The sequence below is a fragment of the Dryobates pubescens genome, chromosome 17 (assembly GCF_014839835.1).
Source record: "Dryobates pubescens isolate bDryPub1 chromosome 17, bDryPub1.pri, whole genome shotgun sequence".
NCBI classification, from domain to species: domain Eukaryota; kingdom Metazoa; phylum Chordata; class Aves; order Piciformes; family Picidae; genus Dryobates; species Dryobates pubescens.
The window spans coordinates 10131053-10398353 of NC_071628.1; the positions used below are offsets into that span (position 1 = coordinate 10131053).

General features: G+C 55.8%; 16 protein-coding genes and 1 non-coding gene across 20 annotated transcripts; 4 read left to right on the plus strand and 13 right to left on the minus strand.

The window, feature by feature from the left end:
* Window positions 1-9485: 9485 nt before the first annotated feature.
* Window positions 9486-34155, minus strand: MORF4L1 (mortality factor 4 like 1). Its single transcript, XM_054168864.1, has 13 exons — window positions 33991-34155; window positions 30837-30883; window positions 29944-30011; window positions 27630-27716; window positions 25805-25885; window positions 23229-23291; window positions 16036-16061; window positions 15343-15431; window positions 14948-15049; window positions 12926-13014; window positions 11332-11504; window positions 10924-11008; window positions 9486-10295 (listed from the first exon to the last, which is right to left on the minus strand). Exons 1-13 carry the CDS (start codon window positions 34028-34030, stop codon window positions 10211-10213), a joined length of 1035 nt encoding a protein of 344 aa, XP_054024839.1. The 5' UTR covers window positions 34031-34155; the 3' UTR covers window positions 9486-10210.
* Window positions 34156-34367: 212 nt separating this feature from the next.
* TRNAK-CUU (transfer RNA lysine (anticodon CUU)) lies at window positions 34368-34440 on the minus strand. The gene has a single exon. It is a non-coding gene; the product is annotated as a tRNA-Lys (tRNA).
* Window positions 34441-42096: 7656 nt separating this feature from the next.
* Window positions 42097-91916, minus strand: ADAMTS7 (ADAM metallopeptidase with thrombospondin type 1 motif 7). The gene is made up of 24 exons (XM_054169207.1): window positions 91799-91916; window positions 91345-91697; window positions 89636-89807; window positions 86784-86980; window positions 85285-85368; window positions 84039-84163; window positions 82252-82401; window positions 80924-81067; window positions 74874-75018; window positions 74627-74719; window positions 73748-73893; window positions 72544-72713; window positions 70873-71006; window positions 69704-69824; window positions 67571-67815; window positions 65261-65402; window positions 64646-64772; window positions 63678-63891; window positions 57033-58808; window positions 56168-56320; window positions 55103-55276; window positions 54215-54361; window positions 52545-52704; window positions 42097-42269 (listed from the first exon to the last, which is right to left on the minus strand). The coding sequence occupies exons 1-24, from the start codon at window positions 91914-91916 to the stop codon at window positions 42097-42099; spliced, it is 5463 nt and encodes a 1820-aa protein (XP_054025182.1).
* A 6809-nt stretch (window positions 91917-98725) lies between these two features.
* CIAO2A (cytosolic iron-sulfur assembly component 2A) lies at window positions 98726-108088 on the minus strand. Of its 2 annotated transcripts, none has more exons than XM_009906719.2 (5): window positions 107894-108088; window positions 103748-103912; window positions 102794-102843; window positions 100876-100921; window positions 98726-98912 (listed from the first exon to the last, which is right to left on the minus strand). In XM_009906719.2, exons 1-5 carry the CDS (start codon window positions 108018-108020, stop codon window positions 98815-98817), a joined length of 486 nt encoding a protein of 161 aa, XP_009905021.1. In that variant the 5' UTR covers window positions 108021-108088; the 3' UTR covers window positions 98726-98814. The 2 variants fall into 2 exon arrangements, with proteins under 2 accessions (XP_009905021.1, XP_054025161.1); XM_054169186.1 differs by having other exon boundaries at window positions 98812-98912; window positions 100863-100921.
* A 506-nt stretch (window positions 108089-108594) lies between these two features.
* SPG11 (SPG11 vesicle trafficking associated, spatacsin) lies at window positions 108595-159129 on the plus strand. The gene is made up of 40 exons (XM_054168816.1): window positions 108595-108829; window positions 109838-110022; window positions 110554-110781; window positions 112259-112457; window positions 115378-115515; window positions 116348-116796; window positions 117417-117562; window positions 118450-118582; window positions 119206-119361; window positions 122680-122861; window positions 122996-123172; window positions 124460-124531; window positions 124936-125063; window positions 126057-126235; window positions 126691-126898; window positions 128033-128236; window positions 129255-129361; window positions 130520-130665; window positions 131548-131709; window positions 132522-132588; window positions 134381-134546; window positions 136439-136644; window positions 138080-138188; window positions 139358-139517; window positions 141234-141467; window positions 142098-142298; window positions 142983-143090; window positions 144208-144370; window positions 145840-146054; window positions 146490-147234; window positions 148887-149029; window positions 149921-150119; window positions 151685-151822; window positions 152803-152936; window positions 153647-153754; window positions 154514-154682; window positions 156613-156701; window positions 157286-157441; window positions 157653-157804; window positions 158793-159129. The coding sequence occupies exons 1-40, from the start codon at window positions 108618-108620 to the stop codon at window positions 158971-158973; spliced, it is 7254 nt and encodes a 2417-aa protein (XP_054024791.1). The 5' UTR covers window positions 108595-108617; the 3' UTR covers window positions 158974-159129.
* Window positions 159130-161453: 2324 nt separating this feature from the next.
* EIF3J (eukaryotic translation initiation factor 3 subunit J) lies at window positions 161454-174449 on the minus strand. Of its 2 annotated transcripts, none has more exons than XM_054168982.1 (8): window positions 174312-174449; window positions 174130-174230; window positions 168655-168712; window positions 168328-168419; window positions 167664-167778; window positions 165209-165367; window positions 162971-163044; window positions 161454-162013 (listed from the first exon to the last, which is right to left on the minus strand). In XM_054168982.1, the coding sequence occupies exons 1-8, from the start codon at window positions 174337-174339 to the stop codon at window positions 161882-161884; spliced, it is 759 nt and encodes a 252-aa protein (XP_054024957.1). In that variant the 5' UTR covers window positions 174340-174449; the 3' UTR covers window positions 161454-161881. The 2 variants fall into 2 exon arrangements, with proteins under 2 accessions (XP_054024957.1, XP_054024958.1); XM_054168983.1 differs by having other exon boundaries at window positions 161454-162010; window positions 174312-174448.
* Window positions 174450-176443: 1994 nt separating this feature from the next.
* LOC104305813 (protein regulator of cytokinesis 1) lies at window positions 176444-181838 on the plus strand. Its single transcript, XM_054169208.1, has 13 exons — window positions 176444-176480; window positions 176889-177021; window positions 177332-177454; window positions 177808-178041; window positions 178121-178291; window positions 178791-178940; window positions 179268-179415; window positions 179524-179660; window positions 179922-180017; window positions 180178-180324; window positions 180652-180756; window positions 180988-181173; window positions 181712-181838. The coding sequence occupies exons 1-13, from the start codon at window positions 176455-176457 to the stop codon at window positions 181778-181780; spliced, it is 1725 nt and encodes a 574-aa protein (XP_054025183.1). The 5' UTR covers window positions 176444-176454; the 3' UTR covers window positions 181781-181838.
* Window positions 181839-182834: 996 nt separating this feature from the next.
* Window positions 182835-183903, minus strand: LOC128898042 (RCC1 domain-containing protein 1-like). The gene is made up of 5 exons (XM_054169209.1): window positions 183890-183903; window positions 183563-183684; window positions 183258-183367; window positions 183034-183181; window positions 182835-182926 (listed from the first exon to the last, which is right to left on the minus strand). Exons 1-5 carry the CDS (start codon window positions 183901-183903, stop codon window positions 182889-182891), a joined length of 432 nt encoding a protein of 143 aa, XP_054025184.1. The 3' UTR covers window positions 182835-182888.
* Window positions 183904-184580: 677 nt separating this feature from the next.
* Window positions 184581-190841, minus strand: LOC104307967 (protein regulator of cytokinesis 1). The gene is made up of 14 exons (XM_054169058.1): window positions 190775-190841; window positions 190288-190420; window positions 189855-189977; window positions 189268-189501; window positions 189018-189188; window positions 188369-188518; window positions 187894-188041; window positions 187649-187785; window positions 187292-187387; window positions 186985-187131; window positions 186547-186657; window positions 185941-186045; window positions 185386-185571; window positions 184581-184736 (listed from the first exon to the last, which is right to left on the minus strand). The coding sequence occupies exons 1-14, from the start codon at window positions 190798-190800 to the stop codon at window positions 184641-184643; spliced, it is 1863 nt and encodes a 620-aa protein (XP_054025033.1). The 5' UTR covers window positions 190801-190841; the 3' UTR covers window positions 184581-184640.
* A 432-nt stretch (window positions 190842-191273) lies between these two features.
* VPS33B (VPS33B late endosome and lysosome associated) lies at window positions 191274-199562 on the minus strand. The gene is given in 23 exon segments (XM_054169292.1): window positions 191274-191375; window positions 191639-191828; window positions 191830-191907; window positions 192029-192130; window positions 192534-192607; window positions 192856-192988; window positions 193639-193685; window positions 193765-193819; window positions 194252-194316; window positions 194640-194714; window positions 195458-195548; window positions 195644-195730; window positions 196071-196144; window positions 196394-196471; window positions 196603-196699; window positions 197219-197323; window positions 197714-197808; window positions 197899-197944; window positions 198289-198356; window positions 198635-198684; window positions 198884-198945; window positions 199019-199099; window positions 199368-199562. Coding segments are annotated over 23 exon segments (1929 nt in total). The 5' UTR covers window positions 199464-199562; the 3' UTR covers window positions 191274-191295.
* Window positions 199530-201244, minus strand: HDDC3 (HD domain containing 3). Of its 2 annotated transcripts, XM_054169290.1 has the most exons (4): window positions 201089-201244; window positions 200471-200526; window positions 200152-200392; window positions 199534-199805 (listed from the first exon to the last, which is right to left on the minus strand). In XM_054169290.1, the coding sequence occupies exons 1-4, from the start codon at window positions 201198-201200 to the stop codon at window positions 199597-199599; spliced, it is 618 nt and encodes a 205-aa protein (XP_054025265.1). In that variant the 5' UTR covers window positions 201201-201244; the 3' UTR covers window positions 199534-199596. The 2 variants fall into 2 exon arrangements, with proteins under 2 accessions (XP_054025264.1, XP_054025265.1); XM_054169289.1 differs by lacking the exon at window positions 201089-201244 and having other exon boundaries at window positions 199530-199805; window positions 200471-200841.
* A 341-nt stretch (window positions 201245-201585) lies between these two features.
* TTLL13 (tubulin tyrosine ligase like 13) lies at window positions 201586-212214 on the minus strand. The gene is made up of 14 exons (XM_054169211.1): window positions 212093-212214; window positions 210953-211071; window positions 210290-210420; window positions 208507-208663; window positions 207525-207668; window positions 206289-206374; window positions 205930-206155; window positions 205307-205491; window positions 204578-204766; window positions 203757-203940; window positions 203248-203445; window positions 202781-203059; window positions 202107-202368; window positions 201586-201698 (listed from the first exon to the last, which is right to left on the minus strand). The coding sequence occupies exons 2-14, from the start codon at window positions 210971-210973 to the stop codon at window positions 201613-201615; spliced, it is 2148 nt and encodes a 715-aa protein (XP_054025186.1). The 5' UTR covers window positions 210974-211071; window positions 212093-212214; the 3' UTR covers window positions 201586-201612.
* A 690-nt stretch (window positions 212215-212904) lies between these two features.
* Window positions 212905-214154, minus strand: GDPGP1 (GDP-D-glucose phosphorylase 1). Its single transcript, XM_009897340.2, has one exon. The coding sequence runs from the start codon at window positions 214010-214012 to the stop codon at window positions 212906-212908; it is 1107 nt and encodes a 368-aa protein (XP_009895642.2). The 5' UTR covers window positions 214013-214154; the 3' UTR covers window position 212905.
* A 24-nt stretch (window positions 214155-214178) lies between these two features.
* CIB1 (calcium and integrin binding 1) lies at window positions 214179-217332 on the plus strand. The gene is made up of 7 exons (XM_009897303.2): window positions 214179-214353; window positions 214507-214541; window positions 215150-215252; window positions 215589-215742; window positions 215988-216106; window positions 216188-216276; window positions 216530-217332. The coding sequence occupies exons 1-7, from the start codon at window positions 214303-214305 to the stop codon at window positions 216549-216551; spliced, it is 573 nt and encodes a 190-aa protein (XP_009895605.2). The 5' UTR covers window positions 214179-214302; the 3' UTR covers window positions 216552-217332.
* Window positions 217333-218952: 1620 nt separating this feature from the next.
* On the minus strand, window positions 218953-228298 carry SEMA4B (semaphorin 4B). Its single transcript, XM_009897339.2, has 15 exons — window positions 228103-228298; window positions 226515-226673; window positions 223987-224147; window positions 223585-223647; window positions 223401-223499; window positions 223192-223303; window positions 222946-223062; window positions 222677-222834; window positions 222051-222232; window positions 221782-221932; window positions 221429-221639; window positions 221224-221339; window positions 220634-220797; window positions 220454-220548; window positions 218953-220293 (listed from the first exon to the last, which is right to left on the minus strand). The coding sequence occupies exons 2-15, from the start codon at window positions 226615-226617 to the stop codon at window positions 219512-219514; spliced, it is 2514 nt and encodes an 837-aa protein (XP_009895641.2). The 5' UTR covers window positions 226618-226673; window positions 228103-228298; the 3' UTR covers window positions 218953-219511.
* Window positions 228299-234316: 6018 nt separating this feature from the next.
* On the plus strand, window positions 234317-239545 carry IDH2 (isocitrate dehydrogenase (NADP(+)) 2). The gene is made up of 11 exons (XM_054169158.1): window positions 234317-234463; window positions 235683-235774; window positions 236097-236262; window positions 236674-236834; window positions 236924-237067; window positions 237179-237315; window positions 237439-237590; window positions 237671-237783; window positions 237861-237958; window positions 238051-238143; window positions 238368-239545. The coding sequence occupies exons 1-11, from the start codon at window positions 234373-234375 to the stop codon at window positions 238450-238452; spliced, it is 1332 nt and encodes a 443-aa protein (XP_054025133.1). The 5' UTR covers window positions 234317-234372; the 3' UTR covers window positions 238453-239545.
* A 601-nt stretch (window positions 239546-240146) lies between these two features.
* Window positions 240147-245094, minus strand: ZNF710 (zinc finger protein 710). The gene is made up of 4 exons (XM_054169247.1): window positions 243667-245094; window positions 242370-242561; window positions 241559-241733; window positions 240147-240883 (listed from the first exon to the last, which is right to left on the minus strand). The coding sequence occupies exons 1-4, from the start codon at window positions 245074-245076 to the stop codon at window positions 240726-240728; spliced, it is 1935 nt and encodes a 644-aa protein (XP_054025222.1). The 5' UTR covers window positions 245077-245094; the 3' UTR covers window positions 240147-240725.
* Between the last annotated feature and the right edge of the window lie 22207 nt (window positions 245095-267301).

Consider the following 267301-nt stretch of genomic DNA (forward strand, 5'->3'; position numbering starts at 1 on the left):
TGACCAATCTCTCTCTCTGTGTAGAATTTCTTCCTAACATCCAGTCTGATCCTCCCCTGGCACAGCTTGAGACTGTGTCCTCTTGTTCTGGTGCTGCTTGCCTGGGAGAAGAGACCAACCCCCACCTGGCTACAACCTCCCTTCAGGGAGTTGTAGAGAGCAAGAAGGTCTCTCCTGAGCCTTCTCTTCTCCAGGCTAAGCAACCCCAGCTCCCTCAGCCTCTCCTCATAGGGCTGTGCTCCAAACCCCTCACCAACTTTGTTGCCCTTCTCTGGACCTCAGAGATCACCAAGTCCAAGCTCTAATTCCAGGCTATTCTTTTGTTCTAGCATGGATCAGTCCCCACACAGCACGAAGGGTGTCCTTTCCCTATAAACCCCCTCCTGGATAAGAAGATGGTGGCTGACCCTGGCCTGGGAGGTGGGTGGTGGGTGACTGGTGTGGAGCAGAAAGAGCCCCAGGCAGGGATCTGGGGAGCACTGGTAACCGCCAGCCCATAAATAAAGCATCTAATTTTACACCTGCACTCATTCCTCCTGCTGGGAATTCAGAGCAGCCTAAACTTAGAGCAGGTTACAGACATGATCTGCAACATGTTAAAAGTAGAAACATGCCAAGGGGTGTGATGTCCTCCTCTGTTTCCACCCAGGGTCAGCAGGAACATACCAGACACCCCTCGGGGCACAACCATAGCACCCAGTGGCACCACGGACCCTGTGTCCCTGACCAGCTCCAGCTGCGAGGGGAAGGGAGATGGTAAGGTGGCACAGGAAGGCTTCCAGAGGAGAGACTTTGAAGGCTGATCACCCAAACTTCATAGAATAATAGAATTGTTTGGCTTGGAAAAGACCTCCAAGATCATCCAGCCAGCCCAACACCCCCATGGCCATTAGACCACGTCCCCAGGTGCCATGGCCACAGGCTTCTTGAACACCTCCAGGGATGGTGACTCCACCACCTCCCTTGGCAGCCTGTCCCAGTGCCTGGCCACTCTTGCAGGGAAGAAATTGTTCCAAGTCTCCAACCTGAACCTCCCCTGGTGCAACTTGAGGCCGTTTCCTCCTCATTCTGTCACCTCTGTCAAACACCTCCCACCCCAGCTTCACCTGCTGCCATCTCCCCTCACAGCCTCCACCACTGCCCACTGACATCACAGAGGGACACAGGGAGCTGAGAATGGTGAGCAGAGGTGAGAAGGGGCCCAAGCCCACCACTGGCAGCTCTCCCTGCCTGCAGACCACAGCTGCATGCCTTTGCCAAGAGTCCTTCCCCAGCTCCTGCAGCCCCATTTAAGCGCTGAAAGGGCACCAGGAGGTCTCCCTGGACCCTTCTTTTCCCCAGGCTGAACAACCCCAACTCTCTCAGCATGGCCTCACAAGCAGAGGGCTTCCAACCCAGGTAGTATCTTTAGAGCAGGACCAGCATTTGACTCCTCTTGAGGTGTGAGCAGTGAGGTTACAGCTGCTGTGCAGGTTCAGCTGGGACAAAGAGAGCCATCAGAGCAAATTATGGGGCAGAGCTTCTGATGAGAAACTCCTGTGAGAAAGAAGCAAGAGGAGAAACTCCCCAGCCACTCCCAAGGACTAATTGCTGAGAGTGATGGACCAAGAGGTAAGGAAGCCCCAGCAGGTAATTATCCCACCTGGGGAGGAGGATCTCACCCTCACCTGCAGCCAGGTTCAAGCCGAGGTTTGGAGGTTCACGTGGGTCAGGGCTCCTGACCAGCATCCCTGCCACACCGGTTTGGGTGTGGTGGAGATACCAGGACTGGGCTGGGGCAGGACCAGGATGCCAGGACAGGTGAGGGCTGCCAGCAGTGGCCCTGGCACTCCTCACTCCCAGGGATCACACACACCAGGGAAAAGTGGAAGTCTCTTGGAAACCAGCACAGCTCAGTCCTCACCATGCAGCTCCCCTCTTCTGTCCTGGTGTCCCTCAGGTATCAACAGCCAGGGGAGCAGCACTGCTGGGCAGCCAAGAGCCCCAGGGACCTGCCCTGTGCTTTTGCAGGACTCAGGTTGTGGAGTCTCCTTCTCCAGAGGCTTTCAAGGCCCATCTGGATGTGTTCCTGTGTGACCTTCTGCAGGTGAACCTACCTTGGCAGCAGGGGTTGGACTCAATGATCTCCTGAGGTCCCAGCAATGGGCACTTGCAGCCCAGAAGGCAAATGGCAGCCTGGGCTGCTTCAGCAGCAGTGTGGCCAGCAGATGAGAGAGGTGATTCTGTCCCTCTGCTCTGGTGAGACCTCACCTCCAGTGCTGTGTCCAGCTATGGGGACCCCAAAACAAGGAGGATGTGGACCCCAAAACAAGGAGGATGTGCTGGAGAGGGTCCAGGGGAGATACAAAGATAATCAAAGGGCTGGAGCACCTCTCTTATGGGGACAGGCTGGGAGAGTTGGGGCTGTTCAGCCTGCAGAAGAGAAGGCTCTGGGGAGACCTTAGAGCTGTATTTCAGTATCTGAAGGGCATCTACAGGCAGGCCAGGGAGGGACTGTTGAGAAGGGACTGTGAGAATAGGACAAGGAACAATGGTTTGAAACTGGAGCAGGGGAGATTTAGGTTGGACATTAGGAAGAAGTTCTTCACAATGAGGGTGGTGAAACACTGAAACAGGTTGCCCAGAGGTATGATGGAGGTCCCAGCCCTGGAGACATTCAAGGTCAAACTTGAAGAAGCCCTGAACAACCTGCTCTGGTTGGAGATGTCCCTGCTGAGTGCAGATGACCTCTGAGGGGTCCCTTCCAGCCCCAAGCACTCTGTGCTTGTGTGTAGCAGAGCTGGCCCTTATGGCTGAGAGGAAGCACCTGAGGGGAAGGAGAGCTGGTCTCAGCCACCACTTTCAGCTCGTGACACCAGGTGCTGTCACCCAGGCTTTGATCTCTGGGAGACAGCAGGAGGGAGGGTGCACACCAGGTTGGTTTGCCCAGCTCCATTAGCTGGCCATCCCTCTGCAGCCCCAGGAGCAAGAAGCCTTTCTTGGGATGACTGAGCTGCTCCTGGAAGGCTGCTCTGAAGAATCAACTCATTAGGCAGCAGCCTTTGGTCCTGCCCTTGGCAAGCCCTGGGTGCAAATTAAAGGTGACAGCAGCGTCTGAGCCCCAAGCTCTGCACAGGCCTGGGTGCTCCTCTCCCTCTTGTGAAGGATGGGTGGCTCTGCAGGGTTGTGCTGGGTGCTCTAAGGGCTCCCTGGAGCCTTCTTTTCTCCAGGCTGAGCAGCCCCAACTCCCTCAGCATGTCCTCACAGCAGAGGTGTTCCAGCCCTCTGATCATCTTTGTGGCTCCTCTGGACCCACTCCAGCAGGTCCATGTCCCTCTTGTGTCAGGGCCTCCAGAGCTGGACACAGCACTGCAGGTGAGGTCTCAGCAGAGCTAAGTGGCAGAATCACCTCTTAGCTGTTGGCTGTGCTGCTTTTGATGCAGCCCAGGCTGCCATTGCCCTCCTGGCCTGCAAGTGCCCATAGCTGGCTCATGTCCTGCTTCTCACCCACCAGCACCCCCAAGTCCTTTTCTGCAGGGCTGCTTTCAATCTCCTCATCCCCCAGCCTGGACTGATACCAAGGATTGCCCTGACCTAGGTGCAGGGCCTTGTACTTGGCCTTATTGAACCTCAGCCTGCTTTTCCAGCCTGCCCAGGTCCCTCTGGTTGGATCCTGTCCTTCAGTCTTACCACCCTCACCACTCACCTCGCAATCACCTGCAGACTTACTGAGGGTGCCCTCAGTCTTGCTCCCTGTATCATTGATGAGGATATTCAACAGCACTGGTCCCAGTAAGGACCCCTGAGGGACACCACTTGCCACCAGTCTCCATCTGGACATTGAGCTGTTGACCCTCTGCATGCAATGACTCCCAGGGCAGCAGCAGTGCCACGTTCCCCAGCACAGCACCAGTGTGTGCTTCAGGGTGATGGGCCAGGGCCACTGGTGCCCTGCAGGTGCTCTCTTCATTTTTCCACTGCTCACCTCACTGATTGTCCTCTGTGTAACTAATTAGCAGCAGGGAGCAGAGTGAGGCCTTGGCATAAGCCCCTCATGGCATCAGAGCATGGCCACACAGAGACTTAATGGGCTTGGGCTCAATTAGCTCCTTACTCCCCGGTGTAAGCTCCTTACCTCCCACGTGGAGGCAATGCCAGCAGCTCCAGCACCCCCCCAGCTCCTTCCCTCGTGGTGGGGCTGAGCCCCTGCAAGCTGGCAGAGAATCACAGAATGGTAGATGTTGGAGGGGACCTCTGGGGATCATCCACTCCAAACCCCCTGCCAAGGCAGGGTCACCTAGAGAGGATCACACAGGAAGGCGTCCAAGTGGGTTTGGAATCCCTCCAGGGATGGAGACTCCACCACCTCTCTGGGCAGCCTGCTCCAGGGCTCCATCCCCCTCCCCATGTTTAGATGGAACTTCTGATGTTCCAGTTTGTGCCTCTTACCCCTTGCCCTGTCACTGCCAAAAGCCTGGTCCCAGCCTCCTGACACCCACCCTTGAAGGACTGATCAGTATTGATGAGATCCCCCCTCAGGCTGCTCTTCTCCAGACTAAAGAGCCTCAATTCTCAGCCTTTCCTCCTCACAGAGATGTTTCAGTCCCCTCAGCATCCTTGGAGCCCTTTGCTGTACCCTCTCCAGCAAGTCCCTGCCCTTCTTGAACCTGGAAGCCCAGGACTGGACCCAGGATTCCAGATGTGGCCTCAGCAGGGCAGAGCAGAGGGGATGAAGAACCTCACTCTCCCTGCTGGCCAAACTCTTCTTGATGCCTCCCAGGATGCCATTGGCCTTCTTAAGCCAGCAAAGTGCTTCATGGCCATCCTGTTGTCCAGCAGCACTGCCAGGTCCCTTTCCCCAGAGCTGCTCTCCAACAGATCAGCCCCCAGCCTGTGCTGATGTTGACACAGGCAGCCAGAGCAGAGCAATGCCACCACCCAGAGCAGAGACCTAGAGTCATTCAGCCTGACCCACCATGGCACAGCCCCCTAAGAAGAGCACATGATGCCCCTGGCACACCTCACAGTACCACAGCCATCACACACACAGGTCACTGCTGGGGAAGACACCAGGGAAGGGTTTGGGGGGGAAGCACCCACCTGCAAGGTCAGTGCTGCAGGGAAGGGTTTGGGGGGGAAGCACCCACCTGCAAGGTCACTGCTGGGGAAGACACCAGGGAAGGGTTTGGGGGGGAAGCACCCACCTGCAAGGTCAGTGCTGGAGAAGACACCAGGGAAGGGTTTGGGGGGGAAGCACCCACCTGCAAGGTCAGTGCTGGGGAAGACACCAGGGAAGGGTTTGGGGGGGAAGCACCCACCTGCAAGGTCACTGCTGGGGAAGACACCAGGGAAGGGTTTGGGGGGGAAGCACCCACCTGCAAGGTCAGTGCTGGGGAAGACACCAGGGAAGGGTTTGGGGGGGAAGCACCCACCTGCAAGGTCAGTGCTGGAGAAGACACCAGGGAAGGGTTTGGGGGGGAAGCACCCACCTGCAAGGATGCCATGGCTGAGCCTGGGCAGAGCTGCAGGGTCTCTGTGTCCTCCTCTCCCCTGCTGTGGAGTTGCAGGGACAGGCAAAGCAGGCAGGCTCAAGGAGGGGCCTCACCAGGAGCCCCTCTGACACAAAGGCTGCTGCACAGGGCAGGCTCTCAGTGGCAGCAGGAAAACAGTGGGGATGCTCCCAGCCCTCCACACCCCACGGTGCAGGAAGCCACCTCAAATGGGAGCAGAGGAAGGAAAAAGGTGAAACAATGCATGGGGCAGGATGTGGAGATGAAATGGCAGCAGCAGCACCTTCCAGCTGCAGAGCTGGGGCCACCTTTGCAGCCATGGTCACCACTGCTCAGCCACGGCCTCCCAAAGCAGTTTTCCCTGTGGAAAAATCACATCCTGCTCCTGCAGGAGGAGCTTGGCCAGTTAAGCTCCCCCAGTGGTAGCCACTCTGTGCTGTGTGCCAGGAGGCTGTTCCCAGTGGTGCCCCACTTCCAAAAGCCTCCCTCCCAGGCCACCCAGTGTGGGCTGCAGCACCCTGCACCTGAAAACATCAGATCTCCTTCTCTTCAAGCACTGCCTCAGCTTCCCCAGTGGGTGCAACCCTGTCCAAGGCACACAGGACTCTGAGCCCAGGAGCACACAACAGCCACCCCAGGTTCTGCATGAGCCAAGGGCTCCAAGGGGACCATCCACCTCTCACTCTGAGCTTGGTGTGAAGGTGTTGCCTGAAGCAGGTGAGTCTAGAAGATGGGGCCAGACCTTTGAGCAGGGCCTGCTGTGACAGGACAAGGGGTGATGGGTCCAACTAGAAGAGGGAGATTCAGACTGGAGAGAAGGGTTTGATCCTGAGGGTGGTGAGAGCCTGTCCCAGGCTGCCCAGAGAGGTGGGAGATGCTCCATCACAGGTCAGGCTGTCTGGGGCTCTGAGCAAGCTGCTCTGGTTGCAGATGTCCCTGCTGGCTGCAGAGGGGTTGGACTGGATGAGCTCCAGCAGTCCCTTCCCTCCCAAGCCAGTCTGGGATCCCATGCTGATAGCACAGACTAGGAACAGCTCACCTTTCCCAGGAGCTCTAAGGAGCTGAGGTTTCCCAGCTCAGAGGGACCCCACAGGAGGAGAGCCCTAGGAATCTTCCAGTTCTACAGCCACACTTTCCTTGCCTGAAGTGCCCTGGGCTGGGGACACCGGAACAGAGGCTGCACTGCTCATGAAGCCTCAGTGCTGGCCCAGCCTTCACAGGTTCACAGAATGGTTTGGGTGGGAAGGAACCTTAAAGTTCACCTTTCCCAAGCCCCCTGAAATGGGCAAGGACACCTTCCACTAGACTAGGTTGCTCAAGGCCTTATCCAGTCTGGCCTTGAGCAGCTCCAGGGAGGGGGCAGCCACATCCTCCCCTGGGTTCAGGCTGGTCTAACCCCATCTTTGCACACAGTAGACGCTCTGGAGAACACTGTGTTCAGGGCCAGCTGGCACAGCAGCAGCGCTGGCTGGCTCCTCAGGAAGGGCACAGGCTCACACCCACCAGTGCTGGACCAGCCCTTTGGCAGAGGAGTTCTCAGATCTTTAGCTCCTGTGGTTTCCTGCAATAAACCAGCTGTGATTAAAAGCTGGTCTTTTGCCCAGAAATAGCAGCTACTGAGACCATGGCCAAGTCATGCAACACTTCTCAGATGTGACCAAAACCCTTTTTCAATCACCCCTAGAGACTCACCACAAGCAGCTCTGCAGGCACAAGGGGCTGCAGAGGGCAAGTGGTGGAGTTAAAAGCTTTGCATGGCCCACAGAGGGTGTAGGGGAACTCCAGATCCTGTCCCACAGATGCAGAGTTGAGGTAAGAAGCCCTTGCCACAGGAAGCAAACCTGATGTACCAGATCCACTCCTGACTTCTCTCTTCTTGTTGAGTTGGGGGGGAAATCAGCTGCTAAGAGTTTACCAACAGAAGGGAGAAGGTCCAGAGTAGGCTAACCTACATCTCCCCTGCTCCAGTCTCAAACCATTGTCCCTCATCCTATCTCCTCTCCCTCTGATCAGAGGGCTGGCACACCTCTCCTATAAAGGCAGGCTCAAATCTGTTCAGCCTGGAGAAGGAGGCTCTGGGGAGACCTTAGATGCTGAGACTGAGCTCTAAAGGAGACCTGCAGGAAGGCTGGGGAGGGACTGCTTAGAAGGAGAGGAGATAGGATGAGGTACAATGGTTTGAGACTGGAGCAGGGGAGATGTAGGTTGGACATTAGGAGGAAGTTCTTCACCACGAGGCTGGTGAGACACTGGAAGAGGTTGCCCAGAGATGGAGGCCCCATCCCTGGAGACATTCAAGGTCAAACTTGATGTGGCCTTGAGCAGCCTGCTCCAGTTGGGGATGCTCCTGCTGACTGCAGAGGGGTTGGATAAGATGACCTTTGAGGGTCCCTTCCAACATGATGCAATCTGTGACTATCACCTTGGCCTGAGAGAGCTGGTACAGACTGGTACAGAGGAGTTTGACAGGCCTAAGGGATACATAGACAGAAGACCTGAAGAGGAGATAGCTCCCCAGACAGAGCTTAGCTGAGGGGGCTGGAACAGGGAGTTCCTGAGAGAAGCAAGGAAAGGAAACAAGAGGCAGACAGGACACAGCTCACAACACTAACAGTCGTTGTGCAGCTTGGAGCCAACCCCATCAAGGACCTGCCCAGAAGCAGTGCATAACCCTGCAGGGAACTTGCAACATCAAGAGATAAGCCTCATGTTCCTGATAGAGACCAGAGCCAGGCACAGCACCAAGCTGCTGTGAAAACAATGAGCACAAAAGCATCTTGTAGGGCCAGAGCCTCCTTCCTGCTCCACTTCGTGTTCCTCTCACACATTTCCTCAGCACCTCTTCTGTGATTAAAGCTTCTGCCACAGCTCTTCTTGCAGCAGTACTGAGACAAGAATCAGGAGCACAAGGGATCCTGGGTGCACAGTGTGGTCAGCAAGTCAATGGAGCTTCTCTCCTCTAAGCTGCCCTAGTGAGGCTGTATCTGCAGTACTGGATCCAGTTCTGGGCTCCCCAGTTCAAAAGACAGGGAACTACTGGAGAGTCCAGGGGAGGCTGGGAAGATGCTGAGGAGCCTGAAACCTCTCTGAGGAGGAAAGGCTGAGAGCCCTGGGGCTGTTGAGCCTGGGAAGAACAGCCCAAGAGGTGACCTGCTCAGCAAGAGCTGAAGGGTGAGGGTGGAGCCAGAGTCCTGTTAGTGGTGGCCAGTGACAGGACAAGGGGCACCAGGTACAAACTGGAATCCAGGAGGTTCCACCTGAAGATGAGAAAATTCTTCAGTGTGAGGCTGCTGGAGCCCTGGAGCAGGCTGCCCAGAGAGGTTGTGGAGTCTCCTTCCCTCAATAGCTTTCAAACCTACCTGGGTGTGTTCCTGTGTGACCTTCTCTAGGTGACCCTGCCTTGGCAAAGGGGTTGGAGTGGCTGATCTCCAGGGGTCACTTCCAACCCCTACCATCCTGTGATTGTGTGAATTCTGCAGCACATGTAGCTTAGCCTGGAGAAGGGGAGGCTCAGGGGAGACCTTACTGCTGTCTACAGCTACCTGAAGGGAGGCTGTAGCCAGGTGGGGGTTGGTCTCTTCTCCCAGGCAACCAGCACCAGAACAAGAGGACACAGTCTCAAGCTGTGCCAGGGGAGGTTTAGGCTGGATGTTAGGAAGAAGTTCTTCATGGATGGAGTCCTGGGCCATTGGAGTGTGCTGCCCAGGGAGGTGGTGGAGTCACCATCCCTGGAGGTGTTTAGGAAGAGGCTGGCTGGGGTGCTTGGTGCCATGGTTTGGTTGATTAGATGGTGTTGGATGATAGGTTGTACACAATGATCTTGAAGGTCTTTTCCAACCTGGTTAATTCAACTCTATTCTAAACTGCTATCATTACTCACAGACTATTTAATGACCCCAGAGGAGAAGACGACAAACTTCAATCCCCTGCTGGAACAGGAGGCAGAGGCCTTAACTGGCAATCCTTGGAAGGAAAAAGAAACACAGCATGTCCAGGTTAACATTGCAGAACTTTATACTGCACTTCATACACTTGAGACCATTAACTGACACCATCACCTCAGGGGGACTGATGCAAATACAAACAGCAGAAGACATCTGAAATGAAAACAAACCCACAAAAAAGTTTATTGGAAGGTTTGGAAACCAGCTCTGGGAAAGACCAACATGTCCAAGACACAATGAAATGATAAAGCCTCTTCCTATTGTTAGGATATAAACAAAAAAGAGAGGTCACAGTCCCTCAGCTATCCAATTAAAGCAAACATTTATGGCCCAACCATTTCACTCCCCAAGGTCGAGAGGGGGAATGGGGTTGAAGGACTAAATCGATAGCACCGACACGAGGTGGGCACAGCCCCCGTGGGTCCCAGCCTGTGCCTGTTACAATCAAGCAGGTGAAAGGGAAGCCAATCTTCACCTGACAAGGCCCAGGAGAGCTGAGGAGCTCAAAACAACGAAACACCACCAAGCAATTCTTTGTACATTCCATCGATGCAGACAACAGAAGCAAGCCGGAAACATCAGAGAGAGTTCCTGCGGGACAAGGGATCGTCACGGAAGGGGCACGGATGGCGGCTCCCTTTGGAACACCCAGCTTCACTCACTTCATGGGTACATCATCTGTGCAAGAGAGACATGTGCAAGAGAGGTGGAGGAGGGGATGCAGAAGTGTTGCAGGGGGGGATACCAAGCATCACTTGGCTGCCAGGCAGCAGGGGGTTACACTGCCTTCCGATGGTACTCGGGAGGGGCTACTTCATAGTCGCTGGCGCTGAACAGCGCAGAGGAGTTCTTGGCTAAATACCTGGGGAAAGGGGGAGAAGATGAAGTTACCTCCTTGGAAGCACACAACCCATGGAGTCATAGAATGGCTGGGTTGGAAGGGACTTTAAAGATGATCTAGTTTCAACCCCCCTGCCATAGGCAAAGGCACCTCCTACTAGACCAGGTTGCTCAAAGCCTCATTCAACCCCACCGCTGTATTTTCGAAACCCCTTCAGGGATGGGGACTCTACCACTGCCCTGGGCAGCCTGGGCCAGGCCCTCACAACCCTTTCCAGGAAGAAATTGTTCCTCATGTCCAACCTAAACCTCCCCTGGAGCAACTAGAGGCTGTTTCCTCTTGTCCTGTCACTTAGTTGCACAAACTGACCCATCTCTCCACAACCTCCTATCAAGAAGTTGTAGAGAGACAGAAGGTCTCCCCCTCAGCCCCCTTTTCTCCAGGCTCAACAACCCCAGGTCCCTCAGCTGCTCCTCCCCAGCCCTGTTTCTCCAGCCCCTCCACCAGCATTGTTGCCCTTCTCTCAACCTGCTCCAGCCCCTCAATGTGCTTCCTGAAGCCAGGGCCCCAAAAGAGCATCCAGTGTCTGAGACGCACCCTCACCAGTGCCGAGCAGGACTTTCTGCTCTAAGGATTTGGAAGTACTTACTTTAAGAAGTCATGCAAATAGTTTAAGAGCAAAGCCAGACTCTTCTCATCCAGAGGAGTGTAAGCAAGCATAGCTCCAATCCGAACTGTTTCAGAAGAAAAAGCACTTGTTAGCTCCTAACAGCTTCACCTTGTAGTTAAGGTCAGGCCAGGACCTCACAGCAGCATCTAAGACAGCCCAGGAATCTACTCCAACATGGAAGTTCACCTAAATTAACTAGGCTTGGAAAACAAATCAATTCCCATTCCAAATCCCTGAGCAGTTCTGAGCATTTTGGAGACAGAGTGAGGAAAGAATGCCACCACCTCTCACAGTGCTCATCAAATCCCTGCAGCCTGCACCCACGGAGACCCGGGAGAGGAAAAGGGAAGCGCCAGCACCCTCCTGACCGCTCGTCACCCAACTCACCAAACAACCTCAGCAGGTGTGGAGCACCATAGACTTGAGACATTGGAGCATCTGGGTGATCTGCTAAGATCTCAGCATACTGGGGCCTCTCAAACTTGTACAGCAGCTGAGTTCCCAGCATGACATTGAAGTATTCTTTAATCCCAGCCACCACTTCGTTGACCGCATACTCCCTGGGGAGGAGAGAACAGTACTGTGAGTCTTGCTCTGGTGAGCAGGTGGACAAGGTTTGGTTTGGGGAGCCCACCAGAAATCACCAAGATGTACTTTTTTTTTAGAAGCCTGCAGATTGGACAAGGAAGTTTGGAGAACTTCAAATGCAGAGCCAGGGAGAGTGATGAATTTGAAGGCCTCCCTGTTGTGAGGTCAGTAAGAACTCGGGCACAACACGAAAAGCCTTACTTGCAGTTACCTGCTCACAGCTAACTCAAAGCACCAGGCATCATTTGGAAGGCCACTTACCAGCTCTTCTGTGCTCAAAGTTAATCCCAACTCAAACCAGTTAAAAAAGTACAACAAAGTAAGCAGACAGAGCTCCTGCTGACTGCAAGTGGACAATCATCCAACGTTGCAGGCATCTGACCCTAGCTCAGCCCCTCAACCTCCTGCAGGCCTCCAACTTCCCAGCTAACTGAGGACTAACTGTAGAGCAATTAGCAGTGACTCTGCACATCTAAGAAGTAAAGCCTTACTCCACCCTGCAAACAGATTTAGAACAGACATTAGGGCAGTGGCACAAAAGAATGTTTAAAACACCCTGAGCTTCCCCTTGAGTGGATGAGAAGATCTTCCCATTTCTAGTTTCTCTCCCTCTCAAAATGGGAAGAAGAACACACACCCCTTGTTTGTCAGGGTGGAACTGCTGAGGCAGTTATGAAAAAGCCTTCCAAGCAATTAACTTTGTCCACCAGATTCTTCTGAAAGTCATCACCTACCTCCTGTCCTCCTCCATGAGTCCACCCAGACACTAATAGTTTGCTCACCTGCCAGGTGGCTGTTCTGATGGCTTGTTCAGCAAGCTGCACTCAATTTATTCAGCCAGCCTGAGTTAGAATGGAGGGGTGGGGAACTGTTCCCTCAGCTTCTATCAGATTCCTCTGAGAAAAGGCTTAGGGAAAGTGGGGGAAGCAGAAATGATGTGAGAGTGACTATATTCTGAGCAAGGCCTGCTGTGACAGGACAAGGGGTGATGGGTTTGAACTCAAAGAGGGAGATTCAGACTGGAGAGAAAGGAGAAATGTTTGACCCTGAGGGTGGTGAGAGCCCGGCCCAGGCTGCCCAGAGAGATGGGCTATGTCTCATCCCTGGACCCACTGCAGTCTGGGGCTCTGAGCAACCTGCTCTAGTTGCAGATGTCCCTCCTGACTGCAGGGGGTTGGACTGGATGAGCTTGAAAGGTCCTTTCCCCCCTTCCCCAAACCACTCCACGATGCTCTGTTCCTACCCCAAAAAAAGCAGCTCTGCACTCTCCGGAACTCTTCCATCACCTCGGGCTTGGACATGTTTTCCCAAACCTGCCTAAGTTTTCCACCAGATCCCAGCCCAAGGACAACAAGCAGAAGTTCATTCCAGGTTTGCTAGGGTTGCTACTCACTTGTTATCAGTATTTCCTCGGGATTTTTTGTAGTTTGCATAATCCTCCAAAATGGAGTCAACGTTTTTCTTGGCAGGAAGATAGAAGAGCTGCACAAGAAGCAGAACCAGACAAAGTTGGCTAGTTGGTGTAGGCATTTAGATCTGCATCTGCTAAGTTCAAACCAACAGGCATAAGGACACTGGCCAGGTTGAAAATCAACAGGTTAAGACACTAAGTGCTACTCAAGGAGCACCCAGCTCTCCTTCCCCCAACTGCTAACAGCAGCCACAGCCACGGCTCCACATCCGCTGCCCACCAGCCACCCGAGGATCAACTGCTGAAGTTCAAGAGCCACAGCAGACCACTCTCATGCCCCTGCAGAGACCTCCCCACCAGGCCACACAGCAGATACAAAAGCAACAGTGACCATTTTGCCTGTTCTTCTGTCTGCTGCTCTCCTGGCACCCACAGCCCAGCGCCTGGCACTCCTACTGCTGTGAAGCAAACAGACCTGCCATGAGGTTTCGCTGCCTGCAGAGACCGAGGAGCCTCAGCAGGTCTCTCAGGAGCTGCCAGAATGGAAGCCAAATCCTCCCAGCCATGATTCATCAAGGATTACCTTCCATTTTCCACAGACACTAGGACAGCTGTCTAGAGCAAGGCTCAGCAGCAGGGCAAATCCAGGTACTTGAGGCTGGCTTGCTGAGGCAAGGGCCCCACTTGGCTTAGCTGTTCTCTTCTCAAGAGCACTATGGTCTGAGGACATTCAGGGGCAAAGAAAAAACACCCCTAATTCTGCAGAGCTGGGGTCAGAGTACACACAGCAGTGTCTGAGCACCTTTGTTGCTGATGCAAGATTAACATTTGTATTCACCAAGGGAAGTCAGCCTCCTCCATGTAGGATTTGCACATGTTTAAAACCATAAAGTCATTTGGGTTGGAAGGGACCTCTAAGATCTAGTCCAACCATTCTCTAACTCTACCAAGTCTGGTGACAAACCACATCCCCCAGCAGCACATCTCTGCCTCTTTCAAACACCTCTGGGGCTGGGGATTCAACCACCTTTCCACTCTTTGAAAACCCTTTCAGTGAAAGTGGTTTTTTTTTCCCCCCACCAATGCTGTATGGATGTGGTGCTTGGGGATATGGCCTAGTGGTGGACTTGGTAGAGCAGAGTTAATGGTTGGACTCAGTCTTGAAGCTCTCTCTTCCAAATGTCTGGGACTGCAGGAACAGAGAGAGGACCTCAGAATCACAGTAAGTTAACAGCATGCATGCAGCCAACCCAGCAGCAACCAGGTTTCAGTCTTATTTTCCCATGCTTCTTGCTGATTTTAGCTGCAGTTTCATCCAAAGCCAACCTGTGTTAATGAATCGTGGCTCAATTCAAAGTGTTTGAACCCTTTAAAACAGAAAGAATCTTTTTGTTTCCATTTCTAGTTGATTAGGTGGTGAAAAATCTAGTTGAACCTACCTAGAATTTAACTAGATTTTTAACTATCACCTAGGAAGGTTGGAGCAGATGACTCTTGGGGAGCCTTCCAACCTGACATTCTGTGATAAATCAGGAAGCTTTATATGGCTCCAGCCTGGCAGAGGTTATCAGCCTCCATCTTAAGCAGCAGCTTTCTGTGAGAGCTGGAGAACTACTTAAGACACTTGTGGAACTTAGCAACAAGTGACACCAAGGCAAGGCAGGGAGGAGCTGAGGGAAGAGAGGCATCATCTGTGACAGTCCTACAGACCAACCCTCCATCAGCTAAGTGGAAACACACCAGCAGCACACAGTTAACACCACAGAGCTTCAACAAGTTTCAATTTGCTCTTCTAGCTTGTGCTTGATGAGATCATCAGGTCTAGCTTACAAATTTACACACAGCTCTTGCTGAGCCACCAGCAGCCCAACTCAAATGAGAGCTGCCAAGTAAGCCACCAAGCTGCTGCCCAGCTCTGCAAGAGACTTCACCACACTGTGTTTGGAGGAAATCTGTAGTTTTAGTGTCCCCACCCAGAGCAAGGTTGCTCTTGTGACCAGTTACCTGCTTTTGCCTGGTGATCAGGTCCCAGTCGTCTACCAGCCACGGTTTCAGCTCCTCTGGGATTTTCACCTTGACTTCAACTCTGTTCATAAATGTCTCTTCCTGAACCAAAGAGAAGCCAGGCTAATGAAATCTCTCAGACAACTGCCCAAGCTAACAGTCCCCTATGCTCCTCACTTTCACAACCGAAACACACCCCTGCACGGAGGAATTGCTGCGGAAGGCTCCAGAGGGAGCAAGGAAACAGCTTCTATTTCCCAAGGCCCCTTGGGAAGCTGAATCTTGCCAGTTGTGCAATTTTCCCCTTGCAGGCCAAAGCACTGCTGTCTGTTTCTGAGCACAGCAGCCTTCCCCTTTGCTGTCAACCCCCCTGGGGGAGGCTCAGGAGTACCTACACTTTCGACAGTCGGATCTACTCGAGCCCTCTTCTTCCTTGGAGGCTGAGGAGTCTCACTGGTGCTGCTCCCTTCTCCAATTCCTGGAGCTGCACAGAAAGGGACAGTACACTGCTTAAGAAATCATGGAATCACCTGGCTGGAGAAGACCTTCATTCAGTAAGACAGACCAGTAAAGAGAGATTTAAAAGGATTTAAAAGCAAGACCCAGGCTGCTCTCAGCTCACCTTTTCACTTCTATTTTTCTTGGCTTTAAGTATTACTTCTATTCTGCAACTATCTAAGCTTAGCTGCAGATGGAGGGGCCTGCACTAAACCCAAACTGCTAAGTCAGTATCTGTAACATTCCTCAGAAGGACCTTGGGAACCAGCAGCTCTGCTCTACAATGTGTCTCCATCTCAATAAGGAAAAAACCTAAGTCTGACTTCTGAAATGATTTCAACAGATCCACGGAGACATCATCTTGCTTCTCATTTCCAAGGGGTCAAAAGCTGCACACAGTGAAGCAAGCAGTTTGTGTACAAACCAGAAGAGCGTGCATTCCCCCTGACCAAGGGGAAGAAACATCTCAAGTCCACAAGGAACACCACCAAGGGACTTCAGGAAGCTTAGCTGAAGCAGATTTAAGGTCTTGCTCCAGCTGAGAGTCCACTGAGGCTACCCATTTACCCACCCCTTAAAGACATACTTACTTTTCTGTTTGTTCTTTTTTGTTTTCCTGCAAGAAGAGCACAAATTATTGCAAATACAAAGATAATTCCACTTAAAAGAATCCAAAGTAGAAAGCCAGAAGGAAGAAAAACCCCCCAGAGTTGTCCACTAAGTTCAGAACAATGAGCAAACACTCAGCAGCCTCTGGCCTAGTTCAAGGCACATGAACAATGTCACAGAGGATTTTGCATCACAGCTCTGATACTACAAGATTGGGGTTTGCACTTAAAGGGCTAAAATGACAGCATTTTGAAGGGGGGGGGGAAGAAAGAAATCACTGTAGTTCAATAAAATAGAATTAACCAGGTTGGAAAAGACCTTTGAGATCATTGAGTCCAACCTATCACCCAACAGCATCTGATCAACTAAACCATGGCACCAAGCACCCCAGCAGGTCTCTTCCTAAACACCTCCAGGGATGGGGACTCCACCACCTCCCTGGGCAGCACATTCCAATGGGCGATCACTCTCTCTGTGTAGAACTTCTAACCTCCAGCCTGAACTTCCCCTGGCACAGCTTGAGACTGTGTCCTCTTGTTCTGGTGCTGGTTGCCTGAGAGAAGAGACCAACCCCCACCTGGCTACAACCTCCCTTCAGGGAGTTGTAGAGAGCAAGAAGGTCTCCCCTGAGCCTCCTCTTCTCCAGGCTAAGCAACCCCAGCTCCCTCAGCCTCTCCTCACAGGGCTGTGCTCCAAACCCCTCCCCAGCTTTGTTGCCCTTCTCTGGACACCTTCCAGCAACTCAACATCTCTCCTAAACTGAGGGGCCCAGAACTGGACACAGGACTCAAGGTGTGGCCTGACCAGTGCAGAGTACAGGGGCACAATGACTTCCCTGCTCCTGCTGGCCACACTGTTCCTGATCCAGGCCAGGATGTCATTGGCTTTCTTGGCCACCTGGGCACACTGCTGGCTCATGTTCAGCCTACTATCAACCAGCACCCCCAGGTCCCTTTCTGCCTGGCTGCTCTCCAGCCACTCTGCCCCCAGCCTGTAGCACTGCCTGGGGTTGTTGTGGCCAATGTGTAGAAGCCAGCTCTTAGATGTGTAAACCTACAAGCCCCCAGAAGGCATGCCAAGAGCATGAGTATTTAAAACCAGAACTGACTGACACTTTGGCAAGTAACAGCTACAAGATGCTTCACATTTTCCAAGTGCTGCTGGAAAACCAGACTAGATCTGTGGGTGGTTTACTTCTCTATTTCAGGGATCACTCAGATTATGGGACAAGGAAACCAGAAGTGCTGGGAATGATCAAACAAATCTCACTCAAATGAGTTAAACTCCAATAAAGTATTGGGCAAAACCCCAGAGTTTTACCACTGCAACAGAGAGGGAAGTTTAAATTCTATCCATGAAGCTGCATGGACTGCTTACAATCCATCATCAGCTTGTAGGAGAGGGACTTTTTAGGGTGTCAGGTAGTGATAGGACCAGGGGGAATGGAGCAAGAATAGAAATGGGTAGATTCAAATAGGATGTTAGGAAGAAGTTCTTCCCCATGAGTGTGGTGAGACACTGCAACAGGTTGCCCAGGGAGGTGGTAGAAGCCTCATCCCTGGAGGGTTTTAAGGCCAGGCTGGATGTGGCTCTGAGCAACCTGATCTGGTGTGAGGTGTCCCTGCCCATTGCAGGGGGGCTGGGACTGGCTGATCCTTGAGGTCCCTTCCAACCCTGACAATTCTATGATTGCACTTGCCACTTACTACAAACATTTGGAATGTACTGGAGAGCCTTGTCTCTGACACTTATCTTCTTACTGCTTCTAACTCACATATTTCATAAGTCTCAATCCTTAGCCCAAATTGGGCAATACAGATCTTCAGATGCTAAAGACCCCTGGAGAAATACAAGGCACAGGACATGTAAGCATTCAGACAGGCCAGGAGTATCTTAGACAACTGTCCTAGCAAGGTGTCTTGTGTCATTGCATCTCACCTTTGTGAGACACAAGGCTGTGTCCACCTCGAGGTGTCTTGTGTCTCACCTTTGCCTATGTTTGGTATTAGCCAAGTTTGATTTACTAACCAGCTGCAGAGCATTTGAGTTCAAGGCACTCTCAGGCACATTTCAATTGGCTCACTGTTAAATAGGAGTTAAACCTCAAAAAAAAACCCCAACAATAAATAGGTTGTGTGGATAAAGCTCTTTACCAGCACTGGATTATTTCTTTGGAAATTCACCACTATCTCAAGTGACTCTTGCTTGGAACTGGGTGTAATCAGGGTCAGGAAGTAGGCAGAGTTCCTAGGAAGGTCTGGAGATAGGGAGAGGCTTTCTTCCCACTCTTTAACTCAAACAAGCATTAGGCTTAAACTGTGGGCAGAAGAAAGATCATCTCTCTCTCTCTCTCCAGCAAGAAGGAAGAGTTGCCAAGTTAAATCACTGATAATGGACTGGTGTACTGAAGAGAAAGTCTTTTCTTCCAAACCTGGAGTAAACAAGAAGGAACAGGGAGTTCTTTCCACAATTAAGATCACAAGACAAAAAAACAATGTTAGGCACTACCCAAGAAGCAGAGCCCCAAGACTGGGATAGGCAACATGAAGTACTTACAGAACTAGTGCAACTGAGACAGCAAACTGCCTGTGTTAGTGGAGCACAAAGTCTAGCATGATCCACTCTAGGCAGGTGCTTGTGTTCTCCTCTCCCACCTCATTCCTTCTATTTTATGTCACACACCTCTGCTTCCACTCACAGCAGCTGTTTGCAAATCTGTCTAAAAGACAGATCAGAGTCAGGGAACAAACAGAAAGAGCTTCAAACAGGAGCACTTGGCAGGCCTGGAATGCTGTTTTTCACTTGAAGGCAGCTGTGCAAAGGGAAGGGCTGCTGCTGTGATCAGCAGCTGAAGCATGCAGTGCAGTCCAAACCCAGGAGAGAAGTGCAGGATCTGTCTGAGAGGTTGCAGCCAGCCCTACTGACAGAGATAAGCAGCACATCTTAGATAAGAGTCCAAGCAGACTCTCATTTTGGGGCACAGGCCTGAAGAACACCAGGCATGTTCCTCACAATTGCAGATAAGGACAAAGGGAATGCAAGCCCTGAAGTGATACAAAGAGATGAAGCCTACCTAGGATAGGTTAAAATCCATCCCTTTGTGTCACTTCAGGACTGCACCACGACCAGCAAGCTTTGCACTGCTGTCTAGAAGCATCACAACAGCTTTCACTGACTCCTCTATACAGCAAACACAGCCCAGCTGCTCTTCTTCACTCAAAGCTGACAAGAAAACTAAAGAGCAGGATGGAAGTTTCAGAGAAGCTTCTGTGGAAAGAGAAGGAGGAGAGGGGCAAGGTGCTGAAGGTCTGGCAGTTTAAACTGAGGAGAATGTAGCCCACTGGTGTCAGACATGAGACAGTGATCAGTCCTGCTGAGCAGCTCACCCAAAAGAGAAAGAAGCAGCCCACACCACAAGAGCCTAACACTGAGCTTCCAGTCTCAGCATGCAAAGCAAGACTGTATTCATGATCAAATGGTGAGACTAAAGAGGATGCCAGAGGAGACACCACACTGGAAGGCTGCACTTCACCTTGCCACAGACACTCATCAGAAGACAAACAGTCAAGTATCTGTCACAGAACTGTGGGTGCCACCTCGAGAAGCCAGCAGTCTTTGCACAGGAGCTGGTGTTAAGGCCCAAACTGGCTTCTAAGGCATGTCTTAGAGACCTGTCAGGAGAAAATAAAACCTGGCTGGGAAACAGAATTCACAGGCAGATGACATCAGGAAGAAAACAAGACCTTGGAAAGTTTACTCACTCCACAGCAGTTAGGAGTCCATGACCAGACAGATGAAGAAATCTTATGGGTAGTAACAAGCATTTTACTGTCCCCAAATCCCACATGCCTTTGGAGGGGACTTAGATCTGTTAAACCTCCCTGTAACAGCTGGTTAAGGTCTGAACAGCAGCTCCTGTGTAGCCCCCACCTAGTCTCAGGCATGAGCTGAACACATGAAGTGTCAGAGAAAGGAGATGAGGCAGTGGGTTGGTGATGGGACAGCTGTAACTGAGCTTTTGGAAATCAAAGAAGTCTCCCCTGACACAAGGTGTGTGGAAACAAAGAGGAAATGAGAACCTGCTGTGTTTGCTCAGGCAACCTGACCTTAGAAGGCACACAAACTAGAAGGTCCAGAGGACTAAGAACAGCTGGTTGTGTACAACAGCTTCCCTAGCCTCTATCTGCCTGGTTACTCCTGCTTTCTCCAGCTGGCAACTGAGGGGAAATGTGGCAGAGGTACAACTAGAAACAAAAGATGAAGCTTGAAGAACTTCAACCAAGAAGGGCTTCACTGAACTTTGATTCCAATACCTGAAGGGAACCAACAGGAAGGCTGGAGAAGGACCTTTTGTAAGGGTGTCTAGCAATGGGACAAGGGGGGAGGTTTGAAGCTGAAGGAGATTAGGTTGAGACTGGATCTTAGCAAGAAGTTCTTCAGTATGAGGGTTGTGAGACTCTGGAAGAGAGGAGGTGGATGCCCCCTCCTGGAGGTGTTCAAGGCCAGGCTGGATGAGGCTTTGAGCAACCAACCTTGCCCATGGCAGAATGGTTGGAGTAGATGATCTCTAAGGTCACTTCCAACCTAGGCCATTCTGATTCAAATCAATCTTCCCTCAACCAGATGAAGCAGACCAAAACCCCAAAGCAGCAGCCATTAAAAACACAGGAGTCATCACCCTCTTTCCTTCCCTCTTCAGCAGAGATGAGAGCAGGCTGCCATGAGATAATGTGGACACCACATGTCCAAAGGGTTCAGAAGCTGTCAGGTAAATATAAGCCAGTCCTACACAGGACTATTAAAGCCATCACAGGGATACAGCCTCCAGCTCTCAGCTACCTTAATTACAGGCTGCTGGAAGTAGAAAGGGTATTTGGGGGAGAGCATCATTCTGGACCTGACTCACTTGATTATCCCTAAGCACATGTGACTGGGGACCATTAGAGAGCAGAAGAGGGGAGGAAAAACCTTTAGTGGGAGCTGGTGCAGCCATTCCTGCTCTGAACAGCCAACACCCAGGCAGCATTCATCTGCTGCATGACCTTCAGAGGACTGGAGGTAGCTCCTGAGAGCTACCAGCTGCTCCAAAGATAGCAGAGGAGACATGCAGCAGGAGCAGATGCTTTTGAGTAATACATTCAGATTAAGAACAAGACTCCTGATGGAAGTTAAAACAACAACTCCCACAGGGAGAGACTGTTTTGAGAGCATCTCTGATGAGACTGCTTGACTCTCACATTTGTTATTGGGTGTCTGATCATCCCTCCAGAACGCTCTCAGTTGTCCTTCTTATTCTCCAAGCACCCCTTAACTCTGACTGCCCACTGATTTATTTGCAAGTTAACCCTCCAAGGCCCATCAAAGGCAGCATAAACTCTTAGAGGCTGGAAAATCAGCAGAACTTTGTCTAAAGCACCCTGGAGAAGCCAGAAGCTGCAGAGCAGCCCTCCATTTTTGGCAGCCTGCTCTAACTGTACAAATGTTTTTCTGTGATAGCTTCATGGTTATCATAAGATAAATATTTCCCAACTGGATACATCCTGCATTTCATGCATATTTATTTGCCCAAACATGGCTTACAAACACTCTCAAGCAGCTTTCTGAACCTGTGGCTGCAGCTTACAGAAACAGACTGAGGACAAGAAGAATACTGGACAGCAAGAGGCAAGTTCAAGCCTCATTATTTCTAGCACCACTATCACAGCAGCCTCACCCCCAAGACTCACAGAAACCAGTGGTGTTTGTTATCAACCTGCTGGCACAGGTTGCCCAGGGAAGTGGTGGATTCCCCCCTCCCTGGAGGTGCTCAAGGCCAGGTTGTATGGGGCCTTGAGCAACCTGGTCTAGGGGAAGGTGTCCCTTAACCATGGCAGTGGGGTTAGAACAAGGCCATGGTTTAGTAGTCATGAGGTGTTGGGTGACAGGTTGGACTTGATGATCTTTGAGGTCTTTTCCAACCTTATTGATTCTATGATCTTTAAGGTCCCTTCCAAGGCAAACCATTCTATGAAACTATGTCCACAACAACCCCAAGCAGAGCCACAGGCTGGGGGCAGAGTGGCTGAGAGCTGCCAAACAGAGAAGGACCTGGGGGTGCTGATTGACAGCTGCCTAAACATAAGCCTGCAGTGTGCCCAGGTGGGCAAGAAGGCCAATGGCATCCTGGCCTGCATCAAGAATGGTGTGGCCAGTAGGAGCAGGGAAGTCATTGTGCCCCTGGACTCTGCACTGGTTAGGCCACACCTTGAGGACTGTGTCCAGTTCTGGGCCCCTCAGTTTAAGAAGGACATTGAGACACTTGAAGGTGTCCAGAGAAGGGCAACAAGGCTGGGGAGGGGTCTGGAGCACAGCCCTGTGAGGAGAGGCTGAGGGAGCTGGGGTTGCTTAGTCTGGAGAAGAGGAGGTTCAGGGGAGACCTTACTACCTGAAGGGAGGTTGTAGCCAGGTGGGAGTTGGTCTCTTCTCCCAGGCAACCAGCAGCAGAACAAGAGGACACAGTCTCAAGCTGTGCCAGGGGAAGTTTAGACTGGAGGTGAGGAGAAAGTTCTTCCCAGAGAGAGTTGTTAGCCATTGGAATGTGCTGCCCAGGGAGGTGGTGGAGTCACCGTCCCTGGAGGTGTTCAAGAGGGGATGGGATGTGGTACTTGGTGCCATGGTTTAATCATGAGGTCTGTGGTGACAGGTTGGACTGGATGATCTTCGAGGTCTCTTCCAAGCTTGGTGATTCTGTGAATTTCTAATAGCATTATGACAGCAGCCCCCAAGACTTACAGAAACCAGAGACGCTTGGAAGCAGAGCCCCAGGCCGCATGTGGACCGACTTGTGTGACCTTTCAGAAACGGCCAGGTTCCCAAGCCTGAAGCCAGTTGTCCTCCACTTCTCTTTGAAGAGTGGGACACTGAGTGTATTTTACAACTCACTGTCCCCTCTCCCACCCAAACAGGTGACCATTGCAGAGAAGCTCTCAACCGGCAGGTCCACAGCGGGCTCCAAACCACAAACCAAACCCGGAGCGATACGGTGCGGCGCTTGTGGCAAACAGAACCGCACCCCCAGAGGCTCCAGGAGGACAGCTGAGGACTTTCAGGGAGTGTCTGAAACCAACCTAGGAGAGCAAGGGAGATGGGGATTCCAGGCTGACCATCCTGCTTTGACAACCCAGCCTTAACTCACCGTGTCGATATCGTAGGGGTCTCCAAACAGCAAACCGTGTGCGCTCCATCGCGTCGGAAAAACCTAGGCACAAGGAGGGGGTTGAGGTAAGGAGAGAACGCCAGACCTGGCTCTTTGGCCTTCAACAGAACCCAGTTCAGAGTCAGAAATCTACTTTTTCATTTATCTCATGAACATTCCTGGAGGAGAATGCTGTCTTACAGATTGTTTCCTTTCCATTCCCGTCTGGCTAGCTGCAGAATCGAGTTGCAGAGTCCCTTAACCTCTCCCTTTGTTCAATCCTCCAAGAATGCTACAAAAGGGAAATCTGTGAGACCCAAAGAGTGTTACCCTTTTAAATTCTTCCCCCTCCCCACCAGCAAGCACCTCATAGATTTAGCACAGCCCAAAGGTTTTGGGTAGGGACTGTATTTTGAGTTGGGTTTTTAACTCTTTTTGAGAGGTCATCCTGCCTTTAGCTGGAAGCAGGATGTGAGCAGCAGTAGTTTGGGGCAACGCATCAGAATCACCACCCTGCATCACTGCTAGGGTAAAGCAAAGTATCTCCTCTCCCCAAGGCACTAAATAGGAAAGGAAAGAAAAGGGAGAGCCTGCTGAAAGTGTCACTGGTCTAATTTAGAAGGATGCATTGGGTGCAGGTAATGGATTGGGGTAGTTGGATGCTGGACTTGAGAACCTCGGAACAAGATCAGTGCAATGAGCAGATGGGGCCTTGGTATAAAAAGTCTTGACCATGCTGTTCTAAATGACAATTCCCTTTCCTTCTTTCACTTCACAACTGAAAATTCACCAGCAAGGGACTCATTTTTCCCACCAACATGAAGCAGAAGTTTCAGAGAATGGCCTTACTGTCTGGGAAACACCCACCCATGCCTAGGAGAGTGATGACAGCACAAAGCCAAGCCACTCCTTCCCCCCCCCCCCCCCAACTGTTTTCAATCAGAGGGGAAAGACAGACCTAGAAATATGCTTTCAAGCTCTGGGTTACACAGAGGTTGAAGATGAAGTCATTACTGCTATGAGAGTCTCCCTTGGATACATCATCATTAGGTGTGCTCCAGAGGATGAAGCCAACTTGAATTCCAAGCACAGGTTAAGAGAGAACTCATCCTGCTGCAACCAGCCCGAGCTACTGAGGTGACTAAAGCTGATGGTATGGGGAACCTAATCCTGAAGTTACTGCTGGGATGTTCCCTGCAATGCAAATTGTAGGCATTTACAACTGAGTCATCTCTACCTGGGTGAAATTTAGGCAGGACATTAAGCCTGCTCCCACTAAAATGCAAGAAGACTGAGGTGCCACAGCCCCTTAAGCAGCCAAATTAGCAGTGGTCATCACTCAGATCTGCTCTCATTACATTTCAATGGCATTCATTAGGAGATGTGTAAACAGTTGGGTTGGGTTTGGTTTGTTTTTCCCACCTTCAAATGAAGGCCAAACAAGTGAATAGGTCCCTGTCAGAGGCCCACTCTGAGCTGACAGACCACACTAAAACCAGAAGTGTCAAAGCACCTCAGCAACAGCCCAATGGGAGGACACAGCATTATGGTCAGATCCATAGGGCTTCCTATTCCAGAGACCAAGAGCCAATCTCTAGCCTTGGCTGGGCTTTGACTAATCCCACTGGGAAATTTGCCTTCAGGAGCCAGCCCCCAAAAAAAAACACAACAACTGTGCCCATTCTGGAGCCAGTGAAGCATATTCCATAACAAGGCTGCCTGTAAACAAGAACTGAAATCTGAGGCTGCTGCCAAATGCTGCTCTTGGGAGCTGGTGTCATTTCAGCAGCTTTCTCATGAAGACCAGAACCACAAATGAAGTTAGGAGCTCAAAACACCTCATTAGTCATGGCCATCTTCATAATTAAGTGAAGCACTACCCCAAAGACTTGAGTTTCATGGCACACAAAGAGATGGAGGAGAGCTGCCCTGACTCTGAGAGACTCTGAACACCACACAAAGCTACTCTGGAAAACAAAATGGATGGGATGAAAGCAATCTGACAGCTGCATCCTGAAACGATTCATTTTCCCCCTAATAAATGTCTGAGCTTGCTTCTGGTCTCTTAAGATACCAAACCATTTGATAGCACGTGGGGCTGGTTTGGTCAAAAAGAGCAAAACAAAGCCTAAGTGCAGTTTTTAGCCACTGGACACGAAGAAGGCAAAGCATTTTGAAGGATCTGAATCAGAAGTGCTTGGAAGGAGTGCAAAAACTCTACAGAGAGCCCCATTTCCCCAAGACACCAGAGTGCTAGGAGGCCTCAGCGCTTTTTGAGGGTCAGCTCACTAACTTCAGGGTGCAAAACAAGCACAGAACCATCTGTTCAGCACCTTGGTACGCTGTGAAACGCTGCACTACCTAAAGGCAGCTTGAACAAAGTACTTCAAAACAAAGCAACACAACTTTCGCAGGGGCTGTGTCAGGAGCAGCTTGGCCTGCAGAGCCACTCTAAGCAAAGAAATGTTCTGTAGAGATCAAGAGTCAAACTGACAAGCAAAAGTTTGGGGAGCTCTCTGGGGTGGGGTTTTAGGGGTGGGCTTCTTTCTTGGCTAGGGAAATGAAAAGCTTCTTACACTTCAACATTTTTCTGCTGCAGACCAGAAGTCTTCTTGCCCGGAGCAGCACCTCTCATCTTCCCCTCTGCATATTGTTCCCTTTATTAAAAACAAACAAAAAAGAAGGCAAAAAAAAAAAAAAGAGAAGAGTAAATAAGACTTTAATGGGAAAAAAAAAAACCCCAAACACAAACCAAACCAGCAGCAGCTTGTTTTCCTCTCAAATGAGACCAGGTTATGCAAGACATTCAGAGAATGTCTAGTAAACAGACTGGGAGCAAAGGATAGAATGGCTTAGAATAGAAATGGCTTTGCAAATCAGTGTGTCATGAGCAGGAACGAATCCAACTCAATATCAAGAAGATTTAAGGCTTCTTCACAGAGTATGAACACCCATTTCCTCCCCACTGCCACCATCCTCCTTATTCTGAACCACGTGGCAGCAGCACGTGGCTTGCTGGAAACAAAACCACCTTCTCCACAGAAGCATTTCTTTGCAAGATTGACATTCAAAAAGCCAACTCTTTGTAGGCATCCTGAAGCTGAGATCCTCACCTTTACTTTAGGGATGCTGCAGAAGGGTCATTTTTAAGCCACCGGATTTCCACATCAAAGGAATGTACCTGCAGGTAGTCAGGCTGCTTCTTCATTTCACTGAGCCACCCTTCCTCAAAACCTCAAGTTGCCATTTTGAAGGTGAGCAGCAGTTTGCAGGAGAAAGATCAGAACCAGGTTGCTCAGGGAGGTGGTAGAAGCCCCATCCCTGGAGTTTAAGGCCAGGCTGGATATGGCTCTGAGCAACCTGATCTAGTGTGGCCAGCAGGAGCAGGGAAGTCATTGTGCCGCTGCACTCTGCACTGGTTAGGCCACACCTTAAGGACTGTGTCCAGTTCTGGGCCCCTCAGTTTAAGAAGGACATTGAGACTCTTGAACATGTCCAGAGAAGAGCAACAAGGCTGGGGAGAGGTCTCGAGCACAGCCCTGTGAGGAGAGGCTGAGGGAGCTGGGGTTGCTTAGCCTGGAGAAGAGGAGGCTCAGGGGAGACCTTCTTGCTGTCTACAACTCCCTGAAGGGAGGTTGTAGCCAGGAGGGGGTTGGTCTCTTCTCCCAGGCAACCAGCACCAGAACAAGAGGACACAGTCTCAAGCTGTGCCAGGGGAAGTTTAGGCTGGAGGCAAGGAGAAAGTTCTTCCCAGAGAGAGTTGTTAGCCATTGGAATGTGCTGCCCAGGGAGGTGGTGGAGTCCCCATCCCTGGAGGTGTTCAAGAGGGGACTGGAGGGTGGCACTTGATGCCATGGTTTAGTAGTCATGAGGTGCTGGGTTACAGGTTGGACTTGATGATCTTTGAGGTCTCTTCCAACCTTGGTGATTCTGTGTCCCTGCCCATGGCAAGGGGGTTGGAACTGGATGATCCTTGAAGTCCCTTCCAACCCTAACAATTTCATGATTCTATAACCTCTCTGAGCCAAAGAGCTCAAGAATAAGTGAGCATAGATGAACACCTCCTGAAGGCTTTTGTTTACAGACTCACTAACTTCCTTTGATAAAGAGCTGGTGGGTGGGAGTTCCACAGAAGAAAAAGAATTGATTTACTGGAGGTGTTCAAGAGGGGATTGGAGGTGGCACTTGGTGCCATGGTTTAGTCATGAGGTCTGTGGTGACAGCTTGGACTCGATCTCTGAGGTCTCTTCCAGCCTTGGTGATTCTGTGATACATGAACACCTCCTGAAGGCTTTTGTTTACAGACTCACTAACTTCCTTTGATAAAGAGCTGGTGGGTGGGAGTTCCACAGAAGAAAAAGAATTGATTTACTGACAAGGTTTTGTAATACACACACTTACTGGTTGGCCTTTTGAAGTTCTTTTTGTTTCTGCAAATTGGTATCCACGTATTTGAGCACTCTGCTTTCTGGAACCCATTCATCCCAGCTGAAAAAGAGGACAGGAAAAAAACAACAATCAAGCAATCATTCCCAACTGCACTCTACACACAACAGGCAGTTAAAAAGCTTCACATAATTGGAGACTCAACTCTGCTTCTGTATCAAGCCTGGCACGGCTAAAAACGTGAATGGCCAAACTCATTTCCCCCTGACTGAAGCTGCAAGGATTTGCCTAGGGGAAGTGTAACCTTCAGTCATCCCCACAGTGGTTCCCAAACTTGAAAGGATGGGCAATTTAGGAGGGAGGGGACTGTCTTCAATTTGAAGGCATCATCTCAGGGAAGCAAGTTCTCTAGGCTTATGGGACACCTGGAGCCCTAACTATGGCAGGAGGCAAGTTCCCCTTATCTATCCCAACATTGGATAGGTTAACAAATTCAGCAATAAGATCTTACTGTAAGAAGAAGAGCTCTGATTTCTGTCTGTGAAGGAAACCAAGATGGCATGAATATTTGAAGCATCTGAAGTGAATGATTTGAGAGAAGAGGTGTTGGGGGAATTGCCATCACCAGCAAGACCTCCACTGCCACTGAGTGGACTACCTGAGCAGTCTGACCATTTCTTTCAAACACAAACACATTAAAAGTGGCCAAGTCATTCTGAATAGGCAAAGTTCTAGCTCTTTTTAGAGAGAGAGAGAGTTGGGTCACTGTCATTTCAGTCCTAGAACATCAGGGTGACAAAACCAAAATACTCCTCCAGGGACAGGAAGTCCTCAGGAGCATTAAGAGTATGCAGGCTTAGCACCCAAGTGTCACAGGGAAGCACATCCAGCTGCACAATGTTCTAAGACTGCATTTTTAGGGTAGTGCTTTGCTCAGCTATTTAAAGCCAACTTCTCTTACTCCTGGCCTGGAGAGCCACAAGAAACCTTCAAAAGAAGTGTGGTATAGCTGCAGCACGTTCTGCTGCATGACAGAGAAACTTTTTGGTATCCTAACTGCTGGTATTTGGAAACAAACCAACCAACCACCTTCAGAAGTCAAGCAATCCCCAGTTAACAAAGGGCTCTCGTTCTAGAGATGCAAATTAAGGAGTCATATCACTCCATGCTGTCTAAATCTTGCAGCAATGCCACTTTTAATGTAGTTAATTGGCAGCTTGAAGGCAAAAAAAACACCCCAACCCCAACCACCCCAGACAGTGCAAGCAAGAAAAGCAGGAGTCATGACCTCACTCATGGCACCCTTCAGAGATAAACAAGGAGAGGAAGTATCAAATTTATGCTGCCTCATTAACAGGCACCATCAGAGCCAGTTATGCTCCCTGCAACTGGCAAGTGCTCACAGCAAAACATTTATCTGTCCATTTTGGCTGTGTGGATGCACTTAAAAAAGGGTTCCACACTAAAACATGTTCAGCTTTGAGTCATGCCAGGGAGACCAAGATATTAGTGGACTAAGTCTGCAGGACTGAACTGAAATAAAACAAACAAACAGGGAAGTGCTCTCTGAACAGCTTCTGCAGTCTGAGGAGGCACAGGGAAAAAAAAAATAGAAGCCAAATCACATTCCCTGAATTCAAAGTCTAGTGGCAGAAGGATTCAAATGAAAGGAAAAAGACAAGTGCATAAATGCAATCATGTCATGAAAGGCTTCACCTTTAATGGGCTCAACATTTATTCCATGGAGACTCCTCTACTCTACAGCAATCTCTCACCTACAGTCCTGGCCTTGCAGAGGGTGAAGCCTCTCTAACCTTAGCTTAGTGAAGCACAGGCTAAACCTGCTCCTGTGAAGCAGGAGCACAGATCTCAGGAAGGTGTGCTTCTCCAAAGCTTTGCTACCAAAAGTGGTGGAAAAAGTCAAGTACATTGTATATCTGAGTAGGCAGCCCTGCTCCACCTCAGCAGGACTTGCCTCTCCTCCTCCTCACACAGTTTTTGTGCTAGGTATTTCTGCCAGGGAGGCATTACAGTAGCTATTTTCAAACTTGAACAAAAAGAAGCCTATGAACACTCCCAGCAGTCTACTGACACCCTAAACTAGTCTGTCTACACAACCAAAGCCCTGAAGGAAAGGTTAGTTAGGCAATGTTTTCTTTGTGGTACCAGAAATCATTGGCTTCTGCACCAGTACCAGTTCATTTCAGCAGCAATCTAATGGCAGGGACATGGCAGTGCTGGTCCCTCGAGCTCACATTCAAACTGTCAAGCTCACCTTTGCCCACAAAAGGGAAATGAAGCAGCTGCTTTCATTTCATACAATACTTACTTTTTATTCCAACCACTGTAATGGATAAAGTATTTCACTTGCTTGTCCTTTATGGCAACCTTTACACACTGGAAGAGAGGCAGAAAGTTCAGTCAGTGCCAGGGAGAACAAAGAGCTGAGTGAGTTTTGCTGGTTTAGCTTTGAGTTGGAAGCATGCAGAGGTTTCCATGCAAGCAACTGAAACACCAGCAGCCATTTCAGGGCAGAAAGGAAGTTCTCTCCCAGTCAGGGATTTGGAAGGGCTGGGCAAACAAGCAACTGTCAGCTGTCCTCAGACACCTGAGGAAAAAGCAGCTTAGTGGAAGTGTGGCAGCAGAGACCTGCAACTGAAGCAGGAAGGACACTCCTAAAAGCCACAAACCTGCAGTGCATGCTTTCTGCCGTTAAAAAACAGAAGAGAGAATGCCACCTCCTTTGTCACTTTAATCCAGCATTACATTCTGCAGTGTTGTGTCCCATTTGAAGGCCACCAGGTGTACACAGCTACCTACATCCCTGAGGAGACTCAGGCTGCAGCTGACCCACTGCTTCATGCATGAGCACCAGCACAGGATGGTAATCTCCAGAGATCCCTTCCAACCTTTACCTGGTGCTCCATGGGCACAAATGGTTCCTGGTGTTCTGGGAGCACAAGGGCATCAGCTCTTCCACACACAAGGCCACTTGGCCTTCAGCATTTTACCTAAATAGCTGCACAGCACCATTGGGGTTTCTGATTTTTTTTGAACTCTAATACAGGGCTCCAGGATTTCAAATGGATTTCACACATTCTAAGGCTTCTGTTCATCCTGCTTTCAGTCCTTAATCCCACACAGTAAGGCAGACAAACGGATACCATTCCTTATTTACTTGGGGAACAGTCAGAGCCACCTGCAGCAATCAGCCACACATACCTTGGCTTCATAAAGGAGAGGGCCATGAAAACAAAGCACTCGTTCACCTGAAACAAAGGGGCAAGATAAACATCTTAGAAGTGTGCCATTTCTGCAAAATGCCTCACTAAGGACAACACAGAACCACTGCAGGGCCAGCCTGGAAACAAATGCCAAGGCAGGTCCTGATGGGAGAAGCAGGCCGGGGTTTGAGGAGCAAATGCAGTCTCAAAGGATCAGAGCTCAGATTATTCAGGCCATAAACAGATTCCTGAGGAGCTCCCTGAGGAGCACTCAAGCAAGGGCAGCTGCATGCAAATCACATCCAAGCCTGCCAGGGTTTAGCAGAAGGGCTGGTGACTTCAGCACGCAGTTGGCACCAAAACTGAGGTCCCTGCCCGCGCTTCCAGTCACTGCCAGCTTCAATTAGAGACACCCTTGCACCCCATTGTAAGGTGGGAACAGAGAACTCCTTCAAACCCTGGACTTGCAGGTGCAGACACCAAGACACACTGGTTCAGTGCAAAGGGACTTCCTCAGGCTCAGCACTCGGGCAGTAAGCAGCTAACACTGCCTTGCTGTAAGGCTCCTCTAGCCTTTGTGACGCTGCATTTTGATTCAGAGCAGGAAATCAGCTCTTCTGGGAGGTGCCACCCTCTGCATCTTCAGCCACTGCCAAATCCAAGTGTTATTATTAGTGCTCCCCTTCCTGCAGGAAGCACACCTGGTATTTTTAGATCAATGAAGTCAGGAAGAGAAAGACCCAAACATTGTTTCCCCCCCTCTGAAGAACGGCGAGTCTGTGCCGCAGCAAGGAACAAAGGTCCACTTTGTGGGTTTCCAATAGGAAGAGCTTGTTCTTCACTCTGGGGCTATTTTCTCCTCAGTAGCAAAGTCACATTGTGGTAGGAATCTGAAGGTACTTCACACAGGAGCTCTCGGCCCAGATGTCTCCTTCTTGAATGCTGCAGGGCCTCACCTTTTCAGACAGAGGCTACATGCACACATCCATACATTTCTTGAACACACCTCCAGGGCTGGTGACTCCACCACCTCCCTGGGCAGCCTGTTCCAATGCCTGACCGCTCCTGCAGGAAAGAAATTCCTCCTGATAGCAAAATTCCACCTGCCCTGGCACAACTCCAGGCCATTTCCTTCTGTTCCATCACCTGATACTAGGGCATCTGACATCTGAGGCTTTCCTGGGCTTGCTTTAGAAGATGCAGAGCACCTGAAGTCCCTGCAACCCTCGATCCAGCCGCCTCAAAACTCCTCTCATTTCTCACTCCTGCATAACCACCTCGAGTCCCCTCATTTTAAGGGCTACTCATAGCACACTACTTCCCTTTTTCCAGCTCTTAAGAGGTTTCTCACAACAAATCCTACCCCCCTCTCACCCTCTGGTGTGTGAAAGACACCAATATGGGTAACTTCTCAGCCTCCCTATCGCCCTTTGACACTGCAATCCAAGCAACTTCCATGTGTGGTGCTGTGAAGGGCCACAGTCAAGCATTTGAGGCCTGCAGAAAGCTTTACTCAGAGCACTTGTCTGCCTTTTAACAGCACAGCTGAAACAAAACCACATTTGGGCAGTGGAAAAAGAAGCCCCAAAATATTAAGTTCTGTACTACATTCAGGTTGCTCATGCTCCTCCAGCTGTGAGCATGACTTCAGCCTGGAATTCTGCTTGTGTTTCTGTTCCTGCAGTTTATTTGGTTTCACACTGATTGCTGTGATGTGAAAAGGTTAAAATCCCCATCACCATGGCATTAAACACATTCAAATCTTGCTTATCTCTGTAGGGTTAGCAATACCACTGGCACCACTAAGGCACAGCACAGTATGGTGATGCACAACTGCACACATTCTGACACCAGCAGCCATGGAGAATATACAACTGTGGTGCTGTTGAAGCTTCTCAGGCTGGCCAGCTTCCAGCCACGCTTCTGCTAACCTTGCCTTGAAGGATACACCAGAACTGGGTGGAAAACCCTGCTTAGGAGTCAAAGGGAAGGACAGGCAGAAGAGGAAAAAGGTGAAGTGAATTCTCCTTTACCACTGCCTAGCATTTCCCTTTTTCCCTCCTATTATTGCCAACCCCAACCATTAGCTAAAACCTGTGATGCAGGCAAAATAAATCTCACCAAAAAGCATCATCCTAACCCTTATTCACCCCAAAAAAAACCCAAACCACCCCAAAAACCTGCTTTGTGGTCATTATGGATTCCACCACAACAGCCAGCCGCAGTCCAAGGGCTGCTCTGTGCATCCTCCTGCATGAGGATCCCTAACTCAGGTCCTTGCAGGGAAGAGTAAACAACAGCCAGGTTTCTGACTCAAAATCCTGACAGTCTTAGGAGATGCCAAAAGCTTTAATGCCAATGAATGTCCACGCCTGCAAGAAAATGGAGCGGGTTTAGCACGACGGGGGCTAAGGCAGCCCTCGTGTCTTATCGATAGGAAAGATGAGGAACAGGAAGAGAGACAAAGATGACAGGAATTCATTAATTATTTTCCCCACACACACACACATTTTCTCACATTGTTAGGGCAGTGGAAGCTCAAACCAAGCCCTGAGGGCTAACGAACACCGAGTCCAGAGCCGGCCAGGCTGGAGAACACCTGCCCCAGGGCCACAAGCCCTGCGAGCCGGAGCACTGCAATTACCTCCTGCGCTACTCGGGAGCTGGCCGAGGGCAGCGGCAGCCTCCAGCGAGGGCTGGCGCGCCGCAGGGCGACAGTTGGGACCTGTCAGCAGCCTCCTCTGCGGCCAGCCCGGGCCCGTTCCCCGCCGCCGGCCCTCGCCTGCCAGCCTCGCCGCACCTCGCACCGCGACTTTCCGGCACACCAGCGGGGTTCGCTCCTTCCCCCTCCCGTTCAACCGTCTCCTTTGTCTCTTTCCGGCCCACCCACCGCCACCCCCCAGGGGAAAGCAGCGGGGTGAGAGCCGGGATTTCGAGCGGGAGGAGAGGCGGTAACGGGAACCCACCATCGGGGGCCGGCCTTAGGTCCCCAGAGCCGCCCAGGCCCAGCCTCTCACCTCTGTGAACTCCCTCCCTCCCCTCCAGCAGCCCCCCAGCCCCGCTGCCCGCTCCCGGCCAGGCCTCAGCCCCCTGCAGCTCTCCCGTCAGGGCCCCCCGCACACCCCCGGCCAGCCGCCCCCGGCCGCACTCACCCTCCTGGAATTTGGGCTTGGGGTCCTGCTTGGGCGCCATTTATAAGTGGCTCTGCCTCCTCCCGCCCCCTCCCCGCGGGGGCCTCACTACCTCCGCCGCATTCTGCGCGGCCGGCCCCAGCCCCTTCGGTTCGGCGCAGCCGCTGCTGGCCACCGCCACCCTCCCTCGCCCTCTCCCGCCGCACGCTGGGAATTGTAGTCCGCGCTGCGGCCAGCCCTCTTCCAGATCCCCGCCACGCTCCGAGGGGATAAAGGATGAGTTTGGATGTTTGGTTGCAGCAAAGGACCTTAGTGAGATGAAAAATTAATTATTTCTAAAGGATATTTTAAAAAAAAAAAAAAGGCTGGAGGAGAACAGAGGGCGGAAAAAAGGAATGCGCCCAACGTGGGGCTCGAACCCACGACCCTGGGATTAAGAGTCCCATGCTCTACCGACTGAGCTAGCCGGGCGCTGTGGTGCGATGTTCTTTTTCAGGCTATTCGTCCGCTCATTTGTCTACTCACTTGTCAAATAGGCCGTGGGCGGGACGTGCCACCGCCGAATCAGAAACTCATCTCCGTTGGGAAGGGCCTTTAAGATCTACCAGCTCTTATCCGAGAACGTGCTTTTCTTGCTTTCAAACAACAGGGTTGTCAATTTCCTCTCACTGAGAAGATACTTGCTGGGATGTATTAAGTTCTGTGAAGTCCTGCCACCCGAGATGTCCTAGAATCCCAGCATGGTGGGGCTGGGGAGGGACCTCCGTGGACAGAGATCATCCAGTCCAATCCCCGGGCAAAGCAGGGACACCCACAGCAGCTTGCCCAGGATCACAAGGGCCTCTCCAGACAAGGAGACTCCACAACCTCTCTGGGCAGCCTGCTCTGGGACTCCAGCACTCTCACACCAAACAAATTTCTCCTCATGGTCACCTAGAACCTCCTGGCTTCCCACTGCTGCCCATTGCCCCTTGTCCTGACACTGAGCACCACTGACAAGACCCCCAGCCCCATCCTCTTGCCCCCTACCCTTTATCTCTTGCTGAGCACTGAGCAGATCCCCTCTCAGCTGCTCTTCTCCGGGCTACACAGCCCCAGGGCTCTCAGCCTTTCCTCCTCACACAGATGCTCCAGGCCCCTCAGCATCTTCACAGCCTCCACTTGACCCTCTCCAGGCATTCCCTCTATCTCTTGAAATGGGGAATCCAGGACTGGAACCAGGACTTCAGATGTGGTTTCACTAGGGCAGAGCAGAGGCAATGGAGAACTGGAGAGTATCCCTTGACCTGCCAGCCACACTCCTCTTTGTGCACCCTCCTCTCCTCAGCTTGCACCACCAAAATGGCATTCCCACCTCAGACAAAAGCTTTGCCCTTGGTGGACATGGAATAGGCTGCTTTGGTGACCAGGAGAGGACTTTTCTGGTCCGTGAGGTGCTTTGAGATCATTAGCACTGGCAGCTTTGTGCTGTGATGGAGCACAGAGAGGCTTCACTGCCCTCCCACCATGGTCATGGTGAAGCAGGTCATGGTGTCCACATGTGAGTGGAGGAATAGGCCAAGGCAGAAAAGAACCAGTCACAGACTATCAGGTTTCAAGGGACCTCAAGGATCATCTGATCCAATCTTTCTTGCCTGAAGCCTGCTCTACAGAAGCTGGCTCAGCTCCTGTCCAGCTGGATCTTAACTATGTCCAATGTTGGGGACTCCACCACTTCCCAGGGGAGATGATTCCAATGGGTGATCACTTTCTGAACAATTTTCTGCTTGTGTCCTATCAGAATCTCCCCAGGAGTAACTTGTCCCCATCATCCCAGACTTTTCTATGTGACTCCCAGGGCAAAGGAAATCTCCATTTTCTTTGTAGCCACCCTTTAAATATTGGAACTTAGGGTGTATCTCCAGACCTGGGAAGAGAGCCACCTCTCCTGTCCTCACTTGCCATCATCAAGTAGTAAAATCATCCCTTTGTTATTAATGCTCTGCAGTTACAATGAGGAGAAACAACTGCAGAGGGCACCAGCAAGCCACAGAGTGAGATTACAACCAGTAAATGTCATCTGCAGGGTGAGGAGCATCCCTGCCCTGGGCTTCTTGGGCTGGGCTCCACACGTGGCCCCTCCACACAGCAGCTCAGCTCAGCTCTGTTTTTCCACACAGGACACAACAGATTGAAATTAGAACATCATGGAGTGGTTTGAGTGGGAAGGGCCCTTTAATGCTCATCCAGTCCAACCCCGCTGCAGACAGCAGGGACATCTGCAACTAGAGCAGCTTGCTCAGGGCCCCAGACAACCTGACCTGGAAGAGTTCCAGGGATGGGGCAGCTCCCATCTCTTTGGGCAACCTAGGCCAGGGTCTCACCACCCTCAGTGTCAAACATTTCTTCCTTCTCTCCAATCTGAATCTCCCTCCTTCACTTTCAAACCATCACTCCTTGCCCTGTCACAACAGACGCTGCTCAAGGGTCTGCCCCCAGCTTTCTGATCAGCAAATCTGAGCACTGAAAATCCACCAGAGGGTCTCCCTGGAGCCTTCTCTTCTCCAGGCTGAACAACCCCAACTCTATCAGCCTGCCCTCACAGCAGAGGGTTTCCAGCTCTCCCATCATTGCTGCTCCCTGGAGCCTTCTCTTAACCTTGCTGTCCTGGTTCAGCTTTTCTGATCCTCAAGGATCGTTCTCAGGAGGTCTTTTCCAACCTGAATGATTTTATGGGCTGGGCTTGTGGAACCTTTCTGTGGAGCACAAGGGCCAGGGGTTTTAAGAACAAGAGAACATAACCCCCTCTCTTGTTCATAGCTGCAGAGACATGGATGGCTGTTGTGAGCTATTCCTGGTCCGTCTGAACTTCGCTGCCTCCTTGCATGCTCAGGTCACCAGGGGGACCACATCCATCACCAGCTGTTGATGAAGGACTGATGACCCTTCCTCCTCTTTGAGGCTTAAAATACTCCAGCTGAGATCATCTGGGCCAGACAGAAGCACTTGGGTAAGAGGAGGGAGCCTGCCAAAGGCAGGTGCTGTGACAGGGAGCCCCAGCTGCTGCGTGAGATGCGGAAGCATTTGAAGTGTTGTTGTTAACAGAGACACAAACAACCTCCTCCAGAAAATGCCTGCTGCTTCCCACTTAACGAGCTCCCAGTTCCTTCCTGTCTCCAGCCCTGGAAAAGTCTGGAGGTGATCAGGGCAGGCACAAGGTCTCATATCTAATCTGAAGCCAAAAAACCCTCTGGCTCCTCTCACAGAGGCTTTCAGGAGATTCTGGTGAATAAAAAGAAGCAACAGCAAAACGTGAGCTACAGGTTACTGCCTGCCTTGCACAGGTCCTCCTGCCACACTGCGGGGCTCAGCTGCGGACTGTTGGGACACTGCTGCTGGTCCTCATCTCTCTGTCACCCATCTTCTATTTACCCACCTCCTGGCTGACCATCTCCTGGGCATTTATCTCCCAGTCACCCATCTCCTGATCCCTCAACTCCTGACTGCCCACCTCCTGGTCACCTACCTCCTGGTCGCCCATTTCCTGGCCACCCAACTCCCTGTCACCCAGTTGAGGAAGCTGTTTAAAGTATTCCCATTTCATCCTTTCTCCAGGAAAAAGCAGCTCTGCAGGACAGCCCTACCCAGTCCTCGGGCAGTCACAGCCTGGAGGTGACCCTGGGGCTGAGGAGCACCCAGCATCTCTTCCCATCCTCAGCAACGCTGATACCACCACAGCCTCTCTCCACTACCCAGGCTGAAGCCACTAGGCTTGTTGGGGTGCCCTCAGTTTCAACAGCTCCACATAGCCTTTGGTTTTCCACATCTTCCCTCACTTGGAGAAGCCTTCATGGTGGAGCTGGCTGAGCTCAGCTCAAGTTTCCATCTGCAGGCTGCTTCCTTTGGCTAAGCTGTGCTGATGGACAAAACCTTGGGCTCTGCTTCTTTCAGAAGGCTTTGTTTACCTTTCCAAATTTCTCCTGTCCCACCATCACCACGTGGGGACAAGCCTTGCCCAAGCAGCCCAAAACACTAGGGCAAGTAGTGATGGAGATTTTGGAGCTTCAGGGCAGGGTGCTTGGTCTCATCCCCTTCCTCTCCTCTTTCTAAGCTTCTGTGGCATTTAACACCATCCTCAGGCTACTGTTACAGCCAGAAACCTTCTTCACAAAGGTTTCCTGCTGGATCCTAGCCCAGCTCTCATTTGTTGCCCAGTAAACAGAAGCTATAAGGTATTTGTCACAGAATCTCTGAAGCCCAGCATAGGGGGAGTTGGATGGACCCCTGGAGATCAGCAGGGGCACCCACAGAAGCTTGACCAGGATCACAATGGCCAGAGGGGTTTGGAAGCTCTCAAGACAAGGAGACTCCACAACCTCTCTGGGCAGCCTGCTCCAGGGCTCCAGCACCCTCACACCAAAGAACTTGCTCCTCCTCTTCAGATGGAATCTCTTAGCTTCTAGTTTGTGCCTCTTGCCCCTTGTCCTCTCACTGGGCACCACTTACAAGACTCTGGCTCCATGCCCATGCCCCCTACCCTTTATCTCTGGCTGAGCACTGAGCAGATCCCCTCTCAGCTGCTCTTCTCCAGGCTACACAGCCCCAGGGCTCTCAGCCTTTCCTCCTCACACAGATGCTCCAGGCCCCTCAGCATCTTCACAGCCTCCACTTGGCCCTCTCCAGGCATTCCCTCTCTCTCTTGAAATGGGGAATCCAGGACTGGAACCAGGACTTCAGATGTGGTTTCACTAGGGCAGAGCAGAGGCAATGGAGAACTGGAGAGTATCCCTTGACCTGCCAGCCACACTCCTCTTTGTGCACCCTCCTCTCCTCAGCTGAGCAGTAAAGAAACTGAACAGAATTAGTTCTGTTCTAGCTCAAACCAGGCCAACAGCTCAGAATCACAGAATCAGAATCACAGAATTGTCAGGGGTGGAAGGGACCTCAAGGATCATCCAGTTCCACCCCCCCTGCCATAAGCAGGGACACTTCACTCTATATCAGGTTGCTCAGAGTCCCATCCAATCTGGCCTTAAATCTGGAGGTGGCTTCCACCACCTCCCTGGGCAACCTGTGCCAGTGTCTCACCACTCTCAAGGGGAAGAACTTCTTCCTAACATCCAATCTGAATCTACCCATTTCTAGTTTTGCTCCACTCCTCCCAGCCCTATCACTCCCTGACACCCTAAGAAGTCCCTCCCCAGCTCTCCTGTAGGCTCCCTTAAGATACTGGAAGGCCACAGTAAGCTGTGGTTTAAGGACAGAGAGTAGTCCAATACTAAGTTTTTCAATACAGATCACAGAATCACAGACCCTTAGAGGTTGGAACATCATAGTATCATAGCTCATCTGAACAAGGAGACATAGCTGTGGTGTCAGTTGCGTTGCAGTTAAAGCTTGCCTAGATCTGCCTAAATTCCCACTCCTGCCTTAAACCCCCAGCCCTCAGCTCCGGTTCACCCGGTGCAGGCACCCAGCTGGTGCTGGGAGGTGACCAAGCTGCAAGAGGAAGACTTCCTGTAGCCTCCAACAGCTCTAGTGAGGAAGCCATCTGTTTTCCAAATGGGCCAAGTGAAAAGCGTGTGGCCAAAGGTCAGCGAGACGCCGACCCTCTCCATCACCTCGGTGCTGGGAACCCTCTCCTTTGCTGTGTGCCAAATGAAGCATGTGAGCGCTGCAGCGTTGCTCCTCAATGGGGTCTTTCTGAAGTAATGAACCAAAAGTATCTTAGAATGACAAAGGGGAATACCTCCTGGTCACCACACATCCTGGACCTCTAATGAAAAGCATGATTCAGGGATTTTCTTCTGCCTGCGCCGGTCAGAGGCAGGGCTCTGGGAGGGAGGGAGGGAGGAAGGGGGGCGGCTTGGAGGGCACAGCTCAGCTGGGGTCTCCAGTCAAGCACACATGAGTTCTCAGGGTGCCCAGTGCACCACCAGCTCCATGCTGCTCTGCCTGGCTGAAGGCCACTGTGATGGGAGCTGACATCAAGAATAGTGTGGCCAGCAGGAGCAGGGAAGTCATTGTGCCCCTGGACTCTGCACTGGTTAGGCCACACCTTGAGTCCTGTGCCCAGTTCTGGGCCCCTCAGTTCAAGAAGGACATTGAGACTCTTGAAGGTGTCCAGAGAAGGGCAATGAGGCTGGGGAGAGGCCTTGAGCAGAGCCCTGTGAAGAGAGGCTGAGGGAGCTGGGGTTGTTTAGCCTGGAGAAGAGGAGGCTCAGGGGAGACCTTATTGCTGTCTACAACTCCCTGAAGGGAGGTTGTAGCCAGGAGGGGGTTGGTCTCTTCTCCCATGCAACCAGCACCAGAACAAGAGGACATAGTCTCAAGTTGCACCAGGGGAAATTTAGGCTGGAGGTGAGGAGAAAGTTCTTCCCAGAGAGAGTTGTTAGCCATTGGAATGTGCTGCCCAGGGAGGTGGTGGAGTCCCCATCCCTGGAGGTGTTGAGGAGGAGACTGGATGGGGTGCTTGGTGCCATGGTTTAGTACTCATGAGGTGCTGGGTGACAGGTTGGACTGGATGATCCCTGAGGTCTCTTCCAACCTTGGTGATTCTGTGATTCTGTGACATATTCTTGCTTTTCTGGTTTATTGACCTCAGTGGAGGGGAACCTCATGAAGTTCAACAAGGGCAAGGGCAGGATCCTGCACCTGGGGAGGATTCCCCTTCCTGGACCTGGGCATGCCACCTGGGACATGGTTGGGTCTGGGAGCCACATTTAGCAGCCATCCCATGAGTGGGAGCATGATGGAAGCATGGGATGAGTGAGAAGGAAAAGAGGACTGACCACAGGCTCTTGAAACATCCAAATTTACACCACATTGGAAAGCAATAAAACACAAATGGTGAAGTCATGGCTTGTGTTTTACATACAAATTACACACAGGAATCCCCCCTGTCCTGGGCTGAGCCTTGTTCCTGACAGCAGAGGTGAAGACAGAAGAACCTACATGCAAGTAGGGTTGCCATCATGGTCTCCCCATTTTCAGTCAGCCTCCATAGCCTGAAGAGCAATATGGAAAGGAATTCCTACCTAAATACTCCTGACCCTCCTCTGGGGACCAACCCAAGAGCAAATCTTCCCTAAGAAAGGGAGGGGTTAGCACGAGATGCTCCTGGAGCGCCTCATGCAATGCTGGGTATCCTAGATAAGCATCAGCTAACCTTAGCAGAGGTGAAGCTACATAAGCCGGGGGGAGGGGAGGGAAGAAAGGGTTTTAGCTGTAAGAACACAGGAGAACACCTTAACCAACCATTAAACTGAGTATGGAAGTCCAGGGGTCTACCTCTGGAGCAGCTTCCCCTTCTCCTTCACAAATGCAGGCAGGGGAACACACTGCTGGACTCCAAACCAAACGTTGCCTCGGTGGCCCTGACCATTCCCTTTACCTCAGGGTGACACAGGCATGGCTTGGGCAGAGAAAGCCAGCAGCAGGGAGGTGAGGGGATGGGAGCCTTGGCACATGCCACAGGCCCTGGACTTGTGGGGACAGCTGAGGCTGCTGTTTTCTCCTCTGCCCCGTCCCCGTTCCTCAAGCTGTCCAGCTTCAGCGAGTAAACATTGCAACGAGAAGCACAGGAGTGGGTTGCCAGCTTCAAGTTCTTGAAGGTAAAACCCCCCTGACCCAAGGGGTGGGTGGTACTGGTGGAATGCCAGATGTTCACTTCATATACATACAGATGACCACAGCCATCAAGGAGTCCCGTGCTGGCCAGCCAACACCATCAAGAGGCTGCAAACATCAAGTGATAGCACCATGACCGTTTCGGAGAGGTTCCCCCCGCCCCCAGACCATTGCTGGGTGTGGTTTGCCTTCCCCCCCAGCAAATATTTCCCCACTGGTCACCCAGTGGCAGCATGACCCCAGTGGAGGGCTCTGGCTGCCCCTGCATCTCCCCAGGCGGGACCAGCACACCCAGCCCACACCAGACCCTCCTGTTCAGAGCGATGGTTTGAGCACCATTAGAGTGTAGGACAAGTAAAAGGCATCAGGGCATCCCCTGTTCGGACAGAGCACCGCGTGGCTCACGGCTGGCAGAGCCACAAGTCCTGGCTGTCACCCAGCTCACCACCACCACCACCACCACGCTGGTCCAGGAGCCTCCTCAGGTCCTGGTGCTGCTTGCCCTGGGGGACGGTCGTGTCACCTCCTGGACGCCCGCTCGTCCCCACGGCCCTGGTCGGGTGCGGCATCGTGCCGGTGCTGCCGGCAGCTCTGGCAGCACTGCAGGCGGACCGTGGGGAGGTGGCACCGGCCCAGGACGCGCAGGGTCTGGCAGAAGGCGAAGGTCAAGCGGTCACGCTCGCAGACGAAGCCTGGAAGGGAGGCAGACGACGAGCACAGGGTCAGCGCTGGTGCTGCCAGGGCGGTTATTGGCTGCTTGGTGTCAAAACGGGCATGGAGCCCTAGAATGTGTTCAAGAGGGGACTGGATGTGGCACTCAGTGCCATGGTCTAGTCATGAGCTCTGTGGTGACAGGTTGGACTCGATGATCTTTGAGGTCTCTTCCAACCTTGGTGATAACTGTGATACTGTAATGACAAAACTGTTTGCCTTGGAAAAGACCTCCAAGATCACCAGGCCCAGCCATTAACCCAGCACTGCCAGGTGACCACTAAACCGTGTCCCTCAGCTCCATATCTCCATGGCTTTTAAGGGGTGTAGTTGGCAGAGGCAAAAGAGCTCAGCAAAAGCAAAGCCCACCCTCAGCTGGGGACTGAGCATCCCCCTGAAAGGAGGTTGTAGCCAGGAGGGAGTTGGTCTCTTCTCCCAGGCAACCGGCACCAGAACAAGAGGACACAGTCTCAAGTTTAGGTTTGAGGTGAGGAGAAAGTTCTTCACAGACAGAGAGATTGGCCAGTGGAATGTGCTGCCCAGGGAGGTGGTGGAGTCACCATCCCTGGAGGTGTTCAAAAATGGATTGGATGTGGCACTTAGAGCCATGGTTTAGGTGTCAGGAGGTGTTAGGTATTAGGTAATAGGTTGGACTTGATGATCTCTGAGGTCTTTTCCAACCTGGTTGGTTCTATGATTGTATTCCTCCTAACTGCCAGCAGAAACACCACCACCTCTGCTGCTCTCTGCACTTTTGCAGCACCTTCCCGAGGTACAGAAACCATTTGGGAGTGCAGGACTGAGCCTGGGGCTCACTCCCCAGGGAGGAATGTCCATGCTGCAGACCTGGGAGAAGCGACAAAGGTCCCCACAGTGAAATCTCCTCCCGGTCCCAGCCCTTCCCAGCAGAAGATGGCAGAAGGATGGTAACTGCTTTTGCTTTGAGTTGTGTTTAGGTTATTTTGAGAACCTGCATCATCTGCTCCACTTCCTGCAGGTGTCTCAGACCCTCAAAACAACATCAGCATGGAGGCTTGGAGGATGGGCTTTGTTTTGGGAACTGCTGCTCCAGGGCCAGCACCCAGGCCAGCTGCAGCCGTGGTGGCCGTGGTGGCGATGGGTCACAGCCTGGCTGAGTCACTCATGGGCTGAGCAAACTGTTTGCAGAGACTGCTTCCTCTCTGCAAACAGCCTGGATATCCCAAATCCCTCTCTCTGGAGCTGGTAATGTCACCTTGGGACATTTGGTTTGGTGCTTGGGGGATGATGCAAATGTCGTCCCAAAGAGAGCTCATCCTTGGCGTGCCATAGGGCAGAGCATCCCAACACCCCCACAGCTCCCACTGCATGCAAACCCTTGTGCTGGGCATAGGATCTCAGGCTGGTTTGGGTGGGGAGGGAGCTCTAAAGGTCATTTAATCCCTGCAGTCAGCAGGGACACCTGCAACTACAGCAGGTTGCTCAGAGCTCCAAACAACCTGAGCTGGAACAGTTCCAGGCTTGGGGCATCTCCCATCTTTCTGGGCAGCCTAGGCCAGGCTCTCACAACCCTTAGGGTTAAACATTTCTGCCTTCCCTCCAGTCTGAATGTCCCTCTTTTAGTTTCAAACCAACACCCCTTGTCCTGTCTCTACAGTGCTTGATAAAGGCCCTCTTCATCTTTATTCTTGGCCCCTTGAAGCACTGACAGATCACCAGAAGGTCTCCTTGGAGCCTTCTCTTCTCCAGGCTGAACAACTCCAACTCTCAGCCTGGCCTCACAGCAGAAAGCTTCCAGCCCTCTCAGCATTTCTGTGGCCTCCTCTGGCTCTGTTCCAACAGGTCCCTGTCTGTGCTGAGGACTCCAGACCTGGCCCCAGTACTGCAGATGATCCCATGGGATCACATCCCTCCCCTGCCCCAGCTTCATCTCCCAGCTTCATCACCAGGCAGACCAGGCTCAGCCAGGCTGCAGCTCAGCTGGGTGCCAGCAGCACAGACCCATCCCCAAACACATCTTGTTTAGAACAGAGATGGTTTGCTTTATTCTGCCATTTCCTTCTCTGCTTCACATCCACCCAAGCCTGTGTCTCATGGAGCCTCCACTTGTGGAAGACTCATTTCAGTTACATCAGCTCTGGCTGATTTTACCTGCCTTGGTGCTGGAGGTGTGGGACTGGAACCCCCCTGATCCTCCTGCTTTCCTTCTCCAGATGGGATCACCCCAAGAAGATGCAGAAATTGGGGAAGAAAATAGACTTTTCATAGGATCATTAAGGTTGGATGAGGCCTTGACCAACCTGTTCTTGTGGGAGGTGTCCCTGCCAGTACTAGGGGGGGTTGGAACTAGATGACCTTTAAGGTCCCTTCCACCTCAAACCATTCTATCAATCTATGAAAAGACCTCTGAGATCATCAAGTCCAACCATCACTGAACACCACCATGCCCACTAAACCACACCCCTGAAGTTCTGGCTCTCAGGACACTTTTCTGCTGAGGAAATACCAGGACCAAGCCAGGGGAGCTCTCGTTGGCCACTGCCCCTCACCATCTCCCTGCAGGAACAAAAGGCTCTGCTGAGGGAACAGCTGCTGCCCTGATTCCCACGGGGACCAGCTGAGCTGCTGCAGGACACAGCAGATGCAGGACACAGCAGATGCAGGGCAGAGAGACTTTTCCCCCTGTTGGGGATTTCAGTCCCACCCCCAGCCCATCAGAGAGGAGATCACTAGACTGGTCTAAAAGTAATTCTCTGTTTCAGCAGAGCTATTTCCTCTCCTCCTCTCCAGCTAACAGCTCCTCCTGCCCAGCCTTCACATCTCTCTGCCCTGAAGAAACCATTGAACACAGAAGCTGCTTCCTGCCAGCACAGACTGGGACCAAAGCTGCCTCCCAGCCCCACATCACACTCTCAGGCTGGGAGTTTGGGGGAGAATGTGGATTTTTTTTCCTTCTCTTCTCTTTCTTGCAAGAGTGGTTAGGCATTGGAACAGGCTGCCCAGTGAGGTGGTCAAGAAACATGTGGCCATGGCACATGGGGACATGGTTTAATGGCCATGGTGGTGTTGGGTTGATGTTTGGACTCAGTGATCTTAGAGAGCTTTTCCAGCCCAAACAATGCAGAGATTCTGTGTCTCCTCACCTCCCACCAGAAGAGGTGAGACAGTGCTGTGAAGCCCAGAGAGGGTCAGGTACATCTACACATCTGCCATGAGAGCACCACAGTCGGTCAAGGAAAGGGAGGTGTTGCCCAGGAGATGCTCCATCAGGGTCCCAGGGATGGTGTTCCCTGGGAGCATCCCTGTGGATCCAGCAGAGTGTCCCCAGAGCCCTTTCACGTGGGGATACTGGAGCAGACAGTGTACCTGCTGCAGGACAAGAATGGCCCAAGCTGGGACAGCTCTGGAAAAAGGACAGAGTTGATGCTCTCTGGGGGGGACATATGGGATCACTGGTCCAGCAGCAATCACCATTGGACACTGATGAGGCTACACCCTCCAATACTGGGTTCAGTTTTGGGCCTCTCACCACAAGAAGGACATTGAGATGCTGGAGCAGGCCCAGAGACAGGCAGTGAAGCTGGTGAAGGGTCTGGAGAACAAGGCTGGTGAGGAACAGCTGAGGGACCTGGGGATCCTGGAGAAAAGGAGGCTGAGGGGAGAGCTTCTGACTCTCTACAACTCCCTGAAAGGAGCTTGGAGCTCCTTGAGAGTCAATCTCTTCTTTCAAGGAACAAAACACAGGACAAGAAGAAACAGCCTCATGTTGCCCCAGGGGAGGTTTAGATTGGACATGAGGAACAATTTCTTCACTCAAAGGGTGGTGAAGGGCTGTCCCAGGCTGCCCAGGGCAGTAGTGGAGTCCCCATCCCTGGAGGGGTTTCAAGGCTGTGGAGAGGTGGTGCTGAGGGCCATGGTTTGGCGGTGACCTGGCAGTGCTGGGTTTATGGCTGGCCTCGACAAGCTTAAAGGTCTCTTCCAATCCAACTGATTCTGTGACTCTAGAAACTCCATGGCATTCAGAAGAGCCCAGTCACAAGCTCTGCAGGGATGGGTGGGAAGGTCCCTGGCGTTGGGGAGGGTGGGTGCTGCAGCCCTGCAGCGATGCTGTCCCAGCCCCACGCCGATCCCCTGGTATTTTTAGCTCGGTGCTGCTTGTGCTCCCTGGGCTCCTTTCTGTCCATGAGCTCTCAGCTTATCACAACCCTCTTCCTAGAAAGCTATTTATGGATCCAGACCAAGCTGCCTTCTGCCTTCCCTTGAAAGAGCTCTGAAGGCTTTGGAGCCTCTCACTAGAAGGTCACTTTCGAGGACCAGAGGTGATGGTTTAGCTCTTTGCTGATCCCTTTCCAAGAGGCCAGCACCCTGGGCGCTGGTAGGAAGGGTCCAAACCTGCACTGCAGGCATAAATGAACCCATGGGTCTCCTGCCAGGAGGGATTTCTCTTTGTTCATCATGTCATCTGCAAAGGTATGAGCCTACTGCAGGAGAACAGCTGGGATGGGCTGAGGGAAGGCTGGAGAGGAGCCACCACCCTCGGCTGGAGGCAGCGTTGCAGCTCCCTGCTGACCCTCCCCAAGACCTCCACATCTCCACAGCATTTCAAGGCTGTGAACTGGATGGGAGGTGGTGGACACTCCTCCCTCCCCAGAGCAGCCCCTGCTTAGAGCTGAGGCAGCATCTCAGCGTGGATGTGCGAGGTCAAGCTCAGGTCTCACCCTCTTGGCCAAGCTGAACGGCTCCTGCCTGGAATCCGGGTTTGGGCAGCGGAAGCTGTACGGAGCACTTCATCTGTCAGCCCTGCAGGAAGGGTCCCTCGAGAACTGCCCCAGCCCTTGGGCTGGGGGTTTGTTTTCTATTAAAATCTGCTCCTCACACTTCATCTGAGCACAAACCTGTGCCAAATCTCAGGCTGAAGAGACGGCTTCCAGCAGGGTTTTGACAAATCCAGCTTGAGTCAGCACCTTAGCAACTGAAAACTCCACTTCTTTTTCTGGGGGAGGGTGGGAAGGTTGTTGTTTGTGTGGGGTTTGGGGTTTTTCTTTTTTTTTTTCCAGTTGGTGTGGAATTTGTTTTCAATTTCATTTAAGCTCCTGCTACACAGACCTGAGCTTGGGGAAAAATAAACTTCCTGGACTCGAAAACAAGGAAAGGTTGAGCGTGGAGCTGAGCCGGCAAAAGCAGAGAGTGAAAACTGCTGACCTCTGGCCCTTGGGATGCTCCCAGGGCAGGGGCTGAGTTTAACAAGGGTTATCCCAAGCTCTTGTGGTGCCATCCCCAGGGAATGAGCAGCTCAGCCCACCACCAGCTGCCAGGTTTTCCTGCTCAGGCAGGCACCCACAGGGCCACAGCTGGGAAAACGGGGAGGAAGAGCACAAACCCAGCTGGCTTTTAGGTGCCAGCCTGGCTGCTCCTGGCACATCACAGTATCACAGTATCACCAAGGTTGGAAGAGACCTCAGAGATCATCCAGTCCAACCTGTCACCACAGACCTCATGACTAAACCATGGCACCAAGTGCCACATCCAATCCCCTCTTGCACACCTCCAGGGACTGTGACTCCACCACCTCCCTGGGCAGCACATCCCAGCAGCAGGGTGAGGGGGCTCAGCAGCAGGGTAAAGGGGGCTCAGAAGCAGGGTGAGGGTTCCAGCAGCAGGGTGGAGGGGGCTCAGAAGCAGGGTGAGGGATCCAGCAGCAGGGTGAGTGGGCTCAGCAGCAGGGTGAGGGGTCTAGCAGCAGGATGAGGGGGCTCAGCAGCAGGGTGAGAGGGCTCAGCAGCAGGGTGAGAGGGCTCAGCAGCAGGGTGAGAGGGCTCAGCAGCAGGGTGAGGGGTCTAGCAGCAGGATGAGGGGGCTCAGCAGCAGGGTGAGAGGGCTCAGCAGCAGGGTGAGAGGGCTCAGCAGCAGGGTGAGGGGGTCTAGCAGCAGGGTGAAGGGGCTCAGCAGCAGGGTGAGAGGCTTGGCAGCACCACCAAGCTCTCCTCTAGTCCAAGACTTGAGGAAAACCCACCCCAGGCAGGACCCCTGCAGCCAGTCTGCTGTGGGTGGGCACAGCAGTCCCTCCAGCCATGGGCACAGCACCATGTCTCTATTCCTCTCCTTGCTTTCTCTGGTTTTAGCACTTCAAGGCCAAGATCCTCTCTGCTGAAGGTCTTCCTTCTGCACAGCACATGATGCCTTTGATCTACTCTGGAGAGTCTTTCAGCATGAACTTAGGGATAATTGTTAGTTGTTGAGCTTTGGCTTTGCCTCCTCCCTGCCAGGCTGTTATCAGAAACTTGGCAAGAAGCTCCTGGCAGAGGAGCCCAAGCTGCAGCCACCAGGTCCCTTTGGTTCCTGCATACCCACACCCAAGGCAGAAGGAAAGCAAGTTGTTCTTCTCCCCTGATTGCTTGTGCTGACCACTGAGGTCCTCTGTGATTTATGCTTCCTAAAACTGAAATCTATGCAGCAGCTGCCAGGGAGGAAGGAGGAGAAGCTTCTCCCACCACTGGAGAAAGCATCTCCCAGTGCCAGAGGAGAGGCATCTCCTACCACTGCTGGTCAAACCAAGGTCATTTAATACACAAAAAGGATGCAGCCCTGCAATAAGGAGACCCAGCTCTTGTCACCAGGGTGAGGAACCATGCCACTCCTGCTCCAGCTCCTGATGGTTATTATGGATTTCTCTCCTGTTGCCCAGGTTTCCCAAGGCAGGCACAAGATGGGAGGCCCAAGATGGACCAGGGTCTGGATCCCAAGGACCTGCACAGCCCCTTCACTGCATGTACATGTACTGCTTGGCATGAACATCAACCCCTCACTAGGAAGGGTTGATATGGGGTCGACATATTGAGGCTGGAAAAGAGGAACCCCAGAGGGAATTTTCTCAGTGCTCAGCAAGAGCTAAAGGGTGGGGGGCAAGGGTATGGAGCCAGGCTCTTGTCAGTGGTGCTCAGTGACAGGACAAGGGGCAAGAGGCACAGGCTGGAGGAAGAGAAAGTTCTTTGGTGTGAGGGTGCTGGAGCCCTGGAGCAGGCTGCCCAGAGAGGCTGTGGAGTCTCCTTCCCTGGAGAGCTTCCAAACCACCCTGGTCATTCTGATCCTGGGCAAGCTGCTGTGGGTGCCCCTGCTGGAGCAGGGAGGTTGGACTGGGTGATCTGCAGAGGTCCCCTCCAGCCCTGCCATTCTGGGATTCTATGGTATGGGTTCACCTCTAAGCAGACCCTGCCAGCCCTGTCTCCACGAGCCTGATGTGTAACATCCACCCCACAGCTCATCAAAACAGGGAATCCTTTCCCAAACATCCGTTTTTCCACTGACATCTGTTGCTAATTAGCAGTAAATAAAGAGCACTTAATGACTCCTGCAGCAGCATCTCCTGATCTTGCCACTTGGCCACAGACTCACACACCCCAAGGAGAAAATTGGCATCTGCTGCAGTTACTCCTTGGTGTGTGTCCCCCAGGGTGAGTTCAGCCACGGCAGAACCAGGAGCTAGGTCATTTCCCTACTCCAAGCAAGCAGGAATAACATGGTTAATTGCCAGTTAACCTTCAGGCAGCCAGAAAGGCAGCCAGATCCAGGATAAAGAGCCTGGAGCAGCGTGTTCCTGGTGTGAGTGTGGGGCTTCAGCCCTCAATCCCATCAAGGAACAGCCCTACAGCCCCTCATGCAATGGATCCAGAGCAATGAGCAAGAGGAAAGTTATTATATCACAGAATTGTTTTGATTGGAAAAGACCTCCAAGCTCATGGAGCCCAGCCCTTACCCCAGCACTGCCAGGTCACCACCAAACCATGACCCTCAGCATCACATCTCCACAGCTTTGAAACCCCTCCAGGGATGGGGACTCCACCACTGCCCTGGGCAGCCTGGGACAGGCTTTCACAACCCTTTCAGTGAATAAATTATGCCTCAAGTCCAACCTAAACCTCCCCTGAGGCAAGTTGAGGGAGAAGAGACCAACCCCCACCTGGCTCCAACCTCCTTTCAGGGAATTGTAGAGAGCAATGAGGTCTCCCCTCAGCCTCCATTTCTCCAGGCTAAACCCCAGTTCCCTCAGCTGCTCCTCACCAGACCTGTCCCCCAGACCCTTCACCAGCTTCATTGCCCTCCTCTGGACACCTTCCAGCCCTTCAATGTCCTTCTTGGAGAGAGGGGCCCAAAACTGACCCCAGGATTGGAGACAGCTCCTGGTACAGGGGGACAGTCCCTGCCACACTGTTTCATGACACTTACCATGATGGGGACACCCCATGGGCTGCACATGTTTGGTCCTGAAGAGGGTTGCTTCTTCCATCACAGAGGGGCCACCTCCTGCACTCTCAGGAGCACAGTGACATCCTCCTTGCCCCGTTGGTCACCAGCAAGGAGCTGCAGGGCTTTCCTGGCTGCCACTATCGTGCACAACAGCCCCCATAAGCTCTTCCTGCCCTCATGAAGATCTCCCTGCACTGCAGTCATATTTGAGTTCCTTGTCTTAGCATGGAGTAAGACAGATGTCCCCAGCCTTGCCAGAGCCTCACATGGAGGCATCTGGGCGCCCAGTGGGCTCTGATGCTCCCTGAGAGCCATCTAAGGGCATGGCCAGCCTTATCCTCTCTGTTCACAGCTGGATGCAGCTATCAAACAAGAGGCACATCTACAAATAAGCTGTGTGACCATCAGTTAGTTGGCAGCCTGGGGCCAGAGCTGGCTCTAATTAACTCCCACCGCCCTCCATGGAAGCCGGGGAGATGTTGGAGATGTTTGCTTGGGCTTGATCTGTTCCATCCTGGTTAAAAACTCCTCTGAGGATGGTTCTAACATCTCATCTCTTCTGGGGTTACTCACATTTGTATCTCCAGCCAGAACATGACCACTCACAAACACAAATCCACGCCTTCACTGCTCTGGATGAACTTCACGCGAGAGGAGATGGAAGCTCCTCGTGCCCCTGACACAGCTATGAGCCTCTCCAGCCTGCATTAATGTTGAGCACTAAAGATCCTTTAAAAGCCAGGGGAAAGGCTGGGGTTTATGCTCATGCCTTCTCTGGGAGCCTCTGCCTGTGGATTTCCACATCTGTGATTTCCTGCCATGTGAAAGTTTGGTTCCTCTGCATGGTCTGGCAGGAAATGTTTGTATTTCCAAGAGGCCTTTCCTGCTCTGGGCTGCAGCCAGAGCCTTTATGTCATCCCCAACCTAGGGGTTTAACTTTCCTCTGCTTCCTACACATCTAAGTGATTATTTTGGGCCAGCCTTGGCTGTGCTGTGTGGCTCCACGGCTCTCATCACCCAGCCCAGCATGGAAATTGTCCCCAAAAATAGCTGGACTCACACATAGCTGATTGAGCAAGCTAGGGAGATCCTAACTGCTGGAATGCCCCCCAGCCTTCAGATGCAGGAGGGTCCTGCAGATACTGAAAAGGAGCTGTTTAATCCCAGAATCCCAGCGTGGTTGGGGGATGGATTGACCTCCACAGATGGAGATCACCTCCCTGCTCAAGCAGGAGCACCCACAGCAGCTTGCCCAGGATCACAATGGTCAGGGGGGTTTGGAAGCTCTCCAGAGAAGGAGACCCCACAACCTCTCTGAGCAGCTGGCTCCAGGGCTCCAGCATCCTCACACCAAAGACTTTTCTCCTCCTCTTCAGATGGAACCTCCTGGGTTCCAATTTGTGCCCAGTGTCCCTTGTCCTGACACTGAGCACCACTGACAAGAGTCTGGCCCCAGCCTCCCCTGGGGCAACTTGTGGCCATTCCCTCTTGTCCTGTCCCTTGTTCCTTGGGAGAAGAGACCAACCCCCACGTGGCTCCAACCTCCTTTCAGGGAGCTGTAGAGAGGCAGAAGGTCTCCCCTCAGCCTCTTTTTCTCCATGCAACAACCCTCAGCTCCTCACCAGACCTGTTCTCCAGACCCTTTGCCAGCTTCTCTGGACATGCTCCAGCCCTTCAATGCTCTTCTTGGATTGAGGGGCCCCAAACTGAAGCAAATATTCCAGGTGTCATTCCACCAGACCCCAGGATATGGGACTGGTCCTGCTGGTGACTCTATTGCTGTTCCAGGCCAGAATGCACCACACACACTGGCTCACCTTCACTCCTCCATAGAGCTGGTGATGGAGATGCTGCTTGCCCTCCAGGTACCAATTCCTTAGAGAGCCTGGGTGCTTTTCACACCAATGTCCACAACTGCCACCACGTCCTCCACAGGCAGCTTTGATCCTAAGCAGCCTACACAGGCTCTTGAGGAGCATGACCACCTGAAGAGAAGACACTGAGCTGCCAGAAGGGGCAGGGTGGACACTCACCTGTCTCAGAGCTCTCACAGTCCTGTGGGTTGCACTTCTGGGTGCTCTCAGGCCAGGGCTCGTGGTCACAGAGGCTGCTGTCCTCCTCGGCCAGCCCTGTCTTGGTGTTGATGCACTTGACCTGGCGCCGCTGGATGCCCCCGCCGCAGGGAGCCGTGCACTGTGGGAGGGGGACAGACCCATCAGCACCAGGGGAGGCCTGTCCCCATGCTCAATAAAGCCACCCCCCAGCACACAGCAGCACCAGACCCCAGAGATTCATAGGGCAGCAGCCCCCAGTTTGGGTTTGAGGGCTGGGTCTTTCACAGAGCGCATTGGGTTGGAAGGGACCTTCAAAGGGCATCTTGCCCAACGGCCCTGCACTCAGCAGGGACACCTCCAGCTACAGCAGGCTGCCCAGGGCCACATCAAGGTTGACCTTGAATGTCTTCATGGATGGGGTCTCCACCACATCTCCAGGCAATCTGTCCAATATCTCACCACCCTCATTGTGAAGAGCTTCCTGCTAATCTCCAACCTAAATCTCCCCTGCTCCAGTTTCAAACCACTGCCCCTTGCCCATCCACCACAGGCCCTTCTGAACAGTCCCTCCTCAGCCTTCCTGTAGCTCCCCTTCAGATATTGAAATGCAGCTCTAAGGTCTCCCTGGAGCCTGCAGAGAGAACAACCCCAACTCCCTCAGCCTATCCTCATAGGAACAGTCTTATCAGCCTCACCACTCAGCTTGGTGTCATCTGCAGACTTGCTGGGGGTGCCCTCAGTCTCTCTGTGTCCTTGGTAGAAGATATTCATAGAACCACAGAATCAACCAGGTTGGAAAAGACCTCAAAGATCATCAAGCCCAACCTATTACCCAATACCTAACACCTCCTGACATCTAAAACATGCCTTCACATCAAATCCTTTTTTGAACACCTCCAGGGATGGTGACTCCACCACCTCCCTGGGCAGCACATTCCAGTGGCCAATTACACCTTCTGGGAAGAACTTTCTCCTCACCTCTAGCCTAAACTTCCCCTGGCACAGCTTGAGACTGTGTCCTCTTGTTCTGCTGCTGGTTGCCTGGGAGAAGAGACCAACCCCCACCTGGCTACAACCTCCTTTCAGGAAGCTGTAGACAACAATAAGGTCTCCCCTGAGCCTCCTCTTCTCCAGGCTAAACAATCCCAGCTCTCTTAGCCTCTCGTCACAGGGCTGTGCTCCAGACCTCTCCCCAGCCCTTCTCTGAACACATTCAAGTGTCTCAATGTCCTTCTCAGTTTTTAGGAAGAGACTGGATGGGGTGCTTGGTGCCAGGGTTTAGTTGATTAGATGGTGTTGGGTGAAAGGTTGGACTCGATGATCTCAAACGTCTCTTCCAGCCTGGTCTGGTCTGGTCTATTCTATCCTATCCTATCCTATCCTATCCTATCTTATCCTATCCTACTCTACTCTATCCTATCCTATCCTATCCTACTCTACTCTATCCTACCCTATCCTATCCTATCCTACCCTATCCTATCCTATCCTACCCTATCCTATCCTACCCTATCCTATCCTATCCTACTCTTAAACTGAGGAGCCCAGAACTGGACACATTGGACAGCACTTTCCCCCCTGCCACTGTTTCTCGCATTTTGAGCCAAAGCCCCCCAGAGAGGAGCCACCTGCAGCCTCTGGTGCCCACTCACCTCTCCCCAGGAGCCCACCACCCAGGTGGTGCAGGGGTGTGTGTTGCAGGGCCGGGTGGTGTTGGGTCGCAAGGTCTCCTCGCAGCGCCCCAGCTCCGGGCAGGTCACCAGCCGCTGCTGCTCCCCCCCGCCGCACGCCTCCGAGCACTGCGGGACACAGCCCGCGGGAAGCCATCAGCTCCACGCAGGACACCCGTGGCCAGGCTGCTCAGACACCCTCAGGCACACGCAGCCAGCCGTCAAGTGGAGTCCCCACTCCACGGCCACCAGCAGGCGGCTTCCCTGGTGCTTGACGCTCGGCCGGCAGGTCCTGCAGAGGCAGCAGGAACCTCCAGACCTGCTGCCAAGGATCTGCTGACGTTTGGCAGGTGTGGGAAGAGGCCAGCTGAGCCCACTGCCTCCTGCTGCCAATCACGGAGTGGTTTGGGTGGGAAGGGACCTTTCAAGCTCAGTCTTACCCCTCTGCAGTCAGCAGGGACAGCTGCAGCCAGAGCAGGTTGCTCAGAGCCCCAAACAACCTGACCTGCAGTGGATCCAGGGATGGGACATCTCCCACCTCTCTGGGCCAGGCTCTAACAGCCCTCAGTGCCAAACATTTCTCCCTTTCCTCCAGGCAGAATCTCCCTCTTTGAGTTCAAACCATCACCCCTTGCCCTGTCACAACAGGCCCTGCTAAAATGACCATGGGGGCTCCTCACTGCAACCCACCTGGCCACCCATTGCCCAGCTACTGACCACTTGCTCTGGGCAAGCAAGTGCTGGCCAAACTTAGTTCCAGGGAGAGAAGAAAGTCACCTGGGGATGTTGCTGTTGATAACACACCATCCTGAGAGAAAACCCCACTGTGATGTCAGGAGTAAAGGGTTGCCCCTCCCCAGCAGCCCCTACCTCTCTCCAGGAGGAGGTGTACCAGTCCAGACACGGTGTGCTCTGGCAGGGGAGCTGCTCTGGTGGCTTGTAGAGGACAGCCTGGCAGTGGAAGGGTCGTAGGAGCCTCTGGTCTCTGGTGTCAACACAGTGCACATCCCGAACCTTCACCCCCCCGCCGCAGCTCCTGGAGCACTGGGAAACGACACGAGCATCACACTGGGAAAGGGTGACAAGGGCCAATCCCTCCAGCAATGGCAGGTGACCTCAGAGATGATCTGGCCTGGATTGGTTGATACTCAACATCTTTTCACCTTCTTTCTCTAGTCCAAGCTAGAGAACAGTCCACGCAGCTCTGAGTCTGCCATTCTGAAAGCTACTGCAACAAATTGTTCCTGTGTTGGCAGCTGGTGATCCTCAGGCCACCCAGAGCAGAGAAGGTTGGTCCTCACCACTGAACCTACTGGATTCACCCAACCCAACCACCAACACCCCATGGTGGCACAGGGTGGCCAGAACATATTCAAGAGACCTTCTTCAGACTTTCTCCCTTCCTTCAGAGACTTTCAGCCACTCTTGGCTGAGCTTTTGCAAACTCCTGGCTTTGCAAGCAGCCCAAGAGCAGAGCAAATGAGAAGATTACAGATGGAGTCACAGACTGAACTGGGTTGGAAGGGACTCTCAAAGGTCATCCTGTCCAACCCCCCTGCACTCAGCAGGGATACCTCCACCTAGACCAGGCTGCTGAGGGCCACACTGACTCCTGAATGTCTCCAGGGATGTGGCCTCCACCACAACAGAGCAACCTGTTCCAGTGTCTCACCACCCTCACTGTGAAGAGCTTCTTCCTACTGTCCATCCTAAATCTACCCTGCTCTAGCTTCAAACCCATGGGGGCTCAACCCCACCCCACAAGCTTACTGTGGGATGAAGATGTTTAAACTCTGTGGCTGCTGCCAATCTACACCACGGGGCAAGAGCACCCCCCCAAAAGCAGGTACAGCTCCGGCCGTGGGGCAGCCACCACCTGCCTTCAGTTCTCCAAGGATGTTCTGGGCCCTCCCCACCCTTCAGAGGCCCCTTTACCTTACTCCAGTTGCCCACACGCCACGAGGAGCAGGGTCTCAGGGAGCACCTCCGAGCCGGGACAGGTTTGTCGGCCATGGCACAGCCATCGTCGCTGCCGCTGCTGCAGCGCACGCTCCTCCAGATCGCGCCCACGCCGCAGGTAGCTGAGCACTGCAACACACCAGCAGGCTTCCTGCTCCTCTCCTCCCCCCCTGCCCCCTGGCCCTGATGCTCCGTGGTAGCCTCTGGCCGAGGATGGAGCCTGGTGGCCCAGCAGAAAGGTCCCTGAGGGACTCGGCTCATCACCGCCTCCATGGTCATCAAGAGGGGTGCCAGGACAACTGGAGGCAGGGCTGTGGGGTGATGTGGAGGAGCTCTCCCAGAGGATGTGCCTGGCATTTCTGGGATGAGGAATCAGCCCCATGGAGAACTTCTCATGGTGAGAGGTTTCCCTCAAACCAGACCTACATCAGGGAGGCCTTGGACTGGGGGAAGGAGGAAAATCCTCCTCCATAATCCATTTCATAGAATAACAGAACTGTGTTGGTTGGAAGAGACCTCATGGTGGAGTCCAACCATTCCCCTAGCACTGCCAGGTCACCACCAAACTATGGCCCTCAGCACCACATCCCCACAGCTTTGAAACCCTTCCTGGGACAGGGACTCCACTACTGCCCTGAGCAGGCTGGGCCAAGCTTTGACAACTCTTTCAGTGAACAAATTGTTTCTCATGTCCAACCTAAACCTCCCCTGGGGCAATGTGATGCCATCTCCCCTCATCTTCCCATTTGTTCTCTGGGAGAAGAGACTAACCCCCACCTGGCTCCAACTTCCTTCCAGGGAGCTGTAGAGAGCCAGAAGGTGTCCTGGACTCAACACATACCTCACTCCAGTTCCCGACCTCCCAGCTGGGCATCACAGTGGCTGCCATGGTGGTCAAAGGCAGAAGCAAAGCCTCCTCCTTCTCCATGTCTTCCTCCTCCCAGAACAGTGGTGGGACAGGGCTGGGCTGGGGTACCTCATGCTCCCCATCACTGAAAGCAAAAGTCTGTGGAGCTGCCCACAGTGAGTGGTCTGCTGGCATGGTACTGCTGAGCAGGGCTTCATGGGATGTCTCCTGTGCATGGGGTGACACCAGCTCTGGGTGGTGGGACACCCCCAGGGTCCACCACACTGAGGGGGACTCAGAGGGTGATTCTCCCAGTGGGTAAACAGGAGGGCTGTGAGCTGGGCCTGTGGGCATGGCTGGCACCAGGGCATCTTGCTGGGTGAGCCCACTGGAGGTGAGCTGGGTGGCAGGTCCAGGCACAGCAGGGGACAAGGACATTGCAGATGGAAACGCTGCGGTGGCCACCAGGGGGGTTGAAGTCAGGGTTGTGGTGGTGTGGAGCTCTGGCTGGTGCCCCACGGGGCCCCCATCAGCACCCATGGGGTAGGGACTTGCAGCAGGATATGTGCCTCCGGCACTGCTTCCCTTCTCCCATCCTGGTCCCTGTGGGGTGGGGAAGGACAGATCTGCCCTCTGTGTCCCACGGGCTCGCTCGTTGGCCACCCACATTGCCTGGGTGCCCACTGTCCTCTCCAGCATCTCTGCCCACCCTTCCTGCTTCGTGGTCTTGGGGGCAGCACCAGTGAGGACAAGCCCCATTTCCCTTGAGTCTTCATGGCCTGTCCCCACAGAGCTGGTGCCCTCGTGCTCCTCACTGCTGGTGCCACCCGCTCCCCCCACGCTCACACGCTCCTCACCACTGCTCCCCGGCTGTGCGGCAGATGTGGCTGTGCCAGAGCTGCCCCCACCAGTGGGCAGTGGTGGGGAGAGACCAGCTGGGTAAGGAGCCCAGGGAACAAGGTCATGGGCTGTACCATCCTGCCCAGGACCTGTCCTTGTTGGCACAGCTGCACGGGGTTCCTCCAGGGGTGGGCGGTCGTGGCTGCTGGCAGAGCTGTGCCTCGTGGTGCTCTGGGTGGCTGGGTGGTGCTCAGAGTGGGGCACGAACGTTGTGTCCTCCTCACCCATCAGGTTAGGGATGGTGTGTCTGGGAGCAGCTGTCCCCACATCCTCATGGACCACACTCAGGTCATTCATGGCTAACCCCCCAGGCTCTGTCTCTGCTTTGCTGGGTGTGGGAGCAGAAGCGTTTGCTTTGCTTGCCACCAGCAGGTCCTTGCTTGCTTCTCCACTTGGCTTGACATCAGCAGACACCTCATGGGACCTTTCCACATCGTTGGGGCTCAGCTCTGGCTTCTGGCCCTCACCTTTGGTCTCTTTCTCTGTGAAGGGATAGTAAGAGAGATCCTCATGGAAGTTGATAAAGTTGTAGTCATAGTAAAAATCATCTACAAAGACATTTCCCTGCCTGCTTGAGAAGTCCTCCTCAGGGATGACATTGACGTCATTGGACTCAGGAAGGGTTGGGATTAAAGGGTTAAACTTAGGCATGTGGTTGCTGGGGATGTAATGGATTTCATTAAAGATCTCCCTGCTGGAGGAGCCACTGCCAGACCAGTCCACGTTGGCACTGTCCAGCTGCTTCTGGCACGGTGGCAAGGAGCAGATGTTCTCCGTGCTGGGTCTCTCCGCAGGGTCACAAGCGGCTCCGGTGCTGTTGCTGCAGTAGACAGGGCGCCTCTGTGTCCCATTGCCACACGTGGTGGAGCACTGGGAAGGGAAGAGATGGAGATGTCAGGGATGGGAGCACGGGTGAGGGCAGGAGGAGTGGAGAAGAGGCTGGCAGAGGTGCCACAGTAGTGCCCATGTCCCTTGCTGGTGATCCCCTCTGAGATACTGAGTGGATGCCTGACCGTCCCGTTGGTGTCGGGGGAAGGTCCCACCAGCCCTGTGGGTCCTGAGACACAGAATCACAGAATGGTTTGGGTTGGAAGGGACCTGAAAGTTCCAACCCTCTGCCGTGGGCAGGGACACCTCCCACTAGACCAGGTTGCTCAAAGCCTCATCCAGCCTGGTCTTAAGCACTTCCAGGGATGAGGTGTCCACAGTCTCCCTGGGTAACTTGTTCCAGTGACTCATCACTCTTATAGTCAAGAGCTTCTTCCCAATGTCCAACCTAAACTACTGGTCAAGAGTAGGCTGAACACAAGCCAGCAGTGTGCCCAGGTGGCCAAGAGGGCCAATGCCATCCTTGCCTGGATCAGGAACAGTGTGGCCAGCAGGAGCAGGGAGGTCATTCTGCCCCTGCACTCAGCACTGGTCAGGCCACACCTTGAGTCCTGTGTCCAGTTCTGGGCCCCTCAGTTTAGGAAAGATGTTGAGGTGCTGGAAGGTGTCCAGAGAAGGGCAACAAAGTTGGGGAGGGGTTTGGAGCACAGCCCTGGGAGGAGAGGCTGAGGGAGCTGGGGTTGCTTAGCCTGGAGAAGAGGAGGCTCAGGGGAGACCTTCTTGCTCTCTACAACTCCCTGAAGGGAGGTTGTAGCCAGGTGGGGGTTGGTCTCTTCTCCCAGGCAACCAGCACCAGAACAAGAGGACACAGTCTCAAGCTGTGCCAGGGGAAGTTTAGGCTGGATGTTAGGAAGAAATTCTACACAGAGAGAGAGATTTGCCATTGGAATGGGCTGCCCAGGGAGGTGGTGGAGTGCCCATCCCTGGAGGTGTTTAGGAAGAGACTGGATGGGGTGCTTGGTGCCAGGGTTTAGTTGATTAGATGGTGTTGGGTGATAGGTTGGATTTGATGATCTCAAAGGTCCTTTCCAATCTGGTTAATTCTATTCTATTCTATTCTATCCTATCCTATTCTATCCTATCCTATCCTATCCTATCCTATCCTATCCTATCCTATCCTATCCTATCCTATCCTATCCTATTCTATATTCTATTCTGTTCTTCCTTGCTCTAACTCCTGCTCTACCCTTCCTGTGTCATTCTCATCTGTGGCTCAGGGTCCCTTCTACCAGGAGTGAGGAGCAGGAGGTACCAGTCACACCAGTAAGCAGTGTGACTACCAGTCAGATGTACCTCCAGGGCTGTCTCCCTGCTAGAGGCTATCCCAGTACAGGGCTGGTATTGCAGGGCACTTTGCTCAGGGTGCTCCTTGACCTCCACTCTAGCCAGGAATGATTTTCCCAGGGGATGGCCAGTGTGGAGGCCATTGGGCAAGATGATCTCATAGGTCTTTCCTATGACCTATCACCATGAATTACATCTCTTCTTCTAGAAGAGAACTTTCTGAAGCAGGGGATAATAAGATGGGTGTTGTCCTAGTAGGGAAAAGGCAAAGGTCAAGATAGAGCTCTGTGGAGTTCCTCCTCCTCCACCACAATGGCTCCTTTGAGACTGCTCAGTGTAAGAGGAACCCCCAAGCTGGAAAGAGGGACAACAACATTTTCTGCTGGCTAAGTCAATCCTAGGGCTGGTAACATCACATGTGGGCTGCTGCAGCTTGTGGTGACATGCACAGAGCATTAGTCATGGGCATCAACGAGCCTTGTGCAAGCTGGCCAAGGAGAACAAAGGGTCAACAAGGCAAACAAAGCCAACAAAGGGGATTTCTGCTGAAATCACTGCCCTTTGGATGAAAATGGATGGGCTGAGGAGAGGGCTTGATGCACAGCCACCAGCACGTGGAAATGAAGAGGTTAAGGTGGACAGGCAGAGCTGCCAGGCTGGCCAGGGCTCCCCTGGAGACATGCTCCTCAGACAATCCAGGCTCCTGCATTTTGAGCCTTCCCCATCTTTCCTCAGTCCTCCCGAGGGCCAGGTGCCTCAGTGTCACCTGCCCTGCTCCCTCAGCTGGTCCTGGTGGGTTTCTAGGTGAGTGCCCACCTTGTGGGACTTCTCCTCCCTGGCAGGGGCTGCCTAGATGAGATGCTGACCCAGCAGCCAGATCCTCTGTGCTGTGGCTTCCCCAGCTCTGTATCCCCTGGCCAATGCCAGGTAGGAGCAGAAACAACCCCAGAGGTCAGTAAGTCCAACCATTACCCCAGCCCTGCCAGGTCACCACCAAACCATGACCCTCAGCACCACATCTCCACAGCTTTGAAACCCTTCCAGGGATGGGGACTCCACCACTGCCCTGGGCAGGCTGGGCCAGGCCTTCACAGACCTTTTGGGGAAGAAATTGTTCCTCATGTCCAACCTAAACCTCCCCTGGGGCAACTTGAGGCCATCTCCTCTCATCCTCTCATTTGTTCCTCAGGAGAAGAACCTGGCTCCAACCTCCTTTCATGGAGCTTTCATGGAGCCTCCTTTTCTCCTGGCTCAACAAGCCCTGGTCCCTCAGCTGTGCCTCACAAGACCTGTTCTCCAGCCCCTTCACCAGCTTCATTTTGGATAACAAACAATACTTCTGACCACACTGGGAGCTTCATTGGGAAGTCCCTCAAGCTGGATATAGATGGATTTTGGGTCTCCTTCTGAAGGCACCGAGTCCCAGTGGTTAAGCACTTTGTTGGACTGCCCAAACCACAAATAACCCCTTTGGCTTTGTGGGCTGCCTGAGTGCTCCTGGTGCCAGACAGGCCCTGCCCAAGGGTCTGCAAGTCCCCAAAAAAAGCAACAGTCCCTGATGATTATCACTGAACAGAAGGACCACACTTCTGGGAAGCTCCCAAGCCCCTCAAATTTCAGAGAAACATAGGATGGCTTGAGTTGGAAACACCATCAAGCTCCAACCCCCCTGCCATGGCTAGGGACACCTTCCACTAGATCAGGTTGCTGAAAGTTTCATCCAACTTAGCCTTAAAGACTTCCAGGGATGAGGTGCTCACAGCTTCCCTGGGCAACATGTTCCAGTGCCTTACCACCCTCAGATTGCTCTCCTTACTGCTGGTGGTGGAAATGGAGAAGGATGTGGCCTCTTGATTTAAATGAAAGGACAGAAACCAACAGACATCTCAAACCCTCAAGCCTCTCAGATCTGTTGATGTCCCCCACCACAGGGTTTGATGTGACAGATTGGGCTGGCTCCAGGCAAGGCATGGAGATGCAATCCTTAGCTCTGCTTTTAAACTCTTGCAGCTGTTCCTCAAGCCCTCCAATTGTGGCTTTTGTGGGCCCCTGGAAAAATATTTCTGCCCAGCTCTCGTGCAGCCTTCAAACTCTCTGCTGGCATTTTTATCCCATTTGTTCCTTAGCAACAAGCTCTGCTCCCAGGAGATCTCATTTCTCTCCCCACATTTGTCTTCAGAACAAACACTTTTCGAAACCACTGCTGAGATGAGCAACTGTGATGTTTGCTGGTTCAAACCTCAACCCATGGTTCAGCTGATCCAGAGAAATACAGAAATGAGCACAGGCCACAGAGGGGTGACCACAGCACTGCATCTAGGCTGGGGCTTTGGGGGGGCTCTCCTTCTCTTTTACATCAAAAATGCTTACAAAATGTGATAGCCTCCTTCCATTCCCTGAGAGCATCCCAGAATCCCAGCATGCTAGGGGTTGGAAGGAACCTCTGGAGATCAGCCAGCTCAAACCCCCTTCTGCTCAAGCAGGGGCACCAACAGCAGCTTGCCCAGGAGCACAAGGGCCAGGGGGGGTTGGGAGCTCTCCAGAGAAGGAGACTCCACAACCTCTCTGGGCAGCCTGCTCCAGGGCTCCAGCACCCTCACAACAAACAAGTTTCTCCACACGGTCATCTAGAACCTCCTGGGTTCCACTTTGTGCTCACTGCCCCTTGTCCACCGAGAAGACTCTGGCCTCATCTTCTTTCCCTCTACCCTTTATCTCTTGCTGAGCACTGAGCAGATCCCCTCTCAAGCTGCTCTTCTCCGGGCTCAACAGCCCCAGGGCTCTCAGCCTTTCCTCCTCACAGAGATGCTCCAGGTCCCTCAGCACTTTCTCAGCCTCCACTAGACTCTCTCTAGTAGTTTCCTGTCTCTCTTGAACTGGGGAGCCCAGAGCTGGACCCAGGACTCCAGCTGTAGCCTCAGTAAGTAGAGAAGAGTAGAGAGGGAGGAGAACCTCCCCTGACCTGCTGGCCACACTCATCTTTGTACCCCCCAGGAGACCATTTGCCTTCTTGGCCCCAAGGCCATATGTCTGGCTCATAAGCCACTCACCACTGTGAGGGGTCTCTGCCTCTGCCCACCCCTGCAGCGGAGACGGGACAGCTCTGTCCTAGCACCAGGGAGCTGGTGCCCACTGGCCAGCACACCCATGCCTGACTGGCCTCCAACACCACATCCTTAGCTGGCAAGAAACTTCTTTAAGGCTTCTGCCAAAACAAAGAGGAAGACTTGTGCTGGGAAAAGTGCTGGAGGTCTTTTGGTTCTGCCCTTCTTGCATGAAGCATGGAACATGGCCATCACCCTGACTGAGCAAGGAACAAGGTTTGGAGAAGATGAGGCAGAGAGCTCAATGCTCCTTCCTCACCCTAAGACCTCCTCATGCCATGAAATTCCCATCCACATGAGCTGCTGTTACACCATGGGCCCATGTAACCCAGCTATGAATGGTCCTTGCAAGCTGGAGGACACCCATCGCTGCTGAGCAGGTTGAAGATGTCCGGGAGGACTTTATCCCAGCTCCCCCCAAGCTTTGACGAGACACTAGGACCTCCCCAGTGCTCCTTCTCACCTCAGACCAGTTCCCTACTGCCCACTGGGAGGGACAGGGGACCTCTGGATGACAGGGGGCGGTGGCATCTGGCTTGGGGAGGTGCTGGCAGTCAGCGTGCTGCAGCGCCCTCTGCTCGTCCAGCCCCACGCTCTGGATGCACAGCACCGTCCTCCTCAGCAGCCCCGACCCGCCGCAGCTGGCCGAGCACTTCTGCCACTCTCCGACCCACCACCTGGGGAGAGGCCAAAGGGAAAGGTCTCAGCTGGAGCCAGTGGCCAGGAGCCAGCCTCTGGCCTCTGCCCCACCACACTGAGCACTGCAGGGGTTAGCACCACCAACCAAGAGGCAGTCGGGGACAGGAGAGGTACAGGAGATGCTCCTGCAGCCTGTAGCCATCAGCAGGGCTCTGGGTCATGGGGCAATGAGGATCCCAACTCTGGCTTCAGCTCAGGGTTAGGGTGCCCAGAACAAAGGTCAGGGATCCCAGAATCCCAGCATGGTAGGGGTTGGAAGGGACCTCTGCAGATCACCCACTCCAACCTCCATACTCAAGCAGGGGCACCCACAGCAGCTTGCCAAGCATCACAGTGACCAGGTGGGATTAGAAGCTCTCCAGAGAAGGAGACTCCACTCCTCTCTGGGCAGCCTGCTCCGGGGCTCTGGCACATCCAGGGCTGGGTTAGTGCCCATGTCACAGGGGATGCTCATTTGCACAGCAGCAGAGGGGCTCCAGGCCTTGCTAGGATGATGCCTTCCATGATACTCATGGTCTGCAGATAAACATCACACTGCAGTGCTCGGGCAACCATGGGCTTTGCTCCCATGGACCAACACAGGGTCTGGGAGCCCTTCTCAAGCACAATGGAGAGGAGATATGTGCACATGTCCCAGTGCAGCTGCAGCAACCAGGGTCCCAGCAACTCTTCAGGGCAGGGGTTGAAGCTGAAGAGCTTTGCTGAGAAGGGGTGAGGGCAGAGCCATCAGACCTGGCTGGGCAGGGCTCCTCACTGCAGGTCCTCTGCTTGTCATCAGGGCGGGTGAGGGCATCACAGTAGCGCTCCTCCACGATGCCAGCCAGCTTCTCCACGCAGTGCACCACCTGCCGCTGCACCCCTGGGGACACGGGCAAGGGCTGGGCTGGGGATGGGCACCAACCTGCCTGACTCACTCCTCTGCTTCCCCTCTGCTCTGGAAGCCAAGCACCCAAACCTTGCAAGGTTTCACGTGCAAACAAGTGCCCTCAGCTTCTGTCCTCCTCACTTTCCCATGCCACATAGAATCATAGAACTGTTAGGGTTGGAAGGGACCTCAAGGATCAGCCAGTTCCAACCCCCCTGCCATGGCCAGGGACACCTCACACTACAGCAGGTTGCTCAGAGCCACATCCAGCCTGGCCTTAAAAACCTCCAGGGATGAGGCTTCCACCACCTCCCTTCCAGTGTCTCACTGCCCTCACAGTAAAGAATTTCCTCCTAACATCCAACCTGAATCTACTCATTTCTATTTCAAGACCTGAAGCCCAGCAATTCCCAAAGCATCCACACAACCCCAGGGATGCTCTGCCCGCTGTGCTCCTGCAGGCTGAGCGAGCAAGGCCTCACCAGTGCCACAGGTGGCCGTGCAGGTGGTCCAGGAGCCGAAGCGCCAGAGGAACTCAGCCTGCTGGATCTCGTTCTGGCTGTCCGCCGGGCGCTGGATGGTGTACTGGTACCGCACCCCCGGGTTGGTCTCCTGGAACAGCAGCTGTGGGCACACAAGGGGTGGTCAAGGAGGTGGCTAGTACACAGCCTCACAGGATGTTAGGGGTGGGAAAGGACCGCTGACCATCATCAAGTCCAACCCCCGCTGCCAGAGCAGGGCCATAGAATCCAGCACAGGTCGCACAGGAACACATCCAGGTGGGTCTGGAAAGTCTCCAGAGAAGGAGACTCCACAACCTCTCTGGGCAGCCTGCTCCACTGCTCCCTTACAGTAAACTTCTTCCTCATGTTGAGGTGGAACTTCCTGCGCTGCAGTTTACATCCATTGCCCCTGGTCCTATCACAGGGCACAAGTGAGCAGAGGCTGTCCCTGCCTTCCTGACACCCAGCCCTCAGGTATTTATAAACCCTTCTTAAATCCCCTCAGGGCAGTCCAGGTTGGCTGTTGCACCCCAGAGGCTCTTCAGGAGGTAACAACCTGCCTAGCATGGCCATGAAGACATCATTCCACATCCAGCTCCACCCCAAGGCTGCTTTTGTCCCCTGGCACTCCTGCTGGTGATTCACAGATTTATTCATAGAATGGTTCAGGTTGGAAGGGCCCTTAAAGACCATCCAGTTCCAAACCCTGTGCCACGGGCAGGGACACCTTCCACTAGATCAGGTTGCTCAAGGCTTCATCCAACCTGGCCTGGAACACCTCCAGGGACTGGGCAAGTTGACACAAGTCCTACCCCCCCACCCCCAGCACCTCCCACTCCAGGCTGGGCAAAGGCTGGAGCTCAACCTTGTTTTTCTTACCCTAAGCACTCCCATTAGTGCCAAAAGCTTTGTTGTTCTTGGAGCTTTGGTGGGGCCCAGGGCCTCTTGCCAAAACCCTCTCAGTGAACACTGAAAGGTTTCTGCCAAAAGGTTTTAATTATGTTATGGATCCCAGAAAATCATTTGCGGGTGCCGAGCACACCACCGCTCCCATTAGCAGCAGCACTTGGCAGCAGAGGGGCTGCCACAGGATCCTACTCATATTTCGTCTGGAGCCTCTGCTGAAGAGCTGCAAAGATGAAGACTTTGGCTGCTCAGTGTGGCTGGGCTCCAAGGTGAGCCTCTGCACAGGGGCTGGTGCTCAGGAAGCGTGAGTAAGGCTGTGACTTACTGTGACTAGCTGCGACTGCGAGGGACAGGAGGTCCATGGGGTGGATGCACCTCCATGGTGGTCACTGCCTCTGTGGCAAGCTTTGCACCACAAGGAATTTCACAGAATCATAGAAGGGGTTGGAAAGGGACTTTTAAAGCTCATCCAGTCCAACCCCACTGCAGCCAGCAGGGACATCTGCAACCAGAGCAGCTTGCTCAGAGCACCAAACAACCTGAGCTGCAATGGCTTCAGGGATGGGGCAGCTCCCAGCTCTCTGGGCAGCCTGGAACAGGCTCTCACCACCCTCAGGCTCAAACATTTCTCCCTTCTCCCCAGTCCCTCTTTTAGTTTCAAACCATCACTCCTTGTCCTGTCACAACAGGCCCTGCTCAAAAGCTTGTCCCCAGCTTTCTGGTCAGCCCCTTTAAGAACCAAAAGGCCCCAAGAAGGGTCTCCACCTGATGTGCAGAAGACGACTACAAGTTGACATTTCCAGATGTTTGGAAGGATTTCAAATGTTCTTTTTGGATTTTTACCTCCTGCCTCAAGGGCTTTTGTGAGGAAGCAGAGGCAGCACCCTGGGAGACATCACTTGGGTTTGCACCATGGAGCAGGACCCACAAGTGCACCTCACCATGGCACTGCTGAGGGATGCTGCTTGGCCAGTCTCTCCCACCACCGTGTCTCCCAGCTCCCACCACTTCCACCAGCTGCTCCAGCCCTGCCAGAAGCACTGCAGGCTCCTCCCCTGCTCTTGAGAAGATACAGGAAAGGCCTCAGGAAGGGTCCCTTTCTCCTCACACTGTCCCTCTGGGTAAACATTTGGAGGACTGCTGCAGGGGGGTCAGGCTCAGCTGGAAGTGGCATGGGCTGGAAAAGCTCCCTGGGCCAGCAGTGTGTGGTCACTGCTCCCAACACTGGCTCCTGGAGAAATGTGGCCCCATCCCTTGGATGGCAGCAAAGTGTTGTGAGGGACCACAGCGGCTCAGCCCCGGATGGGAAGGCAGAAGACCTGGCAGCTCTATCCCTCTGGTTCCCACCTCACACCTCAACCACCAGCAGAGCCCAGCCCATACCTGGATCCACACAGGCTCTACGGTGGGCCCCGGGGAGGTGAGGTTCTCCCAGTTCCCCGTCCTCTTGTAGGTGAAGGTGGTCCCTGCCACCCTGTAGTCCCCGTTCCACTGGATGGTCCAACCACCGTTCAGGAAATACTTCTCCGGGTCCTCGCTCCGCAGGGCCAGGAAATTCCCAGCCTCCGCAACCTCTTCGATCCGGATCTCCCGGGCTCCCGCGGGGATAATCCCAATATCCACGTAACCTGGGAAGGGAACCGGGAGCTGAGCCTTTGAGGAGTCCAAGACGTGGCACAGAGAAGATCCACCACCTGGGGTGGTGTGATGATGGGTTACACCCATCCTGGAAGCAGGGAGGGGAGGGCTTGTGAGAGCATTGCCCTCCCTGCAGGGTGGTTTCCCCCTGCAGGGAAACTAAGTTAATCTGTTCCACTCCCCCTCCCTGTCCAGCAAGCCTATAAAGAGGACACTGCAGCCATGTGGCTCTCTTGGCCCCTGCCTTTGCCTGGATGAGAGGACTGCTGGCTCCCTGCTTCTCTGCCAGGTGGTCCTCCCTGCTACACCCACACCTTTGCAAGGGACTGGTTTTGAATCTCATGTTTCTCTTTTTTCCCCATCCATCCTTGTTCCTTGCTCTTGTGAACCCTACCTGTTATTGTTTTTTTTAATATATATATATATATAAAGAGAGAGAGAGAGTTTATATATATATATCTTGTTTATATATATATATTGTTTAAAGAAAATTCTTTACCTCTCTACTTCCAAGCCAAATCCAAATTATTTCTTGGTGGATTTAGTCATGAGGTGTTGGGTGACAGGTTGGACTTGATGACCTCTGAGGTCTTTTCCAACCTTACTGATTCTAGGAATCTATGATTTGCTCCTCTCCTTTCTTTTCCTCTCTATTGGGAAAGAGGAGGGGGGAGTGGGGGAGGGATTCTCAGCCTTGCCCCCATCTCAGCTCTTAAGTCCCAGTTAAGGCTCAAACCACCACAGGTGGGTGCTGCTGTCCCCTGGGTGCCAGCCCCACGCCAATCTTTACACCTTGTGGTGGTAGTTCAAGGCTGTGCCTAGAAAAATTCCCCACAGGTCTTGAGCAGAAAGTGATAGAATGTAAATAAATCACCGCTGGGTGCCAAAGGAAAAGGGTGATAAGGTCTAAATACTCCCATTGGGCAGAGAACTAACAGGAAGCTAGATTTGTAAACTCTCTTCCTCTCTTTTTGCCTCCTCCTCTCTGGCAGATAGCAGCTCCTGGCTTGCTGCTGGCTTTGCTGACCTTGGCTGTGTTCTTTGTTGTGGTTAAGTAACTAACAGCAACTCTCTGCTCTTTCTCTTGTCCTGTGTACAGGGGGAGGGAAGGGAGCAGGAAGGGGGAAGCTATTGGTACCCCCCGGTTTTGTCCTGGGGGGGTTCTTGTGTTGTTTACAAGTTGTACATATATGCAAATATTACCTGTTTTATATATATCCATTGCATTCCATATTTCTAGGTGGTAGTTGTAGAATCACAGAACTGTTAGGGTTGGAAGGGACCTCAAGGATCAGCCAGTTCCAACCCCCCTGCCATGGCCAGGGACACCTCACACTACAGCAGGCTGCTCAGAGCCACATCCAGCCTGGCCTTAAAAACCTCCAGGGATGAGGCTTCCACCACCTCCCTTCCAGTGTCTCACTGCCCTCACAGTAAAGAATTTCCTCCTAACATCCAACCTGAATCGACCCATTTCTATTTTTGTTCCACTCCCCCTAGTCCTATCACTCCCTGACACCCTAAAAAGTCCCTCCCCAGCTTTCCTGGAGCCCCCTTCAGATACTGGAAGGCCACAATTAGGTCTCCTCAGAGCCTTCTCTTCTGCACTGAACAGCTCCAACTCCCTCAGTCTGTCCTCATAGCAGAGGAGCTCCAGCCCTCTAATCATCCTCGTGGCCCTTCTCTGGACACATTCCAACACCTCCAGATCCTTCCTGTAACAGGGGCTCCAGAACTGGACACAGTACCCCAGGTGGGGTCTCACCAGAGCAGAGTAGAGGGGGTGCTTGTAAATACAGCTTCATTTGCTTTCTAACTGAGCTGGTCTGGCAATGTTATGTTGGGGGGTGGGGTGTAATTCCAACCCACCACACTTACCCAGCCCCTCACTGTCCTCAAAGGTCTTCTTGACGGTGTGGCAGGTGGACCCATCCCCATGGCAGACCCCACACCGGTCCTCCACCGCGTTGGAGTCGATCTCGTAGTCACAGCCCACATTCTGCAAGGTAGCTCCATCAGTCACCTGTCCCCCACATCACCCCAACTGCCCACCATGCCATCAGCCACCAACAGCATGCCAGGCTGGAAGGGACCCCAAGGATCAGCTGGGATCAATCAACCATTCTAGGTGATAGTGGAGTTGAAATGAGCTGGCCCAGCTCCCTGTCAAGATGAGTCTTGAAACTGACCAGTGTAGGGGAATCAGTGCTGCATTTGGGAGGTGATTCCAACACCAGCGTGGGAGGAACAAGGGAGAGGACTAGTCTTGGTCCTCAGCAGTGGAAAATAAGGAAGTTGGGTGTGAGAGAGGGGCAAGCTGGGGTCTTTTTACAGGTGTTAGGACTGGATGATCTTCAGAGGTCCCTTCTAACTCCCACCATGCTGGGATTCTGTGACAAATTCCAGGTCAGACCCACCGCCACACTCAGGATGTAGGGCTCAGCTGAGTGTGCTCTCAAAGATTCCCAGCGTGGCAAGGGTTGGAAGGGACCTCTCGAGATCACCCAGTCCAGCCCCACTGCTAGAGCAAAGGCACCCACAGCAGCTTGCCCAGGACCACAATGGCCAGGTGGGTGTGGAAGCTCTCCAGAAAAGGAAACTCCACAACCTCTCTGGGCACCCTGCTCTGGGACTTCAGCACCCTCACACCAAAGAATTTTCTCCTCCTTTTCAGATGGAACCTCCTGGTCTCCACTTTGTGCTCATTGTCCCTTGTCCTGTCCCCGCTGACAAGAGTCTGGCCCCATCCTCTTGCCCCCCACCCTTTAAGTCTTGCCGAGCATTGAGCAGACCCCCTCTGGGGCTGCTCTTCCCCAGGCTCAACAGCCCTCCAGGTCTCTCAGCCTTTCCTCCTCACAGAGATGCTCCTCAACACGCTCACATCCCCTTCCCTACCCCTGACCTTATTTCCAAGCGGAGCCTCCCTCCCTGTCCCAGCCCATCGGTGCAGCCAGCGGGGCCGGCGTGCCTGACGCCCACCTCCGTTTCCCTGAGCAGAGGGGTGGCGCCTGGGCTCCTCGCCCGGGGCGAGGTGTGCTGGGCCCCACCTTGCAGATGCCGTTGATGCAGACGTCGCGGCTGGCGTTCATCTCGTAGCAGGGCGTCCCGTCGATGACGGCGTCCCGCAGCTTCTCCGCGAAGTACTCATCCTCGGGCCGGCAGTGCAGCTCGCAGGGGTTAACTGGGGAACCCAACCCGCAGCAGCTGAACCCCAGCAAGCCGGAGGCCTCAACACCAGCTCCCCAAAATACCCACCCCAAAACTCCACCCCCCTCTGCAAGCCCAGCCACGACTTAAAGACACAGGGTCACAGGTTGCATCGCCTTGGAAGGGACCTTCAAAGGGCATCCTGCCCAGTCCCCCCTGTGCTCAGCAGGGACACCTCCAACTACAGCAGGTAGCTCAGAAACACATCAAGTTTGACTTTCAATGTCTCCAGGGATGGGGCCCCAACCACACCTCTGGGCAACCTGCTCCAGTGTCTCACCACCCTCATTGCGAAGAACTTCCTCCTAAAGTCCAACCTAAAACTTCACTGCTTCAGTCCCAAACCACTGCCCCTTGTCCTACCCCCACAGGGCCTTCTGAACAGTCCCTTCCCAGCCTTTCTGTAGGTCCCACTTCAGATACTGAAATGTAGCTTTAAGGTCTTATCAGAGCCTTCTCTTCTGCAGGCTGAACAGCCCCAGCTCTCCCAGCCTGTGCCCTAGGAGAGGTGCTCCAGCCCTCTGATCACCCTTGTGGCTCCTCTAGTCCCTCTCCAGCAGGTCCATGTCTCTCTGGTGTTGAGGGCCCCATAGCTGGACACAGCACTCAGGTGAGGTCTCACCAGAGCAGAGGGACAGGATCTCCTCTCTCCATCTGCTGGCCATGTTGCTTGTGAAGCAGCCCAGGCTGCCATTTGCCTTCTAGGCTGCAAGTGCCCATTGCTGTCTCATGCCCAGCTTCTCACCACACCAGCAAGTGCAGGACTTGGTCTTACTGAATCTCAGGAGATTCTCCTCAGTCCACCTGTCCAGCCTGTCCTGGTCCCTCTGGATGACACCCAACCTGTCCTCCAGACTTACCAACCTCACCACTCAGCTTAGTGTCATCTGCAAACTTGCTGAGGGTGCCCTCAGTCTCACTGCCTGTGTCACTGATGAGGACATTGTAACAGCACTGACTGCAAGGCCAATCTTATGGACACCAACAGCAAGACCAGGCTGTTGGGAAGACCCTCTTGACGAAGAAGCTAATTCCTCTGCTGTGCTATTTCTGGTTTGCTTCATTCATGAGCTAAAGAAAAGGCTTTTATCTACCCTCCAACCTGATATGCAATATGATATCTTCCTCCAATTCTGCTCTTACCTGAACTCATATTAATCTCAGCAAGATTAATATAGATACCTGCTCCTATGGGCTTCTGGACCTTGCTGGTGCAGCTTCACAAGACACCACTGCAGGGACAAAGATCTTCCTATAGAAAATCCACTGCAGGATTTGGGCACAAGAGCAAATGGCTTTGGCATGAAGCACAACTGATTGATGCTCACATGTGTTGGTCCTTCTCCCACTGAAATTAATGCATTCCTGTGTGACCTGCACTAGGTTCCCTGCTCCTGCTCTGGCAGGGGGCTGGGACTCGACGGTCTCCAGAGGTCCCTTCCACCTCCTAGCATCCTGCGAGCCCGTGACCCTCTTCTAGGTTACTCTGTAGGCTTTGCCTTGGGACTCACTGTTGTTGGGCACTGGTGTCCACTTGTAGAGCTTCCCTTTGTAGGGCATGGGGTTGAAGTGGCTGCACTGGACCTGGCGGAAGGAGGGCTTGTCGGGGGGACATGGCTTGACGTTGCAGATCCGGAACCGCTTCCGCTCCCCCAGGCAGTACCTGCCCCCGTACTTGGGCCTGGGAGAGGGAGAGCAGAGAGTCACACAAGGGCTTGGGTTGGAAGAGATCACAGAGTCTGAGTTGGTCTGGCTTAAAAGTTAATGCTGAGGGTAAACTTCAACCCACCACACCAGGTTGAAAGATCATCAAGTCCAACCTATCATCTAAAACCTAACACCTCCTGACAACTAAGCCATGGCTCCAAGTGCCACATCCAATCCTTTTTTGAACACCTCCAGGGACAGTGACTCCACCACCTCCCTGGGCAGCACATTCCACTGGCCAATTACTCTTTCTGTGAAGAGCTTTCTGGGAAGAAATTGTTCCTCATGTCCAACCTCAACCTCCCCTGGGGCAAACTGAAGCTGTTTCCTCTTGTTCTGTCCCTCGTTGCATGTGAGAAGAGACTAACCTCCACTGGGCTCCAGCCTCCTTTCAGGGAACTGTAGAGAGCCAGAAGTTCTCCTCTCAGCCTCAAGTTCCTTCAGCTGCTCCTAACCAGACCTGTTCTCCAGACCCTTCACCAGCTTCTTTGTCCTTCTCTGGACCTGCTCCAGCCCTTCAATGTCCTTCTTTGAGTGTGGCACCCAAAACTGAACTCAGGATTCAAGGTGTTGCTTCACCAGTGCCTAGTCAGGGCTAAGATCACTCCTGGCTGAGGGGAGACCTCATCACCCTCTGTAACTCCCTGAAAAGAGGTTGGAGCCAGGTGAGGGTTGGTCTCTTCTCCCTAGTATCAGGTGATAGAATGGTCTGAAATCATGCCAGAGGAGGTTTAGGGTGGACATGAGGAACAATTTCTTTCCTGCAAGAGCGGTCAGGCATTGGAACAGGCTGTGCAGGAAGGTGGTGGAGTCACCATCCCTGGAGGTATTCCAGAAACTTGTGGCCATGGCACTTGGGGACTTGGTTGAACGGCCATGGCGGTGTTAGGCTGATGGTTGGACTCAGTGATCGTAGAGGTCTTTTCCAACCCAAACAATCCTCTGATTCTGTGAAGTGCTGGGCCCCCCTCCTAGAGGGGGTCTCTGCAGGAGCCAGGTGCTGCTTACGTGGGGCTGCTGCACTGCCTCTCGGCGCTCTGCACTCCGGCGCCGCAGCTCCGCGAGCACAGGGCCCAGGAGCTCCAGGAGCTCCAGCCGCCGTCGATGGCCTGGGGACGGAAACCCACCGGCACGCACTCGCCGTTGAAGCACCACTGTGGAGGGACAGGCCAGGAGAAGACAAAGCAAAGCTTCAGGAAACCCCCCCAAAACTGCCCCCAGATCCGTGCTTTGGGCATCAACCAGAGCTCGGTGCACCTCTGGCGATGGGAAGCTCAGATGTTGGGCTGCATGAGGGCTTCTCCGAGGCAGCACACCCAAACCTCTGCCAGACCCACCAGTCAGGGGATCCAGAGCCCCACCTCAGCCCAGAGGCACAGCCATGGGCAAGGCACTGTGGGAGGTTCTGCAAAGGAGTGGCAGCAGCTAAGCCCAGGGTCATCCCTGGGGCCGAGGGGCCAAGGCTTGGGGAGGGGATACTGAACTAACAAGGAGAAACATCTATGGCTTTATGGAGTTGGGCAGGAAATTGAGCAGGAAAACCTTGTTCTGGAGAAGTCAATCGTGACAGATCAGCCCCAGGGTAGAGGAACCAAGGGTGACCAGATCTGCCTGCAGAGAACTGGGTGCCTCCACACCCTGTTCCTGCTGCAGCACCCACTGAGCAGAACAAGCCTTGCGCTCTCCTCCCACCGTGGCAATTAACTGTGGGGTTCACCATCCTGAGGCATTTTCAGCTCCACTGAAGGCAGGACCTCCCCAGCAGAGGTTTGGGCACAGCAAGGGCAGGGAAGTGAGCCCATCCCTGTGTGATGGAGCCTGCAAAACCCCTCTAGGTGCAGGGCTGGGAGTGTCTGCAGCCGCAGAGGGGGTCTGCTCCCCATTTACCTTGTTGTCCCCACACGCCGTGCCATCGACAGCGGCGTCCAGCTTGGAGTGGCAGGTGTTCCCCACCGTGCACCACAGCGTGTTGCAGACGCTCTGCAGAGAACAGGGTCGAGCAGGACACGGTCACTGCACCAGCCAACCCTCCAGCAGAGGGAGCATCACCCCGTGCAGAGCCCCTCCGGCCCCCAAAAGGCCCCCCAGAGCCCCGCAAGCCTGGGGGTGGTGCTGGGGGGAGCCCTCGGCTTACATCCATGTCATCGCAGAAGGTGGAGTAGGGTCCGTACTGCAGCCGGCACTGGTGGCCCACGTCGTAGAGGACACCCGGGGGCACCAAGGGGTAGTCCAGCACCTCCCGGGCAGGGGGGTCATCCAGGCAGAGCCCCCAGCCCCGGCTGAAAGAGAGGGGTCACAGCGGCATCACCACCAGCCCGGCACACCCGGCAGCTGCCAACGGAGGAACCACAGCTCGTTAATGTCCCCCCACCATCAGGAGCTATCAGCACATCTAGCTGCTATGGTCCTGGCTTCTCCAACCACCCCTAGAGCTGCTCCAGCACCTGTGGGGGTACCCACTTCTGAGGGTGGGGGCCTGCTTCCAGGTGATCATCCTGGGGGTGATGGGGAATCAATCACAGAATGGTAGGGGCTGGAAGGGAACTCTGAAGATCATCAAGCCCAGCCCTGCTGCCAGGGCAAGACCACCCAAAGCAGATCACACAGGAACATGACCAGGAGGGACTTGAAAGTCTCCAGGGAAGGAGAGTCCACCACCTCTCTGAGCAGCAGCTCCAGTGCTCTGCTGCCCTCAAAGTAGAGAAGCTCCTTCTCATGTTTAGATGGAACTTCCCATGTTCAAGCTTATGCCCATTAGCTCGTGTCCTGTCACTGGGGACCACTGAGAAGAGTCTGACCCCACCTTCCTGACCCCCACTCTTTAGATGTTTGTAAGCATTGATGGGATTCCTCCCTCAGCCTCCTCTTCTCCAAGATAAAGAGCCCCAGCTCTCTCAGCCTCTCCCCATGTGACAGATGTTGGGAAGGCAAAGGGATGAAAGCAGCAGCACCTTCTCCATGCCCCTGCCTTGCACACTCCCCCTTCCCCCCCTGAGATGGCCCCAACCCCACGATGAAAACCGCCTCCCTGGAGGTGCCCAAGGCCAGGCTGGATGAGGCTTTGAGCAGCCTGCTCTAGTGGGAGGTGTCCCTGCCCCCGGCAGGAGGTTGGAACTGGGTGATCTTTAAGGTCCCTTCCAACCCAACCCATTCTGTGACTCCATGACAAGACAGAAATGTCTTTTTTCCCTGGGAACAGCTGCCTGGATTACTGCTTTGTGAACAGGTCACCAGCTCGAGCCCCTTCCAAGGTGAAGGGTTTCACTGAACAAACGTCCCACTGCCAAGAACCAGATGTTGTCCTGCATCACTCCCACCCCACAAAGGTCCCTGTGGACGCCACAACCCACGTGTCAAGGGCCTGCTCGTTGCAATAAAGCAGATTGTCAGCACTCAGCCTCCTCCTGCCACTACAAACAGAGCTCAAACTGTGCTGGGCAGGACAATTTTAGAAGGGGGATGTTGAACCCGGGCCATGGAGGCGGCCGGTGGCTGCTGGCCAGGCTGCAGGAGCCACAAGGGATGGTCCTGGCTCTGCTCTGCTCTGCTGCTTATGCTGTGATACTCCACAAACACACCAGAAATTGCCACTCGTGGAGCTTTCAGTGTTGAGCTGAAGAAGCTTGTTTCCAGCATGGTGAGGTTCCCTGGCAAGGCTGGATCCCAGCAGATTGGATCACTCCTGCTGGGTTTGACTGGGAATGGCTCTAAGGTCATGTGGAACCAGATTCCTCCCTAACTCAAACCAGCAACAGTGGCAGAAGGGCCAAGTGTATGGGGGTGCTCCTGCTCTGGGGTGCTAGCAGTACCAAGGGACAATATCTGACAGACTCAGCACCTTCTCCCCTCTACCACTGCATCCCAGTGAGGTTCACACTGGACACCAGTTCACTTGGCAGGACACGAGCCCTTAAAATACCAGAGAACGATAGAATCATGGAATGGTTTGGGTGGGAAGGGACCTTTAAGGCAGGGACATAAAAAGCACAACCCCCTTTAGCCAGCAGGGACATCTGCAACCAGAGCAGCTTGCTCAGAGGACCAAACAACCTGAGCTGCAATGGCTCCAGGGATGGGACATCTCCCACCTCTCTGGGCAGCCTGGGCCAGGCTCTCATCACCCTCAGTGTCAAACATTCCTGCCTTCTCTCCAGTCTGAATCTCCCTCTTTTAGTTCAAACCATCAGCCCTTGTCCTGTCACAAGACACCCTGCTCACAAGTCTGTCCCCAGCTCTCTGCTTGGCCCCTTGAAGCACTGAAAGGCCACCAGAAGGTCTCCCTGGAGCTTTCTCTTCTCCAGGCTGAACAACCCCAGCTTACAGGAGAGGTCTCTGTCCCAGAGTGGGGGTGATACAGACTGGCTGTGCTGTGTCAGCTTCCCAGTGCTTCATTCAAAAAAGCAGTTTCTTCATTCAACATTTTCCAGCTGCCAAAAGACATCCCCAAGCCAGGAACTGGCAGGAGTTTCTCCCAGGCTTTTGCAGGGCTATGCAACAAACCACACTCCCAACTGGAAATGCTCAGGGGTCCCTTCTTTAACGAGCTGGATGATGGAGGAGATGGGATGAGGATTAAATCCCCACATGTGAGCAGGCTGGGAGGATCTGCAGAGCAGATTGAGAGCAGCAGTAACATTCCAAAAAGCTCTCAGAGAACTGGAGAAGGGGGGGGGAGGGGGAAAGCCAGGATGGAATTCCATCAAAACAAAGGCAAGGATGGGAATTTGGGAAGAATCAGCTGCACAAATTGGGGGTCTGGCAGGACTGGAAGGGGGAGGGATGTGACTGACAGGGTTTCCCCAGGCTCCAGGAAGGTGGAGATCAGCTGGAACGAGCCCATGGCAGAAGTATGGAAGAACTTCTTCAGTGCTGTGCAAAGAAGCTTCAAAACTGGTTGTCTAATCTAGAGAAAATTCTGCTGAGATAAAGGCTGCTGCTGAGATAAAGGGAAGCTGCTCCACACCATCACAGGCTCGTGGTGGAGAGCAGGGCACCCATTCCACAAGGGTACTCCACCAGCTAGACTGGGAAACAGCATCCCTCATGGCATGGTGAGGGTGAAGGCCTTAGAACATCTTCCAGCTCCTCTGAGGGTTAGAGGGGGAAAATCATGGAACACACACAAGGGTTTGTCTGGGAAATGCTGGCATGACCTGGAGCCAAGGAGATGCCCAGGTCCAAAGTGGTCCCTCCACCACAGGACCATCACCACCTGTGATGGGACCCTGTGTCAGCCCTCTAATGAGGGACCCTGTGTCATCCTCCCTCATTAGACTGAACAAGGGATGCATGTTCTGTGGAGGACAGCACCACTGCACCAGAGAAGTGACCTCATCCACCTCCTCTGAGCAGATGCTGACCCACAGCCTCACCAAGAGGGTCACTCAGCCGTGGCTGCACCCAGAGTCGGACCCACAGCCACTGCCATCGAATTGTTGTGGTTGGAAAAGACCTTTAAGATCATCAAGCCCAACCATTCTCTAACTCTACCAAGTCTGGTGGCTAAGTCATGCTCCTCAGAACCACACCTCTGCAGCTCTGAAACACCTCCAGGGAGGGGTTGATGACAGGAAGCATTTGTAGATGCTTAAATGTTCAGCAGTGCTGGTAAAAAGATAATCTGCTGTGAAACAACAACCAGCATCTCAGAGAGCTCTGTGCTGTCCCATCTGTTCCAGCAACCCCTGGTCAGCAGGGTCCCATTTGCTGGCTCTCTCTTTCCTGTTCTCCTGCCAAGGTGGTGTTAAAAGACTCATGTCCATGCTGCTGAGGGGCCTCTCCCTCGCCTGGGGGATGTCACAGCTGGGGAAGGATGCTTGCTCTGCTCTTAAGGAAGAGCTGCACCTTTTCGGGGGGGGGGGGAGGGGTGGGTGGGCAGCAAAGAGACCCAAACACAAGTGGAGAAGCATCCAGCTGCTCTGCTTCTTCCCCATCAGAACTCGGAGCAGCCCAAGGTCACTGCAAACAGGAAATTGTTAGTTCAGCAGCAGAGGTTAAAAGCAGAGGGCCAAGAACGCTGTGGACACGAGAAAGCTCCATAAATCAGAGCACTTCCCCCTGATGGGGGCCAAGCCCACATGCCCCAGGCTGGGATAAGCCTGGAACCAGAGAGGCTGTGGAGTTTCCTTCACTAGAGGCTTTCAAGATCCATCTGATCCAATCCTGTGTGACCTGCCCTAGGTGATTCTGCTTTGGCAGGGGGTTGGACTTGATGGTCTTCAGAGGCCCCTTCCAATCCCCTACCACTCTGGGATTCTGTGGAGCTGAGCCCCACCACCCTCACCCAGCTCTCCCCACTGCTGCTCTCATTGTTGTCCACACTGCCCAGGGCAAGGGAGGAGAATGTTCCTCCAGCGCAGCCACTGGCTGACAAACCTAAACCTCTGGGCTGAGTTCCGAGGAACTTCACAGCAACGAGCTGAGGACTCAGCCAGGGGTGCTAAAAATAAACAAATGCAGGGAAGAGCTTGGCCCCTTCTCCTTGCCTCACGTGGTGCCTCCTGCCTCAGGCAAACATCAGCTGCTGCATGCACAGCCCTGAAGAGAGCTGCACAGAGCATCAAAGGATCCCAGAATGCCAGCACGGTGGGGCTTGGAAGGGACCTCTGGAGATCACCCAGTCCAAACTCACCTGCTGAAGCAGGGGCACCCACAGCAGCTTGCCCAGGAGCACAAGGGCCAGGTGGGGTTGGAAGCTCTCCAGAGAAGGAGACTCCACAACCTCTCTGGGCAGCCTGCTCCAGGGCTCCAGCACCCTCACAATGAAGAATTTTCTCCTCATGGTCACATGGAACCTCCTGGGTTCCAGTTTGTGCTCACTGCCCCTTGTCCTGTCCCTGGGCACCACTGACAAGAGTCTGTCTCTATCCTCTTGCCCCCCACCCTTTAGCTCTTGCTGAGCACTGAGCAGATCCCCTCTGGGGCTGCTCTTCTCCAGGCTCAACAGCCCCAGGGCTCTCAGCCTTTCCTCCTCACAGAGATGCTCCAGGTGCTTCAGCATCTTCCCCACCTCTGCTGGACTCTCTCCTGTAGTTCCCTGTCTCTCTTGAACTGGGATACCCAGAATGGGACCCAGGACTCCAGATGTGGCCTCTCTACAGCAGAGTAGAGGGAGAGGAGAAGTTCCTTTGACCTGCTAGCCACACTCTTCCTTATGCTCTCTAGGAAACCATTTGCCTTCTTGGGCATGAAGGCACATTACTGGCTCATGAGCAACATCTTATCCACCAGGACTCCTGGGTCCATCTCCAGAGAGCTGCTTCCCAGCAGGTCAGCTCCTCACCTGTGCTGAAAACTGACCCTTAAGACTCAACCCTCATGCCACCACCCAAATGCTTGTGATGCTTTTGTGTTCAAACCCTGACCCTTCACAGCAAGGACATAGACAACCCCATGATATCACAGATTCACAGAGTGCATTGGGTTGGAAGAGACCTTCAAAGGGCATCTTGCCCAAGCCCCCTGCACTCAGCAGGGGCACCTCCAACTAGATCAGGTTGCTCAAGGCCCCATCAAGTTTGCCCTTAAATGTCTCCAGGGATGGGGCCTCAACCACATGTCTGGACAACCTGTGCCAGTGTCTCACCACCTTCACTGTGAAGAGCTTCCTCCTAATGTCCAACCTAAATCTCTGCTCCAGTTTCAAACCACTGCCCTTCATCCTATCCCCACAGACCCTTCTGAACAGTCCCTCCCCAGCCTTCTTGTAGATGCCCTTCAGATATTGAAGTGCAGCTCTGAGGTCTCCCCAGAGCCTTCTCTTCTGCAGGCTGAACATCCCCAGCTCCCTCAGCCTGTGCCCACAGGAGAGGTGCTCCAGCCCTCTGATCATTTTCCTGGCCTCCTCCGAACCCGCTCCAGCAGGTCCCTGCCCTTCTTGCCTTGGGGACCCCATAGCTGGACACAGGAGAGGTCTCACCAGCGCAGAACAGAGGGGCAGGATCTCCTCTCTCATTTGCTAACTACTCTGCTTGTGATGCTTCCCAGGCTGCCATTGGCCTCTGGGCTGCAAGTGCCCACTGCTGGCTCACGTCCAGCTCCGCATCCACCAGCACCCCCAAGTGCTTTTCTGCACATGCCCTGGGGCTGATTTTCGCTTGGTCACTCCCCAGCTGCAGACCCAAGCCCCGAGCCACCCCCAGCAGCCCAGGAGTGAGGAAGAAGAGGAAGGAAGGAAGGACTTACTCAAGGAATCGTGTGATGTACTCGCGGCTGCAGCGGGACCAGGTGAGTGGGGACGTGTCATACAGGAGCTGTGGAGACATGATGAAAGGTCTTTTCCCAACTGGCTCACAGTCATTGCTGCTTCCATCATGCTGAATCCCAAAACTGTGTAAGAGCACAGCCCCACAAAGGAGAGGTGAGCCACACGCTGCCACAACCGCCCAGCCGCTCTGCTGCCCAGCACCACCACCGCCACGCTGGGCACTGGCCAGCAGCAGCACCAGGGCACCCGGCCCTGGGGCACACTCTGGGGACACCAGGGGCACTGCTCAGCACTGTGCCCCACCATTTAGAAGAGCAACAAAGCTGGTGAAGGGTCTGGAGAAGAGGTCTGGTGAGGAGCAGCTGAGGGACCTGAGGATGTTGAGCCTGGAGAAAAGGAGGCTGAGGAGAGACCTCCTGGCTCTCTACAGCTCCCTGGAAGGAGGTTGGAGCCAGGTGGGAGCTGGGCTCTTCTCTCTGGTATCAGGTTATAGAGAAAGAGGAAATGGCCTGAAATTGTGCCAGGGGAGGTTTAGGTTGGGTATTAGGAGCCATTTCTTCCCTGCAAGAGTGATCAGGTTGCTCAGGGAGTCACCATCCCCGGAGGTGCTCCAGAAACCTGTGGCCATGACACTTGGGGACGTGGTTGAGTGGCCATGGTGGTGTTGGGTTGATGGTTGGACTCAATGACCTTAGAGGGCTTTTCCAACCCAAACAATTCTGTGACTCTATGATTTTATTTCAGTTTTCTTAGTGAAAGCTCAGCCAAGAAAAAAGAAACAATGCCATTAAACAACATCAAGCTACTGAACCTCACTGGGTGGGTGCTTTTACCAGGCAAAGCCAGCAGAGAACCCTCAGAACCCAGGTTAGAAGGAGCCTCAAGGGGCACCTGGCCAAACTTTTCTTTCATGTCTATTATGAACTAAAATCTTCAAGGGATTCTTGTCAAAGCTGAATCAAAATTAGGGCAAAATGCTGCTGCTGATTCCATACCCAGTCCCTTCCTTAAGACTTCTAATGGACAACCCTCTTCTCCAGAGCCTTCAACAACATAGGACAATGGACAGACACAGCCTGTGCAGGTTGCCTTGGATTATGTGGTTTTCATTGAACCTGGGGCAACCAAAAACTGCACTCTCAAATGAAAGTCCCAGGGCAGCTTCTCAAGGGAGCAGAGGAAAGTTTGCACCGTTGAGGAGCCGCTTGCCAATCTTCTCCCAGCTTCCACCCATACCTTCTCAAGCCCTGGCTGAGCAGAGCGGAGGACAGAGCTGAAAGGAGGAGGAGGAGGAAACTGGTGGTACCTGTGTCCAAGCTCATGGGCCACAGTGAAGGCCAGGGGCAGTCCCGTGTCCTCGTTGATGTTGCAGCTCCTGTGGGGCTGGCACATCCCTGCCACGTGGGACAGGCCCAGGGTCTCACAGGGTCTGTTCATGGCTGCACAGATGTCCTTCCTTGAGTGATGAAGGCAAGGGACACACAGACACAGAGCAGAGAGGAAAAACTTCTTTAAGCATGTTGGAGCCCTGGAGCAGGCTGCCCAGAGAGGTTGTGGAATCTCCGTCTCTGGAGAGCTTCCAATCTCCCCTGGCCATTGTGATCCTGGGCAAGCTGCTGTGGGTGCCCCTGCTTGAGCAGGGGGTGGGGACTGGATGGTCTCCAGAGGCCCCTTCCAACCCCTACCATGCTGGGATTCTGGGATCCCTGACCTTTGTTCTGGGCACCCTAACCCTGAGCTGAAGCCAGAGTTGGGATCCTCATTGTCCTATGACCCAGAGTCTTGCTGATGGTTACAGGCTGCAGGAGCATCTCATGTACATCTCCTGGCCCTGATCACCTCTTGGTTGGTGGTGCTAACCCCTGCAGTGCTCAGCATCGTGGGACAGAGGACAGAGGCTGGCTCCTGGCCACTTGTTCTGGCTGAGACCTTTGCCTTTGCCCTCTCCCCAGGTGGTGGGTCAGAGAGTGGCAGAAGTGCTCAGCCACCATGCTGAGAATCAGTGCAAGAAAGGGTGTGAAAGTGGCAGGACCCAACAGGGGACACATCCCAGCCCACAGAAGACACTCAGACCCTGGCCAAACAGAAGTGAGAAAGGAGACATCCAACTTCTGTCCTCGAGAGGAAGATTTATGACCTTTCCTTTCCCCTTTCCTCTCCCAGTATTCCCAGCTTATTATTAAGCCTGATTAATGGGAGCAGCCAGCCAGCCTGGCTGCCTCTCCTCCATTGTGTAAATAAAGCTGATGCTGGGGATAACGAGGCAATTACTACCCTGCCTGTGGAAGCAGATCCCGGGGGTGCTGTGGTCCAGGGCAGAGGAGCTCCAGCCACCCAGGAAGAACAACCCCATTGAAGTCTGTTGCCTTAAGTGCCTCATTTCTGCCTCGAAGCAAACTTCCTAAGGAAGATAAAGCTGTTGTGGGTTGTGAATCATCACACAAACCACCAGCAGGCTGCCAAGAGCCAAGACACGACAGCCTGAAGCCATCAAACCAAGTTTTGACTGCAAGGTATCTAAACTTGGCCAGAGGCATGAATTCCTACGAGCTTCATGGGAGGTCAGGGGCCTTCTCAGAGGCTCCTCTGCCATTCCCAAGCATTAAGCTTCCAAGGCAAGAAGGGGAGTTAATCCCTGTGTACATCTGCTGGGAGGATCCAGCCATCCTGGGGCTTGGCAAGAGGGCCGTGGGGAAAAACTGGTTCGGAAACTTCCGACTGGAAGCTGACTCCAGGTTTAAGCTTGAGATTTGAGACCAGTCCCAGCCAGGCTGCCCAGAGAGGTGGTGAAAACTCCACCTCTGGGGACATTCCAAACCTGCCTGGACATGCTCCTGTGTGACCTTCTCTAAGGGGGGGGTCAGAGTGGATGACCTCCAGCGGTCCCTCCCAACCCTCACCATTCTGTGGTTCACTAGGACCAGGTTATCTCCCGATTTCACGTCACACATCTCATGGGCAGGTGCCCATGCAGGGCTCAGGCAGCTCCCACTGAGATGTTCCCCTGGTTGCCCCACTGCCAGCAGCCAGCAGATGTGTTCCCAGCTGCCAGTGCAGTACCTGCAGCACGAAGTGGCCACAGGGACACAGTACCTGGTGAGCAGGACGGCGACGTCGTGGTGAAGAGGGTGGGAATCTCCTTTAACGTTGATGCTCTTCTGCCACTTGCAAAAGCTTTTCAAGGTGTTGTCTGCGTGGTGGGAGATTTTCAGATCCTTCTGCCAACACAGTGAGAAGTCTAATGTCACACTGCTGCTGGATCTGCTGGCATCTTAGGACACAGTAGGGAGGGGGCTGATCTCAGACACGTCAGAGTGGAGTCAGAATGGGTTGGAAGGGACCTTTCAAGCTCACCCAGTTCAACCCCCCCTGCAGCCAGCAGGGACAGCTGCAACCAGAGCAGCTTGCTCAGAGCACCAAACAACCTGAGCTGCAATGGTTCCAGGGATGGGACATCTCCCACCTCTCTGTACAACCTGGGTCAGGCACTCACCGGCCTCAGGCTCAAACATTTCTCCCTTCTCTCCAGTCTGAATCTCCCTCTTTTAGTTCAAACCATCACCCCTTGTCCTATCACAACAGGCCCTGCTCAAAAGTCTGTCCCCAGCTTTTTCATCAGTCCCTTGGAGCACTGAAAGGCCACCAGAAGGTCTCCCTGGAGCCTTCTCTCCTCCAGGCTGAACATCCCCAACTCTCTCAGCCTGGCCTCACAGCAGAGGGCTTCCAGCCTTTGGGTCACTGCTGTGGCAATCCAGACGGAATCACTCCACAGTGACTGGTTGCAGGCTGGGGGGACACAGCCCTTCTCTGCTTTCTTTTCATCTGTGGTTCAATCAAAACATTAAATCACCTGATGATGGGGGTGAAGAAAATAGCCCATCCTGGCTGAGGGTGAAGGACACAGCCAGTGAAGGACACAGATGGGGAGCCTGCTGGAGCCCCTCGAGAGGCACCACTGCAGCTGGGAGCACCACCAAGGAGTGACTCACGGCCCTCTGCTGCTGGCAGCGGTGCTGAGTTTTCATACATTGCTGTCAAACTCAGAGCCTGCAGCTCCTCTGGCCATGGCATCCTCGTGACCATGGCATCCCCCTCACCATGTCATCCCCTTGACTATGGCATCCCCCTGACCTCACCAGGGCTGCAGCCCACGCAGAGGGAACCTTGGCACGGGCGTGTTTATCTGACGTGGAATCACGCAGCCCATGAAGCCAGCACAAGGGAGAGCCTCTGGGCTTTCAAGGCCAGCTCCCAGTCTATCCCAGTCTGGCTGCCAGCAGGGGAGGATGAGTCACTGTGTTTTCCTTCTGATGTTTTCCTCCCAGTGTCTTGCCCTTACCTCCTCGTCCTCCAGCAGGATGAGGCGCACGATGGCGATGTTGATGGGGTTGCCAATGCTGGCGTGGTGGAACAGCCCTGCCACCTGCAACACACCACAGCCAAGGAAAGAAATGAAGCCCAAAAAAATAGGTCTCCCCCCTCTGGAGGGGAGGGGGAGCTCGTGGGGAAGCTTCTGACAAGTATCTCAGGGAAGTCCCCCAAATGAAATGCCAGATGCAGACCTGGACTCAAGAGTCTAAACCAGTTGGAACTTGATAGGATCTGTGCAGCACCTTGAAACCCGACCAGAAATGCCCTGGGGAAGCCCCCTGCTCTCTCCTGATAGATGTGTTTAACATCTCAAAGGAAGCCTGTGATCTCTTCTGCCTTCAACCTCCAGAAATCCAGAGATTTCCAGGAGGTCCTCTGCCCAGCCTCTTCTCTGGCCATCAAAGCCCTCAGCACAGCAGAGTGAAGAGACTAAAGCAACTCACACTGACTTATCTGCTTGGTTTACAGCAAAGCCCATCCAGATTCCCAGTGGAGACCACCAATATCTGCTGCTCCTCCACACTGTCCTCAGTGGCACCTTACCAGGTGTCTCCTGCTGACCAGGCTAGTGCTGGCTTTGGCTCAGATGGCAGCTCCCTCTGTGGGTGCAGCCCAAGGAGGTCTGAGCCAAAGCTCCAGGTCCTTGCAGGTTTCTCTTCCTACCAGGAGGTTTCCTTATCACACAGAGGATGGTGGGTGGCCCTCCTGCAGGCTTCAGGGTGATTTCATGCCCAAGCTGCCTGCACACCTCCCTGGGGAGAGCCACAGCGGTGGTGGCATGGCTGTAGGCATCACCCACCGCCTCCCTTCTTCCCTGAAGCATCTCTGCCCTGGGAGTATCTCTCCAGGAGGCCACATGATCCATCCTCACAGTGGGAAGGAGAAGGGAAGAGCCCTGGAGCCCCATAGGGAAGGGGAAACCGTGCAGGCTGAGCTGCTCCTGCATGCATAGAGGTTTAGACCTTGAGCTTGCTGACCCAAATCCATCCTCCCATGGCGAATAGAATAGGATAGGATAGGATAGGATAGCATAGGATAGCATAGACCAGACCAAGTTGGAAAAGACCTTTGAGATCATCAAGTCCAACCTCTCACCCAACACCACCTAATCAACTAAACCATGGCACCAAGCATCCCTACCAAGTCTCCTCCTGAACCCCTCCAGTGATGGTGACTCCACCACCTCCCTGGGCAGCCCATTCCAATGGGCAATCACTCTCTCTATGAAGAACTTCTTCCTAACCTCCAGCCTAAACCTCCCCTGGTGCAGCCTGAGACTGTGTGCTCTTGTTCTGGTGAATAAGAGATGGAGCAACACAGAGACACCAAGGTGTGGGTAGGTAGGGACAGGCTGTCTGGTGAGAGGCTTGCTGAGGTCCCACCAGGGAGGAGCCCATTGGTCTGTATGTCTGACAGGCACATGCCCAGGGCCTGGGTGGCTCTGCAGGGAAGAGGAGCCGGACTCACCATGTTCATCACGGTCAGCACGTACTTCTCTATGCTCTCACTCCCGTGGTACTCAACCATCTTGGTGTCTGCCACCACCAGGGTCTCCACCCACTTCTCCTTGCTGATGGAGCGCTGCTTGATTCTCCTCTTCCTGTGTTGCTTCTGTTCCCATCTCTCCCTCCGCTTCTCAGCCCTCTCCAGGTCCTCCTGAGATTCTGAGGGATCAAAGCAGGGGGGGGAAAGATAAAAACCAAGAGGTTTGTTTTCCTTTCATACAATGTCTGCAACTTTGGTTAAACATCTTCTTCTTCAAAGAAACCACCTTCTGGTGTTGAGCAGGCTCCAGACTGGGACCCATAACCTATGTGTATTTTGCTGTGCTGTGTGCTCCAAGAAGTCCCTGGGGGGGGTGAAGTCTTTTGACCTCAGTCTGAGGCATGATAGGAAACCAAACAAATAAATTCCCTGAAGTGATTTCTTTGACTGGAAAAGGGTTTGCAACACTCCTTGAGGAGCACACAGATGAGCAGAGCAGAGCCCTTGGGGTTTGAAATGGCAAATTAGTTTATAGACAGCCCTGCAGAGATGCTTGAGGATGTACCACCAAGGATCTTGGCATCCCAGCATGGTGGGGGGTGAAGAAACCTCTGGGGATCACCCAGTCCAAGCCCTCTGCCAAAGCAGGGGCACCCACAGCAGCTTGGCCAGGAACACAGTGGCTAGAGGGGGTTGGAAGGTCTTCAGACAAGGAGAACCCACAACCTCTCTGGGCAGCCAGCTCCAGGGCTCCAGCACCCTCACAACAAAGAAGTTTCTCCTCATGGAACCTCCTGGGTTCCAGTTTGTGCTCACTGCCCCTTGTCCACCGAGAAGACTCCGGCCTCATCCTCTTGCCCCCCCACCCTTCAGCTCTTGCTGAGCATTGAGCAGATCCCCTCTGGGGCTGCTCTTCCCCAGGCTCAACAGCCCCAAGGCTCTCAGCCTTTCCTCCTCACAGAGATGCTCCAAGCCCCTCAGGATCTTCCCCACCTCTACTAGACTCTCTCCAGTAGTTCCCTTCCTCTCTTGAACTGGGGACCCCAGAACTGGACCCAGGACTCCAGCTGTGGCCTCAGTAAGCAGGGAAGAGTAGAGGGGGAGGAGAAGTTCCCTTGACCTGCTGGCCACACTCTTCTTCATGCCCTGCAGGACACCATTGTCCTTGGCCCTGAGAGCACATTGCTGGCTCATGGTTAACAACCACAGAAACAACCCTGGAGGCTCAGTGCCTCTGATGACCATCACCAATCTGTACTGTGCAGGCAGGAGCAGCTCTCCAGCAGGGTAACTCTGTGCTCCTGAAGCTGGACTGATGTCTTGAGCCAAATCCTGAAGATCATCAGTGCCCTGGGCAAGCCTGAGACGTTGCAGGACCTCACAGAGAACTCCTCAGCTGCAAGGAGACTGAGCTCTGCTCCTTCCCAGGGAGAAACAAGGGGAATGCTCAGTGGGCTGGCAAGGGAGAGGAGGTGGAGGAGGGCTGGGATGCTCCTCACGCACTCCAGCAACTGGGAATTCTCACGCAGAGACTTTTCCTCTGACACCGCTCCAAGAGCAAGGTCAGGGTCAGCCCCAAGCTGGGTAGAGGCTTTACAAACCCCATCCCACACACTGGGAATTGCTTTTATGACCAGTTTCTGAGGGCTCAGCCTCGCTGGCTTAACAATGGATATTTCAGGGACTGTCCCCTACGCGAGCTGTGAAAGAGAATTTATCCCCCAGCCAGAAAAATCCCAGCTATCCAGATAATCTGACGAGCTGCTAACAGCACAGGGACAGCTTCACCACAGCAACATCCCTGCAGCTTGTCTCCATTGTGCCCTTGGCAGCCAAGCTTCCAGCTAGGATGCGAAGGTGCTGTGGAGAAGGTGGTTGTGGAGAGCTCCCGAGGATCCCAGGGAGGGCTCATGCGGCACTGCCCACTGGAGACCCCTCTCAAACCCTACCCAGCTGCACCAGGGACTGCCTGAGTCCCAGCGGGGTGGGGGTTGGAAGGGACCTCTGGAGATCATCCACTCCAAACCCCCCTGCCAAAGCAGGGCACCCACAGCAGCTTGCCCAGGGTCACAATGGCCAGGGGGCTTTGATAACTCTCCAGAGGAGACTCCACAACCTCTCTGGGCAGCCTGCTCCAGGGCTCCAGCACCCTCACTCCAATGAATGCTCTCCTCCTGGGCTCCAGTTTGTGCCCCTTGTCCTGTCACTGGGCACCACTGACAAGAGTCTGGCCCCATCCCCTTGCCCCCAGCCTTTATCTCTTGCTGAGCAGATCCCCTCTCTGGCTGCTCTTCCCCAGGCTCAACAGCCCCAGGGCTCTCAGCCTTTCCTCCTCACAGAGATGCTCCAGGCCCCTCAGCATCTTCCCAGGACTCTCTCCAGTAATTCCTTGTCTCTTGAACTGGGGCAACCAGAACAGGACTCAGGACTCCAGCTATGGCCTCAGTAAGGCAGAGGGGAAGGAGAACCTCCCTCCACCTGCTGGCCACATTCCTCTTCATGCACCCCAGGAGACCATTGCCTTATTGGCCATGAGGACACATTGCTGGCTCATGGTGACCTCATTGTCCACCAGCACTCCCAGGACACCAAAACAATTGACAGAAGCTACACAGCACTTTCCAGCCCAACACCATCTGGCTGTGGGGTGCTTTGCAAGGAAACCAGCAGTGCACCAGTACAGGATGAAAGGCTTCAGCAATCCAAGCCCTGCGGACTCTCCATGACATCTCATCCACTTTGGTAGCCCAGGTGGCAGCAGAGATCTACATGCTCTACACACAGGCCATGTTATACCCACTGAGCAGACATCAAAGTCTATATGGGGACCATACCTTGCACACCACAGGTTTCCCAGGGAGCTGGTGGCCTCCTGCCTTGCTCTGCCCCACGCTCAGGAGCCTGGCGCTTGTAGATCCTATGGGGCTGTGGTGCTCCATGCTCTTGGAAGCTGGTGGACACTGGTTCAATGAAATAGTCCTCATCCATGAGCTGAAACACACCTTTCTGGCAAGGAGAGACAAGGTTGTCACCATGAAGCCACCTGTATCCAGCACAGACTCGTGCTGAGGAACCGGGGAATGGGAGGGGGGTTGCAATATTTTCCTGGAAGAAATGGCTCTGCTGTAAAGAAACTGATGTGGGGCACGTTTTGAGCTCCAAAGTCCCAGAGCAAAGAGGAGCAGCCAGCAGGGACTGATCACTAAGAAAGCCAAAAGCTAAAGAGACTCCATCACAAAGTGCAGAGAGGTGGTGAACCCTGTAAGTGTCTGATAGTGAGCTCAGGGACTGCAGGGGTGCTGAGAGGAAGAAACACTTTCCCCAGAGAACCAGAGCAAGACCCTCCCCAGAGAACCAGAGCAAGACCCTCCCCAGAGAACCAGAGCAAGACCCTCTGCAGAGAACCAGAGCAAGACCTTCCCCAGAGAACCAGAGCAAGACCTTCCCCAGAGAACCAGAGCAAGACCCTCCCCAGAGAACCAGAGCAAGACCCTCCCCAGAGAACCAGAGCAAGACCCTCCCCAGAGAACCAGAGCACATCAGCAATGGGTAGACACACAATCTGTCTGTCTTCCTTCCTCTGGACTCATCCCTCCTCCCTGTGACCTTCCTGGAGATGCTGTGGGAAGTCCAGGCAGACAGCCCCAAAGGAGGGCTGCAGCACGGGTGTCTTCAGCAGGAGCAGCACAAACAGAGGTGTTTTCCTAAGGACAGCCTCAGAAACACAGCCAGGGGCTTCTGCCCTTTTGCACTGCCCAAGCTGAGAACCATCAAGCTACAAACTTCCCGTGGTCAAAGACCAGAAAATCTCAAGGGAAGAGGAGGAGGTCCAGGAAGTCCCCCCCTCCCTGGAGAGGGACATTTTCCAGAGGCATGTAGTGAGAGGATGAGGGGTGATGGCTTCAAACTGGAAGAAGCTGGATTTAGATGAGACATCAGGAGGAAATTCTTCCCCATGAGGGTGCTAAGGCACTGGAACAGGCAGTCCAGAGAAGTTGTGAAGGCTCCAAGCCTGGAAGTGTTCAAGTGGATGGGGCATTAAGCAACCTGCTCTAGTGGGAGCTGTCCCTGCCCACAGAAGGGGGTTAGAACTAGATGATCTTTAAGGTCCCTTCCTACCCAAACCAGCCTGGGATTCTATGAAAATTGAGTTCATGTCATTCTGGAACTGCAAACCAGGTCTAGAGGAGGTGTCCCTGCCCATGGCAGGAATCTGGGACTTGATCCTTAGGGCCCCTTCCAACCCAAACCATTCTGCAGCTCTGTGATTCCTCATAACCCTACATTTATGCAGTGAAGGTGGAGGTGACAGGAGAGTTGCTCTTTGGCATTCTGGACCCAAACAAGTAAGCACAACCCCAGAAAGTTCCCAAACCACTGGAACCCCTGGGAAACCTACACCCAGCTCCTCCACAGCTGCATCAAACCCACGTGGCAAGATCCCATCCACTGCTGCTGTCGGAAGGAGTTTTGCTGTGGCGGCAGGAAAAAAGGGTTCCCCGTGCACCCTATGTCTTTGGAGATGAAGGATCTCCCTACTTACCAGCCCATCACAGGTGCTGAGAGCAGCCAGACCTCCTGCCTGCACCTGGCTCTGGACCTCCCCGATCATGTGGCAGGAGTTGTGGGCGCGCGTCCGGATCTTGGCGCCGGCGATGCCCCCGAAGCGCCTCTCGCTGACGAAGCCGGGAGCCAGGAGCTGGCTGTTGAGGCTCAGGTTGAATTTCAGGGGTTGGCCTTTGTAATGCAGCTGATAGAAGGCAAGGAGCTTGCTCCTGGAGGAAGCAGACCGCCGGTGAAGGGCTCGGTGGGACAAGTCGTAGGACAGGAAGGATCCGCTCTCGTCAACCTTGATGGGGTGGACGATGTCACTGCTGGAGGGCGGCGGAGCAGGCTCTGGGAGGACAGGGGTTCAGTGTTACCTTTAGGGTTCATCTCCTCTCCTACCTCTTCAGCTGGAGGCTGAGCTCCCAAGGGAGCCTGGTGGGATCGGGTACCCAAATTCCAGTTGGATCTGGTAACTGGTGGGGTCAGGAACCCAGATTCCAGCTGGATCTGGTAACTGGTGCAGAGTGCACAGTGTGGAGCAGGGAAAGGCAGGAATCCCACAGCCATGGGGAGCGTGGGGACTCTCTTGCCCTTGGTGGGGTCAGGGCTGGGAGAGAGTTCAGGTTGCAAGGGGTTGGGTGGGGAGGGATGGCAGTGGGAAGCTCCCAACTGCTGGGAAAAAAAAACCCAAAACAAAACAAAACCAAACCAAATAAACCTCCCTCACCCCCTCCAAAAAAAAAACCTTCCAATCCCAGTTTTGAGATGATGTTTGGAAGCCGACTCTGGGGACAAACACCCCACGGGGAATGAGCCCCCCGGAGTTCCTCGGCTGCAGGGGAACCGAGAGCAGCAGGAGGAACCGGTGGGACCTGGAGACACTGGGGGAAACCGGGAAAACCGCGGGGAAAGCCGAGGGGAACCGGAGGCAGGCAGAAGGAACTGGGGGGACCGGGTGGAGCCGGGAGCAGTTGGAGGAACCGGGGAGAGCCGGGAGCACTCGGGAGAATCGGGGGGAACCGGAGGCGGACGGGCGGATCGGGAGCAATTAGGGGAAACCGGGAGGAGCCGCGGGGAACTAGGGACAGTCGAGAGAACCGGGGAGAGCCGGGAGCAACCAGAAAGACCGGGAGCAGTTAGGAGGACAAGGAAGAAGCCGCGGGGAGCCGGGAGTAGTCGGGAGAACCGGGAGAGGCGGGAGCAAACCAGGGAGAACAGGAGGCATTCGAGGGGGATCGGGAGGAGCCGGGAGCAGTCGGGGGGTGCGGTGAGCAGTCAAGGGGAGCCAGAATTCATGCCCTGCCCAGCCCACCGAAGCTGCCCGGCTCCGGTTCCCGCAGAACGACCCGCGGACATCCCCGCGCCTCCCGCATCCACCCCGCCCGGACCACCCTCCTCTTCTCTCCGCGGACCTGTCGGCGCGGTTCCTCCGCCCGCCTGCACGTCCGTGGCCAGCACCAGCACGGCGGCGGCGAGGCGGAGGAGGCCGGCCGGGGCCGCGGCCGGGGCCGGGGCCGGCATGGGTGCGGGTAGCGGGCGGCTCGACGCGGCCAGCGGCGGCGGGGCAGCGAGCGGGGGCGGGACCAACCGAGGCGGTGGGCGGGGCGTCGTGGCAGTGGGCGGTGTTATCCGCGGCAGTGGGCGTGGTTTCGCGGCAGTGAGCGCGGTGCAGAGGAGGGGGGCGCGACCCCTCCCGTCGCCTCTGCGTCCCGAGGGCGCCCCCTGGCGGCTGGCCGCCGGCGTTTCCCCAGCCTCGGTGCCCGCAGCTAATTTCAGTGGAAAAAAGGGAGAATTTGGAGCTTTGCTGGCACTGGCCGGGCCCAAGTGAGAGGGTTCCACAGCTGCGTCCCGGGGAAAATTGAGTTTTAAGGAGAAAACAGGTGGGAAATGCAAAATGTGGGTAACTTCATGTCGTTCAAATAACGCTGTTGCAAGTTGGAGTTAGAGAATCAGGGAATCTTTTGGGCTGGGAGAGACCTTTCAGATCATTCAGACCAACCATTACCTCAGCACTGCCAGGTCACCGCTAAACCATGCCCCTCAGTACCACATCTACATGGCTTTGATGCCCCTCCAGGGATGGGGGTTCAACCACTGCCTTGGGCAGCCTAAGACAATCTTTGAGAACCCTTGCAGTGAAGGAGTTTCTTCTCATATCCAACCTAAACCTCCCCTGGGGCAGCCTGAGACTATTTCCATTTGTCCTTCTGCTTGTTCCTGAGATAATAGACCAACTCTCACCTGACTCCAGCCTCCTTTCAGGGAGCTGTAGGGAGCCAAAAGGTCTCCCCTCAGCCTCCTTTTCTCCAGGCTGAACAACTCCAGGTGCCTCAGTTGCTCTGCTCAAAACTTCTGCTCCAGACCATCTCCAGCACCTCAGGGTGCTCAGGGGACTGCTCCAAGATCTGCTGCTGATTTGCAGTGAAGTTGCAAGATGGATCTTTATGGACATCAGCACATTGCCCTTAGCACAAAGCTGGGATGGGATGGGATGGGATGGGATGGGATGGGATGGGATGGGATGGGATGGGATGGGATGCAGCTGTTTGGTGGCAGCAGTTTTCTCAGAAGATGAAAGTTTTCTGAGAAAATTTCTTCTAAAAGCCACCCAAAAAAAGGTAAAATATGAAATTAGAAGATCAAGACTTACTTCTGAGGGACAACTCCCCAGGGTCTAATGGCAGCTTTAAACCAGGATAACCTGGAATTCTGATAAAGAACATTATCTTTGCCCCTATATGTTTACATCTTGGATCATCATTAAACAGCTCCCCCCCCAAAAAAAAAACAAAAAAGCAAAGATGAACAGTAAATAATAACAACCTTTGAGCTGTGCTTACCCTCAGCCATGCCAGGAGCCCACGTGCTCTCAGCCACCCTCTGTGACGGCACCAGGCCAGGACCTGGGCTACAGCTGGGGTTTGGCTGCTGGTGGGTGTGCCAGGCTGCCCTTGGAGATGAAAAAAACACCCACCTTGATTTTAGGAATGAAGAAGGGGAAATAGAAAGAAGGGATTTGAGCACAGGTGTTGTTTGGGGGGGGTTGAAAGCTTCTGAATGCATGGAGTGGGTCCAGAAGAAGTCATGACGATGATCACGGGGCTGGAGCTCCTCTCCTATGGAGAAAGGATGAGAGAGCTGGGGCTGTTCAGCCTGGAAAGGAGAAGGCTCCAGGGAGAGTTTTGAATATTTGAAGGATTCATAAGAAAGCTGAGGACAGGCTTTTGAGCAGCACCTGTTGTGACAGGACAAGGGGTGATGGTTGCATCTCAAAGAGGGAGATTCAGACTGGAGAGAAAGGAGAAGGCTCCAGGGAGACCTTTGAGTACTTGAAGGACTCATAAGAAAGCTGAGGACAGGCTTTTGAGCAGCACCTGTTGTGACAGGACAAGGGGTGATGGTTGCATCTCAAAGAGGGAGATTCAGACTGGAGAGAAAGGAGAAATGTTTGACACTGAGGGTGGTGAGAGAGGTTGCCCAGAGAGCTGGGAGCTGCCCCATCCCTGGAGCCATCGCAGCTCAGGTTGTCTGGGGGTCTGTGCAACCTGCTCTGGTTGCAGCTGCCCCTGCTGGCTGCAGGGGGTTGGACTGGATGAGCTTGAAAGGTCCCTTCCCACCCAGACCAATCTGTGATGCTGTGATCTTTCCCCAACATTCCCCTCGTGCAATAACTCCTCCAGCTCTTCTCACTTCCTTCTCTCCAGAAATGAACAATTTAAGAATCCTTTGCTTTTATTCTTCTCCTTTTGAGTGGGAAAAACAAAACAAAACCCAAACCCAAAATAAACAGACCAAACAACAAAAAAAAATCCAGATTTCTTTTACTTCATGGAAACAAAGTCACTTTAGGTTTCATTATGAAATGAAAATGGAGTCCAGGACAGAGACACAAAGGTGCTGAAGGCAGTGGAACATCTCCCTGCTGAGGAAAGGCTGAGGGAGCTGGGGCTCTGTAACTTGGGGAAGAGGAGCCTGAAGGGTGACCTCATTCATGCTTATCAAGATGTGAAGGGTGAGTGTCAGGAGGGCAGAGCCAGGCTCTGCTCAGTGATGTCCACTGATAGGACAAGGGGCAGTGGGTGCAAGGTGGAGCAGAGGAGGTTCCATGTGGACATAAGGAAAAACCTTTTCACTGTGAGGGTGACAGAGCCCTGGAGCAGGCTGCCCAGAGAGGTTGTGGAGTCTCCTTCTCTGGAGACAGTCCAAACCCTCCTGGATGTGTTCCTGTGTGACCTGCTCTAGGTGCTCCTGCTCTGGCAGGGGGGTTGGACTGGATGATCTTTCGAGGTCCCTTCCAACCTGCAGCATTCTCTGCTTCTGTGACACTGAACTGAACTTCTCCTTGCACTTAGCTTGCAGTGGTTTCTTGAAGGTTAAACAGTGGGGAGGAAAAAGATGCCTCTAGTTCTGTCCTTCTTTCCACCACCTGGCCCAAAAGAACTGAAAACCTTCAAGGGGAACATCTCCACCTGCTTTTCATAGACATCACCTGACAGAAGGAGCCATCCTGAGCCTTTCCCAGCTGAAAGAAACAACAGAGAGACACAAAGCCCTGACAGAAAGCCTTGCAAAAGGCAGCTGTGGGGATCCTTTACAGCAGACCATTGTAGCAGGTGCCTCAACTCACAGATTTTAGGGTTTGCCCCAAGTGGGATTCAAAGAAATGCTGCTGTGCCATGTGTTCTCTATTTATGTGGGAGGCAGCACCAAGCTCTTAGTTCCTCATACAAACATCAAGTAGCTAATCCCCTTCACAGGCTGCTGAACAGCTGAGGTAGTGGCCGGGGCTATGTCCCACAATTAAGCTCACAGCTAATTACACTTTGCTGAGGCATCTGTAGAAGTGCTGCTGAAGGCCATGGACCCTTCCCTCAGGGTTAATCCAGGGTGAGAGCAAATGAGGGGAACAAAGGCTTGTGAAAGGTGAGGAAAGTGGAACTGAAGCTGAGCAGCTCGAGTTTAATCATTTTCCACACAGACAACAGACAGTGCTGCAGATGTGCTGTAAGCTATGGAAAAGGGAATTGTTCTCTCCTCTCCCTCTTTATGCTGTTTTGCAGGGTAGCTTTGGCACTGGAGGCAGGGAGATTAGGACCTCTTGTTGGCACAGCTGTGACATGTGTCAGTTTACTGGCTTACAAAGAGAAGGTCCCCCCACTGTTTACATTGCAGAGCCTTGCTGGAGTCCATTCAATCATATCATGCCCCCAGGAAAGCTTTCTGGGGCTTATCAGTGAAATGGTTACAAATCCCTGAAACCTCAGCAGATGTTTGAGCTGAACTCCCAGGATGTCTCACTGCTTAACCAAACACAAGGCCGGTGGAGTGTTACTGCTTCGTGAAGGAACAGCTCCCTGCATCTCTCCTGAGCCACTTCATCCAGATAACACAGCCCTGGGACACCCCCATGGACTGTCAGTGCCATGGGGCATGAGGTGGTGGCTGGACCCTCTCTCCCCCAGCACAGATAGTTACCACAAAGGCCCTCCTCTGGCTGCATGAGAGATGTTGAACATCACTTCCCCTGCAAGTACAGCTGAGAGAGGAATCTCTGTCCAGTTCTTCAGGGAAAGGTAAATCTGTGGTCAAATCCACAGCTGCGATGCAAGCTAACCCTCTCCAGGGAGAGCACAAGGAACAGCTGGCAACATCATGGACATCCCAGACAAGATCAGTGAGGGAGCAGCACAAACAATCAGGCCAGTGGGAACCAGAGGAATGAAGGGCTGTGGGATTCTGCTCTGCTGAGACCTCACCTGGAGTAGTGCATCCAGCTCTGGAGTCCTCAGCACAGCAGATACATGGACCTGTTGGAGTGGGGCCAGAGGAGGCCACAGCAATGCTGGGAGGAGCTGGAAGCCCTTTGCTGTGAGGCCAGGCTGAGAGAGTTGAGGTTGTTCTGCCTGGAGAAGAGAAGGCTCCAGGAGACCTGGTGACTTTTCAATGCTTAAAGAGGTGACTTGTGAGACAAAGCAGGATCAACTGCCAAGATCTTGCCCACCAGAAAACTTTACCCTCAGGGGAATTCTAAAGCAAAGCCTCCAGAACGAGGAACTTGTACTTAAGAGGGGAAAAGGCACAAATACTGAGGAGGAATAGTGTCCCAGTTCTAGCCCAGGCCCTGGCTTCCAAATTCCTTTTCTGGATTCATCTCAGCTTTAACATGTTTATCAACACAGAAGCAGCTGACTGAAATGTTTCCTTCTCTAACAGAGATCATAGAATTGTCAGGATAGGAAGGGACCTCAAAGATCATCCAGTTCCAACCCCACCCCACCCTACATCAGGTTGCTCAGAGTCACATCCAGCCTGTGCTTAAAAACCTCCAGGGACAAGGATTCCACCACCTCCCTGGGCAACCTGTTCCAATGTCTCACCACCCTCATGGGGAAGACTTCTTCCTAACATCCAACCTGAATCTACCCATTTCTGGTTTTGTTCCACTCCCTCCAGTCCTATCACTCCCTGACACCCTAAAACGTCCCCCTCAAGATACTGGAAGGTCACAATTAGGTCGCCTCTGAGCCTTCTCCAGACTGAACAGCCCCAACTCCCTCAGTCTGTCCTCATAGGAGAGGAGCTCCAGCTCTCTGCCCATCCTCATGGCCCTTCTCTGGACACACTCCAGCATGTCTAGATCCTTCCTGTAATAGGGGCTCCAGAACTGGACACAGTACTCCAGGTGTGGTCTCACCACAGCAGAGTAGAGGGGGAGAATCACCTCCCTGGACCTGCTGGCTGTGCTTCTCTTGATGCAGCCCAGGATGTGATTGGCTTTCTGGGCTGCAAGTGCACACTGCTGAGCCTCTCATCCACCAGCACCCCTAGGTCCTTTTCTTCAGGGCTGCTCTCAAGCCAGTCGCTGCCCAGCCTCTATCAGTGCTTGGCACTGCCCCGACCCAGATGCCAGGACCTTGCACTCGGTCTTGTTGAACCTCAGGAGGTTGTCTACGTTAAGCTTCAAGCAAACACCACCAGAAAGAGCATTTCTGAGCTTGGGGCACTTCAGTACAAGAATCAGGTTTTATTTTTTCCAGTGCAGTGATTGAAACCCTGTAGAAATAGAACTGGCAAAACTGAAGGGGGATCATCCATGTCCATCAGAAGGCAACGTGGACGGAGGGTGGGGTGGGTTGCTTTTTAACCATAAAATATTCCTCTGGAGACCAGAAATGACAAACTCTGAACACTATACACATCACTTCATCTCAGAGACTTCATTCCTCATCATTTACATCTTCTCTCATAAACAGCTTCTGTTTAAAAAACAAAACCAAAGCAACCACCTGTGGAAGATAAAAAGAACTCAAGTATTAAACTCAAGGCCTTGGTTATTATTATTATCATTTTCCTCTTTTTTTTTTCTCCTCTTTTTCTTTTTTTTTTTAAACAAAGATATTTTAAGAAATGTATCAAAATGGTAACTCTGGGGGGTGAGGAGGGAAGGGGGAAGGGATCAGAGCTGCTAGTCTGGCTCCGTGACACACTGCTCCACGATCTCACGCAGGTTCGGGTTCTCCATGGCGGCTGCCACTCTCTCCTTGTCGTTGATCTGCTTGTTGACTGCAAAGACATGGAATCATAGAATCACTAAGGTTGGAAAGAGAGGCCTCTCACACAAGAGAGGTCAGGTCAGCAGCAGCAGGTGTCAGAGGTACACTGCACAGGCACTGCCATCAGCAACGAGACAAAGCCAAGGCGTCAGCGCAGCGAAGATTCTCCCAGCCCGGTGAGATCTTACTAACGCTTACAAGTATCTAAGGGGTGGGTGTCAGGGGGATGGGACCAGGCTCTCTGCAGTGGTGCCCACTGACAGGGCCTGGGGCAGCAGGCACAAACTTGAACATCAGAATTTCCATCTGAAGATGAGGAGGCACTTCTTTAAGTGAAGGGTGCCCTGGCTCTGGAGCGGGCTGCCCAGAGAGGCGGTGGAGGCTCCACCTCTGGAGACATCCCAAACCCACCTGGACATTTCCTCTGTGACCTTCTCTAGGCAACCCTGCCCTGGCAGGGGGGTTGGACTTGATCTTCAGATCAAGGGACCTTCCAACCCTTACCACTCTGTGATTGTGTGAGATGCCAGTTCAGAGACTGAGGAAAAGAGAAGACTTGGAGGAGATTTAATCATGTTTATCAATACCTGAGGGCTGGGGGTCAGGAGGGAGGGGACAGGCTCTGCTCACTCACTCCCTGGGATAGGCTGCAGCACAGGAGGTTCCACCTCAACACAAGAGGGAACTACTTTACTGTAAGGGTCACAGAGCACTGGAACAGGCTGCCCAGAGGAGCTGTGGTCTCCTTCTCTGGAGACTTTCAAGGCCTGTCTGTGACCTGTGCTGGATTCTATGGTCCTGCTCCTGCAGGGGCGTTGGACTCGATGATCTCTGTGGGTCCTTTCCAACCCCTGAGACCCTGTGATCCATCCAGTAACAGCACACTGTGACAACTTCCTTTCCAATCTTCTCTCAAGGTGGAGGATATCTGCCTAACATCCAAAGCTGATGCTATTGTACAATTGATGAAGCACTGCACAGGCAGACCTTTCAAAGCTGCATGGCCTTGGCACAGCCACAAGACGAGGAGGGTGAGCCAAGAAGAATATGAAGGTGCTCAAGAGCCAGCAAAGGACAGAGGATCCATAGGGGATTCAGAGCAAATGGCAGCTCAAGTCACACACACACAAAAACACATCAAAAAACAACCTTTTTTTTTCCCACTTAGCTCAAGTCACACAAAGAATAACCATCAGGAACCAAACATTTTGGTTCCTTAGCTCATGCCACACAAACCCCACCATCAAACCCCATCCATTCTTGTTGCTTGTCTAGTTTAGGAGAAGAATGGAAGGTGCTCTAACCATCTGTCTTAAAAACCCAAGTGTGACATTCCTGACAAACCAGCAGTCCCAGCTCTCCAGGTTCTACTTCTAGGCAGCCAAAAGAACTGATTGCCACCATGCAAAGCTATGTTATGCTGTAAAAACCCCACAAAACTCCTGGGACACTGCCTGGACAAAGGCTTCAACAGCTGCTCCAGGCAGCGATTTGCTGAAGCTCTGAAAGAATTTCCATATCCTCTGCCTTTTGTTTCAAACACTGACTGAGACACAGTTATTTTTCCTATGATGATGTGAAGATCAAGCAGGCAGGAAGTTCTTGATGCTCTTTTTTTCTACCCCACCCCCCCACCCCAGCAGCACAGCAGCAGCTTCTTTTGTTACAAACACAACCTAACACCTGGGAGAAGCGGGGGGTGGGAGGCTGGTTGGTTTGTTGACCAAAACCAAAAGAGAACCAAGCGAAAATAAACAAACAACCCCACACAAAACAAACCCCAAAACACCACCACAAAGGAAACCCTTCACAAAACAGCTTTGGAAACCAGCCTCCACACTGCAGGCTGCATTTCAAAGCTTTTAAGTGTGTGTGTTTGTGAAATGGAGAGGAAGGTGGGGAAGGAAGAGGGCTCCTCCAAAGCAGGCAAAGACACGGGGCTAAAGCTGCACTCACTCACAAGCTCTACTTACTGTCCTCTTCAGTGGAATGTGTGCCTTCAGATATGTAGATTTCCAGCTAGAGGAGAGATCAGTCATGTTAGATGCATGCAGCAGCAGCTGCATATATTCATGGCTGGAAGAAAAAGCATTGCACAGTGCACATACAACGTGTTTAGTGCCACTTTGAAGTGAGAAGTTCCCAGACAACAAGAGGGGAATCGATGTCAAGAGCTCATCTTAAGCTTGGCTGCAACAATCTTCTTCCCCCATTTCAGTGAGGGGTCCCCAAAGAGACTTTCTTCAGAGCTGTGGAGGCAGCCATTTATCCCAAGTGCTCTTGAGAAAGTAACTGCAGGCAGGCTGCTGGAAAGAGAGTGGAGAATTGGCTCTGCTCTCTCAGCCACTTCTCTGCAGGCCACAACTCAGGAACAGTTGAAGAACCAGCACCTCCACGAGCAAAGCACCCTTGAAAAGACATCCTCAGGAAGGGACTGCTCCTGAGATACTCCTGGGGAGTTTAGCTCAGTGATTAGCATCACAGATAGTTGCTTAGAAGAGGCTTGTGTGAGGCAGCCTCCATTTCCTGACCTAAACCACCTTCATGGATTTAACAGGCCTGGGAAAAACAGCAAGGGCAATCCCCTCACACACGGGGAGCTGCTGTACCCAAGGGAAAGCCAAAGCAAGCAACTCTTATGCCTTGTATCCTATTTTCACTGCAGCTAAACCTGTTTGTTACCATGGGGCCAGCAAAACAAATCCCTCTTCACCTCCTTTTCTGGGACTCAAAGTCTCATTTCACACTGTTTAGCTGGAAAGATGAAGCTAGCAGCAACAACAACAACAAATTATCAGCACCAGAAGAATCTTCAGCTAATTAATTTGTACCTTACACCATTTGGGGCAAGTTTCTAAAGGTCTGTATGAGATGCTGTTTGTCATTGGAGGTCTACTCTTAGCTCCTTCTAAGACCTAGCAACTTTAAGGATATATTTAAGGGCATATTAAGGCTGTATTAACTCTGTATGAGATGCTGTTTGTCATTGGAGGTCTACTCTTAGCTCCTTCTAAGACCCAAGAACTTTAAGGATATATTTAAGGGTGTATTAAGGCTATATTAACTCTGTATGAGATGCTGTTTATCATTGGAGGTCCACTCTTAGCTCCTTCTAAGACCTAGCAACTTTAAGGATATATTTAAGGGCATATTAAGGCTGTATTAACTCTTTCCTACTCGGACTCTTACACTCCAGCAGCATAGGCAGGGCTGACCCCAGTTAGGAACAGTGCCTGACCAAGGTCAGGCCCACATGCCACCTGTGCAACAGTCCTAAGACAAAAGTCATGAAGAGATCCCTCAGGGCTTGAATTCTGCAGCTCTTCTAACTGTAACCAACCTGTGCTGAAGTTTTCCTTCCCAGGTGATGCCTACACAGAGCAGTGGAACTCTGCTGCCTTGGTTTCTAACACACTGCTGCTTCCAGGGCTTGCTCACAGAGGGCTGGTCCACTGGAGACCCCTCTCAGACATTGCAGAGTGAGGAACTCTTTGTAATTTAGATTTATGCTGCTCAGAGATACTGAAATACATATGCAGGAAGCCAGATTAATCTCCCCCAAGACAGGAGTAGCAGTTTGATTCATCATAACACTGCATTTGAACACCCTGGCCAGAATCCAACTGCCAGCTGGTGAGGAAATCCCTTGAAAAAAGTGGATTTCAGAGGTGCAGCAATGAATGGTCTTTGGTACAGGAAGAGCAAATGCACAGCCCTTCAGGGACCCCTTCAGGGTAGCACCACTGTCCTGCAACACTCTCTGCCTCCACAATCACATCCTTAAGCCCAGCCCATCCTTAAGCACAGCTCAGAGCACCCTGCAGCTTACACACCTTCACCAGCTGGCCCAGCCAGACCTCTGTCACTGAAAGCAAGGTGCAGATACTTTACCTTATGTCTGAAAGGCAAACACCTCTGCAGCTTTATCCTTAAACAAAGGCCTGTTGAAACAAACCAGAGGGTTTCCTGTGAAGCTTCCAGGATGGGAGAGCATTTGCAAAGAACCCACATTCAACAATCCAAACCCACCAGACAAGCTTTTCCCTGGAGGAGAGAGCTGCTCTGAAGAACTGCCCTCACTTAATGAACCCAGATGGATGGCTCCACGTTTTCCCCTGGGTTTTGTTTGTCTGCACTGCTAGAAGGGACCTCAAGATGCAACTCCTGGCCAAGCAATACTGAATTTTAACTGAGGCTGATGTTATTCAGACAGCCTGAAACTACCTTCACACTGAACTGGTGAGGACAAGTTGGTTTTGCACACTAAGGGAGATCTGTGCATGCAAATGTTCTAGACTCTGAGCACTGGCTGAAAAAGAGGAGTAAAATATTAACCAGCCAAGTCCTGCTCAAACCAGCTACCCTGCCATGCTCCAACATGAAGCACTGATTCAGTCTGGAGAAGAGAAGGCTCCAGGGAGGCCTCCTGGTGGCTTTTCAGTACTTCAGAGGGTCAGACAGAAAGCTGGGGACAGACTTTAGAGCAGGGCCTGTTGTGACAGGACCAGGGGGGATGGTTTGAACTGAAAGAGGGAGATTCAGACTGGAGAGAAGGGAGAAAGGTTTGACCCTGTTTGGGGGTGGTGAGAGCCTGGGCAGGGGGTGGGGGTGGTGAGAGCCTGGGCAGGGGGTGGGGGTGGTGAGAGCCTGGGCCAGGTTGCCCAGAGAGCTGGGAGCTGCCCCATCCCTCAAACCATTGCAGCTCAGGCTGTCTGGGGCTCTGAGCAACCTGCTCTGGTTGCAGCTGTCCCTGCTGGCTGCAGAGGGGTTGACCTGGATGAGCTCACAAGGTCCCTTCCCCCCCAAACCACTCCACGGTTCTCTGCTTAATGAAACAAACCTTACCTATGAGAGTAGCCAAAGAGCAATGAGGTACTGTTGGTGTAAACCTGATGATAACCAGATACTCCTCTTCACCTATCTCCTGCACTTCCACACAGCTTTCTGTTACCACTTCCAGCTCTTCTAAGGTGTTGGGCTTCTCCGGGTCCCGGATGGTGCGGATTATATCTGCAGCAGGAGAGAAAGAGCCAGCAATGAAGTGGCCTGCCCACCTCCAGCTTCCATCAGAAACCTCCTTTCCAGCATTGGTGGTTTTGCTTCTCCTCAGAAAGGACACAGCTGCAGACATCAGCATCACCTCACCTCGGCAGCTGCTTCACAGCTGGAGAAACTGAGGCGTTGCTGCTCTCCACAGCCACCTGAAGGGAGGTTGTAGCCAGCAGGGGGCTGGTCTCTTCTCCCAGAACAAGAGGACACAGCCTCAAGCTGTGCCAGGGGAAGTTCAGGCTGGAGGTGAGGAGGAAGTTCTTCCCAGAGAGAGTAATTGGCCATTGGAATGTGCTGCCCAGGGAGGTGGTGGAGTCACCATCCCTGGAGGTGTTCAGAAAGGGATTGGATGTGGCACTTGGAGCCATGGTTTAGTTGTCAGGAGGTGTTAGGCACTAGGTTGGACTTGTTGATCTCTTGAGGTCTTTTCCAACCTGGTTGATTCTGTGATTTCTTGTTCCCTCTGCAGGTCTTTCCCATTCTGGTTCTACCTTTGTGGTTCTTTGTTGCAATCCCATTACAATAAACAAGCATCCAAACATGCCTCTTAAAGGGCAAGTATAACCTTTGGAACTACAGCCCATCCAGGGACCTGGGCTTGCTCAGCCTGGAGAAAAGGAGGCTGAGGGGAGACCTCCTGGCTCTCTACAGCTCCCTGAAAGGAGCTTTGAGTCAGGTGGGGGTCAGTCTCTTCTCCCAAGAACAAGCAGAAAGACCAAAGGGAATGGGGCAGAAGAATGGGGCAGAAGAGACCAGGTTGGAAAAGACCTTTGAGATCATGGAGTCCAACCTATCACCCAACACCATCTGATCAACTAACCCATGGCACCAAGCACCCCATCCAGGCTCTTCCTAAACACCTCCTGTGATGGTGACTGCACCACCCCCCTGGGCAGCCCAATCCAATGGGCAGTCACTAATGGCCTCAAGTTGCCCCAGAAGAGGTTCAGGTTGGACACGAGGAACAATTTCTTCCCCTTGAAGGCTGTCCAGGCCTGTCCCAGGCTGCCCAGGGCAGTGGTGGAGTCCCCATCCCTGGAGATGTGGTGCTGAGGGCCATGGTTTGGTGGTGCCCTGGCAGTGCTGGGGCAATGGTTGGACTCCATGAGCCTAAAGGCCTTTTCCAGGTGAAAACAATTCTCTGACATTAGCCTCCCCCACAGATGTCATCTTTCAGAGAGGACTGCTTGCCCTTCAGGTTTGTCAGCAAGCAACTGACCAGACAAGGCAGGTTTCCTGCTCATCTTCCCTCCACTTCCCTCTCTGGGCCTCAGAGATAAGATTCTGAAGCCATCTTAGGGAAAGCCAGTGCAGAAATACTGCACTAATCCAGGTTTGGCTGCAGCAATGGTCACTTCCTTACCTTAACCTACACTTTTGAAGCTCTCTGTCTAGAAAGTGCTCAGGGTTAGCCTAAGGAGGTGACAGCACACCATGAAACAGAATCACACTGGCTGTTACTTTGCCTTAAGGCAAACAGTGCTCAAAAGGGACAACACTTGATTGTAGCACAGCACAAGAGCAAGGCACAGGAGAGGGTATGAAGCCAGGAAGCTCCTAAGAACCTGCCAGGAGGAGTGCTTCAGAGTGTTTGCTGAGCAATGCAGCCCAGGAGAGGCAATTAGGTCTCCCCAGTGCCATGGACCCAGCACCACTTGGAAGAAACACTCATTTGGACAAGGAAGGCCAAACCTAGGAAGCTCCCAGCTGCCACCCTGCACTTGCCTCTGCCTTGCCTGCAGCTGTGTGCCCCTCAGAAGCACAAGTACCAGCATTTCAGCTCCAAACAAGGTCACTAAACCAGCTCTTCACCTGCAGCCTTTAACAGAAGGCATGGATGGGTATTTTTAGCTGGCTGTAGTGACTTCCTCTTTAGTGCCACCCTACCAACAGCTCCACTACAGCAGCTAACAGCATTTGCTGGAGCAAATGTGACAGCAGCCTCTGCTGCAGCAGATGACTCCAGTCTATCTGCAGGTACAGACAGACCCACCCAGCCCTGCAGAGCTGCAAAGCTGCTTTTGGTGCATTCCTGCCATGGAGCTGATAGACCCAGCCTCACAGCAGGGACCTCATGGCACTCTCTTACTCCCAGCAAGGAAGGAAGCAGGCAGGAATGCCTGTCTGGAGTCCATCCATCTCAGAAGGGTATGCCTGAAGCCAGAGACAGACCCTAAAGACTTGTGTTTGCCCAAGCTTTCACTCCTGGGACTCACCTCACCCTCTGCAAACCTTCACCCTCCTGCAAAGGCCACTCAAACTGCTCTCCAGACCTGGGAAGTGTTTCAAGAGGGCTGGGAAACACCTGACCCCAAAACAAGCTATCAGTCAAAACTCAGGATGAGTGAGAGAGCTGAGTCCTGCTCCCTGCCTTCCAGGGAAGCAGAGAATTGCTTGGCTCACTCTGGAGCCCCCAGCCTCTGTTTCTCTGGCTGCATGAGGACATGATGCTGCTGAGGACACAGCAGATGTCACAAGGCCATTTGTTCTGTGCTCCCCAAGGGCTGGTAACTGTCCCCTCAGCTACACTAAGGATCATGATGGTAACAAACACACTCTCTGGCTCTATCAGAACATTCACCAGCTAGCAGATGAACAGTCCCACTTGTCAGACCAACAAAAAGGGCCAATTTTCACCTCTCCTCCATTGCTCTGGCTCCAGCATCACTTTTTACTCCAAGTCTCAGGCAGCTACTGCAGCCTACCCAAACAAGGAATGACTTCACCTCCAAGTACAACACAATTATCTTCACACACAGCTCTCCTGATTTCTGACACATTTCTTCCCTTAAAATTTTATCCTCTTGCCTGGGAGCTTGACAATGGTTTTGGAACCCCCTCAGGCAGCATTTCCAGAGTTGAAATGTCTCCGTATTTCACAGTGCTCTCAGTCATTCAGTAACAGACATCTGCCTTTCTCTGGACTACCTGGCTGACCTTTCTGGAATTACTTGCCTTTCCAGGTGTGTGCAGCTCCTCTTCTAAGCTGATGAAACACTAAGGTAACTCCCCCCAGCACAGGGACTGAGCGAGCCCAGCAGCAGTCCAGCCCCTTTCCCACATGCTCAGGGGCTGGGAAGCAGCAGCAGCATCACCCAACAGCCTCAGACACTTCTCTCAGCACACTGCTTGCTCGGGATCCTAACTAACAGCGACCATGGCATGTGCCCCATCCCAAGGTCACAGCATCCCACCTACCTCCAGGCACAGCCTTGGGCTGACAGCATGCTGGGGAAAGCTGGAACCCAAGCCTGACCCTTCCCCTGCCCTTAAGGCTTCCCGGACCCTCTAGCACGCCAAGAGTAACCCCTCCCTGCCCCGCATCCCTGACAGCGATTCCAGCCCTCTGGCAGGTGAAATACCCTTCCTTCCTGCCCCACACCAAGAGCAGACACCTTCCTCCCAGCCCCTCAGGCGCCCCACAGGAGTGTGCCCACATATTTAACCCCAGGACACAGCTTTCGGCCCCCACCAAGGGCTGGGCAGGACCTGGCTTTCCCCACCTCACACCCCAAGGACACAGCACCAACAGCCCCCAGGGCCCCTCATAACCCCTGTCCCATAGCCCCTCACAGACCCCCGCCACACCTACCCCACAAGATGCTTCCTTTCTGCGCCACACCAAGAGCAGACCCCTTCCTCCCAGCCCCCCAGGAGCTCCCCAGGAGCGTTCCCACACACTCAACCGCAGGGCAGAGCTCTCGCTCCCCGCCGAGGGCTGGGCAAGGCCTGCTTTCCCCCACCTCACACCCCAAGGGCACAACACCGATGGCCCCCACGGTCCCTCATAAGGCACAGCACTTCACACATACACCCCCTCCCCAGGCACCCTCAAATCCCCTCGCCTCACTTCTCCTCACAGCCCCCCCGACCCCTCACACCAAGCCCTCTGCGAGGCGCGACCCTTGAACCCGCCCTCCTCAACCACCCCACGACAGTCACCGTAAACCTCGAGCGCCTTGTCCTGCTCCATGGCCTGCTTCCGGGGGGCATGGCAGCCCCTACGCAGCCCGGAGTACCACAGCACCCTGTTCAGCGTGTGCGACAACAGCCCCAGCACCACCGACATCCTCCCGCTCCGCCATGGGAGTGCGCAAAACGGACCCTCGCGGCCACCGTCGGCCGACGCCAGCGGGCAGCTCCCCGGGGGCGGGGCCAGGGAGGGGCTCGGGGGCGGGGCTGCGCTGCGGATGCTCCGCCCGGGGGAGGTTTAGCTTACAAACAATTTCCGTTCCTTGGGGGTTGCCAAGGCCTGGCCCGGGCTGCCCGAGGGAGGTGGTGGAGTGCCCCATCCGTAGCGGGGTTTCAAGGCGGTGGAGATGTGGTGCTGAGGGCCATGGCTGGGCGGTGACCCGGTAGCGCTGGGTTAATGGTTGGACTCCACGCTCATTAAAAGGTCTCTTCCAACCCAAACGATTCCAATGACTCTGCTCTATAAAGGCCGCGGCAGGCAGACACCGCACCGGCCGCCACCGCTCGCAGAGACCACAGCTCCCAGCATGCACTGCCGAGCTGGCCTGGCCTGGCCTGCGGGGAGCCGCAGTCGCGCCACGGTATTGGCCGGTGCTGTCAGCTGACCGGAAAAAGGCTCCGCCCCGTCCAAGATGGCGGCGCTCTGGGGCGCGGGCGGAGCGTAGGCCGCGGGTAGCGGCGCTCCCTGAGGAGGATGGAGGGGTCGAAGCGGGAGTTGCGCGTCCTGCTGGCGTCCCTCTCGGGGGAGGCGCGGGGCTCCCTGCGGGATGCAGCTTGCGTCCGGGTGAGCAGGGGCCAGGACGCTCTCGGCAGTCTCCTGGTCTCCGGTGGGATCTACCTGGAGTCCCTGGTGCCGGGCGGAGGTGGCCGGGCTCGGGGCAGCGTCCTCCCGGGAGACTGGGCTGAGTAAGTGGCAGGGGGCGAGAAGGTGAAGGGGGAGGCCGGGAGAGGTCCCCTAGTGTCATTCTGCTGTGGCGAGAGGTGGCGGGTGGACAGCAGGGGCTGAGGGAACTCCCTGAAGGGGAGCAGTCTTGCAGAGGGGAGGGCAGCCCTGAAAGCTGCCAGAGACTGAAGAGGACTTTCACACTCTGCCTTGGAATGGGATGCTCTCCGCTCCCCTCCGCTGGAGGGGACGTTTATTTGTGTCTGCTTATTCAGCTGTGGGTGCATTAATTACAGTAGATCAAAGCAGCAGCAACAACAAAAGTCTGGCTTTCTTGTGTTCTGGCTTAGAATTACGTAGTGCCCTGACTCTTTGACTTCCTTGTCTGCTGGTCAGGGGCAAGCTCTTGTTCACGACATTCAGTGGTCACAAGATGTTTTTACTTTGCTTTAGTAGCTTTTGATGCTGAGTCAAAAACTACAGTCACATTGTGATTCTAAAATGTGTCAAGCAATACCAACTCCTTTGTGGTGCTCTAGTCTTGTGTTTCACCCTGCCTAAGGGGCTGCTAGGTGTTTCCTATGGAGCTACTTCCCCTCTCCATAGGAGAGCAGGTGTGGAAACAGAAACCTGAAGGGTTCTGTAGCCTGAGCAGCAGAGAGGGAAAAGCTGTGGAAATGGGCAATCTGTTCTGCCCTCCCTAGCTGGCAGTGCTGCTGTTCCTGCTCCTTGAAGCCCTGAAGTAGATCATCACTTGTGTGGCACATGTCAGGGATGACTAAAGAAAAGAAACACAGAAGGACAGAAAAAAAAACCCCTCTGTATTCTTGAGAGGAAGAGGAGCAGGGGTTCCTCAAGTGTTGCAGTCTCTGCCAGAGATGAAATAGGAGGGGAGGGAGGGTGGTGGCACAATCTTTACTGCAAAGATGAAAATGACACTGTCCCTCCTAAGCACACTCCCAAACCCCTTCACTGTGTGAAATGTGCTAAGAGATGAAGGTCAATAAACAGACTGAATGTTGTGTCTTCAGCTTCATGTGGGAGAGCACAGAAGATGATGATCTGCAGGCAGACAAGACCAAAATCCTGGCTTTTAGTAAAAATCATGAGCTGTTTGTCTATGAATTCACTCTAGAAGATGGAAAACACAACCCAGTTGCCCTGCACAGTTGTAAAGAAGATGCACTAAAAAAGCACCTCCAAGTGAAAAACATCAGTGAGTAGATTCCCCTCTCTGTTTGACTGGATTGTAGGTCTGGTTTTGCTTCAGCTGGTGAAAATGGAGGACTGAGCATCAGGGAAGTGTCAGGTATCTTCACACTGATTTCAAGTGATCAAGAGACATTTCTCTATTCAAAGACTGGTAGAGGGAGTTAAAGGTGTGTAGAGTAAGGCATTTGGATGAGAGAAACAGAAACGTCAATGAAAGAGACTCATGCAAGGCTGCTAGCTCAGACTTCCCTTTTGACATTGGAGCTGATGGGAAGAAAAGGGAGACAAGGCTCCTCCCTAATCCTGCAAGGACTAGTTCTGGTTGAAGTGTGTGCTCTGTGCTCAGCAAGCATTGTGGGCAGTTACAGTGCTCCTGACATAGAAGGAACACAAAGAAGTCCCCTCCCTTCCCCAGTCCCAGCTTCTGTTAGGATGGTAGCAGAGGGAATGGGTTTGAGCTCTCATTTTAATCAGGTGTCTTCTCAGAGTACAAACACCAGGCTGCTGTAACCCTCCAATATCTTTACCTTTACAGGTCTGTCTGCAATTTTCTCTGTGAGGATACTGTCTTTTGGCAACAACAAATGCAGACTTCTGCTCAACAAGGTTATCATTGTGCAGCTTACCTTTCCTGGGAGAGACTCACCCTTAGAGACCTGTCACTGCTTTGCCCTTGATTTGCCTCCACAAATTTTGGACAGGGTGACAGACACAGACTTCTGCAGGGGGATCCTGTTCCTGCTGGATAGTTCTGGCTGGATTTGTATCCTTTGCAGCAGAGGCTGATCCCAGTGGGAATCATCTGGAAGGGCAGAGTTGTTTCTCTTAGTTCTGTCTAGCAGAAATGTCTTCTGAGGTAGTCAAGTGTCTGTTCTGGAAGTGCTTTCAGTGAAGAGGTTCTGCAGCCAAGTGCTGGATGTTGTGGCACAAAATGCCACAGTCATGGCTCAAAAGAAGTTTCCCAACATGCCACTGGAAGTGCTGCACACTGCAGTAATGATTTCCAGCATGTTTGATGTGTGGATCTGGGTGTAAAAGGCTGAAGTCTTGGCCTAATTACATCCTTTAGAAATTATCTTCAGAGCTGGAGGAAAGAATCAGAGAATGGTCTGGGTTGGAAGAGACCTCCAAAGATAATCTACTCCAACCCCCCCCTGCAGTAAGCAGAAGCGTTCTCAACTGATCAGGTTGCCCAGAGCCTTGTTGAGCCTTACCTTGAGTATCTCCAGGGATGGGGCCTCAACTGCCTCCCTGGGCAACCTGTTCAGGATCAGAAAGCAGACCTTTCCTTCCAGGGGGCTGCTTCACCACTGAGGCAGACACAACGTGGTGCTGAAAGAAGAGCACAGCTACTACAGCCTGCTGCAGGGAATGAGGTGTGAGGAGTGAAATGCTGTGTGCATGATCACAGAATGCCAGGTTGGAAGGACTCCCAGGTATCACAGAATTGTTTGGGTTGAAAGGGACCTCCAAAGGTCATCTAGCCCAACTCCCTCTGCAGTAAGCAGAAGCATTCTCCACTAGATCAGGTTGCCCAGAGCCTTGTTGAGCCTCACCTTGAATATCTCCAGGGATGAGGCCTCAGCTACCTCCCTGGGCAACCTGTTCCTGTGTTCCACCACCCTCACAGTCTCATAATGTTCCAAGGCTAGTTTAGGTGCAGTCTCATAATGTTCAAGGCCAGGCTGGATGAGGCCTGGAGCAACCTGCTCTAGTGGAAGGGGGTTGGAATTAGATGGTCTTCAAGGTCCCTTCCAATCTAAACCATCCTGTGAATGTATGAAATCACAGCTTGGAAACCAGGTAACTTCTGTACCCTAAAGACCAGGGACTCAGAGCTGGCTGGGTGTTCCACAAGGTGCTCAACTTGAACTTACTCTTCATCCATTTTTTTTCTGGCACTTGGGTAAAACCAGGTTAAATTTTTATGCCCAGTTACATAATTGTTTGTATTTGCCCCAGTTGCCCCTTACATGGTGTCTCTGCCAATGACAGGGAGTTGGAACTGGGTGACCTTCAAGGTCCCTTCCAACCCAAGCCATTCTATGAAGCTATGAATTGTTGAGGCTATGTTTGTACAGCACCCAGCACGTCCCAGCTGAGCTCAGGAACCTTGCTCCTGTAAACCAGACGACGTTTCGGTGTGCAGAGGTCGGCCTGGACCGACCAGGTTTCTTCTGTGCAACCTCTTGTTTGGTGGGCAACCTGAAGCCTGCTGTTTTCTTTGACACTGTGTGAAGATGTCTTTGACTCTTTTGATGGAGCAAATCTGGCAAAGGTGAACGTGGCACTCTGCCAGGGAGGCGTGGAGGATGGGGACGGGAGCGCAGGCATCGCGTCGCCGCTCAGCGCCCTGAAGGTGTCGCACGACCTCAGCACTGCTGTCGTCGTCACTTCTTCCAACTCTGCCCTCCCAGTGGATCTAAACATCTACTTCAGGTAAGTTTGCCATTCCTAAGTGGAGGATTTGAGTACAGCCAACATGGCAAAGTGCCTTGGTCCTGTAAGAGATCACAGAATGGCAGGGGTCGGAAAGCACCTCTGGAGATCATTGAGTCCAACTTCTCTGCCGAGGCAGGGTCACAGAGACACACAAGAACATGTCCAGGTGGGTTTGAAGTGTGTCCAGAGATGGAGACTCTACCACCCCTCTGGGCAGCCTGCTCCAGGATTCCACCATCCTTAAAGGAGTTCCTCCTCATGTTCAAATGGAACTTCTCATGTTCCAGTTTGTGCCTCTTACCCTTTGTCCTGTCACTGAGCATCAGTGAACAAAGCCTGGCCCTACCCTCCTGCTACCCACCCTTGAAGTATAGATGAGATCCCCCCCTCAGGCTGCTCTTCTCCAGACTAAAATGCCCCAGTTCTCTCAGTCTTTCCTCTTCATAGAGATGTCCCACTCCCCTCAGCGTCTTTGTAGCCCTTTGTTGTACCCTCTCCAGCAAGTCTCTGTCCTTCTTGAGCTGGATCCCTTAATCCAGATGTGGCCTCATGTTTGTCTAAAGATTGCCCTTTATTTAACAGTTGGACTTGATGATCTTGGAGGTCTTTTCCAGCCTCAATGGATTCTATTCTCTGATTCTTTGCTCTAATTTATGCTCTGCCACTTTAACAAACAGAAATCTGTTCCCCTTTAACTCTTTACCACATAGAAATCATTTGTACTGGACTTTGCATTTCTCCTAGGAGGGTGATGGGCCATGCTGTCACCTGGTGCCTGTTAGTACCTTTTAGAAATACTGGAGAGGATGGGATTGTTAAAACTCTTCTCCTAGAGCTTTACTGGGTGGGTGAGACACTGGCACAGGTTGCCCAGGGAAGGGGTAGAAGCCTCATCCCTGGAGGTTTTTAAGGCCAGGCTGGATGTGGCTCTGAGCAACCTGCTGTAGTGTGAGGTGTCCCTGCCCATGGCAGGAGGGTTGGAACTGGCTGATCCTTGAGGTCCCTTCCAACTCTAACAATTCCATTATTCTACTGATTTTGCTTGGTGAATGAGGGCTAGGTTGTAATCTAAGTTCTTCATAGAACTTAGTTCTTCATGGAAAGAGAGATTGGCCATTGGAATGGGCTGCCCAGGGAGGTGGTGGAGTCGCCATCAGTGGAGGTGTTTAGGAAGAGGCTGGATGGGGTTCTTGGTGCCATGGGTTAGTTGATTAGCTGGTGTTGGGTGATAGGTTGGACTCAATCTCAAAGGGCTTTTCCAACCTGGTTAATTCTATTCTACTAAGCAGCATGTGGACCTGGTGTTTAGGGACATGGATTGGTGTTGACCCTTCAGTGCTGGGTCGAAGGCTGGACTGGATGAGCTTTGAGGTCTCTTCCAACCAGATGTTTTCTGTGACTGCATTTTCCAGATATGCTTTCTTGGGTTTTTTTTTTCCCCTCCTTTCCTTCCTTATTTCTGAAAAGAAGCAGTGAGGGGGAAGAAATGGTCTGTAAATGAGGCACAAAAGAAGAGATTTATTGAATGAGGAGAGCAGACTCAAGGGGCCTTCAGGTAAAACCAGTGCCATTGGCATACTATCATCTGACTGAACAGCTCCTGCTCCACCACCATTTCTGCACCCATCCCAGAGCTGGGGGCAAGACCCTCAACCAGCCAAGACACCACAAAGGGGAGCCCAGCCCCAGTAAGGAGGCCCAGCCAGCACCTGTGGATGATGTTGGAGTAGTCATCAATTCTGGCCCTAACAACCGGGGGGCCACCAGGCCCCCCGGCCTTTGTTGTCACCACCACCATCACCCAGTGTGCACCAGGGGCACTCACCAGTGATGAGAGGAGGATCCTCCAGCCCAGATGGGCTCAGCTTGGGCCTTCTGACTCTCCTGGGGGGGATTAAATAGGGGAGTGGGTGGGGAGGGCCAAGTGGCCACACCTGGGCTGGGAAGAGAGACTCCAACAGAGCCCAGGTGCTCTGGATTTGAGGGGAAAAAGGGGGTGGGTGAGGGAGGGACTTGGTGTCAGGCAGTGATAGGGCTGGGGGGAAAGTTAAAAAACTAGAAATGGGTTGATTCAGATTGGATGTTAGGAAGTTCTTCCCCAGAAGGGTGGTGAGACACTGGAAAAGGTTGCCTGGGGAGGTAGTAGAAGTCTCATCCCTGGAGGTTTTTAAGGCCAGGCTGGATGTGGCTCTGAGCAACCTGCTGTAGTGTGAGGTGTCCCTGCCCATGTTGGGGGGTTGCAGCTGGATGATTCTTGAGGTCCCCTCCAACCCCAACAATTCTGTGATTCTAAACTGAAACAGTTTTGCAGTTCAAGCTGGATGTTAGGAAGAAATTCTTCTCAGGAAGAGAGATTTTCCATTGGAATGTTCTGCCCAGGGAGGTGGTGGAGGCACCATCCCTGGAGGTGTTTACCATAAGACTGGATGAGGCACTCAGTGCCTTGGTTTGGCTGATTAGATGGTGTTGGGTGATAGGTTGGACTTGATGATCTTGAAGGTCTTTTCCAACCTGGTTAATTCTGTGTATCTGTGATTCTGTTCTGTTCTATCCCATCCCATCCCATCTCATCCTATCCTATTCTATCTTATTCTATTCTATCCTATTCTATCTTATTCTATTCTATCCTATTCTATCTTATTCTATTCTATCCTATTCTATCCTATTCTATCCTATTCTATCCTATTCTATCCTATTCTATCCTATTCTATTCTATTCTATTCTATTCTATAGCTGATGTCCACCTTGAATCTGCAGTAACCATGAGGTCTTGATGGCTCACCTGGATACCTCTGAATGCTGTGAGCGAACTGATTCCCTGATAGCTCCTGCAGGAGTTGAACGTGAAGTGAAAAAAGCCCCCAAAAAGTCTTAAATCATCTGAGGGAGCTGAGATTTCATGTTTATTTCTTCACAGGCAGTTCCCTGGGCATTTGCTCTGCAAGAGAGATGGTGAAGCTCTTCCAATGAAACCTCCTGAAGGACTTGATGAGGATGATCTTGCTAGCTCCGACTACAGCATGGAGCTTCTGTCGCTGCCGTTCCGCACAGACAGGTCGGTGTGGTAGTTTCAGGCTGTGCCTAGAAAATATCCCCCAGATCTTGAACAGAGGGTGGTAGGATGTAAATAAATCACCATTGGGTGGAAAAAAAAAAAAAAAAGAAAATCATGATAAGTTCTAAGCAGTCCCATTGGACAGATACCAGGCATAAAACACTTGGATCTGTAAATTAGTTCTCTCTTTTCGCTTCCTCCGCTCTAGAATCAGAATCAGCCAGGTTGGAATAGACCTCAGAGATCATCAAGTCCAACCTATTACCCAATCCCTAACACCTCCTGACAACTAAACCATGGCTTCAGGTGCCACATCCAATCCTTTTTTGAAGATCTTCAGGGTCAGTGACTCCACCACCTCCCTGGGCAGCCCATTCCAAGGGCAAATTACTCTCTCTGAGAAGAACTTTCTCCTCACCTCCAGCCTAAACTTCCCCTAGCACAACCCCCCTGCCATGGGCAAGGACACCTCCCACTAGAGCAGGTTGCTCAAGGCCTCATCCAGCCTGGCCTTGAACACCTCCCCAGGAAGGGGGCATCTACAACCTCCCTGGGCAACCTGCTCCAGTGTCTCACCACCCTCACTGTAAAGAATTTCTTCCCACTCTCCAGTCTCAATCTCCCATCTTCCAGCTCAGAGCTGTTGCCCCTCGTCCTGGCTTTGTTACAGAGAAATACATAGGGCATTTTAAGGTTGAAATGCAAGGGGCTGGATGGAATCCAGAAGCTTAAAATGCACCTGATGGAACTGAAGAAACTTCAAGTGTATTTATCTGTGTGCTTCTTGGTGTGACATACCTGATGTCACAGGCAACTCCTTTCTTCACCCCAGGTCCTGGAAGGCACACTTAGCCTCACTCTCTGATAGAGTAAGGAGAGGAAGACCAGGTTCTTCAAACTCAGTGACTGACTTGAATTTACCCTGGTACCAGTTTTTTACCCACCTGGAGGACCATGACCCTGAAATCTATGAAACTCCTGAGAAGATGTTGGCTTTTGTTCCCCGGGTTGTCTCATGGGCCCCTTCCAGCCCGGGCCAGAGCGATGGGATGAGGCAGCAGTGGAAACAGATCCCCCCAGGAGCACCACAGGAAGTGGGGCACCTGGAGTGTAAACTGGTCACTGGAGTTAAAGCCCTCTTTGTGGTGGTCACAGCTGACAGGGGATTGACTCTTGCTCTGTGGGATTTCGAGTCAGGAGATGTGACCTATTACCACTTCAGCAAAACCAGTGTTTATGTGGATTGCAGTGCAGAGGTGCCAACATGTCTGCTTCTGACAGGTGAGGGGTTATAGATAACCATTGTGATGTAGCCTTCTGATAAAGCTTTGTCCTTTGGCTTTTTTGGCTGCTGGTGGCTCATGGATGTTTTCTTGTGGAGGTGGGCTCCAAGCAGACCATCAGCAGCTCCGTGTCACTGTTTTAGAAGAGAATCATAGTCCTGAAATTGGGTTGGAAAAGCCCTCTAAGGTCATTGAGTCCAGCCTTCAACCCAACACCACCATGGCCATTAAACCATGTCCCCAAGTGCCATGGCCACACACTTCTGGAACACCTCCAGGGATGGTGACTCCACCACCTCCCCGGGCAGCCTGTGCCAGTGCCTGACCATCCTTGCAGGAAAGAAATTGTTCCTGATCTCCACCCTAAACCTCCCCTGGCACAACTTCAGGCCATTTCCTCTCATTCTATCACCTGATACAGGGGTGAAGAGACCAACCCCCAGCTCACTCCAACCTCCTTTCAGGGAGTTGTAGAGAGCCAGAAGGTCTCCCCTCAGCCTCCTCCAGGCTGAACAACCCCAGGTCCCTCAGCCACTCCTCGTGAGACAAGAGACAGAACTGTTGTTGTGTCACAACTTGCTGCTCTGTTTTTAATGCTGGTTTGATTGTCTTCCTTAGAGGATGGTCTCTGCTTAGTCCTGTTTGGTTTAACTCAGGAAGAGTTTCTGAACAGGCTGATGATCTACGGCAGCGCTGGAGTGGTCGATGCCCTTTGTCATCTCAACGGGTGGGAGCGGTGCTCAATTCCAATGCATGCACTGGAGGTAAAGAAGTCTGCTTTACAGGGAGCAAAACCCCACCTCTTTAAACTCCTAAAGGCACTTCAGCAACGTTCACAGTGCTTTGAGACACTGCTAGGAGTAACCTAATAGCATCTAAGGGCTAAAAGTAGTGTTTGAGTTAATAAATAAGCAATGGGAACCCCAAGTAACCCAAAAGGAGGACTAGAAATAGAGTAGAGTAGAGTAGAATTGAATTGAATTGAATTGAATTAACCAGGCTGAAAAAGACCTTTGAGATCATTGAATCCAACCTATCACCCAGCACTACCTAATCAACTAAACCATGGCACCAAGCACCCCATCCAGTCTCTTCCTAAACACCTCCAGTGATGGTGACTCCACCATCTCCCTGGGCAGCACATTCCAATGGACAATCTCTGTGAAGAACTTCTTCCTAACATCCAGCCTAAACCTCCCCTGGTGCAGCTTGAGACTGTGTCCTCTTGTTCTGGTGCTGGTTGCCTGGGAGAAGAGACCAACCCCCACCTGGCTGCAACCTCCCTTCAGGGAGTTGTAGAGAGCAAGAAGGTCTCCCCTGAGCCTCCTCTTCTCCAGGCTAAGCAACCCCAGCTCCCTCAGCCTCTCCTCACAGGGCTGTGCTCAAGGCCTCTCCCCAGCCTCGTTGCCCTTCTCTGGACACGTTCAAGAGCCTCAGTGTCCTTCTTAAACTGAGGGGCCCAGAACTGAGGGTTTGGTGGTGACCTGGCAGTGCTGAGTTAAAGCTGTTCAAGGCCAGGCTGGATGAGGCCTTGAGCAGCCAAGTCTAATCTGAGGCATCCTCACCCATGGTGGGTGGTTGGAGTAGATGATCTCTGAGGTCCCTTCCAGCCTAGGCCATTCTGTGATGCTGTGATGCTGTGTTTGGCCAGGCAGGTTTGGAGAACCGTCAGCTGGACACAGTAGATCTATTTCTGAAGAGCAAAGAAAATCTCTTCAGTCTGTCTGCAGCCTGCTCTGGAGCTGACCAGCCTCCTGCCAGTGCATCCCAGGCTTACCTGCAAAGTAAGTCACACACTTTCAGCTCCACAGAGCTTTGAATTTCATTGCCTTTCAATTGATGGCTGGCTGTTTGTAGCCACAGGTTGAATTGCCTCTGCTCTTGTGTGTTTGAGGGTGATGCTACACTGCAGCTTCCCTGCTTTGGGGAAGGAAGAGAGGAATGGTGCATAATGTGCAGGGGTTTGGTGTGTTCTGGTGCTGCCAGTAATGTTCAGGGGGTTTGGTGTGTTCTGGTGCTGCCATTAATGTTCAGGGGGTTTGGTGTTTTCTGGTGCTGCCATTAATGTTCAGGGGGTTTGGTGTGTTCTGGTGCTGCCATTAATGTGCAGGGGGTTTGGTGTGTTCTGGTGCTGCCATGCATATTATGAGCATTTTGATGTGCAAGCAAAGCATTTTAATATGCTGTTGTAGGGGTGTTGGACTAGATGACCTTCAAAGCTTCTTTCCAACCCAAAGTGTTCAGTGACTCTCTTGATTATTTCATAGATCATCTGGTCCAACCTTTTGTTGTTGAAGACCTTCTGTTGTAGCAATACCTTTAGGACTTTTTACCTTGAATGCTGAATTTATGTGATCAGTCCCATGGTGAAATGCAGATGTTTTCACTCTGTTTGTAAATGTTGCAGATTTGGAAGAGCTGAGGCCAGCTCTGAATCTGCTTTGCTCAGCAATCAGAGAAAATGATCTGGAGCCTCACAGCAAACAATTCTCTGAGCAGCTGCTGCACCTCACCTTGACTTTCCTTACCAAGCAGCTGGAAGACATTTTTGTGCACACAGAAGGTGAGATTTCTCATTTCTGCATCTGGGTGGAGGCAACCCCAGGCACAAATCCAGGCTGGGCAGTGAGTGGCTGGAAAGCAGTCCTGAAGAGAGAGACTTGGGGGTGCTGGTGGATGAGAAGCTCACCAGGAGCTCTCAGTGTGCACTTGCAGCCCAGAAAGCCAATCAGATCCTGGACTGCATCAAGAGAAGTGTGGCCAGCAGGCCAAGGGAGGTGATTCTCCCCCTCTACTCAGCTCTGGTGAGGCCCCACCTGGAGTACTGCCTCCAGTTCTGGAGCCCCTAGTACAAGAGGGATCTGGAGGTGCTGGAAGGTGTCCAGACAAGGGCCACGAGGATCATCAGAGGGCTGGAGCACCTCTCCTATGAGGACAGACTGAAGGAGTTGGGGCTGTTCAGTCTGGAGAAGAGAAGGCTCAGAGGTGACCTAATTGTGGCCTTCCAGTATCTGAAAGGGGCCTACAAGAAGGCTGGGGAGGGACTTCTCAGGATCTCAGGTAGTGATAGGACTAGGGGCAATGGAATGAAGCTGGAGGTGGGGAGATTCAGGCTGGATGTGAGGAGGAAGTTCTTCACCATGAGAGTGGTGAAGCCCTGGAATGGGTTGTCCAGGGAGGTGGTTGAGGCCCCATCCCTGGAGGTGTTTAAGCCCAGGCTGGATGAGGCTCTGGCCAGCCTGATCTAGTGTGGGGTGTCCCTGCCCATGGCAGGGGGGGTAGAGCTAGATGATCCTTGTGGTCCCTTCCAGCCCTGACTGACACTATGATTCTATGATATTGAATCATGCAGTGGTGTCATGTGTCATTATTTAGGGAGCCAAGAACAACTCATTTGTCATTAATTAAAGGACTACAGTTGCCTAGAACTAAAAACCAGAATGTGCTGGGGGGTGGGGTAAGGCATGGAGTGACACTGGGGATCCTGCAGGGTTTTCTGAAGGCTACCTCTAAAACAATCATTCCCATTGTTGTTATTCTCTGAGCCAGATAACTTGGGTAGCTCAGTTGGAAGGAAGTTATTGCAAGGTAAGATCTCTGGGAGGACCTTAGAGCAGCTTTCCAGTATGTGAAGGGGCCTCCAGAAGAGCTGGAGAGGCATGGAGAGATAAGACAGGGGACAGTGGCTTCAAGGAAGAAACTCTTCCCCATGAGGGTGGTGAGGCACTGGAACAGGTTGCCCAGAGAAGCTGTGAAGGCTTCAAGCCTGGAAGTGTTCCAAGCCAAGTTGGATGGGGCCTTGAGCAACCTGCTCTATTATGAGGTGTCCCTGCCCATGGCAGGGGGTTGGAACTGGATGACCTTTAAAGGTCCTTTCCAACCCAAACCATTCAGTGACTCTGTGAACATGAGAGAATCCCAGAGGACAGCTTTGTTTTGCTAGAGAAAAGTGAGGTGAGATGTCCCTACACAGGGGGTCCTGCTGCTTGGATCTCAATCCCTGTCAGTGGTGGCTTTTGGTCTGCTGACCAACAGGCAGAGAGATTTTAAAGCAGCACTGGTTCCTTCTGACAGGAAAAGCTGCACATCAGTAACTGTAGATCCTTTTGGGGACATGATTTTTATCCATGTGGTAACATTTTTATCAAGGTTATCTTTAAAAGTCCCTCCCATTTTAGATGGCATTTATCTGTCTAATAACTGCTCAATCAGTAAGGTTGGAGAAGACCTCTAAGATCACAGTAGCCAGATAATTTCCTGCTCCTGGAGGATGCTGGAGGCTCATCAGGTCCAACCTTCTAATCAACACTTCTAACTAACACTTCTAACCAACACAGGTCTAACCTTCTAACCAACACTTCCATGTCCCAGAGGTAACTAAAGGGCTGAAATGTAACTGAAGAAGTGTCATCCTTATGAAATGTCCAAGAAGAGACCCATAGAATGGTTTGGGTTGGAAGGGACCTTTAAAGATCACACCCAGTCCAACCCCCTGGCACTCAGCAGCTAGATCAGGCTGCTCAGTGCCCTGAGGATGAGGCATCTAGCACCCCTAGGGTCATGGATATCTTGACAGAGTGATCTAGAAGCTGAGGTCCCTAGCAGAAAAGCCTAGAGGTGTTTGATACTGACTGGAACATCTTTCCTTGACTGGGAGCTTTCATTCCTTGCTTTCACTGTGTAGATTTTATGTAGGTCATTCAAAAGAAAGCTCAGCTTCACACTTGGTTTCTATCCTCTTTGGTCCTAGGCCATCTAAAATGTCAAGTGACCACCACTTGTCTGCTGCTGGAGAGGATTCATGTGCTAGATTCTGGCTCCAAAAGAACTACCCAATGATCAGGATTAATAAAAACTTGCAGTTCTCATTTAGTTGGCCCTGAAAGGAGGAAAGACCTGGATGAAGACACAGGGAGCTCTGTGGAACACTGGCAGGATGGTAACTGTGTCCTGCCAGTGAGCTGATGGTGGTGGGAATGTGTCAGTCCTCATACAGATTGAAGTGCAGTGCAGAGCTGATGTGTCCTTTCCTCTGAGATGTCCTCTTCATTAGTCTTTGGTCACAGCAACCCCATGCAGTGCTACAGGCTGGGGTCAGAGTGGCTGGAGAGCAGCCAGGCAGAGAGGGAGCTGGGGGGTGCTGGTTGATAGTAGGCCGAACATGAGCCAGCAGTGTGCCCAGGTGGCCAAGAAGGCCAATGGCATCCTGGCCTGGATCAAGAATAGTGTGGCCAGCAGGAGCAGGGAAGTCATTGTGCCCCTGTACTCAGCACTGGTTAAGGCCACACCTTGAGTCGTGTGCCCAGTTCTGGGCCCCTCAGTTTAAGAAGGACATTGAGCCACTTGGAGGTGTCCTGAGAAGGGCAAGGAGGCTGGGGAGAGGCCTCAAGCACAGCCCTGTGAGGAGAGGCTGAGGGAGCTGGGGTTGCTTAGCCTGGAGAAGAGGAGGCTCAGGGGAGACCTTATTGCTGTCTACAACTCCCTGAAGGGAGGTTGTAGTCAGGTGGGGGTTGGTCTCTTCTCCCAGGCAACCAGCAGCAGAACAAGAGGACACAGTCTCAAGCTGTGCCAGGGGAAGTTTAGGCTGGAGGTGAGGAGAAAGTTCTTCCCAGAGAGTGTTGTTAGCCATTGGGATGTGCTGCCCAGGGAGGTGGTGGAGTCCCCATCCCTGGAGGTGTTCAAGAGGGGATTGGATGTGGCACTTGGTGCCATGGTGTAGCAGTCATGAGCTCTTGGGTGACAGTTGGACTGGATGATCTCTGAGGTCTTTTCCAGCCTTACTGATTCTACGATTAGTCAGGGTCGGGCAGCACTGCTGGGCAGTAAACACTTTGTGGGGTTCACTTGTGCTTAGCTGACCTTGTTCATGTCTCTTTGCCAGAACCTGATGGATTCCTGCAGAGAGGGGCAGATATTTTAACTGATTACATCATTAAGCTGAGGAAGTTCCTGAGGAAATACCCTCGCCCCCACAGGAGCACAGTGCAGGCAGGACGAGGGGAGCTGGATGAGGACCTGCTTTTGGTAGAGGAAAGACAGAAGTGGGAAAAGCTGACAGCAGAGGTAAAGTGACTCATTGCTTACTGCTCTGCTTAAAGGTGTTTAAGGAAATTGCTAATATGGTCATGGCTTTAAACTCTTGGAGGGGGATGAAAATGATACAGGGATGAGACCAGATGTTTTTCTCCCCCTTTCAGGAAGTCATTGCCGAGGCCATCTTAAGCAACAGAATGCCAGAGGCCCAGATCTTCTTCCAAACACAGCAGCATCCTGCTCAAAGCCTTCCAGAGTTTATTCAGACAGGGTTGAACTTGGTCTATGACTGTCTTCTGAAGGACAACACCAGAGAGGCCTGTGAGCTGTTAAGGAATATGGTGAGAGGTGTTCAGTAAGTCTTAACGAAAGAAATGAATGCTGAGAGAGTGGGGGAGGCATTGAGGTCTCCTGTGGGTGTGTGGGTTCCAACACCACACACCTGCTGCAGTGCAGATCAACTTGTTTTAAAGAACTGCTTTGTTCACTGGTGCCCTCACCTTCAGTGGGTTTGCAGATGACACTAAGCTGGGTGGGAATGTTGACCTGCTTGAGGGTAGAAGGGTTCTGCAGAGGGCTCTGTCCGTGCTGGATCGGTGGGTCAAAGCCAGTTGTCCTGAGTCTTGCACTTGCCACCCCATGGACTCTCCAGGCTTGGGGCAGAGTGGCTGGAAAGTGCCCAGTGGAAAAGGACCTGGGGGTGTTGGTAGACAGCCATCTGAAAATGATCCAGTGTGTGCCCAGGTGGCCAAGAAGGCCACCAGCATCCTGGCCTGTGTCAGGAATAGTGTGGCCAGCAGGAGTAGGGAGGTGATCATATCCATGGACTCAGCAGTGGTGGGGCTGCACCTGAAATCCTGGGTTCAGTTTTGGGCCCTCACTCCAAGAAGTACCTTGAGGGGCTGGATTGTGTCCAGAGAAGGGCAACAAAGCTGGTGAAGGGTCTGGAGAATAGGTCTGGTGCGGAGCAACTGAGGGAACTGGAATTGTTCAGCCTGGAGAAGAGGAGGCTGAGGGGAGACCTCATTGCTCTCTATATCTCCCTGCAAGGAGGTTGGAGCCAGGTGGGGGTTGGTTTCTTCTTCCTAGTATCAGGTGACAGAACAAGAGGAAATGGCCTGAATTTGCACCAGGGGAGGTTTAGGTTGGAGTTTAGCAACAATTTCTTTGCTGCAGGAGTGGTCAGACACTGGAACAGGCTGCCCAGGGAGGTGGTGGAGTCACCATCCCTGGAGGTGTTCCAGAAATGTGTGACCATGGCACTTGGGGACATGGTTTGATGGCCGTGGTGGTGTTGGGTTGGTGGTTGGACCTGATGCTGTCAGAGATCTTTTCCAACCCAAGAGGTTCTATGACTCCAAGCTCTGAGGGAGACTGTGAGCATGTGTTGACTGATGCACTGATGAGCAAAGAGCAAAGGTGGTTGTGGCAGGTCTGATGTTTAACAGGCACACATCTTATCTCCAGCCATGCTGGAGACACCACACAGATCACCTTCAGTAACTGAGGAAGTGACCCATCACAAGCATGCCTGTGAAAGGTTATGTGCTTTGGGATGAAACTGGATGTGTTTAGTCCGTCATCTACAGCTGCCTTTGCACACACTGAATAGCTTCTTCTTTCCTTAGGGCTTTGATGTGCAGGAGGAATTGCATAAGATCTGTTTCTACACAGCTGACAAACCCATTCGAGACCTGTTGGTGAGTGTGGAAAAGGCTTTTTAGGGGGGGATGGGGACCCAGCTGATCTTCTGAAGTCTGAGGTGCATTTACCCTGAGAGAAAGCATTGCACTGAACACCCTGGGGGGAATGGGAACAAAGAGCTCTTTGTCCCTCCAGCCTTGCAGTGTAGCTGCTGCTGTGAAGTCACTGACATGCCTGCAGTTAACCTAAAAATGGTTTCAAATGTCCTTTTTTTGTTGCTCTGGCTCTGATCTTGTTCTCCTTTGCTTGCCCCCATTGTGAGGTTTTCACCCTCTCGTGATTGCAATGTGTTGGCCTCCAGTTGGCTAACTCTTTGCACTTGCAGGATCCTTTCCAGCTTTGCTGTCTCACAAGCAGGTAACACTTGTAACTGGAGGTAACCATTTCATTTGAATTAAAGGTGAAAGTCTTGCAAGAAGAGAATTACTTTTCTGAGAAAGAGAAGAAAATGATAGAGTTTGTGCATCAGGTTGAAAGCTGTTACTGGGGGTCCTTCCAAGAGAACCCAGAGATGCAATCTCTCTCCAGGTAATGGGGGTTATGAATTTTTAGTTACTAATTCAGAATGTTAATAGGATTCAAAATGTGGTGGCCTCCAGAGGTCCTTTCTAACTGCAACAGTTAGATTTAGATTAGAAACTGTGGTTTGCTGCACTAACAAAGGCAGTCTGCTCTCATTTCATCTGTTCCACACTCTGATCTTTGCTGGCAGAACTAAGGCTCAGTCAGGGAAGTTAATTCATTCTCTCATTAATGGCACAATTCCTGGCCTGCTCTGGCACTGAGGATACACTGTCCTCAGTGGGACACAGATCTTCTGTTCATGCCATCACCATAAATGAAGTATTAGAGTGGAGTAGGATAGGATAGGATAGGGTAGGGTAGGGTAGGGTAGGGTAGGGTAGGGTAGGGTAGGGTAGGGTAGGATGGAGTGGAATGGAATGGGATAAGATAGGATAGAATGGAATGGAATGGAATGGGAATAGAATAGACCAGGTTGAAAGAGACCTTTGAGATCATTGTGTCCAACCCATCATCCAACACCATCTAATCAATTAAACATGGCACCAAGCACCCCATGCAGTCTCTTCCTGTTCTTCATAACTGTCACTAGAATTATGACTCAAATTGAAGGTGCAGATGGAATGTTTGCTCTGTTTTGGAGAGAGGAGATCCATAATAAAGCAAGCTAAAGAACCTTACAATCATCTTAGAGTTGAATAAGTGGCTTTATACTTAGTCAGCTCTGAAATGATTTCAAGGTTCTGTATGTTACAAACCTTGTTATGGCACAAAGCTTATCACTTGCAGTGTCAGCTTGAGAGAGGTGAGGCTGTCCTTTGCTCATTCCTCTCATAAACACTCTCAAGCTGAGCTAAGCCCCTCCACCACTTCCACAGCTCCCTTCCAAATGGACTAACCCAAATTTGTTGAGCCTTGAATCATCTTTGATTTGTTAGTTTGTGGACTGTGGTTGAAAAGAGCACTAACAAGCATCCCTAATGCAACACCTGGTTGCAGTTTCAGGAGCTGGAGGAAGGAGCAAGACTTTTCCAGGCATGCAGATGTTCTGGACTCACTGCTGAGTGGTGACAGGCACGGGGTTCCCAAGAGGAGAGTCAAAATCATGTTGAACTGGGCTCAGTGGTGGGATGAGCTGGTGCAGGAAATGATTCTTCTCCCCAAGAGGCCACGTCAAGGCAAGTGTTCTGCTGCTATGGGTTTCAAATGTCAGTTGAAAACCTGTCTTTGACACTGTGTAGGAGAGGCATTGATAGAACTAAAGTTGGGTGCTACCACAGTAGGTCACTGGGTTTTTTTGTCAGTGATAAAGGGTAAACAAAGAGCTTCCATCCTGTTTACCTTCTGGCAGGGAAGTGAAAAACTCAGGACTAGCTAAAAGGGACTTGCCTAAGGCATGGCTGCTTGTAAATGTTCTACTCTGCTATGTTCTGTAAAGCTGATGGCCCTGGGGCATCACACTTAGCTTTACCAACAGAAAGCTCTAAGAAGCTGTGACAGTTCTCTTCATCTCAGCTTTGCTGGCCATCAGAAGTGTTCCATACACATGGGTCCCTATCCAGAGCAGTGTCAGCCTTTCCCTGAGCTGTGTCTGTCTGTGCTGCTTTCATCACTTTGCCTTTCTGAAACACAGACCTCAAGACCTGCAATCCTGAAGTTCTCTGGATGCACTTGACAGCCCAGCATGATTGGCCTAGTATTTGCTCATGGGTTGAAGAATGTGATCCCAGCCAGCCCACGTGTGGACAGACTCCCTGGCCTCCTCTGACTCCAGCCATTATTGACCAGAAGATGCTGTGCAGTAGCTACATGAGAAATGATATTTTAAACAAGCTGGCCAGGTATGTGCCCTTAGTGCATTGTTCTTCTAACTTGCTTCCTTGGATGACACCACAATGAGGTAGTTCCAGAATTACACAGCATCATAGAATTGTTTGGGTAAGAAAAGCCCTCCGAGTCCAACCATCCACCCAACAGCACCATGGCCACTAAACCATATCCCTAAGTGCCATGGCCACAGGTTTCTTGACCACCTCCAGGGGTGGTGACTCCACCACCTCCCTGGACAGCCTGTTCCAATGCCTGACCATTCTTGTAGGAAATAAACTGTTCCTAAGGTCTGACCTAAACCTCCCCTGATACAATTTTGGGCCACTTCCTCTCATTCTATCACCTGATACCAGGCAGAAGAGACCAACTCCCACCCCACTCCAGCCTCCTTTCAGGTACATGTTAATGAATCTCTGATATGTATTGATTTTTGTCTTGTACTTAGTGCCCTCTTTTGAACTAGCACAAACCCATGGGTCCAGTTCATTTTAGGCTTGTACTTGCACTTCCTGGTACCTGAAAAGAGAAACGTGACAGCAATGGAAATCCTTCATCAGCCCTTTGATATTTCACAGTGATTACATTCCTGATGCCCATAAGATTCCCTTACACTGGTCAGTTTTAAGACTCAGCTTGACAGGGTGCTGGGCCAGCTTGTTTCAACTCCACTATCACCTGGAAAGGTTGGACCAGTTCTTTACCTTGAGGGTAGTGGAACAGGTTGCCCAGGGAGGTAGCTGAGGCCCCATCCCTGGAGATATTCAAGGTGAGGCTCAACAAGGCTCTGGGCAACCTGATCTAGTGGAGAATGCTTCTGCTTACTGCAGAGGGGATTGGGCTAGATGACTTTTGGAGGTCCCTTTCAACCCAAACAATTCTGTGATACCTGGGAGTCCTTCCAACCTGGCATTCTGTGATTCTCTGTGATCCTGCACACAGCATTTCACTCCTCACACCTCATTCCCTGCAGCAGGCTGTAGTAGCTGTGCTCTTCTTTCAGCACCACGTTGTGTCTGCTTCAGTGGTGAAGCAGCCCCCTGGAAGGAAAGGTCTGCTTTCTGATCCTGAGCTGAAAACACCTTTCAGACCTTGTTGAAGAGAGAAGTGCATAATCAATGTGTATGCTTGTTCTTTTTCTCTGCTAGAAATGGCATTTTTGTCTCTTCTGAGCTGGAGGATTTTGAACTTCTGCTCCAAAGACTGTCTTACCTCGGGGGAGTGCTGCAAAACCCTCACCCTGTGCTGAAATACAGTGCTGCAGGTGCCTTGGACTTCCATGCTCGCTTCATCCTCCACTGTTTGGAGCATAATTTGCAGTATCTGTTGTACACCTACTTGGACTATTACAGGTACAAATCCTTTTCCTCCCTCACACCTCCTGCAGATTTCAATCCTGACATATTAATAGTTGCCAGCAAGAGTTTTGCTTAATCCCATCCTGTTTGGCAAGAGAAGGTCACAGGGGTGTCATTTAATAACAGCTCTGTGGCACTTGGTGAGCTTCCATGCTGCATTTTGAAGCTTTATGCAGGTTGTCATGTCAGTCTTAATTGGTGTCAGTCATCAAAGGAGATAATTACAGTTGTAATTAGTAGAATGCTAGAAGCAATTCAACCCTGAGTGGGTCAAGGCAACTTGTTCTTCAGGAACTCTGCAATCCAGTTCTGGGCTCTCCAGTTCAAGAGGGACAGGGATCTACTTGAGTGAGTGCAAGGGAGGGCTACAAGGATGATGAAGGGACTGAAGCACTGTCTTATGAGGAGAGGCTGAGAGCCCTGGGGCTGTTTTGTCTGCAGAAGAGAAGACTGAGAGGGGATTTAATCAATGTTTATAAATACCTGAGGGCTGGGTGTCAGGAAGGCAGGGACAGCCTCTGCTCACTTGTGCCCTGTGACAGGACCAGGAGCAATGGATGTAAGCTACAGCACAGGAGGTTCCACCTCAACATGAGGAAGAACTTCTTTACTGTAAGGGGGCACTGGAGCAGGCTGCCCAGAGAGGTGTTGGAGTCTCCTTCCCTGGAGACTTTCAAGCCCCATCTGGATGCATTCCTGTGGGACCTGCACTAGGTTCTATGATCCTGCTCTGGCAGAGGGGTGGACTCAAAGATCTCAGAAGTCCCTTCCAACCCCTAACATCCTGTGGTCCTATGAGCTCTCTCACTTGAGCAGCAGTGAGGGAGCTGTCAGAGATGCTGGATGCCTTGTAGAGAAGGGTGGTGGGATTTGACTCTTCCAGAAGAGTGGATGAAATAAGTCCCCAGCGCCACGTTCAGATGCTCCTCATATTTAACACAGTGCTAGGCTGGGGCAGAGGAAGGTTACAAATGCTGCATTGTCACTGTGCTGCTACTTACCTTGTTTCCAGCTTAACTCCTTCAAATTGCCCTCTTTTGGAGAATAAGGAACTGCATGAAGCTCATCCCTGGTTTGAATTCCTCGTGCAGTGTCGAGGGGTTGCCAGTAACCCCCGAGGTAAGAGCTTGGCCTCACTCAGGAGGTGGTTTGATGTTTGGGTTTTTTTGGCCATGGCAAATCATTTCCATATGCATCAGCTCCTCATCTCCTGAAAGGTTGGAACAGATAATCCTGGAGGTCCCTCCCAACCTGGTATTCAATGAAAATAGGACTTGTAATTCCTACTTAAAATATACAGAGGGGTTTGGAGCCTCTGGATAGGTGAGAATTATTTAGTGTATAATCATCATTCCCTCCAAGTTGATGATGTTCTCAGCAAGCTGACCAGAAGGGGAGAATTCAGAACAAAATAACCTGTTAAAATTAAAGCTTCCCCTAGTTCTTGTGGCACATTTTGGCTTCCCTGCCTCTTGGATTACATGTCTGCTTTTTGTTTGCTTGTTTGTTACTGAAAATCAGTTGGATTTGTGTCTGCAAGTCGTTTCTCTCTTAGAATGTTTCATCCTTTCTAGAGTCACACATTAAAATATGATGAAAATAAGCCCCAAATGAAGTTTTCTCAGAAAATGTGACCAGTATAGGACAAAGAACTCATAGAAACATAGAATGTTTGGGGTTGGAAGGGACCTTATGGATCAGCCAGTTCCAACCCCCTTGCCATGGGCAGGGACAACTTCCACTAGAGCAGGTTGCTCAAAGCCTCATCCAACCTGGCCTTGAACACCTCCAGGGAAGGTGCATCTACAACCTCCCTATCTTCTTAGGATCTCAGGTAGTGATAGGACTAGGGGGAATGGAATGAAGCTGGAGGTGGGGAGATTCAGACTGGATGTGAGGAAGAAGTTCTTCCCCATGAGAGTGGTGAAGCCCTGGAATGGGTTGTCCAGGGAGGTGCTTGAGGCCCCAGACCAGGCTGGATGAGGCTCTGGCCAGCCTGATCTAGTGCGGGGTGTCCCTGCCCATGGCAGGGGGGTTGGAACTAGATGATCCTTGTGGTCCCTTCCAACCCTGACTGATTCTATGATTCTCTTTTAACCTGTTCCAGTGTCTCCCCACCTTCATGGGGAAGAGTTTCCTCCTAATCCCCAGCCTAGAAAAATGAATAACCAGAAATAGAAAACCCATCAGTTTTCATAGCTGTTTTGATGCATGCTTTGGTGATTTCACATTGGCTTTCCCTGAAATTCCATCTCTTTTTTTTTTTTCCCTTTCAAGATCCAAAGATGATTTTCCAGGCCAGTCTAGCAAATGCTCAGATCCTGATCCCCAGCAACCAAGCCAGTGTGAGCAGCATGCTGCTGGAGGGACGGACTCTGCTAGCCCTGGCTACTACAATGTATGCTCCTGGAGGCATTGATCAGGTACTGTGTGCACCCAGTTTCTGACAAGCTTTGGGGGAATCACAGAATCATTTTGGTTGGAAGGGCCCTTTAAGATCTCAGTTCCAACCATCAACCCAGCGCTGCCAGGTCACCACCAAACCATGGCCCTCAGCACAGCATCCCCGCGGCTTTGAAACCCCTCCAGGGATGGGGACTCCACCACTGCCCTGGGCAGCCTGGGCCAGGCCTTGACAACCCTCAAGGGGAAAAAATTGTTCCTCATGTCCAACCTAATCCTCCCCTGGAGCAACTTGAGGCCATTTCCTCTTGCCCTGTGGGAGAAGAGACCAACCCTCATGGAAGAAGTCGTCACATGCCGTTAAAAACTCAAATGGTGGTGAAAACTCAAAGCAGTATGGAAACAAAAACACTAATGCCAGCATCAAATTTCTTTGGATAAAAATCTGATTTGGGTGTGACCCCAATGAAACAAGTGGAGCAGTCTGAGATCATTTGGCTTAGCCACAGCAAGGCACAAGGGCTGGGAGCTGAGCGTTCAGCTTCTTCGTAATAGTTTCAGCCGAGTCACTTTTGTTCCTTCAAATAGGTTTGGTGTGGAAAAGTGCTTTGAGTCAGCTCCTGAAATGGTGATCCATGTATTGAAACAGAATTTATTCACTTAGGTAGCTTTCTGATACAGAGCACAGCAGCTTAAACCATCAGGTACTCTTCCAGGTATGTCTAATATAACTTAAAAGAGAGTTTGCAGGTAAAAATGGCACATCAAAATGACACCACCCAGTGCTGTCACTGTGTGTCAGATTCCCAGGAGGCAGTGTGGTGCATTCAGAGATTATCTTGTTATTACCTTGCTGCAGTTTCTTCTTCCTAATGGAATATTTTTGTTCCCATGCAATGCAGGTTCTTCAGAATGAAGATATGGAAAAACCTCTAAAGAAAGTGGATCCCCAGCTCTTAAAAATGGCCTTGACTCCTTACCCCAAGCTAAAAGCTGCTCTCTTTCCCCCCTCTACTTCCCATGGAATTCTGCCACCTGACATCTCTCTTTACCATCTTGTTCAGGTACATGACATGGTTTTTTTGGTTGTGCTTTAGGCAGAACAAAAGGAAGCTAACAGAAACTTCTTTTCAGCTTGTGTTGGTTTGGCTTGGCCAGAATCCCAGAGCCATGGGCTTGCAGCCTGGTAGCAGTATGGAGCCACCCAGGACAGCTGAGCTGAGCTGGCCTCAGCTGTATCCCACAGCCAAAGTTCATAGCTTCGTTCTGAACAGGTTTTTCAATGGTTTCTCAATACCTTGAGTCTGGCTTCCCCTTGCTCCTCCAGGAGGCATCTGCAGTGGCTAACTTCAGCAGCTCTAGAGTGTCAGAGGAGTGAGGTTCTTGCAGTGGGTTAGTATGGCCAATATGAAGATGGGTTGAATTGTCTAGGAGAAATGGAAATGTGGAGTTAAGGGGTGGTGCCTCATGGAATGTCACTCTGGGCCCTTCAGAGCTGTGGTGTGAGAGAAACTGGAAGCTGGAAGTGAGAGAAACTGGAGGCTGGAAGAAATGCTATCAAGGAGTCATTGCTAGGAAAGTGGTCACTTTAGCACAATACTTATGCATTTTCTTCCCCTCTTTCCTTAGACCAAAGTCTGAACTTTTCCTGGCACTTTTTTAGGTTCTGATCCTATTCAAAACCCAAAATGATAAACCTGGGTAGACAAAAATGCACCTTTGAGAGAGAGCTTGAAACAAGACACATCACTGCTCGATAGCAGCACGGGCTCTTGCTGTTTGTCTGCTGCTTTAGCTCCCTGGAATCTTCTCTGGTCTGCTCTGAAGTGAATCTTAAGCTTCTAAATGTATTTTGCTTCTGTTTTTTTCCCCCCAGTCATTGGCACCCTTTGATCCTGCTAAATTATTTGGCTGGCAATCCACAAATACTCTTGCTGTATCAGGTATGTTGCATTTCACCTACTAGATGCTTCCTAGCCTGGGCACCAAAAACACCTTCCAGTGGAATGATTTGGCAATGAACCTCTTCAAGAGGTCACTTCTTGTATCAAAAAACTAGTCATCTGCTACACTTCTGGGTTGAAATTGGATCCTAGGTCAGTTTCCTCTGTCCATTAAGCTCTCCACAGACAGATTATATGGGTTACATAAATATATGTAGTGTAAATCATAGAACAGTTTGGGTTCAAAGGGATCTCCAAAGGTCCACACCCCTGCAGTGAGCAGGGCCATCTTTTCACTAGATCAGGTTGCTCAGAGCCTTGTTGAGACTGACCTTGAGCATCTCCAGGAATGGGGCCTCAACCACCTCCCTGGGCAACCTGTTGCAGTGCTCCACCAGTCTCATGGTGCAGAACTCATTCCTAACATCCAGTCTAAATCTCCAATTTCAAGCCATTGGCCCTCATCCTTTCACTGCAGGCCTTTGGAAACAGTCCCTCTCCAGCTTTCTTATACCCTCCCCCACCTTCAGGTACTGAAAGGCTGCTCTAAGGCCTCCCTGGAGCCTCCTCTTCTCCAGGCTGAACAATCCCAGCTCCCTCAGCCTGTCCTCATGGCAGAGGTGCTCCAGCCCCTCAGTCATCTTTGTGGCCCTCTGGACCCACTCCATCAGGTCCATGTCCCTCCTGTGCTGTTCTTTTAAAAGCAAGCTGAGGACCTGAGAATTGATCCAGAGTTCTGGTTGCACTGTGAGAGTTGGAATTGCAGTGGGGTTTGGGCACCTGAGATCTGAATTGGAATAGGATCAGATTTGATGAAGGGACCTGATCAGATGATGAAGGGACTGGGAACATCTCTGCCAGGAAGAAAGGCTGAGAGACCTGGGGCTGTTTAGTCTGGAGAAGAGAAGGCTGAGAGGGGATCTTACTCATTTATCTAAATACCTGAGGGGTGGATGTCCAGAGGAAGGGGGCAGGCTCTTTTCAGAGACACCTGGTAATAGGACAAGGAATCATGGATATAAGCTAGAACATGGGAAGTTCCACCTCAGCATGAGAAGAAACTTCTTTACTGTGAGGGTGATGGAGCACTGGAGAAGGCTGCCCAGAGAGGTTGTGGAGTCTCCTTCTCTGGAGACTTTCAAAGCCAACCTGGCTGTGTTCCTGTGTGGCCTGCCCTAGGTGACCCTGCTTTGGCAGAGGGGTTTGGACCCAGTGATCTCTGGAGGTCCCTTCCAACCCCATAACATTCTGTGATTCTGTCATCTACTTTGTAGCTGAAAGCCATTTCAGCTGCAGGGCCACGAGGATGAGCAGAGGGCTGGAGCACCTCTCCTGTGAGGACAGGCTGAAAGAGTTGGGGCTGTTCAGTCTGGAGAAGAGAAGGCTCTGAGGTGACCTAATTGTGGCCTTCCAGGATCTGAAGGGGGCTACAAGAAGGCTGGGGAGGGACTGCTCAGGATATCAGGTAGTGATAGGACTAGGGGGAATGGAATGAAGCTGGAGGTGGGGAGATTCAGGCTGGATGTGAGGAGGAAGTTCTTCCCCATGAGAGTGGTGAAGCCCTGGAATGGGTTGTCCAGGGAGGTGGTTGAGGCCCCATCCCTGGAGGTGTTTAAGCCCAGGCTGGCTGAGGCTCTGGCCAGCCTGATCTAGTGTGGGGTGTCCCTGCCCATGGCAGGGGGGTTGGAACTGGATGATCCTTGTGGTCCCTTCCAACCCTGACTGATACTGTGATTTCCTGTGTCAAATTCAGCTGCTTCTCAGCTCATCCCCATGCTGATATTCTTTCTAGATGCATCCAGTGACTTCCCTCATTTTTCCTCCCCTGAGCTGGTGAACAAATACGCCATCATGGAGCGACTGGATTTTGGGTACTACCTGCACCACGGGCGCCCAGCCTTTGCTTTTGGCACATTCTTGGTCCAGCAGTTGGTAAAGAGCAAATCCCCCAAACAGCTGTGAGTTCTCCCTGCAAAGAAATGACTGCTGGGTATTGTCCTGTATTATTGTAGATCATTCATTTCTGATGCATGTATATGGGGTTTTCATCTAGATGTGTTCATTTATATCTTTAGTCTTGGTGTATTTCTAACTAAGGTAGTAATTAATGATATTATATGTTATTGTTTAGTGTTTATTTTCTATAGTATATTAATTACATGAGATTTCATTAGATTATATCACATTGTATTACATTGTATTATATATATCCATCATATCACATCATATGGCTTGGATGGGAGCACACTGCGATGGGTTAGGAAGTGGCTGGAGGGCAGAGCCCAGAGAGTGGTGGTGAATGGTGCCACAGCCAGCTGGCAGCCAGGCACTAGTGGTGTGCCCCAGGGATCAGTGCTGGGCCCCATGCTCTTTAATATCTTCATTGATGATCTGGATGAGGGCATTGAGTCCATCATCAGTAAATTTGCTGACGACACCAAGCTGGGGGCAGGAGTTGATCTGTTGGAGGGTAGAGAGGCTCTGCAGAGGGACCTCGACAGGCTGGGCAGATGGGCAGAGTCCAAGGGCAGGAGATTGAACACATCCAAGTGCCAGGTTCTGCACATTGGCCACAACAACCCCATGCAGAGCTACAGGCTGGGGTCAGAGTGGGTGGAGAGCAGCCAGGCAGAGAGGGACCTGGGGGTGCTGGTCGATGGTAGACTGAACATGAGCCTGCAGTGTGCCCAGGCAGCTAAGAGGGCCAATGGCATCCTGGCCTGCATCAGGAATAGTGTGGCCAGCAGGAGCAGGGAGGTCATTCTGCCCCTGTACACTGCACTGGTTAGGCCACACCTTGAGTCCTGTGTCCAGTTCTGGGCCCCTCAGTTTAGGAAGGAGGTTGACTTGCTGGAACGAGTCCAGAGAAGGGCAACAAAGCTGGGGAGGGGTTTGGAACACAGCCCTGTGAGGAGAGGCTGAGGGAGCTGGGGTTGCTTAGCCTGGAGAAGAGGAGACTCAGGGGTGACCTTATTACTCTCTACAACTACCTGAAGGGAGGTTGTAGCCAGGCGGATGTTGGTCTCTTCTCCCAGGCAGCCAGTACCAGAACAAGAGGACACAGTCTCAGGCTGCGCCAGGGGAGGTTCAGGCTAGATGTTAGGAAAAAGTTCTATACAGAAAGAGTGATTGCACATTGGAATGGGCTGCCTGGGGAGGTGGTGGAGTTGCCATCACTGGAGGTGTTCAGGAGGAGACTTGATGGGGTGCTTGGTGCCGCGGGTTAGTTGTTTGGGCGGTGTTGGATTGGTTGATGGGTTGGACTCGGTGATCTTGAAGGTCTCTTCCAACCTGGTTTATTCTATGTATTCCATATCATATCATACCACATCACATCATATCCTATCATACCATACACATCTACATGATATTGTATCATATCATACCATGTCATATCATTATATATTGGCCATTAGTCCTCCCCCCAACAGCAGACAAGTGGTGTGCATTGGGCCACTTGATTTTTGAGGTGGCCTAGAACCAAACAGGATACAAACCAAGTGTCACCTGCATGAAGGGGAGCTTGCTTTTGGATGACCTGCAGAAAATCTGCACAGTGAAGGCAAGGGATGAGAGGTCCCAGCCAATGGAAGGTGTTCCAGCCAATGAAGGATAGGAATGGAATGGAACTTTTTGTTAAAGTCTATTGAGTTTCAGACTCTCTCGTGGCTGAGGCTTCACCCTCATGCTTTATCTTTTTTATCAGTATGAAACTTCTGGGTTGTAAAGGGATTTCAGGCTCATAAAGTCTGAGTTTAGTAACCTTTGGAGGGGCTTGTTTATGTGGGGTGTGTGCCTGTTTGGGTTTAAAATCTTGAGCTCCTCACTGGTGGTGTTCTTCTTGTTTCAGGATTCAGCAAGCAGGGAATGAAGCCTGTGTTTTAGCTCTCTCCTCCTTCAGTGTACCTGCAGTAGGAGCAGCCTGTGTGTGCTTCCTGGAGTTGCTGGGTCTCAGCAGCCTCAAGCTCAGGGTGGATCTTAAAGTTGCCAACATGATTTTCAGCTACAGGACTCAAAAGGAAGACTCTCAGCACAGTCCAATACGAGAATCTTTGGGTGAGGCTGTCTTTGGTTGGCTTCAGCGTCACGTGCTCTGTATTTCTTGGGAGGGGAAGCAGTGATGGATTGAAGGATGGTGCCAAACTTCTCAGGAGTGCAGCCAAAGCATCCTGCCCTTTGGGGAAATGGGAATTCTGCTCATTTATTCATAGAATCCTAGAATGGCTTTGATTGGAAGGGATCTTAGAGATCATCAACCTGCCTGCTATGGGCAGGGACTCCTCTCGACTAGACTCAGCTGCTCAAGGCTGACCTGACCTTCAACCCCTCCAAGGAGGAAGCTTCCACAACCTCCCTGAGGAGCCTATTCCAGTGTCTCACCACCCTTGTACTGAAGAACTTCTTCCTAAGATCCAGTCTCAGCCTACTCTCCCTCCACTTAAAACCATTCCCCCCTTGTGCTGTTGCTAGACACCCTTAGGAAAAGGCCCTCTGCAGCCTTCCTGTAGGATCCCTTCAGGTTTTGAAAGGCAGTCCTCTCCAGGCTGAACAACCCCAGCTCCTGTCCTCAGCCTGTCCTCATAGCAGAGGTGTTCTAGCCCTTGGATCACCTCTGGACCTGCTCCAATAGCTCTGTGTCCTTTTTATGCTGGGGACACCAGAACTGGATGCAGTAGTTGAGGTGCAAAGTAAAGGGGCAGAATCCCCTCTCTTGCCCTGCTGGCCACACTCCTCTTGAAGCAGCCCAGCACACAATTTGCCTTCTGGGCTGCATGAGGGCACTGCTGGCTCATGGGGAGCTTCTCAGCAACCAACACCCCCAAGACTCTTTCTTCAGGGTTGCTTTCAACCCACTCTGCACCCAGCCTGGATTTGTGCCTGGGGTTGGCCTGACCCAGATGCTTCCTGCTTTTGAAGGTGCATTATGAAGCTGGCATAGCTGCCATATGGCACAGAACCAGGAGGGTAGGAGCTGGACAGCTGCCTAAGGCTCAGTGTAACGTTTAGTAAAGCTCAGCCTAAGGTTGTAATGATCTATCTGGAGAATTAAACAAAGGGGCTTTACCACATCTCTTTTCTCTTTGGTACTTGCAAACTGTCTTACAGCTGCAGTGAGATCAGATGTTCAAAGCTGTAAGGAACTAAAATTTATCCTAGGAATGACTTTAGGAAGTTGACTTTCTAACTAAAGGCCCCCAGGTGTCCTTTTTGTCCCAGCTAGGAAACAGCTTTTTATTTCTCTGAATACTTAATGATATTTTCCTGATCATTCCAAAAACTTAGTTAGAACTACAGGAGGAGCTTTGAAAGCTGAAATTCCTTCTCAGAAATCACAAAGCCACTTTGGTGGCAGCCTTGGCATCATTGAACACTGAAGCATTGGCTGTGGTGGGAGTTGTTCTGCTGGTTGGTTCTGGGACTTGTGAAGATACTACCCATGCTCTAGTCCCAAACAGCTTCTCCAATGGAGTACTTTCTCCTTTCAAAACAGTTGAGAAGTTAACAAAACTGGCTGATGGTGAAAAAGCAGCAGCAGAAGAAGTTCTTACCTCCTTAGAAGAAGCCTTTTGGGATGCAGTTGAGCACCAAGGAATAAAGAAGTGAGTAGAACATGGTGTAAAGGATTGTGCTGGCACATTGGGGCTGGGCACTGCATGTTACCATTTGTGTGTGATGCTAAAGAGATCCCTGTGTGGTTTCTTGCAGTTAAACTGAACAACAGTGTTGGAATTTAGAAGGTAGTCTTGACCTTTCCAGTCATGGAGGTGATAGATGATTCTGGGCCAAGAGCAAGTGTGGTCAGCATGTTGCACTTGAAGCTAGTCCACAGAACTCTTGCAGCATGCTCAGGAGTGGAGGTTGTTGACTTGTTTTCAAAGCCTACATAGAATCATGGAATTGTTTGTGTGGGAAAAGGCCTCAAGGTCCTTGAGTCCAACTGTCAACCCAACAGCACCATGGCCATTAAGCCATGTTCCAAAGTGCCATGGCCACACATCTCTGGAACACCTCTGGGGATGGTGACTCCACCACCTCCCTGGGCAGCCTGCTCCAATGCCTGACCACTCCTGCAGGAAAGAAATTGTTCCTAATCTCCAACCTAAACCTCCCCTGGGGCAATTTCAGGCCACTTCCTCTCGTTCTATCACCTGATACTAGGGAGAAGAGACTGACCTCACTCCAGCCTCCTTTCAGGGAGTCATAGAGTGCAATGAGGTCTCCTATCAGCCTCCTTTTCTCCAGACTCAACAGCCCCAGTTCCCTCAGCTGCTCCTCACAAGATGTTTTTTCTCCAGCCTCTTCACCAGAATCATTGCTATTCTGTCAAGACAGGACAATGGACCTGCCTTAGTGGGTGGGAAAATCCACAAGGTGTAGCTGGAAGCTCCTACAGTGGAGTGACCTTATCTATGGTGAAGTCAGTGGTGTTGCTGTTCACAGGCACTAGATCTCAGGCCACATGATGAGTTTAGACATTGCTAACATCCATAAACACCAATTACAGCCAAAGCTCTTTCATGGAATCAGAGAATTGTTAGGGTTGGAAGGGACCTCAAGGATCAGCCAGTTCCAGCCCCCCTGCCATGGCCAGGGACACCTCACACTACATCAAGTGGCTCAGAGCCACATCCAGCCTGGCTGCAAAAACCTCCAGGGATGAGGCTTCTGCCACCTCCCTGGGCAACCTGTGCCAGTGTCTCACCACCCTCATGGGGAAGAACGTCTTCCTCACATGCAATCTGAATGTCAATCTTTTCATTCCATGCAGGACCTCTTGTGACTCTAGAAGGCAGTGGGCATTGGTAATGCAGTTCTGTAAAGTCCATAACATCAGCCTGAGTACCTCCTACCTAAAGGAGTGTGCCAAAGCCAACGACTGGCTGCAGTTCATCATCCAAACCCAGCTGTACAGCTACCAGCCAGATGAGGTGAGCAAGCCTGGTGTGATTTTGTCTGAAGATGGAGCTGATCAAGAAGGAAAAGCAGATTTCTTTTAACAAGAGCATTGTGGAGACAACATCAGATTGAAGCCTCATCAGTTTGCAGGGAGTTAGGAGTTGTCTGAGGATGCTCTCTGGGCCTTTCTCTTACAGATGGATTTCCCAACTTTGCTACTTCCCTCTCCCTCTTGGTATGTGGAAAGCTAACACAAAACATTTAAATGAGTCCAGAGGGAGCTGAGTGCTCAGCAGGTATAATACTCACTGAATCACAGAATGGTTTGGGTTGGAAGGGACCTTAAAAATCATCTAGTTCCAATCCCACTGCCATGGGCAGGGACACTTCCCACTAGCACAGGTTGCTCAAGGCCTTATCCAACCTGGCCTTGCACACCTGCAGGGAGGGGGCAGCCACAACTTCCCTGAGCACCCTGTTACTGTGTCATAGCACCCCCACTGTTAACAATTTATTTCTAATACCCACTCTCAATCCCCCCTCCTCAAGCTTCAATTCATTCCCCTTCATCCTATTACTACAAGCCCTTGTAAAAAGTCCCTCCCCTGCTCTCCTGTAGCTCCCTTCAGGTACTGGAAGGCTGCTATAAAGTCTCCCCTGAGCCTTCTTTTCTCCAGACTGATTAGCCCAAACTCTCCCAGCCTGTGCCCATAGGGGAGGTGCTTCTCTGATCATCTCTGTGGCCTACTCTGGACCCCCCCTCCAGCAGTCTGATATCATCCATCTCATTCTCATCTGTCACTGACTGGTTTCAAGGGAACAAAGACCTTTGTGCTTTCTTCTGCCAAGAAGGGAAGTATTGGAAAAGCCAAGGTAGAGAAGCATTACTGCAGAGACAAGAACAGGCCATATTATGCTCCTAAGAGCATGACAGTGACCTATTAAAGCAGAAGATTAGGGGGGGAGAAAATTCCCTGATGGACAAATCTTTATTATTAATCAGTGCTGGAGAAAATGTTCAGAGAGGAAAGATTTTGGTACCTGTGAGGTGAATTGGTCAGAAAAGTATTTGCCAAGAGAGGATTCAATGTTCCTTTGAAATGTAGTTAAAATGATGGCACACAACAGGATGAGGAAGTGCTAAGTTGGGGGTTTAAATCATTTCCTTACTGTTGTTGGGGGGGTTTGTGTTTACACTTCCTATGTTCAATGTAGCTTTTCATAAAGCCACTCCCATTTCCTGTCCAAACCTATATTGTGGCTTAACCCTTGGAGAATCTTAAACCCTCCCCTTTTTTTTTCCCTTGTTGTTTATTTGTTTTAAGCCTCTCTTGTTTTTCAATGACCAATCTGCCAAAATGAAAAGCAGTTTGGGCAAAGTAATGTGAAGAGGCTTAACTGGAGCATTCCAGGTAAGGTGACAAGTCAGCAGGGCTGGGATTTCACCTTGGATCTCTCAAAACATGCTATCACCCCCCCCCCCAGCAACTAATGAGGCTCTTCTGATGTTATGCTGGTGGCAGTGGGAGAGGTGTGCCTAAAGAGTCTCCAGGAGGTGTTTAGTGAAAGGATGAGCTTCAGTTATTAGAATGATTCACACCCACACAAGCTATTTTCAGCTCTAGTCTCCAAAACTGGTCTGAAAGCTCAAATGTGAAGAGTGTTTCCTTTGTCTTTTTGGTGCCTCCCTTCTCCTCCTTCTCGTTGGATCTTGCTCTGAGGAGATGCCTTTGACTCTTTCCTCCTAGGTCATGTCCATCCTTCAAGGTTTTACTCCTGTTTTACAAGACCACTTGATGTTGGCATTGGAGAAGTTACCAATTTTGAGCCCTGACAAAGGGGTGTTGAGGAGCAAATATGCAGATAGCCTCTTTCAGATCCTCCTTCAGTGCCAGGGGAACTCCAACCCTTCAGGTTATCTTCTGACTGAAGGCCTGAGGCAGCATGCTCCCATTCTGAGTGTTTTAGCAGCCTGCTTCCAGGTGAGTGTTGATGAAGTTTTTGTCTTTCAGAGGGACAAGTAATAAAGCCAGGATGGTTGTGCCACAGGTATGCTCAGTGGGTTGCACTGCTAAAGGTTTCCTTCTCAGTTGTTGTAGCAGTTGTCAATTACGTGACAGGTCTGGCCAAGTGATGTGTCAGGAGGTGATGGTTGTCTCTGGCTGTTACAAAACTGAGAAAGCTGAGGCTAGGCTGAGAAAGTTGGGGTTGTATAGCTTGGGAAAGTGAAGGCCTTAGGGGAACCTTCCAGTATTTGAAGTGAGCTACAGAAGAGCTGGAGAGGGACTTTGTACAAAAGCATGGAGTGACAGGATGAGGAGTGATGGCTTCCAACTGGAGGAAGCTGGATTTAGGTTAGACATTGGGAAGAACTTCTTAACCATGAGGGTGGTGAGGCAAGGGAACAGGTTGCCTAGAGCAGTTGTGGAGTCTCCAAGGCTGGAAGTGTCCCAAGCCATGATGGATGGGGCTTTGAGCAACCTGATCTAGTAGAAGGTGTTCCTGTCCGTGGCATGGAGGTTGGAACTAGATAATCTTTAAGATCCCTTCCATCCCAAGTCATTCCATGTTTCTCTGATGCCATGAAAGCCATCATTTCTGTCATCTGACAGGATGCAAACATCATTCATTGCCTCTGTGTTTGGATAATTACTACTGTGGATGATACTAGCAGAGCTGAAGCCACAAACCATATCCAAAGCTCATCAGAAACCCACAGCTGGGATCTTCATGACCTCTCAGTTATCTGGAAAGTCTGTTTAAGAAAGCAGAAAACCAAAACACTTCTCAATGGCTTCCAACTCTTTTTAAAGGTAAAGATAAAGTCTCTTTTGTGGTAGATTGAGTGTATCTCAGGTGATCTTGGAGAGGACTGTAGACTCCCTCTATTCTCACTGTTTGTGGCCTGTATAAACTGGGTATAATCCACTGGATGTAATCTTTTCAGTGGTGCCTAGTGACAAGGGGCAACAGGCATAAACTAGAGCCCTGGAGGTGCCATCTTCACAGGAGGAGAAACTTCTTTGGAGTGAGGGTGCTGGAGCCCTGGAGCAGGCTGCCCAGAGAGACTGTGGAGTCTCCTTCTCTGGAGAGCTTCCAAACCCCCCTGGCCATTGTGATGCTGGGCAAGCTGCTGTGGGTGCCCCTGCTTTGGCAGGGGGGGTTAGAGTGGATCATCTCCAGAGGTCCCTTCCAATCCCCAATCATGCTGGGATTTGGGGAGTCTGTGAAAATCCCTGTCAAGTAAGAACATCTTACAGTGGGAGTTCTTCCAGCTATTACACATCTGCAGATCACAGGAAAACCTTTCACAGAATCACCAGGGTTGGAAAAGACCTCAAAGATCACCAAGTCCAACCCATCCCCACAGAGCTCATGGCTAATTCATGGAGTTTTAATCAATGAGAACTTTCTTCTTCTGGTACTGAGGGAAACAAATTCTACATGTGTTGTGGTACTTTGGGAGAAGAATTATGACCTCTTTTTGTGTCTTGAAGGATTCCCCTTTACTGCATATCCTGGAGATGTATGAGCTGTGCATGAGCTGTAAGAAATACAATGAAGCTAAAAGCCAACTGGAGAAGTTTCAGGACAGTCTCAGCAAAGTAAGCAAAGTCCTGTTCTCTGAAGATCATTTCCTAGAGATCATCCCTTGTTAGAGTGTGATTGCCATCTAATGTCAGATAGGAACATGATGAGGGAGGGGGATGCTCAGAATGAATGATGTGGGGAGCTGCTTTGTGAAGCAACAGCTTGCAGCAGGTTCTCTTTATTGGTTTTGACAAGTGAAAACCTGCAGTGCCTTTTCCTGAGTGACTTTGGGTTGATTGGATCAATCTAATCAATCCAACCAAATCCAATGGAGTTGACCTGGACAGATTGAACTACAAAGTCATGGCTCCTCCTGTGAGCTGTTTGCTCTTTGAAGGCCAACTTTGACTCAGGCAGAGCCACTGCTGGTAAATTGAGTTCTTTGTGGTAAATGTGGGATGTTCTCTACTCAACCAAAACAGTTCCATGATTCTAAGTCAAGACTGAGCTGGTAAACCAGTGACTGACAGGGAACATCTACTGAGGCCAGACAGCTCTTCTGAAGGAGTTTCTGGAGGAGTCTGTGATACCATCTTAGGTTTGGTAGTGGTGTAGACTTCTCCTTGACAATGAATTGCACACCAGTTAAAGACACTGGTTCAGCAGTTGGTTCCCAGAGTGTTTTCATGTGGTCTTGGTCACAAATTATTTTGGTTCTTCCCTTTCCATCACCATTTTCTAGTTCCCTGAATGTCCTGGTAGCTGACACCTTGTGCCACGAGTGATTTTCCTTCTTGGTGATTCAAGCTGGGGCTGAATCAGTTGCCTCTCCCTTTGCACCACTCACAGAATGGATGTGCTCAATAAGCATAGAGCAGTGTGACAGGAGCTGGCAACCTGGCAGACTATTTTATCTACCCATTTCTGATCCTTCTTGCATCTTTTATCTCTTCCATGATTACCACCTGGTCACTCTCTCATAAAACTGACCACTTGCAGATCAAAGTCAAGCCTGCAGCAAGGGGCTGGGTCAGTGTCACCTTGGGCATGGCAGCTCATTGCTTCTTAGAGGGAGGTTGAGCAGGTACCTTCCATGTCCAGAGTGATTCCCATCAAAATGCAGAACATATCTGCAATAAAATACCCCAAACCTTACCACTTCAAACTCCTTTGTTTTTTTTCTCTGCACAGCTCAAAGCTGAAGAGGAACCAGCAGCTTCAGAATTGCCTGTGCAGTGGTTGGAATCCCAGGCACTGTTTCTTCTTGAGTTGATGATGCAGCAATGTAGAACAGAGTATGAACTGGGAAAGCTCTTACAGCTCTTGGCTGCAGCAGACAGTCTCCTGCTTGATGGTAAATACAGCCCCCTCTGTTAGAGAGCATCACTGCTTGAAGCTGAAGTGGGTTTGGAGCAACTGAAAATGTGGACTTTTAAATACATTCACCCTGGTCTGTGTTTGTTTAAGAATTATAAAGCCAGACTTTGTGCTTATCATGGAGTCATAGAATGATGGGGGTTGGAAGGGACCTCTGGAGATCACCCAGCCCACAGCCTCTCTGGGCAGCCTGCTCAAGGGCTCCAGCACGCTCACACAGAGGAAGTTCCTCCTGGTGTTGAGGTGGAACTTCCTGTGTTCCCATCTGTATCCATTTCCCCTTGTCCTATCACTGGACACCACTGAAAAGAGCCTGGCCTCTTCTTCTTGACCCCCACCCTTCAGGTATTTATAGACATTCAGAAGATGCCCTCTCAGGCTGCTGCTTCTCCAGGCTTAACAGCCCCAGGTCTCTCAGCCTTTCCTCATCAGACAGATGTTCTAATCCCTTCATCATCCTCATAGCCTCCCTTGGACACTCTCTAGTATTTTCCTGTCCTCCTTAATTGGGGACCCCAGAATTGAACACAATAACCCAGATGTGGTCTCACCAGGGCAGAGTGGAGGGGTAGGAGAACCTCTCTTGACCTGCTGTCCACACTCTTATGGTAAATTGCAGTGGTGAAGATGTAACTTGGGAAGTGTTTCATTTGCTTGCAAGTGTTGGTGAGGAGCACACCCCTTATCTGCAGAGGAGTTTGGTGTATGGATTGAGAGCTTATTTTCAGTCCCACAACAGCTTGAGAGTGTAAAATCTCCCCTCCTCTGACAGGGGGAATGCTGAGAGAAGTAGCAGCATTTCCTCAGCTTTCCAAACCAGCTGCCTTCAACTTGTTTGTCCTGGAGTCACCACCACTGGGGAGGTGTTTAGGAGGAGACTGGATGGGGTGCTTGGTGCCATGGGTTAGTTGGTTAGATGGTGTTGGGTGATAGGTTGGACTCAATGATCTCAAAGGCCTTTTCCAACCTGGTTAATTCCTCTCTCCTCCTCTCTCCTCCTCTCTCCTCCTCTCTCCTCCTCTCTCCTCCTCTCTCCTCCTCTCTCCTCCTCTCTCCTCCTCTCTCCTCCTCTCTCCTCCTCTCTCCTCCTCTCTCCTCCTCTCTCCTCCTCTCTCCTCCTCTCTCCTCCTCTCTCCTCCTCTCTCCTCCTCTCTCCTCCTCTCTCCTCCTCTCTCCTCCTCTCTCCTCCTCTCTCCTCCTCTCTCCTCCTCTCTCCTCCTCTCTCCTCCTCTCTCCTCCTCTCTCCTCCTCTCTCCTCCTCTCTCCTCCTCTCTCCTCCTCTCTCCTCCTCTCTCCTCCTCTCTCCTCCTCTCTCCTCCTCTCTCCTCCTCTCTCCTCCTCTCTCCTCCTCTCGCCTCCTCTCTCCTCCTCTCTCCTCCTCTCTCCTCCTCTCTCCTCCTCTCTCCTCCTCTCTCCTCCTCTCTCCTCCTCTCTCCTGTTAAACAGGTCCTTATGTGAGGAAGCTCTGTGCACTGAGTGAGACCCTGAAGGACTCCTCCATCGCCATCAATCGCTCCATCCTAACCAGTTACAGCATGGACACCTTCCAGAGGGAGTGCAGGTCCATTCTGGAGCAGCTGCAAGAGAAAGGGCTGTTCTCTCTGGCTCGGGAGGTAGCAGCTCTGGCTGAGCTGCCCATGGACAACATAGTGACACGAGAGGTACAGTGCAGTCAAGCGGTGCTGCTCCCCTCTTGGTACTCTTCTTAGTGGCCGCACTGAGAATTGTTCCTCTCAGCCTTCCTGAGGCACAAAGCGTGCTTCAGCTCTCTTCCCATGTGAAATGCAGACAAGTTGACTGGAGGACAGTGGAGCTGTCCTGCTGCTCTCCCTGTTTTTACTTAAAGTCATAGAATTGTTTTGGTTGGAAGAGACCTCTAAGATCATGGAGTCCAACCACAGCCTAACACCACCATGGCCATTAAACCACAGTCGCCGTGCGGTGGTGTCCTGGGTGAGAAGATAGATGGATTTGTTGCATATTGAGCCACTTAATCTGACCTTACCTTTGTTTTTTTGAGGGGGTGTTTTGGCCTTAGAATGAGAGCTTTCTTCTGGGGCCAGGCAGTTGTTTGCAAGCCTCTGTGTATTTTGCAGGTTCTAAGAGACCTGCACCGACTGAGAGACGTTGGCCAGTGGCACCAAAACCAGACAAGAGTTGAGTTCTGGAGGAAATGCCATGACAGCTTCATGAAGAATTCCATCTCCAGCCAAGCTGCATCTGATTTCTTTTTTGATCAGGCAAACACAGTGTTTGAAGCCTTAGGTCAGGAGAAGATAAACAGCATTATGGAGAGACATCTCTTGCTCACCCTCACTGGCCACTGGCTGGCCAAGAGTGACTCGGTGCCACTGCGCAGGTTAGAGGAGATTGAGAAGCAGATCTGGATCTGTCACATCACACAACAAATCCTCTCCACAGATCAGGGGACAGGCAAGACCAGATTTCCCTCCCAGGCTGCAGTGAACAGAGATCTTACCTTTGACAGCTTAGCCAAGGAGTTTTCCTTCTCCAAGCTCCCTGCTCTGAACACACTGAAGTACTTGCAGCTGGAGGGTCTTGCATTCAGAGAGGCTCAACAGACCTTGACTAGTGAGGAGGAGGAAGCCCTCAGGTTCCTGATTGGGTCTCTTCTGGATGAAGGAAGCGTGCATGAAGCCAGCCGTGTGTGCCACTACTTCCAGTTCTACAGCAGAGATGTTTCACTGGTGCTGCACTGCAGAGCTCTGGCCTCAGGGGAGGCTGAGCTGGACAAACTCCACACAGATATCCAGGCTCTGCTGGCAGCCAGGGAGAGGACACCTGACAGCAGTTCATCTCAGCAGGGCAGAGTCCCCAGCAGTAAGTGACACAAACCAGTTCACAGCACTGCTGGGGCTGCACTGGATTCTTCCTGATCTATTTCAGTGTCAGTTTCCCCCCGGGATTTCTGCAGGAAAGAAGGTCTTCATGGCAATGGGTTACCTCCTGGTTCAAAAATCCTCTGGTGAGAGGAGTTTGAAACCTTGTGATAGCCAGGGCTCCTGTGTGTTTCAGGCAGGGAGTTTCTATCTGAAGTTTTATAGTCTCCTCCCCTGTGCTTTGTTACACAGAAGCACAGAATACATCTGGCTGGAAGAGAGCTCAGAGATCATCCAGCCCAGCCCTCAACCCAGCATTGAAGGGTTGACACTAAACCATGTCCCTGAGTATCAGGTCCACACAGCTCTTGAACACCCCCAGGGATGATGACACCACCACTGCCCTGGGCAGACCATTCCAGTGTTTGAGAGCCCTTTCAGTGAAGAAATATTTCCTGATACCCAGCCTGAACCTGCCCTGGTGCAGCTTGAAACCATCTCCTCTGCTCCTGTTGCTTGACACCAAGGAGAAGAGGCTGCACCCTCCTCGCTCCAACCTCCTTTCAGGGAGAGAGCAATGAGGTCTCCCCTCAGCCTCCTCTTCTCCAGACTGCACCACCCCAGCTCCCTCAGACTCTCCTTGTAGGCCATGTCCTCCAGGCCCTTCACCAGCCTCATTTCCCTACTCTGGACACACTCCAGCCCCTCAATGTCCTTTCTGTAGTGAGAGGCCCAGACCTAAACACACTACATGAGGTGTGGCCTCACCAGTGCTGAGCACAGGGAGATGATGATCTCCCTGTCCCTGCTGGCCACAGTGTTCCTAATCCAAGCCAGGATGCCACTGGCCTTCTTGGCCACCTGGGCACACTGCTGGCTCATTTTCAATCAACTGTCAACCAGTATCCACAAGCCTCTCCAAGTTGCAGCTTTCCAACCACACATCCCTGAGCCTGTAGCTTACCATGGGGCTGCTGTGACACAAGTGAAGGACCTGGCACTTGGCCTTGTTGAACTTCATACAGTTAGCCTTGGCCCATTGGTCTAACCTGTTCAGATCCTGCTGGAAGGCTTCCCTGCCCTCTGATAAAGTAACTTTGAGCTTCAGCTGCCTGCCTGCTTCTGGATTACACACTCTAGTACATCTTGAGTGTGTTTCTGGAGCTTTCATGAATCATTTCTCTGAATTCTTTGTACACTTTAAAGGGGTCAGCATTTCATATTAAGGCTAAGCTTGCTGTGCAAATAGATATCCAAGTATTCTCTGCTTAACTCTAAAGCCTGGATGTGAAAGCTGTCAGCTGGAAGTTGACTTTCTAACACTGACATGTGTAAAGCTTGACACAAAGAGAAGAGAGTAAGGAAAGCCTAAGCCATCAGAAAGGCTGCTGAAGGCTTTTGTCCTCTTCTGCTGAAGAATTTTATACCTGAGAGACTGCAGGTGATATTTTGGCTGATTTTGTTCTCTCATGCTCTTTGTACCCTAAAACTTAAAGACCAAACAGCAGCATGCCAGGTATGAAGAGTTCAGTCTTCAGACTGAGAAAGTTCTGATCTGTCTGCTGCCCATTTCTAGAGTCTTACTCCAGGTCTAAGGCTTGCTGGTGTCACCTGTCTTGGTGCAGGAGGAATTCAGAGTGTGTTTGTTTCCAGCAACCAGCTTAGAAGACTGGACACCCGTTGGGGCTCCACCTCTGGATGATCAAGTTGTTTCCAGCCTGAAGGCTCTCACAGATGAATGTGTCCATGGCAGAAACTACTGCAGGCAGGTTCTCTGTCTGTATGAGCTTTCCAAGGTATGTGTCCAGTAACAGGATGGAAGAAACAAGGGGTCTGTGTCAGGCGGTGCCGTGGAAGTTTGTGGAGGACGGGGGTAAAGAGTGGTGGAAGTACCTAGCAGGAGCCTGAAACAAGCCTCACAGGGTCAAACTACCAAGCCTTTGTGTGGGGAAAATGGCCAGATACTACCTAGGAGTTAAGTGTTGAAATGAACTTGACTCCCAGACTCCCCAGGCCCCTGCCTCTGCCTCCACTAAGCCAGAAATCAGTCCCAGAGCAGTAGCCCCACGGTACTTCTATGCTGTCCTGATCTGGAGGACATGAATATGAAGGTCCACAGGTGAAGCCACTGCTTAAACTCATCCAGGGGCAGACAAGTTTGCATTTCTTTTTTAAACAATTTTGTCTGCTTCTCCAGCTCTCCCTTCTTGCATCCACTGATCACAAGAACATTTACCATAGGTCAAGATGTAGAGTTATAGAATCCCAGACTGGTTTGGGTGGGAAGGGACCTTTCAAGCTCGTCCAATCCAAGCCCCCTGCAGTCAGCAGAGACATCTGCAACTAGAGCAGGTTGCTCTACCAACCTGACCTGCAGTGAGTCCAGGTATGGGACATCTCCCATCCCTCTGGACAGCCTGGGCCAAACACTCACCACCCTCAAGGTCAAACATTGCTCCCTTCTCTCCAGTCTGAATCTCCCTCTTAGTTCAAGCCATCACCCCTTGGCCTGTCACAGCAGGCCCTGTTCCAAAGTCTGTTCCCAGCTTTCTTCTCAGCCCCTCAAAGCACTGCAAGGCCACCAGAAGGTCTTCCTGGAGCCTTCTCTTCTCCAGGCTGAATAACCCCAGTTCTCATGCTGGCCTCGTTCTGCAGTGGAGTTTTTGCTGTGTGTGTTTGGTTTCCAGGAGCTGAACTGCTCCTACAGTGAAATGTCAGCCCATGACCCCGAGAAGGTGCTTCGGGCCATCCTGTCCTCCCGTCGGCCAGACAGGTGCAGGAAGGCTCAGGCCTTCATCAGCACACAGGGGCTGCAGCCTGCAGCTGTGGCAGAGCTGGTGGCTGAAGAGATCATGCAGGAGCTGTTGGCATCTTCAGAAGGGAAAGGTAAGAAAGAGGCTTGGTCTTGTCTTTGAGTGGTTTGGGTTTGTGGGTGTGGTACTTGCATCTGCAGCCCAGTCCTTGCTCTGGGGATGTTTGAAGGCTGCTTATAGCCAGCAATGTTTGGGCAGCTCTTGGCTAAGGTTTGTAAACCTTGCCTACCTTAGATAAGGTCTTCTACAAGTGGGTGTTGGTTATTTTTGTGTCCAGGGTGGTGCTGCAGTCATTAAGGTGTTTGGTTTGGGTTTTTTTAATGGCTGTAAGTTGAATGGGTTGAAAAACAAAGGTTGGTTGGAGGTTTAATCATGATCTTTGCAGCCCCTCGTGGTCTGACTGGAAAGATTCATGTCTTGGTGTAAAGCAGGGGCTGCTCCTCAAAAGAGCAGGAGTTTCTCTGGGGGTCTTCTCTGTTTGATGTCACTTCTGGTTTGCCACAACATTAATGACAAAGTTCTGTGAGAAACAATGAGCCATGAGATGGAGATTCACAAGTCCAGGTGTGCTCTCCTTTGTTCCAGCTCTTCCACCCTGCTACCCTTCACTCTTGCTGCTCCCCTTCGTGAGCTCAGACCATTTGGTGCACCTCCTTCAGCTGAGTCAGCCTCCTAACCCAGCAGAAAACAGATCCAGGGAAGGAGAGTTTTCTGTTGAGTTTGGAGTTGAGCTGGTTCATGGGAAGGTGTAAATGGAAGTGCATGGAGTGGGTGAGAACTGTCTTGTGAACGGAAAAGGAAGATGTTCTTCCAGCAGCAGCTGCCTGCTGGGTCTGGGAGATGATGGTAGGATGTCACTGGGTTAAATTGGCAGAGAAGTAGTGGCTGGTTCTTAAATTTAAGCAGCAAGATCAAAAGTGTCTTTAGATTTGGGGTTCTGAGTCCTGAGCCAGTCTGGATGGGGTAACATGGCTTTCTTTGGGGGTTTTCTGTTAACATAGATAATCTCTCCTGAGTGATTAGCCCCTGTGACATACCTTCCTTCCCCTCCTCTCTTCTCCTTCCCCTCCTCTCTTCTCCTTCCCCTCCTCTCTTCTCCTTCCCCTCCTCTCTTCTCCTTCCCCTCCTCTCTTCTCCTTCCCCTCCTCTCTTCTCCTTCCCCTCCTCTCTTCTCCTTCCCCTCCTCTCTTCTCCTTCCCCTCCTCTCTTCTCCTTCCCCTCCTCTCTTCTCCTTCCCCTCCTCTCTTCTCCTTCCCCTCCTCTCTTCTCCTTCCCCTCCTCTCTTCTCCTTCCCCTCCTCTCTTCTCCTTCCCCTCCTCTCTTCTCCTTCCCCTTCTCTCTTCTCCTTCCCCTCCTCTCTTCTCCTTCCCTTCCTCTCTTCTCCTTCCCCTCCTCTCTTCTCCTTCCCCTCCTCTCTTCTCCTTCCCCTCCTCTCTTCTCCTTCCCCTCCTCTCTTCTCCTTCCCCTCCTCTCTTCTCCTTCCCCTCCTCTCTTCTCCTTCCCCTCCTCTCTTCTCCTTCCCCTCCTCTCTTCTCCTTCCCCTCCTCTCTTCTCCTTCCCCTCCTCTCTTCTCCTTCCCCTCCTCTCTTCTCCTTCCCCTCCTCTCTTCTCCTTCCCCTCCTCTCTCTGTGACCACAGGACAGAAACAGGTTTCAAACCCTGCATCTGAGAGCCAGACATTCCTGCAGCTGGCTAAGCTCTGCCAGGATCACACACTGGTTGGCATGAAGTTACTGGATAAAATTTCCTCAGTGCCACGTGGGGAACTGTCCTGCAGTAAGTAACCAGCAAATGGTGCTGGAAGTAACCAGGGCCCTGCTGAACACCCTGCTGCTTGCTCTGAAATCACAGCCCAAAGAGGAAAAGCAATATCCATGGAAGCCTCTGTTGCTGAGCTCAAATGGGGTACTAAAGAATCCTAGAATCCCAGCATGGGGGGGTTGGAATGGACCTCTGGAGACCCACAGCAGCTTGCCCAGCATCACAGTGGCCAGCTGGGTTTGGAAGCTCTCCAGAGGAGGAGAATCCGCAACTGCTCTGAGTAGCCTGCTCCAGGCCTCCAGCACCCTCACACCAAAGACCTTTCCCTTCATAGTGACATGGAACCTCCTAGGTTCCAGTTTGTGCTCATTGCCCCTTTTCCTGTCACTGGGCACCACTGACAAGTTTGGCCCCAGCCTCTTGCTCCCCACCCTTTAGCTCTTGCTGAGCACTGAGCAGATCCCCTCTGGGGCTGCTCTTCTCCAGGCTCAACAGCCCCAGGGCTCTCAGCCTTTCCTCCTCACAGAGATGCTCCAGGCCCCTCAGCATATTCCCAGCTTCCCCTGGACTCTTTCCAGTAACTGCCCTGTTTCTCTTGAACTGTGGACCCAGTTCTCCAGATGTGGCCTCACCAGGGTTGAGTAGAGGGGGAGAAGAACCTCCCTTGACCTGCTGGCCATATTGAATTGCTGGATGTGAGTACCTGTGCAGGAGCTGACCATGCTACTGCAGCTTTGCTTCAGCCTTCCAACCCAAGTCCTTCACCTTGAGACTGTTCTTGAGCCACTCCTCACCCAGCCTGGATTTGTGCTTGGGATTGTCCAGACTCAGCTGTAGGACCTTGCACTTGGCCTGGTTGAAGGTTGGCTCGGGCCCACCTCTCAAGCCTCGGCCTGATCCTAAAGATCTCTTCCAACCCAACCAAGTCAGTGATTGTATTGCCTGCAGTGCTGAACGCTCTGACTCGACTGCCTGAAAGTTCTTCTGCCCTGCAGTTACAGAGCTGCTGATCCTGGCCCATAACTGCTTTAGTCTGACGTGCCACATGGAAGGCATCACGCGAGTGCTCCAGGCGGCGCGGCTGCTCACGGATCAGCACCTGGCCCCTAACGAGGAGTATGGACTGGTGGTGTGTGTCCTGCTCAGCTGTTGTGCTTGTCCAGGTGCTGTGGGGAGGCTTCCACATGGGCCTGAAGCCAGGGACTGCTCATCAGCAGGACAGGCCAGCAGCTGGCTGAGGGAATGGAGGACAGGTGTCACCTGGGCCTCACTGCTCTTCTCCCGCCTGGCCCTAGGAGCTAGCAGGGTTTGGTCTGATGTGGCCAAGAGATGAGTTTTGTCACAGAGGCTCTTAGAAGACCCCTCTGGAAAGGTGGAGGTGATGGTAGCAGATTGGTAGTGTGGTAAATCATAATGGGAGGGTCAGAGTCAGTCTGGTGACCTGATGATTTGTCTTACTGGGCTGTTACCTGTCTTAAAGTCCTGCCTGGAGAGGACTCCGGGATTCTGAGACAGATTGGAGACTAGAGGAGACTTCTTGACTGGAAAGAGTTCTCAAACCCAGGCTGCCCAGGGAGGTGATTGAATCACCATCCCTGGAAGGGTTTAAAAGCCACAGAGATGTGGTGCTGAGGGACGTGGTTTAGCACCAGACTTGGTAGTGTTGGAGAGCAGTTGGGCTTCATCTTAAAGGGTCTTTTCCAACCACAATGATTCCGTGGTTCCACACAGCCCCCTGGCTTCACCTTAGCCCTCTGGCCTCACCACAGCACCAACTGCTTTCAGGGAGGAGCTTTCTGCTTTCCTTTGGGCCTCATCCTTCCCCTGTCACTCCCACAGGTTCGGCTTCTCACGGGGATTGGCAGATACAACGAGATGACCTACATATTCGAGCTGCTGCATGAGAAGCACTACTTTGAGGTGCTCATGAGGAAGAAGTTAGACCCGGTAGGTGCAGGGGGGGGACCACAGGGAGAAAAATTCCAGAGAACTGTGTGGCTGTGCTAGAAACTGCCCATGGTGGGGAGGCTGGAGTAGGTGAGGTCTAAGGTCCTTTCCAACCTAATGATTGGATGATCAGAGGGCTGGAGCAGCTCTCCTATGGAGAGAGAGTGGAGACTATTCAATCTGGAGAAGAGAAGGTTCCGAGGAGACCTTATTGTGGCCTCCCAGGATCTGAAGGGGGCTACAAGAAAGCTGGGGAGGGACTTCTGAGGGTGTCAGGGAGTGATAGGACTAGGGGGGATGGAACAAAAATAGAAATGGGTAGATTGAGGTTGGTTGTTAGAAAGAAGTTCTTCCCCATGAGGGTGGTGAGGCACTGGCACAGGTTGCCCAGGGAGGTGGTGGAAGCCTCATCCCTGGAGGTTTTTGCAGCCAGGCTGGAGGTGGCTGTGAGCAGTGTGATCTAGTGTGAGGTGTCCCTGCCCATGGCAGGGGGGTTGGAACTGTCTGATCCTTGAGGTCCCTTCCAACTCTGACCATTCTGTGATTCTGAGCTCCTCTATGATTCTGTGACAAGGAGGCTGGTGAAACAGTGGAACAGGTTGCCCAGAGGCCTCACCCCTGGAGACAACCATTCAAGGCCAAACTTCACTGAGGCCTTGAGCAACCTGCTCTAGTCGGAGGTGCCTCTGCTGCGGGGAGGGCTGGGGGCTGGGGTTGAAGAGGCTGACCTTTGAAGGTGCCTTCTGTGCTGGTGGCCAGAGCGGGACACTGAAGACAGCCCTGCTGGACTACATCACGCGGTGCCGGCCCGGGGACAGCGAGAAGCACAACATGATCGCCCTCTGCTTCAGCATGTGCCGCCAGATCGGCCAGAACCACCAGGCCGCCGCCGCCGTCCAGCTCAAGCTCATCGAGTCCCGGCCCTGGGGTCAGTGCCGCCCGACCGGCCGCGGCCTGCCGGCAGCCTGCACGCCTCCTGCAGCCCTGCTGCTGCCATTCAACTCTGCTGGCTGGGACGAGGGTCCTGGCAGCCGCGTGGGGAGCTCTGGGGCAGGGGGCGCTCTGGGGCAGGGGGCGCTCTGGGGCAGGGGGCGCTCTGGGGCATGGGGCACTCTGGGGCAGGGGGTGCTCTTGGAGGTAGGCCACTCTGGGGCAGGGGGCACTCTAGGGCATGGGGCACTCTGGGGCAGGGGGTGCTCTTGGAGGTAGGCCACTCTGGGGCAGGGGGCACTCTAGGGCATGGGGCACTCTGGGGCAGGGGGTGCTCTTGGAGGTAGGCCACTCTGGGGCATGGGGCACTCTTGGAAGTGGGCCACTCTGGGGCATGGGGCGCTCTGGGGCATGGGGCGCTCTGGGGCAGGGGGCACTCTGGGGCAGGGGGCACTCTGGGGCAGGGGGCACTCTTGGAGGTAGGCCACTCTGGGGCATGGGGCACTCTGGGGCATGGGGCACTCTTGGAGGTGGGCCACTCTGAGACATGGGGCACTCTGGGGCATGGGGCACTCTTGGAGGTAGGCCAGTCTGGGGCATGGGGCACTCTTGGAGGTAGGCCACTCTGAGGCATGGGGCACTCTGGGGCATGGGGCACTCTTGGAGGTGGGCCAGTCTGGGGCATGGGGCACTCTTGGAGGTAGGCCACTCTGAGGCATGGGGCACTCTGGGGCATGGGGCACTCTTGGAGGTGGGCCAGTCTGGGGCATGGGGCACTCTTGGAGGTAGGCCACTCTGAGGCATGGGGCACTCTGGGGCATGGGGCACTCTTGGAGGTAGGCCACTCTGAGGCATGGGGCACTCTGGGGCATGGGGCACTCTTGGAGGTAGGCCACTCTGAGGCATGGGGCACTCTGGGGCATGGGGCACTCTTGGAGGTGGGCCAGTCTGGGGCATGGGGCACTCTTGGAGGTAGGCCACTCTGAGGCATGGGGCACTCTGGGGCATGGGGCACTCTGGGGCATGGGGCACTCTTGGAGGTGGGCCACTCTTGGAGGTGGGGCACTCCTGGATGTGGGGCACTCTTAGGCTTGAGGCACTCTTGGACTTCACAGTTCATGTGTCTGCTCTGCTGTCTCCCAAAGAGCTGATAATTTTGGCTCTTAGCATGAGGTCACCTTTCTGTGCTACCAGATGCAGGACATTGGAATGGGCTGCCTGGGGAGGTGGCGGAGTCACCCTCCCTGGAAGCGTTTGAAATAAGCCTGCATGAGGCACTTGGTGCCATGGGTTAGTTGGTTAGATGGTGTTGGGTGATAGGTTGGACTGGATGATCTCAAAGGCCTTTTCCAGCCTGGTTCATTCTGTGATTCTGTGACATGCCTGTGTTTTCCTCCCTTTAACAGGAGGTGACACAGTGGGGGTTGTAGAAAGTGTTGTGTGGGGTGTTTGTGCAGGTAACTTGTGAGCACCTGAACTTGGTTGAGTGCTGAGTGTTGGGAGGATGCCGTGGAGCACATGGAGATCTCACCCCAGGGCAGTCAGCCAGGACCATAATGAGCACTGCAAACAGAAGCTCTGCCAGTGGGCGGTGTTCTGAATCACCTGGTGGCAGTCAGTGGTCATCTCCACCAAAAAAAATGTGTGATTTGGGTTTCCTCTCAGTTCTCCAGTCACTCAACTAGGTCCCAGCAGTAGCTTGGTCCATTAAGGGGACTGGCTTCACTGCCAGGGACAGACTGGGTACCAGGAGGTGTTTTGGTGCCTTTGTCACCTTTATTTATGAAGCTGGTAATAGCAATTGGTTTCCTGTAAACAACTGATGAGTCTTTTTATTTGATCACACATTTACTTTCTTCCTTTGTTGTCCATTTTTCTTTATTCTAAATCATGGATTCTTGATCCTTTTTTTCCTTTTCTTTCCCCAGAGGAGTCTCTTCAGGACATCACAAACCTGAAGAAGCTGCTGATGAAAGCTCTGACTCTCTTCATTGACGCAGCAGAAAGTTATTCTAAGGTGAGATGAGATCCTTGGACTCGATGACCTTAGAGGTCTTTCCCCCCCCACCCCCCAACCCTATTCTCTGATGGTTGATTCATGTTCAGATGGAACTTCTGGTGTTCCAGCTTGTGCCTGTTGCCCCTTGCCCTGTCACAGGGCACCGCTGCCAAAAGCCTGGCCCCACCCTCCTGACACCCACCCTTGAAGTATTGATCAGCATTGATGAGATCCCCCCTGAGGCTGCTCTTCTCCAGACTGAAGAGCCCAAATTCTCTCAGCCTTTCACAGAATCACCAAGGTTGGAAGAGACCTCAAAGGTCATCAAGTCCACCCTGTCACCACAGAGCTCATGACTAAGCCATGGCACCAAGTGCCACGTCCAGTCCCCTCTCTCCTCCTCACAGAGATGTCCTACTCCCCTCAGCATCTTTGTAGCCCTTTGCTGTACCCTCTCCAGCAAATCCCTGTCCTTCTGGATAAACTGCAGCGATCTAAAAGGTGAAATCCAGCTCTGAACTCAGCACTGTAAGGACTGTTGTATTCCTTGCCTCTAGAAGCATGCCTCAGAAGCTTGCATTTGCCTCTGGTTTCTGCCCTAGGACTCCTGTGTCCGGCAGTCGCTGCGCTGCAGGAGCCTGACAAAGCTGATCACCCTCCAGCTGCATTTCCTCAACTCTGGCCAGAGCACCATGCTGATCAACCTGAGCCAACAGGACCTGATGGACTCCATCCTCTCCTTGCCTAGATTCTACCAGGTAAGCTGAGCTTCCACAGTTCTTGTTTCTTCTAAGTGGTTTTCAACAGCAGCTACCTGAGCATGCTGGCTCCTGCACATGGCCACCAAGGTGCTGGAGCACCTTCCCTGTGGGGACAGGATGAGAAGGTTGGGGCTGTTCAGCCTGGAGAAAAGAATGCTCCAGGGAGACCCTTCCTGGACAGGGATTCCAACATCTGCTCTCCCTGCAGGCAGCCATCGTGGCTGAAGCCTATGAGTTTGTTCCAGACTGGGCTGAAGTTCTCTATCAGCAAGTGATCACCAAGGGAGACTTCACTTACTTTGAAGAATTCAAACAACAAAGACCACTGAAGCCAAGCATTTTTGAGGAGATTGCCAAGAAGTAAGTGGTTCTGTGGTCAAGATGGAACTTCCTTTTTCACAGACTGCTTGACAGGAATCATAGAGCTGTTTGGTTTGGAAAAGACCTTTAAGATCATGAAGTCCAACCATTCTCTAACTCTACCAAGGCTGGTGCTAAACCACAGATTCATAGGATCTTGGACTGACAGAATGGTTTGGGTTGGAAGGGATCTTAAAGACCATCCAGTTCCAACCCCCTTGCCATAGGCAGGGACACCTCCCCCTAGACCAGGTTGTTCAAGGCCCTCATCCAACCTAGCCTTGGACACCTCTAGGGAAGGGACATCCACAACATCCATGGGGAGCCTTTGAGAACCCTTTCAGTGAAGAAGTTTGTTCTAAAATCCAACCTAAACCTCCTCTGGTGCACCCTGAGACTTCCTTCTTGTCCTGGGGGAGGGCTGGCCAGATCCAATCTCTTTTAAGAATCAGAGACTCAATGCACACATTGAGCACAGCCTCATTTGTAGCTCTTGTTGGCCCATGGCAGAACAGTCTGACAACCATAGAATTGTTAGGGTTAGAAGGGACCTCAAGGATCAGCCAGTTCCAACCCCCCTGCCACGGGCAGGGACACCTCACACTGCAGCAGGTTGCTCAGAGCCACATCCAGCCTGGCCTTAGACACCTCCAGGGATGAGGCTTCCACCACCTCCCTGGGCAACCTGTGCCAGTGTCTCACCACTCTCATGGGGAAGAGCTTCTTCCTGACATCCAATCTGCAGCTACCCATTTCTAGTTTTGTTCCATTCCCCCTAGTCCTGTCACTCCCTGACACCCTAAAAAGCTCCTCCCCAGCCTTCTTGGAGCCCCCTTCAGATACTGGAAGGCCACAATAAGGTCTCCTTGGAGCCTTCTCTTCTCCGGACTGAACAGCCCCAACGCTCTCTGTCTGTCCTCATAGGAGAAGTGCTGCAGCCCTGTCTGTGAGGCTTTTCTGTTCCCATGTAACATACACTTCCTTGCAGAGTCAAGCAGCAGCCCCCTTCTGAGGCTGCTCTGAAGAACCTCAAGCGCCTGCTGGCTCACTGTGAGGACATCTACACCTACTACAGGCTGGCCTACGACAACAAGTTCTACGACGTGGTCAACACGCTGCTGAAGGACCCCCAGACTGGCTGCTGCCTCAATGACATGTTGGCAAACTAGACCCCAGCCACCATGGAGCACAGACTGGCCTTGAGAGCACCACTGCCACCAGGTCCTGCATGGTTAGTCCTGCTTCTCTGACAGCTGTTGGCTCACAGTGGTTGCTGCTAGGTGAAGGTTACTCCACAAGAACTGGTGATGGTTGTAAATCGTTAAGAAGAGAGACTGTGATGACCTGAAATTGTGTTTCCTGTAATAAATCTGTTTCCCAAATACTTGACTAAGCAGCAAATGGAGACTGGGGATGAGCCAGAGATGCAGCAGCCCTTCCAAGTGGAGATGTGGATGATGGCTCAAGAGGGTTGATGCAGAAGGTGCAGAACATCCAGCACGTGAACGGTGGAGGAAGCAGGAGAACGAGGAACCTCCTTTGAAAGTTCCAGGTACACACTCACAGAATCATTAACACTGGCAATCAATCACTCATGGAAATGGAATCATTAAGGAAATGGAATCATTAAGGCCCCCTCCCTGGAGGTGTTCAAGGCCAGGCTGAATGAGGCCTTGAGGAACCTGGTCCAGTGCAAGTTGTCCCACTGCAGGGGGGCTGGAAGTAGGTGTTTAAGGTCCCTTCCACCTCAAACCATTCTAGGGTTCTGTGAAAAGCCCCCTAAGATCAAACCAAACCTTCTACCCAACACCTCCATGACCATGTCCCCAAGTGCCACATCTACTCAGTTTTTGGAACACCTCCAGGGATGGTGACTCCACCTCCTCCCATTCCTAGACAAGTCCTTCTTTGAGCCCAGTCTGGTTTGACTGGTTTTGCTTTCCAGCTTAGTGATGAGGTCCTGTACAGCTCCCACAGCACATGCTTGGCTTGCTACTCTCTTGAAGAAGTGACCAAATACAACTGGATACAACAGTCAGTAAAGTGACTCCTTTCCATGCTTAGAGAGTTGGTATCAAGCCAGTGTCAGGAGCTACCAACCAGCACCTTCTGCCTCTCAGGAGACTATGGCAAGTTCACAAGGCTGAGGCTGATTTAACTGGGGAGGGGGACAAGACTTGGACACTGCTTCAGGCAGAAACCCAGTTTCAGCCTGGATTCTGTGTGCTGCCCAAAACCAAACGAGCTGCAGAGCTTCCAGCTGATCCAGAGGTGTCCTCTCCTGTCCAAAACGGGTGGCCTAGAGTAGTCAGACAGCTTTGAAGTGAAATGAAGCAACACTGTTGTATTATCTGTTAGCATTACCCTAGCACAGAGGGTCACAGTAATAACCCTGTGAGTTAACTAGCAGAGGCTGAGGTGGATTTACAGCCTGCAGGGTCCTCTGTTGGTTGCTGAACATTTTCAGGCCTCAGACAAATATTTACTTGCCCAGTGTCATCCCAAGGCTGCAGGGGCAGCATTGGAGGTTGCACAGACAGGACAAGTCACAGCTCCTACAAACAACAAAACCTTTTGTGTGGGGAGATTTCTGCCTGAGCAGAACCTGACTTAAAATCCCAGTTCCAGTCGGTTTCCTAACACCAAATTCCATCCAAGCTGGCTCTGATCAGTCCCAAGGTTAAGTACCAAGCTTTTAGCCTGAAGCTCCTGGAAGGAAAGGAGACTCTCAAGCTATTCTTTGAGAGCTACCATCCCTGGATCCATTAATGGTGGGAAGGCTCTGAAGTTCACCTGCCCCACTGGACACACACTGGGAACAAACACCTGAGTACACCCCAGGACTGTTCCTGCCAACAGCAACTGCCAGCTGGAGTCAAATAGCTGCATGCACCGATAAGGGCCAAGCCAGAACATTCCTAAGCTGGGTACAAGCCATGGAGCTCAGGAATTCCAGCAACCAAGGACAGACATTCCTCTTGGAAATGCCTGGCTTGTGGCACTCCTAAAAGGTGCTGATGGGAAGCAAAAGATACCTTTTTTCCCCCCCAGGTGAAATCTTGCTCCTGAAGGTCAGACCAGCCCTCGCCTCATCACACACATCCAAAGAGCCCCAGCCCGCCTTTCCTTTTGTCTCAGCTGCCAAAAGAACTGCTGCAAAGCCAGCCCCAGTGAAGTCCTCAAGAGTGATTTTTATTAAATTAGTTGCTTTATAAAACATTGCAGATGTCATAATTGTTAACATAACAATTTGCCCAACTGTAGTAACTGCTGCAGTTTGCTGAAGCAAGTTTGGTTTGGGATTGTTGTTGTTGTTGTTGTGGGGTTTGGTTTGGTTTGACTTCATGAAAAGAAAATGGCCAAGTGGTGAGAGCCCAACCACAACCCAGGAGAGCCCAAAAGGAGCCTTGGCTTTTCTCATACTGTTAGAAAACACCCAACCCCTACAGCTGCATTAGTAGAAAGGGAGGTGAATGGAAGCTCAACTTCATGCCCCAGCCACAAACTGTGGTTTGTTTTCCACCCCTCCTGCCCCACCAACTACCCAAGGAAAGAATTGTTCTGACCCACTGGGTGTGGAGCCTGGAGCAGATCTTCACTCTGAAGTTAGCAGTTCCCCTTTCACACACCCCCTCCCCCCTCCCCCCCCCAAGCTCTAAGTCAAGACAAAGCAATTTTAACACTAAGTGCACACCATGCCCTTGCTGCAAACTGCTCGTGTCCACCAAGGAGGTACAGTTAAGGCCGTGTCACTGAGCTGTGCTGGCAGGAATACTTCACCCTGTTTCAGGTTCATCTCCCAGTTTCAGTGGCTGTCACTACTGTCAAGGCCAAACAGCAACAGTTACCATCATCAGAATTGTTGGGGTTTTGAAGCTGTAATTCAAGAGGTTTGTCAGCTGTCTTCCTCCTCACCCCCCACCCGCAGAGCGGGAAGCCCAGCGAGAGTGAAGCCCCCAGCACGGAGATACTGCGACTCTGATTGTAGCATTTGGCAGAATTGAAAAGGAAGAGAAGTTGTGCTACATGTTTAAGGGATTATGGGCAACAGAAAGACAACAGAAGGGGAGATCAGTGTCACATGAAGTCTTCAAAGTCTTGTACGTATTCTCCGTCGTAGCCGCCGTAGTCAGCCAGGTCATCTTTCATCGTCGCCTTTAAGCCACCTCCAGGCACCACCCCTTTTTTCTTCTTTTTGGCTTTATTCTGCTTAAAAGAGGAGAGCAGGGTTGCTTCCAAAGCCTTACAGCAATTAGTCATTGCTCTTAACTGGGGCAGGGCCACGTCTCTCTGGGTGCGAGCGCTGCCGTGCCCTGCCAGCAGTGCTCTGTGCCCTGCACCGCCCCGCGGGGCAGCCTGGGCTCTTCCCAGCTGTCCCACAGCTCCCTGCGGCACCTGCCCAGGTGCTGTCACCCATCCTGCTTTCCCTACACCCAGAGCTAAGGAACTGCAGAGCCTGGTGCTTGCTTCTGTGGAACTACCAACTTGAGCAAGGAACTGATGTGGCTTTTTCACCACAGTCACAATCACAGAATGGTTGGGGGTGGAAGGGACTGCTGGAGATCAAGTCCGATCCCCTGCCAAGGCAGAGTCACCCAGAGAAGGTCACATAGGAATACATCCAGCTGGCTTTGGATTGTCTCCAGAGATGGAGACCCCACCACCTCTCTGGGCAGCCTCTTCCAACGCCTGGCCACTCCTGCAGGAAAGAAATTGTTCCTCATACCCAACCTCAACCTGCCCCCCAGTGCAATTTCAAGTCATTACCTCTCCTTCTGTCACTTGATAGGAGGGAGAAGAGACCAGCCCCCACCTCACTCCAGCCTCCCTTCAGGGAGAGCAATGAGGCCTTCAGTCTCCTTCTCTGCAGACAAAACCACCCCCCTTCCCTCAGCTGCTCCTCACCACACCTGTTCTCCAGCTTGGTTGCTCCAGAGCTAACTTCAGCCAGGTTTTGCCTGTGATCTCCAGGTTCATTGCACTCCTGCTGACCTCACCCAGTGGAAGATGATTTAACACTCCCCCAGTATCAAGGCTGTCATTTTCCCTCTGCTCTACTCCAAATCAGCAGCTCCAAGCAGCCTGAGCCCTGCTGCCCCCATCCAGCCCAGCCCCTTTCAGTGGGTGGCTGTTGCTGCTGCAGAAGCACACACCAACCTCCCTTACCTTTTCTTGCTTCTGCTTTTCACTGCATAGTACTGTCAGAGTGTTTGTGATCTTTTTCAAATCATCAACTTCCACTGTGGCAGGGGGGGAAGGGGAAAAAAAGAGACAGACAGATAGATTCCTCATCATTGTTGTTCTCAGGAGGCAGTTAAATAATTAACTAACAGCAAAACTCTCAACACTGGAAATGAAACTGGTAGCAAGTACAGATAATTACTTGACTAAACCAGGAACATGCAGAGGGGGTGACTCTGGTCCTTACCCTCAGTCTCTAGTTCAGAAGGTGCCCAGGAAGCAGCAGGATTGAATGTTGGAGGTGAAACTTGCAAGTTAGGAGTTGGGGGGGGTGGGGCAGGGGGTGTGATGTGAACAATTAAATATGGATGCAGGAAGAGATAAAAAGGAGCAGGGGGTTAAGAGTAAATCAATGGCTTTGACAACAAATGGCCCAAAAGGTGGCAGGTCCTGCACTGCAGAAGACCTGGAGTCCATCTGCCAGGGAAGGTCCCAGCCCCACTCGCTGTGTTTCTACAGCATCGAGTTCCCACTTCTGAAGGACACCACCTGCATGTACAGTCCAGGGGCAAGGAGCTCACCAAGTCCTCCAGCAGGGGAGGAGAATGAGTGAAGTGAGTTTTAGCTGTCCCCAGGCCCATGCTGAATTCCATTACAAGCTGGTTTGCAGTTCCAGAATTACATGACCTCAGTCTCCATAGAGTCCCAGACTGGTTTGAGGTGGAAGGGATCATCAAGTCCCACATCCCTGCCATGGGCAGAGACATCTCCTCCTAGAGCAGATTGCTCAAGGCCCCATCCAACCTAGCTTTCAGTACTTCCAGGTTTGGAACCTCCACACCTTCTCTGGGCAACCTGTTCCAGTGCTTCACCACCCCCATGAAGAAGAATTTCTTCCTCATGTCTCGTCTCAATCCAGCTTCCTCCAGTCTGAAGCCATCACCCTGCATCCTGTCACTCCACACCTTTGTAACAAGTCCCTCTCCAGCTCTCTTCACACACTGGAAGGATGCTCTGTGGGGAGGCCTTAGAGATTTTGGAAGAGTTTCCTTCTGACTGAGCTACCCAAGTTACCTGGCTCACAGAATAATCATTTCCATGGAAAAAATGGCCTCAGGAAAAAATGGCCATGGTTCCAAGTGAGGCTTTTGATGCTGATCACAGAATCATAGAGTCAACAAGGTTGGAAGAGACCTCAGACATCATCCAGTCCAACCTGTCACCCAACACCTCCTGACTACTAAACCATGGCACCAAGTGCCACATCCAATCCCCTCTTGAACACCTCCAGGGATGGGGACTCCACCACCTCCCTGGGCAGGCACATTCCAGCAGCCAACAACTCTCTCTGGAAAGAACTTTCTCCTCACCTCAAGCCTAAACTTCCCCTGGCACAGCTTGAGACTGTGTCCTCTTGTTCTGCTGCTGGTTGCCTGGGAGAAGAGACCAACCCCCACCTGGCTACAACCTCCCTTCAGGTAGTTGTAGAGAGCAATAAGGTCTCCCCTAAGCCTCCTCTTCTCCAGGCTAAGCCACCCCAGCTCCCTCAGCCTCTCCTCACAGGGCTGTGCTCAAGGCCTCTCCCCAGCCTCATTTCCCTTCTCTGGACACCTTCAAGAGTCTCAACCTCCTTCTTAAACTGAGGAGCCCAGAACTGGACACAGGACTCAAGGTGTGGTCTAACCAGTGCAGAGTGCAGGGGCACAATGACCTCCCTGCTCCTGCTGGCCACACTATTCCTAATGCAGGCCAGGATGCCATTGGCCTTCTTGGCCAGCTGGGCACACTGCTGGCTCGTGTTCAGCCTACTATCAATCAGCATCCCCAGGTCCCTCTCTGTCTGGGAGCTCTCCAGCCACTCTGACCCCAGCCTGTAGCACTGCCTGGGGTGGTTGTGGCCAAAGTGCAGCACCTGGCACTTGGACCTGTTGAGTAATAATTACTATATAAAAAATGGCCTCAGGAAAAAGGTCCATGGCTCAAAGTGTGACTGTGGATGCTGGTCTCAGTGCCCCTCTGCTGGGCAGTGTGGCATTTCTGTCCCAGAAGCTCTGTGCTCAGCGCCGTGGGGACGCGCTGGGCGCCGGTCAGCGGATCAGAGCCTGGTACAAAGCACATGGCTCAGCCTTGATGCCCCAGGGCTCCAGCAGCAGGGCTGCACAGCCCAGCCCCAGGCACAGCTCTGGTGGCAGCAGGCTGCCAGGTGTCTGTGTCTCAACTCACAGGAGATGCAGAGGTCCCGGACTAAGGCTTCCAAGAAGCTGGCATAATGTAAGGATTTCTCGTGCTGGGAGATCTTCTCCTTGAGCAGCTTGCCAAACTCCGTGAAGTCTTCTTTAGAAGAGGGATTCATGGCATCTATTCCACAAGTGTTATTTACACCTGCAGGGAAAGAGACAGCAGGAGCTCTGAGCCCTGAAAGGGGGCACCCCAGAGGCAACAAGGAACCGCGCCGACGCCGAGACCCTTCCCCTCCCCTGGAGGCTTACACACCCAATTACAGAGGCACAGAAGTGCTTAGGCTGGAGGAGACCTTTCAGGTCATGGGAGTCCAACCATTAGCCCAGCACTGCCAGGTCACCACCAAACCATGACCCTCAGCACCACATCTCCACAGCTTTGAAAGCCCTCCAGGGATGGGGACTCCACCACTGACCTGGGCAGCCTGGGCCAGGCCTTCAAAACCCTCAAGAGGAAGAAATTGTTCCTCATGTCCCACCTAAAACTCCCCTGGAGCAACTTGAGGATACTTCCTCTTGTCCTGTCCCTTGTTCCTTGGAAGAAGAGACCAACCCCCACCTGGCTCCAATCTTCTTTCAGGGAGTTGTAGAGAGCCAGGTCTCCCCTCAGCCTCCTTTCCTCCAGGCTGAACACCCCCAGGTCCCTCAGCTGCTCCTCACCAGACCTGTTCTCCAGACCCTTCACCAGCTTCATTGCCCTTCTCTGGGCTCACTCCAGCCCCTCAGTGTCCTCCTGGGAGTGAGGGGCCCAAAACAGACCCCAGGATTCTTGCTCACTCCTCACTGGCTGCTTCCCCAGCCTCAGTTAGGTGCTGCCTGCACACAGAGACCTGCTGCCCAGCTCAGCAATTTGAAGCAGCCCTTCTTGCCCCTTGGAGCAACAGGCACTACGTGAAGCCCCTTCAATCAACAATTTCCTGCCTCCAGCTTCTAAGTGCAGGATTTTGTTGGTGATTTGGAGCTGTGCTCAGCACACAGCCTCTCCCTGAGGCTCTGCCCTGAGAGGACTCAGAGCAGCACCCAAGCTCTGCACCTCACTGTAATCAAGGAGCAGCCTTTCATGTCTGTGAACATTGCTATGAATCAGGGTCTCTGCCAGGCCTGTCACAGCACAGAACCAGAAGGAGCAGCTCCAAGGCTGCTTCAGGAAGCCAGCTCACTCCACTGTCCTGGGTGGATTTGGCAACACCTGGCTCACTGCAGGCTGCCTGAAGAGAAGCGTGAGGCGTGCTGTGCCACACTTGTCCAAAGCCTCATGAAATCCAGGCTGTAAAGCACCTCAGGACATGAGGGCACAGCTCCTCTCTCTGTGCACACTCATCCTTCTCCCAGCAGCACCCACGTTGGGCTATTAACCAGCCATCTTCCTCCTGTAAGCTCCCACTGAAAAAAACACCTTTGGGCTGGAAGAGGCCTTTAAGATCAAGTCCAACCTTCACCCTCAGACCACCATGGCCATTAAACCACGTTCATCTGTTAGAAAGTGAAGCAGCACCCGTGGAGATGTTTCTTTTGTTTCTTGTTATCAGTCCCCAGTACCAGGACACAGAATAGTTGGGGCTGGAAAAGCCCTTTCAGACCATCTAGTCCAACCAGTCTCTAGCTCCAAGCACCAAGTGTGGTGCTCACCCTCAGCACCACATCTCTGTGTCTTCCAGGCATGCCTCCAGCAGTCTGTATCACAGAATCACCAAGGTTGGAAGAGACCTCAAAGATCATCCAGTCCAACCTGTCACCACAGACCTCATGACTGAACCATGGCACCAAGTGCCACATCCAATCCCGTCTTGAACACCTCCAGGGATGGGGACTCCACCACCTCCCTGGGCAGCACATTCCAACAGCCAACAACTCTCTCTGGGAAGAACTTTCTCCTCACCTCCAGCCTAAACTTCCCCTGGCACAGCTTGAGACTGTGTCCTCTTGTTCTGCTGCTGGTTGCCTGGGAGAAGAGACCAACCCCCACCTGGCTACAACCTCCCTTCAGATAGTTGTAGAGAGCAGTAAGGTCTCCCCTGAGCCTCCTCTTCTCCAGGCTAAACAACCCCAGCTCCCTCAGCCTCTCCTCACAGGGCTGTGCTCCAGACCTCTCCCCAGCCTCATTGCCCTTCTCTGGACACCTTCCAGCACCTCAACATCTTTCCTAAACTGAGGGGCCCAGAACTGGACACAGGACTCAAGGTGTGGCCTAACCAATGCAGAGTCCAGGGGCACAATGACCTCCCTGCTCCTGCTGGCCACACTATTCCTAATGCAGGCCAGGATGCCATTGGCCTTCTTGGCCAGCTGGGCACACTGCTGGCTCATGTTTAGTCTGCTTCAAGCCCCTCTCTGTTCCCAGTGCTCCATCAGCTCCCTCCCTCTGGGGTAGTGAGAGTAAAGGACGCCGGAGGTGTGCGTGGCATCAGCGTGCTCCACCCCCTGCACAGCACACTCACCAAATGTTTCTTTTGCTAACTCCAGGTCTGCCTCCTCCTGTAACTTCTTTAGCCGTAGTTTGTCTGCTAGCTGTTCCTCTGGTGTAAGCTCTTTGTGTTCCTCTGGTGCCTCTAACTGAAACCAAAACGCAGGCAGGGAGAATGTTGCGCCTCCCACCCCCGAGCAGGGCTTCCGGGGCCACCCCTTACCCCACACCACAGCTTGGGGAGTCATGCACCTCAGGCATGGCCAGACCCCAAGCCATCCCCCCAGTGAAGTGTAGCAAACATTGCCACCCTGGTTAGTAACCTCTTAACTTGACAAGAAGTGGGAGGAAGCACAGTGCCACATTCCACCCTGGCGTGGAGTGGGTTGGGTGGGAAGGGACCTTGAAGGTCATCCAGTTCCAAGCCCCTGGCATTGACAGGGACAGCTCCCACCAGCCCAGGTTGCTCAAGGCCTCATCCAAGGCATGGGTTATGAGGTGGTGCACACAGAAGGGAGAGATAAGCCTGACTTCAGTGACTGGTTAAAGTGCAGAGAAAGCCAAGCTAGGTTCCCCCCCAGCCCAGCTCTTCAGTCCAAGATTCATCAGGCTACTGAAGATCTTCAGAGCTCCTGTTCCAACCTCAGAAACCCAACCTGCCCTCTACATGCTGAGACCCAGAAGAAACAAGGACTCACCCTCTTTTTCAGCTCCTCTTGCTTCTTCTTCTGTAGCTTCTCTTTCTCTTTTATTTTTTCTGCTATTTTCTTTTTTTCTGAAACTTTGGGCTCTGCAAAACATGGCCCCCCAAACAAATGCAGGACTTGGGGGGCTGCCAGCAAGCACAGAGGCACCAATCCCAGAGCAAGCCAGAGCTCAGGCCCTGGGCTCTGCACAGGCTGAAAGGGGCTGTGCCAAATCCACACCCAGCCCCAGGAGGTGGTTTGGACTCTCCAGAGGCACTCAGGACAAAAAGCAGGCTCTGTCCTGGTGCTGAGCGCTCCCAGGTGCTCCTTTCCTCTCACCTTGTTTTATCTCTGTCTCCTTTACTTCCTCCTCTTCCTCCTCATCATCCCAGTTATCCTACAAAATAAGTTTTGGTTAGGATTCATTTCCTTGCTGGGGTAAGAGAGAACCAGCAGCTTGCACACAGCCTCTTTCAGTGCTGCTGTGTCTGTCCATCTGACACGCTGAGTGAGAGCTGAAGAGAGGCACAGCTCCTGGGAGATGTCCAAGACATTCCAGGACCACTTTTTAACCCCAAAGGTCACTTTGGTTCAAATAATCAGGAAAGGCTCAGCTCCACCAAGGTGCAACAGCCAGATCACACACAGTCCAACCAACAGCCACACCACAACAGCAGTTTATCACAGATGGTTTGGCTTGGAAGGGACCTCCAGGGTCACCTCCCAGCTTGCTCAAAGCCTCACCCAATCTGGCCTTCAACACCTCCAGGGAGGGGGCATCCACAGCCTCCCTCCAGTGTCTCACCACCTTCACTGGGAAGAATTTCTTCCTCCTCTCCAGTCTCAATCTCCCCTCTTCCAGCTCAAAGCCACTGCTCCTCATGCCATCACTACAAGCCTTTGTCCACAGCCCCTCCCCAGCTTTCTTGTAGCCCCCTGCAGCGATATGACAGAAGATGGTCATCTGTGGTACACCTGCTGAGATGCTGCAACACCATGGGATGCACACAGGCAGTACAGCACTGCTGGCAAGGGGTAACTCAGCTGAAGCCATTTAAACCCACAACATGCTGCCAGCACCACCTGAGGCCCCACCACTCCTCCCCAGATGCCCACTCTCTGTGCCCCCACTCAGTCTTCACCAGGGACTGCTGCTTTTAGCCATGAGCAAAGGAGCTATGGAAATAATGGATCCAGGAGGTTGCAACTGAGGAGGAGGAGAAACTTCTTTGGTGTGAGGGTGCTGAAGCCCTGGAGCAGGGAGCTTGTGGAGTCTCCTTCTCTGGAGAGCTTCCAACCCCCCCCTGGCCATTGTGATGCTGGGCAAGCTGCTGTGGGTGCCCCTGCTTGAGCAGAAGGGTTGGACTGGATGATCTCCAAGGGTCCCTTCCACCCCCACCATCCTGTGAAAACACTCCCCAGCTGCAGTGTTCTCCAACAGCCATCATGTTCATGTGATTCTTAAACAGCCTCAGCTCTGGTGGCTGCAGCATGCCTCTGCCTCCAGCATGGTGAAGATTCATGGTGGCCCTCAGCCACACACTGAGTGTTTCACCATCAGGCACCACTCACAGTCAGACTCCTGTCAGAACCAGCAACTCCCCCCTCCTTATGGCCACTGTCCTGTAACCAGGTGGATCACCCACTCAGTGATCTAAAAGGTCTTTTCCAAGCTGGGTGAGTGTGAGTGTGAGATCCATGGTTCAGCTGAACACTGAGGAAGCACAGAGCTGACCTGCTGATGCCACCTGCAGACTCTGCCAGCAGTAACTCTGCAGCCCTGACATCCCCTGCGAAGGGCCACAGGATTCTGTGTCACATCTTCTTGTCCCCATGCCACTGCACATCCCAGCACATGGAAATCAGTGCTCCAGGACTGATCTGAGCTGCACACCAGGAGCTAAACCAAGACATCTGCCAGGAGGCTCCTTTCAGTTCCCTGCTTCAACTCCACGTGCAGGCTGGAGACTGCACTTGGCAAGGCACAGCTCCCCCAGAGCTCACACACCACTGCCAGCTCCTCCTGCAGAAGCTGAACCCCCTGAGTCCTGAATTTTCTGTCATTTCTCCCTCATCACCACTTCACTTCTCAGGGCTGCTGCTGGCATGGCAAAAGGAAGGACACTGGTGGAAGATGTTGGTGTCCCACTGCAGCCTGCTGACCCAAGCAAGGAAGCCACCCCAGCTCCTCACCAGCTCACTGAGCTAATTGGCACTTGTAGGACTCAGCTTCCCTTCCACATTCCAAGGAGCTGACTTGAAGCTGGAGCAGCAGCATTCTGGCTCCTATCTAATTAAGAGTTTGTTACACCCACTGCTTAAGCAGCTCTCTTCACTGCTGCTGTGTGGAGCTCCCTGCCTTAGCCCCTGCCCCATCCTTCACAGCCAGGTTTGCACTTCAGGCACTGGGTGGTGCAAACCTCAGCAGAAGGGCACCGGGTCCACGGCCTGAAGGTGCTCCCAGGACTGAGGGAAACTGCTAACAGGTTGCCCACTGAGGACTGATCTTCAGCCTGCTGTGCCAGGACATGCAGGTCTCCAGCTAGGCTGAGCTGTCTGCCTCCTCTCCCAGCACTTGGGTTTCATGCAGCAGTAGAAGATGAATATCTGGGGCAGGGGTTGGTTTGGGTTTCCTGGGGTGAGCACCAAAGATCCACCTGTCTCCATGCTTCATAAACTCCAGGCAGCTCTCCTGGAGGAGCAGCAAATGGCTCTGGTGCTGCATCTCTGTTCTGATCATTAATTCAGAGGGAATGCTTACTGCCAAACACCCTCACTGAAGCAGCCTGGAACTGCAGAGCACTTCAGCTGGACTCACACAGATTTGTCTGAAACAAGGCCACTGCCAGCACCTTCCAGTTCATGTAAATAAAGCCTTGGTGAGAGCAGCTCTGCCAAGGAACTGCTGAGGTTGGAAGAGACCTTTGAGATCATCAAGTCCAATCCCACCACTGCTGCTAAGCCATCACCACTAACCCACGTCCCTCAGCACCACCTCCACCTGGCTCTGAAACACCTCCAGGGATGGTGACTGCACCACCCCCTGGGCAGCCTGTGCCAGTGCCTGAGAAGCCTTTCTGGGAAGAAATGTTTCCTAATGTGCAACCTGAACCTCCCTTGGCATGATTTGATCTGCCCCTGAAACAGATGAAACTGCCCCTTCTGCCCCCAGACCCCAGCTGACATGGCTGGAAAGGAGCAGCAACTCCAGCAATGCCCCTTCTGCCCCCAGACCCCAGCTGACATGGCTGGAAAGGAGCAGCAACTCCAGCACTGCCCCTTCTGCCCCCAGACCCCAGCTGACATGGCTGGAAAGGAGCAGCAACTCCAGCACTGCCCCTTCTGCCCCCAGACCCCAGCTGACATGGCTGGAAAGGAGCAGCAACTCCAGCACTGCCCCTTCTGCCCCCAGACCCCAGCTGACAGGGCTGGAAAGGAGCAGCAACTCCAGCACTGCCCCTTCTGCCCCCAGACCCCAGCTGACATGGCTGGGAAGGAGCAGCAACTCCAGCACTGCCATTCTTGCCCCAAACCAGAAGACACAACTGAGAAGGGACAGAACCTCCAGCATCTGGGTCCCCAGCTGAACCCAAATGCTCTCCCTCAAAGAGAAAGGGCTGTGCCATGCCAGAGCTGTCTCCTGGAGGGCAACCAGGCCTGTGCCCAGGACTGAACTGCCCAAGAGCAAAGAGATGAACATTCCTTGGCAGGAACTTGTGTCCAGAGTAGCACTGGGAGGGGTTTGGTTACTGCTGAAGATGCTAATTTTAAACCTGGGGAAGTCAGAAGCCTCCCAACAGTGCCTTGGAGCTCACTACTGAAACATCTTCCCAAGTCAGCTCCAGAGCCTGAAGAGATAAACCACAGCCCCTGAGGTGAAAGACCAACCTCCTGCAGAACACCTTTGTGCTGCTGGTTTACATTTCCCTCCTGCAGGGACTGGCCCAAGGAGGACCCTTGCAAACAAGGCCCCCAGAGCTCAAGCAGCCACCTCCCAGGCTCAGCTCTTCAGTGCCTCTGCAGCACACCAGAGCAGCTTTCTCTGCTGGACTGCTCCTTCTCTCCAGGTGCAGCCCCAGCACTGAGGCCCTCACCTCTGGGGAGCAGTAGCTGCGTCCCTACTGCAGTGGGAAATGTTTGGGTCCTTTATTAGGGCAGTCAGAGAAAGCTGCCTCAAGAGGGGTCTTCAAGGAGCCCAGGCAGCACTTGAGCCCAGGCTCCTGGGCTCTATTGCAGCAGCAAAGTCTCCCTCTCAGAGGAAGGAGCAGAAGACTCCTAGGGAAGCTGAGTCCAAGCTCCACAGCCATCAGATAGCTGCACACAGCTCCGTGCTGACCGCTCTGGAAGGGGCTGTGGCTGCTGTGCACAGAGGCAGCTTCACTCACTGCCTGCTGCAGTGTGACCCCTACAGAAACACAGGCTGTGGCTGTTGGCAGGTGTAAGGAGGGAAGTGGACAGCCTGTAATGCCCCCAAATGGAGCTTTGCTTTATTTGAAGAGAAGCTGAACTGCTTTCCCCACACTACTTATAAAAGGAACCCCACCCCAGGCTCCAAGGACACCATGCTGCTGTTTCTCAGGGGCTCTGGCAACACTCAGTGGCCTGAATAACAAACCCAACAAGTCCTCACCCAGCAGGGAACAAAGCTACTACAGAAAGCTTCACACTTCTGCCTGCACCGTAGTGACCAAGCCACCTCACCAGACTGCCTACCAGGATACTTCAGCAGCTTGACTGCAAACAAAAAGCTCTTTTCCAGTTGACCTACCCCCAGCCCTTGCAGTCACCAAGCAATTGTATGCTCCCTGGCCCCACTTTGCTCACAGCCCATATGGACAGGGAGCAAGCCAAGGTTTGCACCATTCAGGCCCCCTGGCTTGCTTGGGGACAGCTGGACAGCAGCAAAGCAGCTCTGAAGGCAGGTCTGCTTTCAGAAGCACCAGAAGCGAACCCTCACAGCTTAATGCCAACTCCATGCAGACACAGCACACTCCAGCTTCAAATAATGCCTTAAGGAAACAAATGTGAAGTGATCCAGGCACTACCACATCTGGAACTGCACACCGAGGCCGCTGCACTTTCCAGCTGTGCCTGTGGGGTGTGAAGAAGCAGGAAAATGGTGGCAAAGCCACCCTGCTACCCGACAGAAGTGTCTGAGCCAGAGCAGAAGCACAAGCACAGCTTTCAACACCCCACCAACCGTCTCACCACGCTCCAAAGCCAGACTCTGCAAGGCCACGGAGATCAAGGGGAGCGCAGCCAGCCGCAGCAGTGCCCAGAAGCCTGGCAGGCAGCTGGGAAGCTGCAGGTGGATCCCTCAGAGATCAGGAAAGGCCTCTTCAGGGTAGAAAATGGTCCGTCCGCCCCTGCCCTTGCAGGCCCAGCGCAGCAGGGCCAAGCCTCGGGCAGCGGCGGCCGGCCCGAGCGGGGATTACGGGGCAGGGGGCACAGCCTCCTTCGGCGCTTGGCACCGGGACTTGTCAGCTGTCACCGCCCGCTGCCCTTCCGCGGCGCCGCCACCCGGCGCCCGTTTCCACCCCGGCGGAGCCGCGGAGCCCCGCCCGGGCCTCCCCGCCGCGGCCGGGTGAGTCCCTCCGGCCCGACCAGCCGGATCGCCCCGGCGGGAGGCTTCCCCTCGCCGCCGCGGGGCCCTCCCCCGCCCTGCCCCGGGCCCGGCCTCGCCGCCGCGGCCCCGCACACGCGGCCCCATATGGCAGCGGCCCGGCCCGGGCCCGATCCGCCTCTCGCCGCCCCCCGGCCGCGGCCGGCCAGCCCCGAGCCGGCGCCGCACGGCGAGGGCCCTCCCGGCCGCACCTTCACGTCGTCCTCCTCATCCTCGCCGGCCCAGCGGTCCACGGCCACTCCCGGCACCAGCCGCTTCGCCACCGGCTCCACCACCTCGAAGCTGTCGGCGTCTGCAGGGGAGAGGAGAGCGGGTGAGGGCGAGCGGACGGGGCCGGGGGTGCCGGCGCGGCGCGGCGGCCGCCGCCACCTACCCCACGAATCCGCCGCCTCCGCCGCCATCTTCCCGCCGAGTCGCGGCCGCCGGCGCTGGCTGCGGGCACGGTGAGAGGCAGCAGCGCCAGAGCGGCCCCAGCAGCGCCGAGCGCGGGGCACGCCGGGACGGCGGCGGACCGAGGGCACCGCCCGCGGCGCTCCCACGGCGCCCCGCCCAGCGCGGGGCGGGGCCAGAGCGGGCGGCGGAGCCACGGCGGGAGAGGGCTGCCGGTGGCCTTCGGGCACCTTCCGGGCTCCCAGGGGCTCCCGCAGGAATGGTTGGGGTTGGAAGGGACCTTTAGGACTGAGCCCAACCATTACGGCGGCACCGCCAGGTCACCACCAAACCATGTCCCGTAGCACCACATCTCCACGGCCTTGAAACCCCTCCAGGGATGCAGACTCTGCCACTGCCCAGCCTGGGAAGCCTGGGACAGGCCTTGGCAACCTTCAAGGGCAAAAAATTGTTCCTCATGTTCAGTCTAAGCCTTCCTTAGGGCAGCTTGAGGCCATTTCCTTTTGTCCTGTCTCTTGCTTCTGTGAAGAGACCAACCCCCAGCAGGCTCCAGCCTCCTTTCAGGGAGTTATACAGAGCCAGGTGGTCTCCCCTCAGCCTCCTTTTCTCCAGGCTGAACAACCCCAGTTCCCTCAGCTGCTCCTCCCCACCCCTGTTCTCCAGACCCTTCACCAACTTCATTGCCCTTCTCTGGACCTGCTCCAGCTTCTCAATGTCCTTCTTGTGGTGAGGGGCCCAAAAGGACCCCAGGATTTGAGGTGCAGCCTCACCAGTGCCCAGTGCAAGGGACAATCACTTCTGCACAGCTGTGGGGTGGGGGGAGGCTCCCCTGTGCTGCCGGTGCCCGGTGGAGCAGATATCCTGTCTGGATGCCAGACAGGAGGGGGCTAGCAGAGCCGGGTCACAGAGATATAGGTTGCTTTCTTTCCTGTGGTGCAAATTGTCCACCCAAGAAGAACAAAGGTGGCAGGCCTTGTCCCTGGAAACATTTGAGATCATTTGATGTGGCCCTGTGCAGCCTGCTGTATTTGGAGGTGTCCCTGCTGACTGCAGAGGGCTTGGACAAGATACCCTTTGAGGGTCCCTTCTAACCCAATGCACTGTGTGAATCTGAGACTTAAATCAAGTGTTGTGAGGTGCAGCCAGAGCCACATTACTGCCACAGGGATGGAAGTTCTCAGCTCAGATGCTCTCCCTCTGCAGAGCTGCAGCTGGCACAGCCTGTGTTTTCTGTAGACACAGTGTGGGAAGCTCTGCTGCAGCTCCAGCAGGCTCAGCTGACAGGAAGGCTCCCAGCTCATGTGCACAACATACATTTGCTGACTTCCATATGGACAGGCAGCACAGGGACTGGTTCCTGGGAATTAAACAACTCCTGCATTTCAGGCTCCGAAGGTGTCCTGGCTCTGGGCCAGGAGATGGCCATTTGTAGTCCAGGGATGTGCTTTGCTGTACATAAAGCCTTACTGGTTACATGCCGTGTTTTGTGGTGTGAGGATCCTGCTCTGGGGTCACAACAACCCCACCAATGCTCCAGGCTTGGAGCAGAGTGATCCAGTAGAGAAAGACTTGGGGGTATTGATCAACAGCTGGCCAAAGATGAGCCAGCATGTGCCCAGGTGGCCAAGAAGGCCACCAGCATCCTGACCTGGATCAGCAATGGTGTGGCCAGCAGGACCAGGGCAAGGATTGTGGCCCTGTAGTGGGCACTGGTGAGGCCACACCTTGAATCCTCCGGCTCGGCCTGGCGCTGTAACCCGACGGGGAGCGTGTGGCGAGGGCGACAGGAGAGCAGGGAAGCAGCCTCCTGCTGCTGGCTCCCCAGGTCCCGTTCCCGGCGCAACCCACACCAGATCACGTGGCCTCTGTCAAACACGAGCCGCGGCGCGCCGTTGGCCGCGCCAGCGCCGCTCGTGATTGGTTAGAGGCGCCGCGAGTTTTTCGCTTCCATTGGCTGGAGGCCGGCTTGGGGCGGGGTCAGGGCGGTGGCTGTGGGCAAGGCCGCGGTGACGTAGGCGCTGGCTGTGCGCGAGGCCAGTTTAAATCAGAGCCGGGAGGGGAGCCGCAGTAAGTGGAGCTACCGAGAGTGAAAGGCACGGCGGAGCGGCACCGGGAGCCGAGATACCATGAGGAGTGCCGTCACAAGGCAGAGGTGCGGCACCGGGGTGGGCAGGACGCAGAATGGGCGGCGGGGAAGCCAGGACGCGGCAAGGGAGTTGGGGCAGGGCACCGGGGAGGGAGAGCCTTGGGATGCGGTGGGCGGTGCCGGCACCGCGAGGGGGGGGACCTAGGATGGGGGTCAGGGGGACCCGGAACGGGATGAGCTGGGAGAGAAGCGATGGGGTCCCGGGACAACTGGGGCGGCAGGGCAGGCTCTGGGTGGGGCAGTGCGGCGGCACCGCGAGGTGCGGACCCAGACAGGCAGATGGGAACAGGACAAGCAGGTGGCGGGGCGGACCCGGGAAGCGGGACAGAAAGCGGCGGAGGCAGGCGGCCAGCAGTCCTGGTCCCGGTCCCCGCCCGGCGGCGGCTGATGTTCGTTGGGTGCCGGTGCTCTCAGTGAGGTGCTGGCGGCCGAGGTCGTGGCGGTCCTGACCGAAGCCATGGCGACGCTGCGGGACATCTGGGAGGAGATCGGAATCCCGGAGGAGCAGCGCCTGGAGCGTACCCGTACGGCCAAAAAGCACATCCAGGTGAGGGGCAGGGGGTGCGCGGAGCAAGGGGGGCCCGGGCCCGCTGCTGAGCCCCTTTGGCTGCAGCCGGCCCCTCTTGGCTCCTGAGCCGTGAGTCTGGCCATGAGTACAGACTCGGCTGGGTCTAGCAGGGGCTCCCAGGGTATTGCTGCACCTCTGCCCTCATCCCCCTTCTGCTGGCCACCTCACACTGCCCTTCTTTCATGTGTCCCCTGGAGTTTCTCTAGCTGTGTTTCCCCTGCCCTGCCTTCTCTCTCTGCACGTCCCCTTCTTGCTCCCCAGCCCTGTCCTAACCACCCCTGTGTCCCAGGAGCTTCTGGTTGAGATGGTGAAAGAGGAGGAAGGTCTGAAGAAGCATCTTCTGAAGAGCATTGAGCTGTGTCAGCAGAAGCTTCACAGTCTCTGCAAGGAACTGCAGCTGGAGCCCTTGGAGGTAAAGTATTGAAGTATTTGCTTGGCACTCCTAGGATCCTGCTGGCACAGCCTTGTGCTGCCTGGCCCGTCCCTGGGTATCTTGGTGGCACCAGAGCTCCCAAAGCACACATCTGTTCTAAGCCACTTTTCCTGGTGCCTGGTGGAGCTCTGTGGCTGCTGGCAGGGCAGGCAGTGGGAGATGGCTGTGTGCAGACCGGGAGTCTCGTTTTGTGTGGGGCTGCTGAGATTGTACCTGCCTGGGGAATGCCTTGGTCAGACCTGGGGGTGGTGCTCCAGGTCGGCAGGAAGCCTCCAAAGGTGCCTCAGGCCTGCAGGCGGAGGAGGAGAGGGCTGATTCCTGTGCTTTGGCAGACAGAGGAGGAAGGAACCATTCTGGAGAGAGAGAAGAGCCTGCGGACCCGTGTGGAAGTGCTGCTGAAGCAGAGGAGGGACAGGAAGGAGGAGCTGAAGAACCTGCAAGAGCAGGAGCAAGACCTGTGTGACCTCCTCTGCACCGCTCCGTTCTCCATCGACGCCAAGGCCGTGCCCAGCCTGGAGCAGCTGGATCGCTATCGGCGCCACTTGGCCTCCCTGGCTGCTGAGAAAGTAAGGGGCAAGGGGGGAGGTGCCACCAAGGCTGGCATGCGTGGCACTGACTGGCTCCTAACCCCGCTGCTCACCTCAGGAGCGAAGGCAGGAAGAGTTTGTCCGCAGCAGGCGGCAAATCATCCTCCTGATGGAGGAGCTGGACCACACTCCAGACACCAGCTTTGAGCAGGACGTGGTGGATGAGGATGTGGAAGCCTTCTGCTTGTCCACAGACAACCTTGCAGCCCTGCAGGAGCTGCTGCGCCAGGTACCTTGGCACGCTGAGGCCGTGGGTGGGTGCTGGCAGGAGCTGGCCTGGCGATGGAAGGAGCAGCTGCTCAGCTTGCAGGCAGCCTGTGCTCAAATGCCTTCTGGGCAGCTCTGCCAGGATCTTCTCACTCCAGGTCAGTACCTGAAGGGGACCCACAGGAAGGCTGGGGAGGGACTGTTCAGGGCCTGTGCTGAGCTTCCTCCTCCTGTGGGTGGTGAGACACTGGAAGAGGTTGCCCAGAGCTGAGGCTGGGGCCCTGTGCCTGGAGACATTCAAGACCAGAGCTGATGTGGCCCTGGGCAGCCTGATCCGGTTGGAGGTGTCCCTGCTGCCTGCAGGGGGGTTGGGCAAGAGGGCCTCTGAGGGTCCCTTCTGGCCCCATGCTAACTGTGAACAGAGGAGGAGGAGCTGTGGGCTGTGCTGGCAGCAGAGGGAAGGTGCTGCTGGTGCCCCCAGGCCAGGCTGGCCGCCCCTGAGCCCTGCTCTCCCCCTGCAGCTGGAAGCTCGGCGGGCGCTGAACGAAGCTGCGTGCGCAGAGCTGCGCTCCAGGATCAAGATGCTCTGGGAACGGCTGCAGGTCCCTGTGGAGGAGAGAGAGTCCTCTGCAGTGCACGTGCCTGGGTGCAGAGCCAGGACCAGGAAAGCTGTAAGGCCCTTCCTGTGCCTTGGGAGGGGAGCGGGGGGGAGCCCTGGGCTCAGCGCTCCTCTTGGTTGAGCCCCAGGGGAGGAGAAGCTTCCCCGCAGTCTCCTCACAGCAGGAGGGTTGCTCTGGAAGGCTTCTGAAGCTCATTTCCACCCCAAAGCCTTCCTTGATTCTAGGAAGCCAGCAGGCCAGATCCTGTCCTCCCAAGGGGAGCAGCTGGGGCTTGGTTGGCTCAGCTGCCTCGTCTTGGAGGCTTGTGCAGAGACTAAATCCTGGCCTGCTCCTGCTTGTGCTGCCCTCTCTGAGGCTGTGCTCTGGTGCTGTTGGCAGCTGCAGCTGGAAGTGGAGCATCTGGAGGAGCTGAAGCTGCAGAACATGAAGGCTGTGATTCAGGCAGCCCGGGCAGAGCTGGCTGACTACTGGGACAGATGCTGCTACAGCCAGGAGCAGAAGGAGGCCTTCAGCCCCTACTACGATGGTGAGTGCTGGCTCTGCCTGCTCCTGGAGCCCCACAGGCAGCTGCAGGCTGCCCAAGAGCCACAGGGACCCCCAGTGCCTCTCCAGCCTGCTGTTGTCTGCTCTCCAGAGGACTACACAGAGACCCTGCTCGAGCTCCATGACACCGAGGTGGTGAAGATGAAGAACTACTATGAAGCACACAAAGATCTGTTTGAGGCTGTCCAGAAGTGGGAGCAGAGCTGGAATCTGTTCCTGGAGCTGGAGGTATTGTCTGGGCAGGAATGTGCCTGGCTGAGGGCTAGGTCAGCGCAGTGCCTGTCTCTGCTCCCACCTGCAGCAGGCTGCGGGGAAAGGCCAGGGAAGGGGCCCTGGGAAACCAGGGTGGATTGGTGAGGGCATGGGGTGCTGCACCCTGCTCCCTGGTGAGGTTTGGGGGGTGGGGGACTTGCTGCAGCCCCTCTGTCCTGTGCTGCACTGCCAGAGGGTGGTGTGTTGGGTCGTGTGCTGACCTCCCTCCCTTGGCAGAGGAAGGCATCTGACCCCAGCCGCTTCACCAACCGTGGGGGGAGTCTGCTGAAGGAGGAGAAGCAGCGCTCCAAGCTGCAGAAGGTGCTTTCCAAGGTAGGCTGAGCCCTGGAGCAGAAGCTGTAGTCCTGGCCAGGCCTGTGCAGCGCTGAGCGAGGGGAAGCACAGCGCTGGGAGCCAGCAAGGGCTGTCTGTGCGTGGAGATGGCCACGGTGTGGAGGGCCTCCTCTCCTCCCCACCCTTGTGTCCTCACCAGCTACAGGATGAGCTGGAGAAGAAGATCCAGGCCTGGCAGCAGGAGCACCAGACTGTTTTCCTGGTGAAGGGGCAGCAGTTCATGGAGCATGTGAAGGCGCAGTGGCAGCTGTACCACCAGGAGAAAGAGAAGGAGAAGCAGGAGAGGGTGAGTGTGGAGCCGAACCTGCCGCTCTGGGGAGCTTGTTCCGCACCAGGCACTGGTGTGTCAGGGGCCCTGCCCTGCCCAGGGAGGGGGAACTGCCCCAGGGGCTGCCCCAAACGCTGCCTGGGGCTCCTGTTGCTGTCACTGTCCGTGGGGTCCCCTCTGGCCTGGTGTGCACTGCTGTCGGTGTCTGTGGGTGCTGAGCCCCTTCCCTGGCCCCAGCTGTGCCAGAGGCACAGCCCTGCATACCTGTAAAGCAGAACCTGCTGCTGGGCTGTGCTGGCACAGCACTGCTCCCTGCTGGGGTTCCAAGCTCAATTCTCTCTGCAGCAGCTGAAGAGGAGCCGTGAGACTGAGGCAGTGGATGGCAGCACCTCGCTGATGCCTGGCAAGCGCCGGGTGCTCGGCCCCCACACGCCTGGCAAAGTAAGGAAGGTAAAGCTCTTTCTGCCAGGCTGGCACACTGATGGGAGCTGAGCACACTGCCCTGGATGGGGACTGGTCTGAAGCTGCCCTGGCTCTCTGCAGGGATTTGGGGAGAGTTCTGGGCCTCAGAACTGGCCTCTGGAGGGGTCTGGATTCTTGGTTCTGCTGTGCAAAATCAGTGTGAAGCCCCCATCCCTGCCTGCTTCCTGTGCTCTCCCTAAACCCAGCTTCTCCCCACAGCTCAGGCCACCTCAGACCCCTAGCTCCATCCCCACAAAGATGCCCCATCCTGGCTACAGGGAGCAGAACAAGGAGAACATGGCCCAGCAGCACGGCAGCACCCTGAGCCGTGGGTGGACCCCCGCAGCCCCTGCCCAGCAGAGCCTCGGCGTTAACTCTGTTCCCAGCACCTATTCTGCCTTTACGGTAATTCACCTCTCCTACCCTCACCTCCTTACCCTGGGTGGCACAGGGGCTGTGCCCCTTGCTCCCCGGGCACCACAGAAGGCTCTATAGCCAGGCCCTTGAAGCAAGGTGTGGGGCTGAGACAAGCACGGGCTCTGAGCCTGAGGGTGGTAATGCTCTCCGAGGCTCAGCAGGGCTGTGCCTGCACCTCGGTGTTGTTTGGGGCTCTGAGCAACCTGCTCTAGTTGCAGATGTCTCTGCTGCCTCCAGGGGCTTGGACTGGAGGAGCTTGCAAGGTGCCTTCCCAGCTCTACCCCTCTGGTTCTTCCCAGGGTAGCTGCCTAGCAGCAGGGGGGAGGGACAGCCTGGGGCTGTTCCCTTCTTTGTCCCGATGCTCCAAGTTTTTCTCACCTACTTGACATTTAACACTTTTTCCTGCCCTCTTCTGAAGCAAGACCTGGGGGAAGCCTGGAGCAGCCTGCCGTCCCCAGGAGCTCCTGCTGCTTCCCCACACCAGCTCTGTCCCCTCATTGTCCTCTCCCCCTGCTTCTCTCCACAGCGTGAACTTTCCAAGGCATCAACGTCCGACACCGTCCTCAACTCCACTGCTACCACTGACTGCCCCTAGCCGCCGGGAGTGGCCGCGCAGGCAGAGCTCAGGCAGCTCTGGGGCGCTGGGCTCTGCCGGGGCATGCTGCTGCGAGGGACCCCTCCCTAGCTGCAGGGCTGGGGATCCTGGGTGGGGGAGCTGAGGGGCTTGAGCAGCAGAGCACTTCCTCTCTGGTAAGCAAGAGCTGTTTTATATGAGCCCGTGCTGTAGAAAACAAATGTTTAAAAAGAAACAGTTTAATAAAGGTTGCACTCAGTGTTCCCAGCCTGGCCCTCGCCTCTCCTTAGCACCCCTGGGGCCAAAGCCCAGCTCCAAGCTGCCAGCCCTGCTCACCAGGGAGGGGGCTAAACTGGACCAGATCCTCCCGGGGGGGCTGCCTGCCTCATCCCTGGGAGCAGAGAGAGTGGGGGGTTCTGCCAGCAGGGGTGCAGGGGCAGAGCCTGCCCCTGCCCTCCTCCTGCCTCCAGCACAGGGACCCAGGGCCCACACACCACCTTCTGTGTTTTCAGGTGGGACCTTCTTATTCCAGTAGGTGGGTGAGTGGTGGGAGTTTTTCACCTGCTCTTGGAACAGGTTCTCTTTTGATACAAGCTCTTGTCCAACCCTGACTTTGCTTTCTAACTCATACAGCAGAGAACTAAGAAAGGAAGCTCATGGAACACTCTGTCTGTAGGGGCTGGGGAGAAATGGCACAGCACCTATGATGCCAGGGGAGGGGAGGGGAGGGGAGGAGGGAGCCCCTCACCTACCTCGAGGAGAAGGACTGGGGGCTGTTAGCTGATGGAAAAATTCAACAGGACCGGGCAGTGGATGCTAGCAGCCCAGGAAACAATCCTGTCCTGGGTCTGCACCCCACCTTCTCTGCCTGTACCCCTCTCAGCTGCCAGGTACTTGCTTAATGAGAGTTGGCATTGTCCCTCTATCCCAGCGCTCTCTCTTTCCCTGCAGGTGCCACAGGGGCTGGGGCCTCTGCACCAGCTCCTCAGGTGCTCTGCCAGGGAGGGAAGACAGGTGAGAGTCCCCTGCTACAAACAGCTTCAGCCAGGACAGGGGACAGTGCTGTGCCCTGAGCCCTGCAGCCCCCAGCAGGAAGCAGAAGACAAAAGCTGCTCCTGGAGGGTTGGCATCACTTACCCCAGCCCCAGGTGTAGAGCTCACCCCCTCCTGCAAACCAGACAGCCCCCATCAGCCTGCAGCCTCAGCTGCCCCCCTCCCCTTCCCAGGCAGCAGCCAGGGCCAGGCTGGTGCCCGTGCCCCTGGCAGGGACTCACGTGTGACAGCAGCTGTGTGCCGGGAGCCACAGCTGACCCTGCTGACCTGCGGCTGCCGGGGCAGGTCCAGCAGCGCCGGCAGGGCCTGGATGGAGATGAAGGCAGCAGCCTCGGCCCCCGGCCGCTCCTGGCACGGCGCCCCCTCGGCCTGCCCTGGGGAGAGCCAGCTCTCAGCTGCTGGGAGAGACCAGGCCCTGCCAGGCTCGGAGCCCCAGCAGCAGCACCCTCACCTCACCTGCGTCCTGGGCCTGTGCCTGCTCCTCTGCCAGTGCTTTGCAGGGCAGAGCCAGCTGCCCGGACTCGTTCCAGCCCCACAGGTAGAGATCTCCTGCCTCTGAGGGGGGCAGAGCATCAGGGGGGCCCAGGGCACAGCTCAGCCCTGAACCTCCCTGGCAGTGGCTGTGTGCTCCGGGGGCGCTGGCACCAGCCACCCATGGCACAGCGCTGTGGCACTGAGCTCCCCTGCGACCAGGGTCACAGAAGACAGTTCCTGCTGGGGCCACCCCCTGCACCCAGCACAGCCTCTCACCACTGATGCTGGCCGAGTGCCACCCGCCAGCTGCCACTGCTGTCATGGGCACACCGCCCAACGCCTCCACCTCTCGTGGCTGCTGCTCCGACTCCAGGGTGCCATGGCCAAGCTGCCCGTGCCTGGGGGGAGACGCACAGAGGGACAGACAGATGGACACCTCCCACACTCCACTGCCCCACTGTGACCTGCAGTTCTCACTGAGCCCCCTCCAGTTTGTGCTGCTGCCAAGCCCTGGCTCTCCAGTACCCCCAGCTGCAGGGACTGCAGCAGGGGCACAAGAGGAGGAGGGTGCCCTGGTGCCCAGCCATGAGGAGGCTGGTATACAGCAGGCACAACATGTGAGAGGGGATCCTTGTGGTCCTGCAGTCACTGTGTGGTGACTGGCACAGCTTTTCAGGGCAGTGCTGAGCCACCACCAGCGTGGTGACAGCAAAGGGTTTGGCCCTGAGCCTGCAAGCAAGCACAGGGATCCCATGAAGGGACAAGCTGGGGCTAATCCCAGGGTGGCACCAGCCCCCATGATGAGTATTTCACAGTGTGGGCACACAAAGGAGGGGAGGAGCATGTGGGCAATGCAGGGCAGGACCCAGACCACACAGTGGGGTGTGTGAAAGAGCGGGTAGGCAAGCTGTGCCCCCCTGGAGCCCTGGCAGTGCCAGCTAGAGAAAGTGAAGGCTGCAAGGGGTGGGGTGGTGGGGGGGCACACAACACCTGGCACCCCTGAGGCTAGCAGAGCCTGAGCTACTAAGGGCAGAGACATGGCTGAGGGGGAGGAGGAGCCCAGTGCAGGCCCCACCCGTGTGAAGGAGAGGCAGGAGCCAGGCTGGGAACACTGATTACAACCTTTATTAAATTATTTTTCTAAAACATTTATTTTCTACAATATTTACTTATATAAAACAGCTCTTGCTTGCCATAGATGAAGTGGCCTGCTTCAGAAAGCCCCCCCCCCAGGCCTCCCCATCCCTCCAGCTGGCGTGGGGTCCCTCAGCAGCGTGCCCTGCCTGGAGCCGGGCTGAGCCCAGGGCCCCGGCGGCAGCTGCCTGAGCTCTGCCTGCGAAGCCACTCCCGGCGGCTAGGGGCAGCTGGAGGCGGCAGCGCCGCGGCAGAAGGCAGTGGTAGCAGTGGAGTTCAGGATGCTGTCAGCCTTGGATGCCTTGGAAAGTTCACGCTGTGGAGACAAGAAGGGGGAGAGGGTGATGAGGGGACAGAGCTGGCGTGGGGAAGCAGCAGCACCATAGCGAGGGGTGGGAGAGGAGGGACAGAGGCTGGGGTCTCTTCACAGACTCAGCTCCAAGGGACAATGGCAGAATGGGGTCTGGGCATGCAACGAGTGAGCGCAGGCAGCAAGAAAAAGCTGCTCCAGGCAAGGGGGGTGGGGAGGGGACCCTTGCCCTCCTCTTCCAGAGGCTTAGTAAAACAGGGACAAAGAACAAAGCACTGCCGGCGACCCACCCAAGCCACCATGCTGAGCCCTGGAGAGCATCACCACTCCTGGGCCACACCTCCACAGGTGACTCAGACATCAGGGGCAAGGAGAGCTTTCTCTGGAGCAGCTAGAGACAGACTCAGCTGGGGAGAGCAGAGCTGCTGCAGGGCTCCGCCCCAGCCCAGGGCTGGGATTTGGCCCCCACCCCAGCACTGCCCTCCTGCCTGTGCCTGGCCCCACGGGGCTTGTGTGGCAGCAGCAGTACCAGCCTCAGCCCCACACCTCACTTCCAGGGAGGTGGCTGCAGAGGCCTGTAGGGGGCCCGGGGAGCAGGGGGCACAGCCCCTGTGCCACCCAGGGTCAGGAGGTGAGGGTAGGAGAGGTGAATTACCGCAAAGGCAGAATAGGTGCCGGGCACAGAGCTAACGCTGAGGCTCTGCTGGGCAGGGGCTGTGGGGGGGCACCCACCGCTCAGGGTGCTGCCGTGCTGCTGGGCCACGTTCTCCTTGTTCTGCTCCCTGTAGCCAGGCCGGGGCGTCTTCGGGGTCATGGGGCCAGGGGTCCGAGGTGGCCTGAGCTGTGGGGAGAAGCTGGGCTCAGGTGGGGCGCAGGCAGCCGGCAGGGCTGGGAGAGCTGCGCTGGTGTAGCTGCCCGCGGCACAGCGGGGCCAAGCACCAGGAGCCCTCCAGAGTCCAGTTCTGGTCCCAGAGCCGTCCAGCATCACACCCACTGCTGGAAGGTCCTCCAAGCTGCAGGGTTGGCACAGAGGAACAGTGACAGGGCTCCAGCACAGGAGGAATGTTCCCAAACACTGCTGTTACACTCCCCTTCTCCCTCAGCTCCCCAAAAGCATCTGGCCAGGATGGGGACAAACAGGGAGGGGAGCCAGCAAAGTCCAGCATGGCAGCAGCTGGAGCTGTGCTGTCCCAGCTCACCGTCTCCTTACCTTGCCTCCAGAAGGTGGCAGCCGTGACAAGGGCGAGTAGCAGGTGGTTTGCCCCAAAACAGAGCGGACGGTGCTGTTGGGGGTGCAGATGGAGGTGCCATTAAGCTAAGGAAAAGAGAAGAGGACAGTGTCACAGGGGGAGGAACCTGGCAGCTGCACTGTGCCAGGGAAGCCAGGGTGGGAGTCCCAGATAGTTGCACTCAGGGACAACAGAGCAAACCGCAGCCTGGGCCTTTTCCCTGCTTCTGGGTGATGCTTTGAAGTAAAAAGAGAGACATTCAGACCAGAGAGAATGAAGAAATATTTCAGAGTAGGGAGAACCTGGGCCAGGATGCCCAGAGGGGACTCTCCAACCTCAATCACTCTCACCCCTCCAGCTCAGGTTGTGTGGGGCCATGAGCAAGCTGCTCTATGCAGAAGTCCCCGGGGGATGCAGGGAGGTTAAGACTGGATGAGGTCAAAAGGCTCCTTCCAACCCAAACCAGTCTGGGACTCTGTGGTTCTGTGGCCCTGAACTATTCCTGCATCCCTGCACAGTGCCAGGGCAACCCTAAACATGTCTCCATCCTGGGCACAGTGATTAGCACCTGGCACAAGGAGCTTTACCTTCCTTACTTTGCCAGGCGTGTGGGGGCCGAGCACCCGGCGCTTGTTGGGCGTCCGCGGGGTGCTGCCAAACATCATCTCTGCCTCAGTCTCACGGCTCCTCTTCAGCTGCTGCAGAGAGAATTGAGCTTGGAACCCCAGCAGGGAGCAGTGCTGTGCCAGCACAGCCCAGCAGCAGGTTCTGCTTTACAGGTATGCAGGGCTGTGCCTCTGGCACAGCTGGGGCCAGGGAAGGGGCTCAGCACCCACAGACACCGACAGCAGTGCACACCAGGCCAGAGGGGACCCCACGGACAGTGACAGCAACAGGAGCCCCAGGCAGCGTTTGGGGCAGCCCCTGGGGCAGTTCCCCCTCCCTGGGCAGGGCAGGGCCCCTGACACACCAGTGCCTGGTACGGAACAAGCTCCCCAGAGCGGCAGGTTCGGCTCCACACTCACCCTCTCCTGCTTCTCCTTCTCTTTCTCCTGGTGGTACAGCTGCCACTGCGCCTTCACATGCTCCATGAACTGCTGCCCCTTCACCAGGAAAACAGTCTGGTGCTCCTGCTGCCAGGCCTGGATCTTCTTCTCCAGCTCATCCTGTAGCTGGTGAGGACACAAGGGTGGGGAGGAGAGGAGGCCCTCCACACCGTGGCCATCTCCACGCACAGACAGCCCTTGCTGGCTCCCAGCGCTGTGCTTCCCCTCGCTCAGCGCTGCACAGGCCTGGCCAGGACTACAGCTTCTGCTCCAGGGCTCAGCCTACCTTGGAAAGCACCTTCTGCAGCTTGGAGCGCTGCTTCTCCTCCTTCAGCAGACTCCCCCCACGGTTGGTGAAGCGGCTGGGGTCAGATGCCTTCCTCTGCCAAGGGAGGGAGGTCAGCACACGACCCAACACACCACCCTCTGGCAGTGCAGCACAGGACAGAGGGGCTGCAGCAAGTCCCCCACCCCCCAAACCTCACCAGGGAGCAGGGTGCAGCACCCCATGCCCTCACCAATCCACCCTGGTTTCCCAGGGCCCCTTCCCTGGCCTTTCCCCGCAGCCTGCTGCAGGTGGGAGCAGAGACAGGCACTGCTCTGACCTAGCCCTCAGCCAGGCACATTCCTGCCCAGACAATACCTCCAGCTCCAGGAACAGATTCCAGCTCTGCTCCCACTTCTGGACAGCCTCAAACAGATCTTTGTGTGCTTCATAGTAGTTCTTCATCTTCACCACCTCGGTGTCATGGAGCTCGAGCAGGGTCTCTGTGTAGTCCTCTGGAGAGCAGACAACAGCAGGCTGGAGAGGCACTGGGGGTCCCTGTGGCTCTTGGGCAGCCTGCAGCTGCTTGTGGGGCTCCAGGAGCAGGCAGAGCCAGCACTCACCATCGTAGTAGGGGCTGAAGGCCTCCTTCTGCTCCTGGCTGTAGCAGCATCTGTCCCAGTAGTCAGCCAGCTCTGCCCGGGCTGCCTGAATCACAGCCTTCATGTTCTGCAGCTTCAGCTCCTCCAGATGCTCCACTTCCAGCTGCAGCTGCCAACAGCACCAGAGCACAGCCTCAGAGAGGGCAGCACAAGCAGGAGCAGGCCAGGATTTAGTCTCTGCACAAGCCTCCAAGACGAGGCAGCTGAGCCAACCAAGCCCCAGCTGCTCCCCTTGGGAGGACAGGATCTGGCCTGCTGGCTTCCTAGAATCAAGGAAGGCTTTGGGGTGGAAATGAGCTTCAGAAGCCTTCCAGAGCAACCCTCCTGCTGTGAGGAGACTGCGGGGAAGCTTCTCCTCCCCTGGGGCTCAACCAAGAGGAGCGCTGAGCCCAGGGCTCCCCCCCGCTCCCCTCCCAAGGCACAGGAAGGGCCTTACAGCTTTCCTGGTCCTGGCTCTGCACCCAGGCACGTGCACTGCAGAGGACTCTCTCTCCTCCACAGGGACCTGCAGCCGTTCCCAGAGCATCTTGATCCTGGAGCGCAGCTCTGCGCACGCAGCTTCGTTCAGCGCCCGCCGAGCTTCCAGCTGCAGGGGGAGAGCAGGGCTCAGGGGCGGCCAGCCTGGCCTGGGGGCACCAGCAGCACCTTCCCTCTGCTGCCAGCACAGCCCACAGCTCCTCTTCCTCTGTTCACAGTTAGCATGGGGCCAGAAGGGACCCTCAGAGGCCCTCTTGCCCAACCCCCCTGCAGGCAGCAGGGACACCTCCAACCGGATCAGGCTGCCCAGGGCCACATCAGCTCTGGTCTTGAATGTCTCCAGGCACAGGGCCCCAGCCTCAGCTCTGGGCAACCTCTTCCAGTGTCTCACCACCCACAGGAGGAGGAAGCTCAGCACAGGCCCTGAACAGTCCCTCCCCAGCCTTGCTGTGGGTCCCCTTCAGGTACTGACCTGGAGTGAGAAGATCCTGGCAGAGCTGCCCAGAAGGCATTTGAGCACAGGCTGCCTGCAAGCTGAGCAGCTGCTCCTTCCATCGCCAGGCCAGCTCCTGCCAGCACCCACCCACGGCCTCAGCGTGCCAAGGTACCTGGCGCAGCAGCTCCTGCAGGGCTGCAAGGTTGTCTGTGGACAAGCAGAAGGCTTCCACATCCTCATCCACCACGTCCTGCTCAAAGCTGGTGTCTGGAGTGTGGTCCAGCTCCTCCATCAGGAGGATGATTTGCCGCCTGCTGCGGACAAACTCTTCCTGCCTTCGCTCCTGAGGTGAGCAGCGGGGTTAGGAGCCAGTCAGTGCCACGCATGCCAGCCTTGGTGGCACCTCCCCCCTTGCCCCTTACTTTCTCAGCAGCCAGGGAGGCCAAGTGGCGCCGATAGCGATCCAGCTGCTCCAGGCTGGGCACGGCCTTGGCGTCGATGGAGAACGGAGCGGTGCAGAGGAGGTCACACAGGTCTTGCTCCTGCTCTTGCAGGTTCTTCAGCTCCTCCTTCCTGTCCCTCCTCTGCTTCAGCAGCACTTCCACACGGGTCCGCAGGCTCTTCTCTCTCTCCAGAATGGTTCCTTCCTCCTCTGTCTGCCAAAGCACAGGAATCAGCCCTCTCCTCCTCCGCCTGCAGGCCTGAGGCACCTTTGGAGGCTTCCTGCCGACCTGGAGCACCACCCCCAGGTCTGACCAAGGCATTCCCCAGGCAGGTACAAACTCAGCAGCCCCACACAAAACGAGACTCCCGGTCTGCACACAGCCATCTCCCACTGCCTGCCCTGCCAGCAGCCACAGAGCTCCACCAGGCACCAGGAAAAGTGGCTTAGAACAGATGTGTGCTTTGGGAGCTCTGGTGCCACCAAGATACCCAGGGACGGGCCAGGCAGCACAAGGCTGTGCCAGCAGGATCCTAGGAGTGCCAAGCAAATACTTCAATACTTTACCTCCAAGGGCTCCAGCTGCAGTTCCTTGCAGAGACTGTGAAGCTTCTGCTGACACAGCTCAATGCTCTTCAGAAGACGTGCCTTCAGACCTTCCTCCTCTTCCACCATCTCAACCAGGAGCTCCTGGGACACAGGGGTGGTTAGGACAGGGCTGGGGAGCAAGAAGGGGACGTGCAGAGAGAGAAGGCAGGGCAGGGGAAACACAGCTAGAGAAACTCCAGGGGACACATGAAAGAAGGGCAGTGTGAGGTGGCCAGCAGAAGGGGGATGAGGGCAGAGGTGCAGCAATACCCTGGGAGCTCCTGCTAGACCCAGCCGAGTCTGTACTCATGGCCAGACTCACGGCTCAGGAGCCAAGAGGGGCCGGCTGCAGCCAAAGGGGCTCAGCAGCGGGCCCGGGCCCCCCTTGCTCCGCGCACCCCCTGCCCCTCACCTGGATGTGCTTTTTGGCCGTACGGGTACGCTCCAGGCGCTGCTCCTCCGGGATTCCGATCTCCTCCCAGATGTCCCGCAGCGTCGCCATGGCTTCGGTCAGGACCGCCACGACCTCGGCCGCCAGCACCTCACTGAGAGCACCGGCACCCAACGAACATCAGCCGCCGCCGGGCGGGGACCGGGACCAGGACTGTTGGCCGCCTGCCTCCGCCGCTTTCTGTCCCGCTTCCCGGGTCCGCCCCGCCACCTGCTTGTCCTGTTCCCATCTGCCTGTCTGGGTCCGCACCTCGCGGTGCCGCCGCACTGCCCCACCCAGAGCCTGCCCTGCCGCCCCAGTTGTCCCGGGACCCCATCGCTTCTCTCCCAGCTCATCCCGTTCCGGGTCCTCCTGTTCCCCACCCTAGGTTCCCCAGGGGTCGCCCACCTCATCCCAAGGTCCCCCTCCCCACTGCCCTGTCCCGGTTTTCCCCCCCAGGGCTCCACACCTCTTCCTTGTGGCGGCCTTGTTCATGGTGGCTCCGCTCCCGGCAGGCGATCCGTGGGGCGTTTCTGTCTCAATAGCTCCAGTTACTGCGGCTCCAGTCGCGACAACTTTTCCACTGTCGCCTCCCGTCTCTGATTTAAACTGGCCTCGCGCACAGCCAGCGCCTACGTCACCGCGGCCCTACCCATAACCGCCGCTCTGACCCCGCCCCAAGCCTGCCTCCAGCCAATGGAAGCGAAAAGCTCCCGGCGCCTCTAGCCAATCACATCCGGCGGCGCTGGCGCAGCCAACGGCGCTCCGCGGCGCGTGTTTCATAGAGGCCACGTGACCGCGCGTGGGCCGCCCCGGGAACGGCACCGGCGGAGCCGCGGCCCCGGGACTCCCTCCCTGCTCTCCTGTCGCCCTCGCCACAGGCTGCCAGGCCGAGACGGAAGCATAGAGGCAGAGATGTTTATTGGTACAGGGGAACGGTGGGTCTCCCTCGGTGAAGCCCTGCCCTGCCCTGGCCAGGCCTGCCTGGCATCACGCCTTAGCTTCGATCATGGCCTCCATCATACGGCTGCTGTTGGTGATGGCCGTGGTCAGGAAGATGAACTTGAACCCTGGGGAGAAGCACCATCAGCGTCCTGCCAGCCCCATCAGCGTCCCAACGTGGTGCGGTGGGGCAGAGCTGTGGGGGTGAGCAGGGCTGTTCCTGGGGAGCAGCAGGTGAGAGTTCCCATGGATCTCATCGTCCCCAGGGGCTCCAGGTGCTCTGGCACCGAGTACAGCCCCTCTGGCATTCATACCGTTACTACAGGATCACCCCCAAGCCTCCATGCCCCCCCCCCCCAAGCCTGCAGCTCCCCCTGGGTGCTGCTCCCACCTCTCTCCTTCCCCAGGAACCGAAGAGCAGCGATCTCAGAGAAGGTGCAGCCGCCCAGGAAGACAGCGAGGATGATGCGCTGGGAGTCCCAGGCGGGGTTGTCCTCCACGGTGCTGTCTGGGTGAGAGGGCACAGAGCTGTGGGACCCACCAGCCCCAGCCAGGCACTGGAGCCACCTCAACCTCCTCCCTACCTGAGACCGCAAACTCGTTGCCGTTGAGCAGCCGCACGACCTCCTCCAGGCCCAGCCAGCCTCGGCGCTCCAGCACCTGAAGGATGGTGCAAGGGGTCAGGCCCAGCCCGAGGGAGGTCCCCAGCTGAGAGACCTGCAGCAGAGCCTCTGGCAGGAGGAGCAGGCTCAGGGTGCTCCTGAGCTCCAGGGAGGCTCACCTGCTCAATGATCTTGCAGCTGAGGGGGACGTAGGCCCCGCTGAACACATATGCCATGTCCCGAGGCATCTTCAGGTCATACTCTCCATCCACCCGTGGGATCTGCAGAGGTGTGGGTATGGGACCAGCCTGCTCGGGACTTCACCGACTCCCCAGGGCTGCAGACAGCTAAAGAGAGCTCAGAGCTTCTGCCTCCCTGGCCCTGCCACCCTGAGCCCACACAGCCTGGCTGGGCTGTGCATGGGAGGGCCAGAAACATCCTAAAATCACCAAATCATTTGCACCCCTGGAGCACCCAGCTCTCTGCTGCACTGGGGGGCCAAGGGTGGGTAGACCAGAAGGCCCCCAGTGAGCCCCTGCCCAGGGGGAGCTGCCTCTCAGCTGTCTGGAGCAGCAGCTCTGCCCCTGTGCCACACAGGGTGCCATGCCTGGAGAGCTGGGCAGAGGGACAGACTGACCAGAGCTGTTCAGGCAGCAGGGGGAACACAGCCTGCCGAGGACGTACCAGCCCCAGCTTCTTGCTTATGGCTCGAAAATTGCTCTTCCTTGCCAAGGAATTAAAGGCATCTGTGATCTTCCCTGGAATAGAGGACACAAAGTGGCTCAGAGCCTCTGGATTGGTCACAGCTGCAGGCTGGGCAGAGCTGCTGCCTCTAGAACGGGCAGTGGTGCCAGCGCTGCCACCCCCATGGGCAGAGCCCACTGCCCAGGTGACAGCGTGCCTGGGGAAGTTCTGTGTGCCCACAGCTTTCACCTGGCTCTGCAGCAGCTCCCAAGGGGGAGGTGAGGGCCCAAGGACCCCATGGGGGCAGCGGGCTGGCTCTCACCTGCGGCACGGTCGGTCACCAGCCTGCTGACTTTGCTCTCCACGGCCGTCAGGGTGTCCCCCGCCGCCTGCTCGGTCAGCAGCCCAATGCGCTTCAGGTTGTGGAAGGTCAGGAGGTGCTCAGGGCCATAGCTCTGGGAGGGGGGCAGCTGGGTCAGGGACAGCCCCTGCTGCCAGCATAGGCAGGTGGCAGGGTGCTGGTGCCTCCTCCATCAGGAGGTACAGTCACAGAATCAAAGACTGGATTTGTTGGGAAGGGACCGTTCAAGCTCATCCACTTTAACCTCTGCAGCCAGCAGGGACATCTGCAACTAGAGTCCCAAACAACCTGAGCTGGAATGGGTCCAGGGATAAGACATCTCCCACCTCTCTGGGCAACCTGGGCCAGGGTCTCACCCCCCTCAGTGTCAAGCATTTTCCCTTCTCTCCAGTGTGAATCTCCCTCTATTAGTTCAGGTCATCACCCTTTGTCCTGCCACAACAGGCCCTGCTCAAAGCCTGTCCCCAGCTTTCCATCAGTCCCTCAGAGCACTGAAAGGCCACCAGGTCTCCCTGGAGCCTTCTCTTCTCCAGGAAGAACAATCCCCAGCTCTCAGCCTGGCCTCACAGCAGAGGGCTTCCAGAGCAACCAGAGCAAGCCCAAAGGCAAAGGACAAGGGTGGGTAGAGCTCCGGGCTCGCACGCTGCCCATGGAAGCTGCCTGCTGCCTCACGGTAAACAGCACCAGGGAGGGGAAGCCCAGCCAAACCCAATGCCTGCTCTGCTGTGAGCCCCAGATACTCACCTGCAGGTACTGGGTTTTCAGGGAGCGGTAGTCTTTGGGGTTGAGACCTGTGGGGAGCGGTGGGGTGAGCTCTGTGCCAAGGCCCCGGTGCCACCCGTCCCTGCCCAGCGCAGCCAGGCACCTCACCGTTCTCTGTGATGGACAGGAGGCACATCAGGCGCAGACTCTCAATGGGGGACACCTGTATGGGAGCAGGAGCTGAGCCAAGCTCCCTGCAGCGGGGCAGGGTGGCTGGAGCAGCAGAATCAGAGAACAGTTTGGGTGGAGGAGACCTTCTGGATCATGAACTCCAAACATGCCCCCAGCACTGCTAGCTCACCACCAAACCATGTCCCTCAGCACAGTATCACAGTATCACTAAGGTTGGAAGAGACCCCAAGGATCATCAAGTCCAACCTGTCCCAACAGACCTCACAACTAGACCATGGCACCAAGTGCCACGTCCAATCTCCCCAAATCTCCACTCTTTCTCCACTCTTCGCTCAATCTCACCACATCTCCACTCTTTATAACCCTTCCAGGGATGGGGCTTCCCCTGCTCTGGGCAGCCTGGGCCAGGCCTTGACAACCCTCCAGGAGAAGAGCTTGTTGCTGATGCGCCAGCAGGCCTCACCTGGCGGTCGATGTGCTCCTCAATGAAGCTGGTGCTCTCCCGGATGTCGAAGCCTTCCAGCAGCACTGTGGTAGGGGAGAGGCAGTGTCACTGCACCCACCCCTAGGCTCTTTGCAGTACTCTGAAGCCAGGCTCAGGACTCAGCCTCCCTCCCTGAGCTCCAGGGAACAGGGCAGATGTGCACTGCTGGACCTCTCACCGCACACCATCCCTCTGAGGATGGGGTTTGACTTTGTTAATGACCCCAAGGATAGAGGGATTGTGGTCACACAGGGGGCACCTGGGTGTGAGGCTGCCTGGCCCTGGGGCTGTGGGTCAGAGCACAGGGGGAGGGAACAAGGATTGGGATGAGGGTAGCAGTAGATGTGTGGCAGGGAGCAGCACTCACAGTGTTCAGCCTTCATCATCTCCTGGAAGTCCTGCTTGGTTTTCTTCTTCATGATAGACTCGCAGGCACCAATATCTGTACAGCCAAGAGAGACCACAGAATGCCAGCATGGTGGAGGTTGGAAGGGTCCTCTGGAGATCATCCAGTCCAAACCCCTTGCTAAAGCAGGGCACTCACAGCAGCTTGCCCAGGATCACAATGGCCAGGTGGGTTTGGAAGCTCTCCAGAGGAGACTCCACAACCTCTCTGGGCAGCCTGCTCCAGGACTCCAGCAGCCTCACACCAAAGAACTTCATCCTCAGTTTGTGCCTGTTGCCCCTTGTCCTGTCCCTGGGCACCACTGACAAGAGTCTGGCCCCATTCTCTTGTTCCCCAACCCTTTATCTCTTGCTGAGCATTAAGCAGATCCCCTCTGGGGCTGCTCTTCTCCAGGCTCAACAGCCCCAGGGCTCTCAGCCTTTCCTCTTCACAGAGATGCTCCAGGCCCCTCAGCATCTTCAGAACCTCCACTGGATTCTCTCCAGTAGTTGTTTCTCTTGACCTGGGGAGCCCAGAACAGGACCCAGTACTGTAGCCGTGGCCTCACTGTGGCATGTGGCTGCTTTGGAGGAGCAACAGGCTCTGCACATCTCATGTACCCCCAGCCCTACTGCAGACTCCTGCACACCCCAATGGCCTCTGCCCCCCTGCCCAATGCTCAGGCCACCTGACCCTCCTGGGACCCAGCAGAGCCCTTCCCCCCTCCCCGCTTTCGCTGTGAGTCCTGGCACCCGCAGCAGCAGCTGAGGGCCTCCCCACGCCCCTGCCCCAGCTCCTACGCAGGCTCAGCAGGCGATGCTCCTGCTTCAGTCCCTTCAGCTCCTGGGAGACGAAGTTCTTCATCTGCTTGATGTCCATGCCCCGGCGACGCTGCGGGCAGCCGAGCGGGCAGAGGGGTGAGCGGGCGGCGGGGGCAGGGCGGGGTGGGTGCCCCGCCGGCAGGGCGCGCAGGGGCTGGCACTCACGTCGTACTGCGCCTGCAGGTTCCGGGACTTCTGGCTCAGGAAGCCGAAGACGCTGGAGAAGTGCTCGTTCCGGATCTGGCTGAAGACCTGCGGGCGGCAGGGCTGGTACCGGCCTCCGCACGGCCCCCGTGCCAGCCCGGCCGCGGCCCCCAGCGCTCGGAGCCGGCGCTTGGCAGCAGCGAGACGAGGTGCAGTCCCTGCTGGTGCCCCCACACGCAGGCTGGCAGCCTGCAGCAGGGACTGGGAGCCCAGCGGTGCCTGCAGACCGTGCTTCTCAAGTCCCCACGCCCCGACCCACGCCAGTCTGCACCCCGAAGCCCAGCAGTGCCCACTGCTGCCTGCTTGGGCTTAGAGGAGGAAAAACCTGCTCGGCCTCCTCCTGATGCCACTGGGGCACTTGATTCCCCCAAGGCACGTGAGGACTCACTTTGTCCTGGGCATTGAGCAGCACCTTAATGCTCTTGTCAGAAGAGGTGACATCTGGCCCGAAATCCACGCTCCCTGCAGAGAAAGACGAGGAGCCGCTCTGCCCCTGCCACCCCAGCACATGCTGGCCCTGCTGCAAAAGGCAGCAGGAACGGGGGATGCCCACCCAACAGGGGCCCTCTGCAGCCCCCCACGCAGCAGCTGAGCCATGGGAACAGCCCTGGCTGCAGCAGGCCCACCCAGGGGCTGGCAACAGCGGGCACAGACCCTGGAGACTCGCTGTGTGGAGGAAGTGCCACCCCATGCCCTCCCCCAGTGACCTACCGCACTTGATGCGGAAGGTGTCGTCCACCAGTCCCTCGTAGACCACCTGGGAGCACAGCGCTGTCACGTAGTCTGTGTCTGCAACGAGAGTCAGTGCCCAGGCTGCCCTCCTGCTCCAGCTGCCCACTGCCTGCTCGGGCTCTGCCTGCCCCATTCGCTGGGGGATGGGCCTCCAGATGAGCTGCCAGCCCAGACCTCTCCCAGCCTACCTCTGTCCATGAGGAAGATGTTCCCAATCTCAGGCTTCCGGCCCTGGCCCTCGCCCTCACTCTCCTCCTCCAGATCCCGCCACAGCTCGTAGCTCATCTGCAACGGGCAGAGTGTGCCACAGCCTGGGGGAGCAGCCCCAGGCCCCCCATCAAGGGCTGCAGCTTGCCCCAGAGCCAGCCCCTCCCATCCTGCCATAATGTGCCAGCCAGAGCATCCCATGTGGCCAACCAACCACAGCTAACCCAGGCTTGGCACAAGCTCTTCCCCTCCAGGGCATGAGGTGCTGCGTGGCACCCCAGCTATCAGCAGACACTGCCGTGGCACACGCCACATGCTGGGAGACACAGGATGGCAGAGCCCCACCCCAACCTACCCACAGAGCTGCCTGGAAGAGGCAGCAGTGCAGTGTCACCTTTACAGACACAGGATGCCACGTGACAGAGGCTCCCTGCCAACCTACTAAGCCCCCAGAGCTGCCTGGGAAGTGGCAGCAGTACAGTGCTACCTCTACGGGGATGTGCTGCTGCGTATTTGATCTGATCCTCTGCAAGCTGCACCCTTAGAGGGCCAGAGGGTCTCCCCATGCCCTGGCTGAGCCCAGCAGCACAGCTGTACCTTGGCACACCGGCCGATGCCGTAGGCTTTGCCAAAAGGGCCATAGAGGGAACTCAGCAACTGCAGCGCCCGAGCAACGGAGTTGATCCAGCGGTGATCTCCCTCCTGCAGGGACAATGGGACACTGGGGAGCCACTCTGGGCAGGCAGGCTCGCTGGGAAATGGCTGCTGGAGATGGGCTGGGGACAGAGATGGACCAGCAGGCCCTGGGCATAGCACTTCCCAGAGGAACACGCCCAAGAACATGCCAGGATCCCACAAAGCTGTTTAGGAGGGAGGAGAAGGAGTAGTGGAGGCATCACAGCCCATCACAGCAGCCACCCCCAGCAAAAGCCACCCAGGACAGCAGAGAAAAGCCTACAGTGAGGGCTGAGGAGATGAGCAGGACATTGCACATTGGCTCTCCAAACACAACTCTTCTGTCCCAAATCCAACAGCCAGTGAGGGGAAGGTGCCACCCCCCAGGGCCACATCCCACAGCAGCGCCCCACTGACCAGGAAATAGTCACGGAAGAACTCAGGCAGCTCCATGCTGATGATGTCTTCATCCAGGGGGAGCAGGTAGAAGGACCATTCATCACAAGTGACATCTAGGTTTGGAACAGAGGTGACAATTACTCAGGCCTCAGCAGAAACAATCCTCAGGGAGGGGCAGGAGGATGCACCACAGCTCTACTCACCACCAAAGACTCCCTCTTCCTCCAGCACCATCTCACAAGCATAAAACTGGAAGAGAAGGAAAGAGCCTCAGGGCCCAGACAGGCAGAAGAAACAACTCTCTTGCAGACAGGAAAGATCAGCTCATTCCCAGGCAACCAGAATACTTGGGTAGCACCAAACATTTCTGGGTTAGGAATGGAAAAGTTTTGGTACCTGTAGAAGGGGTGGAATGCATGAAGGCCAAGCAGGCACTGATGCAGTGGCAGAGTGGGGTCACAGAATGTTAAGGGCTGGAAGGGACCTTGAAATATCATCCAGTCCAAGCCCCTGCTGGAGCAGGGTCACCTATACCAGATCACACAGGAATGCATCCCGGCAGGTTTTGAGCATCTCCAGAGAGGGAGACCAACCTTTTGGGGGCTGAAGATAATCTTGTACTTCCTACTCCTCCCTGACATCTTATCAGCATTGATGATATCTGTGGACAAAAAACATGTGGGGTCTGCAAAGGCCTGAACCAGCACAAGTCCCCCTATATCATGAGGTCCAGAGTCGCACATCTCACATGACCCAAAATACCTCAGGTACAGAGAGAAACTCTGGGCACAGGGTCTGTCTGCCAAGGTTGTGGCCATGCCTAAACCATTCCCCAAGTGTCATTTCCCAGGCCATGCAGGAAGGGGCCCCACAGGCCAAAGCTCAGCGCGGGGCAGAGACATCACCCACTGAGAGCAGGTGACACAGAGATGCACTCACCAGCAATGTATCTCATTGTCCTGATGCGCGGCCGGACAAGGAAGCAGAACCTACATCAGAGTGATGGAGAGGAGTGAGAGACCCTTTCCTGGCCCCTTCTCTCAGCAGCTCTGCTCTGTAACCCATCCGGGCCAGCACAGCCAAACCCTGAGCAGGAAGCGGCATTGTTCCCCGCCTCCTGCCCCCTGCTCTTCAAACCCCGCTGCCCGGCCGCGGGCAGCCCGGGTGCCGCGCTGCGGGGGCACTCACTGGTCGCTGGCACTGAGGGCCGGCCGGCTCTCCACCTTGTACAGCTTGTCCACCTCGTGTTGCTGCGGGGAGAGGCCGGAGTGTGGGTGGGCAGCGCGGGCAGTGGGCACCTGCCCACCCCGGGCCCGGCCGTACCTTCAGGATCGAGACGTTGGCGATGCGGTCCAGAGGGCTCATCAGATCAGCCTCGATGAACAGGTCCTTCTTCCCGGGAAGCTGAGGGCAGACGGAGCATGGGGCCGGCGACCTATCGGCTGCCCCTGACAGTGGTCCCGGGGCCGAGCTGCTGGTACCGGGCCTCTCCCAGGCATACCTCCTCCTTACCTCCCCCGCCCGAGACCACTCCCCGATCCCACTGCCTCTTCAACCACCAACTCGCGGCGCAGGATCCCTCCGGGACCTGAGCCCGGCCTCACCCCCGCCCGCCGCCCGCCCGGGCAGAGCCCAGCCCATTCCCCGCTCGCCGCCAGCCGTCGTCCCGGACCTGCTCCAGCAGGTAGATGAGCTGGTCCCGCGCCAGCCGCTTCAGGATGCCGAAGTCGGGCGGCTCGGGCACGTCGCGGCGGCCGGCGAAGGCCATGGCGTAGAGATGGGCAGCAGGGCGACCCCCGGAACACCCGAGGGCGGCCGCGGGGCCGGCGGAAGGCGGCCGCGGCTCCCCCGGCGGAAGTGCCCGGCGACGGAAGACACGGAACGCTTAGCTCTGCGCACGTTTATTGACCCACGCGCCCCGCCCCTGGCTCCCGGCCTTCCTCGCCGGACCCGGAGCCACGGCCGGGCGCGGCCGGCGGCTCCAGCGCCAGGCCGCGCTCCTGGAAGAGCCGCTGCAGCGCGGCCTCCAGCGCCGGGCTCGTCCCGCGGAGGCCGACCACCACCTGCGCCGCCCACCGGAAGTACTCCTGCACGCGCTCCGGCGACCACCCTGCGGGCACAGGGCGGGGACACGTCACGTCCGGCCCAGGGCTGGCCACCGGGGCTAGCGGAGCCGGGGTGATGCCCGCAGAGCTGGGCTGAGTGGAAGGCAGTGCCCGAAAGCCAGCCGGGCTCGGCCGAGCGAAACACCGGCACCCACCGAGCACCGGGAGGCCTCCTCCTCCCCTCCCACTTCTCCCAGCCGTCTGCAACCGGCCCAGGCTCAGAGCAGCTGTGGCCGGGCACCGGGGCTTTGCCACAGCAGGGAGCAGGATCCCGCCTGGCGCTCGCAGGCGGAGCGGCAGTCCCGGAAGGCCCTCCCCGTGGTGCCGGTGCTGCCCTGCTACAGGCTGTACCTTCCGGGGTGCAGCGGTTGAGGTCACGCAGGTTGTGGAGCTTGTCTGCCAGCTTGACCAGCTTGGCACGGGGGCTGCTCCCCGGGGCGTGCTCGATCTGCAGCCGCTTTCGCTCCATCTTGGGCAGTGTCTTATCGTCTGTCACCTCTGCCACCACCCCGCTCACCTCCTGCCCGAACTGCTCCTCAATCTCTGCCAGCGTGGTGTCCGTGTCCTCCACCGTGTCGTGCAGGAGGGCGGCCTGGGGCAAGCAGGGGATGGTGGGGGTCCCTGGCCAGGCCTTCCCTGCAGCAGGGAGCAGGACAGGGCTGGGATTTACCTGCAGCACGACGATGTCAGTCACACCAGCCTCGTGGGCCAGGATCCGGGCTACACCTGCGACCCAGAGAGAGGGGTATGGGGGTACAGAGCAGGAGCAAGGAGCTCCCAGGGCTGGCTGGTTGGCATCAGGCAGGGAGGGGTGCCAGGGACCCACCCGGGATGATGCATCCCATGGGCATGTCATGCAGGGTGTAAGACCGAGGCTGGGGCAGGCACAAGGTCCTGGGGGGTGGCAGCCAGGGTATGGGGCTGAGGGGACAGGGAATAGTGAGCATAGCAGCAGCTCCCGTGGGCAGAGCAACAATGCGGGGACCATCCCGAGGGGAGGTGGAGAGTTCTCTTCCTGGAGCGGAAGGTACTCGGGGGTTCAGACGCCAATCGGGCGGCAGGGACACGGGAGCGGGAGGGACACGGGAGAGCTGCGAGGGGACCTGGCTCCCTCCGAAGCCGGGATGGAGGATTCCGGGAGGACGGCAAATGCTCAACCGCGGAGTGGAGCCCCAGGGGCTGTCTCTCGAAGACAAGCAGCGCCCCGGGGCAGCGGCGGCCCCAGGAGCCAGGCGCGGTGCCTTGGCGGATGGAGCCGCTGGGTCGGGGATGTCGGTGGGTTCCGCACCGATGGGGTGGTTGATGTAGGGGGTGCCCTCGGGGTCCTTGCGCCGTTGCCCCTTGTGCTTTCTGGCCGCGAAATCCGCCGCTTCCAGCAGCGCCGCCGCCTCCGAGCCCATGGCAGTCGTGGCGGAAGCAGCGCTCGGAGGCGGGTCCGTTTCAGCTGTTTATTGCGCTCCGGGCCCCAGCCCACCCCGGCCCCACGGCAGCCGGTACAGCAGTGTCCCGTCGGGGGCGCGGACTTCGTAGCCCGCTCCAGGTGTCCGTGTCGGTCCCGCTGCGGCGCTCAGCGCCCTCTCATCCTGCCGCTGTCGGCGGCGCGGCGGCGGGCAGCTCCGGCTCCGAAGCACCCGGCGCACCACGTCGGTGCTGACGCCGAAGCCCTGGGCCAGGCGCTCCAGCGGCCACTCTTCCGGCAGCTCCTGCCGCAAGAATCTGCGGGCAGAGGCACGCTCAGCAGGGCGCGGCCCGGCCCCACCCCAGCCCGCCCCGGCCCCGCCGCTCACCGCATCTGCTCCATCGCCTGCCAGGTCAGGGTGCGCTCGGGGGCTCCGCGCCCCTCGCCCAGCTCCCGCCGCAGCCGCTGCAGCCGCGCCTTCTTTCGCCACCGACGGGCCCTACGGGGAGAAACGTGAGCGCCCGGTGTGCGGTGCCGGCCGCGGTTCCGGCCCCGGCCGCCTCGCACCTCTCGGCCTCCTCCAGCGCCGAGTCCGGCGGCTCCACATTCCCGGTCCACGCCGCCGCCGGCCGCCGCGAGGTCCCACCAAGGAGGAGCGCTGCCCTCCGCAGCCCGCCCCGGACCAGCGCCGCCATGGCCGGGAACCGGGGGCCGGGCGCTGGGTACCGGGCGGAGCCTGCGGCGGGGAGGACCCGGCGGGGGAGCCCCGAGCGTGCCGGTGCCGGGCGGGTGGCCGGGGAACGAGGGGCCAAAAACGGCCGCAGGGAGCTTGGCTGCTGCCCGGGGGATGCAGCGGGACCTGTGTCAGGACCAGGCTCCAGTCAAGGCGGCCCCTCTGGCAGCTTACCTGCGCTTTTCACGCTGGCACGGTACAAGCCAGGTGTGTGCAGCACACGGGCGGTGGAGGCGAGGGGCAGCTCCCGGACTACAGCAGGACTGAAGATGCCACCTCTTGTGGCATTCCCTGGGCTGGCTGGGGACACCTGGTGACAGCTGCCTGTGTGGGAGGACAGCGTGCCAGCTTCACCTGTTAGAAGAGTGGCAGATGTGGGGGGCAAGCAGACACCCCACTGCTGCTCTCCACGCTGTGACTTGGCCCTGTGGAAATGCTGGAGCCAGGAAAGGCTGGGTGTAGGTGTGGGTGGTGGGAATGTGGGTGCAGTCCCATGGGCAGGGATGGCAAGGAGCAGTGTGGCAGGAGCAGAGCCTGGGGAGGGGCTGAGGGCCGTGCTGTGCCACTGAACGTCTCCTCCAAACTTCTCAGGGCTTATGTGACCCCCTGCCTGTCCTGTCTACTGGCCTTAGGACCTGATTCTCAAGTACTTCTGGGCCTCTCATGTTCCCCCATCCCATCCCATCCCATCCCATCCCATCCCATCCCATCCCATCCCATCCCATCCCATCCCATCCCTGCCTTGGTCATGGGAAACCAAAAAGAAGGGAGGGGAACTCACAGTCCTCAGCCGTGCTGCCGCCAGGGAGCTGCTGCAGCCCCGGGGGTTCAGCACGGGGCTGGGTCACCAGCGCTGGCCCTGCCGCCCGGCCCCGCAGCCAGCCTGCGCTCCGCACCCTGTGCTGGGCACAGGAAAGGATGCTCTGCCCTTGGACCCTGAGGCTGCCCGCGGTGGCAGGATCCATGCCCAGGCTGGGTGGCAGCTGGACCTTGGCGCTGGGGTCACGTGTGACCTGCTGTCCTGATGGCTGGACTGGAGCTCCCAGGAGCGAGATGGGGACGAGCCTCATTAAGTGCGGGGGGTCTTGGGGGTCCTGGGCCCGGAGCACATCCCAGGGGCATGGCAGCTGGAAGGAAAAAGTGGCTGTGACTTAGCTCCAGAGGCCTTGGCAGGAGCTGGGAAGGAAAACTCTATTCTTGAGAGGTTGGTGCTGGTTGATTGGAAGCCAGACATGACCCAGCATGACCCATGGCTCCCTCCCCACCATCTCCCTGTCCTGGCCTCATGGGCTGGACCAGGGCCATCTCCAGTTACCTGGCTCTGGGGGTCAGCAATGCAGGATCTCTGGGTGTGGGCTGGTCTGGGAGCTATGGGGAGCAGCTGGCAGAGCTGATGGATGAAGCCCAGCCCTCGGATGAGCTTCTCACGCTGCAGGAGCGCCTTCACTCTTCTTTTCTCCTCATACTCCACGATGTCCTGGGGCTGTGTGGAGTTGTACTGCGTGTGCTGGGCCTTAGAAAAGAGACCCAAGATACAGCAGGGCTGAGGCTGCCATGATGTGCCAGAGAGACATGGGTATGGGCTGCTCCAAGCCCCATGCAGGATTACAGAGCTGGGGGAGAAGGTTCTGGTGGGAGCCACAACGGGGAAGGGACAACACTGGTGCTTGGAGATACCTGCCAGCACAAGTTTTCAAGTCTGGACTTCACAGAGTCCAACCTTGCAGCTCTACTCCTTTAGTAGACCCCCACAGCCCAGCCCTGTCCCCAGAGCCTTACTGCCTTGGGGAGCACCACAGACAAACACTGACAAGAGGCTGGTACCTTCCTGTCCCTCGTCCCAGTGCTTCTGTGGGTGAGGCGGGCGGTGGGCGCTGGGGGTTTGGGTTGGAGCTGGGATTTGTCCCCAGCTGACTCTCCCTGCAGGTTCTCTTTCCTCTCCTTTTTCTTCTTCCTGGTAATAGCTTCCAGCTTTTCATTTTTCAGGCGAATTTCCTCCAGCTGCTGCCTGCCACAGAACACTGCCCTTAGGCACTGGTTCTGTGAGAGCCATGACAGCAAAGGCTCTTGTGAAGCCTTCACTGCCAGGACACTCGACTGCAGTCAGAAGTTCTGTTGTGAACAGATCACAACAGAAGTGTGCAAAGAAATGGCCTTTAAAAACAGGTGTGAGAAATGCCCATGAACTGTGCTCTGCCTGCCAGGAGGATGGAGGGCAGTGAGATAGCTTCAGGAGGGCACATTTAGGCTGGATGTTAGAAATTCTTTCCATGAGGGCGGTGAGACACTGCAACAGGTTGCCCAGGGAAGTTGTGGATGTCCCCTCCCTGGAGGTGTTCAAGGCCAGGTCAGATGAGGCTTAAGCAGCCTGGTGTAGTGGAAGGTGTCCCTGCCCATGGTGGGGGGTTGGAACTGGATGATCTTCAAGGTCCCTTCCACCTCAAACCATTCTATGAATCGAGTGCCTCCAGAATGGAACACTGGGTTTGCCTCCCAAAGGTGCATGTGAGAGGCTGACACTTTGCTCTGGTGACACAGCATGAGCAGACCCCTTTCTTTCCAGCTCCCACCGGTTCACTTACATCGGCTAAGCGGCAGAGCTGTCCCCCGATAGGGGTCAGAAGCCTGGCACGGGGGCGGCGTACCTGGCACACTCCTCCCGAGCTCTGGAGGCCGCTGTTTCCTGGAAGAGGGAGCTGCTGTGCCTGAAGAAGGGCTGGTACCTCTCCGCGCCCCACGCTGGGTAGATGCGGCGGTAGCCGCCGCGGTGGGACTCTTCGTACTGCTCCACCTGCTCCAGCCAGGCAGCCTGCTTGGCCTCCAGCTCCTCGTGTCTGCAAGCCGGGAGAAAGCATGGGCAGGGGGTGCTGGAGGAGGCTCGGGACCTGCACCTCTTCACCCTCCTGGTGAAAGGAGGTTGGAGTGAGGTGGGGGTTGGCCTCTTCTCGCTAGCATCAGGTGACAGAACGAGAGGAAATGGCCTGAAATTGTGCCAGGGACAGTTTAGGCTGGAGATTAGGAAACTATTTCTTTCCTGCAGGAGTGGTCAGGCATTGGAACAGGCTGCCCAGGGAGGTGGTGAAGTCACCAGCCCTGGAGGTGTTCCAGAAATGTGTGGCCATGGCACTGTGGGACATGGCTTAGTGGCCATGGTGGTGGTAGGTTGTTGGTTGGCCTCGATGATCTTGGAGGCCTCTTACAACCCAAACGATTCTGTGAACTGATTCCAGATCTCTGAGCCCCTGCCCCTCAGCCTGCCCACCCAGCTTGCAAGAGAATTCAGGTTAACATGTGCCTGTTGCAGGAATACCTGTCCCCCTGTGCTCTGCAGGGGGCTGGGAGCAGCAGAGGACAGGGCTCAGTCAGGGCCGTACCTGGGTGCCCGCAGGGCCTGGGAGCCCTGGAGGAGCCGCTCCTTTGCCCGCTGCTTGTCCTCCTCCAGCACCTTCCTTTTGCTGCAGGCATGCAGGTTTATCAGGGTGAGGGTGTCACAGAGGAGAGCATCCTTCACCTCACAGTCGATGGCAGTGTCTGTGTTGAAGCTGGGAGAGTGGTTCACCTGCCAAAACAAGCACCCAGTCTCACCTGGCAGTGCCCAGAGCCTGCTCTGGCCCCACCACTCTCTCTCCTGAGATCTTCCCTCCCAGCAGTGACAGAACACAGGAGATTGGCCTTGCCCTTCTGCAGAGCATTGGCACCCACACTGCAGGTGATGCAGACCCCACCCCCTGTGGGGGACAGGTGAGTTGCAGCTGTCCTGAACTCAGGACACAGTGACAGGCCAAAGAGGGCCACGGTTCAGGGGACTTCTGGCTGTTGGAGAGGCTGTTCAGGGAGCAGGCTCCTCCATCCTGCTTAGCCTCCTGGTCTTCATGGCCTGTTTAGCTCTGCAGATGAGGTAGCCCTTTGTAATCAGACAAGTTCTGGTCACCACCCTTTGTTCTAGAGCCCTCCCAAGATGAGCCAGCTCCGAGCACAGCAGCAGACCTCTCCTCACCTCCAGCAGCCAGGGCTTCAGCTTTCTGTCCAGCAGGATATCAAACCCCAGTATCTCAAAGCAGGCACAGCCAGTGGTGTGGCTGGGGAAGCAGCTCTGGTAATTGTGCTTCAGCACAGGGTGAGCTGAAATAAGAGTTTTTATAATAATGTCTTCAATATCCTCCCAGAGCTTCGTGGTGTTGTAGCTGTTGTCTGCCATCCAGGCATTCAGGGTGGACAGCTTCCTGCATGGAGGAGAGCAGATGGTTGGAGCTGACCTAGGACACCAGGTTTGCTCCCAGGAAGATGGAGTTTTAAAGTGTGGCAGGTGCAGCAAGGATGTGCAGCAGGCTCTGCAGAACCTGGCCAGGGCAGTACCTCTTGCTGCCTCTCCTGCCGTCCCGGATGAAGTTCTGGTTGTGTTTGTTGATGGCATAGTTGGTCAGATGCATGCAGGTATCTTTCTGAGAGGGGAACAGCAAGAGACTTTCATTTGCTCTTAACCACAGAGCACAAACAGCCCCATTAGCACCAATCCAGACACCAACTTCACCCACTGTTTCTGTCGCCCTGGGACAGAGACTTCAGCCAAGGGGTCAATCTCTCCCCAGGCAGAAGCTGGAGCTGACAGAGCTCTGTCTTTTCACACCTCTGCCCCCATCTCTGGGCTGGAGCACAGGAGTCAGCTCTACACCTGTCATTCCAGCCATGTTCTAGCCAATGCACCTGGGATCCTCAGAACAGGAGCTGCAGCAGATTTCTGCAGATCCCTCCTCTTCCCCTGCTCACCCAGAGCAGGAGACCCCTCTCAGCCATGCCCACGTCACAGTGGGGATGCCTTTGGGCCATGCAGCTCTGGGACAAGCAGGCAAAGAGCCATCTGCCAGGGTAGGGCACAACCCTAACCCTCCTCTGCAGGGGTTTTACAGGTTGCAGGCCCCTGCCTGGAGATAAGCACAGCCACACTCTTCTCCTTGTCTTCCCAGTTCCCCTCCCTGTCTCTCCCAGGCTGTTCCAGCACCACCAGGTAATTCCCAGGTCCTTCTGTTCCACCTGAAGCACAGGCAGGCAGGGAATGGTGTGGAGTTGAGAAGGAGCAGTAGGAATATTGCCTGGAGGTGCTGTGGGGTCTCTGTTCTCGCAGGGTTTCAACACTTGACTGGGTGAAACCCCGAGAAACCAGATGTATACTTGCTTTTCACACAGCTTTGGGCAGAAGGTTGGGCTTGGGACCTTCCAAGATTCCTTCCAAGTGAAACAATTCTATGCTAATACCAGTAAACAGCCCCCAGATGGGCCCTGGGAACACATCCACTTCCCTGGAAATGTTCAGGGCCAGGCTGGATGAGCAACCCACTCTAGTGGGAGATAGGGCTGGAACTAGATGAACTTCCAAGGTCCCTTCCAGCCCAAACAATTCTATGAATCAGACCCTCCTAAAATACCTCCTGTGAGGAGGAGGAGGAGGAGGCACAGAGGGAGGGGAGGATAGGAACGCCAAAAGCTGGCTCCCACCGAACCCAGCAGCCCCCGGCCTGCAGCACCCTGAGGACCAATGAAGGGCTAACACCTAGATGAGGTTTTTTTGACTTTTTGAAACTTCCCTTTTTTTACCAGGTTCCTGCTGCTGGGGTCGATGTACCTCATGGTGGCAAAGCGGGCCAGACCCTCCTTGTAGACAAAAATCCTCAGGGGCTCACAGGAGGTGAGCAGCACGTAGACGCGCATGTCGAACTTGAAGCCGTCGATGAGGAAGGGCTGGGAGAGAAAAGGCAGCAGCCAGGGTGAGACAAGGGAAGGCTGCTGGGGTGCTGCCTTGGGCTGGGTGAGCTTTTGAGGTCCCTTCCAGCCCCTAACGTTCTGTGATTCCCCAATGTGCTTGGATATTCCCATTTCCTGGGTGCAGTGACTGCTGGAGTTAGGTTCTCAGGCTGTGTGTGAGAAATGTCTCTTCTTGAACTAGAGAGCTGGGAGAGCTAAAAGTGACTACAAGAATAGGATGAAGGTTGTGCTTCTGCCACAGGCTTCCCCCTCTGCATTCATCACTTGGCTGCTTAGAAGAGGAGGCTGTAGATTGCTGTCTACAACTACCTGAGAGGGCATTGTAGAGAGGCTGGTGCTGGTCCCTTCTCACAGGTGATAGAGCAAGAGGGAACAGCCTCAAGTTGCAAACGGGGAGGTTTAGACTGGACAGGAGGAGAAAGAGTGGTCAGGCATTGGAATGTGCTGCCCAGGGTGGTGGTGGAGTCACCAAGCCTGGATGTGTTTCAGGGTGGTTTGGATGTGGTGCTTGGGGATATGGTTCAGGGGTGACCCTTGCAGAGTAGGGGTCTGGGTTGGACTGGGTGATCCTGAGGCTCTCTTCCAAGCTGAATGTTTCTGTGATTTGCTCCAGGCTGCTGCTCATCCACATGGCCTGTGCCACCCCGTGGCACCTCAGAGAGAGGCTTTCCCCATGCTCCTGCCAGGATGCAGCTGCCCCAGTGCTCCTAGCAGCTCCAGGAAGGTGCAGGCCACAAGCAGGCTGTGGGGTGCTGGCAGAGGTGGGAGGCTGCAGCCCTCCTGCCCTGTGCTTGGGGACTGTCGCCGTTGTTACCTTGGAGATGTACTGCTGGCAGATCATGCGCTCTCCGTGCCTGATCTCCTCTGGATTGTGAGTTATGAAGATGCCTCTGCCCTGGCAGCTGCTCTCTGGCTTGCAGATGAAGATTCTCTTCTTTCTCATGCGTCTGTAGGCCTGGAAATCTCCATAGCTGGGCAAGGAGCAGGGGAAGGGAGGGTGGCCGTTACCAGCTGCCAAACCCAGCCTCTGAACTCTCCCTTGCCAGCTGGGTGCTCAAACAATGATGCCACAGAGCAGAACAGACCATGCTGCTGCAGCAGAGGAACAGCACACCTATGCCTCAGCTACCTCACTGACAAATAGGACCTGACAAAGCTCCCTGCTCCCACCACACATCTCCACCTCTAAGGGGAGGTTCACAGGAAGTGCTCACCACTGAACTTGCAACAGCCAGTGAGATTTTGGCTCTGCTGCCACAGAGAGAGCAGGAGAAAATAAACAAGCCTTGGTTACAAAGGAGGAGGAGGTCACAGATCTCTGCATCCCCTTCTCATACAATGACAGAATCATTTTAGTTGGAAAAGACCTTGAAGCTCATCAAGTCCAACCATTCCCCCAGCACTGCCAGGTCACCACCAAACCATGGCCCTCAGCACCACATCTCCACAGCTTTGAAACCCCTCCAGGAATGGGAACTGCACCACTGCCCTGGGCAGCCTGGGACAGATATTGAGAACTCCCAAGGGCAGGAAATTGTTCCTCATGTCCAACCTCACCCACCCCTGGGGCAACTTGAGGCCATTTCCTCCTGGTCTATTGTTTGTTCCTTGGGAGAGGAGACTGACCCCCATCTGGCTCAACCTCCTTTCAGGGAGTTGTAGAGAGCCAGGTCTCCCCTCAGGCTCCTTTTCTCCAGGCTGAATGATCCCAGGTCCCTCAGCTGCTCTTCACCAGACCTGTTCTCCAGACCCTTCACTGAACCTGCTCCTGCACCTCAATGCCAGCTCCCCAGCCAGCAGGCAGGAGGCCTTGGCCAGTGCATTCCAAGCAGGGCACAGAAGCTCATGGGCTGAGGTCTCACATCACATTGTGTCTGATCTTCAAAAGCAGCTGCAAAGCCATCTGCCCTGCAGCCACCTCTGCTGCTCACACTAAGCAGCTGAGAGACCCCCACAGAAACATCAATTACACTTCCCACTCTCACACTGCCCTTTGACTTTCTGGATGGTTCCCTCTCCCCTAATTGCACCCTCCAGCAGCAAGGCACCCAGCACAGAGGACACCATTCCACAGGCTAATCCAGCCTGATTGGAATTGCTTTCTACAGCTCCCTGAAAGGAGGTTGGAGCCTGGTGGGGGTTGGTCTCTTCTCCTTAGTATCAGGTGACAGAACAAGAGGAAATGGCCTGAAATTGTGCCAGGGGAGGGTTAGGTTGGAGATGAGGAACAATTTCTTTCCTGCAAGAGTGGTCAGGCACTGGCACAGGCTGCCCAGGGAGGTGGGGGAGTCACCGTCCCTGGAGGTGTGTTCAAGAACAGTGTGGGTATGGCACTTGGGAACACGGTTTAATGGCCACGGGGGTGTTAGGTGGAAGGTTGCACTCCGTGTTCTCAGAGGGCTTTGCCAACCAAAACACTTCTAGGAGTTACACACCTCTGAAACCAGAAACGTGTCTCAACACCCCAGCCATTCCCGGAAGGGCTACGAAGGGCCGGGCCAAGAGAGATTTCCAAGAGGCCCCCTGAGCCCTGGCTGCCAAGCAGAGAGGCTCCCACTCGAGATCGCACAGCCCTAGGTCCCACGGGTGTCACTCACTCGGCTGGCAGGCACCAGGTGCGGGGGAAGATGTTGTAGTCCTTGGGGAAGAGGCGGAGCATGCGGTTGAGGTTGCGCGCCAGCAGGTCCTTGCGGCAGAGCTCGATCATCCCCGGGAAGTGGTTGATTTTCTGAGGAGATGCCGACGAGAAACAGTCAGCAGGGGGACCGCAGGGGTCCTCCTCGAAGCCCAGCCCAAGTGCGGCTGCGGAGGAGCCGGCACGTACAACGGGAAGCTGGGCCCGGGGTTGCCTTGAACCTTGCCGAGGGACAAGATTAGGCTGGGACTGATTTATCTGCATTTCAGCAGTGTGATTTATCTGCTGGCCCCATCTCAGCCCCGGAGCTGTCCCTGGCTGGGACAGTGCCGCGGCGGGAAGGAGCCATTTGTCACCCAGAACCATTTATTTCATGCCACATTAAAGGGGCTGGCAGGTCTCCAGTTCACACCTCTAACTGCCAGAGCCTTGCTGGGGGCCCTGTAACAGCCACACAACAGAAGCAAAGCCTCAGGGACCTGTGACCTCTGGCGCTGAGAGCAGGGGCAAGGGGTGCTGGTTTGGAGACCTCTGTTTAATTCTTCAGCTCCTTGTTCCACTAACAGCCCCCATCTCACCCCCTTCCTGAGCTCATCCTGAGCCTTTGGGGAGGAGCAGTGTTTACCTGAAACCTCTTCATCTCCATCAGACGCTCCAGGGACACCGAGGAGTCTGTCCAGTACAGCGTCCACTCCTCATCCTCTGCTGCTTCCTGCAGCCCGCAGCGCTGCGCTGCCCGCCGCACTGCAGGGCCGTGCAGAGCCTGTGAGTGCCAGGCACGGCCAGCCCCCCAAAGTAACCAGGCACAGAGTGGAGCAACCCCCAGCCTCTGGCTGCAGGTGTAATGGGGGCTACCAGCCCCCTAGGTCCACATGCCTCGAGGTTCCAGAGCACCTCCAGAACTCCAGCAGGCTTGGATCCACCATGGGTCCAGAATCACAGGGGCAGACGCAAATAATCTGCAGGTAAGAGTTCCACCTACTCTTTGGCAGCAGAACACGAGCTCAGGAGCAGAAGGTTGCTGCTGGGATGGTTCCAATTAGTGCCAGCTCTGAATTTGGCCTCTCACAGGGTTGGGAAGGTGACGAAGGTCACCCCAGAACTGGTGTGAAATGGTTCTGGTCCCATGGTGCCCACGCTGCCACACCACCCCCTGCTGTGGGTCCCCATCCACCCCCCATCACCAAGGTGCCCCAGCACAGCCCAAGGCAAAACACGAGGTGCTTGTCCCTCTGCAAAAGCAGTGTCCTTGCCCAGCTGACCAAGCTGTGACCCTCAGCCACACGTGGTTGTACTGCTAGAGCAGTCACTAGCAGCTTGGCTAATAGCAGCCAGGAGCCTGTTCGCTGAAGATGCAGCTTGTGGCAGCAGAGAACAGGACAGGGAACCAGCTCCCAGGAGCATGTCACTAAAGGTGGACAGCAAAGGAAGAGGCTCTGGGTGCTGATCCTGCCTGTTCCATCACTGTCAAACAGCTGGGAGTTCTCACCAAGCACAGGAACCAGCCTCACCTTGCACCTGCCCCTAGCTAGCCCCTCCTCACCAGCACTGACAGATACATGGCAAACCTAGACACAGGGAGTGAGGGCCTGCACTGCTGTGGCACATTTTGTGTCTCTGAACCTGAGAGCACCTCAGTCCAGAGGGTGGAAAGCTCCCAGGGGCCCAATGAATACATAAAAGGGTAATAGAGTGGAACTGGTGTACCAGTGCTCAACCCTGGTGAGCAGCCACCCAAGGGCTGCAAGGGGCACCCTGCACTTACCACTCTCGTACTTGCAGCTGGTCAAGTTGATGGAGGGCACGCTGGAGCGGAGAGAGCACAGAGAGCTGCTCAGTGAGGAGCTGGCACCTGTCCCGGGTGGGAGGGGGACAGCTGAGTTCCACACGCACACAGCTCAGGGGCACATCAGGGAGCAGCAGGGGCTGGGCGAGGGGGCAGAGGGGTCCTGAGCACAGGGCACATCGCGTCTGGGAGCACTGGGCCAGCTGAAGGGCAAAGGTTTATTTTCCGATTCGGAAGGTCCCTCGAAAGCCTCTCTAGGGCTGAGGCGGAGGGGCCCAGCCGAGCATCGCCCTCCAGTGACGGGCAGGGCCGGGCCCCCTCCCCTGCAGCCTCGGGGCCGTACCCCGGTAACGAACACGGGTCAGGCGGTGAGTGCGGCAGGGAGCGGCCAGAGCCCGGCTCGGGGCTAACGACGTCCCGCCGAAGACCCGGCGGAACACGAGCACAACGGACCGGGGCCGGGGGGGAGGCCTGCGCGGCCACCTCCCGCCCTGCACACCGCACTCGCCTGCGCTTCCGCCTCCTCCGCCGCGGCTCGGGGTCTGGGGGGCCGCCGGGGCAAGCGGGCAGGCCCCGGAGGGTGCCCGGGGCCGATGCCCCCTTGCTGTCCCCCGCCTCCATCGCCGGCGCCGTTCCCATGGCGACGGGGCCGTAGAGACGCCGGTGCCGGCGGCCAGAGCGACCCCGTGCACTCACGCGGCGGCACTAGCGCCCCACCACCTCTGCCGAGCAGCGCCCCCTGGCGGCCGGTGCCGATGCGGAGGCAGGGGCGCCGCTCCCCATGCGCGCCGGTCAGTCCGCCAGCAGCCGCGCCAGGTCCTCGCCGAGGCGCAGAAGGTCCGGTTCCGGGAGGAGGTGCCCGTGGATGGCGCGCAGGGCCTCCTCCTCGGTGATGTTCCGGTAGAGCGGTGCCGCCGGTAACGGCAGGTGCCCCGCCAACTCGCACAGCGCCACGTTGAAGTCCTCGCTCGCTTTGGTACCGAAGCTAGGCCTGCGGGCCCACAGCAGCACCCGCAGCCCCCGCCCGGCCCCGGCCCCGGCCCCCTCCGGCGGCTCGCCGCGCGTGATGAAGACGTTGTAGGCCAGGCCGCTGTCAGTGATGTGCTCGGCCGCCCGGCACACGTCCCGGGCCACCGCCTCCAGGTCGGCGGTGCCGGCGGCGTAGAAGAGGAAGGCGGGCGCCGGTACGCCGCGCAGAAGGAGCCAGAGGCGGTGGCGCGGGCAGACAGCCTGGGCAGGCGCGGCCTCCACCGGCAGCGGGCGGCTCACATAGAGCCCGTGCAGGTGCAGGTGGTTGACCGAGGCGCAGCCACCCAGCCCGTTGAAGCCCAGGCGGAAGCCAGGGTGGGCGCTGAGCAGGGCCACCTCCAGCCCGCCGAGCAGCGCCGGTGCCGTGAGCGTCTGCGGCAGCCCGCGACTCGGCTCCGGCAGCAGCAGTACGTGGCCCCGCTCCAGCGGGCTGGCGTTGATGGCCACCAGCAGCGGGACCGTCTCAGCGGGGCAGCGCCGGTCTCCGCGGCTGGCCGCCCTGCGCAGGCGGAGCAGCAGCTCTCCGGGGCGCAGGCGGGTGAAGTTGAAGGCGGCGGGGTCGAAGGGCTGGTGCAGGCTGCAGACGGGCTGCGGCGGGCGGCGCTCGGTGCCGCGCTGGACGTTCAGCTGGGCCACCAGGCGCAGGGGCCCGGGCAGGACGCGGGTGGGCAGCGGGCCCAGCCGGTATCGGAATAAGCCCCGCTCCATCCTGTCGTCCCAGCTCTCCAGCAGCGCCCGGTCGAAGCGGGACGGCGCGGAGCCCGGCTCGCCCTCCCAGCCGGATCCCGGCAGGATGAAGTCCTCCTCCCCATAAACAAAGTCCGTGGGGCTCGGGTCGCCCGGCTCCTCGCTCGCTCCGGCCGCCTCCATGCCGGGAGCCGGTTCCGGAGGCGGGGCGGAGCTGAGCCCTCTTTCAGGGCCCGGTGGGGTGGGCACAGCCGCCGGGCCGGTATCCCGGCTTCATCCCTTGACCTTGCTGTCTTCCGTTGTCTGCCCGCTACCACTGGCTGCGCGTGGCAGAGACCTGGTGCCGGCGGCGGGGCGGGGCCGGGCCGGCCCCGGTCTGGTCTCGGCGGAGGTAGGGTGCGGGCCCGCCCCGGGGCGCGGCGTCGCTGTCGCAGCGGCCGGCGGAACGGGGAGCGGAAGCCGCGCGGGCCGCTATGGGGGGCTCGGCCAGCCTGCTGCCGCGGGACGTGCTGGGCGAGTACCAGGTACGGGGCATCGGGGCCACCGGGGCCACCGCCACCGGGGAGGAACCGGGGCTGGAGTGGGGCTCGGCTGCCGGAGAAGGCGGATGCGTGGCGGGCAGGAGGTGCCCCGCGGCCCGGGGCAGGCCTCGGTGCTGAGCCGCTCTCTCCCCGCAGGAGCTGACGTTCCTGAGCAAACAGGAGATCCTGCTGTAAGTACCGCCCGGGGACGGGCACGTCGGGCACTCGTGGTGGGGGGGTCGGCTCTGCCCTGAGGGCTCGTGGGGCCCCGGTCCGGCTTCGGGGCTCCATCCTCACAGAGGAGCCGCTTGACGCCGGGCAAGGGATAGGAGGTGCCCAGCCCGGGTGCCAGGCAAAGGTCTGTAGGCGCTGCTGGGGACACAGGGCATGGGCCAGGCTGGTGGCACCCAGCAGAGCAGGGCACTGGTGGCACAGGGCGTGGGCTATGCTGGTGGCACCCTGCAGAACAGGGTGCTGGCTGCGGAGAGCAAGGGTGCTGGCTCTGGAGATAGCTCATGGCCCCTCCAAAGCCCCAGCTGTCTGGGCTGGCAGAGAGCAGAGGGCCAGTTCCTATCTCCTGTCAGCAGCCACTGGGGTCCTGGGAGCAGATGTGGGAGTGCTGCCTTCACAGGACCACCCGGGCTGGCACACTTATGCTCCAGGCCAGCTCTGGACACAGCTGGCAGGGAGCTGTGGGAAACAGCAGCGTTAGGAAGAGCTGCTGGCACTGCCTGTGCCCAGAGGGCTGCCTCCTGCGCCCCTCACACCACAGAGCCTCTCTTGTTCTTGCCTCTTCAAGTGCCTACAAGAGGTTCAGTGAACTGCTGCCAAAGGAGGAGAGGAAAATCTCCCGCTCCACGCGGGTTCCCAAGAGCCAGATCCTGACACTGCCAGAGCTGCGGGTAGGGTGCCTGGCAGCCAGCAGGACTCGCTGCTGCTCCCTGGACCTGGGCGTGTTTGGGCAGGGCCCTGTTTACCCACCTAGTGCTGTGCCCTCACCCTGCTGCTCCAGCAGTCACCTGGGGAAGCTGTTTGCTTGCTGCACGTCAGCTGTGCCAACAAACAGCTTCCTTGTACCTGCTGCGCCACCAAGGAGCCTGCAGATCCCTGCTGTGTGGGGCAGCACACAGGTGGCATGGGACTGGCACAGTGACGCCATGTGTGACAGACCCATGGCAGAGTGGGGTTATCTGCTGTGGCAGAGCCAGCCTGGCCCTGAGCTGTCCCTGTCCTGGCAGGCAAACCCCTTCCAGCACCAGATCTGCCGGGTGTTCTCCACCTCAGATGCCAGGGATGACAGCATGTCCTTTGAAGACTTCCTTGATATGCTGAGCGTCTTCAGTGACTCTGCCACCTTGGACATCAAATCCCACTATGCCTTCCGCATCTTTGGTGAGGCTGGGGGTGGAGGCCGTGTCCTAGGGTCCTCATACCTCAAGGGAGGGCTGGCAGGGCCCTTGGAGCACACACAGGGATGGCAGCTTTAGGAGGCCCCTGTGGGGATGTCTGGCTTGGCGCGGTGGTGTGTGGTGTGGAGCCTGCTGTGTCCTCGGGTCACCCAGGCCCTCTCCTGGCCTGACACAGCAGCTCTCGAGTCGCTGCAGCCCTCCTGAAACATAATTTTCTGCTCCCCAAAGACTTTGATGGGGATGGGGTTCTGGACAGAAATGACCTGGAGAAGCTGGTGAACTGCCTGACGGGGCAAGGTGAGGAGTCACGGCTGAACGGCACCGAGATGGAACAGCTCATCCGCAACGTGAGGACCAGCAGCAGGGTACGGGCGGTTGTGTTGGCCCAGCCACACGGAGTTCACCACTCGCCTTTCTCTCCCCTCCAGATCCTGGAGGAGTCTGACATTGACAAGGATGGCACCATCAACCTCTCGGAGTTCCAGCACGTCATCTCCCGCTGCCCGGACTTTGCCAGGTACAGCTTGATCAGCAGGGGCCTGCCACCGCCCCTGATTGCTGTGCTAACCTCGGGGCAGAGCTCGTGGGGGCAGTGGGGCAAGGCCACCCTGCACAAGGTGTCCCAGAACAGCTGAGTCTAGCTGTGTCCTGTGCTGGCTCTGCGGAGCCTCCCCCACACAGGGCAGCGGTGCCACCATGGCACCAGGCACTCACAAACCAGCTGTGTGTGACCCAGGGAGGAGGTGCAGAACCTCTTGTGTCTCTTGCAGCTCTTTCAAGATCGTGCTGTGAGCACGCCCTGGCTCTCCAGAACCACTCCTCCAGCTACTGCAGCTCTTCCTGGCCTCAGAAGCTTTCTCTTTCAGCGAGCAGAGTGGAGAGGCCCCTCTCCTTGCCAGCCACATGTGCCTTAGGCAGGACCCCCTGCTGCTCCCCTCTCACACCTGAGACGGCAGGCAGATGGCGACTGTCCCTGCAGCCTTCAGAGGTGGGGCCCTGGGAAGTTGCCTGGCCTGCAGCCGCGCTGCTCTCCCACGATGGGATTTCAACTCCTTATGCAAACCAGGGGCAGCTCCATGGATGGGGGAGGCACACAGAGGTGCTCCTGGCTGGTCCATGCTGCACCCAGCACAGCCCCACTCTTGTCCTCAGTACCAATTTGTGCCTTCACCAGAGGGCAGGGAAGTGCCCACCCCTGCTGGCTTCCTGGGAGCCTCTCTGCTGCAAAGTGGATCTGTTAAAGCAATAACTCAAAACTGGATCAATTTCTCTGAGCAATAAATCTGATCTGGGTCTGTTTCTCCCAAGCAATAACCTAAGCATGGCTGAGTTTCTCTGAGCAATAACCCAAGTGGCACTGGAGATACCCTAACAGCAGAGCTGTCTCCACAGCTGCACAAGATGCAGGACACAGTGCAGCCAGGCTTGCCCCAGAGACACTCTAGCCCTGCTCGTTCCTTTTTGCTCCTCTTTGCCCCCTCCCCTGGCTCAGGCTCAAGCTCAGCAGCTGCTCTGTGCTGCCCTGGCCTCTTCCTCCTTCTGTTCCTGCAGGGACACAAATAAAGGGCTCTGGTTTCACCCTCTGCTCTGTGCTGCCTTTGTCTGGCTGCGGCGACGGCAGGGGCTGCCCTGGCAGCGCTGTGGGAAGGGTGCCATGCAGGGTGCTGGGGACACGGCCTCCTGCCAGGCCTCTGTGCCTGTGTGCCAGCCGCAGCTCGAGGAGGACAAGAGCTGGGTCCCAACGTCCTGTTTGGTGACAGGTCCCATGTCCTTCTTAATGACAGCCCTTCCCGTGGGCCACCTCCCTCCAAAGCCAGGGCTTGTTCTCAGCAGCACAAAGAGCCCAGCAGCTCTGAGCAAGGCACAAAGGGAAATCCAGGGCAGGCAGCACTACCTTTGCTGCAGGCAGTGCTGGAGCCCTTTGTGTCTGTTCATCCAGCAGGCTCTGCCCTGGCCTGCTGCCAGCCGTGGGCAACGGCCCTGCCTGGGCTCCACGGCGAGCCCTCCGGCCACCCTCCCAGGGAGCCCCTGGCCAGAGCTGCTCTGTAAGGCTATGGCTGAGCTATGACACACGGCAGGGCCATGCAGCGGCAGGGCCTGAGGGTCCTCACCACACCTACGCTGGGGTGGAGTAGCTCTTGGCTCTTGGGGTGCCAGCCAGTGTCTGTGTCAGGGGACTGGGGCTGGCTGCTGTCTCAGGGCATTGGGATGGGTGGATGGCTCAGGGCATAGGAACTACTGGCTGTCTCGGGGTGCCAGGGCCGGTGGCCATCTCGGGGTGCCAGCATAGCTGTTTCTCATGTACCGGTTCCTGCTCAGTGCCCCGTGGTGCTGATGGTATCTACCCGCAACGACCTGTACCCCTGCGGCCCTGGGGGCTGTGTCTGCTGGCACGGCACCAGTCAGTGCCTCCGGTGGCTTTTTTGATGTCCCAGAACAGGCTGGGCAGGAAGCTCGGTGCACTGGTCCAGCTGGGAGGCAGGCAGTGCTGGTCCCTGGTGGGGAGCCTGCCTCGACACGCAGCTCAGTTTGGAGCTCGCCACTTCCCCCAGCCCCGGGCTCATGCTCCTGGCGCTTCCCAAGGATCACGAGCTGCACCACACAGCCTGGCCCCGGCCATTATGGGATCAGATCTTGCTGGCAAAGCAGGATGGAGACAAGGACCTGCTGCTTGGACTGGCAATGAGGTCCCACGTGCAGCATGACACTGGGCCTAGGGCCCAGGGCTGCCACAGCCCCTCTCCTGACAGAGGCTGCCTTGCTCCCAGCCCACCACTCACTTTTCTTCCTCCCGGTCACTGTCGTGCTGGGATGGCATCACCCCATTGCTCTGCAGGTTCCTCCACCACAGGGACACTGCTGTCACCACCAGACTGCTCACCACAGCATGTACCTGCACACAGCTTCAGAACAGCTGAGACCTGCCTGAGCTTGCTGCCACAGGTGCAGGACATCCCAAAAGCGTGGGTCACAAGAGACCCCCTCAACACCAGCCATGGGCATCATCACTACAAGGCCACCCAGCCACCTCCCTGCAGGGCCCCAACACTTGACCAAGCACACGCAACTCTGCAGGCCGCAGGGGACATCGTCCAGACCCAGACACGATTGGCCTGGACTAGCAGGCCGGCCCCGGGAAGGCAGCCAGCCCCACCACAGCCCCACGCAGACACGTCCAAAGGAGACACCTGGACTTTATATAAAAACCACAGACGTTTCTGCACACACACGTGGGGACGTGGGGACGCGGGGACGCGGGGCTGAGCCGCTGCCTGCACCCTCCCCGGGACACGATTCACATTTTCCACGCATGAAAACCAACCCAAGCACAGACACACAGCACACGCTGCGGGCTGGCCGCTCGCCTGGCTCTGGCTCCCGCAGCATGATGTCACAGTGAGGTGGGGTGTGAGGGGGCTGCACCTGCCCCCTCCTGCCCTCTGCATAGAGGGGGGTCCCGGCGGCACCGGGGCCGCGCTGGCAGCCCGAGCCGCATCTGCCCCTGGGCTGGGGGAAAAGTCCTGTGCGTCCTTGGAAGGCACACGGCACCCCTCACACCTGGGGCCTCTGGTGCCACCCCGGCGGCTGAGGTGAGCCCGAGGAACTCCCAGGGCAGCCAAGCCCCAACAGGATGAGGTGGATCCGGCCCCGCAGCAGGGTGCGGGCTCCGGGCATGCACACATAGACAACACGGACCCCGGTGCCGCGCGGTGGCGAGGCTCAGCTGAGCAGGATCGTGGGCAATGTCCCTGTCACACCACTGAGTCCTGGATCTCAGAGCCCAGGCGTACCCGGGGTCTTTGGCAGGCAGGAGACACCTCCACAAAGCTGTCCCGGATGTGGAGAGGCCTCTTCTCCGACTCGGAGAAGGCATGTTGGGGGCCAGGGGGCTCATGCACGGGGGTGCTGACGATGTAGTTGTCCTGCAGGGCCTGGTAGCCCTTGTGCTCCGGCACTGCACTGGGCAGGCTGCTGCCATTCAGGGGTAGGCTCTCCACCGGCTTGCGGGGTGGCTTCTGGTGGCGGCTGCACTCGCTGGGCTCCAGCAGGGATTTCGTGCCGTGGCGGTGACGGTGCAGGAGGAAGAGGGCCAGCACCAGGATGGTGACGGTGACGGCAAAGAGCACGCACATCACCAGGAACTCGGTCCAGTAGGTCTTGCCATCCAGCCGGGCCGCAGCACTGCCCACGGCTGAGGTGCTCCGCGACGTGCTGACGGTCTCCAGGGTGTCCTGTCCGGTGCCCGCCTTCCTGCCGGGGTCCGGCAGCCCACGGGTCGGCTCCTGCACGCCCACGCAGTAGCTGGCCATCAGCTTACGGAAGCCTTCCTCCAGCGACCAGCACTCGTAGGTGCCAGCCCGCTCGGGGCTGCCCACCAGAATGAGTGCCCCGTCGGGCAGCACCAGGTAGGAGGCGTTGACAGGCGTCCCGTTGTGCAGCCAGCGCCGCGATGCCAGGTTGGAGAGCAGCTGGCAAGGCAGTGGCCGCACTGCATTGGGTGGCAGCTGGATCTGCTGGCAATGGACACCTGAGGCTGTGGAAAGACAGCGAGGGATATCAGCAAGACCATTGGGACCTCGTGGGTGACTATAAGGGTGATGGGGGGGATGTCAAGTGGGAGCCTGGGGTGCACGGGAGCCCCTGGGACCCCCTGAGCTGGCAGCAGCCCCATGGCAGCACCCAGAGAAACTCACCTGGGGTCAAGAAGATGCGGGGACGGGGATAGGAAATGTTGGCCAGCTGGCAGAGCCGCTCAGTGTCAGCATCCTCAATGTCCTGTGCCCAGAGCCTGGAGACAGGGAAGGGTCAGGGCAGTGGGATGCTGGGGGGTGCTGAGTGGTACAGGGGCATGGAGAGGGAGATGCAGCACTTACTGTGGGTGTGCCACGGGGTGTGGGGTGGCCCTACGGCAAGCACCCCGGCTCCAGGCACAGAAGGGGTCCCGTGCCAGCACGCACTCACCACAGCTGCGGTACAGGCTGCAGTTGGCAAAGGGCACCTGAGCCACCGCTGTGTAGGTGGCTGCATAGACCAGGCCCTGTGGGATGGGGCACAGTAGGGTCAGTTCCTCCACACCCCAGCTCATGAACAGGACCTGCCTGGTGCAGGCTGAGCCCACAGTATCATAGAATCACAGAACAGTTGTGGTTGGAAGAGACCTTTCAGATCGTGGAGTCCAACCTTTCTCCCAGCACCACCAGGTCACCACCAAACCATGGCCCTCAGCACCACAACTCCATGGCTTTGAAACCCCTCCAGGGATGGGGTCTCCACCACTACCCTGGGCAGCCTGGCACCGGCCTTGAAGACCCTTTTGAAAGAGAAATTGTTCCTCACGTCCACCCTAAACCTCCCCTGGGGCAACTTGAAGCTGTTTCCTCTTGTCCTCTGGCTTGTTCCTTGGGAGAACAGACCAACCTCCCGCCCTCACCCCTGTCCCAGTGTGCCTGTTCCCAGTTCCTGCCTGGTTGTGGTCCAGCAGCAGCTGGAGAATGGGCTGGCCAGCAGGGAAGAGGCGAATCTCCTCGATGATGTGCACACCACGGTTCACACGCACAGCCTTGTGCAATCGGCCATCATCTGCAAGCACAAAGTGCGGTGTTGAGCAGGGCTGGGGCACACACAGCACACGGGCTCTGCCCCACCGGGCAGCCCACTCCTGAACCCACCCGTGCCCAGGAAGAGGACGTCGTAGGTGCCGTGGAGGGCCTGCGCGCGGTGGACGACGATCTGCTGGTAGCGCAGGCGGCTCTGCAGCAGCAGCGGCTGGCTGCGCACAGGGCTGTCCATCAGGAAGTGGTCCTTGATGAAGTTCAGCACCCGGTCTGGCATCTGGAGGGACGAGTTTATCTTCAGGTGCCGCGTGTGGCTGCTGATGCACTGCAAGGAGAGACGAAGGGCTCAGACAGGGTGCCGGGCAGCGAGCAGCTGGGTGGCTGTGCAGCGGGGACCACCGTGACCAGGAGAGCACAGGGGGCTGCCCTGTATCCTGCAGGTGGGCAGGTGCTGAGCAGGTGCTTACCGTGCCCGGCCGGGGCTCGGGCACGGGGCCCGTGTCGGTGTACCACTGCTGCGTCTCGCGGTTCACCTCCTTGTAGAGCCCGCCGAAGGCGCGCTGCACGCTGCGCATGGGGAAGGCGCACACGGCCGAGCTGCCCAGGCCACCCTTGTTCCTGGCAGGAGACAGGCAAAGCCCGCAGCACCATCAGTCACCCTGGCTGTGCCGAGCCCCGCCATACCACCCTGGGAAGCAGGCCATGGCCCCATACCACCCCAGCTCTCCCCACTCACCACTGCGAGGTGAAGACCCCATAGAAGAGCGTCTCACGCCAGCGCAGCTCGCCCGGGGTGAGCACAAAGACATCCTGCAGCACGTTGAAGGGGAAGCCGTCCTCGGGGTGTGAACAGAGCAGCTGTGCCTTCAGGAAGGTCGTCCACCGCCGCTGCAGCACGCGCTCCCCGCCCTGGTCCCCCTGCACGGTGCCACAGCAGGTTGGGGGGTGTGATGCCACGGCAGCAGGGAGCGCCGTGGGGCTGGGGTCTGTCTGTTCCAGCATCAGAGAGCAGCCCCAGCACTGGGGAGGCATGAGCAAAGCAGCCTCCAAGGTACCCAGGACAAGGGAAACGTGACCCAAGAGAAGGACAAAGGTTGTATCTCCCCTGGTGAGAGGACAGAGGAGGTGGGGAATGGTCACTGCCACCAGTGTGGCTGATGTGAGCAGCTGGCTCAAGCCACAGCCCTGGTTAGGCACTTGGAGCTGTGAGGGGTATCCCACAGGGGTGCTGGTTTCCTCATGGGATGTTCAGGAACCAGAGGATGGAGATACTGAGGGTGATCCCAGGTCCCTCTCCCCACCCCAGCAGTGAATAACACCCTTGGCAGGGCCCCCAGACACCCCCCAGTGCCCCATGGCCACCTTGCAGACACGGGCGATGCGGGAGACAATGGTGTTCTCGAAGTAGTCAAACTCCTTGCCGGTCTCACTGAAGAAGAAGTAGACCTTGTCGTCGTCACCCTCGGGGTTGCCGGCGGGCAGGCTCTCCCTCAGGTAGGCTGAGCCCACGAAGACCGGGTCTGGGGACATCGGCATCCTCAGCGTCACCCCGCCACCGGGGCTGGCCCCATCCCCACGCCACCACCCCCCGCAGACGTAGCCCTGACCCGCCGTGCCGGCCCGGCTCTCACCCTGCAGCCAGCTGAGGGAGTTCTCAGTCTTGAGGGCGATGCGGCTGTCCTGGCTGCGGGAGATGGTGGGCTCGTTGCCCTGGAAGTTGCTGACGGTCCCAGCGTAGAGCTCGCCGTCTGCCAAAGAGATGCTGCCGCTGGCACCCGGCGCATGCCACCGGCACGGCCCCGCTCCCCCGCCAGGGACGCATGGCCTGGCCCCCGCTCGGGCTGACGGAGTGGCCGTGGGTCTGGGGCGAGCCTTACCGACCATGACGGCCGTGGAGCGGTACTCCGGGTCAAAGGGGCACCGGCCCTTCCCGTCCTCCAGCAGCACCCTCCCCAGCGCGTCCCGCTCCAGGCTGAAGTGCCGCACGTTCTGCAACGGGAGCAGGCTGTGAGCTGCCGGCGCCCACCCCAGCACCCAGGACCCCCGCACCCCCCATGGGACCCCCGGCCCCGCTCCCTCTGCTCACGATGTAGGCACAGGCTGGGCTGAAGGCACAGGTCCCGCAGGTGTAGAGGTGGGTGCTATTCAGCTGCAGCAGCATCTTGATGTAATTGTGACAATCTCTCTGCAGGGGCAAGAGGACCCAGCTCAGCCCTCCTGCCCACGCTAGCCTGGCACGAGGAGGGCACTGCCCACCCAGTGGGGCTCACCTGGGGGTCCTTCCCCTTGAACACGCACTGCCTCTTCTTCTCCTCATCTGCACTCCATGGCAGCTGCACAGAAGGGACAGTCACTGGAAGCCCCCAGCACTGGCTGGTGCCCACATGCCACTCTCCTCAGACTGGTAGAGCTTGTCTCCTGCCCAGCATTGATGTCCTCCCCATCCCAAGCAGGCTGGCACAGCAGCTGCCAGCTGTGTCAGGGACAGCTGGAACAGCCACCTCCATGCTGTCCCAACCAGCTCCTGAACATGCAGCAGCTTGCACAGACCCTGAGCTCTGCCAGGGAGCACCAGGGAGGGGAACCTTAACACCATAGCCGGCTCCATGCCCACATCCCTTCTCAGGGGCTCTGTGGTCCCACACGGGGCTCAGTCCCCTCTGTGGGCTCACCCTGTGAGCCAGTGTCCCGGACTGGAAGTGGCTGGTGTTGACAGCAACAAGCAGCTCACGTGCCCCCAGGTAGAGCGTGCCACCGTCCGGGCTCAGCAGCAGGGCTGTGTAGTTGGTCACGCCAGGCACCTCGAACCGCTGCACGACCCGCTCAGCCGAGTCTGGGGAGGGAGAGACACGGGCAGCAGCCTGGAACCAGCACCCAACCCCCCGGGCACCCTTGTGCCACAGCTCCCTCCTGACCTCTCTGCTCAGCACCTTGATAATGCTGCCCACACAGAGACGCCAAGGACAGACCTGGCTCTCTCCACGAGGTCAGCAGCAGCACAGTGAACCGGGCATGGCAGTGATAGTGCCCAAGGGCAGGCCCCACGCTGCTGCCAACACATATCAGTGCCTTGTCCCAGCCCCAGGGACATCCCCGGGGCACGCTGCGGCGGCTCTGCCGTCATGCACTCGCCTGGCCTCACATGGCCTGGGGGTTCTCCAGCTCACAGCAGGGGGCGATGGGTGCCGGGACCGGCTGCCCGCTGCATCCCATGGGCAGCACTGGTGGCTGCCGGTGCTGGACGCGGGGCAGAGGCTGAGTCATGGGCCGCCCGTCCCGCGTGGGTGGCCTGGCCCCGGAAGCCCTTCCTCTCCTGCAGCCATGCTGAATCAGATGGGCCCGGCTGTGCCAGCAGGACACGCTGAGCTGACTCAGGCTGCCAACTCCCTCACCCTGACACCCTGTGCCCCGGGGACTCCCTGACCTTCTCCGACCCCCTGCCTGCTCCTGGATCCCTGCTGGGATGGCCCCAGGGCTCTCATGAGCCCCTGCTCAGTGACAGCCACGATGAGGGCTAAAGGTGCTGTTGTGCCAGTGGTGCTGCAGGGTAGACTCTGCCTTTGTCCCCTTCCTGAATCACTCCACCAACCCCCACGTGGGATGCAGCCATCACCTCAATCCCCAGGGGGCCAAGTTCGCCCCTGCCCAGCCCCCACCTTGGCTCTCCTGTAGCACCACAGAGCACAGCCGCACCATCACCCCCGGGGCATCCCCCTGAAAGAGGTCCTGCACCCAGCACCAGGGTGATGCCAAGCCCAGCGCCAGCAGCAGAGGGGCATCGGGGGGCCCCTGCACCCTGCAGAGCTGTCCTGGCGTGGGGAGCTGCCACAACCCGTGCCGGCTGCCAGGGGACCTGTTGGGACAAGACCTGCTTCTTCCAGACAAACCTGCTGCAGGCACCTCCAGTGCTTCCAGAGGAGCAGCTCGCTGGCTCCTCCCTGCCACCGACCGAGAGCCCCACACAGCCGCGGTCCCCAGGAGCCACCACCAAGCCCTCAACCCCACGGCAGCGCTGGGGGTCCAACTGGGCACCCCCACGTCCTGCTCGTGAGCTGCAGCCCTTCAGCCTAAGCAGCTGCTGCAGGTGGGCAGAGCTCAGACAGAACCGGTCTGTGCAGGCAGGGCCGGGCAGTGCGGCTCCACACGGTGTGGCACGGCACAGCATGGCACAACGCCGAGCTGGGCCCATCCTGCCGGCTCCCAGGACTCTCATCCAGCTCAGTGGGTCCCAGATCCGCGGTGCCACCACAACCGTGGCTGGTAGTCACGGCAGCACGTGGCAGGGCCACGTCCACGCCGATGAACCGCAGCACGCTGAGTGCTCCCAGCTGCCCATGCTCGCTGCCAGAGGCGGCCTGGTCCAAACCACGGCACCCTCCCAGGCTGCCCAGCACGAGCCCGCTGGCCAGCAGCAGCTGGATTTAGCCACCCTCTCCTGGCAGCACTGCCAGCCCCGACACAGGCAGGCAGTCCCCATTTGTGCCACAGCCCCACGCCGGACAATGGAGCTGGGCCCAGCGGCTGCCGGTGCTGAGCCTGAGCTGCCTGTGGAGTGTGCCTGGCAGCTCCCCCTCCATGCCAGCTGCGGGGAGAGACCTTGTGCAAGGTGAGGGGGGTCTGCAGGTCAGATGCCCACTTGCGAGGGGCTCTGCGTGGCTGAGCAGCCTCCCCATTCCCCTTCCCCAGGACCATGCTGCTGCTGCTGGCTGCAGAGTCCCACACCAGCCTGGGGTCAGGCACAGCAGAGCCCCAGGGATGCAGCTGGGAGGTGGTGTGCAGGCACCCAGCCAGAGCCGAGTGGGCAGACCCCCGTGGCCAGCTCACCCCACGTCACACACACACGACACGGCTCCACGCGTGGAGACACGAGGACGCCTGGGTTGAGGCCCCACTTGCACCCTCACACCTCTGACCCCCGACCCCACTGTGCGCAGCCTCGGGGCTCTACCTACTCCCTGCCGGAGGCTCCTCGCACCCCACTACATCCCCGGGGTCCGCGGCGACCTCAGTACCTGCCCCGCAGCAAAACACGACCCCCAGCTGGCCAGAGGCTGCTGGGGCGAGCTCAGCACAAAGCGGTGGATAGGGAGCCCGGGGGGCACCCGAGGAAAACGTGGGCAGCCCGGGGGCTGCGTGGGACGTTCCGCCGCTCCGGGGAGGGGGAACTCGACGGCCGCCTCGGGGCAGACACTCAACTCACCATAGGGCAGGCTGACCCGCGGGACCGGCTCCTGCGCCGCCGACAGCAACAGCACCGCCAGCACCAGGAGCACCGAGCCGGGCAGCGCTGGCCGCGCCGCCATCCCGGGCCGGGCCGGGCCTCCACCGCCTCCCGCGAAGCCGCCCGGGCGCTGCTGACCTGCGGAGAGAGAGGGGCTCAGCGGCGCGGCTCGGCTCGGCTCCCAACGGCTCCGAACGGCTCGGCTCGGCTCGGCCCGGCCCCGCCGCTCGCGCGGCACCGCCCCCGCCCGCCCAGGCCCCGGGGCTGCCCCCGCCCTGCTCGAGACGGGGCGGCTCCGCGCCGAACCCAGCCCAGAGCAGCCGGGCTGAGCCGAGCAGGGCCGAACCGTCCCGAGTCGGGCAGAGCCGAGCCGAGTCAAGGCGTGCCGTGCCAAGCTGAGCCGTACAGGGTTACACGGAGCCGCTCCGGTGCCCCGGGCGGGGCGGGCCGGTGGACGAAGAGGAGGTGGCCGATTTGCCACCGGGCCCGCCCCCGCCCCGCCCCGCTCCCGATGCTGTGAGCTTCCCCGCAGTGCCTTGCCCAGGGCACCGGCTCTGACCGGCCCCTCCCGTCCGCGCCCGGTCACCGGCTGGGCTGGGGACCCAGTATGGCTGTCCCGAGGATGTCTGTCTGTCTGTCCCGGGAAAGGCTGGCCTGGGATGCCAGGGATGTCTGTCCCAGGGAAAGATGGCATGGGTACGTCTGCCACAGCAACGGCTGACATGGGGATGTCTGTCCCAAAGGTATCTCCCCTGGGGACAGCTGAGCTGCCAGAGCTTGTGGCCGTGCAGGCAGTGACGCTGTGCCCACAGCCCCCAGACTCAAGCTTTGCTCTGTCCCCTCTCTCCAAGGAGCTTTGTCCTGCCTGGCCTGCAGCAGGCTCTGCCCTTGCCCCCAACCCCAGGCCTACTCTCCCAGAGGGACCAGTGGGCTCCCACAGGGCACAGTGGTATACTTGTGCCAGCCCACCATGGACAAAGCTTGCCAGCACCGGTGCCCACACAAGGCAGCATCCAGGACCACGGGACACATCCCTGCCAGCCTGTCCCTGGGGCTCCAGGATGAGCACAGTCCCAGTGGAGCTTCAAGGTGGACAAGGTGGCCTGGATGCTGCCAGGGAGGCTGTGCTGGACAGAACCCCCTGTCCGGGCCCAGGGTGGGCTCTGCACCCTGGCCAGGGTGTGGGCAGAGCTCGCAGTCCCCTGGCACGAGCAGAGGCAGACCCCAGAGAAGTGTCCAATCCAGAGGTTGCCGTGGCAACATGTTAATAATGACAGCTGCTGGCTTTGCCATGGAAACAGGGGGAAGGGGGTCTGCTGGCAGCAGGCAGCTCTCCTGGGATCATACTGCCCACTGCTGCCTTCCCCACGTGGGACAGAGCTCTGTGCCACTCTGCTTGGCCAACCCTGACCCTGACACTCCAGGCCATAGTCACCTCACTGGTGGAGCCCTCTGTGAGCTTCTCACCCGAGAGAAGTGTTCCCCACACTCCTTGGAGGGCTGTGCCCACACTCCCACCTTCTGCCCGCTCAGCACCGCCAGACGGTGCCCTCTCTCCAGGCCATACCTGCTGCCCAGGGACTCCCGGCACTGTCCCAGCCTCCCTCCTCGGCTCGACTCCCTTCCCGATCCCCCTGTGCTCAACGGCAGCCGACGTCCCTTCCTGGGCCGGGGACAGTCCCGCCAGCTCCACCTGCCTTATCAGCAGCAGCCTTTGCCCGGGAAGTGCCACAGCCGTCGGGACACGGCTCTGCGTCACCGCCGAGCTGGGCACGTCACTCTGCGTGGGGTGAGAGCAAGCACTCACCCTATGGCCACGGCCCCACGGCATCCCGGGGGTGCCCAGGGGGCTCTGGGGACTCGGCAATCACCCGTGCGTGGCTGTGCGAGTGCTGTGCCAACACCCTGGTGTGACGGCATGCAGCAATGGGAACCCCCTGCCGGCAGGCCAGCTGCTCCGGGGCAGGCAGGCAGCAAGGGCAGGCAGGGAGGACAGGCAGGGCGGGCAGGCTGCCCTGGTACAGGCTGGGCAGTGAGCAGGCAGCAGGGCGAGTCCAGAGCCTGTGCCTTTAAGCAGAGCCCTCTGCTGCTGCTGGCAGCCAGGCCTGTTTACCACAAACTCCCATTTATCTGCTCCGCCTGCCCACGCAGCCCTGCCAGCGCGGGGCAGTGCCGGGGGCACCCTGCAGCACTCTGCCCTGTGCGTGCCCCGTGCAGCTCTGCAGGTACCTGCACGCACAGGGGCTGCGCCCTCCGGCCCAACCCGCCCCGCGACTGCGCCCGCCATGGGGTGCCAGGCCCTGGCAGCACCAAAACCCGTGGCCTAGGGTCACCAGGCAGGTGGGGTGTTGGTTTCTGCACCCAATTCCCACGCCGGCGCCCTCCACCCTCTGCCCGCAGGCAGTGGGCGCCTGGGAAGGCAGCAGTGGAGCTGGGTGCTGCTGCCTGCCAGGAGCAGGGGCTGTGTGTACCCTGCTGCTGCTGCCTGGGTGCTTACGCCTTGCTCCTGCAGCCTGCCCTGCTGCAGGCAGCAGCACAGGCAGCAGCGCGAGCAGCAGCAGCAGAGGCAGCGGTGCAGTCACGTCCCCTACACCAAGCCCTGTGCCCGGCTGGCACGCAGCCCACGCAGCCAGGCTTTCCCCGCCGCCCTGCGTCCCGTGGGACTCGCACGCACGCCCCCGTCCTCGGCTCTCTCCTGGAAGCTGCCAGACACCGCGGCGCGGCCCCCCCCGGAGCCCCTAGCTCTTGCTACGCAGCGCAGAGCCTCTTGTGGGCACACCTGCAGGCAGGCTCTGGCCCTGCTGATTCACCCGCAGATGCTCCAGACCCAGCTGTGTGGGCACTGCTGCGGGTCCCGCCGGAGCCCAGCTGCTTGGCTGGCACAGCTGCAATCGGTGTCTGCGGTGGGCACCCCGGCTCTGCTTCGCTGCACCCTGGCAGCGACACAAGAAAAGGCCTAGCTCAGGACAAGGGGTTGGGGCAGGGGGTCAAAGCTCGCTGCTGGCCCCCATGCCGGGCCCATGGGGCATGGGCATGCAGGCAGAGCACCCCACACGGCTCCCCACGCAGCCCTGGGGCATTCTTCCTGTCCCACAGCACTGGCTGCGCCTCCCTGCCTGAGCCAAGGGCTCCCACAGGGCCACAGCCCTGCTCTCTGCAGCCACAGAGGATGTAGCTGCCCACATGCCCTGACCCAGCTCTAACCCCACTGCCAGGGCCGCCTGTCCGACTGTAGCACGCAGCCAGCCCCTCTCTGCCCCACAGCATCTCCTTCAGCTGGGGTCCCTCGGGCCCAGCCCGCCTGGCCCCGCACAAAGGCACCTGTCCCACCGCTCCCAGTGCTCGCCATCCCACACTCTTGTGCCACATCAGGCTTGGCTCAGAGGGCTGTGGGACATCCTCACAGTTCAGCTGCCCCACTCAGTGCCAGCGCCTCCCAACAGTCACACACTGCCTGCCCACAAGGCTTCGGGACACCGGGTCGCTGCCCTGGGCACCCCTGGCACAGAGCAAAACAGAGACACTGGGCTCCCCTTGAAGGGTGGGGATGTGGTGGGCTTTGAGGGTAGGAGACTAAGCACCCCAGGGTGCAGGAAGTGGGCTCAGGGATGTGTGACCCCTTCTCAGTCATCCCCAGCCTCACAGAGCCCAAACCAGTGCCAGTCTCCTCAGCCCTTCACTCTGGCACAGTGGCACCCTTGGCACAGTGGCACTCTCGCTGTAGTGCTCCTGGGGGAGGTTGGAATGCTGGACCCCAAGAGCATTCCCAGCACCTGCTGGAGTAGACCCAACTGTCCCTGTGTCCCCCAGGCCCAAGGGCTGCTCTGGCACCACACAGCACAGTCCTGCACGCCCAGGACATGCAGCACGCGTGCAGCCAGGGCACATCCACACACGTGGGGCACACCTTGCACACGTGTGCCCCACCATGTCCTGACCACAGACCCCTCACACATGTCTGCACCCTCGGCCAGGCGCCATGTGTAACACTCTCCCACACGCGTGTGAGCACACGTGGAGCACTCGCAGGCTGTGCACGCCCCCACGGCACAGACACGCCTGGGAACACCCTCTGGGAACAGCCCCAGCTGCAGGGGACATGCTGGCTGCACAGCCCCCCGAGGGCTCCTCACACACACGTGCACACACCCTGCACAGGCATACATGCATCTGCACACTCATGCACACACACATGGACACACATGGACACACTCGCACACACACCCCTGCTCACACTCACATGTGCACACACTCCTGCACACACTCACATGCACACTCCTGCACACACTCACATGCATGCACTTACACTGCACATTCACATGCACACACACTCCTGCACACACTCACATGCATGCACTTACACTGCACATTCACATGCACACACACTCCTGCACACACTCACATGCATGCACTTACACTGCACATTCACATGCACACACACTCCTGCACACACTCACATGCATGCACTTACACTGCACATTCACATGCACACGCACACCTGCTCATACTCACATGCATGCACTTAACACTGCACACTCACATGCACATACACACCTGCTCACACTCACACACATGCACTTACATGCACACTCACATGCACACGCACACACATGCTCACACTCACATGCACACACACTCCTGCTCATACTCACACACATGCACTTACATGCACACTCACATGCACACACACTCCTGCTCACACTCACATGCATGCACTTAACACTGCACATTCACATGCACACACACCCCCCTGCTCACACTCACACACTTACACAAGCACACCCACATGGGCACACACACACATGCACACATTCCCCTGCAGACACACTCACACACTGGCCACACATGCAGGCTCACACACACTCACTCACACTCACACAAACGTGCACATCAGACATGCAGAACCCTGCACACTCCCGTGCACACACCCCTCTGCAGACACACTTACAGGCAAGCACACACACAAGCCCCTGCACACTCACACTTAAGGACACTCATGCACATTCACACACACACATTCCCTGACACACACTGACAGATGCACACTCACACTCTCACACGTACTCACACTCACACAGATATCAACACACACGCACTCACACACAGGCACCCCCTCAAGCTCTCACCTCCTCCCCCGCCACACACACACACACACACTCGTCCCTCGGCGTGCCCCGTGCACGTGCACACCCAGACCCTTGCACTAGCCTTGTGCACCTCTCCAGCCCTGCGTCCCTTGCACAACACCCTTCCCCCTGCACCTCCCCTGCGGCCCCCGCCCCCCCCCGCACAGCACCCGTGCGTGTCCCCCCCCCCCCCCCCCCCCCCCCCCCGCAGCATACAGCCCCTTGCACCCCCACAGAATTACCCCCCCCCCACCTCCCTTTCACACCGCACCCACCGCGGCCCCAGTTGCACACCCGCCCCCCCGTGCTCCCGGTGCCCCCACCTGCTCCGGCGCTGCCGCCTGCTGCACACCGGCTCGGCCGCGGGCGCTGCGGGTCCCCCCGGCAGCGGGGGCGGCCCCGGGGTCCCCGCCCGCGGCTCCGCCCGCTCCGCCGCCGCTCGCAACAAAGGGGCCGCCCCGCCCGGCCCGGCCCCGCGCCGCCGCCCGGCTCCCGCCCGCCCCCGGCACCGGCACCCGCCCCGCCCCGCCGTGGGGGGCAGCAGCTAGGGGGGAAGCGGTGGATCTTGGCTGGGGGGTGTATGGGGTGGTCAGTGCCAGTCCTTGGGGGCAGGAGCTGTGGGGGCCCTGGCTCAGTGGCAGGGGAGGGCAAGTCCCAGGAGAGAGGCCCGGAGAGATGCTCCAGGGATGTCGGGGGGGCTGCTGGCCCCGGGCTGGTGCTGGTCCCCACACGCAGGGATGCTGGACCCCTCCCACGCAGGGCTACATCCTGGGGGTGCTCCAGGGCAGTGGTGTGGCTGCAGGCACACCCAGTGTGGGGACACCCAAGGGTGGGGACACTGGATGTGCGGGCACATGGGCCCTGAAATTAAAGTGAGGCCCTCGTGGTGGCACTTGGCTCTGGGGGTTTTGAGGTAACTCTGGCATCTCCTGGTGACATTTAGCTCCATGTGGTTTGGGGCAGCCCTCGGGGGCGTCACAGGCTCCAGACTGGGGATCCAGCAGGCAGAGCACGCTCTGCACCAGAGCAGAGCTGTGCCAGCAGTGCCAGAGCCAGCACTGTGGGCACCAAGCTGCTGGCAGCACTGGGATAGGCAGGGGATCCCAGGACATCTCCCTTCCTAGAGCGTCCTTCCAGCCTGGCCACTCAGCATGTAGTTTCCATGCCCTCTACCATCCCCAAGTATTGCCATCTGCCCACCTGGGCCACAGAGGATCCCAGCAGCTCCTCCTGATGTCATGCTGTGCCCCCTGAGCAGCTGTGCCACCTCTCCCTGTGCAGCACGGACAGAACTTGGCCACGCCACCAGCTGCAGGCTGGCTGTGCAGAGTGGTGCCAGCCAGGGAGGCCCACCCTTGGGGCCAGCACTGCCCGTGCTGGGAAACACCAGGCATGGTCCTGCTGAGCATACAGCTTGCTCCCCTCCTGTGGGCAGTGGTGCCCACCTGGACATGCCCCCCCCTCCAGCTATGCTTTCTCTGGCTGGTGTGTCTCAGTGTCCTCACCCCGACAGAGCCCTCTTGATGGGCCCTGCAGCCAGCCCTGCTAGTGCTCAGGGACCCTCTTGGGACCCATCAATGCCTGGGAGTCCCAGGGCCAGTCCCTGGGGACCCTCCTGGGACACACAGCCAGTCCTGACAGTCCTCGGGGACCCTTTTGGGACACATAACTGCTCAGGAGTCCCACAGCCAGCCCTGCCAGACCTCGGGGACCCTCTTGGGACACATTGCTCCCAACAGCCAGCCCCAGGGGACCCTCCTGGGACATGTCACTGCCAAGAGATCCCACAGCAAGCCCTGCCAGCTCTTGGGGACCCTCCCAGGACACATTGCTCCCCGCAACCATCCCTGTCAGCCTCTGGGTGACCCACCCAGGACACACTGCTCCCTTCAGCCAGCTCTACTGGCCCCGGGGGACCCTCCCGTGCCAGCCCGGACTGAGCAGTGTTCAGGGCTGGAGGCCTTTGTCTGCGGGCTGCCCTTTGCTGGAGCGTTGCCACATGGCTGCTGGTGGGGACATGGTCACCAAATTGGCGTGACCTCGTCCCTGTGGTCCTTGGGCAGCTCTGACCATGAGGCTGGAGTGAGGGCATGGGGCGGGACGGGGGGGGTGGGTGGGACAGAGGGCGGGAGGAGTCAGCAGTGTGGCCGGGCACAGCTGGGCATCCTCCCAGTCCCCTGTGGTGAGGGGGGTGGGCACAGCACCCACTGTGCCCTAGGGGTGCCCTAGGGAAGTCAGTGGGACTAGGGACACCCAAGAGCGGGCAGTGGGTGCTGTGCGTGTCGCCCCCTCCCCTCCCCCCGCCCCCCCCCGGGCTGCTGCTCTGGTTAATGTTAAAACCAGGCAGACGTCAGCACACCCAGCCTGGCACACCCCCCCCCACCCCCACGCGGGAGCAGGATCTGCCCGTCCTCTGTGTGCCTAAAAAAAGCCATCGGCTTGGCCACCCTGTAAAGGGACAATAAAAACTTCACCGGGGGGGAGTGGAGGGGGTGGGGCTGAAGCAATGGCCAGAGCCACTCCGTGGGGGCCCTGCGCGGGCCCCTTCACGGCCCTCGCAGGGCCCCACGGCGTGCCCCGGGCCCCGACAGCTCTGGGGCGGAGCGGAGCGAACCGTTCCCCTAATCCAGCTCCTCCTCCATCGCTTTTCCCTGTCCGTCCCCCACCCCAGCCCCGCCACCGCCGTCGTGTCCGCCCCGTCGCGCCCCGCCATGGCCGCTCGCTGCCTCCGCGTCGCACCGGCGCTAAGTCGCCTGTCTCTGTGCCCGGCCCCGGCCACCGCCGTGGGGCAGCGGCGACACTGTGAGTACGGGGAGGGCTTGGAAGGAGGGGTACATGACTTTGGGGACCCGCGGGGAGGTTTGCACGCTGGGCTGGGAAGGGGTTTTTGGAGGGCGTGGCGGGGTGCAGCTGGGTTCGTCTCCCTCTGTTACAGACGGACCTAGTGGGGGGGTGGCCGCGGTTCCACGCGGGGTTTTGTTGGCGAGGGTGCATGATTCCTGTTCCATGTAGGGGTTTGCTACCCATTTTTTTTCTCGGGGGTGGGGGGTGTTGGTCCCGGTTCCACGCGGGACTTTGTACTCTGGGTCTGGTCCCCGGGGGAGGCTTGGTCCTGGTTCCACGTGGCTTTTTGTCCACCCCGGCTTTGGTCCCGTGGTGAGCTTGGTCCCCATTTCACGCGGGGCTTTGTACTCGAGTCTGGTCCGCGGGAGGGGTTGGTCCCGGTTCCACGTGGGCTTTTTCCCACCTAGGTCTGGTCCCAGAGGGGTTTGGACCCGGTTTTCTAGCTGGGCTGGGTCTTAGGAGCGTTTGGTCCCAGTCACAGACCCAAGGAGGGGCTTGCAGCTGTGTTTGGCCCCCCAGGAAGAGTTTATTCTGGTCCCAGTCATGTGCAGAGTTTTCCAGCCGACTTTGGCCCCCAGAAGGGTTTGCTCCTGATCCCAGTCCCAGATGCCCTCAGGTCCCCACCCCGAGGGATTTGCCTCTGGTCCCTGACGCACTGCTAGGCTTAGCACCCAGAGGGTTTTGCTCCACCTCCAGGTCCCACAAAGGGATTTGCAGCCCAGTTTGTACCCGGGTCTTGTCCCGAGAGGGCCTGGCTGCCAGTCCCAGTCCTGTGCAGGGTTTTACACCCCAGCTTTTACCCAGTCCTGGTCCGGGTCTCATGTGGGGCTTTGCAGCCCAGCTTGGACCTTGTCCTACCCCATGAGGGGTAGACACCCATGCGGTAGGCACCCAGCCACTCCCACTCCAGCAGGGTTTGCACCCTGACCTGCACCCAAGCCCAGCCCCAAGCAGGATAAGTCCATGAACCAGTCCAGACCCCCACAGGGTTTGCACTCCAGACTGTGCCCAAGAGGGGTTTGCACCCTGACCTGCACCTGGTGTCCCCCCAGCCCTGCCAAACAGGAGGTTGTGGTCCCCATGGGACAACTCCTGGCTGCACACCATGGTGCAGAGATGTGGGGCCGAGCTGTGGGGCCGGTGCTGGCACCGCTTACACCCCACTGCCACTCCCCAGATGCTGACAAGCGGATCAAAGTGGCCAACCCGGTGGTGGAGATGGATGGGGACGAGATGACACGGATCATCTGGGCCTTCATCAAGGAGAAGGTAGCAGGGTCCTGCCCGGGGTTCTGGTGGGTGCTGTGCAGGGGTGCAGGCGGCGGTTGTACAGGGCTCGGGCGGTCCCTGCACGCTGCCCTCCGCGTTCCCCTGTCCTCCATCCGTCCTTCGGTCCGCAGGAAGCAGGTGGTGAGATCAGCACAGCTTCCGGAGGGACCTGGAAGTGAGGAGGTCCCAGGCAGGGGGAAGCGTCCTGGGCAGGCAGCGCTGGCTGGGCTGGTGGCCAGGGCTGGCTGTGCCGTGGTGCCTGGTGCTGCTCCTCAGAGACCCCACACTATCCCCCCCACTGACGCTCTCCCGGCCCCCCCAGCTCATCCTGCCCAACGTGGACGTCCAGCTTAAGTATTTTGACCTGGGTCTGCCACACCGGGACAAGACCGATGACCAGGTCACCATCGACTCGGCGCTGGCCACCCAGAAGTACAGCGTGGCTGTCAAGTGTGCCACCATCACTCCGGATGAAGCCAGGGTGGAAGGTGGGCAGGGGGTGAGGAGGAGGGAGGGCTGCCAGCAGCTCCATGGGGTGCTGAGCCCGCTGTGTCTGCCTGGACCCTTAAGGTCAGCAGCGTCCCACCACCCTGCACAGGTTCTGGTGGGTAGGGGGCTGTGCTGCTGCCTGGACTCTGTCCCTTCCTGACCCAGAGGTACTTGGGGGTGCTGTGGGGACAAAGCAGCTGCTGCCCAGTGCCAGTCACAAGCTCTGGGGCCGGCTGTCCTTCTCCTTGGCCGGCAGTGGAGCTCTGGCAGCTGCCCAGGGTACAGAGGAGCCGGGCGTGGGGGGGCTGGCAGGGGCTGAGGTGGAACTGGGCTGGGGTGACCACCAGGGCTGTGCCTGGTGCGGAGGGGTGTTCCTTGTGGGGGGGTGGCCTCACCTCTGCACACCTCAGAGTTCAAGCTGAAGAAAATGTGGAAGAGCCCCAACGGCACCATCCGAAACATCCTGGGGGGGACGGTGTTCCGCGAGCCCATCATCTGCAAGAACATCCCGCGCCTGGTGCCCGGCTGGACCAAGCCCATCACCATCGGCAGGCATGCCCACGGCGACCAGGTGAGCCTGGCGCAGGGGCAGCTCGCCCTGCGGGACGCGCAGCGCCTCCTGCCGGGCTCTGCCCCACAGCTCTGCCCTGCTCCCCGCAGTACAAAGCCACCGACTTCGTGGTGGGCAAGTCCGGGACCTTCAAGATGATCTTCACGCCGAAGGATGGCAGCGGGGTGCAGGAGTGGGAGGTGTACAACTTCCCCGGCGGCGGCGTGGGCATGGGCATGTACAACACCGACGAGGTAACTGGGGGGGGGGAGGGGGCTTGGCCGGCAGGGTCCCTACAGGGCAGCGTGCCCTGCCCTCTGTGGCGGGATGGGGGTCCCACGGGGGACTGTGCGCTTCCCTTGCAGTCCATCATGGGCTTCGCTCACAGCTGCTTCCAGTACGCCATCCAGAAGCGGTGGCCGCTCTACATGAGCACCAAGAACACCATCCTGAAGGCCTACGACGGGCGCTTCAAAGACATCTTCCAGGAGATCTTCGACAAGTACGGACTCAGGGGAGCTTGGGCTGCCGGGTGGAGAGAGCTGCCCTGGGGGCTGTTGGCCAGAGGTTGGCAGAGGGCTGTGGCCCGGTGTGGGCACGACTGATGCTGGGCCTGGGCTTGCAGGCACTACAAGACCGAGTTCGACAAGCTGAAGATCTGGTACGAGCACCGGCTCATCGATGACATGGTGGCACAGATGCTGAAGTCCTCCGGGGGCTTTGTCTGGGCGTGCAAGAACTACGATGGGGATGTCCAGTCGGACATCCTGGCCCAAGGTGGGGTGGGGTGGGGTAGGCTGGGGTCCTGTGGGGTGGGTTGCCCTCCTGAGCTTACCTTGACCTCTGTCGCACCACAGGCTTCGGCTCCTTGGGGCTGATGACTTCCGTCCTGGTGTGTCCGGACGGGAAGACCATCGAGGCCGAGGCAGCCCACGGCACCGTCACCCGCCACTACCGGGAGCACCAGAAGGTGGGTGAGCTCCACCCATGCCAGGCTGGCCGTGGCAGGTTGCCCACGCCGGGTGGCTGAGCGCTCTGTACGTGCAGGGCCGACCCACCAGCACCAACCCCATCGCCAGCATCTTCGCCTGGACGCGCGGCCTGGAGCACCGGGGCAAGCTGGACAGTAACCCAGACCTCATCAAGTGAGTGGGGTGGGGGACATGGCTGGTGTCAGCTGTGGTGGGGTCTGTGGCAGCAGGGTGCTGGCTTTGCTGGAGCTCCCTGTGGCGCTCAGGTTTGCACAGACACTGGAGAAGGTCTGTATCCAGACTGTGGAGAGCGGGACGATGACGAAGGACCTCGCCGGCTGCATCCACGGACTCGCCAAGTACGTGTGGCTGCCGGGGCGGGGGCAGCCGGGTGCCGTGCTGGCACCCTGGCCGTGTGGGATGGTGCAGTGGCGTCTGCACAGTCCCCAGGGACTTGGGTTGTCTATTTCCATCTTGGCTGGGCAGTGGCCACGTCCTGTGCCCAGGGCTCTGCCCTCCAGCTCAGGTCAGAGCTGCTGCCAGCGGCAGGACCCTCCCAGCCCTTCTCTGTCCCTCCCTGTAGTGTGAAGCTGAACGAGCACTTTGTGAACACCAATGACTTCTTGGACGCCATCAAGAACAACCTGGACAAGGCCCTGGGCAAGTAGCAGTGTGGCAGGGAGTGTGTGTGAGGGGGTCACCAGGGCCCCCCCACTGTCACCGTCACCCTGATGGATGGGCACTCAGCGCTGCCCACTCCCTGGCACAGCCTACCGACAGCCAAATCATCCTTGTAAGCACTTTTCTTATGAGTGTCTGCAAACTTTTCTAGGGGTGAGCAGGGCTGGGGAGAGGGTTGGCAGGGGTGTGGAAACTGCCCTGCACTGATTTGTGTACCTCCCAGCTCGTTGTGCCAGCAGCCATTAAACACCTCCCCAGCCCCCAGCACGTTGTGGTGGTGGTGGCACGGTTCTTGGGGCATGGGCACAGGGGTAGTGCCAGCCTCAGGAGGCAGCCAGTGGCTAAAGCAAAGGTGTTTATTGGAATTATTGCTCATTTTGCTCTGCAAAAAAATGACCAAAACACAGCAGGGCTCTGCAGGAGAGGATGTGCTCGGGAGGAACACCAGGGAGCCACGTGGCACTGCTGGCCTGAGAGCCCCTGCCGGTCCCATGGGGCAGAGCCTGGTGTCACAGCCCCCCCTGGTGCCTCGGCGCTCTGACAGCAGTGAGGCCTCCTCCTCGTGGCCTTGCCCTGCTGTTGGGTGCTGGGACTGAGGTAGTGTCGTGGGGGGGCCTCGCCCCACTGCAGGGGGGGCTCTGGGCTGGCCAGTGCTGCAGCCAGCTCCATCCTGCCCCAAGGCTAAGGATTCTGGTGGTCCACAGGTGATGGCAAGGATGGGGGTACCTTGCCTGGTGGAGGGAGGTGACTCCCTCTCATCAGAGCCAGTCTGGAGCTTTTGGGGATGGGGCAGATGGTGCCCAGCACCAGGGAGTGTGACAGGATCTGTGCCCATGCCTCCCAGGAGAGGCTGGTGCTTGGCGGGACCCTAGTGGTGTGAGTGAGGCTGTGTGTGCTGCCCAGCCCCCTGCCCCACAGCTAGAAGCGTGCAGAGCCAGGAGGGTGGTCCCAGGTCTCCCAGTGCTGCCCCAGCTCCTTGCTTCCCCCACTACCAGGAGCAGAGGAGGCAGAGACTCCCACCCCCAAAAGGGCTGCTTAAGCCAAAGCCTTGTCCTGAGCTCTTGAGCAGCTCAGGGGGCGAGGAAGGTGATGAAGAGAGGCGGGGCGGGGATGAAGTGAGAGAGAGGGGAGGGGGGATGAAGAAACAGAGAGAGGGGGGAGGGGGGATGAAAAGAGAGGGGGGAGGGGGGATGAAGAAAGAGCGCAAGAGGGGGGAGGGGGGATGAAGAAAGCGCAAGAAAGGGGAAGGGCGACAGAGTGCAAGAGAGGGGAGGGGGGATGAAGAAAGAGAGAGAGAGGGGGGAGGGGGGGGATGAAGAAAGAGAGGATGAAGAGAGGATACAGGCAGCATGGAGAGCACCCACAGTTCCTTAGGAAGGTCCTGCCCGTGGCCAGTTGCCCCAGGGACGGTGGGACCCCCAGGGACGGTGCTCGGCCCCTCCCCGAGCAGCCGGCAGCCGCCATGCAGAGAGCAGACACGTTACACGGGTTTACAAAGCACACTGGTTGAAGGAAACTGAACCTGGTGAAAAGATCAACCCAAGCACGCTGACAAAAATAAATTACTCTAAAATACCATCATTTGCTGCAGGGCGGCTGGAGCCTCCCCCCACGCCGCGCCGCTCGCTGCGGCCGCCCCGCGCCCAGGGCCGCCGCTGCGCTTCCCTCTGGTTCCGTAAGAAAATACTCTGTGTGTGCCCCGTGGCCTGCTGCTGCAGCTCTGCCCGTGCCCCAGGGCGAGCAGGGCAGCTCTGGCCCGGGGAAGAGCCACAGACCCGCTTCCTGCGGCGGGCAGAGGGGCACCCAGGAGGTAGAATCGTGAGAGACGCTCATCGGCTGCTGGGGTGTGCCCGCCCCTGCCCACGGCTTCAGGGAGTGGCAAGAGGCACGGCCCCAGCTTGCCCCTGCGCTGTGGGGCAGGAGTGGGGTGAAGGGATGCCAGCGCCGGGCACAAGGCATGCAGCCATCTGGGCACAGCTTAGCACAACCTCTCTGGGGTGCTGGGGAAGGAGGGATGGACCCGGTTGTGGTGGGAGCTCCACTGAGCTCCGCAAGGGTCTGGCAGCAGCTGGAGCTGAGTCTCCAGCACACCAACCCTGTGCGCCCACTGCCACCTACAGCCTCCACCCCAGCATTTGGACAATCCCTGTCCTCTCCTTCACCAAACCCAACCAGACCCCCCTGTCCGGGGTGGGAGTGCAGGGCTGGCTGGGTGCCACACAGTGTCAGCACTGGCCCTGGCAGTCCCCTGGCACTGCAGCTACAACATATTGTAGTAGGCCATCTCCTTCATGGCCTGCTCCTCCGGCGCGCTGCCCACCCCACCGTAGCCGTAAGAGTTCTCCTCCTCGAAGTCATCCATCTCCTGCTGCCCGTCCAGCTCCGTGTGGTCAGCCCCAGCCAGGTCCATCATGGCATCTAGGATTCAAGCACAGGGATGCTGCATGAAGATTCTGGGCCAACAGCACCTTCCCCTCACTGGGCAGGTTGAGTTTGAAAAATCACTGAATGACTTTAGACATCATCTACCCAAACCCCGCTGCCAGGGGCAGGGACACCTCCCACTAGCCCAGGTTGCTCAAGGCCTCGTCCAACCTGGCCTTAAACACTCCAGGGAGTGGGAATCCACAACCTCCAGGCAACCTGTTCCAGTGTCTCACCACCCTCATACTCAAGAACTTTTAAGATCCTACTGTCCCTCAGCTTAAAACCATTCCCTCTTGTCCTGTCCCTAGAGTCCCTTATGCAAAGTTTCTCTCCAGCCTTCCTGTAAGATCCCTTCAGGAATTGGAAGGCAGCTATAAGGTCCCCCTGGACTCTTCTCTAAGCTGAACAACTTCAGCTCCCTCAGCCTGTCTTCAAATCAGAGTGGCCCTCTGGACTCCCAACAGTTCTATGTCTTTCTTTTGATTGGGACACCAGAGCAGTATTCAATGTGAGTTTAGAGCCCACAGACTCCAAACCAGAGACACCACAGCATGGCTCAGCAAACAGCCAGGAGCCAGGTGCTCCTGGCAGTGGGCACAGCAGGGAAGACCACAAAACCCTGTCTGTGATGGGCAGCACCAAGGACTGGCTGCAGCCTGCACTCACCTTGGCTGTCCAGGCTGATGTCCATCACCCCGTGCTTGACCTTCATGTGTCGGCTGAGGTTGCCCTTCAGGTTGAACTTGCTGGAGCAGTAGGGACACTTGAAGGGCTTGCTGCCAGCATGCAGGTGCATGTGGCCCAGGAGGTTGTACATGCGGTTGAAGGACTTTCCACACACCTGCGGCAACCAACCTGAGGTCAGTGAGGGCTCTGCCATCGCTGCCCTCACCCCTGGCAAAGCTGGTGCTGCCAGAGCAGCGTGGGCTTTGCATAGAACCTTGGAATCGCTTGGATGGAAGAGACCTTTCAGATCAAGCCCAACCATTAGCCCAGCATCGCCAGGTCACCACTAAACATCTCACACCACATCTCCATGGCTTTGAAACCCCTCCAGGGATGGGGACTCTATCATATCCAGCACTGATTGTCCTTCCCTGTTGGTGGTGCCCATGCCCTGCCCACGGCGGCTGCGCAGCTCCGAGCTGTGTGCCCAACTGAACAGAAGGAGGCACCACCAAGCTGCTTTCCTGCCACGCAGGACTAAGCCCAGCCTGCCCGGGTTTCACAGCACGCCAGACCCAAGCTCTCCACGATCTGCTAATTCTCTCAAGGTCTGCTAAATCCTCTACAGGATCTGCTAATCCTCCCCCAAGATGTGCTAACTCCTACCCCCACCAAGCTCTGATAACCTCCTCCCCAAGATCTGCTGAACCATCCCCAAGATCTAACCCCCCAAGATCTGCTAACCGCCCAACACTGGCTACCCCCCACCCTCCCAAGATCTGCTGAACCCCCACCAGGCCGCCAGCAGTACCTTGCACTTGAAGGGCTTCACAGGTGAGTGGACAATCATGTGGGTCTTGAGGGTCTGCTTCTGCACAAAGGTCTTGAAGCAGATGTGGCACTGGTAGGGCCGGACGCTGGTGTGGATCAGCATGTGGCGCTTCATGTTGGCCTGCAGCGTGAACTCCCGCCCGCACACCTCGCACTTGAACTCCTTCACACCCTGCAAGGGGTTCAGAGACACACATGGGCAGGGGGCAGAGCCACGGGCAGGGGGCAGAGCCATGGGCAGGGGGCAGAGCCGAGCCCTATGTTGCTAGGGTGGGTTTGAAGGTCTCCAAACAGATCCTGCGTAAGCTGGAGGCGCGTGAGCAGCGCAGGGCAGGGTGTGAAGCAGGGACCTCCTCTGGAGATACTCAGTGGGATCACAGAATGTTAGGGGTTGGAAGGGACCTCTGGAGATCATTGTGTCCAACCCCCATGCTAAGGCAGGGTCACCTAGAGAAGGTCACACAGGAATGCATCTGGAGGGGTCTTGAAAGTCTCCAGAGAAGGAGACTCCACGACCTAGTTTCTCCTGGATGGATGTGTTCTTCTCCAGATCGATTCTAAACCCACCTGGACATCGTGGTGACCCTGGGCACCTTGCTGTGGGTCACCCTGCTGGAGCAGCGGGGTTGGACTGGGTGATCTCCAGAGGTCCCTTCCAGCCCCATCAGTCTGTGACCTGCACTCCCTGAGGGGCATGGGACAGGTTCCTCATCTCAAGAAGAACTGTGGGGATGGTCAGTGGGCTGGGCCACATGAACCAGGGGAGAGATTTACCCTGATCAGCATCTCCTGCTCCTCGCTCCCTGCAAGCACAGAGGGGGCACTACCAAGAGCCTAGGACTTTCCTTACACTGTCCCAGGGTACAATTCCTGCTGTCCCATCCTGCAGTAAGCAGGATCCTGCCTTGCCCCCTGACACCATCATCTCAGCCCCCTGGCAGCCCAGCAGCAGCATCTGGAGAACCCAGTGCTAGCGTGTGCCTGGACAGGTGACATCAGCCCAGCTCAGGCCAACTGCTCTCTCTTGGAAGAACCTTTGGAAAAGGGCAAACCCCTTGCCCACAGCCTGCCACGGCCAGAATCCCCCAGGCCACCCTGAATGCTGCTCTCAGAGGACTGAAGCCCCCAGGAAGGAAGGAGGCTGGGTAGCCCCAGGACCCCTGCCCACAACCCCCAGCGAACACTAACCACGAGCACCTCCACCCATCTCCCAGGACTCCGGGACACCCTTCTGAAAGGTCCCTCTGCAGCCTGCAGCCAGAGCCAGCACATCTCACCTTGTGCGTGAGGGAGTGCTGCTTGAGGTGGTGGATCTGGCTGAACTCCATGCCGCACTCGGTGCAGACGAAGGGCCGCACGTTCTGGTGCTTCAGCATGTGGTTCTGCAGCTGGCTGCGGTAGTGGAAGGACTTGCTGCACTCCAGGCACTGGTAGAGCGTGGGGCCCTGGTGGGTGGCCAGGTGCCTCTTCAGCTGGGTGAGGGTGGAGAAATCCAGGCCGCACTCCACGCAGACGTGGCAGCGGCCGCTCTCGTGCTTCACCTCGTGGGCCTTCAGCTCGCTGGGGTAGGCGAAGCCGCGGCCGCAGAAGCGGCAGCTGTAGGGCTTGATGTCGCTGTGCAGCAGCATGTGCCGCTTCAGGTGGCTGGTCTGGGTGAAGGCCTTGCCGCACACCTCGCACTTGTGGGGCCGGGTGCCCTGGTGGGTCAGCAGGTGGGTCTGCAGGTGGCTGGGCTGCTTGAAGAGCTTGCCGCAGTGCGGGCAGGAGTGGGGCTTGATGCCGTTGTGGCCCAGGATGTGGGTCACCAGGTTGTACTTGGAGGTGTAGGACTTCTCGCACATGCGGCACTGCCAGCGCTTCTGCCGGTCGCCCGCCTCCACCAGGTAGGAGTCGTCGATCTGCACGTTGATGTCCAGCCGGTCCAGCTGCGCCTTCTTGCTGCGCTCGCTGCTGCCGCCGCCGCCCGCCTCCGCCTCCAGCTCGCCCGCCTCCTGCCAGCCGAAGCCCTGCTCGCTCTTCACCGCCTCGGGGGACGCCGGCGCTGGGGCTTCCTCCTCGTCTGGGGAGGGGGCGGCCGCCTCGAAGGCGCAGTCGGTGCGGGAGGTTCCCGACGTGCCGTCGTCCGCTGCCGCGCCGGCCGGGTCGGCGCCCTCCAGGTGGCACTCGGTGCCCGCCGGCTCGTGGCGCGTGTGCCGGCGCAGGTGCCGCAGCCTCCGAGGCTTCCTGCTGAAGGTGCCCAGGTCGATCATCTTCACGGAGCTGCCCTGCATCTCCTGCTCCCGGCGATGGCGGGAGCGGCCGCGCTGCCCCTCGCCCTCCTCGTCGGCGGGCACGGGCACCTCGTACAGCGGCTCGGCCTCGGCCTCTGCCTTCTCGCGTTTGACCTTGGGCACCAGCCGCACGGGGGGCCGCTTCCTCCTCCGGGCGTGCTTCTCCAGGGAGGACTCTGCCTCCAAGGCGTCCTCCTCCGGCTCGCCCTCCGGCCGGCCCTCGCCCTCCGGCTCCCCAGGCTCGGCCGCAGTGTCGGCGTCAGGCAGCTCGGCTGCCAGCCCCGGGAAGAAGCCGGCAGGGCTGACGGTGGCCCCGAGCAGCTCGTTGTCGGACACCAAGCCCAGCACCGCGGCCTGTGCCAGGGACAACACCACCACAGCGTCTGTCTGGGTGCCGCACTCGGTGAAGCGATCCATCTCTCGCCGCCTGCCTGGCATGGCTAGGGAGGGAGAGACACGGCTGTGAGCACCCCGCTGCCCCTGCCACCACACAGCCGCTGGAGGTGCCCGCTCCAGCCATCACCCCTTTCCCCAACGCTGTCCCCAGCAAACCCCAGACCGACACAGGAGTTGCCAGCGTGGATCCCTGGCACCACACGCCCCAGGACGTGGGTTGGTATGGTGCCAGGGGTCTCAGCCGCAGGGGGCTGGGGAACCAGGCTGCAGAGGGAGTGCCCGGCTCTGTGCCCACTGTTGGCCTTTGCAGCCAGGTTACCAAACCTTGAGGTCTGGCTCCTGGCCGCCTCAGAGACCCCTGGCAGTGGATTTTGGGGTCAGGCAGAGTTTGGGGAGAAGTCAAGAACTCTGACTGTGCTGCTCTGCTCCGTGCTCCTCGCAGGGGTGAGAAGCAGCAGTGACAGACACAGGGAGCTTGAGGAGCCAAAGTCCAAGTCTCCTCCCGGGAGACACCCAGAAGCTGGCCCAGCTGCCAGGCTCACCAGGTCAGGTGAAGCTCAGGGCAGCAGCCCAGCACCAGTGCCTTTGGCTCACTCGCCCGTGGTGGATTGGGCATTGCCACAGTACAGAATGGCAGCTAGGGGTTGGCCATGCTGGCCCATGCCAGGCTGTGGCAGTGCCCTGTGAACCCTTTCACTGCTCCAACCTTCCCTCCTTGGCCCATCCCTCCTGTCTCCCATCCCTGCCATGGCAAGTGCCTCCTCTCCCTCTTGCTTCTCTAACACATTCCAGCAGCTCTGTTCCATCCCAGCTCTGAGCACCCAAGGTTCCTGCACCAACTCTGCAGCTTCAGGAGTGGTTTATTCCCATTACTCCTGCCTCTGCCCCTATCCCCAGCACCACTGACCCACAGAAGCTGCCCAGAGTCACCAAGCCACTTCTCAGAGGGCTGCAGGTTCTCCAGGGCCTGGTGCAAACAGGGATGAGCTCAGATGGGAGCAGTTTTGGAAACACAGACATGGGAGGTCACACAGACACCACCCAGCTCCTACTGGAAGGCCAAATGGCTGTTGGTGGAGAAGCACAAGCACAGGGGAGCACACCAGGAGCTCAGCATGGTGGCACCAGTGATTTTACCTGGGACCACAGCAACTCACAAGGCACCAAAAGCCGAAAGACCACAAGCAGACCCCCCCCATGTTCACATCATGTTCATGCTGTTCATGCCATCACCACTAGCATCACCTGGCAGCTGCCAGTCCACTGATGCTGGGTTTGCAGCAGTGCCAGGTGCTCTGCTCCTGAGCCTGGCACAAACCAGGAGCTCTGCTTGCTCTGGAGGTTTCCAGGCATCCATCAGCCTGGAAAGCAGAGCATGGGGAGGCTCCCACCACAACGGTGTGACCAGCATGGGATGGCTGCAGGAAGGCACAAGCATTCCTGAAGAGCCAGTTCCTCACCATGTGACAGAGCTGGCACCCACCAGCACCAGCCCCTTCAGGAAGGGTCAGGGACAGCTGGCCAGCAACCTGAGGAACCGCTGCCATCAACCACCAGGAATCTAGGATGGCAAAGCTTGGGGGAGCTGCTGTACCACAGAGAGCGGGGCAGGAGCCACCACACCCTGGGGATGACATCTTGCCTCCATCCCAGAGCCCTCGGGTTGGTGCCTGCTGGTTCCTCAGGGTCTTGGGCTGGGAGGCAGGCAGGAGAGACCATCAGACAGAGCAAAACCAGGGGAAAGGAGAGGCTGGAGGGATGTCAGGGCATGGGCAGGCCTGGGGAGAGAAGCATGGGTGCCAAAACTCTCCTGAGCTGGGGGAGGCTCAGGGGGGTTGTGCTGTGAGGATGAACTCAGCACCTCGAGATCATGCTCGTGCTTGGCTTGCTCATGCTCCCTGGGCTGACAGCCCTGAACCCACCCCAGGGAGGACAGGGCTGGGTCCTGGAGGGGCAGCAGAGCCTGAAGCAGCAGTGCCTGACCCCCCAGGCTGAGCCAGCTCAGGACCCCCACGAATGGGGCATGGCACAGGGTCCCCAGCAGCCCCAGGGTGCCCAGCAGGGATGGGCAGGGAGGTGTTTGGAAACCTGCCACCAGATGAGAGCGAGGAGGCTGCTGCTTCCTCCTGCAGTGAGGAATGTTCTCCTAAATAGAATTATTCCTGCAGCTACAACAAAGAGAAATCCTGTGGGGGAGGAAAAAGAGGAATCAACTCCAAACCAGATTACACTGCAGTCCCTGGAGCATCCATGGGCTAAAGCTGCACTCAGAGTGGGGACACTGCCAGCGGTCAGCTCGTGGCACTGTGGCTTGGCCTGGGCACCTGTGCTGCTCCATGCCGTGGTGGGCACGGGGAGGTGGTGGGCATGGGGAAAAGAAACAGGAAGAGCCAGAGAAGGGAAGAGCCACCAGCACCATGGGGAGGGCTGCCCAGGGTCTTGGCACCCAGGGTCCTGCTCCTCAGCCTGCACTGTGCCAGATCCAGCCACAGAATCAGGCATCCTTGACCCAGAGTGCACCACAGCCAGAGAGGGGACCCTCCCCAATGCCCACTGTGAGGCCAGCACTGCCAAGATGATGATTCAGGTGGTGGGAGGCAGATTCTGGCACTTGCATGGACACTGCTGCCATGAGCTCCAACCACCTCTGCCCTCACCCTTTGCCAGAGGCTGCAGCACCTTCCAGCCCTGGCCACCAGAGCCCTCTAAACCCAGCATCGTCCACTCACAGCTCCCAGCTCTCTCTGGGAGGAGGAAGGGTCCAGCTCAGCATCCCACTGGCCCAAGCATCCCCTCCCCATGGCAGCCAGGAGGGAGAGATGAGCTGTGTGAGCTAGGAGCCAAGAGTCTGGCAGGGTCTTGGTGGGGGCTGCTGGCCAGAAATGGAAGAGAGGGGAGAAAAGGGGGGCAGCTTCAGCCTCCTGCACCTCTGAGAAACCCTGTGGAACAGGCTGTGAGGAGATGAGGAGGATGAGGGTGGGGGAAGGAAGGAGGAGGAAGAACGATGGGGGAGGAGGGAGGAAGAAGAGGATGGGGGAGGAGAGAGAGGAAGGGGGAGGAGGGGATGGGGAAGGGATGAGGGGGGTAGTGCGGAGGCAGCGAAACAAAGCAAGGGGAGGGCGCGGCAGGAGGAGGAGGAGGGTGGCAGGAAGGATGGGGAGGAAGACAGTGAGAAAGGAGGGAGCAGCTGGGGAGGGGGCTGCCGGCACGCACGGCTCGGCCCCGGCACCCCCTGCTGCCGGGCAGTCCGGGGGCAAGGCTGGCATCGCCTCTCGGGGATTCCTGCCACGGTGCAGCCCACCCCCGGCCGGCCCTGCAGAGTGGCACTGCCAGGGCAAACACTGCAGCCCCCACGAGCACCCTGCCAGGACTGCAGACATTGCCATTTCCCTGCTCTAACGTCCCCAGCTGCAGCACACCCAGCCACGTGCTCCCCCTGCCCAGTCCTGTACCCACCTTGCACCCATTCTGCCTGGTAGATCCTGTCCCAGGCCAGGTGCCCACTGGGCACCAATCAGGGATCTGGGTCACTGGCAGCGGGCTGCAGGGTGGCCAGGGGTGAGTGGTGGTTTGCTGCTGCCATGACTCACGCTGGAGCTGGGGAGACTGGAATCAGGAGCCGGCTTGCCTGGGTTGGCCCAGGCCAGGCAGCCAGGGTCCCGCAGCTCTGGAAAGCTTCTGCCTTGAGCCCAGATTCTCCTGGGTTTGGAGGTGGTTTCCCTTGCCACACACCCTGGAGATCTCCTTCAGAGCACCTAAAAATCTTGCTTTCCCCCAGGATTTCTCCATGGCACAACCCACAGCTCCTAGCTGGTGATCCTGCTCCCCATGGCTGGTGCCAGTGAGCACAATGAATCGTGGCATGGCTTGGGTTGGAAGGGACCTTGAAGATCATCCAGCTCCAACCCCCTGCCATGGGCAGGGGCACCTCCCACTAGCCCAGGTTGCTCAGGGCCTCATCCAGCCTGGCTTTGAACACCTCCAGGGAGGGGGCATCCCTGGGAACCTGTTCCAGAGTCTCACCACCCTCACTGTAAAGAATTTCTTCCCAGTCTCCAGTGTGAATCTCCTCTCTTCCAGCCCAAAGCTCTCCTCCCTCATCCTAGCACTTAAACCCTCATAAAAAGTCCCCTTCTGGAACACCTCTGGGACAGCTCCAAGGCTGGCTGGCAGCCTCTGGGACAGCAGAGGTGAGAAGGGACCCAGCTGTCCCCTCCACATCCCTGGCACTGCAGTGGGGTTGGCTGGACCCCTGGGCACAGCTCTGGGCACCACCAGCACAAGATGAGGAAGCTGAAGGAGCACCACCTCACAGGCACTCCCCAGAGCGTCACTGAGGTGTCTGAACAACCACCACCCTAAGCCAGCACCTTTTGGCACAGTAAACAGTGGATTCTTGCTCTGGGCATCCAGGAGGGGGTTGAGCCCTCTGCCCCAAGACACTGGGTACAAGGGTACCAGCCTCACCTTACCCAAATCTCCAGCTGTGGCACTAGAGCTTGGGTGCCCGGGGAGTGTGGCCGTGGGGCTGCAGCTGCACTAACAGCAGTGAGGGCACAGGGCAGATGCTTTTGTTTCACTTCTTGCTCTCACTTCCCCCTTCAGCCTCCCTGGGGTGGCTGGAAACTCCATTTCCCAATGCTGCTGAGGTCTGGTCACATCCTTCAGCTGCCCCAGGAAACCCCCTGGCACTGCTCAGGGTGACTAAGCTTTGGCTCTCCCGAGAGCCGCTTCCAACCTTGCTCAAGAAGCTCCCCAGGCAGGCTCAGGCCCAGCACAGGCCTGCCACAGCCATTCCCACAGGGATCAATTGCTCCTGGGTGGAGCAAGGTGATGCAGAGCCAGGGTGGGGCCACCCAGGAGATGGGCAGAGGCTTGTGCAGCACCTGCACCCAAACCCTAGGGCAGGAGCCCTCCGTGGCCCTGGTACTGCAGTGGCCAGGAGCAAGGGAGACCTGCCCCAGCAGCAGCCACCTCAGAGGCTGAGAAGGGGCAGAGGATGGAAAACCAGCAGCCTCATTGTCCCTCCTGCTGCTGACACACAATCACAGAATGGCTTGGGTTGGAAAAGCCCTCTAAGAACATCGAGTCCAACCATCAGCCCAACACCACCATGGCCACTGAACCATGGCCCCAAGTGCCATGGCCACACATTTCTTGGACACCTCCAGGGATGGTGACTCCACCACCTCCCTGGGCAGCCTCTTCAATGCCCTGACCACTCTTGCAGGGGAAAAAAATTGTTCCTAATCTCCAACCTACACCTCCCCAGCACAGCTTCAGGCTATTTCCTCTCATTCCGTCACCTGATACCAGGGAGAAGAGACCAACCCCCAGCCTCACTCAGCCTCCTCTTCTCCAGGCTGAACAATCCCAGGTCTCTCAGCCACTCCTAAGACCTGTTCTCCAGACTCTCCACCAGCTTTGTTGTCCTGACATCTCCAGCTGAACTGGCACAGAGTGGTGTGGCCAGCAGGACCAGAGCAGGGACTGTCCCCCTGCACTGGGCACAGGTGAGGCCACACCTTGAACCCTGCCTGCACTTTTGGCCTCCTCACTCCAAGGATCTTGAGGGGCTAGGATTGAGCCTCAGCAGAAATTTGGTCTGGAGGTGATGGGGGTGGCCTGGTGGTGGGGGGAGGCAAGTCAAAACTTTTCAGAGTTTTATCAGCAAATGGCAGATAAGAGCTGGGGGCTGCTGGGGAGAGCACCTTTGATTTTGTTTTTTCCTCTTCCCTTCCTTAAAAGCAGCTTTCATTTAAATTTAATAAAAGGCAAAACTCAGGCTTTCATCTTTGTTGTGGGTTGCAGGTAAAGCTGCACTCCAAGCACAACAACTCCAGACAGAGAAATGTCTTGTGGTTGGTTGGTTGGTTTTTTGGGGGGGGAGGAGGGGGGTGTTTGTTTGTTTTCTTTTCCCCTGAAAAATCACAACAACTAAAATTGCTCACACCCCTGACCCAGGGCCTTCATCTCACACCAGGGCTGGGGATGGCTGAGCCCATCTGGGCTTCAGGGGCAGGAGGAGAGGGGTTCTGTTAGAAACCACCACAGCTGATCCCTCGGGTGCCCCAGGGATCAGTGCTGGGCCCCATGCTCTTTAACAGCTTTATTGATGATGTGATGAGTCCATCATCAATACATTTGCAGATGACAGCAAGCTGGGGGCAGGAGTTGATCTGCTGGAGGGTAGAGAGGCTCTGCAGAGGGACCTCGACAGGCTGGGCAGATGGGCAGAGGCCAAGGGCAGGAGACTGAACACATCCAAGTGCCGGGTTCTGCACATGGGCCACAACAACCCCAGGCAGAGCTACAGGCTGGGGTCAGAGTGGCTGGAGAGCAGCCAGGCAGAGAGGGACCTGGGGGTGCTGGCTGGGAGTAGGCTGAACATGAGCCAGCAGTGTGCCCAGGTGGCCAAGAGGGCCAATGGCATCCTGGCCTGTATCAGGAACAGTGTGGCCAGCAGGAGCAGGGAGGTCATTCTGCCCCTGTGCTCTGCACTGGTTAGGCCACACCTTGAGTCCTGTGTCCAGTTCTGGACTCCTCAGTTTAGGAAAGATGTTGAGGTGCTGGAAGGTGTCCAGAGAAGGGCAACAAAGCTGGGGAGGGGTTTGGAGCACAGCCCTGGGAGGAGAGGCTGAGGGAGCTGGGGTTGCTTAGCCTGGAGAAGAGGAGGCTCAGGGGAGACCTTATTGCTGCCTACAACTACCTGAAGGGAGGTTGTAGTCAGGTGGGGGTTGGTCTCTTCTCCCAGGCAACCAGCACAAGAACAAGAGGACACAGTCTCAAGCTGTGCCAGGGGAGGTTTAGGCTGGAGGTTAGGAAGAAATTCTACACAGAGAGAGAGATTTGCCATTGGAATGTGCTGCCCAGGGAGGTGGCGGAGTCACCATCCCTGGAGGTGTTTAGGAGGAGACTTGATGGGGTGCTTGGTGCCATGGGTTAGTTGATTGGATGGTGTTGGGTGATAGGTTGGACTGGATGATCTTGAAGGTCTCTTCCAGCCTGGTTTATTCTATTCCCTGAGATCAGGTACCAGGGATGGCCAAGGCCAAGAGATGCAGGACACAAGGGCATGCACCTGCCCTTGGCTCTGTGCTGACAGCATGCAACACAGGGAGCAGCTACCAGCCACCACTGCCCTGGCCCATGGCAGAACCAAATCTGCCATTTCTCACCCCATAACTGGCACCAAACCCAGCCAAACTCTGCTTTAAACCACAACCTGAGGAAGGAGGCCACTGGTGCTGCCGAAGGAACTCCACGCCTTGGACGAAATCAAAGCCAGCAAATTCCCCTCAGTCAGCGTCTCCTCAGCCCACCCATCTCACTCTGCTCTTCAAGCAGAACTTCAGGGAATGGCTTCTTGAGGAAAAGGGGAAAACCTGCAGAGTTTGAGCAGGTGGGAAGCAGAGCTGCTGCCTCCAGCCCGGGCCGCAGAGCGCCGCCCGGCATCGGGAGCCCCGCACGGAGCGGCGCTGGGTGCAGGAATCGGCTCGCTCTGGGGACTGTGGTTTAAAGAAGGTGAAGGAGGCTACAACATGCAGCAGGATGCAGATAGACTCGTGGCGAGACTGGGAGGAAAAGCCAACGATTTCAAGGCCATCTGACAGCCAGTGGCTCAAGAAGGGAATTGCACCTGCTCTCTCAGGGCAGCTGAGCCCTTCCCCTTGCCCTGCCCCGGCTCCTTTCATGCTTTCTACCCCAAACATTGTGTGCATCCCGGTAAATAGTTACATTTTCAGCCACCAGCTTATTGACAAACTCTGGAAAGGGAAAGGGGATGTTTCCCAAACAACTGGAGATTCCCATTCCTGCAGAACAAACACACCAAGCCACCTGGTCCCAACCCAACCACGTGGGAGCAGCTGGCACCAGCGGGACCTTCCCAGACCCAGCTCAGTGCCAAGCTGCTGAGCACAAAACTGCCTCTGGGCTTTGCAGTGCCCCTGCAGTGCCATGGAAGGGGGTTGGGTGCTGCAGCTCTGACCTGGCACTAATTTCAGCACCCAAGCCAGGTTGCCCAGGGAAGTGGAAGATGTCCCAGTCCCTGGAACCATTCCAGGTCAGGCTGCTCGGGGCTCTGAGCAACCTGCTCTGGTTGCATCTAGACATCTTCCCTGCTGATTGCAGGGGGTTGGACTAGATGGGCTTTATAGGTCCCTTCCCACCCAAACCAGTCTGATTCTTACTCTGCTGGGGAAGCCTTCTCTCCATGGGATGAGGCTCAGCCACCACTCTCCTTTGCAAGGAGAGTAGCAGTGCCAGGAAGTCACTGTCCTGCTGCAGCAAGGTGGGGGATGCTCAGCTGCCCCTGCCCACTGAGCACCAGCAGCACTGCCATCGCTTGCTGGCACAGCATGCAGAGCATCCCAGTGCCTGTTGTCCCCTGCCAGCAGGTCAGCAGCTCCAGCATCACCTGCTCTCTGGTTTTACTTTGCAGCTACACCACCAAGGGGCATACAAATGCCAGTGCCAAGCCCAGGCAGTGCTCTCCCTCCTAGGCTGAACCCTTTCTGGCCTCCCACCACCTTCCAGAGCATCCACACGTGTGACAAGGTTTGGGCACAGTGTGGAGCCCTGTTGGTGAGGAAGCCTCCCTGTGGTGGGCCAGGGGGGTCAGTCTGGGAGCAGCTGTACCGGGCACCACGGAGGGGGAGAGCCACGGCCCCACACGCTGGCACAGCTTCCCAGCAGACAGGCAGCCAGCCCAGGCTGGGCTCCTGCCTCCTCTTCTGCCGAGGATCCACTCTCCTCCTCCATCCCTCCATCCTCCCTCGCTCCCCGCCCCCAGCAGCCTCCATCCCTCCGTCGCTCCCTCATTCTTCCCGTTTCCCTGGCAACGCCCATCTCTCGCTGGAGAGCTGTCCCCTCTCTCCCTCTTATCTTTCTCCTTTCCCTTTCATCTATCTCCTCATCTCCCTCTCTGTTCCCAACCTCTGTCCTTTGCTTCCTTCCTCTCTCTCCCCCTTTTCATCCCCGCCAGGGTCTCCTCCATCTCGGGTGATTATTCGGCTCTCGCTCCAGGAAAAACAATCGACTTGGTTAACCAGGGTGCCACCAGCTCTGCTCCTGCAGCCCACCCAGGCGGCTCAGGACCCCTGCCCACACCCCAGCCCCACCTGCACCTCTGCCAGGGGACAATGATCTTCCTGTGCTTTGGCAGGACCCTTCCAACCTTCCTCCAAAGCCCTTCAGATGAAGGGAACAGGCAGAATTCTCCTCTCGCACCACAAGATGCTCAGGATGGGGCCCAACAGGATCTCCATCCTCAGCTGTTGGGCTCAGCCAGGCATGGCAGGGTCCCCCTGTGCTGTATTTCACACTTTTCACCCAGAAATGCTGCTTCAGCAAGTGTGGAGCAGCTCCACACATAACTCCATGCTCCTGGCCCTGCTGACCACAGCAGGACCTGGGTGCCAGGTGAACCCTTATCTGCTGGTCCTGAGCCCTGGCCCCCAGCCCCTCACCAGCACAGCAACAGCAAACCTGGAGGCTCCAATCCTGGACCTATTTCTGTGTCCTAGAGCAGCCCTCCATCTCAGCTTTATCTCAGAGCAAGCAGGGCAGATGAAGATTAACAAGCAAGTGATGCTTCCTGAATTCACATCAGGGTCCTAACTGCCTTGGCTTGGCCATGGAGGTGAGAGAAGGCTGAGAGCTCCCTCAGGAGCATGTGCTCCTCTGAGGCCTGGGGATGGTGGGAAGCAGCATGGAAGGGCTGGGGACCCCATGTCATGGGATGCAGCAAGGAGCCCATGGGAGCAGGTTCTTACCATGAGAGTGCTCCCTGCACCAGGGAGGTCTCCTCAGAAAACCACTGGCCACAGATGGGCTGAGCCAAAGCAACTGCTGGAGTCAGTGCTCCACTCCTGCCGAGGGATGGGGCAACTTTCTGCCCCTGAGCAGCTGCTGAAGCTGCTCCAAAGTTGGCTGATGGTCAGTGCCTGGAACAGCCCCCAGGCTGGCACCACTCAGGAAGGGGGACTCTTGTCCCCACCCTCCTTGGGGAGCTGCTGTTGCTTTGCTGCTCAGCACATCACCTCTCCTTCAGCAGACCAAACTGACTGAGCCCTAAGCCTGGAGCTTTTCTGGAGGCAAGATGATGGAGATGCCAGGAGAGATCTGACAGCACCAAACTGCACCTGGGGAGCAGCAGCCCAGGGACCAGCTTCACCTTCATTTCTCTTAGACACAAATGGATTCACTGTGGCCTTATGGATGACTATGAGACCCTTCCTGCTCTTCTACCATGGAAGGGCTTAAGCCCATAGAACTCAGCACCCTGTGTCCAGGGTGCTTAGCCCTGTGACTTTCCACAGCCAACAGCCACCCCATGCCTGAGGACCCAGCTCCACTCCTCTGCTTTCCTGTGTGCAAGCTGAGTGTTCTCCTTCCAAGATGACACCAGCATGGCCTCTTGTCCCCATCCACCAGCCTCCTCCCCAGCACATGCTACAACAGAGTGCTCCCAGGACCTTCCATGGATCACGGTCATGACTTCCAGCGCTGCTCTTCACTCACACCAGCCACAGCAAGAGTCACTGGTGTCTGGAGGTGTGAGGTGAGGGGCTGCTCCTGCCTGCACCCCCTGCCACAGCACCAACACCCAACCCCAGCTCAACCAGCAGCACCCACAGACCTCCCCATGATTCCTAGGGCCTTCCTCAGCAGCTTGGGGCACCACAAGGTGCTGGAGCACCTCTGCTACGAGGACAGGCTGAGGACAATGGGTTTTTTTCAGCCTGGAGAAGACTGTAGGGAGACCTTATAGCTACCTTCCAGTACCTGAAGGGAGCCTACAGGAAAGGGCTTTTCACAAGGGTGTCTAGCAACAGGACAAGGGGCAATGGTTTGAAGCTGAGGGAGAACAGGTTGAGACCAGATCTTAGGAAGCAGCTCTTCAGCACAAGGATGGTGAGACTCTGGAACAGGTTGCCCAGAGTGGCTGTGGATGCCTCCTCCCTGGAGGTGTTCAAGCTCAGACTGGAGAGGGCCTTGAGCAACCTGATTTACTGGAAGGTGTCCCTGCCCACATCAGGAGGATGGGAAAAGAAGATCTTTAAGGTCCCTTCCAACCCACCCCAACCCTTCCACGATCCTCCGGCGTCTGTGGCGCGACGAGGAGCGGGGAGAAGCCCCAGCCTGGCCAGCCCTGCTGCTGTCCCAGGCATGCTTCAAAGGCTCCATGCAGAAACCTCTCTCTCCCCTGGAAAACAGATTTGGCTTTAAAGTGAAATAAACAGGGAAAGAAAGACTTTCAAGTTCCTCCTCGCTGCAACGACTTCTCTTCCTCACACTCCCTTTCCTCTCCGAAAATAGAAGAGCTATTCAAAAAGAGATGTGAGGAGGGGAGGGGGGGGGAAGGGGGGGGAGGAAAAAAAAAGGAACTGAATAGAGGAAAGGAAAAAGGAGAGAAAAAAAAATGGAGCCCCAAGGGGGTGGGGAAAAAACAGAATGAAAAGACAGCAAAAGTAAAGAAAAGGGATGAAAAATAAAGGAGGGGGAAGAGAGAGACAGACAGAGGAGCTTTGAAAAGAAAGAATGCTCCCAGCCTGAATACAGTGTGCATGAAAAAAAGAGCCTTGAAAAGAAACAGCCAGATGAAATGACCTCTCATTCAGAGCCCGTGCCAATCACCACCACAATGTAAATCCTTTCTTCTTTTCTGCATTCTCTCGCTTTCCAGCGGGGGCAGAGGCAGGAGGAAGAAAAGGGGAGTTAATTCTCAGCACAGCACAAAATAAATCTGCTCTCCACAAACTCCCTGAAAGAGAGGCTGGGGACTTCCAGCAGCAGCACCGGCAGCGATGGGGAAGCACCACCTAAACTGGGGGGCTCTGGGAGGGATGGACCCCACCGGCCGCTCCCCTGGGGAAAAGCCACCACCCTGTCCCCCAGAAGCAAGCATGGAGAACTACCCAGAGGAAAAAGAGATCTGGAGGAACAAGTTGGGCCATGAAAAGCACCCCAGATCTGGGTCAAAGGCCAAACCCTGCCGAGAACGACGAGGGGTGGGTGGGATGGCACCAAACGGGGCCAGACTGTGGGCCAGGCGCTGGGGATGCCGTGGGTGAGGGGTGGGCTGGTGCAGCCCTTCTCACCCTGCAAGTTCCAAACCTTCAGCAGATGAGGGCAAGGCTTAGAGCCCTGCCAGGAGAGTTCCAACAGGTCTGGAAAACACAGCACCATCCTGCAATTCCATAGCACCATCCTGCCAACCCCACCATGGTCTCATCCTGTATCCTTAGCACCAGCCTGTCCTGCCAGCCCCACCATCATCTCATTCTGGTCAGCATCTTCAGCAGAGGTTGGGGCTCAGCAGACCCTTCCCTGAGAGGCTGAACCAAGCAGTGCAGTAGGGCTGGAACCACTGTGCCATGGGGCAAAGGCAGAGTCAAACTGCCCTGAAAGGATAATGCTGAAGATGGAGCCCAGCACGACAGCTGGGTCCCCTGGAGACAAAGGAGCAAGAGGCAATGGGCACCCCAAGTTCACTGGGATGCCAGCTGGACCTGGCATTGTCTATGAGCAGAACTGAACTGGGAGGTGAGCCTGGAGCAGGCAGAGGATGATGTCCCTGCATGGGAGCCTGGACAGTGTCCCCTGAGCATGGCTGCTGCTCAGCATCCCCCAGTTAATCATCAACAGCAGGAATCAGAACAGAGCTGTAAAAGTAGCTGGAGGTCAGAGGAGCTGACACAGGGGTGCCCTGGGGTGCCCAGCCCAAATGGCTGCAAATGTGCAAAGTACCACCCCAAAGGGACCAGGAGGGAGAGTCTTGCTGCAAGAAGGGTCTGGCTTTTGGGATTGGAGCTGCCCTCATCCTCAGGAACAGTGTTTATGGAGCTTTTGTACTCATGGAATGGTTTAGATGGAAGAGACCTTTAAGCTCATGGAGTCCAACCCTAGCCCAGCACTGCCAGGTCACCACCAAACTTTGTCCCTCAGAACCACATCTCCACAGCTTTGACATCTGTCCAGGGGCTGTGAGTCCAGCACTGCTCTAGGCAGCCTGGGCCAGGCCTGGCCAGCCCTTTCCATGAAGAAAATGTTCCTCATGTCCAACCTAAACCTCTCCTGGCACAATTTGAGGCCATTTCCTCTTACCCTGTCACTTGTTCCTTGGGAGAAGAGACCAACCCCCACCTGGCTCCAAGCTCTATTTAAGGAGTTGTAGAGAGCCAGAAGGTCTCCCTTCAGCCTCCTTTCCTCCAGGCTGAACAACCCCAAATCCCTCAACTGCTCCTCACCAGACCTCCAGCCCCTTTACCAGCTTTGTTGCCCTTCTCCTGACCTCCAGTGTCTCAATGACTTTCTGGGAGTGAGAGGCCCAAAACTGAGCCCAGGATTCAAGGTGCACAACTGCTACCAACCACATCAGCCCTCAGGAGCCAGCAGCCACTGGGACATCTCTGAGCCCAGCACCAACACAGGTCTGCTCTTGGTGAAGGGAGGAGCTCCTGACAAGCCTTAGGAAGGTAAAGCACGGCCAAAAGAGCACAGAAGGAGACCTCCCAGACTGACATCTCAGGGAATTACCTCCAACCCACATCATCTCCCCTGTGGAGCTCACAGGGAACACAGCTGTGGGGGCTATCCTGCAGTGGGTGGGCACCAAACCAACCCAGGGCTGGGGGTCTGTAGCTCCCCCGAACCTTGCAGAGACCCTGGGTGTACCCAAAGCAGACACAAGAACTGGTGAGTGGGGGCTGAAGGGTGAGAGAAAAAGCCATGGAGAATACATGCAGAGTGCAAATCAAGCTCTGGAGCCAAGGCACAGGGCAAGGCAAGGAGGGCAGCTCACTTAGGAAACAAGACTGCTCAAAACCCCCCTGGCACAGAGCAGGGAGCTAAAGTTTGCCCCTCACTTCCAGAAGGGCATTGAGGTGCTCAGAAGTGTCCAGGGAAGGCCAACAAAGCTAGAGAACAGGCTGAGGGAAGATCTGGCTCTCTACAACTCCCTGAAAGGAGCTTGGAGACAGGTTGGGGTTGTTCTCTTCTCCCAAGGAACAAGAGGAAATGGACTCAAGTTGCACCAGGGGGGGGTTAGGTAGGACTTGAGGAACAATTTCTTCCCCAAAATGGTTGTCAAAGCCTGTCTCAGGCTGCCCAGGACAGTGGTGGAGTCCCCATCCCTGGAGGGGTTTCAGAACTGTGGAGATGTGGTGCTGAGGGCCTTGGTTTGGTAGTGACCTGGGCTAACAGCTGGACTCCATGACCTTAAAGGTCTCTTCCAACCCAAACGTTGCTGTGATCCCACCATTCTCTGATGGGCTTCAACAAGCCCCAGCTGGGACTCCCCCAACACAGCAGCTGCATCAGAAGGTGTGAGAGCAGAGTGAGGGAAGCAAACAGCAGCTGGGGCCATGGAGAGAATGCAAGGGAAGGAGAAGCAGGGAGAGGCCGGAGCGCTGCTAGCCCAGGGTGCCAGCACCAGGCTGGGAGGGGAGAAGTGACCCAGCCTCACGAGCCAGGACATGAGGCAGGAGAAACAGGAAAGATAAATTTAGAGGCAGCTTGCAAGCACTCTTCCTCCTGCAGCTCTGCCTGTCCTTCCTCCCCCTCCTCTCCCTCGCTGGCTCCAGCCTGGGAGGCTTCTCCCTTCCATGGGCAAACCCTGGCTGTGCCCCAGCCCGCTGGTGCTATCGGCAGGTCCCAGCCATACCTGGGACACCAGCCTGGCCCTGTCCTGATGCTGGGAGCTGGCAGCACCTGGCAGGGAAGGGTGTTCAAGGCTTGGGAGGGTCAGGAGCAGCCAAGCCCAGCGATTTCATTTCTGCCCCAGCCATTTGTGGCCTCGGCTGCAGCCCCACAGGATTCCCCTTCCGAGCTGCAGCTGCCAGGGCAAAGGGTGCCCAGCGGCAGGGCAGAAATGGCTCTGCACACACAAGAGGTGGAAGTCAAACAATGAACACCTCCCCAAGCTGCTTCCCAGCTCAAGCACATCCTTCCCCAAACCAACTGCTGAGATAAAGCCCTGGAAGGACTGACTGGTATTTCCTTCTCAGCCCAAACCCCTTCCTTTGTGCCTCTCACTCCTGTGCTGGAGAAGCTCGGGCTTGGCCTGCCAGGGGCACGGGTGCTGAGTGCCAGGGCACAGGGGCTGCAGAACACGGGAAACACAAAGCAAGGGGTTTTGGTGTGGGCTAAATTCACTCAGTCCAGCACCCTGTGTCACAGTATCCACACACACTTGTGCTGGAAGCTGCTCTTCCCACTGCAGTTCTGCAGTTTCCAACCCCAGTATGGACCTGTCGGGCACCACAGTGGCATCAGCACCACCCAGACCCCAGCCCACAGAGCTGACACAGTGGGAACTATTGAGCAGTGCCATTTTCAGGCCATTCTGGGGCCAGAGCTGTGCCATGCCTTTGGCATCAATAACCCAGTCATTTCCAGTATCCCCTGCTCCTACCCTCCTTTGTCCCCCTCCAGCCTCGGGGTCCCCAGGCTGCCAGGGTCACCCCCAGGTGTATGCAGCATCCAGAGCTGCCCAGAGCAGACCTGCTCCAGCCACTGCTCCACTTTCATCCCCAGAGCCCTGTGACTCAAGGTGCTCCACCAACCCTCCACCTGCTCACACCTCTGTCCTCAGCAGTGCTTTCCATTCTTGACACTCAGGTTTGCATCACTGGGACTCTGACCTGTCCCACCTCCACACCACCCTCTGCCCAAAGACTGTGGCATCCCCAGGGGCATTGTCCCTCCTGCTTTACTTGTGGAGGAGCATCTATCCCATCCATCAGCACTTCAGCCCAGAGTCAAGCTGCCAGAGCAAGGCTCAGGTCCAATTCCTGGCTGATTCAATCATTTTTTAACCTTCTAAGGTTGAAAAACAAATTCTCCTCCTTTGTAGGTTACTACTGAGATACCCCCACAAGACATTGCTGTGCTCCACACCGTGCTGCCCTCTCCCTTTCCCAAGCCACTCCTGCAAAGCAAGGGCCACTTTTTGGGGTTAAACCAGGGTTTCACCAGATCCCCCACCTCACCCTGTCCTGTAGTGCACTGCTGAGCTGTGCCAGGCTGGGTGCCAGCAGCCAGCCACTGCTTTGGGACCTCCCCAGCCCTTGGCAGCTTGAGCAATGCCCCAGTCCTTCTCCATCCACCACCACACCAGTGAACCCTGTGGGTGAAGCAAGATCATGCTCCAGGTCAGCAAGATCCTGTCAGCTCAGGACACCCCAGTGACCTGGAAGTGGGGTTGAACATGCACCAGTCCCCCCAGCTAGGCACCTTTAAGACCCCTGGACTCCTGATGCCTCAAACCTACTCCCACTGCCTCCCACAAGTGTTACCCTGCCAGCACCCCAGCCCAGAGCATTGCCCATTCTGAGTCAAACCCAACAGCTTTGGGCTGGTTTGGAGCGATTTGTGCAACCCTGATGTCCCTCAAGTCTCCCAGGCAGAGCCCAGGGCCGCAGCAGGTTCCTCCTTCCAACCCAACCCCCTGCCCAGCCCTGGCGCCCTCCCCCCCACTTCTCTTTTTATCTCTTGCCAGTTTCCACATCAACTTTCCACACGTTTTGCCCTTGTTCTGCACAAAGGAGCCACCCAGCCCCTGTCTGTGTCCCCCAGGGTACTCTGCTATGAGATCAGAGGTGGCCTGAGGAGGAGGAAGGAAGGAAGGAAGGAAGGGTGGGAGATGAGGCTTCTCTTCCCATTGAGAATGTTCCCAGTGATCCAGGAGACCTTGCAGCTAAAAACTAAGGAGCCTCCTGCCCCTGTCACCTCCTTCCTAAACCCTGTGATGTTTGGGCAAGAAGGAGAAGGTGATGGCACACCTTAGGGCACCGTGGCAGCCACGTGTTCTGCAAAGACTTTGTGGCAAGACACTTGCCTGCTCCCAGATGTTTTTGTTGGAAGCACTTTGCTGTCACTCAAATGATGGCCAGACAGCTGGGAGCAGAGGCCACGGACATTCGAACCCAGGACTGCCCCCAGATGATGGGAAGTCAGCGAAAGAAGCTGCACCTCGTGCTGGTTCTTTCAGCAGCAGAGGTCCCAGCTCCACCACCAGGACCAGGTGAAGGACAGCAGCAGCCTCTTAGGTTTATAACCACAGAGCCCTCACAAATCACTCCAGGAACCCTCTCAACCTTGGCCCCATGCCTTGGGCAGAAGCTGGGATTTCAGGGAAAGCTGTGCCTGGCTGCAGCAGGCTGAGCTGGGTCCCTATCCCCACACAAATGCCACCATGGCTGGAAGGACAGAGGAGGAGAGCTGAGTACAGGGCTGGAGAAGGAAAATGTGGGACAGCAGGACAAAGGGAAAATGCTTGTCACAAGATTGCAGTCCTCAAGGTCATGCCCTGCAGGAAGCGCTCAGGGACCTCAGTGGGGACCATGACTCATGCCAAAGGCACAAAGGATGAAACCACAATGCTCCTGGCACATCTTGGCCATCCAGCAATGTTCTGCCAGCCAAGCATCTACCAGCTCTACAGCAAACACCTTGAGCAGGGGTCTGGGACACCTCACAGAACCCCTGAGTCCCAGCATGGTAGAGCTGGGAGGGACCTTTGGAGATCATCCAGGCCAACCCCCCTGCTAAAGCAGGGCACCCACAGCAGCTTGCCCAGGATCACAATGGCCAGATGGGTTTGGAAGCTCTCCAGAGGAGACTCCACAATCTCTCTGCTCCAGGGCTCCAGCACCCTCACACCAAACAAGTTTCCCCTCATCCCCAGATGGAAGATGTTCCTGTACTGGTATACCCACAGCCAGGCAGGCTCAGTGGGCAGAGGACAGCAGCTGTGCTCTGGAGGCATAACAGGCCAGGGGAACACAACTGGTGGTGGGTAGCAGAGGGAATGGGGAGCAACAGCCATAAAAGCAGTGGGAACCCCCCACTCCCAGTGCTGGTGCAGCTCTGGCCTGGCAGAACCACGGACACAACTCACTTGGTTGATGCTCCAGAGCCCATGCTGAGCTGGAGCCACATCTCACAAAGAATAAACACAAACTGAGTGTGAGGAGCACAGGCACTGCTCTCACTCAGGGGCTTGTGCTGCATGTTCTTTGCAGGACAAAGCCACCATCTTGCTGGTTCTTCAACATCTCCAGCTGTAGAAGACCACAACCTTTGCCCTCACCTCTCCCTACCTGGCCTTTCCTGACCTAGTTGATAAATGAAACACCTCCTTTGCCTGTGGCCCAACAGAACTCAACCACTTTCTCCAAAATCAACCCAACCTGAATCTTTCAAACACCACAGAGAATAGGAGGAGATGCCAACCACCACTGCAGAAGGTGCCCCTGGTGCTCCCACCACAGGTGCCCTACCTCTGACTGTCCCAAGCCAAGGCTGGGAATGCTTCTTGGTGCACAGCAGAGCTGCAGGGGCTGGGATCTAACTGACCATTTTATAGGGATATAATGGGATGGCTGTTGGGAGAGGGCACTCATGGATCCTGCCTGGCCTGAGAGGCCACTATCTTCTTGCTGAAGAGAATCTGATAGGCAGCCAGGGGTGAGGAAAGATGGCACTCCATGGGCAGGGGGAGGGGGGACCAGTCACAGTGATACCAAAATGCTGTTTGCTGCCACAGCCCCTGTCAGGGGCTGGTTCCCCACCAGAGCTCGAAGAGGACATGGGGATATATCTCTGTGGCAAGGTCTGGACAAGCCATGGGACTGGAGTCTCCCTCCATCAATCCCAAAAGTCAGTGCCTGGCTTGAAGAGCCCCACAGATGGGACTGGAACCCCTGAATATGGAGTCCCATGTGGCAAAGGGCGACTGAGGCTCGACTAGGGGCTGGCACGGAGCAGGTGGCATGGAGGGGGCCTGGGGATGCTCCTGGGAGCTGGTGGTACTCCTGACAACGCCAGACCTGGACCTGACAAGGGTCAGGCTCTGGGATGCTGCTGCCCACTCCTCCCACCTCCCCTCCTCTGCCCACACAAGCTGCTTACAAAGAAAACTCCTAATGATTGACTAATTAATTAATGATAACCCGTGTAATGCACATCCTGTTGATTAAGAGGCACTACCAAAGGGTGGCACAGACAGGGTGTCCCGGGCTGTCACTGTCAGGGGAGCAGGGAACAAAGCAGCCCTCAGACCCCCATGTGGAACCATATTTGGAGGGGGTCCCACACGGGGGGAATCCAGCAGTGCCCCCTGCTCCGTGTGGGACAGGGCAGCCCGGGCCCCGCGGGGTCACTTTTCCTCCCCCCACCCCCCCCAATTCCGTGGCACTTTGTCGCTGTAGATTCGGGGGTGAAACAGCCGGGATGGTCCCCAGCGCCTGCGAACTGCCCCCAAACTTCATGTGCCAGACGTAGGCTCCGTCCTCCCCCCCCCCCCAATTTCAAAACCCCTCTCCTCCACCCCCCGCTCCTAACCGGGAAGCCGGAGCAGGGTTCCCGTTACCCGACCACCCCCCCACCCCAACCCCCCCCCCTGCCCCGGGTTGGGGCACCCCGGGGTGCTGCTCGGCAACCTCCCACACACTCAAGCCGCCCCTCCGGACTCCCCTAACCCCATCCCGGGGGTGCCGCTTCCCTCTCTCAACAGGTAACGACCCCCCCCACGCCCTCCCCGCAACTTTATCGCCCCGCGGCCGCCGGGAAACTTTCCGAGAGGCGACGGCAAAACTTAGCAGCGGGGAACGGGGAGCGGGGAACGGCCCCACGTGCTGGACGGGACCCCCCCGCTGTGTGCGTGTGCCCCATCCTCCCCCTCCTCCTCTTCCCCCCCCCCCCCCCCCCCCCCCCGCCATCTCCCGGTCCCTCCCGCCGCCATCGCTCCCGTCTCGGTGGCGGTGGAAGCGAAAGAAGCGGCGGCGACATCCCCGGTAACCCTCGGGAGGGCTTGGGGTTGGGTGGTGGAGGGTGGTCCGGTGGAGAGGGATGAGAGAGACAGGACTCACCGTGCGCTTCCCCCCCGGTAGCGACTCCGGTAGCGGCGGCAGCTCCGGTAACGGCGGCTGCGGGCCCGGCGCTGGGTGCGCAGGAAGGAAGAAGGAGGAAAGGAGGGAAGGAGGCAGGGCTGACGTGAAGGGATGCAAAGCAGCTCCTCCTTAACTCGCCGCCCTTTTATCTCTCCCCCACACACCCACCCACCCAATTTTCCCCCGGTCCACCCCCTCCACCCAACCGCCTCAATTTCCCCTCCTTCAGCCGGGGCTGTTCACGGTACCGGTTACCGGGAACAAAGCTACGGGGCGCGGCTTGGTAACGAGGATGAGTGCCCATCGGACCCCCCATACTAAAGCCGCTGAGGTTGGCCTCGACACCCCCACCCGCCCCGCCCCTGCCCCCCACGGGTGAATTGATGGACATCACTTGGATTTGGGGGGGGTTATCACCCCAGAAAGGGGGGGTGCCTCCTCTGTAGGGATGGGTGATGGGACCCCCACTTTCCTGCATCATTCTTCTCCATGGTGATGATGATGGTCATGGGAATGCAAAAAAAAAACCCCCACACCCTGCTGGGATCATCTGAACCCCAAAAACCTTGTAGGGACATATGCCCCCCTCCCCCCTCCCCCAAATAACCTTGTAGGATCCTCTGTACCCCTGTAGGAACAGCTACACCCCAGGAACCTTGTAGGGGTTCCACCAGCTGATGGCAAAGTCCCCCACCCTCACAAGAAAGGATGAGGAGCATTTTAGATGTTCCACAGATCTGAGGGTCACGGAGAAGGGGGAATGATGTTTACCCTCAGCCCTCCCTATAGCCCAAGGAGGCTATAGAAGGGGGAGGTGGAATGGGGCAGAAGGCGGTGGGGGGATGGCACGGCATGGAGAGGGGAGCAGTTGGCAAAGGGTGTGACTGCTGTGGGCACGGGCACTGGCTCCCAGCATGAGGAGGATGAGGGTCTCCTGCTCAAGAAGGATTTGGGAGGTGGAGGTTCTTGTCTCCATGGCAGCAGGTGGGGCTGATGGCAGTGGAGGCTCTCCCAGAGGGCAGCCCTTTGTCCGGGGACACTTCTTTGCCCAGGGTTTTGTGCTCTCGGTGTGTAGTCTGCCGGCACCTGTGCCCGGGGCCTCCTGCACCCGCCTTACAGCGTGGAGCTGGCCGAGCCACCCCCTTGTCACCTCCTGGCTTCCTTCCGGGACCGAGCCTGAATGCCGTCACAGCTCACCCAAACCGGTGTTTCTGGCCCCGTGTTGGCCACACCCCAGACGCTAGCCCAGCCCTGCCACCACCCGGGCAGGTGTGCCCTGCAGACGTCCCACCTGTGGTGGGCACCCAGACTGGGACATGGACCAAGGCGAGTGCTGGGGTGGGCCATGAGCGAGCACAGCAGGCACCGTGGGTGGCCTTGGCCAGAGGTGAGAAACAGCCCCCCTGGGGCAGACAACTGTGGGGAGCAGCCCCATGGCCACCTTGGCCAGTGGGGACATGAGGCTGGAGCTACCTTGGCCAGTTAGGACAGGTTGACACAGCAACCTCAGCCAATCAGGATGTGGAGATGTGGAGGTGCAGCCATCTTAGCCAATCAGGACAAGGACACATGGGGGTCACAGCAGCCTCAACCAATCAGAACATGGAGACACAAAGCCACAGCTGCACCAGCCAGCCAGGATGTGGAAACGTGAGGGTGCAGTCATTTCAGCCAATCAGGGCAGGAAAACATGAGGCTGAAGCTATCTCAGCCAATCAGAACAAAGAGACACAGGGGAACAACAGCCTCGGCGTATCAGGATGTGGGGACGTGAGAGTGCAGCAGCCTCAGCCAGTCAGGATGTGAGGACAGGAGGCACCTCCACCAGCTTGATGTCCACACTGCAGTGTGGGGCCCAGACCTGGTCCCAGTGCCCCAGCCCCAGCGGTGACTCACGGTTGTGGATCAGTCACCTCCCTCCTGTCCGTCCCTACAGCACATGCAGCCCTTCTGCGGGTGTCCCTCGATGTCCCTCACTGCTGGTGGCTCAGCTGAGCTGTACTTTTGGAATGCACCCACCTGCCCGTGGGTTTCCTTACTTCCATCTGGGACCATACGCCCTTGGCCCTTCCACGTTCCATGTCCCGCTCCTTACAAAGCGCCTGGAGCCCGAGGCCTGCGGGACCTTCCTCCTTTTCCTCCCCAACTCGGGCACACGGAGCTGCTCAGACATCTGATGGTCATTGGCCTGCAGGTGGTGCCCATAAAGCAGCCTGAGGGCAGCCCACTCTGGGCCCCATGGAGCGCCTTGGGTATCACGAAGCGCCCTGAGCACCACGGACCCGCCCCGAGCCTGCGCTGGGTCTGGGGGTTGCGTGGGGCCTGGCGCCAGCTGCCCGCGCTGCGCC

Coding starts and splice junctions, on each gene's coding strand:
- MORF4L1 (XM_054168864.1), bottom strand. CDS start 34,030: ATGGCGCCCAAGCAGGACCCCAAGCCCAAATTCCAGGAGG. Junction 30,884..33,990: donor CAAGCCCAAATTCCAGGAGG/GTGAGTGCGGCC, acceptor CCTTTGTTTCAG/GTGAACGAGTGCTTTGTTTT. Junction 13,015..14,947: donor TGATCACCAGGCAAAAGCAG/GTAACTGGTCAC, acceptor CTTCTTGTGCAG/CTCTTCTATCTTCCTGCCAA.
- ADAMTS7 (XM_054169207.1), bottom strand. CDS start 91,916: ATGGCTGTGGGATTCCTGCCTTTCCCTGCTCCACACTGTGCACTCTGC. Junction 73,894..74,626: donor CGGCGTGTGGGGACAACAAG/GTAAATGGGGAG, acceptor GTCCCTCCACAG/TGGTGCTTCAACGGCGAGTG. Junction 56,321..57,032: donor AGGTCGGGAACTGGAGTGAG/GTATGTGTTGAG, acceptor GGTGTGTTGCAG/TGCTCAGCTACCTGCGGCGT.
- CIAO2A (XM_009906719.2), bottom strand. CDS start 108,020: ATGTCGGTGGTGCTGGGGCTGTTGTCGCACACGCTGAACAGGGTGCTG. Junction 102,844..103,747: donor CTCTTTGGCTACTCTCATAG/GTAAGGTTTGTT, acceptor TTGTTTCAACAG/GCCTTTGTTTAAGGATAAAG. Junction 100,922..102,793: donor GTTTGCCTTTCAGACATAAG/GTAAAGTATCTG, acceptor TCTCTCCTCTAG/CTGGAAATCTACATATCTGA.
- SPG11 (XM_054168816.1), top strand. CDS start 108,618: ATGGAGGGGTCGAAGCGGGAGTTGCGCGTCCTGCTGGCGTCCCTCTCG. Junction 112,458..115,377: donor GATCTAAACATCTACTTCAG/GTAAGTTTGCCA, acceptor ATTTCTTCACAG/GCAGTTCCCTGGGCATTTGC. Junction 156,702..157,285: donor CAGCAGAAAGTTATTCTAAG/GTGAGATGAGAT, acceptor TTTCTGCCCTAG/GACTCCTGTGTCCGGCAGTC.
- EIF3J (XM_054168982.1), bottom strand. CDS start 174,339: ATGGCGGCGGAGGCGGCGGATTCGTGGG. Junction 168,713..174,129: donor ATGAGGAGGACGACGTGAAG/GTGCGGCCGGGA, acceptor CTTATTTTGTAG/GATAACTGGGATGATGAGGA. Junction 167,779..168,327: donor AAGAGGAGCTGAAAAAGAGG/GTGAGTCCTTGT, acceptor TTTTGGTTTCAG/TTAGAGGCACCAGAGGAACA.
- LOC104305813 (XM_054169208.1), top strand. CDS start 176,455: ATGAGGAGTGCCGTCACAAGGCAGAG. Junction 177,455..177,807: donor TGCAGCTGGAGCCCTTGGAG/GTAAAGTATTGA, acceptor GTGCTTTGGCAG/ACAGAGGAGGAAGGAACCAT. Junction 178,042..178,120: donor CCTCCCTGGCTGCTGAGAAA/GTAAGGGGCAAG, acceptor TGCTCACCTCAG/GAGCGAAGGCAGGAAGAGTT.
- LOC128898042 (XM_054169209.1), bottom strand. Junction 183,368..183,562: donor GCACTCGGCCAGCATCAGTG/GTGAGAGGCTGT, acceptor TGCCCCCCTCAG/AGGCAGGAGATCTCTACCTG. Junction 183,182..183,257: donor AGGACGCAGGTGAGGTGAGG/GTGCTGCTGCTG, acceptor TCCCCAGGGCAG/GCCGAGGGGGCGCCGTGCCA.
- LOC104307967 (XM_054169058.1), bottom strand. CDS start 190,800: ATGAACAAGGCCGCCACAAGGAAGAG. Junction 188,519..189,017: donor TGCAGGAGCTGCTGCGCCAG/GTACCTTGGCAC, acceptor CTCCCCCTGCAG/CTGGAAGCTCGGCGGGCGCT. Junction 187,786..187,893: donor CTTCAGCCCCTACTACGATG/GTGAGTGCTGGC, acceptor TCTGCTCTCCAG/AGGACTACACAGAGACCCTG.
- HDDC3 (XM_054169289.1), bottom strand. CDS start 200,788: ATGGTCCCCGCATTGTTGCTCTGCCCACGGGAGCTGCTGCTATGCTCA. Junction 200,393..200,470: donor CTGACATCGTCGTGCTGCAG/GTAAATCCCAGC, acceptor TGCTTGCCCCAG/GCCGCCCTCCTGCACGACAC. Junction 199,806..200,151: donor CAACCGCTGCACCCCGGAAG/GTACAGCCTGTA, acceptor CTGTGCCCGCAG/GGTGGTCGCCGGAGCGCGTG.
- TTLL13 (XM_054169211.1), bottom strand. CDS start 210,973: ATGGAGATGAAGAGGTTTCAG. Junction 205,492..205,929: donor TGAAGCCCTGGCTGCTGGAG/GTGAGGAGAGGT, acceptor TTGTTTTGGCAG/GTGAACCACTCTCCCAGCTT. Junction 202,369..202,780: donor GGGCGGCAGGGCCAGCGCTG/GTGACCCAGCCC, acceptor TCCTGGCTCCAG/CATTTCCACAGGGCCAAGTC.
- GDPGP1 (XM_009897340.2), bottom strand. CDS start 214,012: ATGGAGGCGGCCGGAGCGAGCGAGGAGCCGGGCGACCCGAGCCCCACG.
- CIB1 (XM_009897303.2), top strand. CDS start 214,303: ATGGGGGGCTCGGCCAGCCTGCTGCCGCGGGACGTGCTGGGCGAGTAC. Junction 214,354..214,506: donor ACGTGCTGGGCGAGTACCAG/GTACGGGGCATC, acceptor CTCTCCCCGCAG/GAGCTGACGTTCCTGAGCAA. Junction 215,253..215,588: donor TGACACTGCCAGAGCTGCGG/GTAGGGTGCCTG, acceptor CTGTCCTGGCAG/GCAAACCCCTTCCAGCACCA.
- SEMA4B (XM_009897339.2), bottom strand. CDS start 226,617: ATGGCGGCGCGGCCAGCGCTGCCCGGCTCGGTGCTCCTGGTGCTGGCG. Junction 223,063..223,191: donor CTCCACGGCCGTCATGGTCG/GTAAGGCTCGCC, acceptor TCTCTTTGGCAG/ACGGCGAGCTCTACGCTGGG. Junction 220,549..220,633: donor CACCCCGTGGCACACCCACA/GTAAGTGCTGCA, acceptor CCCTGTCTCCAG/GCTCTGGGCACAGGACATTG.
- IDH2 (XM_054169158.1), top strand. CDS start 234,373: ATGGCCGCTCGCTGCCTCCGCGTCGCACCGGCGCTAAGTCGCCTGTCT. Junction 236,263..236,673: donor GGATGAAGCCAGGGTGGAAG/GTGGGCAGGGGG, acceptor TGCACACCTCAG/AGTTCAAGCTGAAGAAAATG. Junction 236,835..236,923: donor GGCATGCCCACGGCGACCAG/GTGAGCCTGGCG, acceptor TGCTCCCCGCAG/TACAAAGCCACCGACTTCGT.
- ZNF710 (XM_054169247.1), bottom strand. CDS start 245,076: ATGGATCGCTTCACCGAGTGCGGCACCCAGACAGACGCTGTGGTGGTG. Junction 241,734..242,369: donor TGAAGCCCTTCAAGTGCAAG/GTACTGCTGGCG, acceptor TGGTTGCCGCAG/GTGTGTGGAAAGTCCTTCAA. Junction 240,884..241,558: donor CATCAGCCTGGACAGCCAAG/GTGAGTGCAGGC, acceptor CTTGAATCCTAG/ATGCCATGATGGACCTGGCT.